This window comes from Rhineura floridana, chromosome 1, assembly GCF_030035675.1.
Source record: "Rhineura floridana isolate rRhiFlo1 chromosome 1, rRhiFlo1.hap2, whole genome shotgun sequence".
Lineage (NCBI taxonomy): Eukaryota > Metazoa > Chordata > Lepidosauria > Squamata > Rhineuridae > Rhineura > Rhineura floridana.
In genome coordinates, this window is record NC_084480.1 from 44872437 (window position 1) to 45136790 (window position 264354).

The window sequence follows — 264354 nt, forward strand, 5'->3', positions numbered from 1 at the left end:
GTTATAGGGAAAAATGAATTGTGAAGTATTCCCATTTTTTGATGTCCAGGCTGAAAGTGGAAAATCTGTGGATGACCACCAAGGAAGAGGCGTGTAGATTTTAGCAGAAAATAAGACAATAGCATAGTGATATTATTTGGAAATTGCCAAGATCCAATTCAAATGCAGGAAACATTGATTGATTGATTTTATTCCACCCATCTTCCCAGTAGGAACCCAGGGCGGCATTTAAGGTCATAGATTCATCAGATGTGTTTCTGCTACAGAGAAATGTGCTTTCTTTAAGAGGAAATGCTGTAGCATATCAAAAAGAAAACTGCCATACTTTCACATTCACACTTGCATGCCCGGGACATGATCCTCCCTTGCAGAGCTCCAACACTACTGTCACTACCATAACCACTAAGACTGCAATCTTATACACCTTGGAAACACATTGCACTGACTAAAGTGCACAGAAATGGGCTGTAAACCCATTTGCATCCCCAGGGTGATGTGTGACAAAAATTATTGCCAGTCCACACAAGCTCTGTCCATTATCCAAACCTGGACATAACTTGCATGCTTACCAAATAGGAATAGTTCAGATGGCACAGCTGATTTAAACCTAGCCTGCTATGGATGCAATGCAGTCCAAAGGGGATGTCTCTGCGGTAACAGCACGTGTTGCTCTGCCCTCTTTTGTCTCTGGCTGCACCCACCACTGGCATGTGGCCCCTGGAAGGTTGCCCAGAAGGCAATGCAGCCCTCAGACTGAACAAGTTTGCTCAACCCTGACATGCATATGTATTGCATAATTGATGAAGGGTCTGGACATGCACTTATTTGGGAGGAAACACTGATGAGCAAAAAGCGTGGCTGCTTATGGACTTTTAAATTCAATTTATGATAACCTAGTTGACTGTGCAGCCAGCATACATTCCTACTCGAGTTCATTCATCTTTCACTAATTCGTTTAGAAAAATAGCCTAGCTACTGAGCCTGATGGTTTTGTGGGGTGGGGTGGTGAATTGCAGCTTTAGATATAGAGGGGGAGATACATGTAAATTGAATTCCTGAGAATCTTTCATTGTTGGACCTCAAGGGCAAGCTTTAATTCTGTTGTGTTTTTTAAAGAAAAACTGGGAAAGGGCGTCTGAACTTGAATTACAGCATGCTCATTAGAATATAATTGCTTTAAAATTGCTTTAAAAACATTGTTTAAAGTTACTCAAAGTAGTTTTCCAGATACATTAAGGTATGTATCTTCTCAATTTTTATTGCTTTTGGCACTGAAATAAGGACTACTTACATACTATTTCTCTAACCTTTTTCTGGGGATATTTCTGTGGATTTTCACAGTTACGCTTTTAAAAAGCTTTTTCAGCACCAAATAAAAGCACCTTGTGATGTGTCATACTGCAGACAATGTGCCATACTGAATTCCTGCTATCCAAGTTGTAGATTCTCTGCAGTTTAATGTTCAGAGTTGTCATCATTGATCCCAATTCAGCTGAATGCTTACAACTCTTAAGGAGCCTTAATGCTTTTTGGGCTCTGTGTCAAGAGGTCAATAGACAAAGGTAGCAAACTACTTCATTAGAATTACGAGTCTATACTCCTGTGTCACTGACAACAGTTCCCCAAAATGCTGAATGTACAACATAGCTGACTTCTTCTTAGGTATGAGGCAAGGCCTGATGTACAGTAAGTTTAAGACTAAATATTGATTTTGTGTACAAAAATAGAAAGTTTCATGCTATTAGCTATCTGAGAATGGCAATCAACTCTGATTCAAGAGTTTGTGATTTTAGGGGCTTGTGCCGAATTATAATCCCACTGATGTTAATGGAATTAGGCAACGCTTATACTTGGTGCTTTACAAATTACTAGCAGCCTCATACTCAGCGTTACTCAGGAATTCTAAGAACCCAAAAAAAGCTCAGTTTTTAAATCAGCAGTTAAAATTAGTGCAGTTTCAAAAGGTTAAGGTCCATCATCTTGATTCAAAATGGTACCCAATTGTATCCAAGCAGATGAAAACCTGGTCCTTGATTTTAGGAACCATCATGAAAAGATTTAAGGTGTCTTAAATGCATAGTGAACAAACAACTTTCCAAGATATATAGAGCAGACCGGGTTTGAGAGAGAAAAACAAAGGCCCACTGTTGTTTTACAGAAAAACAGCCTCAAGGGGAACAAACGATGGGCAGGAGGTGCTTAAGTTGATCAGCAGAGAAAAGCTTAATGCTTAGAACTCCTAAGGAGCCTTAATGCTTTTTGGACTCTGTGACGAGAGATCAGTTGAGAAAGATACCAAACTACTTCATTAGAATTATGAGTCTATACTCTGACAGAATTGCTTCTCCTCCCCCACAAGATTTCCAGATGGTTGTTTACAATCATGGGGAGAAAAGCAATTTCGAAGGGCATTTTTTCACCTACTCATTCTCCATCACCTACTCAGCTCACAATTGCAGTCTCCCAAGGCTGCTTTTCATTTTTGAAGGTTATTTATAAACTTTAAAAAAAAATGTTTTTGGATCAGCAATAGGTATATTTTTGCTTCATAACATACGGGCTAGCTGAAAAAGATGCTGGCCATGAAAAATTAGATTGGATTTTTAAAATTTTAATTATTTTAATTTCCCCAGTCAAATCTGTGCCATATGGAGCTGCTCACTAGGCTTTTTAGTGCATATCTCATTTATCTCTTGCTCCTAGACTGAATTCAGCAGTGGTACTTGCTGCTACGTAAATGTACATAACTATGTGGCTACAAGAATACCAGAGTATGTCTAATTAATCATGGAATTTAAGATACATATATTTATTCATTTGATTTCTGCATCAGAATTCTTTAGTATTTCACCTGCAATTAATTTATTTGAGGATTGTAAGACCTAAAACAAATCAAAGGACAAATATAGCCCTAAAAATAGCTTTTTTAGGTCAGAGTGCAGATTTTGCAAAGTTTACTTATGTCAGTAAGATAATTTCCTTACACTTCTGAACCATAGTCAGACTTCCAGTGGTAAAGTGCCGAACATTTCTGAGGAAAAGTTGCAGCTTTATGGCTCCACTGCTGCCAGGGGTGAGAGAAAACAGATGTGGCATCTGAAAATAGTTTATTTTTACAGAGATGCTCACCATTTTCAGATACAAACTCGCTTAATTTCACTTTTTTTAAAAAAAGCATTCTGTTGTGCTCTTAGGCAACCGTTTTAGGAGTACGGGCTTTTAAAAAATACTGTTAATGGCACATGCTATAAGAAGCAACAAACGCTACTTTCGCAATTTAACTTTGTTTTTCAATAACCCCTACATTTGTATGCTCTGTGCCAGACAGATTTTATTTATCCTGCTGTGGTTATGTACCTATTAATTTTATGTTCCCCTCCTGCTCTGTGTCCTTTGCTATATTGTGGTATCTGAGGGCAGGTAGCTATATAGTATTACTGCTTGACTGAAGTGGAAAGTATATACGGGTATTGGGGGAAGTGCATGCTGACTCTGTGCCTTTTGGCAACTGTATGACCAGCTTGTCACAAAGCGAGAGCCACAACACACTGGATTTCCAGCAAATGCTTTTATGAACAGGCCTTCAGTATGCCAAAGAGTGGAAATCTCTGCTCTGCTCTGGTGTCCAAGGTACACCCCCCCCCAAAAAAAACACCAATCCACCTTCCTGAAATGTTCTGTGAATAGACAGGAAAAGTTCTGGAGTATTATCATGTAGACCTGACACCAATTGTGCCTCCCCTCTGATGCTTAAATGACAGCTTCAAGAGGGTGATTTTTGCTAAGGTTGCAATGCAGAAAGAGAGAAATTAAACTCCCCTCCTCATGCACCACAGTCCTAGCCCTGATTATCCACCCCAGCTGCTAATTTAAAAGAAATAAACAGACCCACAAGGGGAAACTGCGCATTAGCATTACCCATAGTTTTGGCCTTTGTGACTTTGATATCCTCTTCGTGTGGGGCATCTGCACAGACAAGAATATCATACTAGGTGAAGAGCTTATCAAACATTACGTTTTCTTTTACAGTAGGAGAGCCTAGTTTCCGCATCCAAAATCTCCCATATAGCAATGTGTGAAAGAAACATAATAGTTTTGACCAGTGCCCAGAGTGGGATGGTTAGGAACATAGCAAGCTGCCTTATACTGAGTCAGACCATTGGTCTATCCAGTCCAGTATTCTCTCACCTGAGTGGCAGCAGCTGTCCAAGGTTTGAGACAGGAGACACTCCCAGCCCTACCTTGAGATGCTGGGGATTCAACTGGGACCTTCTGCATGCAGTGCGGATGCTCTACCATGGAGCTAAAACCCTTCCCCATATGTCAAAAGTGGGAGAAGGGAAGTGGGAAAGTTAGGCCAGACACAATTCTGTCTGCCTGAAGATAAGTGGGTCTGGCATCCCACACCACTTTGAGTATGTGTGTGTGCGTGTGTAGCATCAAGGGGAAATTTTATTATGAGTAGACTTTATATGAAGAATAGCATTTCCAGATTTGTGGCTCAGATCTGTGTATTCATTATTTAAAATTAAGTTTCTAATGGCAAATAGGCAAATAACACAGAAATTCGCTTTGATGTTAGTTTCAAATGTATAGTTTCCATGTAAGTTTCCATACTAGCTCTGTTTCATGTTAATTTTAAAAAACATGTATTTTCATCCTGTGTGTTCTCTGACCACTGCCAACACCCCCACAACCCAGTTACCTTACCTCAATGCAATTATTTTTTAAATGACATGGATTCCTTGGAAAGGGGGCTTGGATGTTGCATATGTAAAGCAACTGGGAGAAAAAGCATGGTGTAAAGTCACAACTTTACAACGATTGTGTTTGGTACATTTCAACAGCACAAGTGTGGCCAGGGAGCCACATATGAGGCCGGAGTACATGGATTCAAGTCACACTGAGATCTAAGCCTTTGATCCTACAGATTTATAGTGTGTGATTCTATATCTATTATACCTTTGTTTTTATTTAATATTTATTTACTGTTTTAATACTTTAGCAAGGGAATTTATGTTTAATAGATTGTTTTACATTGTTATCAGCATTTTTGTAAAAGCAGCTTGTAAGTAAATCTAACTTAGGCTATGAAGAAAAAGCTATTCTCCTGCCAAGGGAAAGGTAAGTTACTCAAGCTTCTTTCATCTACTGCTACTATCAGTTAAATTAATATCTTGCCCTTATACCAAGAGTAAGCCCACCTGCCTCACCTGAGCCAAGCCCTTGCCAGCTTCCTCGGTTTTAGGAAAGAAGCTTTCAGAAGCTGAAGAATCCCTTTCCTTCATGCTTTCTTTAACAGTGTAACTTTCTTCTGAAAAATCTAAGAACTGGTGTGTTTTTCTAGGAGACCGATATAAAATAATCTTGCTGTCCAGCCTCTACAATAATCCAGGTACAAATATTGCAATTTGGTTTTTGCATCCCTGGCTTTCTCTTTGGGCCAGTTTAGATGTACTAACCTATAGTTTAGTTTGATGAGAATGAATAGTGGTGAGCTCTCCCCTCCCCTTAGACTGCACAGGAGGAAAGGAAATTAAAACTGCATTCAGTTTTGAATCCACCCTAATCTCCTTTAATATATGAACTATTCGACCTGAGGTTAGTTCATCACACAAACCATGATCTGAAACCATAGTGTGGATCCAGCACTCTTCCTTAACCCTGGTTTGTTTGATCATCCCACCCAAGACACTCACCATGAGGCAAGAACAACTGGAAAATAAAGAGCTTCGGAGACACAAGCCATAGTTTGTTTGATCATCTGTGGGACAACTTGAGGTTAACTTGTGGTTTCTTAAGAAACCATGGCTTAGCATTATGTGCAAACCAGGCCAGTGAAGAAGTTTTAAATTAAGAATGTTTGGATTGGTCTTTAGAGGTTATTTATCACATTTTCCCCACCCACACTCCAAAACCTTTACAGCAGCATTTTAACTTCAGAAAAACCCTTGGATGTGGGTTAAATGGAGAATGAGTGACCTGGCAATCCGAACGCTGGACATATCTTTGATCTCCTGAAGGCAGCCACAACTCTGCTACCAATTGCCTGTTGGGTCCAGTCTACTCTGGTGAGCAAAAAAACCCCACAGCCAGCAGGGCACAGTAACAGATGGCTTGAAACCTGAGCAACTAAGGGCTCAGCTATATGATAGTTTAGTGTGTGTTTGGTGCTATTCACATCTTCTTTTAATTTGCATGGTTCACATTATGTTACTGGCAAACAGAAGCCATCATGCAGTCTTCCCCCTGTAAATCCATACTAATCCAATCTTCTGATAATATGAAAAGGTAAGGAAAAAGTCTTCACTCCATATCTCTAGTGCTTGTAGATGCATTGCTCTGATGCTTTTAGGTGGGTATGTCAATTTTCCCCCCTTCCACGCCTACTCCTACCTTCTTTCATTTTATTTCCTGTAGGCTGAAAAGCAACTGCCAGCTGCTCTCCCTCATTCTGCTAGCCTTTTTTATTTGCTGCAAATGGTGTCTTATTTTTCTTTCCCCCCTAATTTATGCACAAAAGCATAACACTGCTCAAACAAAGATTTGTATTTCAGCTGCATTGTACCAGTGAAAATACAAATAATCACACTTCTCGTGAGTTTTTCAATGAAACTTACTGATAGAACAAGCGGAGCATGCTTGGTTGCCAAGTAACCAGAGGGAGTGGAAATGTTAAATTAGAGGGTGTGGTCATTAGGACACTGCATGATTGATCCTTCCCCTCAGTGTGAATACAAAACCATGTTTGCAGCTGGCACTGAGCTCTTACTATGGACAGTGCAAATAGAAAACAGAGGTTAAAATAGTGTCTTTAGTACGAAGTAATTCTCCCATGTCGATAAGCCTAACTACTCCCAACATGAGCCTGCATGCACACATTGAGGTCATCCTTAGAGGCCCTCACCATCTAAAGTGAGGCAAGTGGCCTCATATCATCTGAAATGCCCACATTTTCTGAAGTGAGACAAGTGGGATCTAGGGAGAGGAGCTTTTAAGTGAAGACACCTCATGCCTGTGGAACACCCCACTGAGGGAAGCTTAGCAGCTGCCTACTTCCATGCCTTTTCTAGCACTTGGCAAAGACCTTTCTATTCTCACAGGCTTTTTAATGTTTGCTGAAATTATTTTCATGCTAGTTTTTCTTTGCTGCTTTATTCTAGTGTGGCTTTATGTTGTTGTTATTTTAATTTTATTGGTTTTATTGCATTTTTATTGTTGTTTTTGAATTATTATTGAAAGGGGTTCCTGATTCTGTAATATTTGGAAATAATTTATATCAAAGGGCAGCATATTTTTTTTATTTACAATAAATAAATAAATAATAGGGCCCCTCATTCTGCATTGGGAGTTTTAAAGGCATCTGAGATCCAACATGAGGTTTAATTTTTTATTTTAGTTTTTTGCAAATATAACAAAATGAAAGTGGGGAGGGGTGATAAAAACATCACCAGATAACATTAGCAATAAGAATATTCAATCAATCCTAATTTAAATGTATAGATTAATATATGTAGTCAGTACATGCAAACAGATATATAAACAAGACTGATGATTATAAGGCATGCATTCAAACATAAAAAGGGCAGCGAAATCTTCAGACCAGCAAGTAGTGGATGGCGGACGTCCAGCCTTGTGGTATAAGTCTGAGCCACCATAAGGGCTCATAGAATCCACTTTGTTGTCTATCTCTTAGTCAGCACACCACAGGGATATAATTTAAGAGTGCATGGACATCTGTAAAAATCAAGGATATGTCCAAGACAAAATTAATATGAACAATAATTTCTGACCAGAAAGAAGACACCACAGGACATGCCCACGTTATCTGCCTTAAAGAAGCATTTTAGCATTACAGCCCCAGTAACTTTCTGAACTAGCCACTTCCTTCCTACAAAGGCACTGTGGAGTCCAATATACCCGGAACATCATTTTTGTTGTTGTTGAATCAATCTCAATTTTAAATCTTAATGTACCACTACATATAGATGCTAAAAAGCAACTCTCCATGGAACTCTAACTTTCTATTCCATTTCATAGTTAATACTTTCAGACTTAAAACTAGTTTCATAATCTATTTCATACCTAATACTTTCAAACGTAATACTCTAGCTCCTGTTCTGTCTGGGTTCTCTGCTTTAGGATTTTTACAGTGTGACCCTTCAGCATGCTTATTCAACAATAACTACTACAGATTTCAATTAGATTTTCCCTAGTGTCTTTAGGACTGCAGCCTTACAATGCTATTCAGCAGCTATGTCTGCTCAGAGGTAAGTCTACTGGAATCAGTGGAGCTTATTCCCAGATGAAAGGGGCTAGCATTGCAACTTTGCACAGTAATCCTATACTCTCTTAACCTGGGGGTAAACCAGTAGCATAGGACTTCCTTTTGCCTAGCCATGTATAGGATTGCACTGTTAATCTCTGTATATTTTCTAATCCCGCTATCATCATATTTTTGGAGTACCTTTAACCAAGTTTGGGGCAGATTTGGTTATGAAATAAAGAGCAAATTATTATTGTTGTTGTTGTTATTATTATTATTAACTAATATAGAATTATATATAGGGAAATCCCTTGGAAATAAGCTTGTTTCATAAAATAATAAAAGACACAAAGTCCCCCCTCCCCCTCCAAATGTACTGTAGCTCCAACATACCATTTTGACTGCTACATATTATGGAAATAACATAATTACTTTTTATTTAAAAAAAAATCCTGCAGAAAAGAAAAAAAATCAGCAAGAGGCAGGGTGCTTGTTTCCATCTTTCCGTTGAAAACCAGTTCATTATTTATAATGGATAAACACTTTTCCAAATTTTTTGTATCATTTTCAAAGCAAAGCAGTAGATGCTTGCTTTTCCTCTTAAAAATTATGCTAATATAGTAAAATAACACAGAAAACAGGAAATCAGATGTATTACTCATTGAAGCCTACAGCTGATACTCATTTAGTTTTGTACAGTTAATAAAGATAATATTTTCCTTTTCTTTATTTTTTTTAGAATATGTCATTTTTATGCTGTTAGAGTGTGTTTTAATGCATGATTGTGTTTCTATTTGCTCTGTGGTAAGGCTTTGTCTCAAATGTTACTTTAGATAAAACCAAGAAGAGGCGTGCAGCATCTCTTATTACTATTACTGCTCTCCCAGTGATTTAAAGAGCTGTCCCAAAAGTGTACACCAGCATTCCTCAAACTGGTGCACTCCTAATGGCTGTGCTGGCTGGGGCTGATGGGAGTTGTAGTTCAAAATATTTTATTTATTTATTTATTTAAAAAACACTTATCTACTGCTTTATGCTTAAAATAATCCCAATGATATGTACAAAAACAATAAATCTCCACCATGAGCAATAAGAATAGCACAAATAATCTGGAGGGTATCAGGTTGAGAAAAGCTGGTTTATATTACATAGTCTGAAAGGTGCACCCCAAGCTCCTTTGCAGTGTCACAAAATATTGCCACACACCATGTGATGATCAGTCATGGGTGATCAAAGATATATTTATTTATTTATTTATTTATTTATTTGATTTATATCCCGCCCTTCCTCCCAGCAGGAGCCCAGGGCGGCAAACAGAAGCGCTAAAAACACTTTAAAACATCATCAAAACAGACCTTAAAATACATTAAAACAACATTAAAAACATTTTTAAAAAGCTTTAAAAACATCTTTAAAAAGGGTTAAAAACATTATATATATATATATAAAAAATATTAACAAGCAATTCTAAGACTGGGATAGGTCTCAACTTAAAAGGCTTGTTGAAAGAGGAAAGTCTTCAAAAGGCGCACAAAAGATAGCAGAGATGGCGCCTGCCTAATATTCAAGGGGAGGGAATTCCACAGGGTAGGTGCCGCCACACTAAAGGTCCGTTTCCTATATTGTGCAAAATGAACCTCTTGATAAGATGGTATCTGCAGGAGGCCCTCACCTGCAGAGCGCAGTGATCGACTGGGTATATAAGGGGTAAGACGGTCTTTCAGGTATCCTGGTCCTGAGCTGTATAGGGCTTTGTACACCAAAACTAGAACCTTGAACTTGGCCCAGTATATGACCAGCATCTTCTGCAACTTTTAAGCAGGGGTGGCTGACCTGTGGCCAGATGTTTTTAGACAGAAATGATGGGAGTCATAATTCATCATTTGGAGGGCCACATATTAGCCACCCCTGTTCTAAAGTGTGTTTCAAAATGTTTCAAGTCAACATATGGAATTGGTGCATTTGCTTTTAGAGCAGAGAGCATGTGTTGACAGCACTTGGACCAAACTTTGAGATGTCTGTCTGTCCTCACCATTATATGTATATTCCTGAGCAGTGTTTCAGGTGGATATACTGAGATAAACATCTGCATGTGCCATGTGTGTGGTTCTGCTGATCAAAGACTACTTCACACACATGCAAAAACATCTCTTAAGTTATTGCTTGGCACTTAATGACTCAGAGCAGAGTAAGGGAAGTTGTTCCATTGTGTTTTGAAGTGCTATGAAAATTCTGTCTGTAATCATTGTCTGAAACGTGGTGGGGTGCCATCAGACTTATGACCATCTGTTATTATTATTTTATCTATATATCACTTAGTGCCAAAATAGTATTCTAAGCAGCTTATAAAGAAAAAAAGCTTAAGTTATACAAACATTGAAGAGATGAATATCAGTCATTAAAAGACACAATAAAATACACATTAAAACAATACAGAAATTAAAGTCGGGAGACTTGGATCAAGGCATCAAGTGAATGTCTATGTATACAGGTATGTCTTCAAAAGCCGGTGGAACGCCAATATGGATGGGGCCTCTGCTATTTCAGTAGGGAGTGCATTCCATGACAGCAGTGTTCCAACTGAAAAAGACTGCCTCTGCATTGCTACAATAGTTACCACTGAATCTGGCCTAAACATCCCATTTCCCCTTTCTCCCACTTTGGGTACTACTTCCTATGGAGTTAAATTTGTGATGGCTTATTCACACATTCAAGTTATTAACCCCCTCCTGTTATCTCTTGTAGGGATCCAGTGATGCACATGTAGATGTGAACTAGCCTGAAGACTCAGAAACAAGGCTTCCAGATATTAGGCCTGGAGCAAACAGTGTTCAAATCTTTTAAAGTTAATAGGTGGTGGATATAATACATTTTACACGTGTTATGTGCCTATATGTGGTTTTTGTAATTGGGATTTCTGTAGAATTAGGAGTTCCAGGAAAATTAAACAGATTTTGAAGGCCAGATCTGAGCTAACCGGTTGCTTTTACTTGATTCTTATATAAAAATATATTGTTTTAAGGGAGCATTTTTAATATACCAGCTTTATTAAGACTGCAACCCTACGTAGCAGTACTTAGGAAGTTAGCCCTACTAAAATCAACAGGACACCTGAACATACACAATTAGGGCTGTGAAAAATTCTGCAGGGACGCACGGAAATGCAGAGAAGTGATTGATGCAAGGCATGCTTTTATTATACCAATAACTTTGGTTATTTATAACTTTGGTGCCGTCCCGGGCTCCTGCTGGGAGGAAGGGCAGGATATAAATCAAATAATAAAAAGAAATAAAATAATTAATAAATAAACTGGTATCAAACAAGTACTTAGACTAAGGCCTCCCAAGAACCTTTCACAGCTGCCTGACCAGGTTCAGCTTGCATAGAGAGAGCCTGAGCCCTAAATAAAAGCTGAGTTGGAACTACTCACTGACTATTAACCTTGATGGGTATGATCTGCCTCCACAGTTGGAGGCAGTATGCTTCTGAATACCAGTTGCTGGAAACTGCAGGAGAGGAGGGTGCTGTGGTGCTCTGGTCGTGCTTGCAAGGTTCCTACAGGCATCTGGTTGGACACTGTGAGACCAGGATGCTGGACTAGATGGGTCTTTGGCAGGGCCGTCTCCAGGAATCCCGGGCCCTTGGGCATCAGCTTGCACATGCATGCACACACACCCCCACCTGTCTGCTGTCTTTTACCATTGCCCTTAATGAAGATGGCAGCCGCAGTTTGCCTAAGGGGATGACGCCTCCGCCGCCATCTTTGTTGATGGCACGCATGCGTGCTACACGCACACATCTCTGCCATCAACTAAGATGGCGGCAGGGGCTTCAGTACCTTAGGGAAACCACGGCCGCCATCTTCGTTAACAGCAATGGTAAAAGACAGAGGACAGGTAGGTGGGGGTAGGTGGGGGGCTGTGGATCATGGAAGTGGAGGGGCAGCTGAGGGGCCCCCTGTAGCTCCAGGGGCCATCAGGCCAGTGCCCCACCTGGCTGCCCTTTAGAACAAGCCCTGGTCTTTAGCCTGATCCAGCAGGCCTCTTCTTATGTTCTCACTGCAGATTGTAGTATGCTAGAACTGCTAGGAAAACGCAGAGTGGATTTCTAAATATTACTGGCCAGGTCGGTTCATTCTGAGTTAACAACTCCTGACCTGATAACGATTATTTCTGATCTCCTCAAAACCCAAGTTGTTGTTTAGTTTTGTCTGCCAAAGCATTGCTTCAGGCCACCGCTCTTTGTGGCCCACTTCCAAGTCCCAGCTGCTGTGCTCAAGTCCTTCTCTGAAGTTATGCACACATTTCCTTCTCTCAGTTATTCTAGGCCCCCAACTCATAATGACATTGTTTTGTTTGTTTGTTTCTAAATAGCCAATTTATGACATTTTGTGGTTAAATGTGCTATACTGATTTTTATACTGAAGTAACTGAAATGTTTAATGAATTGTATGTGGATAGATAGATGGATGGATGGATGGATAGATAGTTAGATAGATAGATAGATAGATAGATAGATAGATAGATAGATAGATAGATAGATAGATAGATAGATAGATAGATAGATAGATAGATAGATAGATAGATAGATAGATAGATAGATAGATAGATAGATAATATTTATTACGAGTAGGGACCTGCAACAAAATTGGTCTGTCCCTGGAAACATATGCAATCCAATGTATATCTGAATGCTCTGTTGGATTTCCCGAGTCTTAAATCTAACTACTATGCTACGTTGGCTTATTAATATAGAATTTAAATTCTAATGTTCTATTGAAGTTCACAGTGTCTTCACTTGGGGGTCAAGGGGCCATTTTTGATTTAGGCCGCAATCCTATACACCCTTACCTGGGATTTGAAGTAATCCCCACTGAACTCAATAGACATGTCTATGATTGCATTATTAAGGTGTTCTGATCTATATTTGATAAAATAAAGTAGAGACCAAGAGTAGAAGCATCCCTAGAGCAACAGAATGTTTGTAGCTTCTTGTCTTCTTTTTAACTAGCTAACTGGAAACAAAACACCATTTTTTGTGGTTTAAAGACGTTACATTAATATTAGCAAATATTAATTTCTGTTCTTCTAACTTATTAAACGGGGGGGGTCATCTTTTTTTTGGTGGGGGGATCCAGTATCATTTTTCTGAATGACCATGAGGGAAAAACAATAACTTGTTAAAGTCTTAAGATGATGTATGGTTTGACTAGAATGGAATCTTTTTAAATTGTTTTGAACTGAACCCATTAAAAATAAGATTTATTATTAAAACAGTAGCCATTCCTTCATTGTGATGGTCTCTTCTAAATCTCATACTAATCACCTTTGTAACCCAGTGCAATATTAATCTTGCCTTCATTTAAAAGCTGTGGAATCTAGGTCCAGAATTGTGCTTGATGCCATCTTTTCTGGCAGCCTTTAGAATAGCAAGCACTCTATCATCTGCACTGTAATCTTTTGTGGCAATTGGAGCAAACGCCACAGAATGAATTGCAGACCTGGGTTACAATCAAAGCACATTTCAGGACCCAAACATCTGCTCTTGTGACTAAGGAATGGGACATGCTGAAGCTGAAACTTCTCATGGCTCCAACCCCGAGTCTTGGTCACTTTGAAATTCTTTCCATGGAGTGTTATGTTGATAAAATCAAAGGAGTTGAAAGGAAATCCAGGCTTCAAAATTCTGCTTGCAGCCTTTAAACCTGAAAGGCAACATATATTTTTCTAGCATCACACAGTGTATCTGGAATTCTCATTGGCATGGCTCAGCCCTCAGCTTTCCTGTGGACAGGCATTATTTATTTTCTGTCATTGTGCCACTATGAAATCAGAGCAAGGCAAACAATAAAATTTCACCTCCACCACCCCCATATTACCAAAAGGAAAGGCAGAATTTAAAACATCAGGGAATTTTAGCATGTTCCTGCTGTACAAGTCCTCTGAATCACACTGGCTCTTATTTCAAGACCTAGTATATTTGTAAAAAACTGGTTTCTAGAATATATGAAATGTAAAAACAATTCCTCCATGTTGGATTTCAACATACAACCCAACCAGATGAAACATATTACACAGTTCATAAAACTTAGTTTCTAAGATCATCCATTGATCTATCTGCTGTCTGAAAATGACAGCTGGCTCCCTTTTATCTTCATCCTTCTGAAAGATGCTGCTATTGTGATGATGAAGTTGATGTTAGGACTTAACTAGACGTGACGTTTGTCATGGAGTATAGAATGGCATAGCTGATTTTTGTTCAACAGCCAGTGCAGAAGGGGCTGAGCTGGGTCAGGACTTTGGGGTGTGTGTATGGGGGGGAGAACCTATTTCTGGGTAGACATGTATGCTATTGAACTATTAAAAACAAATATCTAAAGAAACTTATTAAAATACAACAGAGAAAACTTAACAGGTGTTATAATTTCCACCTATTACTTCAGATAGAAAAATACTTATTTCCATCTTACATTTGTGGGTGCACAAAACATCTCTCTTGTCTTTTCTCTCTATCACACATTTCTTTTGTTGAGTTCATAATCTTGGCCACCCCATCTCCCTTGTCTTAGTGTAGGCTTATTTCACAAGTTTATGTCTCAATTAAGTCCTTTCCACTTTTGTATTTCCTGTGTTTGTTTTCTTTCTTTCAGCGTTACTTTTCTGAATCATTTTGCAGAGATCACTCTTGCAGAACCTTATCCTCTGAATCCCCTTCCTTCTTGATTATGTTGCTGTCTCCTAGTCCTTGATAGTTAACTCAGCTAGAGATGTGTGGGACGGGATTTTGAGTGAATCAGCGCCCTGGTACTCAGGGAAAAAAATAATTCAGGTTCTTTTCTCCTGTCCTATATGTTTATCTCTCTTTCCAGCAATGGCCATACACCTGACAATTCTGTAGAGCTTTCTCCATAGATACATATAAACTAAAAAGTTACTAGTCCCATTAAACATAGTAGAACTTATTTCCATGTCACCATGCATTAGGGTTGCCAGGTCACTTTCACTGGATTTTGGGGGATCTCTCCAGGTCTCTGGGTGTGTCATCTCATTCTCTGGACTCTCAGCTTTCATTTAAAAAACAACAACCAAGTTTCTAGGTGGTCTGGTTCAAGAGATATACACCAAAACGTCAGTCCCCCGCAACTTCTGTTAAATGAGCTTATAGATGGCTGCTCTAACCCTGCCCTTTCAGGTTTGTAGCCAATAAGTGAAGTCACTAAAACCTGTTGCAAGTCCAGAAAACTGTTTTTTTCCTGCTTGTCTGAAAATCTCATAAATTGAGTAAGTTTATAGCTTTCAGCAGTAGCAAAAGTCTCTTTCTTGCTTGGGTGCAGGAGATACTTTTCTGGGAGTAAAGCTGCAATGCTAATCCCAAATACTAGGAGTAAACCCCATTGGATTCAATAGGAGTTGAGTAGACATGGTTAGGATTGTGCTGTAAATTAATGGGACTTTTGAGTAAACATAGCAAAGAATTGTGTTTGTATTGTAAATCTTTCTCTCCCTCTCCAATCCTATTTTTTAAAGCAATTAGGCAGGGCTTACATAGGTTTCACTTCTTTTAATATATAGGAAACTAATACTGATTCTATTTTTTTAAAATGTTCTGCAATGACCAACTGGTTTTGACAATAGGGTATATTATTTTTACATCTCCAGTATGTGTGTATATGGAGTCTTTCCAATATTCCTGTGAGGTAGGGTTGCCGCAAGGCAGCTCACGACAAGAAATAAATTCCTTTAAAACATAAAAAGAAGTATAAACAGTTGCAAAACAGCTGAAAGTGGCATGATTCTGAAGTTTTGGTTGAGTGAGTGAAGTTCCTTATCACTTGAGGTTGCAAACCTGTGCACACTTCCCTGTTTGAGTAAGCCCCACTGAATATATTGGGACTTGCTTCTGAGTAAACATGTATAGAATTGTACTGTATATATCTTTACAGGTTGTGTAAATAATAAACATCTTTAATAGTTATGCTTATATAAATATTACTTCATACTTTGTCCTGATAAGTATATGATTTCACACTATGGCTATACATTATTTCATCTACATTTTAAGTGTGCTCTTCTTCCTTGAGGTGGTCATGGTTCCCCTCTGTTGTTTTTATCCTGAGGGGCAGATTAGACTGAGAGATGGTGAGTAGCCCATGGTCACCAAATAAACTTTATAGCTCATTTAATTAATTATTTAAAATGGAAAATGATTTACATGCAGGCAAAGTTTATGAAGTCAATCCACACAGTACATTGAAAGCACATCCAACTCACATTTAAAGTGCAGTACTTCCCCCAAAGAATCCTGGGAAGTGTAGTTTCCCCCTCACAGTTATAGTTGCCACCACCCTTAACAAACTATAGTTCCCATAATTCTGTGGTGGGATTCATGTGCTTCAAATGTGTGTTAAATGTGCTTTAAATGCATGGTGTGGATCTGCTGTGCTGTGCATTCATTAGTGAATTGAAAATAACAATTTTAAAGATACTTTTTTAAACAGGAAGGGCTGTAGCTCAGTGGTAGGGCACATGCTTTGCATGCAAAGGTCCAAAATTCAATATCTGAAAAAGACTATTGCCTTGAATCCTAGAGAGCCAATGCTAGTCCATGTCATCGGTACTGAGCTAGATGGTACCAAATGGTCTGAGTCGGTATAAGGCAGATTCCTTTGTTCCTAAAAGTGGAAAGAGACCCAAGGGCCACAGTGACTCCAAAATTTATTTATGTGTTTTATTTACAACATTTATATACCACTTTATTGTAAAAAAAACCTCAAAGCGCTTTACAGAAGGAATTAAAACAATGAAATAATTGGCAAAAACAGTTAAAGACAGGAATTTAAAAACAATCAAAATAACACAACCAATAATGAGTTAAAAACAGAGAAAAAGCATAATAGCTTTTACATGCCTGGGTAGGCTTGTCTAAACAAAAATGTTTTTAGCAGGTGCCAAAGAGAGCACAAGGAAGGCACCTGCCTAATGTCATAGATGCTGTCACACTGAAGGACTGATTTCTTACAAGAAGCAGAACAAGTACTATGTGGCACCTGTAACACACCTTGAACTTGGCCTGGTAGCAAATCATCAACCAGTACAGATTTCAGAGCAGAGGTATTATCTGCTGATAGGATCTCACTCATGTCAGCAATCATGCCATAACATTCTACACTAACTGCAGTCTCTGGGTCAGGTTGTGCTGCATGAGGATTTCTGTGACCTTGACCGACTGGCTCCCAGGATTTTTTAAGCTTTGGTTCTTGGTTAAGAATCTTGGTTAAGAATTTTCTGCCTTACTCATAGGAATCTTGTGGTTGGTATGGTATTGCATGAGGGCAATCCTCACCATCTTTTTCTTTTCTTTTTCTATTTGCATTTCATTTACCTTTAACCTCACTCCTTTACATCCATAGAAGCAACAACAGTGATTCCATGCACTCAGCTCAACCCCCTTAAACCCACTGATGATGTACCTTGTTGGTTGCATGACGGTTTGTTTCTTGCCCAATAGTGGTAAAAGAGAATTCACATACTGGGAAGTGTGGCTGCAATTGCTGCTGTTCCCAAGCTGCTGCCTGTGAACGTAGACCAAACCAAGAGTGTTTTCTCTCTGTCAGTGATTATTCACTGGAATTGGGTTGGCTGTCAAAGTGAGCAGCCCACAGGGTAGACAGAAAAGGGTAGAGAATCTTCCTACCTCTTTCTGAAGTGAAGGGTCAAATCTGTAAAGAAATTTGAGCAGCCATGTTAAAAGATAGGGGCAGGACATTCCAGGCAGGGGGTTGCCAACCCTGCTTTGATATTGATATCTTTGCAGAAGATTCCTAGTCAAGCTTTACCAACAGCACAATCCAAACCATATATACTCAGAGGTCCTACTGAGTTCTATGGGGCTTAGTCCCTTAGTAAGTGTGTTTAGTATTGCAGCCTTCAGGGACATCCATCTTTACTCCCGAGTGCTCCATCTAACATCTCCACAACACTAGGCTCCCTTCTTCCTACAATGGTCTTCTGGTGACTGGCCTGGCCTGAGGGCACTTAAACCCTTCTTGTCAGAAGCAAGTAGGCTAGATTAAATGTTCCCTACCCAGGATCCCTAAACTGGTGAGAAGAAATGATCCCATTTCTTCAGGTGGACCTTGGAACACCATCTTTTAACTAAGATTTCTATCTTAATTTCCAAGCAGATAAATGTTTTTATTTAAATTGTATGCTCCAAGCAACTGTGGTTGATGCTTAATAACATCACTAGGGCCCACCCCATGACATCACTAGGGTCCACTCCTGAAATTTCAGGGTTTGGGATGCTTCTGACCTGGCAACCCTAGCATGCACATGTGTTCTTCACCCTGTGGTTCTGCTGTGGTGACACTTTCATGCCAGAAAGTCTACGGATCTTTTATTGCTTGAGGTAAAATGCACATATAATTAAACTACTTAAATTTACCTGGAGGGACTAGATCAACCTTGGAGACCATGCTCTCTAGCCAGTCCTACAATCCTGTGTGTACTTATTACGGATTGACTTGAATTAAGGAGGATTTCCTTCTGAGTAAACAGGCATATTCTTCTGCTGTGAAACCACTCTGGGCATATTCACATTTCAGGTTAACCACCTCACTTGTCCTAGGAAACACTCCAAATTATGGTTTTGTGAGGGAGGGTAGGCATCTCTAATTCTCAGCATCTCACCAAACTACAATTCCCAGGATTCTTTGAGAAAAGGCACAACAATTAAATAGGTAGAGAATTGCTATTTGTTTATAGTTTATACACTGCCTTAGATATACATAATGGGAAGAGTTGAGTGTGAGCCATTCCTGACATGAGGAACATTAGGATCCTAAATAGCAGTTCAAGATCCCTCTTAACACTTTCTACCAACATGCTTCAAGTTGAAGAGTATGTGTGTCTGTGTGAGTGAGACAGACAGAAATGATATTTCCGTGGAGAGTCGAGTTAGCTGTGCAGAAGATGAACCAAATGGGAAGAAAGCTGGAAGAGAAGATGACTGAAAAAGGGGATGATGATGGTGATTGTTATTATTATTATTATTATTATGCCCTGATATTTGAGCCTCCCAAAAATTTCACAGTGAAAAATTCTTAAGTAAGAGTTAAATTCTCACTTTTAATTGGGTTCTTTTTATTTGTCTTCTCAGAGTGCGACAGCTGCCTCTTGTGGAGGATTTGGGGGGGATGGCAAAGTATTGGAGGACTGAGCTCCATGTGCCATGTGACCTGTCCTGTGGTCCATAAGCTAGTCTGCTGCCCCCCAGGTGCAGTGGAGAATGCTGTTCCATCATCAGTGTTGAAGTAAGAATCAGGTACCAGCCCAGACAGCATTGATACATGGAACAGGGGGGACATCTTGTTCTTCACCTAAGGCAATAAAATGTCTTGGACCAGCCCTGTGTCATCTTGCTGTTTTAGAACATATTTTCATCATGTAGTCAGGCCCACCCTTAGCATGTGCGGGGCCCGGGGCAAAAGCATAGTTGGCCCCCCCCACATTCTTTCTCTCTCTCTCTCTCTCTCTCTCTCTCTCTCTCTATAGAGAGAGAGAGAGAGAGAGAGAGAGAGAGAGATTTTATTGACGAATATATGTAATTATAATATTTACATATGAGGCTAACAACCTACTAAATACAAATATGATTACCTTCACTTCAGGGAATAGGCCTCTAGTCAACCTGTTCCATACATATCCATTTCTTCACTGGTCTCTCGACATCTGTCTTCCCTTTGTTGATATCTGCTAGATATGGCAGTCTATTTCTAGGCATATTTTCCCATCTTTATCTTCCTAACTAAACAATTGAAAACACTTTGTGCAGAACCATTGTTTTAAATATCAAGGATGACAGAATTTAATCATTTCTGTAAATGTCTGGGCCTGGCTGCTTTGTTGATGGGCAATTACTTTTGGATTAAAATTAAAATAATACAAATATAAGAAACTATATATTTATTCTCAAAGATTTATTTTCCTTGCTTTCACTTCTGCAAAATCATTAATCAACTTGTCAAAATCTAGATTTTCACAGCTGATGAGCGGTGGCAGCACAGGGAAGCCACTGACTCAGTCACGCAGCCGAAGAGCAGGCAGGGGATTCAAACCTCCCGCCTAAAATCAGCTCGGGAAGCAGCTGGCGAGATGGCCGCTGCACGGCTGAAGAGAGAGGAAAACCCCCGCCGTAGCCCAGCTTCTCAGATCGCCAAGCGCGCCCCCCCCCAAAGCATTCCTGGTGCCTAGGGGCGGCTCTGCATATAGTCATCCCTGAGGCTCTTAGACACTTTTATATTGCTTTTAAATAAAAAGTATGGGATTCTAATCACAGCCCTGTTGCAATAAAAATGTCTTGGATTCATTCCACATTCTGCCGAGCCAATCTAGTTTGCAGTACAAGCCTATGCATATTTATTCTGAAATAAGCTCCGCTTGTTTCAGTGGATTAGTTGAATTAATTATAACATTATATGTATTCAGTTCATAAGGCTTGAACAAAGGTAAGCATTTGAAAGAGACTGACAAAAAATTCTTCAGATGGAAGCATGTAAGAACATAAGAAAAGCCTGCTGGATCAGGCCAGTGGCCCATCTACTCCAACATCCTGTTCTCACAGTGGCCAGCCAGATGCCCATGGGAAGCCTGCAAGCACAACCTGAGTGCAAGAGCACTCTCACCTCCTGCGGTTTCCAGCAACTGGTATCAGAAGCATACTACGTCCAACCGTGGAGGCAAAGCACAGCCATCATGGCTAGGGAGCCACCGATAGCCTTCTCCTCGATGTATATGTCTAATCCTCTTTTAAAGCCATCCAAGTTGGTGGCCATCGCTGCCTTCTGTGGGAGCAAATTCTGTAGTTTAACTATGTGCTGTGCCTACATACTTTCCTGTATCAATGCATGGCTTGCTACCTGGATGAAAAGCTGGTTTTGTTCAACTGCCTCTTACCATCCCTGACCACTGGCCATGCTGGGGCTGATAGGAGGTGGAATCCAACAACATTTGAAGGGCCGCATGTTCCCCAGCTCTGCTTTAGCTGCTCCTTAGTAACGAACATTAGAAGAGCTCTGCTGGATCAGACCAAAGACATATCTAGCCAAGCAGTCTGTTCTCACAGTGGCTGACCAGATGCCAATGGAAAGCCCACAAGGAGAACATGAGCACAATTCTAAGCACTGCAGTGTTTAGGTTTTAAGGGCTAATTCCCCATTAGCTTCTGTGCTGGAGATTTGAACAGACTGGCTTGTTCAGGTTGATTCAGGCATGTAAAAACGTCAGTATGTGATGCATCCTGCATATCCCTGGATGTGAATTCATGTGAAAAATATAACTTCTGCCCCAGGCATCCAAAACTACAGCTGCAGCTTCCTGGCAGGGTTCACAATGGCAGCAGCACCTTTCTCAGCTGCCCTGTTTGTAGGAATCACTTCAGGCACTGTTTTGGGCACATTCTTTTAAGTGAATGCATATCTGGGAGGTTGGGGGTGCATCATGTAGCAATGTTTTTTAAATGACTGAATGGATGTTTGGATAATAGAATTCTAGAACTGGAAAAGGCAGGAAAAGGCTACTGCTCCAACTCATTTCCACAAGCAGAACTGTGCAAGCATCATCATTTGTCTCGACTCAGTACAAACAAGTAATATCCCCCCACCCATTTTTCTCTGTTAAAAACCTGGAGAAATTGTTTATATCCTTTAGCTTATTTTAATTTCTCTTGGTTTAAGCTCCTTATGTTTCTGGTTGTCCGATTTGTGCTTATAATAGTCAGACACAGCAATATAGCATGCTTACATATCAGTTATATATAAGTTCACTGACAAGTGTTCCTGCCGGTATTCTCCTATAGTGCCCATTAAAGGTCTTGCTAAATTATCTCCTCAAACTTTCACAGTGCAAGAGAGGATGGCTTGCTCTTCCTGCTCAGTTCCTGTTTGCACTGGCTCAGCCTTTCTTACATTGAATACGGCCCCTTAAACATCCCCACATATCACTGGATGCCAGGATTGGACACCCACACCTCCTTCTGCTGTGAGCACAGGAGAGATGCAGTGCATAGTTTCTCTCTGTCAGCAAGCCTGGCAGTGGCTGATGTAGTTGACTTTTCCCTCAGTGATGGGGTGGTTTTTTTGGGGGGGGGGCACATCATTTTGTGGTCCTGTCTCTCTTTCTGCTCTTTTGGATGTGGCAGCCATTACGCCATGCCCTCACTGCAGCCAACTCTAGACACCCCCATAGAGACAGAGTTGCAATGAAATAAGTGCATAAACATCCACAAGCATGATTTATTATTTCGGCTGCTTTCCTCCATCACCACCCTCCTGTACCTCCTGGCAGCCCAGGTAATGACCGCTTGACCTGAGTAAAGTGTATATTCCCCCTATGCCTGGGCCCTGTGTGAATCTGGGAACAAAAGCACTTTTACTGGATTATGAAAAACTGCTTCCTTTTCTACCCAGAAAATAGAAATAATGGGCAACCAAAACTGATTGATCTGCATTTTGGTATAAGCTGCTGTGCAAACACTTTAGCATTTCCCATCCAAAACAATTACTCTTGTACACCTTCTTATGGCATGTGACAGAAAAGTCACTTTTTGGAAGCAGGTTTTTGTTGCTAAGCTGGTGGTTCAGTTAACTATGTGAGCATCAGGAGGACTGCTTACTTTCTGAGTTTGGTTTAGCCAAAACATCACAGGACTTTTGCTATTATTCAGCTGAGTCTTTTGTTTGCAGTGGCCTGGGGAAAATATTGTCAAATAAAAGCATTGTTATAGGATTGGTCTGCAATGTATGGAGAATGCACATTGAGATGAGACTCCTACGTTGTTCCATAGGGAGGGGAAATGAAGCAACCAGCCCTTCTCCTCCAAAGGAAAGGGCTTGGAAGAACATCAGGGGCATCCTCTTCATCTCACTAACTTAAAGAACCTGTGACAGTATGGAGATGAGTGGGATTTTCTATGTGACTCACAAAGCATCATATTTTATTTGACGTCCTCCCAACCCCGAAATACCACACAGTAAGTGCTTTGTGGGTGGAAAATATTAGAGCAGCCATCCTGATTGACTGACACAGTGAAGATGGCGATGATTTAAAGCCATACACAGAAAAGAACTACCCGAGCTTTGCCTTGAAATGGTGGTTCAAGCAGTAAAGTGAAACAAAATAGTACCAATGAATTAGTTGCTATGCTCAGTCTTACGCTGCAGCATATTAATGCATAAGGAAGGGTGTTGTCTCTCAAGTTGGTAGATCTAGTGCAATATCCTATCTTTTAGACTTTGGGAGGGGGGGACTTCTATGCCAGGCCTTTATTATGGAATTGTCATTCACTCACTTTTTGGAGGGCTCCTCCCAATTTGCTAGCACTAAGCTTATGCCTATTTATTGAGCATTCATCCTGATTTGCTTGTGCAGAGGTTATACATCTTCTCATCAATCAATAGTTTATTCCACACTTTTAATGCATTTCCTTGTCACTTTCCTAACTGTAGAAAGTCAAGTGTTTCATTTTAATGGCTTTGTTGCACCAGAACGTTTTAATCCACTTTAACCACGGAAACCTAAATTTCCTGTATGTGATTGAATCCATCCTGCAAATTACTGTCTGGAGGCAACTCAGGTAATCCACACAATGTCGTTATCCAATCATTGCCATCCTGTGGTTCTCCCATCTTTTCTCAGACTGCACGAAGGTTGCTTCCAAAGGAGAACTTAATATCACAAATGGGTGATTCAGATATTGCAAATGAGTTGTCAGCAGCTGGAACACCCGCCCAAAGGCCTGAAAAGCCTTGGTGTAAAAGAGAAAGCCCTGATGTAAAAGCAAGGGTGGGGAAATCTCGATTAAATTAGAAGAAATATCTAATTTGATGCCAGTGTTGAGAGGGTGCTGTGTCTCTGATCTCCATGCATTTGTCTGCCTATGCTCACAGAACCATAAGAGTTCCCAATCACATGAACACAGTCTATATGACACATCCAAGTCGTATATGTGCAATTTCTGTGCAGAAGGTCAAGGATGGGGCATACTATCATAATCCCACCCATGCATTCAGTGTAGCCAGTTCTTCATGTAAAAAGGGTTCTGTTGATGTATATGTTTTGGAAGAGAATTATGCTCCCCCCATACAATAAATAACAGACCATACAGTTCCATCAATTCCCCAAACAGCAAGATCGATTGGTTTCCTTTGGAATGAGATTCTCACCTTAAACCACGTGAACAGAACCGTCAAATGTGCTGCTTCCACATCAAGTTTGTTGGGGGAGGAGGGAGGCAGGCAGCAACTTCAAAGCTCCACAGATCTCAACTCTCTCTTACCCTGTTCACCTCAGAGTCTCATATTCAGAAACTACAGTCTCCTTGCACTTACACAGACAATGCTGGATTACCTCATCCTCAGAGAAGGTGGAGTAATAAAGACAGGGCTCCTTCTAGAAAGAGTCTTTGACAGCATACACACTAACTTGTTTGTAGCATCAAAATGTAGTTTTTCCTCCATCCAGAAGCATTTATGCACATCCTCAACATGCTACTTTAAGTCTAGATTGACTCTAGATACTGCCATCCACAAGGGTGGCTGTGGTTACCTGATATGCCTTGATTAGATTATCTACACCTTTTCCTCCCTGCACATGCTTCAGGTGAATGAAGAAGGAAATGGTGATTGTGAACTTAGTATACACCCACCCATGTCATTGGGCAGGTTTGGGTACATCATTCATTGCCAGGACCACCTACATTTCAAATGGGCACACTGGGGTAATGTGGAATCAATCTGCAATGAGCTTTTATTTTTGGAATGGAACCAGTATCTCAAGAAGCACTTTTCAGGTCCAAACAAAATATTAAAAAATGCAATCGTTCTTACAATCTCTTACAACCCAGAATCACAGGGCTGGAAGGGATGTAGAGCATCCCAGTCCCATAACATTATGGTACAATTTTGCTAGGTTAACAATCCAGTGTACAAAAAATCTTGTAGTATCCAGAAATATACCATAGTCCTTCAAATTAAAACTGTATCAGACTTAGAATCATAGAATCGTAGAGTTGGAAGGGGGCCAAGGCCATCGAGTCCAACCCCTGCTCAGTGCAGGAATCCAACTTAAAGCATATCCAACAGGTGGCTGTCCAGCTGCCTCTTGAATCCCTCCAATGTTGGAGAGCCCACCACCTCCCTAAGTAATTGGTTTCATTGTCAAACCGCTCTGTTAGGAAGTTTTTCCTGATGTTCCATCAAAATCTGGCTTCCTGCAACTTGAGCCCGTTATTCTGTGTCCTGCACTCTGGGACCATTGAGAAGAAATCCCGGCCCTCCTCTGTGTGGCAACCTTTCAGGTACTTGAAGAGTGCTTTCATAGCTCCCCTCAGTTTTCTCTTCTCACAGCTAAACATAGGGCTTTGTCTCCAGTCCCCTGATTATCCTTGTTGCCCTCCTCTGAACCAGTTTGTCTGCATCCTTCTTAAAGTCCAGTGTCCAGAAAATGGACACAGTACTCAAGATGAGGCCTAATCATTGCCGAATAGAGGGGAACTGATAATTCACGTTATTTGGAAACTATACTTCTGTTAATGCAGCCTAAAATAGCACTTGCCTCTTTGCAGCCACATCACACTGTTGGCTCATATTCAGCTTGTGATAAACAACAATCCCAAGATCCTTCTTGCATGTAGTATTGCTGAGCCAAGTATCCCCCATTAGCAATATAAATATATAACTATATAAACTATCACCTATAACTGTATCAGACTTGCTGAACCCTAGATCCACTGTGTATACTCTTGAGTTTTGCTCAATCTACTAATTCAAAAAACAAGTCTTGCTTGTGCTGAATAGGTCTCTACGATGTACAGTATTACAGGAATAAGACAAATTACAGGAAGAAGATGAATTGGCTGCAAACTGTGTTTCCCAAACCAGCAAAAAGCAGACCTATTATTTACATGGCTGTGTTTTCTTTCCTTTTTTAAAAATAAAGAACATGGATTGGCTGTGTGAAATCATCACTTATTTTCATGCCTGGTCTCTAGTTCTCCATTGATTTAAAACAAGTCTAAATAAATTGTATGATTATTTCTCTAATTGTCAGCAGATGGGGCTAGTACTTTACCGAAGTACTGAAGGCATACACAGGCTGATTTGAGTTTGCATGATCAACTGTTGATTGTACAAGAAGAATCTCTGTTTTCCACTGTCAATGTGGTCTTAATATGTAAAGCAATACTGCATAATCAAGATATCGGAACAATTATTAAGGGCATAACTAATCCATGTTAAGTGATCCTGGATATCCACTTTTGCTTAAGAATGCAAGTACTACCAGCACTCTTCGCAAGAATCCCAGCAAACAGAAGATTCTAAATAATCCACCACCAACCTGTGGTCATCTTTATTCCTACCAGCCCTTACTAATATCATCATCACCATCATTTAAAAAATTGTATCTCACTTTTCCTCTCCACAAAGGACTTACAAATAAAAAGCAAAACATAAAAGCACAATAATCCAATCCCAGAAGTGCTTATAGACATGTTATTAAGGCTCTCATACATTTTAGTGTTCATGTCTGGCTTCATTAGCATGCATCCATGTAGTCACAATGAGCATATTTTGGATAACTCTTGTATATGTGTGCTTTGTTTACAAATTTACTTGCAACAGACCAAGAAATGCTCTGTGTTGCAGACCCACACCACAGATTTAAAGCACATTCAACACACATTTAAAGCACATGACTTTCCCCAAAGAATAATGGGAACCGTAATTTGTTAAGGTTTCCAGGAATTTGTAACTCTGTGAGGGGGAAATCACAATCCCCAGGATTTTGGGGAAAGTCATGTGTTTTAAATTTGCATTGGTTGTGCTTTACATCATTTATCATTTCCCCACTCTAGCATCCTCATGAGACTGTAGAGCCTGGGTTTCTCAGGATGTTCTCACCCTCATTTAAGATACTTTCTCCTAAATTCCACTTTCCAGTGTGGCATACATATGAAACTGCCTTACAATGATCTAGTTCAGACATAAGTAGGGATAATGGAGAATACCAATGGATTTGGAAATAGTACTGGAAATCAAGCTACACTGCATGTTCGTTCTCAACCCAGAACAGAAATCAGAATTCCCTTTTTTTTAAGTCCGCAAATGTAATGTGATTAATGGCATTTCCACTATCTCCACTACATTGTCCTGATGTTTCTTTCCATTGAACAATATTATTTTTTGCGGAAGCTGAACTGCAGTGGACTGGAAACAGCACTGCACATGATGAATACAGAGCAGACTAGAAAATGATGCCTAACATTAGAAACACACCCCAGACTCACACACTCTCTGTTCCCTTTGTCTTGTGCACAGTTTCACTTTGTTCCCTGTTTTACCTGATCCTATTTCTTTGTGACTTCTGAATTGGAACACAGTGGTTTGTCCTCTCTTATCCAGATTTAGAAACATGGACAATCTGAATCAGGTCACTAAGTCAGACTGTTGATACTGCTGTGTCCACTCCAACCATGGAGCAGCTCTCTAAAGTTTTGCAGAAGTCTTCCAAATTCTACTGTGATCTGTTTCAAGTGGAAATGTCAGGATTTCAAGTTGGGAACTTTTGTATGCAAAGCATGCGGGTGTGTAAAGGGGGACAAGAAAGAGACTTATAAAATTATTCATGGTGTGGCAAAACTAGAGAAAGAGACAGAGAGAGGGTGCTTCTAGTTGAATGTTTATTGTGGGATCAGTGCTGCTCAGTCCTCATCCACACATTTTTTGCAGTGTCCACACAACATTGTTGACATCAGAATGCCAGCCTGTATTTTCTCTATTTAATTAGGATTTACCCTTTCCGCTGAAAATCAATTAAAAAAACTTCTAACAACCTGCTGCCATGACCTGTTTGCAATATCTGAATGACCGGCTTGCTGTATTAAGTTGTTGTCTCGAAGAACTTGGAGAGTGTCTCTCTTTCTCTCAAAATACTAGAATTTGGGGTCATCCAGCAAAGGTGAAGAGTGGCCAATTATTGGGGTGATGAGAGTTGTCATTCAAAACATCTGGGCAGCACCAAATAGAGGAAGCGTGCTTTACAATATGCTCAGCGTTAACCTTTCTAAACAACTGAATCTGCCTTTTGGCATAACAAAAGAAATATGTCTTACACCTCACATCTGGGATTGAAAGAACTGCAAGCAGAAAGGAGTAAATTCCAATGAAAGCTTGAGGCCTAGCGCATCTCATGTAGATATTCTGCACTGTCTGGAAATATTCCAAAATAGCATAAACACCCAAGTGCAATCATTCCATGTTAAATACAATGCATGAAAACTCAGTTGGGAGCAAGAAAATGAAACACACACACACACAGAGAATATATTCAAATAAATTAAGAATATACTAAACTGAATTTTTCATTCCTTCCTGTGACCATCTTTTAAAAAACAAAATGACACAGGCATGGAGATGAAAGGTATGATATTGGTGTTCTCCTTGTTTAAAGTCCAGTAAGGCCATCTTTTCTTTGTTAAAATATTTGAGGACAACACAACAGGGATTCAGAACCAGTCATGTGTGAATTGTTTATTGGCAGTTCTCCCTGACACATTACACATTCCCATCAAAGCAATTAAGATTTCAGTAAATAAAGTGAAAACCAACATCTTGATTTACTTTCCATCCTTATTACCATGTGTGCTTCTTATTAAAACCCCCATGCTATAACTTCTCTGTGTGCTGCCGCCTTGTCTATTTTTGCTTGCCTCCTCATTAACATCTCTTTAAGGTGCCGCTCTGCAGTGGCTTTCCTTGTCCAGCCTATTACATAGCACCCATTCATCCTTCCCATTCCCCAGTGCTGCTGAGGGGAGGCCTTTGAAGCAGATTACAGGAGGCAGTTTTGACCACACAAAACAGGTACCATCTTTAAAATATAGAGTCAATTATTTCTGCTCCACATTGGGATTTTACTCTCCTACTGCAAATTAACAAATGCAGGGGATGCCAGCATTTATACAAAAATTAGACAGTCACAAGAGTGGCTGTATACTATAGTCAGCATGGATTTTTCACATTCCGCAATGTGAAATTGAAAATATTAATTATTTTATTTATTTCATTCCATTTCCATACCGCCCTTAGCCCATGGCTCTCTGGGCGGTTCACAGCAAGGAATAAAATACAATACTATAAAATAGACATCAGATAAAATCCCTAAAAAAGACAGCTTAAGCATTTAACAACTTGATATAAAATTAACTAAACATTAAACAATTAAAATTAAAATTAAAATGCCTGGGAGAATAAAAAGGTTTTCACCTGGCGCCAAAAAGATAGAAGAGTAGGCGCCAGGCGCACCTCATCTGGGTGACTGTTCCATAATTCGGGGGCCACTACTGAAAAGGCCCTGGATCTAGTAGCAGCCCTCCGAGCTTCCCTATGGGACGGGACTCGGAGGAGGGCCTTAGATGTTGAACGTAGTGAGCGGGTAGGTTCATAGTGGGAGAGGCGTTCCGCAAGGTATTGTGGTCCCGCACCGTGTAAGGCTTTATAAGTCAAAACTAGCACTTTGAATCTGGCCCGGAAACAAATAGGTAGCCAGTGCAAACGCGCCAGAACAGGTGTTATATGTGCGGACCGTCTGGTCCTCGTCAGCAGTCTGGCTGCTGCGTTTTGCACTAGCTGTAGTTTCCGAATTGTCTTCAAAGGCAGCCCCACGTAGAGTGCATTGCAGTAGTCCAATCTCGAGGTTACCAGAGCATGGACGACTGAGGCGAGGTCATCATTATCCAGATAGGGGCGCAGCTGGGCTACCAACCGAAGATGGTAGAACGCATTCCGTGCCACCGAGGCCACTTGAGCCTCAAGAGACAGGAATGGATCGAAAAGGACCCCCAAGCTACGAACCTGTTCCTTCAGGGGGAGTGTAACCCCATCCAGGACAGGTTGAACATCCACCACCTGGGTCAAGAAGGCACCCACCAACAGTGTCTCAGTCTTGTCTGGATTGAGCTTCAGTTTGTTAGCTCTCATCCAGTCCATTATCGCAGCTAGGCAACGGTTCAGCACGTTAACAGCCTCACCTGAAGAAGATGAAAAGGAGAAATAGAGTTGCGTGTCATCAGCATACTGGTGACAACGCACTCCAAAGCTCCTGATGACCGCTCCCAGCGGCTTCATGTAGATGTTAAAGAGCATAGGGGACAAGACCGATCCCTGCAGGACTCCACAATGGAGAATCCAGGGCATCGAGAAATGTTCCCCAAGCCCTACCTTCTGGAGATGATCCACCAAGTAGGAGCGGAGCCACCGCCAAGCGGTACCTCCAACTCCCAATTCCGTGAGTCTCTCCAGAAGGATACCATGGTCGATGGTATCAAAAGCAGCTGAGAGGTCAAGCAGAATCAACAGGGTTACACTCCCCCCGTCTCTCTCCCGAGATAGGTCATCATACAGGGCGACCAAGGCTGTTTCGGTGCCGAAACCGAGTCTAAAACTGGATTGAAATGGATCCAGATAATCGGTTTCATCCAAGAGTACCTGGAGCTGGTTGGCAACCACACGCTCTAGAACCTTGCCCAAAAATGGGATTTCGCGACCGGTCTATAGTTGTTCAGATTATCTGGGTCCAGGGAAGGTTTCTTCAGGAGTGGTCTCACCACCGCCTCTTTCAGACAGCAGGGGACCACTCCCTCTCTCAAGGAGGCGTTTATCACTTCCCTGGCCCAGCCGGCTGTTCCAACCCTGCCAGCTTTCACTAGCCAAGAGGGGCAAGGATCCAGTACGGAAGTGGTTGCACGCACCAGTCCAAGTACCTTGTCAACGTCCTCAAGCTGTACCAACTGAAATTCATCCAATAAGTGAGGACAAGACCGTGCTCCGGATACCTCATTAGGTTCAACTGCCATAATATTGGAGTCTAAGTCTAAGTCCCGGCAGATGCATGAGATTTTATCTTGGAAGTGCCCAGCAAACTCATTGCAGCGGGTTTGAGATGGTTCTAAGCTATCCGGAGGGCTAGAATGAAGAAGCCCTCGGACAACTTTAAAGAGCTCCGCTGGGCGGTTGAGAGATGATTTAATAGTGGCAGCAAAATATCGCTTTTTTGCTGCCCTCACCGCTTCTATATACCGTTTAGTGGAAGCACTTACCAAGGCATGATTGCATCCGTCGGGAGTCCGCCTCCATCTGCACTCGAGCCTCCTCCTCTCTTGCTTCATCACTCTCAGCTCTGGGGTATACCATGGAGCTGCATGAGCTCTGCAAGGGAGAGGGCGCGCAGGAGCGATCGTGTCCACGGCCTGGGTCATTTCGGTGTTCCATAGTTCGACCAGGGCTTCGACAGGAGCGCCAGTCTTATCAGCCGAAAAAACCCCCAGAGCCCTCTGGAAACCCTGTGGATCCATTAGTCTCCAGGGTCGGACCAACTTAATAGGTCCCCCACCCTTGCGGAGGCAAAGGGGCGCTGTAAGCCTAAACTTCAGCAAGCAGTGATCTGTCCATGACAATGGGGTTATTGAAAGACTCCCCACCTCCAGATCACTATCTCCATGTCCAGTGGCGAATATCAAATCAAGAGTGTGCCCTGACACATGCGTTGGGCCTGTAACAAATTGAGACAGCCCCATGGTTGCCATGGAGGCCATGAAGTCCTGAGCTGCCCCTGATAGAGCAGTCTCGGCATGAATGTTGAAGTCTCCCAGTACCAAAAGTCTGGGAGACCTCAACAATACCTCCGAGACTACCTCAGTCAGCTCAGTTAGGGAAGCTGTTGGGCAGCAGGGTGGGCGGTACACCAGCAGGATTCCCAGTCTGTCTCCTTGACCCAGCACAAGGTGAAGACACTCCAGACCAGTCGTCAACTGGACAGGGTGCTTGATGAGCGAGAGAGAACTCCTATAGGCCACAGCTACCCCACCTCCCCGACCCTCGGATCTACCACAGTGTTGAACCGTATAGCCAGGTGGGCACAGCTGGGAAAAAGCAACTCCTCCCTGATCGCCCACCCAGGTCTTGGTTACACATGCCAGATCGGCACCCTCGTCAACAATTAAATCATGGACGAGGGAGATTTTATTAGATACCGACCTGGCATTTAAAAGCAACACTTGGAGATCCGAGGGCTGGCTGATAGGACAACCAACATTCCTGCGGGTGTGGGGAGGACCGGAACAAGGTACAGGCACAATTTGTCTGTGACGCGTTCCCCTTATCTGGCCTGTCCTCCTCACAACACCATACCTCCCCTTACCCGTCACTACATTAATTGGGCCCCCCGAAAGTCCCCCCGAGCGGAGCGAAGTCCTCTCTCCCAGGCACATAATAAAAATATATAAAATTCACAATCACGTACTCTATACACATTCAATTTCATTCACCCTCAAACAATACATAAATTAAATACAATAATTCAACAAACACCATTCATAACGCACAGACTCCATTCATACTACACACAGGCCTTAATTAGAACAATAACACAAGAGTTAAACGCTTCACAGACAGGAACAGCATAAAATACCCCCCATGCCATTCTGATGCTTCCCATAAACTAATTTCAAAACAAAACCTTACAAAACATAGTCCTGAACTCAGAAATGCTTACTTAACAACAGTCTAAATTTTCGTGGTGATACACAAAACAGAGTGAATCAAGAGTTCAAAGTGTAAAAAGAGAGAGAGAGAAACCAGACCCCTTTTGGCCTTTTTTCTGTCAGAGTTCTCATAATCTGTTGAAATTCATTAAAAATCAGCCGTGTTCGCAGAGTACCTGTAATCCTAATACTGACCTTGCCCCATACTCTGACCTTCATCTTCTGCAGTTTAAAAATTTAAAAAATGCCTGGCTGATTTTTAATTAATTTAAGAAATTTTGGCTTGAACTCAATGATAATGTCAGGCATGCTCAGTAAGAACCAACTGCCAGTGTTCTAAAAGCCAGACTGCCAGCTGCTGAGCTTGCCTAATTTATTTATTTTATTTTATTTATTTCGTTTCATTTTTAGACCGCCCATAGCTAATAGCTCTCTGGGCGGTGTACAAACAGGATTAAAATACAATAGTATAATAAAATCAATAACACATAACAGCAAGTTAACTAACAACGTTAAACATGAAAACATTAAACATTAAAATGCCTGGGAGTATAGCCAGGTCTTAACCTGGCGCCTAAAAGAAAGTACCGTAGGCGCCAGGCATATCTCCTCAGGTAAGCTGTTCCAGAGTTCGGGGGCCACCACAGAAAAGGCCCTAGATCTAACAACAATCCTCCGGGCTTCCTGATGAGTTGGTACCCGGAGGAGGGCCTTAGATACTGAACGAAGTGGACGGGTAGGTTCATAGCAGGAGAGGCGTTCCACAAGGTATTGCGGTCCCACACCTAATCAGGGGGCCACACTCACACCAGACTTTGATTTCACGTGAGACAGTCATGGCTTCCCCCAAAGAATCCTAGGAAGTGTAGTTTGTGAAGGGTGCTGAGAGGAGACCCCTATTCCCCTGACAGAGCTCCAGTGGCCAGTGGCAGCTCTGATTGAAGGTCTGTGAGGGGAACGGGGCATCTCCTAGCAACTCGCAGCACCCTTCACTAACTATACTTCCTAGGATTCTTTGAGAGAAGCCATGACTGCCTAAAGTGAAATAACAGTCTGGTGTGGATGTGGCCAGGGACAGCTTTGGTTTAAATTTGGGTAGGAGGCTACCTGTGCCTGCTGTAGAATGAAAAGGTGGGGGAAACCCTGAAAAAGAATGATACTGTTCACAATATTTCCCTTTTGGAAAGGAAAGGGGCTTCTCCTCTGCCCAGTGCCCACCCATCCAATCTCCTCCTCTCTGTCTCCCCTCCCCCTTCCCCTTGCCCCTCCCCTTGCCCCTCCCCCAGATCAGTTTCACCTATCCTAAGCATGATTGCACAGGAGTAAATTCCACTGAACAAAAAAGCATGCAAATGATCAAACCTGTCCTCCCCACCTCCTCCCTCCTATCCCCTCCCTCTTGTCCCTCCCCTCTCCTCCTCCTGCTCAGAGGCACGTTACCAAATTCTTCCAAGCTACACAGCAAGTGGATTGGACTGTGAAAAACCAACCCAAATTGTGTTTGCATTTTGACAAATTTGTAGGGCAGATACTGATCTCAGAGAGGTCAGGTCTCCTGCATCCCTGGTGCATTCACTATACCTGCCCAATTTCCTTGCTTTTTAAAGTTTGATAGAAATATCTGTTGGCTATAGGTACATTCTTAAACTGCAAGGTTTTTTGCTTATTAGTGAATAATATCTAGAGAGGCTGAACTTTATTTAATACAGGTAGTGAATCAGTCACATCAACCAGCTTCCTTTTCTTTTTTAAAAAAGACATAGCAATCTGTCCTCAGCTTAGTTGCTAAGAGATGGAGTTTGTTTGTTTTAAATTGCAGAAGATCATACCAACTGGCTTAACACGAAATCAGTATAGAATTCATTAATGGAGAGGTGGACTAATGTGCAAGACTTCCCCAATTAATTGCAGGCAAACAACTTCCTTCCACATCTCTCTTATTTGGTTCCTGACAATTTGTACAAAAGCAGAGGAAATGCTGCAATGAAGAATCAGGATATCAGGATCACAGCATGTGATTTCCAGTGGAGGGAAAGGTTTTAAAAACCCTCCTGCATGCCATGGACCCAATCAGCCTCTGCCACAGCTGTTTTTTAAAAAACAAGCATCTGTTACATGCAATCATGCATTTAACATTTAACGCAATGTGTAGTTTCACCCTAAATCCCATGGAAAACAATGGGAGTTAATGAGTCACAACTAACATGTGTCATTGGTTTCCACAGTGGTAGACACAAAAAAACTTCAGCAGGACTTTTAATGAAGACTGTCATTTGTCAAAAAAAAAGAAGAGTTTTGTATGAAGTATTACAGCATGATGTTGGGGATCCAAACCAGCACAAGCAATGATGTGTTTGCGCATAAAATCCCCCCTTCAAGTGGTGCAGCAGCCCCTTCATTCCCTGGAAAAGTCCATGTCCTTAGGAGCAAACACTCCATAGGCAAAAGAGAACATAAGACAAGCCTTGCTGGATCAGGCCAAAGGCCCATATAGTCCAGCATCCTGTTCTCACAGTGGCCAATCAGATGCCTATGGGGAAAGCCCATTAAGCAGGACATGACAGCAACAGGAGCCTTCCTGGCGGTGCTCTCCAGCAACTGGGGACTGTCATCAGAAGGAAATGCCCCCCCTTGTGCACATGAGGGGCATTTTCTCCGTGCTCATGGTGCATGCGTATTTATTCTCACCCAATATACTGAAGTGAAGGATATGCAATAATGTAACTTATGGAATGTAAAACTTTCATAAATGTCAATAGAAATAATGGTTCTGTTTTGCTTTAGCAATAGACATAATTTCAAGAACACAGAAAGGAAAGCAGGGCTACATGGATTAACCCACCACTAACTCCTCTGATGGCCATCCCTGTCCCCTCATCTGCACATGGACTGACATATGTGCAAACAGCTCCTCCATGCAAGGGGAATCCTTACTGGGACAGAATCCTCCCCCTTGCGGAGGAACTCTATGTACATATATTGGTGTACACATATAAAATCTCTTTTCACATGCTCTGAACACACAGGTGATGGTCGGTATGGCTGTCAAGCACATTGGCGGTAGTTCATTGGCGGTAGAATCTGAGGTTCTTCAGAGGCCATCAGCTGCAACTAGGATGGCTAATGGCCCAGGATGATGGGAACTGTAGCTGCCCAGCAACATCTGGAAGACAACGGGTTAGCAGCCCCCAATATATAGTGTGGGTGAAGCTGACATTGAGCTAAAGCATTAACCTTGTCTCTATTTTTTTTCCTGGAACAGAAAAGGCTACATGTGATTTGAAGATCAATAGCATCTAGACTACTGAGAGTCTGGTTCAGCATCAGCACGCTCTTCAGAGCAGAAAGAAATACTTCTCTGTTACAGTCAGCCATACGTTTTCCATCTCCTGACCTAAGGATTACTGAGGCCAGCCCACACCTATTGAAGTTTTGGCTTTCCACTGACTTCAATAGGCTTTAGATCTAGGCTGCTGCTGCAACTAGAAGAAATGATTATGTACAGAAACTGACATTTAACAAGAAACAAAAAAATGAGCCCAGGGGTACTTGTTTAACAAGTAAAAAGTAAAAAATAAAAAATGAATGAATCTAGGAATCCAGACTCTGGCTACAGTAAGATGTTTGCAGGATAGACACACTTGGGTAGTGTGATATTAGAGCCAGGGAGACCCAGCTTCAAATTCTCCCACAGCCATGAAGCTCACTGACTGATCTTGGGTCAGACTCTCTCTTAGCCTAGCATGGATTTATTTGTCAGTTTAGCTCAGAAATTGGTGTGGATCTGATACCCAACATTATTAGGTACTACCAAGCAGTCAAATTATTAATTACAGATTGGTTTGAAGACTGCGATAGTATCTTATTAAAATCAGAGCAAGAAATGTATAGGAGAAGATTACAGGAACTACTATGGGTTAAGCCAAAAACAATAATAACTAAACAGAATTTCCTTACATCTACAAACACAGTATTTAAAGTATGGATTTATTGCGTAAAAAAGCTGGCCCCAGGTTTCTCCCCTCTGACTTCAATTTTGAGAAACGAATTTGTAAACAATCAACTACAACAAACTATTAATTACCATACATGGGGAAAACTGTTCAAGTATAGTGATTGGTTTAAACAAGGATTTATTATTATGAACATGCAGCTGAAATTTTGAATAATAAGAGGCCTCCATTATTTCAATTCTTTCAATTAAGGCATATAGTAGAACAAATAAAAACAAAACACGGAAACCCACGTCCTCCTACAGCTTTTGAGACTTTTTTACTACAATCAGAGAAAAAGAATGCTATTGCTAAAATATATCAAATCCTCTCCTCATTAAGTATGCAACAATTGCATTCAACATATAAAAAGAAATGGAACAGAGATTTAGAGAAATTTAATTTATCAATATCGGAAGAGGAGCGGATTTGGTTGTTTAAGAATATCCCAACCACATTATCAAATAGTAATTTGAAAGAGAATTTTTTAAAAGCAGTTAATCAATGGTACTTAACACCACATAGATTAAGCAAAATATTTAATCAAAATATGTACTGTTGGAGATGTAGAAGAAGTAACGCCGATTTTATGCATCTTTTTTGGAGCTATGTTAAAATAAAAGCTTTTTGGAACAAAATTTTAGATATAATACAGAATATTACAGGTCACATGTTATCCAGAAATCCTAAAACAATTCTTTTGTGCTTATTTCGTGCAGAAATTATTAATGTAGATTTTCAATTAGTAGCTACTTTGCTCACAGTGGCAAAAATATGTATCGCGCAAAAATGGAAGAATAACAAACCCCCAACATTGATGGATTGGTTGAAAAAAACTTGGGAGACAGTATTAATGATAAAAATGACTTATAATAGAAATGCGATGAATTATAACCATCAAAATAAATTTGTAGAGAAATGGGCTTTATTTATACAATTCTGGAATTATAAAGTGATAGATGAAATAGCTCCATTTAATTTATTTACCTCAATATAGGAAACTTTTGTATTATATTATTACGCTTAAATATGAAGGGGTAAGAAGTTAACCTTAATAATTACCTATTATTACTTTTGTTCATTTCATATTTTGTTTTTGCTGTTGTTGCTTTATTTTGTAATGCTTCTACGTAATCGAATTGGAACATTTTGTACTCTTACTTTATCTTGAATTTAAAAAAAATTAAAAAAGAAATTGGTGTGGATCTGATCTTCAAACACGTATGCCCGGAGTGGGGAACCTTTTTCAGCCCAAGGGCCACATTCCCTTCTGGGCAACGTTCTGAGGGCCACATGCCAGTGGTGGGGAAGGCCAGAGGCAAAAAGTGGATGGAGCAATTAATATACATGTTACCTTTGTACAGTAGAGTAATTTACTTTCTACATCCATTCCTCCATTCCTTTAATTTCCATCCAGGCAAGCAACAGCCATGATCAGAGTTCAAATACACCTTCCAGCCAGACAAAAACACTGAGGGTACAAAGCAGGGGCAGTGAGGGGTGTGGCCTGGGGAGAATTCTGAGGGCCAGGGAGACAGGTCTGGAGGGCCACATTTGGCCTCTAGGCCTGAGGTTCTCCACCCATGAAGTATGTTTGTGGCATAGTCATAGAACTTAAAGTCTTAGGCTCAGCATGCGAGACCCAGAGCTTGGACAAGTTACTTTTTTGAACTACAACTCCAGTCAGCCCCAGCCAGCATGGCCAGTGGATTGAGCTGATGGGAGTTGTCGTTCAAAAAAGTAACTTTTCCAAGCTCTGAAACTAAATCAAACCATGCTTAGTGTGAATGCATGAACATGAAGGTTCCCAGAGAGAAGACTGCAGCGCATCCTGCTCTGCTATCCAGGGCTAAGCCACAGTTTGGCTTAGTGTGTTATCTGAATCCAGGCATATGGTTTGTTTCCCTTTGACCAACCATGAACAAGAACAAACCTTGGTTACAGCTCATGGTTTGCCAGGAATGAGCCAGACCATGGCTTAGCTCTGGGTAGTGCAGCAGCAGCAGGACCAGGGGCAGGAGCACAGCAGCTATGATCTCCTCTCTGAGAACCTGTGGTTTAGCTTAGTATTTAAGTGGAAACCAGGTCTTAAGGTTCATGTCTCTTTTTCACTTGTCACCTGGTCACAACCTAGTTAAATCATGAAAAATGGAACTGGACTGCCTTCAAGTCGATCCCGACTTATGCCGACCCTATGAAGAGGGTTTTCATGGTAAGCGGTATTCAGAGGGGGTTTACCATTGCCTTCCTCTGAGGCTGAGGGGCAGTGACTGGTCCAAGGTCACCCAGTGAGCATCATGGCTGTGTGGGGATTCAAACCCTGGTCTCCTAGGTTATAGTCTTACACTCTAACCATTACACCACACTGGGTCTCCGTTAAATCATAGTAACTATGTATATATGTAAAATACCATTTGCAAATTTAACGCAAACCTGCCTTTTATACTCGTGTGTGTGTGTGACACATTTCCTTGGGGGAGCGGGCAATGTGTGCCTGTGTGCACATGCCCTTTAACACAGCAAATGATACAAGCTGAGCTGTATAGAAAACAACTCTAAACATTACAAGACCAGGGACAACTTTTGTGTCTTGATCCTGCTCAAGAAGACTCAGCAGGCGTGGCTTGGATGCAAACAGTTTTTTATTCATCTTTTGTTCCTTACAGTTTCTATCTACTTTCTACCTCCCCTCCATCTTTCTCATCCTCTTCTTCTTCCTTCCTTGCTCCTTCCTTCTCCCGAGTCCATCTAGGGACAGGTGCGGGTGACCACTTCTGCTCTGGATCCTTGCCCCTCATGGCTAATAAAAGCTAGCAGGAACGGAACAGCCGGATGGGCCAAGGAGGTGATCAATGCCTCTTTACGAGAGGGAGTGGTACCACCCTGCCTGAAACAGGCGGTGGTGAGACCGCTCCTAAAGAAACCCTCCTTGGACCCTGAAAATCTTGACAACTATAGACCGGTAGCAAATGTTCCGTTCCTGGGCAAGGTTTTAGAGCGTGTGGTCGCTCACCAGCTCCAGGCTCTCTTGGATGAAACTGATTATCTGGATCCATGTCAATCGGGCTTTCGGCCGGGGTTTGGTACAGAAACAGCCTTGGTCGCCCTGTATGATGACCTCTGTCGGGAGAAAGACAGAGGAAGTGTAACTCTGTTGGTTCTCCTTGATCTCTCAGCGGCTTTTGATACCATCGACCATGGTATCCTTCTGGGACGTCTTGCGGACTTAGGAGCTGGAGGCACTGCTTGGCGGTGGCTGTGCTCCTACCTCAAGAATCGTCTCCAGAAGTTGGTGCTTGGGGAGCATTACTCGAGTCCCTGGATACTCCAATATGGGGTCCCACAGGGTTCAGTTCTGTCCCCCATGCTCTTTAATATCTATATGAAGCCGCTGGGCGAGGTCATTAGGAGATTTGGAGTGCGTTTCCAGCAATATGCTGATGATACGCAGCTCTACTTCTCCTTTTCATCTTCTTCAGGTGAGGCTGTTAATGTACTAAACCACTGCCTGGCCGCGATAATGGACTGGATGAGAGCTAATAAACTGAGACTCAATCCTGACAAGACTGAGATGCTGTTGGTGGGGGGGCTCTCTGCCCAGATGGTTGATGTCCGACCTGCCCTAGATGGGGTTACACTCCCCCTAAAGGAGCAGGTCCGTAGTTTGGGGGTCTTATTAGATCCGCTCCTGTCACTGGAGGCTCAAGTAGCCTCGGTGGCACGGAATGCGTTCTACCAGCTTCGGCTGGTAGCCCAACTACGACCCTATCTGGATAGGGAGAACCTTGCCACAGTTATCCATGCTCTGGTAACCTCTAGAGTGGACTACTGTAATGCACTCCATGTAGGGTTACCTCTGAAGACGGTTTGGAAACTTCAGCTGGTGCAGAATGCTGCGGCCAGAGTTCTTACTGGGACAAAAAAATTTGATCATATAACACCTGTCCTGGCCCAGCTGCACTGGCTACCAATATGTTTCCGGGCCAGATTCAAAGTGTTGGTTCTTACCTATAAAGCCCTTAACGGCATCGGACTGCAATACCTGGCGGAACGCCTCTCCCGCTATGTACCTACCCGGTCGCTGCGCTCGACGTCGAAGGCCCTTCTCCGTGTCCCAACGCATAGGGAGGCACGGAGAACGATAACTAGAGCTAGGGCCTTCTCAGTGGTGGCCCCCGAACTACGGAACGCCCTCCCTGATGAGATACGCCTGGCGCCTTCGTTATCTTTTCGGCGCCAGGTAAAGACCTACCTCTTCGCCCAGGCATTTTAAAAATTTTAAAAATTTTAAAATTTGAATTTAAAATTGAAAATTTTTAATTATGTTTTATTGTGTATTGTATTTACATCCACTTGTATTTTAACCTGTTTTATTATGCTGTACACCGCCCTGGGAGCTTATTGCTATAGGGCGGTCTAAAAATGTAATAAAATAAATAAATAAATAAATAAAATAGGGGCAAAGCACCTCTGCCAAACAAACTGGAAAGGGGCTGTCTGTACAAAGATACAACAGGAACCTTGCCTCATAAATAGGGATGCAAAGTACTGTCCATCTTGGTTCTCTCCGATTCTCATTTTTTCAATCTTATCTTTAGTTCTATACATTTCTGCAGCAATTTGTGAATTTATTTTTTAAAAAACTCCTCATGAAAGTTCTCCACTATTTTAGTGCGGATTTCTCTTAATAAACACTTTTTTGTAGGCAGTTTTAACTGACATACACATTTTTGCAAGCCATTTCTCATCATATAATGCTTTTTTACATGTCATTTTCACTCATATATTCATGTTTATGGACACTTTATCCCAATATATGCATTTTTGGAAACGTTACTTGGTTAGCGAACTGCATCATGAAATTAAAATAAGTGTGAATTTTGAAGGACAGTTGTGTTTTGGTTCTCATATTGTTTCGGAGAGTGTGAATTTGATAGATTCAACTTGAAATATGAACTGAATTGAAATTCTTGCCCATCCCTACTCATAAACTACAAGCAATTTAATAATTTGCCAAGTAAAACATTCAACCGTAACTTACCAGGTTTTGTCTTTATTTCCCCCTGCAGCGGAGTAGGAAAAAGGTGGCAAATCACAGCAATAAGCACCGTTTCTTAGCCAGCAGGCACCATATGTCTAGTGGAAAATTCTGCCACCGCAGCTGCTGCCACCTCCTCTGTATGAGACTCTGTGTTTGTAAATCTGGGACATGTACCAGCAGCCAGCCAGTCATGCTCATTTCCTAGATGCTCATCCATCTATGAGCAACTAGATAAGGATGCATCTATTACTAGAAGCCAGCATGAGAATAAGTCATGTCAACCTAACCTTCTCTCTCTCTCCTCTCTTTCAATAGAGTTACTAGTTTGGTAGATCACAGGAATGATGTGGATGTAGAATATTTTGAATTGAGCAAAGCATTTGAAAGAACCTCCCATTATATTCTTGTTGACAAGATGACAAAATCTGGGCTACTGTTAGGTGGATCCATAGCTGGTTGAACAACCACACCAGCATTAATGGCTCTGAAACAACCGGGAGGGAAGTCTCAGGTGGAACGCCACACTGGGCTCTTTCCTAGGCCCTGTGCTGTTCAACATCTTTAGAAATGACTTGGATGAGGGTGCAGAGGGTATGCTAATCAAATCTGTTGAAGACACAAAGCTGAGAGGGGTAGTTAACACCATAGAAGAGAGAATCAAGATTCAAAATTATCTTGATCTTGACAGGCTGGAGCACCGGGCCAAAGCCAATAATAAAGAACAAATTCACAATAAATAAGGGTAAGGAATTGTATTCAATGAAGTTGTCCTGCTAGCACAAGGTCTTCTGCATATGCAAGGGGATTTCCTGTACCTCTGCGGTCCCCTCCCTGCATGTTCCCTGTGCCCCCCCAATCTGTTCTGGGTTTCCCCCCAACCCTCTGGAACACATCTGGGGAGGGTGTGAAGGTGCACAATGAGAGGTGAGGAAGTTGCATTGCACATGTAGAAGTCCTTGTGCTAATAGGGCAAGTTTGTTGGATGTGACCCAAAGTTCTGAATCAAGATTCTGGAGAATCTATGGTCCTCCAGATGTTATTGGACCCCAACTGCCATCAGGTACAAGGTTTGGGCAATTGTCTCAGGAGTGCAATGTGTGGGGAGGAGAGTCTTTTAAGCCGTCCCTCCCCAGCTGAGATATTGGTAAAATCCCCCATGTGGCAGTTATAATTAGGAAAAGAAACTCTCACTGGTGCAAACAGAGACAATGTTCCTAAGGAGGGCAATTCAGTGCTCCAATGGCATCAATACAAGTGATGAGGAAGAAGTCAGTGAAGAGTGCAGACCCCTCAGAAATCAGGCTTGACAACACTCCTATATAAGAATCACAGCGAGGCTGCTTAACTAGCTTTCGTACATCCTTTATTGTATGTTCTATTCTGTTTTCCTTAAATGAGCCCTCTTTGTAATTTAAGATTCCTCTGAAATGATTTTGTCATTGGGTCATTCTGAAAGCCTTGGGTCATTCTGAAAGCTCAGGCCAGCCAACAAGGCTTTTTAGAGGATGGAAGAATGCTACTTGGATAAAATGTTCTTTACAAAAGTAGACAGTGAAGCTGGGAAGTCTCTCCATTAGATGAGAAAAGGACTTTTATATTGTTTAAACCAGATAACTCTACGTACCTGGATTTTTAAATTATGATGATAATTTTTAAAAATTATGATGATGAATAGCATTTATATCTCACCTTTCCTCCAAGGAGCTCAAGGTGGCACACATGTTCTCTCCCTCATTTAATCCTCAACTCTGTGAGGTAAGTTAGGCTGAGAAGCAATGACTGGCCCAAGGTTACCCAGTGAGCTTAATGTCTGAATGGGGATTTGAACTCTGGTCTCCCAGGTCCTAGTCCAGCCTTTCCCAACTAGTGGGCCACCAGATGGTGTTGGACCACAATTCCCATCTTTCCTGACCATTGGCAATGCTGGCTGAGGCTGATGGGAGTTGTGGTCCAACAACATCTGGTGGCCCACTAGTTGGGAAAGGCTGTCCTAGTCCAACACTCTAACCACTACACCACACTGACTACACTGTTCAGTATAGATGACTATACTGGTTTAAACACCAATGTGAAAATTATTTTGCTTAGGCCCCTTGAGTTTGCATCTGAGGCAGTCCTATACAGGTTGTACTCATTTCATTTTTTCTCTTGTTGACCAGGTATTTATTTTCACATATTTGCTATTTATACCAACTACTTCCTCCTGCAAATGCAGGCAGGACAAATATGGCAATGCACAACTCGATCCCAATTAAGCAGATACAGTAGTTTGAACATATCTGACCATACAAGGGGCAAATGTTAAGACTGGGTCAGCAGCTGATAAAGTGACTAGGGTTTTAGCTAATGCTTAAAAGGAACTTAGCTGTAACAATTAACAATAGTCTTGGGTAGGGATGGGATTTGTTGGCCAGTGCTGGTTCAAAAGCATTCCATCAACCTAACAGACTTGAATTTGTTATTTGTCCGCTATCCGCTGCTTTTACTGATCTGTTTTTCCCCTCTCAAAATTATGGATATTCAAATCCATATTTTTAAAGGAAATATATATAATTGTAAAGGAAATACATATAATTCTACAGGAAATATCAATATTTTGAAAGTAAATACCAATAAATGAAAGGAAATATCAGTACAATTATTGTTAATATGAATATTTAGAGACAGATTTTTTCAGTGCTGGAAGAGAGGTGAGTTTTACCAGTTCCGCTTCCCCCTGAAGCCTCATGTGCCCCCCTCAACAATCTGCTGGGGAGGGTTAAGGGATCCTCCAGAGCAGCACAGAGGGCTGCAGAAGGAAGGGAGAATAATTGAAAATTGCATACCCCCTTTTGTCTGTCAGATCCTCTGATGGATCTCATTGCTGACCATGAATGGAAGGAGCCCTTGTTTTTGCAGAAGACTAGTTAGGATCCAAGCCAATGTGAGTGAGTGTCCAGGTACCATATCGCAAATTCAGTGTAAGAAACAAAATCCATCAACAAAGGAGTAGGGGTAGGACAGAGGCTGGGAAGAGGGAGAACATGAGGCATACGGTTAATCACAGGAAGTCTCTACCTCTTAAATGAGATACAGGCATTTCTGCAAGATCAACCCTAACAAAGATGCTAAAAGGAACAAAAGGTGGAACATCATCAGGTGCTTGGGTAGTAGGTCTCCTTGCTGTGGGATTATGAATAGCAGATCAAGGCTGGACACCCTCTGTATGAAACGCTTGGTGAAACCAAGTACATTTCCCTGCATTTTTAGGGTTCTTCCAGATGGGAGCTTAATATCACAAATGGGATGTTGGCAACAGGGTGTTTTTTTTTTTTAATTTATCAGATTTTCTGCAAAGAGTAAATCCAGATTAAATGGCTGCTGGTGGTGGGGAATACAGGCTGTCATTTTGATGCCAACAACACCATGTGGATGCTGTGAAAAAACTGAATACGTGATCAGTACTGATACTACAATAAACACCCATTGCCATCAGCAAAAGTGATTTCAGAAAACTAAGACCGTATGTTCATATAGCAGAAATGTCTTCCATTTTTTAAAAAAGCTCTGATTATTGTTTTTCTGAGCAATGACACTGAAAATAAAATATTATTTAGATATTTTAATATCATATACCATTAAAACAGTATTAGAATAATTTTCCTACTAACAACTGCCCTGATATAGTTAGGCCGTAACTGTTAGGCCAAAGCACATAAGAAACCAGCCTTTTATGTACACACATCCTAGCAGATTAGGTACTTTACCAATCAAGAATAATGAGTGTAACTGAAATCAAGATGGCCAATGTTGTTAGTGTCATATATGAGTGTTAACTTGGTCAAAAGCTGGGAGGGGGTGGGTGGAAACTCTCCCCAGATTCTGGCAGCACCAACTATCTTAATTGGAGGTAGCCCTGTGTGGGTCAATTCTTTAATAGCTGGATTGGGGCCAATAGGCACAATCCTCCCACAAATGTCTTTTTGGTAGAACCCATTAAAATGCCTTGGAATAGTGCAGGAATATATATATTGCTTCAGGAAAGACTTGAGTATACATCACAGAGTGCATAGAAAGTAATAAGTGTAAAGAGAACTTATTTGCGTTTCTGTGTATTAACTAGGAATATAGGGGGCTCCCTTCTACTGAGTCCATATAGATGGATCATTGGTCCATCTAGCCCAGTGTTGTCTATAATGAATGCAGCAGCTCTCCAGGGTTTCAGAGAGAGGTCTCTCCTAGTCCTACCTAGAGATGATGGGGATTGAACCTGGTATCTTGTGCAAGCAAAGTAGATGCTCTACCAGTGAGCTATGGCTCTTCTGTGTGTGTTTGCACCTCTTGTGCACATCGGTCCAGTAAATAAAAACAGCTACAGAAAAGATTTGGCTATCATCCAGGGAGTTCTTGGAAGTGTGTGGGTGGGTTACGTGTGCAATCTGTGAAAAGCATTACACTTTTGTTCCTAACAGCAGCTCCCTTGATCTGCTTTTTGAAACTTCCCCCAAATGTAAAAAGTACTTTATGAAGTAGTGTAGAGAAGCTGCTGTTGAGGAGGAGGAAAGGATGATGAAAGGATGATTGAGGCCAATGAGTTCACAGAGCACTTCTCTGGCTAATGATCTTTCTATTAGGAGAAGGAGAAGGGGGAAAAGACCATCCCAAGCCTTTTTAGCAAATTCTAATTTGTTTTTGTCTTGCAGGTAGTTCAAAAGAAAACTTTTTAGCTTTGCTTCACAAACTCTGGAAGCTCCATGCCTGTATGCAGGTTAAGTACTCCTGGTTGCTCCAACACAAAGGCAGGGTGAGCAGCATTGGTGAATTTCTGCCTGATGGCAAAGAGTACTTGCCCTCTTTCTGCGTTGAAAAATAAGAGTCTTCCGGCAGTATAGTCCAGCAGAATGCCAATCCTGGTTGGTTGTTCCGTCACAATAACTTCACTAATTTCACCATTATGGAGGACTTTATATATGAAACTGCAGAGACAGGGACATTAAGTCAACAACAATCAATTGCACAGGTATCACAGAATTTTCTTCCATATATTTTATCTTCCAGACATTAACAAATGAAGACCTTTAGTTTGTAAAGTTTTAACATGTACATTATCACATACTAGGATGCTCCTCCTCTGGTATATATCAGGGCTGTGGTGAAAATAAGGGAGTATTATCTGGTACTGAGCAATCTGTAGCCATATTGCAATGGTTTTGGAACCAGCTACACCTTACTATACTGTTACCATGCTCGGACGTACGAAAGATCGACTCTGGAGCTGGGTGAATGGTGTACTCCTTGGTTGCAGATGATCTTCAGTGCTTTCTTTCTTCTGACTACTATGGATAAATCATTCGAGTACAAAACGATGTAGCATAATTCTAATGGGCATTGTTGGGGGTGGGAATGGCTGTCCCCACTACCCAGCTAGAACAACCATCTCCCCCCCCCCAACAGTGCCATTTGAAATGATGCTACATCATGGCATAGCAGCATTGCTATCCTTCGGTGCATTTCATGTGTGGGGAATATGAATGCTTGGAATGGCCATTTGGAAATGTAGTTCTTGTCCTCATTTATTGGATGAGTTTCAGTTGGTACAGCTTGAGGACGTTGACAAGGTGCTTGGACTGGTGCGTGCAACCACCTCTGTACTGGATCCTTGCCCCTCTTGGCTAGTGAAAGCTGGCAGGGTTGGAACAGCCGGCTAGGCCAGGGAAGTGATAAATGCCTCCTTGAGAGATGGAGTGGTCCCTAGTTGCTTAAAAGAGGCAGTAGTGAGACCACTCCTGAAGAAACCTTCCCTGGACCCAGATAATTTGAACAACTATAGACCGGTAGCGAATGTTCCATTCCTGGGCAAGGTCTTAGAACGGGTGGTTGCCAGCCAGCTCCAGGTGCTCTTGGATGAAACCGATTATCTAGATCCGTTTCAATCCGGTTTTAGGCCCAGTTTTGGCACTGAAACAGCCTTGGTCACCCTGTATGATGACCTATGTCGGGAGAGGGACAGAGGGAGTGTTACTCTGTTGATTCTCCTTGATCTCTCAGCTGCTTTTGATACCATCGACCATGGTATCCTTCTGGAGAGACTCACGGAGCTGGGAGTTGGAGGTACTGCTTGGCAGTGGCTCCGCTCCTACTAGGTGGATCGCCTCCAGAGGGTAGGGCTTGGGGAGTATGGATCGATACCCTGGACTCTCCATTGTGGAGTCCCGCAGGGATCGGTCTTGTCCCCTATGCTTTTTAACATCTACATGAAGCCGCTGGGTGCGGTCATCAGGAGTTTTGGAGTGTGTTGTCACCAGTATGCTGATGACATGCAACTCTATTTCTCCTTTTCATCTTCTTCAGGTGAGGCTGTTAATGTGCTGAACCGCTGCCTGGCCGCGATAATGGACTGGATGAGAGCTAATAAACTGAGGCTCAATCCTGACAAGACTGAGACACTGTTGGTGAGTGCCTTCTCTGACCAGATGGTGGATGTTCAACCTGTTCTAGATGGGGTTACACTCCCCCTGAAGGAACAGGTTCGTAGCTTGGGGGTTCTTTTCGATCCATTCCTGTCTCTCGAGGCGCAGGTGGCCTCGGTGGCACGGAATGCGTTCTACCACCTTCGGTTGGTAGCCCAGCTACGTCCCTATCTGGAAAGCGATGACCTCGCCTCAGTTGTGCATGCTCTGGTAACCTCTAGATTGGATTACTGCAATGCGCTCTATGTGGGGCTGCCTTTGAAGACAGTTCGGAAACTACAGCTAGTGCAAAACGCAGCTGCTAGACTGCTGACGAGGACTAGGCAGTCCGCACATATAACACCTGCTCTGGCTCGTTTGCACAGGCTACCTATCCGTTTCCGGGCTAAATTCAAAGTGCTAGTTTTGACTTATAAAGCCTTACACGGCGCGGGACCACAATACCTAGCAGAACGCCTCTCCCGATATGAACCTACCCATTCACTACGTTCAACATCTAAGGCCCTCCTCCGAGTTCCGACTCACAGAGAAGCTCGGAGGGTCGTAACAAGATCTAGGGCCTTTTCAGTGGCTGCCCCCGAATTATGGAACAGTCTCCCTGATGAGGTCCGCCTGGCTCCTACACTTTTATCTTTTCGGCGCCAGGTGAAAACCTTTTTATTCTCCCAGGCATTTTAATCTATCTTTTAAGCTTTTAACGTATATTAGGTTGTTTATTGTTTAATATTTATGCTCTACTGTTTTTGTGATTTTATTGTATTTTATCCTATGTTGTGCACCGCCCTGAGAGCCTTCGGGCTGTGGGCGGTATATAAATCGAATAAAATAAAATAAATAAATAAAAATAGTTCATTGACAAGGTAGGCAGCAAAGCACACAGGCAATTTACAGGGCCAGCCCAAGACATTTTGCTTCCTTAGAAAAAGGAATGGTACCCTCTCCCCATTCCACATACAGAAGCCAGCAGGACTAGCAGCTGAATATTTCAATAGTGACAGGATAGCACAAGGGTGGGGAACCTCTGGCTCATGGGGCAAATTTGGCCTGCAAGGTCATTCCCCCCCAAACCACACCTACCTGCCCCACATCTGACATCATACATGATATAAGGTGTGAGGCAGGTAGACATGCAGCTGGATTGGCTGTGCAACCAAGTTCCCCATGGGGAATTCAACTGATCAGCCAATCCCTGCAGAAAGCAGTTGATGGACTGTGTGTTCAAGCGTGCTGGATCAACAGTGTAGCGGAGTTCTTAATAAGCAATTCAACTGCACAGCTGCTCTCTGTAGAAAGCCTTGGGTCTTTGCTAAGCATTGGACTGACAAAGCCCCTCAATGTCAGGCGCTTGGGAAGTGCTGTGCAAGGGAGTCTGACAAATGGGTGGGTCAACTCACCTGTTGCTCTTCTGATGTTATTATGATATCAGATGATTGACAGGTGGGTTTTCCCACCCACCTGTGAGTGTTGGCCTGTCAGGGGGAACAGATAAGGACCTGGCCACCCAGGCCAAAAAGGTTCACCAGCCCCGGGATAGAATATTCCACTGCATCTAAGGCAGCCTTTCCCAACCAGTGTGCCTCCAGATGTTGTTGGACCACAATTCCCATCTTTCCTGACCATTGGCAATGCTAGCTGAGGCTGATGGGAGTTGTGGTCCAACAACATCTGGAGGCACACTGGTTGGGAAAGGTTGATCTAAGGCAACAAGCTAGCTTAGTAGGTGCAGGGCAGGCTGTACGGTACACACAGCTCTGCCAACAGAGAAGCATGACCAGGTGGCTGAGAAGAAATGACCAAGGGACTGCCACCATAGCTCCTCAACAGCTGCCATCTAAGATGGCCACCTCACTCTGTCTCATGGTAGGGCCAGCCCAGACAATTTAGCAGGATCCAAGTTATCTCAATGCATGCCTATGAATACCATTCCCATACTCAGTTGATTTTTGGGAGGAGAGAATGATGGGAAGGCAATTTATCCAGATCCAGCCTACGCCAATGAATTTCAATAGCCATTTGAAGGACAATTTTTTCCCCAGTTGCTGATTTGGAGACGGTCCCTAAAAACAACAATATAAGCAAGCAATCCATCACCGTTGGTTTAATGCATTCTAATGGTCATTTGGCCAATTCAGTGTATTTGTATATTCATTTCGAAAGAGCCAGAGGATTCCAAGTGCCATTTTCTGTCATTTGTTTTAGTGTGTGGTCCTCCACCCCCCAAAGAGAGTCGCTTCCTGTGCCAAGCTTGATGAAAAAAACTAAGATGGATTTTACTAGCAATTTCTGTTGTAAGTGAGCAGATATTTTGCATTTCAAGGTGAATATCACAAGCAACAGAAGGCTAAAAGCAATGAGAATTTATCTTTTAACTTTGGATCTTCCACCGTAGTGATGGAATTGCAATTATTAATTTTAGATGTCGATTCTGTGGTGTGTTGAACACAAAAGAGCATTCCTTATTCCCAACTTACAGGACAAAATAACTGTTCCTCAAAATAGTTGAAGATGTGGCCTTTCCTTCAGCAGCATCAAAAAGGCACCCATTGTAAATGCTTTGCTATAATATGCACATTTATTTCAATTTAACAAACAATCTTGTGGCACCTTAAAGACTTAACAAATTTTATTACTGCATTAGGGTCCACTCTAGTCCATGAAAGCTTATGCCATAATAAAACGTGTTAGTCTTTGGGGTGCCACAAGAGCCTCTGTTGCTTTTGCTGCAGCAGACTAACATGGCAGCTCCTCTGGGATTTATTTCAGTGTAATTGATTGAAAGCCAAATGATTAATTAAGTGACATCAGCTGACGGGCCTAAAAGAAGCAGAGCATAAGAATGAGGCCATTCTGGATGGATGACCTTTTATTCCAACTTTTACTTCACTGATAAACAGGCAGACCACTCTTTTCTCAGCCTTAGTCTCTCCTCGCCCGAAACACTGACATCATAACTTTGTGCAGTCATTCATTTCCACGTAGGAACAGGATTGCGCTTGCTGGCCCCATTCTCATCTTTCATAGTTTCAGGATGCCGCTTGCAGAGGATACTCACACACCTCAACACGCATAGGCTGCTTACGCACACTCCATACACTGAGAATTGGAGGGTGAATGATGCATTCATACATCATCATAGTATCAATGTGATGGGAGGAAGCCCAGGAAAGCACTGGGCTCGCACTCTCCTTCCTACCCTCTCCTTCTGGCATGATCATGAGGAGGATACTGCAGGCTTTAGTGTCACTTCCAAATGCCAAACTGTGGTTAATCTTAATTATGGTTTGTTGAAAAAAAGTCAACTTCATAGCCCATGGTTTGAAGTTGGTTTGTTTCAACAAAACATAGTTAAGATTAACCTCAGTTTGATAGGTTTGGACATGCTGCAATTAATCAAAAACGGAAGTGAAAGTTTCCAAACTTCTCCTTGAAGCCATGCTCAAAGAGAAGAGGGAAGGAAGGAATACATGGGTCCAAGGATTGCCTAGGCTTGTTCCAATCATGGTGAACCATCCCAATCATGATAAGTTATGTCAGAATGCACTCGTTGTACATAGAAAGCCTCTATGCATTTGGGTACATGCACATAGGCTCCTGTGCAAACCACACTGTGAATGCATAGAGATGAGCAGAAGGGCCAGAGAAAGCAGTTCCCATCCCCCACTGCCACGCCATCTCCATGCACACAGTTTTATATAGCCCTGGGCTCCTGCTGGGAGGAAGGGCGGGATATAAATCAAATAATAAATAAATAAAATAAAATATAGAAATAAATATTTGCACAGAACTAATGATGCTGATCGGTTGTACAGAGCCATTGCAAGGATTCCTGAGATAATTTATAAGATACACTTTGAACACTTGAAATGTGTAACATAACTAAAAAATTCATCAGGAAACAGACACCTTGAAATGCAACTTAGAAGCATTAACTACCACCTGCCATTGATGATTATGACTGTTATACTAAAACTCCTGATCAGATTATGGAAAGTGGAAGGCTGAAAAGCACTCACAGTGTAACCTTATCTGCCAGTGTAAAGGACAGAGAGTATATCATTAGAGCACTGTTCCCAGCCACCAATCATCCAGAGTTTCAGAGCCCTGGATTTTCTCCAAAAAAAGTCCTCTCCTTCACCCTGTCACCAGCTAAATCATCAAGATAACCTCGAGTGAAGCAGCTGTGGTAGAAATGTATCATATATACAGGAAAATCAGACCAAGAAATGGACAGGTGGGTCTTATGGTTGGAGTATTCATTACACTTACAAATTCCAGATCTGTGCTCCTATTTCAGTTGATGAAAGTTGTGCTATCCAGAAAAGCAGGAGCAGAATCTTGTCATGGAATCTCTTTTGAGCCACTGTGATCTTAAGTCAGTGGCGTTCAGCTTCATTACCCCAAATGGAACTGGAAATGTAAATGGAATTGTAATGGGCCTACTTCACAGTGTTGTTGCAAATGGGAACTTGATGCCAATTGAAGTTTCTCTCCTAGGGCTATCAGCAGCTTGGGGGCGGGGAAAATGAGAGCAATTTTAGCAAATTATAGTGCACAGGAAAAGGGTTCATCCTCCTCCCAATGTACCATGAACCTGATCCTGCTGCCTCCAGTTGTACACTGAGGATTCAAGCATTAAAGTGGTGTTAGACATTATTTTGCAATTAAACATGCATTTTCTATTTTCCGAGTGTAACATCTTAAGGGGGAATCTGTACATTTCCCCTCAGTAATTTAGTGGCAAATTCAGAAGTACAGAGTCCCTTCATGACAGTCATGCCATGCCCCCTCACAGCCACACCTCCTCACTCGCTTGCTCTCTGTCATAATCTCCACCCACCTCAGCCCTTCCTGCACTTGCCTTCTCCCTCAACAACAGACGTCCTTAGGAGCAAATCAGGATGAAACAGGAGTGGGTTAGCTACTGAGATGTGTCTTCTCAATGGCCAACTCACCTCCTTTCACTCTGATATGCTCAAATCAGCAGGAAAGGACAAGGAAGCATGTTAGAACACTCTTCTCAATGGCTAACACACTGCCCTTTGATGCTGATTGGCTTGTAGGATGCTGGGGACATTGGGGCCCAGCTGGGACCCTGCTGTCAAAAAAGTAAAGGGTCTGAGACCCCAGATGTCTACACTCCTGGCTGAGATGTATGAGCTGTCCCTATATCTACAGCCTGCTCATCTCACCATCTAGGACAGCCTTTCCCAACTAGTGGGCCACCAGGTGTTGCTGGACCACAACTCCCATCAGCCTCAGCCAGCATTGCCAATGGTCAGGAAAGATGGGAATTGTGGTCCAACAACATCCCGCTAGTTGGGAAAGGCTGATCTAGGGGGTGCGCAAGGAGATGTCCAAAGACTTCCTCCTTTCAACGTCACTTGTGCATATGCTTCTTGCCACTTTCCATAACATCCAAGCTGTTCTCCAAGGTAACATATCACTATTTACATCTCTCTCTAATGCTCAACTCTGGTGACTCCAAGCCAATCATTTTGTGGGCAAAACAACATCATCCACAAACAAAAGGGAGCTTCTTTCCAACATATCTGGGGGAATCTTGATGTATGCATAAGTATGACAATTATTAATAAATTATTATTATTATAAGTGCTATGCAGCTTTTAAAAACAGGCAAGCATCTTCCAATGTTTTACAATGAGAAAAGCAACACACACACAGACACAAATAGGGAAAGGGTGGAGAATGAACAGATGGGAAAGGGCATATAATTTCACAACTATTTTCCTAGAATGAACTGCCCTTCATTACCTTGTCTTGCTAGGACAATGCAAGCACCAGGAAGTATTGTTCTCCCCCAGGATGCTGTCTTGTGGTACAGTGGAGTAGCAGATCCCAACCTTGTAAGCCGAGCAGCCACTTACAGTGGTTTCCCAATAGTGCCATCCATGAGCAGACAAGAGTTCGCCCAACACTGGTGAGAAGCTGCACACACAGATAACAGAGACAAATGTAGCATTAGAATATGAAAGGACAGCTTGAACCTTTGGCATCAGAAAGGTTCAGTGCCCTAGATCTCACAAGTAACACTGAGATTTCACCTCTCTCAAAAGAAGAAATTAGCCTGTATTTATCTGCTTGTTTGATCAGGGATCTGTTAAATACATGCAAATTGAAATCTGTCCATTGTCCACCCTTATATTCAGGGTTAGATGCTTTGCTTTGTTTTTAATCCAGCCAGATTAGCAACAAGAAAAGAGAGATCTCCCAACAATCAGGCACTTTTGAAATTGTTGCACTCTCAGGGATTGGGAAGAAATTTGTTTGTGAATCTACTTAATTTCTACTTCCAAAGCCAATGCATGAACTGAAATGCAGCTATCATTCAAAATTCACACCTCTCTGAATTTTGCCATGCAGTTTGCAAAAATTTATAGATTAGGAGAAGGGAGAAAGTGTGCACAAAATGTGGATATTAGCAAAACTAATGTGCAAAAATGCATTATAATAGGGGAAATGGCTTGCATCAATGTGCCCTGGGCTCTTGTCATGCTGTGGAACAATGGCTTGCTAGGGCTATCCCACAGCATCTGCCACCTGAGGCAGTTGACACACTCTGCCTAATGGTAGAGCTGCTCCTTACCCCAACAGTACCTTGAACTCAAATTATAAAGAAAAATACATTTCCCTTCATCTCTCCTTTCCCTATATTAATGAAGACTGTAAATCCCCTTTTACAGTCTAATAGGTACTAAGGGTAGGTGAACCTGTCAATTTCGGTTCTCTCAGTTTCACATTTTTCCAACCTTAAATCCAGTTCTTTCCATTGCTGCAGCAATTTGCAGAATTTAAAAAAAATCCTCATGACCATTCACCAGCATTTTAGTGTGAATTTATCCCAATAAACACATTTTTGTCTAAAATACACATTTTTGCAAAGCAAATTTCTCTAATATAATGAATTTGCATATGTTATTTTCACTAATATATGAATTTCTACACACACATTGAATTTGCAATGCATTTCTCCAGCCAAGTACTGTATAAAAAATGCATATACTAGAGTAAGTATATGCATTTTGGGGCATATTACTTTGCTGGAGAACTGGTTTGCAAAATTCAGAGAAGTGCAGATTTCAAAGCATGGTTGTGTTTTGGCTCCCATGTTGTTTTAGAAAGTGCAAATTGTTGGCCAGTAGTGCAATCTATGTGACTCACAGACAGAGGTTTGTTCGGAGGAGAATGAAACCTGCAATAAACGGGTTAAACAGAGCAAGAGGGGTTGCCAGGTTCCTCAAGGCCAGCAGGTGGTTGGCAAGGGCAACCTGGTAGATAAGAAGCTGCTCTTGCAGAAGCTCTGGTGTGGGGGAAAGTCGTTTGGAGTGAAAGAACTGTGTTTTGTATTTTGTCAGTAAAGACTCTTACAAGAAACTTGCCTGGCCTGGCTTATTCACTGGATCTATTCGACACCAGAATTTCTTACTTGTATGATATCTATACGCACGCACCGACAGGGGTTATGGGCCCAGCGTACCACACAAAGTAAGGGGTTCAAGTGTCGTTTACGTGACGTTGTCGCAGAGAAAAGAAAGTGCAAGAAAGAGGCAAGTAAAGAGTGGACAACATGGCTGTAAACCTGTCATCCGGGATGCCGATGGAGAGACTGAATGCTGTAAACTACTCCAGCTGGAAATGGAGAATGAGAGCAGTTCTGATTAAAGAAGATTTGAATGTCGTAGAAAACCCCCCTCCGGCAGCTCCTTCAGCAGCGTGGATGAAGAAAGACGAGAAAGCGAAGGCTTTTATTACTCTGGGGCTGTCTGATTCTCAACTGTTGCTGGTGAGTAATGAGCCGACAGCTAATCAAATGTGGGAGAAGCTAAGGGCCACTCATGTGCAGCAAACCGCAGGGAGCCGGCTGTGTTTAGCGCGGAAGCTTTATCAGATGCGTTTTACAGATGAAGTGACTATGACAGAGCATCTGGCTGAATTTCGTAGATTATTTGCTGAACTTCAAGATAGAGGAGTACATCATAGTGACATTCAGATGGTCTATATACTGTTATCTTCTTTTGATCGAAAATGGGATGTACTGGTCTCTAGTTTGGAAACTTTACCAGACGGAACTTTATCTCTGGACTTTGTAGAACAGAAACTTCAACAAGAATGGAATAGGAGACAAGAGAGTAAGAGGACTGAGTTAAAAGAGACTGAGGCTGTACAACAACCACAATATCAAAGAAACAGGCAAGAGAATAAAATATGTTATTTTTGTGGGTTCCGAGGACATATACAGAGACATTGTTTAAGTAAGAAGAGAAATAACAGGGACTTTGGACATCGGAAACCAAGCGTGAACTTTATTACTAAGGAGGACAATAAACTAATTAACTCTAAATGGCTTCTCGACAGCAGAGCGTCTAATTGCCTGATCACAGACTCTATTTTACACATCAAAGCCAGTGCAAGAGAAGATTTATCTGGCTGACGGATCAGGACGCAATTGCAAGAGGCACGCTCAAGTTAAGTAATTTGAGAACTATATTGACAGATGTGTTATTAGTTTCTGGTTTAAAATATAACATACTATCGGTGAGAAAACTAGCTCAAATAGGTTGTAAAATTACATTTGAAGGGAATCGATGTTTTGTGAGAAAAGATGGTGAAATCTGTATGCAAGGGAAATTACAGAACCAAATGTTTATGGTAGAGAGCAAGCTTGATGAACCAAAATATGTCAAAAAGGGTGCATTCATAAGACAGGTACATGATATTAAACAAGTTGCTGTGAAGAAATGTGCTGTAGAACAACCATCCCAGGAGGACGTTTCAGCCTCAATCAATACATCAGGAGATCCCTCTAATTTGGCTGATATTGCTCAATTACCTCATGCTGAGCAAGAAAAGTGGAAGGCTGCAATGCAAGAAGAACTAAATGCCATAAAGAAAAACCAAACATGGTCACTATGTACATTGCCAGAAGGAAAAAAGGCTGTGGGATGTAGATGGATATTTAAGAGAAAAAGGAATAGTGCAGGTATAGTCACAAGATATAGAGCCCGCTTAGTAGCGAAGGGCTACACACAGATTTATGGCACTGACTATGATAATGTGTTCGCGCCTGTAGTAAAATTCGAATCAATCAGGCTGTTACTAAAGATTGCTGCTATAAGTCAAATGCAGGTGTTCCACTATGATATTAGCACTGCCTTTCTTCATGGAGTGTTAACAGAAGACATTTACATGGAACAGCCAGCAGGGTTCACCGAAACACCAGGCTTAGTTTGTAAATTACATAAATCATTGTATGGCTTGCGTCAAAGTGCGAGGTGCTGGAACACGCGATTGGATGAAGTGTTAAAAGATATGGGTTTTTCCAGATGTGTTGCTGATACGTGCATGTATGTGAAAAGCATAAATGGCAAGAAAACGTATTGTGCTATTTATGTTGATGACATTCTGTTTTTTTGCCCGGGAGAAGCAGAAGAAAGACAGTTCTTTGATAGCTTACAACAGCAAGTGGATACAAAGCGCCTAGGGCCAGTTGCACAATATCTAGGAACAGAAATAATACGCACTACTGATGGTGGTTTTGCCCTATTGCAGACAGGGAAGATAGATAGTCTGCTAGAGACTTGTGGCATGAGTGAATGCAATCCTGTGAGTACACCAATGACAGTTTCATTCCAGCAAGAAGTATGCAACAAAGCATATGAAAAGCCAGATTTTTACAGACATGTTATAGGGAAACTGCAATTCCTTGTAAAGGTATCTAGACCAGATATATGCAATGCAGTGGGCATTTTATGTAGAAAAGTTGAAAAACCATCAGAACATGATTGGCTTGGGGTCAAAAGAGTGCTAAGATACCTGAAAGGCACAAGAACAAAGGGATTAATGCTGTCAGCACAGAAACAAGGAGGCATAGACTGTTATGTAGATGCAGATCATGCTGGAGACCTAGCCAGTCGAAAATCTACAACAGGCATTATAATTAGATTGCATGGCTCAGTACTGGATTGGTGCAGCAGAAAGCAAAATATTGTAGCAACATCCAGTGCTGAGGCTGAATATGTGGGTCTGTCTGCAGCTTGTAATGAAATCCAATGGTTTGCACAACTTGCTCAAGAAGTGCATGTGAATACTGTTTTGCCCATAACAGTATTCGAGGATAACCAGACTTGTATCGCATTGGCAACATCGGAAGCTAACACAAAAAGAATGAAGCATATCAGTGTGCGATATTTCCACATTCGCGATTGTATACAACAGGGAGTCATTACGCTACAATACTGTGACACAAGGCATATGTTGGCAGACATACTGACGAAACCACTCAGTGAAGATAAGTATCAATCTCTAGTACAGATGCTTAATGTGCGTGATATAAATGACTCTGTAAAACTTGTATGAATAAAGAAACAAACCTGAAATGGAAATAGAGACTGTAAAGGGAACCAACAAAAAAAAGATATGTATATATATATATATGTATTGGAATTGTACTGTATAACTGAAGATAAATGTAGTTTGTGATCTGTGAGTCCCAGGTGGGGGCTGTTGGCCAGTAGTGCAATCTATGTGACTCACAGACAGAGGTTTGTTCGGAGGAGAATGAAACCTGCAATAAACAGGTTAAACAGAGCAAGAGGGGTTGCCAGGTTCCTCAAGGCCAGCAGGTGGTTGGCAAGGGCAACCTGGTAGATAAGAAGCTGCTCTTGCAGAAGCTCTGGTGTGGGGGAAAGTTGTTTGGAGTGAGAGAACTGTGTTTTGTATTTTGTCAGTAAAGACTCTTACAAGAAACTTGCCTGGCCTGGCTTATTCACTGGATCTATTCGACACCAGAATTTCTTACTTGTATGATATCTATATGCACGCACCGACACAAATTTGGTAGGTTTGCCTTTAAATGCAAGCTGAACTGAATTTCTTCCCCATCTCTAATCTGCACAGATTTTCACATTGTTGACAATAATGTTCAATGGTAAGGAGGAATATATATGAGTAGTACTTACCTGGTGACTTCAGATTTCTCAGGAAGGCATATCATAGTTCCATTCGGCGACACTTGTAATTCAGGGGGAGCTGCTTCTTTCATTATGTGAAATCTAGTTCCTTTTGTGATTCATAAGATAGAAATAAGACACTACTTCAGGGATGATTAAAATGTTCATTTGTAGTGAATCACAAAACCGTAAGGTCTATAGTAATCACTGTCACTGAAACAATGTAATGCAGAATTTACTAGAAGGAATTCTGAAATGAGACAAACATTGATATTTGCACTTGGTGATAAGGGACTGAAGTCTATGCCAGCTCTCATCTGCGCGCAGGAGTGGTCTTATCTTCATACATGGCAAGGGTGAAGTTGGAAAAGATATACTTTTAGGCCACCATAGTCCTAATGAACTCAGGCAATGGGGTTTGTATATGAATCTTCACTTTTCCCCAGACTGACTGGTCTGATTTGAACTTACCAACTTGGATCAATTTTCTTTATGCTAAATCAGGGGTGGGGAACCTGTGGCCCTCCAGATGTTGTTGGACTGGTTGTCTCATCTCAGAAAGGATATTGTAGAGCTGGAAAAGGTTCAGAGAAGAGCAACCAGAATGATCAAGGGGATGGAGTGATTCCTCTATGAAGAAAAGTTGCTGCATTTGGGGCTTTTTAGTTTAGAGAAAAGGCAAGTCAGAGGTGACATGATAGTAGTGTATAAAATTATGCAAGGCATGGAAAAAGTGGATAGAGAATTTTTTCTCTCCCTCATAACACTAGAATTCATGGACATTCAATGAAGCTGAATGTTGGAAAATTCAGGACAGACTAAAGAAAGTACTTCTTCATGCAGCACCTAGTTAAATTGTGGAATTCACTCCCACAGGAGGCAGTGATGGCCACCAACTTGGATAGCTCTAAAAGAAGATTAGACAACTTCATGGAAGATAAGGCCGGCAATGGCTACAAGCCATGATGGCTGTGCTCAGCCTCCATAGTCAGAGGCAGTATGCTTCTGAAAACTAGTTGCCAGAAGCTGCAGGAGGGGAGAATGTTCTTGCACTCAGGTCCTGCATGCTGCTTCCCATGGGCATCTGGTTGGCCACTGTGAGAACTGGATGCTGAACTAGATATGGGCCATTGGCCTGATCCAGCAGGCTCTTCTGATGTTCTTATGACTTCATCTCTCATCAGCCTCAGCCACCATGACCAATAATTAGGGATGACGGGAGTTCTAGCCCAGAAACATCTGGAGAGCCACAAATCCCCCACCTCTGCTATAAGGAATGAGAGACATGGTGATTGCTAAAGCCTTGAATCCACCCTCAGAAATACAGTGTCAGTAGTATTTCTCCTGTTTTTTTCTCTGACTTTTGTAAAGTACATCAGCTATTCCTCCAGTTCTAAGTCCAAAGAACTGCCTGCCATAACCTAACCCATACCAAGCTTCCACTGACAGAAATGTTAAGTAGCCTAAATGTGAACTAGAGAATGGTCCATACTTTGCAATCATATTAAATACAGTAGAAGACTCTGGGGGAGATCTGTTAGGTGGAAGTCCTTGAATCCAGGTTTATTGCTAGTTTACTCCCAACATACATGAAGACCCTTTTCTTGCACAACTGTCAAATTTTTAAAGAAACCAGTCTCTGATATTATGATCATTAACAACTTTATTTTAGTAAGTGACCACAAACCAATTTACCTCCAAAAGTGCAATGTATCCATAAATACAATATTACAGTATTCACTTCGAAATTGTTCTGCCAGAATCTGTAACTGTATGTTTTGCTTCATAGGGAAAATAGCAGATGGGGGGGTTCAGTTTGGGAAAATGGCAGGGGGGAGGGGAACAGTTAACCTCCCCTCCTGCAGGCTCATAGCCCTGAACTGCTACATATCTTCATCCACTCACCTTTTAAAAGTGGAAAATTTGATCAAGCATCTCCTGCTGTCTCATGTGGTTGCAGAAAATACACCAGTCCAGATGGACAAGATGAGAGTATGCAATACAATGCTGAGTTTTGTACATTTTGTCCCTCTGTCTTTCTGCACAAAAGGCTTTCTGCTCCATCAATGTACATTTGGTTTGCATTGCTGCACACAATCCACACATCTGTGCTCAAAGTAGCATATTTCTGTTGTGGTCACATTACACTCTAATGACTCTGTTTCAGAATGTAACGTTTGAAGTAGAAAGTATATTGTTTCTTTTTACCTCCACCCAATCCCGATTAGGTTAGAAGCCTACGGCAGCCCACACATCCAAATAGGCTATCAAATGGGAGCTGCTGGCTATGTGAACCAGCTCTAAATCTTTAGATCTGTTTAGTGAAATAAATAGAATGAACAAGGTAGAATGGGGTTTAATTTCCAACGGGCCACAGAGATTTTACAAATGGGACATTGGCAAGGTTTTTTTCTTAAAGGGTAAATCCAGATTAAATTGGGGAAGACATAGGCTGCCAGTTTGATGTCAACAGCATTGTGGGGACACCGGAAGAATCATGTATACATGAGAAGCACTGATCCCACAATAACACCTGTCTGGAAGCAGTTTAAGACAGCCTTCCTCAACCCTAGGGTCCTCCAGATGTCTTGGAATACAACCCCCATCAGCCTCAGCCAGCACAACATCAGTATTACATTGGATATTTTTCCAATGACATCTGGTGAATTACATCTGATTTTGGCCAGTGTCAATCATATCCCAGTTGGGTCTTCACTGTGCCTAAATACACTGGTGACTTCTGGATATACAGTATCATCCTGTCATATATTCTATAGAAATGATTGTGAGCATTTTCTTACCTTTCCCACTGGTTAGAAAGCAGTTATCAATACCCTGGGATGTGACAGATTTTGCATGTTCAACTTCAGTGAAATAAAGAAAATAAATTTGAAAAAAAGAGAAAAGAGAAAGCATTTATTTACCTTTTGTTGAGATGAGAGCGGCTTCACTTTGTTCACTTGTCCCGAAGATGTTAACTGCTCTCACATAGAAGAAATAATTTATGTTTGATTCTAGGTGAACTTTCATTTCAGGTCTTTTAGTTCCAGCCAGAGATCTGAAATACATAGTATATAGTAAATGTACGCTGAATCCTGCAGAAGAAAATCCATAGCTGTTTGTTCACTCAAAAATCACTGCTGTCCCTCAAGTTGCTTGTTTCCCAGCAGGGGAACACATACCATAGGAACAAGGTGGAAAGCATTTTATCATAAAATAGAAGACATTACCCAATAAACCATTATGGCAGGGATGTGGAACAGGATCTGGCCCCTTGCAGGCCACTGACAGGTGAGCAGGACACTCACCTGTCAATCACCAGATATCACCACGATGTTCATGGAACCATGTGGTTGCCCCCAACACTGCATTATAGATACTTTTGGAAAGAGAGACTTTCCAAAAGGATGAACACGAAAACAGGGAATGGACTTTGGAGACCCCTTCCCCCCCACATACAGATTTATTTAAGAGATATATGGAAACCAAGAAGGTTCCCAGTCTCTGGCTAGTTCCATTTTTCATGCTGTCAAGAGGAGCAAAATAATGGGTTGGATCTGGATAACTGGAGCAATCTTAATGAGGAGCCTGGGATGGAGAGTGGCATTTTCACTGCCATATCCAAAGGCAACCAGGGCATTTCCTCCCCACTCCCGTTTTGCTACACCAGCTCCAGGGACAGCTATGGTGCCCCACTGTCCCCAAACACCCCATTCGGGGGCTTTCTGCTGACTACTGCCAGTGGGGAAACTGCTGGCAGTAGCTAGTGATATCAGCAGTCCCCTTGCCAATGAACGCACAGGGCTGAGGGTTCTTGCTTTCTCCCTTCCCCCATGTCTACACAGAATCTTTGTATGTTGAACATTCATTCACTTAAGGTCACAGGTTATCAACAGCAGTCGTCCAGGGTAGGCGGAGAATAGAGGAGACCCCACTCTAGAATTCTTGGGTCGTGGGATGTACTAGAATTTTTCTATTTGGGAGTCAGACTTCAGACAGCAGAACAGACTTTATAATATATGCTATTTATTCATATCTTGCACACTACAACTAATAAAATGCATTCTAGGTGGCCTCAGCCATCATTGCAGAAACAGAAAAATAGAAATACAGATCAGCATGAAAAAAGCTGCTGGATAGCCATTTAACATCAAAGTAAACAACACTGAAGGCACATCTTAGTTAAAACAAGTTACAAGAGATGAAGGTCTGAGTTAAATTCTAAGTCATATTACAGAGCCAAAGTTACAAAGTACATGGAAATACATGTCATAATACATCCCCATCAGATACCATGGATGGAATAGATGGATGGTTCTCCTGCATTCTTCAACCCCACACTCCAGCAGAGCTGAGGGGTAATGAGTGCTATAAAACCTGGCCTTTTATACCATTTCTTATCAAAGAGAAGATTTGTTCCCATGGCCTTATCAATTATGCTGTCTATTAGAAGCAGGGCTGGCTCTAAAGGGCGGCCAGGTGGGGCACTGGCCCAAGGGCCCCTCAGCTGCCCCTCTGCTCCCCTTCTGCAACCCACGCCCCACCCCACCCCCACCTACCTGCCCTGTCTTTTACCATTGCCCTTAATGAAGATGGCAGCCACGGTTTCCCTAAGGTACTGAAGCCCCTGCTGCCATCTTAGTTGATGGCAGAGGTGCGCGAGAGAGATGGTGGCAGAGGCGTCATCCCCTTAGGGAAACCGCAGCCACCATCTTCGTTAAGGGCAATGGTAAAAGACAGGAGACATGTAGGGGGGACGTGGGGGGGCGCATGCGTGCATGCATGCGCACACACGCTGGGGCCCAGGGCAAGCTGATGCCCAAGGGCCCCAACATGCCTGGAGCCGGCCCTGATTAGAAGTGGCACTAGTGACATTTCTGCCTTCTCCTAGAGATGGTGAGAATGCTCAATGTAAACTACTAGTAGGATGTGGTAGTGTTAACCATACTATATAAGGAGCTTCCTCCTAAAACTGGCAGTTGAGTGTTGTTGTACTGCCCAGATGTCTTATCTCCATGTCTTCCAGCTGCTTTCACAGGAAAATTACAGCTTTGGTCAGGAGACAGAGGAAAGAGGGGCAGTTTTAAACTACTCCCTTTTCTGATTATTAGGCTCGTATGCATGAAGCAGATTTTATAAGCTATTTCAGTAAATCTTAAGCATATGCTAAGTAAATATAAGCAGATGTAAATGATTTCAGCATAATTTATGCATATTTTAAAGCATTCGCTGGGATGGTCCATTATATTAGCGTGTAGTTTGGACCTTATATTAGAATAAAGCAACTTCATAGGTTCAAGATACTTTGCTTCTTGGGAAGGAGAAGTTGCACAAATTTCCCATTCTTCCCTAAGAGGATTCTCAGAGAAATGAAAGTTAGAGCACCTCAAGACTGTCAGTATTTTGTGGGAGGAATTCATGTCCACTCTAGGAAATTTAGGTTTACACAATTAAGGTGGATTAAAAGCAGTCTGCCACCCTAGTACAACAAATCCACTTTATTAAAAAAACTGACTTTTTGCAGTTATGAAAGTGGCAGAGAAAAGCACTGAATAGTGCGGAATGAACAAATGATTAATAAGATGATGTATAAACACCTCACAAAGAAATCAGGAAGAATGCTTATTTTCATATAACCTCCCAGCAAATGAGAACAAACACTCAATAAAGCCTATCTAACCTCTGCACAAGCTTTGTGCAAACAAATCAATGTTCTTAAAAACAATTGTCTGACTCGAACATTAGAAGCTGTTTTTTCACCTGTGTTCCACCAGATAGCACTAGAAGCTGAATAATGACAAGCATATCTGCTAGTTGCTGATTTCTTTTTTAAGCATTACGCCTTGTGCATGAGTATAGCCAAAATCATTTTACTTCTTACATTCCTTATGCTGAGCAAACAGTAGTTAATATCAACATAGTTTTGCATTAGAGAGCTTCGAAGGACTGGTTGCTACATCTCATTTATTCACTAATAGGCAAAAAACGTGTGCTTTAAGAACGTACCTATAGTCAACAGATATTTCTATCAAACTTTAAAAAGCAGGGAAATTGGGCACCTATAGTGAATGCACTAGGGGAGCAGGAGACATGACCTCCGTTGAGATATTGTGCTGCCCTACAAATTTGTCAAAATGCAAATACAATTTCGGTTGGTCTTTCACAGTCCAATCCACTTACTGTGCAGCTTGGAAGAATTTGGTAACATGTGCCTCTTAGCCAGAGAGACTTTTACAACACTGACGGTTCTTACTGAGCATGCCCGGCCTTATAATTGCTTTGAATGCTAAATTTCTTTAATTAAAAATCTGCCAGACATTTTTTTAAACTTTTAAACTGCAGACGATTAAGGTCAGAGTATGAGGCAAGGTCAGTAATAGGCTTACAGGTACTCTGTGAACATGGCTGATTTTTAATGAATTTCAACAGATTATGAGAACTCTGACAGAAAAAACTCCAAAAGGGATCTGTTTTTTCTCTCTCTCTTTTTACACTTTGAACTCTTGATTCTTTTTGACTGTTTTCTGTATCACCATGAAAATTTAGATGGTTGATAAGCAAGCATTTCTGAGTTCAGGACTATAAGTTTTGTAAGGTTTTGTTTTAAATGAGCTTAAGGGAAGCATCAGAATGGCATGGGGGTATTTTTAATTTAACATTGCAGAATGCGAAAAATCCAAGCTGACTACAGTATGCGGCCACTCTTGTGGCTGTACAATTATATGGCTTTTTTGATGTCCCCTTCCCATTAAAAAAAAAAGGTGGAAATATATTCTTCAAAGAGCTATTTTTTCCTAGAGTGGATTTAAAAGACTTTCAGATTCATCTGTTAATCTGACCTGCGCCAAACCTATTTATAGGCTCTATCACTCTTATCCTAGAATCAATATAAAAATACATAATCAGATGTAACTCAGTTTCATGAAGAATAGTATGTCAACAAGGCAAATGACCAAATAACCCTTATTCAACAAGGCAAATGTCTAATTTCAATCACGTAAACATTTGCACTCCTGGCTGGTATCAGTAGAAGATCACCTGGCCAGACAATGTGTTGAAGGTGAGAAGGGGGAAATTACAGTGGCAGGTCCTGCCCCTGAACACCACATGTTCAATTAAAGGTCTATGGGAGAAAAAAACCTAAATCAGGTTTAGCTTTAGGTTTTTTTTAAAAAAAAATGATTTAGTTTTTTCCCCATCAGGGCTAGAGAACCTGTAGCTCTCCAGATGTTGCTGAAGCAGATGTTGCTGAACCAACTCCCATCAGCCCCAGTCACCACAGCCAATGGTTGGTTATGAGAGGGATGGGAGTTGTAGTCAAGCAACATCTAAAGGGCCACATGTTCCTCATCCCTGGCCTACACATGCAACTCAGAAATGAAGGATATTCCCAAAGCTCTCCCCATTTCAGCTTGGAACTGATCCAAGCTGCCTCCCCTTCCCCAACACTTCCAAACTGGGAGAGCCTGGAAAATATTTCTGACCCAAAGCAGGAAAATGCCCATCCTCATCCCTGCTCCCAAGTGCAATTGCAGCAGCCAGGCTTTGCTGTCCCAGCAGCTCACCTGGGATAAAATAAAGGAGGAAAATTATGAAAATCCCTCCTTTTTAACCTCTCTGTATGTTCCTGGTCCCCCTAATGTCATGTTTAGAATGGAAGGGGGGAGTGTGTTTTGTAGGGGCTCAGCGGGAGAGAGCTAGTAGAGGATGGCTGGGACAAGGGTAGGAAGCAAGCACTCTACTCTGGCCCAGATTTTACCAAAGCCAGCAGAGCATTTGGGGGCTTGTTCAATCTGTTTCTCCTTTGAGACACACTTTAGTAAGTCCCCAAAGTCTGTTTTCGAGACTGCCAGATATACACATAAGCTAAGTAAGCTACAGCTTAGGAGTTCACATTATGAGGGGCTTCTAAATACAGTTTTTTTAACTAAATTTCAAGATATATGTTTTAGTTAGATTGTTAGTTTTGACTGCAGCAATCCACGGGAACTTCTTAACAACATATCAACCCTATGTCTGACATGATATCATCACAGAAGTCTGCAAATAAAATTGCTACAGCCTATCATAGTAAGCAGCAGCACAGATAAGTGAGGTCAAGAGGAGTGACGGCAAAGAAAAAAAGTGGCAAAGAGAAAAGCAGCAACCAGGGGATCAAAGTGGTGGCAAAGCGCATTGAAATAATTCAAATGTTCAGCAAAGTTTCACACACACACTGTACATTTGGCTGTGTCAAATGTGCTGATTTAAAGGCAAACTCGAGAATATTCAGTGCAGTCTTAATTAAAACTAGAGCAGTATATGCGTAGGGGCTTGGCACTCTGATATCAGTGCCTTCCTACACACCATCCACACATCCACAATATTTTCACATAACAAATGCTGGCTGTTCCACATCTCTGAGGAAGTGCCAGCATATGCAGAAAGCATAGGAAAACAAACTCGCACTCACTATGAACAGAGATAAGCAGTAGAATACAGCCAACCTTCCCACATGGGAACAATTTGTAGCAGAACTGCATCGGCACAGTTCTACACGGCAAGTTTTATAGAATGTTAGGCACAGTGAGTGCCTTTTTAGTTTTTTGCAAAAAAAAAAAAAAAAAGGAGACAGGCAGGGTATAAAATTTTACAGAAATAACAATTTGAGTGAAATGACTCTTATACTTTAGTGTCAATTTATACTATGCCACCACAACCCTTCTCTTTCAGGATATGAACAAGTGGAGGACAAAGTCTACACTCATCACTCAGGGCTTGATGCCTAAAAAGCCTTTATCCTTTATCCCAGATGTGTGCTGGCTTGTTGTCATTACACAATTATGAGGAAAAATCCCACCAAGGCCCATATTCCCATAGCAAGCTCTAGCACTGAAAACAGGTCCTGAGGCTAAGGTCTGGGGAGCTCTAGAACTTCCTGCTTGGTCTGTCAGTCATTCCAGTACTTGGTTGGCTCAGTGGCTATCAGATTTTGAAGCAAAACAGGGTCACTCCAGAACAAAGTAGTTGGATCTACATACTTGGGAAACTACTTGGGCACACAGATGTAAATTAAAATCAAAATTATATACGTTTGGAAATTAAACCCCCAAACAGCCTGATAAGAACCTGCAAACTTTCAGGACCTGCAGAAGGTTGACAGTACCAGCTGAAGGAAAAAAAGAAAAAGAAAACTGGAGATGATGGTAGAGAGGAAGAAAGGAACTAGCTTGCTTATAATAAGTATCCTGGAAGAGGAGATTAGGGCTGGGAAGACGTGAGCAACAAAAGAAGGAAATCTTTCTACAAATAGTGATGTTACTAAGATGACGACTTGGGATATACCATTCAAGCATCTAGATAACTACTGAGTAGATCAGTTGGTCCCTAAAGCACAATACCACAAAGTGCTATTTAGAATGGATAAACCGTTTTTCATCATTGGCACTGTACTGTCCCCTCCCTCCCTCCTCCCATCTCTACAGACTTGGGACACTGACAAACAGGAAAATTTCCACCCTCCACTTCCCAACGTTACATCTTATACAATGCCCCATCTGTACTATACATTTAAAGCAGTGTCATACCATTTTAAACAGTCATGGCTTCCCCCAAAGAATCTTGGGAACTGTAGTTTGTAAAGAGTGCTGAGAGTTGTTAGAAGACTCCTATTCCCCTCACAGAGCTGCAGTTCTCAGCAGTACCTAGCGTATTTGACACCCGGAGCGGATCATTTTTTAACACTCCCTCCTCTAAATAGTCCCCTCCCACCAAGGCCCTCTGCAATTTTGAAGTGGTCCTTGGGGGGAAAGGTTTGGGAACCCCTGCACTAGATTTTCCCCCCATGAACTACAAACAGACATGTTTAAAAATGGAAACATTTGACTCCTCTCTACTGGCATTCCCACAGTAACAACCTCAATGTGATTCCTGCTGCCAACCTCAAAACTGTCTTGGAATTTATTTAACAAGCTCCCATCCTGCTTAAACCATGCACGGGGGGGTATTTTATTGCTTATATGATGGCATCACTGTGCCTAGTGCTTTACAGGGTACAAGAAAAGAGGTCCCTGCCCCCAGGAGCTTCCAATCCAAAACTTCCATGGGGGCGTGGGAAGCAGAAGGCGGCCCGCAGAGGGTTACTTACAGCAGGGCACGGGAACTTGGGGGGGGGAGAGATTGGCAAACCATGAAGAGCGAAAGCACTCTGCACTCGCTCAGCCTCAGAGGCGCCTCTTTCAAATGAGAGGGTGCTCACCAGCGTTGTTGATGAGAAGAAGCAGCTGGAGCTGGCCAGCCCTGCTGTGGAACGCCTGCCCAGCCTGGAGCATGCGCTGCAGCCCCTCGTCCGAGGCCAGGTCGGCAGGCAGGCCCTGCACGTGCAGCACTGGGGAGGTGGCATGCAGCTCACCCTCCAGCTCGCCCAAGGCACCGGCCGAGCACGCCACCACCAGCAGGGTCGAGCCGGATGCCAGCTGCGGAGCAGCAGGCATGCCAGGCTCTGGCCCAAGCCCCACGAGGCACCTGTCACGATGCACACGGCTCGGCCTCCGTAGCTGCACGTCCAGCTTCATAATGAACACTCCATCTTAGGGTTGTCAGGTCAGAAGCATCCCAAAACCTGAGATTTTAGGGGTGGGCCCGAGTGATGTCATGGGGGCAGGCCTGAGTGATGTCACAGGGCGGGCCCGAGTGATGTCATTAAGCATGAAACATTAAGCATCAATCACAGTTGCTTGGAGCATACAATTAAAAAAAATCTGATTGGAAAATAAGCTAGAAATCTTAGCTAAAAGATGGAGCCTGGGTAGGGAACATTTAATCTAGCCTACTTGCTTTCGGCAAGAAGGGTTTAAGTGCCTTCAGGCCAGGCCAGTCACCAGAAGACCACTGTAGGAAGAAAGGAGCTTAGTGTTGTGGAGATGCTAGATGGGAGCATTTGGGAGTAAAGATGGATGCCCCTGAAGGCTGCAGTTCTAAACACACTAACTAAGGGACTAAGCCCCACAGAACTCAACAGGACTTACTTCTGAGTAGATATAGTTTGGATTGTGCTGTTGGTAAAGCTTGACTAGGGATCCTCTGCAAAGGCATCCATATCCAAGCAGGGTTGGCAACCCCCTGCCTGGAATCCCCTGCCCTTATCTTTTAATGTGGCTGCTGCAAACTTCTTTACAGATTTGACCCTTCACTTCAGAAAGAGGTCTGAGAAATAAGAGTAAGAAGATTCTCTACCCTTTCTGTCCACCCTGTGGGCTGCTATAAACTCACTTTGACAGCCAACCCAATTCCAGTGAGTAATAATTGACAGAGAGAAAACACAGGCAGCAGCTTGGGAACAACAACTTCAGCCACACTTTCAGATATGTGAATTCTCTTTTACCACTATTGGGCAAGAAACAAACTGCCATGCAACCAACATGTTTTTATGATTTTAATGTGTTTTTAGTGCTTTTGTTTGCCACCCTGGGCTCCTACTGAGAGGAAGGGTGGGATATAAATCAAATAATAAATAAAAATAAATAAATAAACTTCATTCACCCAAACCAAAATTCAGAATCATGCCACTTTAAGCTGTTTTGCAACTGTTTATACTTGTTTTATGGTTATTGGTTTTTAAAGGGATTTATTTCTTATTGTGAGCTGCCTTGTTTTCCAATCACCAACCCTACCTCACAGGGTTGTTGGAAAGACTCCATACACACACTTGTAAATATACACCCCATATAATAGTTTATTGTCAAACCAGTTGGTCATTGCAGAACCTTTTTAAAAAAAATCAGTATTAGTTTCCTACATAATAAAAAATGTGATACCTAGGTTGTCGGGACGCGGAATTGGGGTCCCGTGGATTTAGAGTCAGAAGACGAGGGGGAGGGGAGCCCCCTGTCAGACTTGAGCGAAGGAGAAGGAGAGGAATGTCCAGAGATAGGGTTGCCCAGCAACGGAGATCCTGGGAGCGCCAGAGTCTCGGAGCCAACCTTGAAAGTTCACACGCCTCCCCCTCCGCCCGGACCTCCCCTTATGCCCATACCGGAGTCGGAATCTTCAGAAGGGGAGGGGCCGGCGCTTCCCCCTCACCGCGTACTCGACGACGAGTGAAGAGACAAGAAAGGGGGATGGGGAGACAGGTGGCCCCTGAGGGTGGATTGAAGCGGAGTGAAAGGCTTCGCGCCCGTTTGGGTCCTACTTAAGAGTTGGGCGGGAAAGTGCACTTCGCTCTGTCAACTATCTTTCCATGTCGCAGGATCTGTAAGTCAGTGGCGCTTTATGAGAAGGCGCAGCGTTTGTGTGGATGTCACTCTAATAAAAACTGAATTGCTTTCACCCACTGGTCTGGTTCCTCAGTCTCATCCTGGACCTGACATAGGTAAACCCTGCCTAATTGCTTTAAAAATAGGATTGGATTTACAACACAAACACAATTCTTTGTTATGTTTACTCAAAAGTCCATTAATTTACAGCACAATCCTAACCATGTCTACTCAAAAGTCAGTCCTAATGAATTCAATGGGGTTTACTCCAGGTACATGGGATTAGCATTGCTTTACTCCCAGAAAAGCAAGTATTGGATTAAATACTTTCATATTGCCAAGGTTTTCAAAGCACTGCCCTCTCCAACAGCCCAGGGTCTGACTCTTGTACACAAGAGAGAAAAAACTTTAAACCATATTCTTACTTACTCAAACCGAAGATCACAAAACCACCATTTTCTGACGTTGCAATGAAGCCTGAGCACTGCCTGGGTCAACAAATCACAACCCTAGCTTCACTTATTGGCTACAATCCTGAAAGGGTGGGGTTAGAGCCAGAGCTTGGAAAAGTTATTTTTTTGAACTACAACTCCCATCAGCCCAATCCAGTGGCCATACTGGCTGGGGCTAATGGGAGTTGTAGTTTTAAAAAGTAACATTTCCAAGCTCTGGAGCTAAGAGCTGCTATACAGATCCATTAAACAGATTAAACAGTCGTGGGGGCGGCGGCTGACGTTTTGGTGTATATCTCGGGAACCAGACCACCCAGAAACTTAATTTTTAAAAAAATTAAAGCTGAGAGTCTGGAGACTAAGGTAAATTAGCCAGAGACCCGGAGGGGATCCCCCAAAACCACAAAACTCCAGCCAAACATTGGACACCTGGTAACCCTACTCCATCTTGCACCTCCTTATTGACTGCACCCAGGGTGGGGCATGTCTGTTACTGCAGCAGGGTTCCCAGTAACTGAAGTGATGTAAGGGTTCAGCCAGACTATACTAAAATTCCATGTCTTCCTTATTGGAATTGCGTGCTGGTAGTCGAAACCTGATTGGTTTACACTTTCTATGTACTCCCATCAAACTATTTCCTCATACATAGTTCTAGGTATGCCCATTTTTGTTTACAAACTCCCCTTTCCTTCCTTCCCTCCCAGCACAGGGAGAGTTGCTGATTGGTTCAGATCAGAAAGGAGAGGGGTGAGGGAGCCAATGAGAACCCAATAGAAGAGGGAGGCATGGAAGGAGGTGGAGTTAGAACAACCCACATAGGAGTGTTTGAGGCAAAGCAACCGAGACTCCCTCCTTGGATCGCTTTTTCTCTCCTTTTTGCAGTATAGCTGGTATGAGAAACTGCAGATTAGAGAGGAAAGTGTGGGAAGGCAGTGACTGGAGGCCAACATCATAAGGAAGAGGACGAATTAATGGAGACACAAGGGCTTACACTGGAGAATAAAGAAAAGTATGGATGAGCCCTACCTCTACTGTACCTGCCCGTACCTTTCTGTTTTCCCCCCTGTACTATTAATATCTTGCCTCTCCCTCTAAATAAAATCTGGGAAAGGAATCAACCTGGTGTGCTTCATTGCCTTTTTTAAATCCTAAAGAACAGTCTGGTTTGTCAGCAATATGACCAACAGATCCTCTCCTACTCAGTCTCTTTTGTCCATCAACCACTTTGCAATACATTTCTGTAAGGCAACTATATAGGCTGCACAGCAATGCTCTCTGTTTCAGGGTTTTCTTCTCATGCCATGTTTGCTTTGGGAAAACAGTGGACAGAGCCACATTGGAAACCAAGACCCTTCCTCTGTCCATAGCGTGGCAGCGGCCACTGTAGTGGGCAGGAGAATAGGGCTAGGTATCGTAAGTACACGGGTAGGTAGGTAATAGTAGGAATGGAGAAAGGACTAGATGTTCCATCTCTACCCACTCTCTTGTCCTTCAGATTTTCTGGGCCTTTAGCTAGTGCAGGGGTGGGGAATCTTTTTCAGCCCAAGGACCACATTCCTTCGTGGGCAACCTTCTGGGGGCCACGTGCCAGTGGTGGGTAGGGCAATGGATGTGATTTGTATCTTTGTACAGTGATACATTCCACCCAGGCAAAAGACCTGGAGGAGGGTGTAGAGGAGGGCCAGTGAGAAGTGTGGCCTGGGGAAAGTCCCAAGGGCCAGACAGAGAGGCCTCAAGGGCCACATTTTGGCCTCTGAGCCTGAGGCTCCCCAGCCCAGAAAGGGAAAAGATTAGATAATATAATGCTTAGATATTGATTGCAGCCAAGAGAAAAATGGGTGATTTATTTCTCAATCCTCTGATCAGTTTGGGTGTTTTAACAGAATTTAAATTATTGTGAACTATCATGTTGGACAATTTCATTCCTACCACAGAAGAAGGTGGTGGTGGTGAAATCAGTCTTTAAAAATACACTGAGTGTTATTGATGATTGATACAGCAAACTCTACACACTGCAGCTACCACTTTCAATACCACTGAAAATAGAACGGCTCCATTGTGCTAGCAAAGCGTGACAGATCCTGGCAGTCTGTCAATATTACTCAATTGCTACAAGAGCTTTTGACAGAATTCAGAGGGCATAAGAAGGAAAGAGACAAAAGACATTCAATTTTTTAAAAAAATGTTCCATTCCACTTTCTCTAAAACAGGAACCTCTCGAGCACATTCTAACAAATTAAGTTTTTTTTAATTTATGGTAATCAAACTCTATTGTTTTTGGCTACAAACTACCACTAGCCCTCCTCCTCCTCCCCTCTAATGTATAATTTCATCTAGTAGTAAACCTAAGCAATCATGAACTGGTATGCACTTCAGTGCTTTCCCAGAAGGATCATTTTACAGTATGTAATGCCACTACCTGAGTTATCTGAGAATTAGTGGGGGCAAACAGAGAGGGAACTCTGTTATAGCTTCTTCTATAGGCTTCATCCTCGCCGCCTTTAGGGGAAGGCCTGTAGCTTAGTGGGAGAACATCAGTTTTGCATGCAGAACATCCCAGGTTCAGTCCCCTGAATCTCCAGGCAGGGCCTGAGATGGACTCCCTGCCCCAAACCCTGGAGAGCCGCTGTCAGTCAGTGTAGATGATACTGACCTAGACAGCTTCCTTGGTTCACAGTTGGGAATGGCTACTTTCTCCGGTAAAAAATTAGTTCTATACAAACTGCTAATCAACACTCATTTCTTCCACTGACTTAGGTCAAACTGACTTGATTCAACTCTCCCAAACTACTGTTCGGATAGGGATGGGGGAAATGATTGGAAATTTTTCCAGTACAAGAAAACCCCACATCCTGTTAACCAAGGCTGCAACCCTATGCATACTTAGTAGGGAGTAAATCCCATTGAATTTGTAGGAGATATAGGGCTCCAGCTGGGCTCCAGCTACCAAAAAAGTAAAGGGTTGATATCCCAGAGCATCCTGGCAGGCTAACACCACTGCTCTGAAGTGTCCAAAGCTTATTACTAAGCAGAATGCACTCCTGCATACCGATGGATCTGGAAAGATCTGTCAATTTTCGTTCTCTCAGTTTATCATTTCTCTAATCTTACATTCAGTTCTCCAGATATCTGCAGCAATTTGTGATTTTTTTGTATCCTCAGCGTTTTAGTCAAATTTCTCTTCATACATTTTCATATGCAGTTTATACTGTAACTGTATAAAAGTATGTATGTGTACTATTAGATTTATAAATTTATGCTGCAGAAATATAGAAATATAGTTGACTCTTTTATATGTATAATATATGTATTTATTTTGCATATCATTAATCAAGTTTATTTTTTTAAAAAGCAATGCACAAGCAGCTTGGATATAATCAAGTGTTTGATAAAAGAAGCAGTCCAACACAGGCAAAGCTTATTCGGGTTGGAACCGCCAAATCCCATGTATAATTATAAATTCCTGAAATATTATTTCATACCATTTCCTTCTACTTTAGCAATACCATTTCCTTCTTGTCAATCTAGGAAGATAATACTATTCCTCTGTGATCAATTTCCACCTGTATGAGCATTATCAATACCTAGGCCTCATTTGGACATACTTAACTATTTAGCATTATATGAATGAGCCTGGGTGAGCATCGGGCTTGCATACTCCTCCTGCTTCAATTCTGGCCTAGGCATAAGGAAAAGCATTTGCTTTCATTTTTATCTAATTGCAGGTTAATCTTACATGTGTAAGGCAACAGGTTCCCCAGTCCTGTTTCAGGGGTCAGATGTTGATGAAAAATGGAAGTGAAAGTTTGCAACTTCCTGCTTGCTACTTAGGGTTGCCAGGTTCATGGCCTGAGACTGATCCTGTATCTTTAGGAGAAGAGAAAGTCAGCCAAGTGCAGGTGTTCTTGCAACACTGTAATGAGAAAAACCACAAGGTGGAATTCTCCCTTCCCCCTGCATAAGAGGTCTTCTGTATCTTTAAAAGTTGTGCAGGGGGAAGGGAGAATCCCACCTTGTGGTTTTTCCCATTACAGTGTTGCAAGAACACCTGCACTTGGCTGACTTCCTCTTCTCCTACAGATACAGGATCAGTCTCCGGCCATGAACCTGGCAACCCTATTGCTACTGTGCCAGAGGCAGAGGGGGGAACATGCAAGCCAATAATTTTTAGGCTCATCCACTTACTGCTAAACCATAGTTTAGTGTTATGTCTGAATGAGGCCAGTATCAATAATATAATATGATGATACTTGAAGCTATTGTTCTGAGGGACAGGAACTGGGGTTCTGTATTCCAAAAAAAGCTTTTGGTTGAAGTGCAGCTTGGTTTACTTTCACTGTGGAACTAATCTTTATCTTATGGAACTGACATCCTAATTTAAACAATGAAACTTTAATCCAAAGTGAATTTGCATCCTTCAGAATAAGAGGGCTCATCTACATGGTGGTTTAGTGTGTGTTTGGTGCTACTCAAAACCCCTATTAATTTGCATGGTAACAACGTTACTGGCAATCAGAAGCTATCACACAGGTTTCCCTGTGTAAATCCATACTAACTCAATCCTCTGATAATACAAAAAGGGAAGGAAAAACATTTTAAGTCTGTGTCTCTAGTGCTTGCAGATGCTTTGCTCCAATGCTTTTAGGTGGGTGTGGCAATCGTTCCGCTCTCCATGCCCACTCCCTCATCCCCCCTTCTTTCGTTTCCGGCTGCTCTCCCCCATTCTGCAAGCCTTTTTCAGAGCTTGGAAAAGTTACTTTTTAAAACTACAACTCCCATCAGCCCCAGCCAGCATGGCCACTGGATTGGGCTGATGGGAGTTGTAGTTCAAAAAAGTAACGTTTCCAAGCTCTGGCCTTTTTAATGTTGCTGCAAACGGTCCCTTTTTTTCTTTTCCCACTTACTACTGCACAAATAATACTGCTCAGATAAAGATTTGTATTTCAGCTGTATTGTACCAGCAAAAATACAATTAATCGCACTTCCAGTTTTTTTTAAAATGAAACTAAGTAGAACAAACTGAGCATGCTTGGTTGCTAGGTAACCAGAGGGAGTGGAAATGTTAAATTAGAGGGCATGGTCATTAGGAAATGCACGATTGATCCTTCCCCTCAGTGTGAATGGAAACACTGTGTTTGCAGCTGGCATTGAGCCCTTACTGTGGATGATGTAAATAGAAAACATAGGTAACATCAGTGTCTTTAGAAAGAGGTAATGCTCCTGTGTGGATAAGCCCAGGGACTTCAGCAATAAGATTTCTCAGAGAAGTTCGAGGGTGTTTTCCCATGAGACTGAAATCTGGATCTGCATTATTTAGGTCTGTAATGCAAACATTAAACCTAGATTAGCCAGAACATATTTTTGGCTTTTTAAAGGCATGTGTACACTTTATACACTATATTGGCAGTATCCATACAGATAATAAATAGCATGAAAGAGATTCAAAAATGCTTTGTGTGAAAACACTCTTAAGTCTGGAGCCCTACCTGTTATACTATACAAGGGAGAAAACCACAGCTCAGCAACAGAGCACATACTTTGAATATAGGTAGTGGCAGATTCAGTTGGTGTCTCTAGCTAAAAGGATGTCAAATAACTTGTCTGAGAAAGACTTCTGCCTGAGACCCTGGAGAGCTATGCCCAAACAGAGAAGACAACGATAGACCAAAGGGAGAATGGCCTTACTCAGCCTATGGCAGTTTCATGTGCTCATTTGGAAGCTAACAAGTAATATGTGCTCAGTGAAATCTTCAGCAACCAGAAATTTCATGGGGATGCAGCCTAGGAGTCAGGAATCATTGCTTAGAATACTGCCTAGATGCTTGTACTACACCTCCACAAGTAAAAAGAGAGTCTTGCTTTTATCAATAAAAGCTGAACATTCAGGAAGGATCCTGGAACATCTCTAAGGGGGGGTTGGCCTCCGAAGAGCCCCTGTAGCTCCTGCCCTTGCAGTATATATGGCCCTGATTCTCTGCTTCTTCTAAGTCTGATTCATGTGCAGAATGCAGATCATTGTACATACATATGGAGAACCAGATGGGTGAAATCAGCTACCATGAACACAAATTGACAGCATGCTTGAGATAAGAAGTCACACTACAGCATTTTGGATTTTCAGTGGCTACCTTCATGGAACCAGCACATTTTGAGTACTCAGCCTCCGTCTGGGAAAACATTGTTTCTTCGGGTCTTCAAAGGAGCTGGAATGTATGTTCTTATAGACAATTTAATGGAGAATAAGGCTATCAATGGCTACTAGCCATGATGACTATGCTCTACCTCCTCAGTTTGAGGCAGTATGCTTCCGAATACCAGTTGCTGGAAACTGCAGGAGAGGAGTGCTCTTGCACTCAGGTCCTGCTTGTGGGCTTCCCATAGGCATTTGTTTGGCCACTATGAAAATAGGATGCTGGACTAGATAGGCCTTTGGCCTGATTCAGGAGGCTGTTTTTATGTTCTAGGCAGAGCTCTCCCTCTCATATCACAGAGAAGGTGCAAAGCTACTTCTTTCAAAGTAAAGGTTTTATAAGACAAACACACCACCACAAAATGAGTTGCAAGAAAGAAAATAAAAGAATAAGCTTTTTTGAATAACAACATCCATGCCTGTAACTAATGAATTGCCCCAGCCTTTGCTATCAGTCACATCCTTCTTTCTCTGGGAGCGGCACAACTCCTGGGAAGGAGACCAGTATGCAAATACACATTGCTCCCTTTAACAACTTGTATTTGCAGGGAAAAAACCAAAATGCAAATAAAAACAAATAAAGGAACAGGAACAGGATGTGGTTCTCAGGTCCAAATAAGCCATTATGCTAAGTAATCTCTAGAGTAGGAGACATAAACAACATGGAAGCCTCCTGCTTTGTCCTTTTTTTTAGCTTGGGAACTTACCACCAGGAAGAGCATCACCATAGCTCTTCCAGGACTGGGCTCCTAAGCTCAGAGTACGGTAGATCCACCTCCATCTCATGTTAACCCAGTGCAGCCTTCCCCTATCTGGTACCCTCCAAATCATAGAATCATATAATCATAGAATAGTAGAGTTGGAAGGGGCCTATAAGGCCATCAAGTCCAACCCCCAAATGCTTTGTACTACAGTGCCCATCAGCACCAGACAGCTGGTGAACAGCTGAAAAGTGCCAGGTTGAGGAAGGCTGAACCAGTGCGCGCTCTCTCTCTCTCTTTCTCTCTCTGTGTGTTTGTGTGTGTGTGTGTGCATGTGCAGGAGAAGACATTGAAGATCTGCTCAACACAAGACAGATAAATATTTATTACATCTATAGCCCACACTTCCACCAAGGAGCTCAGGGTGGCATATAGGAGGGATATCCCATGGCCTCATCACAATAATCCTATGAATTTCATTAGTCTGAAAAATAGAAAAGTAAGAATCTCAACTGTTGTAATGCCAGCCCAGGTCCAACACTCTATCCACTACACCACAGAGTGGATAGCAGCAAATAAGACTGCTGCAGTTATGCATGCCCACCCATCTTTGTGTATGAACTCAGCAGGAGAGAAGCAGAGTGCATGGGATGTTGATTTAGCCTACAGCCCTCTGCTTTTAATCCACCTCTGGATGGGACCCAAGAAAGTCTTTGGGGTTTAATATAAAGTAGTTTTATTCTTTACTAGCAGAAATGAAAGGTACTTCTGATTTTCTGAGTATAATCTCAGAGATTAGCATCCGGCACAAATGTTAATCTCCATGCCAAAACTGATCTCTTCTTTAGGAAGATTGAGACAAACAAAATTATCTTCTCTCAAAATAATCCCAACTCCGGAACATTCCTTTTAGCTTCTAATCCAGTTTATCTGCATTTCAAAGCATAGGGGACTGACCTGAGACCTTCTCCTTCAGGAGAATACTGTCTGCAGTACTCAAGTGTGAAAGAATCTGTTGCTTCTGGGTTAATGGTGCTCCATCGGATGGTGGCAGCATTCCAACACACACTGCATTCTTCTGCCTTTATTACAGGGGTCGGGGGAGCTGTGAATACAGCATCATGTTAGATGCACTACAAAAGAGGCTGTGATGGCTACAGTATATATAAGCTGAAATGAATGAGCACATCAGTGTTGCTAACATCAAGATGACATTCTCTGCCTTGAGACAAGTTCATTTCTTTAAAGTCCATTTTCATTTCCTCAGCAGAGACAAAGATCTAGACAAATGTATTATCATTATTATTATTGTTATTGTTGTTGTTGTTATTATTTAGAGAGACCCTTCGCCTCATTTGCCCCTTTGGGAGGAGAAAGAAATCACAGCTAGCAATTAAAACAATTAAACAAAAAATACAGCAAAGTACAATTAGTCTCCCCCTTTAGGATCCACACCTTAACGTGGTGAGGGGGTCTGAGAGTGCTGAAGAACCTGAGAGCAATGCTGTCAGGAGTCTAGAGCAAGAGGTTAGACTCCTAGCAGAGGCACCCATGGCAGAATGGTCAAAGCTGAGACACCAGACTAAGATGCATCCAAACTCAGACGAAGGCAATGGTAAACCACCTCTGGATACCTCTTACCACGGAAACCCTATGAACAGAGTATCCAAAATGCAACACGAGATAGTGCTGGAAGATGAGACCCTCAGGTTAGAAGGCACTCACCGAGCTACTGGGGAAGAACAAAGGACGAGTCCGAGTAGCTGGGTCAAAGCCGAAAGGAAGCCTAGAGGCTGATGCGCACAGATGCGAAAGGAGAGTCCGGAGTTGTACGACGCACACAATAGGAACATGGAATGTGAGAAGCATGAACCACGGAAAATTAGAAATTATCAAGCAAGAAATGGAACGTATCAACATTACAATACTTGGCGGGAGTGAATTAAAATGGACGGGAATGGGACATTTCCAATCAGGCAACTACAAAATATTTTATGCAGGAAATGAGAAATCAAGAAGAAATGGGGTTGCTTTAATAGTGAGAAGTGATGTAGCAAAAGCAATTAGGAGCTACAACACAAGGTCTGAGCGAGTGATATCAATGAGATTAAACGGGAAACCTATTAACATAACCATCATCCAAGTCTATGCTCCAACATCAAACGCAGAAGAAGAAGAATTGGAGAGATTTTACGCGGAAGTGCAGGAGGAAATTGATCACACACCAAAACAAGATATGATGATAATTATGGGGGATTGGAATGCAAAAGTAGGGAACAGAGAAGAACTAGGAATTGTGGGGAAATGGGGCTTAGGTGACAGAAATGAAGCAGGAGAAAGACTTATTGAATTCTGTGAAGCCAATGATTTGTTTCTTGCCAACACATTTTTTGAGCAACCAAAAAGACGACTGTACATGTGGACATCACCAGATGGTCAATATAGGTATCAAATTGATTATATAATTGGAAACAGAAGATGGAGAAGTTCCATACTTTCTGCAAAAACAAGACCAGGAGCAGACTGCGGTACAGTTCATGAACTGATCATATCGAAAATCAGAGTAAAGCTAAAGAAGAACAACAAAGCACTCATAATGCCAAAATACAATTTAAATAACACCCCAGAAGAATATAAAGATCAAATAAGGAACAGGTTTGAGGCTTTAAACTTAGTTGACAGAGAACCAGAAGAACTATGGACTGACGTCAGGCACATTATCAGGGAAGAATGCAAAAAGACAATACCTCTTGTTAAAAAGAGAGAAAGGCCTCAATGGATGACTGAAGAAACTCTTAAAATGGTTAAAGAGAGAAGGAAAGCAAAAGCAAAAGCAAAAGGAGATAGAAACACAGTGAGAACCCTAAATGCAACTATACAACGACTAGTACGTAGGGACAAAGAAAACTATTACAATAGTTATTGTATAGAAATAGAAAAGAACAACAAAATGGGAAGAACAAGAGATTCCAAAAGATTAGAGAAATGAAAGGGAAATTTAAACCAACAGTAGGGATGTTGAATAATCAACAGGGGAACACACTGACTGACCCAGATGAAATAAAAGGAAGATGGAAGCAATACACTGAAGAACTCTACAAAAGAGATGCAAGGATGACAGATTCATTCACGGAGGAACCGTATGATGAAGAACCTGAAATTTTAGAATGTGAGGTGAAAGCTGCTCTTAAAATTCTTGGAAGAAACAAATCACCAGGAATAGACGGCATACCAATAGAGTTGCTACAAGCTACTGAGACTGAATCTGTCCAAATTTTGACAAAAAATTGTCAAGAAATATGGAAAACTAAACAATGGCCCACAGACTGGAAGTGTTCAATATATATCCAACTTCCAAAGAAAGGGGATCCCAGAGAATGCAGTAATTACCAAACTATTGCCTTAATATCCCATGCAAATAAAGTAATGCTCAAGATTCTACAACAAAGGCTCTTACCATATATGGAGCGAGAAATGCCAGACGTCCAAGCTGGATTTAGAAAGGGAAGAGGCACCAGAGATCATATCGCAAACATACGTTGGAAAATGGAATGGACCAAGGAATTTCAGAAGAAAATCACCCTGTGCTTTATAGATTACAGCAAAGCCTTTGACTGTGTAGATCATGAAAAACTATGGAATGCTTTAAAAGAAATGGGGGTGCCACAGCATCTGATTGTCCTGATGCGCAACCTATACTCTGCACAAGAGGCTACTAAGGACAGAATATGAAGAAACCGATTGGTTCCCCATCGGAAAGGGTGTGAGACAGGGGTGTATTTTATCATCCTATTTGTTTAATCTGTACGCAGAACATAAAATACGGAAAGCAGGATTGGACTAAGATGAAGGAGGTGTGAAAATTGGGGGGAGAAACATCAATAATTTAAGATATGCAGACGATACCATACTCTTAGCAGAAACCAGTAATGATTTGAAACGAATGCTGATGAAAGTTAAAGAGGAAAGCACAAAAGTAGGACTACAGCTGAACGTCAAAAAGACTAAAGCAATGACAACAGAGGATTTATGTAACTTTACAGTTGACAATGAGGACACTGAACTTGTCAAGGATTACCAATACCTTGGCACAGCCATTAACCGAAATGGAGAAATCAGTCAAGAAATCAGAAGAAGGCTAGGACTGGGGAGGGCAGCTATGAGAGAATTAGAAAAGGTCCTCAAATGCAAAGATGCATCACTGAACACCAAAGTCAGGATCATTCAGACCATGGTATATCCGATCTCTATGTATGGATGTGAAAGTTTGACAGTGAAAAAGGCGGATAAGAGAAAAATAAACTCATTTCAAATGTGGTGCTGGAGGAGAGCTTTGTGCATACCATGGACTGCGAAAAAGACAAATAATTGGGTGTTAGAACAAATTAAACCGGAACTGTCACTAGAAGCTAAAATGATGAAACTGAGGTTATCCTACTTTGGACACATCATGAGGAGACATGATTCACTAGAAAAGAGAATAACGCTGGGAAAAACAGCAGGGAGTAGAAAAAGAGGAAGGCCAAACAAGAGATGCATTGATTCCATAAAGGAAGCCACAGACCTGAACTTACAAGATCTGAGCAGGGTGGTTCATGGCAGATGCTCTTGGAGGTTGCTGATTCATAGGGTCGCCATAAGTCGTAATCGACTTGAAGGCACACAACAACAACAACAATTAGTCTAAATCACGAGGGCTGCAATTCTACACCACATCTTATTCTAATCTAACTACATCTTATGTTAAATGTGTTGCTTGGAGCAACATCAGGGAATTTTCTCCCTTTAATCCTAGGAATTGGAGGAGGGCTATTTCCATCAGCACCACAGTGCCTGGGAAGATCTGACCCTTCCCTCCTATACTGTGGTACAAATAATCCCTTCAGTGCTGCAGTTAGCATTAGGGGGGAAAAGCTTCCATTGATGCCAATAGATCCCCCCCCCCATTGCTAACTGCAGTGTAGGGACAACTTTTGTCACAATCATGAACGGGGAAGAAAGGATGAAACTTGCCTCTCAATGCACTGCAGTACTGATGGCAACTGGAGTGAGGCAGGTCTTGGATTAAAGCAGGGGAAATCCCCTGGTCATAGCAAGCAACACATTTAATTTAATGTAAGTAGTAGTTAGGTCCTTCCTTATGTGGGCAGCAATAGGGCTTAGTCTTGAGTACATATGTATAGGATTGCACCATAACTCTTTTGCAATCATTAAGTGGCAAATCCTCCACCACATGCTGTTAAGCAGGTCTTCTCAGTGGCTTTTCCCAAACAGGCTTACCTCCCTACTCAATCTTGCCTTCGAAAGGGGGATGGCGGCAGTTCCATTAGCCACATCAAAGAGTGGGGGGGGGTCACAAAGGGAGAAGTCTTTCTCTCAAGTAAGTGGATTTGGGAATATGTGTCTCCCCTTCACATGTTGACTGCAACAGACCCCTGTGCAACACTTTTGTAAATACTACAGTACTTTGAATACTACTGCAGAGCACTTCAGTTTAAAATGCTTTGGAAGAAATAAGAGACAGATGCTGCTTGCTGGAATGGCAAGCACTTTTCTTTCATAGAGGATGGCTACACTCTAACTCTCTCTTTGACAAAAGAGCAATGTAATATAAAACTATTCCATTACATCAGGAATTACTTAGCAATCTAGATTTGATTATTTGTTTTCAGTCTTCTCCCTATGGTTTACTCCACTCCTCACCAAGTTAATGTCCATTCTGCTTTAAGTATCAAAGCAATGGAATGATGCTGAGATATATTAGACTGAATTTATCTGATTTCAATCATCTGCCATCTCTGAATGAACAACAGGGGAAAAGCACAGCTCAAGCAAATGTAAGGCTTTACTTCTTAACTATTCCCAGTGACTCCTGCAGTGAAACCACCCCTTCCCTATGAACCTTCTCTGTAATGCATTTGTGGTGATAGTGTGAAAGATTCCCCAGTAATTATGTGCATGTGTGAATGAACCATCACAGACCAGACACCCGAGATAGAACTGTCACCCAAAGTTATTGCAAAAGCAGAAGTTATAAGTGATGCCAGTTTGCACATTTAATTGCTGGTCATCAAGTGTTGAGCAATCAAATAATGCAAATGCATGTATATTCAGGCAGTATGGTATTTTGTGATGTTTAGCAGTTTATAAATGTTCCAAATAATAATAATATGCATGTGAGAACCAGCCCAACACACATCTCATAAAGATATCCAATTATTTGAAACATCCCCAAGTGCACACTCGCATGAAGCAGATATACGGCACACCATGTGTGTGTGTTATGTGCCTTCAAGTTAATTACAACTTATGGTGACCCTATGAATCAGTGACCTCCACGAGCATCTGTCATGAACCACCCTGTTCAGATCTTGTAAGTTCAGGTCTGTGGCTTCCTTTATGGAATCAATCCATCTCTTGTTTGGCCTTCCTCTTTTTCGACTCCCTTCTCTTTTTCCCAGCATTATGGTCTTTTCTAGCAAATCATGTCTTGCCATTATGTGTCCAAAGTACGATAACTCAGTTTCATCATTTTACCTTCTAGCGATAGTTCTGGTTTAATTTGTTCTGACACCCAATTGTTATGCACCATAGCAGACGTTATTTACATTGCATGTTGCATGTCCTCTATACCACTGGTTCCCAAACCTTTCCCCCCTACATATGACTTGAACATTGCTGAGTGTCTTGGTAGACCACTTAATTATTTTTCTGCTTATTGTAGCAATTATAACATGCTGTGCTAGATGCTGTATGCATTTTAATTGTATTTCATTGTTTAGTCTCTTTCTTATATATTGCATTTTATTGAATCACAATTTGAATTCCATAAATACAATAAAACACAAAGTAAGAATTCTTGTTATTTCTTATATATGTATTATTGTATTGCAATTTGAATTCCATAGGATTCAAACTGTAATAAAATAAAATACTGTAGAAGGAAAAAGCTATAAAATATGATTAAAAAACAATATGAATATTTAATGCGATGGATGTGTCATCCCCCATCTTCAACCACAAATCCACAGACATGCCACGAACCACATGAATGAAGTTTGTAGACCACTGATGGTCTGTGGATCACAGTTTGGGAACTCCTGCTCTAAACCAAACACAGAAGCACTGCAAATACTGAGAAAAATTGCGAGCTACTTACCCGTTCTAAATGTGGATTTGTCACTGGGAAAGCTGCATCCTGTGTAGTTTACAGCCATAACCCATACACTGTAACAGTGACCAGGCTCTAACTCTTCCAAAATGCAGTTGGTCTCCTTCACAGTAACACGATATTCTTCTGCCAAGCCTAGCGCAAGTAAACACATAGACAAGAGAAATGTACTTCTTTAATGAAAACTATTTGCATAGTTTGCATATAAGCCATGCTCATAAAAAGAGCCCTAATGGAGCAGGCCAAAGGTCCACATAGTCCAGCATCTTGTTCTCACAGTGGACAACCAGGGGAGTGCCTATGGGGAGACCACAAGCATGACCTGAGTGCAAGAGCACTTGTCTCACTTTTGATTTCCAGCAGTTGGTACACAGAGGCTACAGCTTCTGGCAGCGGAGGTAGAACATAGCCTTATCCTTCATACATTTTTCTAATCTGCTTTTACATCTTGTGCTCCTATGAGGGCGATAGAAGCAGGTCACCAATACTTCAAGGAAAGCCATTATTTGTTAAATGTTTGAAATACAAACATCACATACTATGTTTCGGAAACCAGCTCTGTCATTCATAGTATTATTTATTAATTACATTTATACCCTGCCTTTCTTTTCATGAAACCCAAGGCGGCTTACATTTGGTTCCCAGCTGGTCTCCCATCCAGGCACCGACCAGACCCGACAGCAGGGAGCTGGGCTTATGTGCCTTCAGACCATAGCCTGGGACCTAGATATAACCTAGAATAACCTAGATAGGTTATTCTATCTGGTAACTTATTCATATTATTCCTTAACAGTGTGCATATTTACTCAGAGGTAAATTCCACTTTGTCCAAAGGAGCTTGCACTCAGTTAAGTGTGCATAGGACTGCAGCTTAAGATCACATCAGTGCTGACGGTTTGGTCACATTTCTTTTTTTCCCTTCATTTTTTTGTCACTAATATTCATGCATTTCCTGTACATATTTTCTTCCTCCTTCTGAAACTTTGGGCTTGGTTTCCCACCCAGTCCCTTAATAAATGCTGAGTCCCTACAACTTCACCCATGCAGTCACATTTCCTGAGTTTTGATGCAGATTGTCAAAAAAGCAAGATAACACCTTGAAACAGGATAGTGAAATACCCATGTTAGCATCTGGGGGGAGAGGGAGTTCAGATAAAAGGTGCTTGCATGATAAAAGTCTGCATAGGTACTGGGCAGTGTACCTATGTAAAAATTAAATTAAATTAAAATTGTCTTCTAATAATGAAAGAGGAGACAATGAAACAATGGGCAGGAAGAGGTGCAATGTGAGACTTGTCACCAAAAACAGCAAGTTTAACGTGGTCTAAACATTTGTGCAAATAATCCCAGGAACTGGAGTGTAAACACTGATAGATCATTGGATGTAGTTCACATTTTCTATAGCAGATTACATTAAAAACTGCCAGTCTAAACCATCCTTAGATACTATCATATTTATTAAATGCATGTTCTTATTATAATAAAGTGTTCAAGATGCCTTGGATTGCTATTGATTTACTTCTATAATTTAATTCTATCAACTTTTTCCTCTCCAGCTTCTCTCCACTCCACCTCTAGCAGAGAGACAGAATCACTCATCCTCACACACCACTTTGTTCTCTGTTTCCTGGGTACTTCTCCATACAATAGAGCTGGAAGAAATCAATGACATCATCTTCATTCACAGTCCAATACACTGCAATCGATGTGCTCGTGGCCGAGTTTGGATCCTGAGGTTGTAATTTTGGAGTCTGTGGGACTGCAAGAAAAGATGCAATCAGTTATTCATATACCTGACTGGTTGCTGAGCACAGCATGAAGGAGTTGAACCAGTGGCAGCTGGTGACTCCATGTCAGTGGGCCAGTGGAATCTGCTTTGGGTTTTAGTCCAAACTTTCAAGGAACTATCCAAGGTGAAAAGTTCAGACTTTTCTGAAACCCAGAGCAGATTCTACTGCTGCACTGACATGGAGTCACTAGCTGCCACCGAGCTAAACTGGAAGTGGGATAACCTGAAGGAAAAGGGATCAGCTAGTATAGTGGTTCATCATTAAAGTCATTAAACAAGTCATTTTTAGCATGTGTTTTTACATTGTTTTTTTTTAAAGTGTTTTAAATTTGTATATTTGTATATTTGTTTTTAATGTTTTTAATTCTTGTAAACCGCCCAGAGAGCTTCAGCTATGGGGCGGTATACAAATGTAATAAATAATAATAATAAACAGGCCTAATGGGATAATTGGTTCAGGTAGGTTTTGTAGGTGGGCTCCTGTTGGGTCCATATTAGGCATTTAGGAGGAGTCTTAGTAAAGAGGGACATGGGTGAAGCCACCCCAATTTCAGTAATCATGGGAAGAGGGAGGTATAGCCATAGGGAGGTGGTGAGCTACCACAGAAGTCGAAGACAAGGCTATCTATGCCTTGTTCTTCGCTCCCACTCCTCTCCTGGATGGGTTCCCCGTTGCTCATCTGCTGTGCCCACTGGCCTGTGTGTGCTGTTTAACACCAGATCGGTACACAATAAGACTACACTCATCCATGATTTGATCATGGATGAGGATGCCAATTTGGTGTGCATTACTGAGACCCGGGTGGGTGAGCTGGGAGGAGTTGATCTGACCCAGCTTTGCCCACCTGGATACTTGGTGCACAGGCTGTGGGGACGGGAGAAAGGAGTTGCTGTGGTCTACAGAACTTCCATCTCTGTCACCAAGAAACCACTCTGTCTTGGAGCTGGCTGTGAGGGCCTGCACCTGGTGTTGGGCCAAGGAGACAGGAAACTAGGGTTGCTGCTGGTGTACCATCTATCCTGCTGCCCAGCAGCTTCTCTGACCAAGCTGGCAGAGGCTGTCTTGGCTGCGGTATTGGAGGAGCCCAGAACAATAGCTCTTGGTGTCCATGCTGAAGCTGCCTCAAGTGTTTTGGCTTGGGACTTCATGGTCTCTGTACGACCATGGGGCTGTCTCAAGTTGTCACTGGCCCAATGCATAGGGCATGGCATACCCTCAACTTGGTTTTTGCTCCAGATGGAGGGTGGTGGTGGTCTGGAGATGGGGGGTTGAATGTCACCCCACTGCCATGGTCAGACCACTTCCTGGTGAAGTTTCCAATCCTTCCCTGCAGGGGTGGTGGACAGATTAAGATGGTCCGCCCCTGGAAACGAATGGAATCCATTGGATTCCTGAATGCCTTGGGGGAGTTCCCAGTACATAGAGCAGGTGCTCCTCTTGAAGCCGTTGACATGCTATGGAACAGCAAGGTGCTTCAGGCTCTTGACACAGTTGCCACTGAGAGCTCTCTCCAGCATTGTGGAGCCCTGTTTGCACCTTGGTACACCAGTGAGTAAAGGCCAATGAAATGAGCTGGACGATGGCTAGAGTGCAAGTGGCGAAAGACATGCTGTGAGGCTGATCGGGCATGAGTAAAACATCATAACCGTGCCTATTGTGTGGTGGTGAGGGCAGCGACGAAGGCCCACTTCTCTGCCTCCATCACTCTGATCCTTCCCTGCAGAAATGGTGGACAGATTAAGATGGTCCGCCCCCAGAGACTAATGGAATCCACTGGATTCCTGAATGCCCTGAGGGAGTTCCCAGTACATAGAGCAGGTGACTCTGCTGAAGCCCTTGTCACACTGTGGAACAGTGAGGTGTGTTGGGCTCTTGACATGGTTGCCCCGAGCGCCCTCTGGCACTGTGGAGCCCTGTTTGCACCTTGGTACACTAGTGAGCTAAGGGCAATGAAACAGGATGGATGACAGCTAGAACACAATTGGAGAAAGACATGCTATGAGGCTGATAAGACAGAATTAAAACATCACAGCCGTGTCTACTGTGTGGCAGTGAGGGTGGTGAAGAAGGCCCACTTCTCTGCCATTATCATATTCTCAAACAGCCATCCAATGAAGCTTTTCTGTGTTTTCAGGAAATGGAGTTTTAGACCCTTCAGAGGCACACTGTGAATTGTTTGCAAGGCACTTTGAGGGTAAAGTTGCTTGCCTTTGTAGCAATCTTGATGCCCCATCAACATCTAGTGTAGTCCCCAGTGACGTGTCCAATGCAACATCTGCTACAACTTCTTGGGATCAGTTTCAATTGATGTGGCCTGATGACACGGATGAAGGTGCTTGCGATGATGTGGCCAGCAATGTGTCCTCTTGACCCTTGTCCTTCTTAGCTTACTAAGTTGTCATGGGAGTTTGACGTGAGTGGATCCAGGGTATGATCAATGTGTCATTGTGGGAGGGAGTTCCAGCTGCCCTGAAAGAGGTGGTGATCCAACCACTCCTGAAAAAGCCCACCCTGGACCCATTGGTTTGTGACAACTACTGCCTGGTCACAAATACCCCTTTTTTTATGGAAGGTGATTGAAAGGGTTGTGCAAGAGTACAATTGCAAGTACTCTTGGATGAAACAGGTTATCTTGACCCATTCCAATCTGGGTTCAGGCCTGGTTATGGGACTGAATCGGCCTTGGTTGCCCTGATAGATGACTTTTATTGGGAGAAGGGCAAGGGGAGTGCAACCCTGTTATTCTTACTTGATCTCTCAGTGGCTTTTGATACCATTGACCATGGTATCCTTCCGGACCGACTTGGTGAGATGGGTATTGGAGGCATTGTTTTATGGTGGTTTCGATCCAGCTCCAAGGTTGTTTTCAGATAATAGCACTGAGTGATTGTCTTTTGGACCCTTTGTAGTTGTGCTATGGGGTGTCGCAGGGTACCATCTTGTCCCCCATGCTGTTTAACATCTATATGAAGCCCTTGGAAGCGGTCATCAGGAGATTTGGTGTGAGGTGTCAGCAGTACGCTGATGATAGCCAGCTCTATTCCTCTGTAAGAACTGAATCGGGAGAGGCCGTGTAAGCCCTGGGTCAGTGCCTGGACTCAGTGGTGGGGTGGATTAGGGCCAGTAAACCGAGTCTGGATCCTAGCAAGACAGAGGCATTGTGGGTTGGCGGTTCCAGAGTTTGGATAATTGGTCAACTGCCTGCTTTGGATGGGGTCATACTTCCTCTGAAAGAGCAGGTTCGTAGTCTGGGGGTGCTCCTGGATCCATCTTTGTCTCTAGAGGCCCAGATGGCCTCAGTGGCTAGGAGTGCCTTTTACCAGCTTCAGCTGGTAAGACAGCTGTGGCCGTTTCTGGACTGGGATAGCCTGACCACTGTTGTCCATGCACTGGTAACCTCCAGGCTAGATTACTGTAATGTGCCTTTGAAGTTGGTCCAGAAGCTGCAGCTGGTGCAAAATATGGTGGCACGACTGCTCACTGGGGCTGGGTATTGCCAACATGTCACCCCGCTGCTGAAAGAATTGCACTGGCTGCTCATTAGCTACTGGGCTAAATTCAAGATTCTGGCTCTGGTGTACAAAGCCCTATACAACTTGGGACCAGGATACCTGAAAGATCGTCTTACCCCTTATATGCCTAGTCGATCACTGCGCTCTGCAGGTGAGGGCCTCCTGCAGATACCATCTTATCAGGAGGTCCGTTCCGCACAACCTAGGAAATGGATCTTTAGTGTAGTGGCACCTACCCTTTGGAATCCCCTTCCCTTAAATATTAGCCAGGTGCCACCTCTGTTATCTTTTCAGCGCCTACTGAAGACCTTCCTCTTTTAACAAGCTTTTAAGTAGAGGCCTTATCCCAGTCTGCATCTGTGTTGGAATTGCTTTTTAAGACGTTTTCAAGCTTTTTTTAAAAAAAATGTTTTTAATGATGTTTTGTTTAAATGTTTTAAAATGTGTTTTATTTTAATATATTTTAATGTTTGTTTTTATGATGTTTTTAGTGTTTTTGTTTGCTGCCTTTGGTTCCTACTGGGAGGAAGGGCAGGATATAAATAACGAACAATAACAATAACAATAAAATCATTGACAAGGACTAGGGATGGGGAAGAAATTCAGTTCAGTTTATATTTTAATGCAAAGCTAACTAATTTGCTCTCCCTGAAACAATGCGTGAACCAAAGCGCAACTATCCTTCAACATTCACACTGCTCTTTATTTTGTAATACAATTATCCAATTCCAAAAATGTGTACAAAAATGCATATAGTGGGGGAAAGAGTGTATAAAATCGTACATAAAAGTGAACCTAACATACAAAAATACATTATATTATGGAAACTACTTTCAGAAATGTGTATATTAGACAAAATTGCATGCAAAAATGAGTACATCATGAGAAATGCACACTAAAATGCGGTTGAATTTTTATGAAGACATTGAAAAATAACAATTGTAAAGTGATGCAGAAATGTGGCAAACTGAATTTAAGGTTGGAAAAGCAAGATATTGAGAGAAATCTGACACATTTTTTCATCCCTGACTAGGACTGTGTTGATTCTGGGTGCTTCCTTTTGGGAACAGCATCATGTGCATGTTGCAGAAAGAACCTTGCATGCATGAGGAGCACTAAATGCAGAATAAACACCCGTGTGGAAGCACCGTCTCATTTACTTGGATTAATAATGAAGAGCACACAGATGAACACTGTTCTCAGAGGATTGGCAAAACCCTCTCTCTGAAAGTACCTTTAAACAGCCAAATCCTAAACATGTTTACTAAGGGTCAAGATACAGATTACAGTATTTGCAATACACAGCACCTTCAGGACAAATGACTTGCAGTGTGTGTGTGTGGGGTGTGTGTGTGTGTTTTCAACAAGAAACTGGTATGTGGGGCCCCAGTCCCAGACCACATGTTCTGGACTGATGGTCCCACAGCTGCTTTCCTTCAAAATTAAAGTGGCCAGTTTAAGGAGTGTGTTTTAGAAGCTTTATTAGAAGTGTGTACATTGTGGTAGTGCAACCTTCCTCAGCCTGATGCTCTCCAGATGTTTTGGACTCCAACTCCCATCAGCCTCAGCCAGCATGGCCTGTGGACAAGGATGGTTGGAGTTGTAATCCAAGGCATCTGTAGAGCACCAGATTAGGGAAGGCTAATATAGTGTGTACCTCGGTCATCAAGGCATATCAACACCACAAACACTTGTCAGTGTGTTATATCAGTAACTGTCACGGTTTCCCCCAAAGAGTTCAAGGAAATTGTAGTTTGGTGAGGATATTGGTAGAGATCATATTCAAGGGGATATGTGTCCAGGGGATGGTTTTGCATTCCTTTATTTTTAATTTAGGTATTTATTATTTAATTTATTTGTAAAACTTGTATACCACTTTTCATCAAAATGGTCTCAAAGCAGTTTCCGAGGCATTTTATTTTTTTGTTAATGATTGTAATGTTTGTAATTTGATTTTAGCCATTGCTGTTTTTAGATTGTGAAATTTGATTTTAGACTGATGTTTTTGTATTATATTGTATTTTATTGTATCTATGTTCACCGCCCAGAGAGCTATTGCTAGTCGGGCGGTATATAAGTTTTAAAAATAAATAAAATAAATAAATAAATTTCCAATACAATAAAACTGATGATAATCATTAAAAGAAAGTACAATTCAAAACAAAAAAGTAACCATACCACAGAACAAGTAATCATAAATTAGAGCAGACTAATCAGATCCTCCAGAGGCCTGAGAGATAAAGGTATGTTTTGACTAGGGGTGGAAGCCCATCAGTACCACTCATGCCCCTAAGGAGAGGGAATCCCAGAATTGAGGCGCAATTACCAAGAAGACCCTATCTCATACCCCACATCATAGGCCATACCCACCGAAGAGAATACAGGAAGCCCCCCCCCCGCTGATCTAAGAGCCCAGGCTGGGTCATAGGGATTCTTGTCCAGCGGAAGAGTTTGACTCCGTGAGCATCCTCCCTCTCAGCTGCTCAGTTTGAACCACAACGTGATCTGGTTTTGAGAGGATCCAAGATTGTACCCATTTATCTAAGCATGCAAACACTATTGATCCTAACTAAACTAATCAGAAGAGGGATGTCTTCAAAGTGTGGATTATATCCAACATCTCCCTATATTAAATTACTTGGCCGAAAAAAAGAAAATGCTCCCTTCCTCTTTATTCTTGGCAGATTTCCATTTGATGTGAAATGAGCATCAAGATCCACACAGAAAATAGTTTTCTGCTTTTCTGTTATTTTCTGATGCAATCATGAATTCCTGTGGCACAAACAAAGCACATGCTGACACCAGCAGATTTCCTGTGATTAAGGAGAAGAACTGCCTGTCATCCAAAACATTCTTCTTTCCCATCACTGAACACAAGCTACATTATATTTCTTTTTTTACTCAGGCTGGAGACAGAATTATTTCAGAGAATATGAAAGCCTGTTAACCCCCCCATGACCGTGCAGTAGGAGCTTAACTAGATGTGTGATAGGAGGACATCTCTCACCATTGTTTTTTTTTACAAAAGGTTTAATAGCAGCCACAGGAGGGAGTGAGCCAATTAGGACTGCAGCATTGCGGGAGGGGGGAGGTTAAAACTTATTTTCCCAAGGCTTTTTCCTCCAAACTGCCCTTTGGGAATTTTCATTAAGAAAACAATGCAGGATGAATAAAGTTATAACACCTTCCTCAGCACTGTGTTCCCCTGTCAGATCTCCCCTTCCTCGGGTTGCTATTTTACCCCCATTTCACTGCCCCATTTCTGTTAACAGGCTTTTCTAGAGACTGAAAAACCTGCACAATCAGTTTCCCTGGAGGCAATAGTGGAAGAAAACCAATGAATGCATACCTCACGGGTACCAATGCATCTTGCTATACCATTTTTTTTGTTCTGTTTCCTTCACAGAGCAACAGTCCAGATGAATTAGGGTTTTTACTTAGCCATGCAAGGCCACTGCAATCAGTGGAAGAATCTGGAGGAGTTTCTGATACATACCTATCTAAACTGAGGACCTGTCAAAACAGCAGCTTCCCATGCTACTGATTCAGAGCTCTCCTATGTGGTAAATCATGACACATACTCCAACATACCCTTTAAAGCAGAGGTGGTGAAACCCTGGTCTGTGGGACAATCTTGGTCTGCCAGGGCATCCAATCTGGCCTATGAGCCCATTTCCCCCAAACTTTCAAGTAACAAGAATTACAGAAAGGAAAACGTTTTTTGCAAGCGTGGTCAGCAAGCAGGACTTCTCCCGCTTGCTGCCCATACTTGCAAAATGTAGGTTTGATTACCACCTCCCTGTCACCTGATGGGAAGGGGAGAAAGAAGTGAGTTGCCAACCCTATGCTTGGAGTTTCCCCAAGCACCAAGCAGAGGGCTGGCAACACACCTTGCAGTGTGATTTCTTACTGTTGGATGCTTGGGAACTCCACACAAGGGATTTTGACAGGTGAGTGGAACAGCCCACTTGTCAATCATGCAACATCATAATGATGTCATTTGATTGGCATGTGAGTTGTCCCACCCACGTGCCAAATTTGGCCCATAGCATGAGGCCACATAAAGATCCAGCCCCCAGAGCCAAAAAGGTTTTTCACCCCTTCTTTAAAGAAACCACATTGTTGGGCTTGTATTGTTGTTTTTTTTAATGGAAAACACCGGGATATTTTGAGGGAAAGTGTGGAATGAACTAAACAGCTGGCTCCACATGAAGAGATATATTTCCATAGAATCTGACAGCTTTACCTATGGGCAAATTACAGGTGACGGGTTTTTAAAACAGTAATTTGGACGGATTTCGTTACCCTCACAAATGTGATTTGAAATGGTAATACTTTAAAAGGCTAATTATACAAAACTGATCTTGGCACCAAAATCCACTTTTCTCAAGAATGACTTTTCCCCTTTCCAAACATAAAATTAGATGCTGGGGGAAAGGTGAAGGAGTGGGTGGCTACAAATGAGCGGTTCTCAGAAATCATCTTTCTTGTTAAAATGCTTGACAAGAAAGCTAATAAAGTGATGGCACTGGGGTGTAAAATTAACTGCTCTCTGTGTCACTGAAGGTAACCTATTAGGTATGTGAAATCATGGAAGGTACCTCAAAGGTCATCTAGTCCAACCCCCTGCTGATGCAGGAAATCCCCTATTATAGGATCCCTAACAGGTGACATCCAGACTCTGCTTAAAAACCTATACCAAAGGAGAGTTCACCACCTTCCAAGGCAGTCTCGTCCCTGCCTAATGGTCTTCCTGATGTTTAGTCAATGCAAACAGATTGACTATAACAACACATTCCCTATTTGCCTTGTAAATTCATTGCTACCTGCCTTCAGTCAGCGGGATGGGGCTAGCTATAAGCTCAAGCATATAATAAAATACAATCTAGCAAAATCTTGACCCAGGCAGCTATACGCTTGCATACAGCATATATTGTGAGTGGGGAACTGCAGGCCTGGGGCCAAATACAGCTCCCCAGGCTTCTCTAACCAGCCTTCAGGACTCTCCCCAGGCTACACCACCTCCCCAGCTATACTCCCTCTCCCCATGCCATATCCCCTCAAGAACATTACTCTGCACCCTCCTTAAGTGTTTCTATCCTGACTGGAATGTGTCCTTGAATTGTGTAATACTTGCTTGAATAGATGGAAAGGGGAGTGAGTCTGTGCAGTCTGCGCAGAAACTACTGTATAAAGGTAAAATTTATCTATTATCTATTTATTATTGTTTGATTTATATCCCGTCCTTCCTCCCAGCAGGAGCCCAGGGCGGCAATGTATATTGTTGCTCTGCTTGCTTTTGTTCCTGGCCCTGCCCACCACAGGCATGTGGCCCCTGGAAGGTTGCTCAGAAGGGAATGTGGCCCTTGGTCTGAAAACGTTTTCCCATCCCTAGTGTATAGGATTGCTTTTAGCTCTTTGCTTATTGTGTTTCAGTTGTTTATGCAATGCTTGTATTTGCACTACATTTGTTGTTATTGTTTGCACGCACGCACACACGGCCACTTCTCTTGTAGAAAGCTTATAATATCCAAAATTTCCTTGCAGAGGCGAATTGCCCCCTGCTCATTTGTTTCATCATCAGCGAGCAACCACAGTATTCTGCACTATAGACGGCAGATCCTTTTTTTAAGGTTGGGGAAGTCAATGGAGGGTAATTGCCCCAGTCGCACACATGGAAGGGGCCCCATCAACATTTACAGAGAGTGAATGTAGCAGAGTGGCCAGAATAGGGCTGGGTAGACCTAGGCTCAAATCCTATTTAGCAATGAACCTCAATGGGTGACTTTGGGCTAGCTGCTATCTCTTAGCCTAACCTACCACACAGGCTTGTTGTGAAGATAAAGGGTCAGTGGGGGGGGGATGGGTGTTTTCCTGAGCTCCCTAAAGAAAGGGCAGGATAAAAAAAGAAAGAAAAAAATATACACTCTAAGTAAGAAAAAAAGGAAGAAGAGGCTCAAGTGAGCATGCAGCCCTCAGTCCTCACAGAGTCTTAAAAAGGTCCTGAGCAGAACCCAGTGCAGACAACAGGATGAACGTCTTGGCTACTCTGGGGCTATCTCAGATAATTAGGCATCACTATGGACCTGAACTGTAATGAACCCTTTGTCAGGAATAAGCAAGTGTGTATGCTTCAGTACTGATGTAGGAAAATGTTCCCTCAAACTAGATTTGGGGAGAGCTTTATGTTTGTTTGCTGTGATGTATCTTTCTGTTTTTCTCCCTTCTCTTCCTCCCCTTTGTTTATGAGTTAGTTGAGTTTGAAGGCTGTTCTAACAGAACAATTTATAATCATGGACTAAACTTATTATCTACTTCTACCTTTTCTCTCCAAGCTAAAGCCTCTGTAACCAGAATACATGAAGGTTGTGAGTAAACTGCTTTTACAACTTTTTCTACAGAAGACTCTTTCTTTTATTCAGCTAGTCTGTGTGAAGGGGAGGTTGGCTGGTTAGTGCTCAGCTTGGTTTTGCCAAGTTTACTCTGCTAGAGTTTCATAAAACCAACACCCGTAACTCTGTGCAGCTTAGCATGTGAACATAAGAAAAGCCCTACTGGAGCAGGCCAAAGGCCAGTCTAGTCTAGCATCCTATTCTCTCAGTGGTCAATCAGATGTCTATGGAAGGCCCAAAAGCAGGCTGTCAGCATCTTAGCATTCCCCACTTGTGATCCTCAGCAACCAATGCTCAGACACAAGGTCAGCTCTAGGTTTGAGGGGCCGCTCAGCCAACTGCCCATTGGTGGTCCCTCACTTATGTGGGTGGGTCCTAGTGGGCTTACCAGTTGTCGACAGTCAGCAGCAAAAAGCTCATCAGCCATGGGGAGTTGCCACTTAAAGTTTTCACAATGCTGCAAAATAACACTACTTTGGAGGCATTATTTGAAATTTAAACAGTGGTTCCAAGAATTGGGTGCTTGGCATTGATCAGAGTGCCAGATTTATTTATTTTTTAAGTGGGAGCAATGTAGGTTTCAGCCCGCGATACATATAGAAGGTATTAAATAATGCAGTGCAAGTGAGTGCTGTTTCCTGTTTGTATTTCGAGGGCAATGTTAAAAGGTGGAAACTCCAAGGACAGCTTCCAGGGGATATGGACAAGTTCCTGTGCATATTATCCTGGAAACACTAAAAGTGGAAGTGCACTTCACTTTCAGTTCTTCGTTTGGCCCTTTGATATGAAGATACTCTCTACAGATTACTGAACATCACGATTAATCAGGACCTGCAGGTGACTTGCCATTTTAGCATGAACAAGTTGCTCCTTCTCCAGTTCCCCCCCCACACAATAATCCAAAACACACAGGCACAATCAGGCTTCACTTCAAATCCAGCTGATTACTAATTACATGCACAAGCTAGCAACACCAGATTTCCGTTCCCAAGCACATTCCTTTTTTTAGGTATTGATACATTTTCAAGCATTACACCAAATGTTTGCACAGATTCTTACCAGGCATGTGTTTTAAGGTCTGGTTGCCATTTGCTGAGCCACCTGCAAAATGTTCAAACTGTGAGAATGCAGTTGGCATCTTTTCCAAAGCCAGAATATTCTCCACTGCAGAAAGTAACCTGTGCAAAGGGAAATATATACCCATTTATAGGCATTCTTATAATAATCACTTGTCAAGGTCAAAGCAGGGGGAGGGGGGATCCTGTGACCTGCAGTTCTCTAACTCAGGCCTGCACAATTTGTGAGTCACCAATCCAGATACAGTCTACTTAGTCATGTATAGAAATCCATCAGTAAAACACAGCTGTTACTCCCACCTGACTGGGACAGCAAGAACACTGAGCACTGTCAAAGACATAGCAGGGAAAGAAAGAAGGGAAGGCACCAGCACAGGAATTAAGGAGAGAGAAGACCCTAAAGGTACACTGAGAACTACATATTAAGATCCAACACATTTTGAGTCAAAAGAATCTTCTTCAAGGGCAAGTGACTTAACTGCTCAGTTCATATGTGTAAGATCCGTGCTTTAATTTAGATTCCTGCCTTGGACTCGATGGACTTATAGGCCCCTTCCAACTCTGTTATTCTATGATCAGCTCACAGTTTGTACTAACCATAGTCCAGTTTTCAAAACATTTGTATTCCTGATGTGCAGAAGAACCATGTTTTGTTTTCCTCTTCCTTGAGAATCCATGGATGCCATCGCACCTGACAAATCTGATGGTAGAGGAATGTCTCAAACAATGGTTTGCCAGTTCCAACATATCCTAGCCTTATGCTTTTAAGCACAGGGCACTGTTGTGGGGTGGCACACAGCCCCAGGCAGAAAGGGCGGGGGGAATCAACCTCCCACCCACGCTTCAGCTCTTGTGAGACTGCCTGACGTCCCAGGCAATCCCGCAAGAGCTCTAGGAGCAGGTGGGATCAAGCTCAGGCCTTTAAGAGGCCTTGGCCATGCTACTACTGGCTTCTTTCTTCACATGCTGTCTTCAGTTTGCTATCTGTGGCCATTTGCAAGCCATTATTTGTTGGCCATTGTTGATTAAGACATCATGACAAGGTATAGTCTGGCACTACATTTGAGCCAACTCAATCCCTTCAATGGATAGCTAAAGCAATCTTGTATGTTTCCTTGTAGCTATCCCTTTGAAGAGATTGTCTGGTTGTTCTTGGACCACATTTCTGGTCTCCTCCATTATCAAGTATGTAGTGAATCACAATCCCTGGTCAAAGGGCTGAGTTTGGCATGGTGGATTACATATGATATTGGCTCACTAAATTACTTATCGTGGAGATTCCCAACCATGAGCATCTAGAGAAAATTATGAAAACAGGGATGGTTGTTAAAATCAAGTAGGGCATACTTTGAAAACAGGCTTGGTTGCTAGGTCTCAACCTGGAATTTCTGCCTATCTCTTTAAACCGGAGATGGAGCCATCCAGACTTCAACATCCACCATTCCTGACCATTTGTGAGGGGCTGATGAGACTTGGAGTCCAATAACATATGGAGGACCACAAATTCCCCTTCCTTGCTTTAAAAGTTGTGAGACAGCAGAAGATGATGCATCCTCCTACCTTTGATCCACCCACCCTTTCCCTCTCCCTCTTTCTGTAACAATCAGGACCCCCACCTGCATGTAGAAACAGAAAAAGGACTTGTGAGCAGCAGGATGAAAACCTAGCAGCCACATTTCACCTGCTGCTTCAGCAGCTTTTAGGTAAAAGCAGAATATGTGGTGGACTTATCTGGAAACCCTATTTGGAGTTAGGATAACAAGCTACATCTTTTAAAATTCTCTCTTCTTCACAAAGAGCCCTGTCCTCTTTTTCACCTTGTCACTCTGTTTGAAACCGAAGGTATAGCACTGCCTAGTCCAATACGTAACAGCCCAGTTCTGGAGCATAGTGATGTTGTTCAAAACAACCCCCTTGAGAAAAGCAGAGGTTCAAATGTATGAACAATATCCTATGACGTAAATGCAATAGAAAATTAACTGTAGTATCCAGAAAGCTGACGTATTCCAAAGAGATAATGTAAAACAACTGGTGGTGAGCAGCTGACAATCCCAGAAAAAGAAGGAAAAATGAAAGCAAAATGGGTTAGAAGTAATTAGCTGTGGTTCACACATAATGTTAAACCATGGTTTATTAAACTATGGTTTATTCAATAGTATAGTGGCAAATTTAGAAGTTCAGGGTCCCTTCATGAGTCACCAGGATCGGCCTCACAGGTCAAATTTGACAGGTGACCCACCTGTCAATCACATGACATCATTATCCAGCCCACTTATCAAACCCCTTTGCAGGGGGTTCCCAAGCCACAACATCCTGCTGGCAATCAGGTGCCTGGAAATCGCTGCACATGGGGTGTTGCTAGTCCTGTGCTCAGTGCTTCCCCAAGCCACCAAACATAGAGCTAGCAAAGTGGTTGTTTCTTACCTCCCCATGGGGGGTGGGGACAAAGAAGCTGGTATTTTACAGGCACTGCTGCCTGCAAGAAAGGTACCTCTCACAGCTGAGCTGCAAAAAGCAGGCTTCTTCCCCCTGTGTTTTGCATATCAGCTGAGAGAAGGACATCTCTCTTGCACATGATACCTGTAAAATATAAGGGGCATTGCTTGACAAATGTTTCTTTCTTCTTGCACAAACTCATTGCAGCCAAAATGGAAGGTGCATGTGGAGAGAAAGAGGGCTAAGAAGAGTAGGTGGAGAGTGAGGTGGCATTTCCTCACAAAGAAGGGGACAAAGGGAGACTGAAGAAAGGGAGAAGGAAGGCTGCCTGCAAAATACAAGGGGGATTGCATGTAAAGCAGTTATTTTTCCCTCAGTTGTGCTTTTTGCAGATGGTCTGTGAGAAAGCGGGGGGGGGGAGAGAGTCTCACGGACAGTGGGAGAAGACAGAAAGTACAAAGCTAAGAAGAATGAGGCTGCCTGTATTTTACAAGAGGAAGAAACCTGAATTTTGTATATCAGCTGTGAGGAGTTCTGTGTTGCACAGTGATATCTGTAAAATACCCCCTCTTCTTAGCCCTTTGTCTCTCTCCCCCTACCCACCACTTTTTCCCAGACAATCTGCAAAAAGCACTATTAAGGGAGAAAAAATGTTTTACAAGCAATGCACCTTGCATTTTACAAGCAGCCTTCCTTCCTTTATCCTCCTCCTCTGAGAAAATGCTGCTTTGCCTCACTCTTAGCCCCATCCTCCCTCCCCCCCAGTGTGGCTGTCTTCACCTGCCTTCTGCATTGGCTGCTATGGGTCTGCGTGGGACTGTTTGAAAGCCCTTCATTTTAGCAAGATTCTGATGCAAACCCCCTCTCAAATCAGGCTTGGCTGCCCCTCTTCTTCTCAGTAAACTTCCCTCTCTTAACTCCTGTTGACTCTCTCCCTCCTAGTGTTTCTCTCCTCCCCACAATAGATGGTGTGAACCAATCAGCATGCAAGGAAATTCATACTGACTGCTGATTAGCTGTAGTGACTCCTGACCTTGCTGGATTCTCTGGCTGTGCAGCTTTTAAACAAGCTCAGCGTTCAAGAATTGCAGTGGCTTGATTGGCTGTAGAGACAGACAGAGGGACTCCAGGAGGGGGCCGGCAGGGAGACAGCTGCAAAAAAAGTAATGGGGCTGCGTCCCAGAGCTTCCCCCCTGGAAAACATACCTCAGTTTATTAAACAATGGCTTAGGGTTATGTGTGAACCTAGCCCAGCAGTTTAATTATGGTTTATTAAGGTTTCTAGATGGTTTATACCCCTTAGTTAACATTAACCATACTGTAGCATTATATGTGAACCTGGACCTCCTCTTTAACTGTGGCCCAAAGCCACAGAGTTGTGAGTGAAGAGCAGCTCTTCCTGGCTTCTGTCTCCTTTAAAGGGGGTACAGGGGCACAACAAATCAAGTTTGTGATTATTTGCCAGATGGTTTATGGTTAATGTTAACCATGGCTTAACTTTATGTGCGAACCAGGCCAATTATTTTTTTAATAAGGCAAGTGGGCTTTGAAACAAAATATTTCACTATATCCGTACTAAGGATGGGCAAAAATTCTGCTCAAGTTGGACATGACACTGGATTTTAAAATAGTTCACATTCTCATTCTGTTTGCAGAGCCAACATGCTTGCTGCAAAGTCAGTGGCTTTTCCCCAACACTGGATTTGCAGTTAATATTAGGCAAGAATTCTTAAATCCCCCTCACTGCCCCCTTCATTAGGATATCCCCCCGAAATGTACATAGAGGTGAAACTCAAAGTCAGTGGCCAAGTTGAGGAGACTCTCTAGGCTTGCTTGTTATCTCTGAAATTTTAACCCTTTAAATTTCCTTCTCTCAGGGTGGTAGAATCAAACTGGATAAATGCAGAAGATAGCAGAAACAAAAAAATGGGACAGAACAGCCTTCCAGTTCACCAGAATCAGATTGGTTCAGCAACAAGCAGTGGATCCCAGCCCTAATCCCTGCGCGCTAACAACATTGTTCCTGTTCACGGTTCTAGCTCTCCATGCCTCCCTCCATGATAAAAAGGTGAACAGGGACTCTAGCACAGTGGTTCCTAACCTTTATGAGTATGGGACCCCCTCTGGAACCTCAAAAAAATTCATGGCCCCCACATGTGAATTGTTGCTCCTGCTGCTGCTGCTACTCTGGCCATCATCACAATTTGCATGCAGGCGGAGAAACAGAGGCAGAAGAGAGAGCAAGGGCTCCTTGCAGGAAACTAAAGCCCAATAAATATATAATAAATTTAAACACACAGTTCACGCAAGCCAAAATAGGAGCAAACTTGGGTGCCAGGGCTGGGGGCAGCAAGTGTGAATGGGCAGAGAGAGAAGAAAAAGAGAGATTGATGTAATGCAAAGGACGGGGGGAGGGTTAGAGGAAGGAAAGACATGTCAAGCTGTGGGTCGGGGAGAGGTTCAGTGGTTCAGATGAAGGTAGCAAGTAAGAGATGGTGGTGGCTGGAAGTGAAGAGGAGCAGCCACGTGGGAGGGAGGGCACTTGGGACATGAGGACAGGGATGGGGAGGAAGGGGTGGAGTAAAGTGAACTATGTGTCAATTCTTCCTTTTTTGGAGTGACCTGTGGTGGCAGTGAGACCTCAAAACAAATGGACATGGTTCCACTCCTCTTCTTTCCCTCACTCCCCCCTCCAAAGGGAGGGTGTCCCACAGGAGGGAGAAAAGGGAAGTAGACAGTGAGTGCAAGGGTAGAATCCTCCTCAACCGCCACCTCTTTCTCTCCCCCTCTTTCTGAGGCAATGGGATGAGGAGTGACCTCCCCTTCTTTTCTCTCCCTCACCCCCCTCCATCACCACCACCTTCTCGTTAGCCTGGTAATGGCCTATGTGGGACTACAGGAAAATGCACGGGGAGGGGAGAATGTGTTGCCGCTGCTGCATGCCTCTTTCTCTCGTTTGCATTGCAGGAGTCTGATGGGTTGTGGAAAGGGGTTGCGAGAAGGCCAGAGGACCCCCTCCTCTACACACACACACACCTCCCACTCCATACATGTTAGCCGCCATATCTGTGCTCTCCTGCTGCTATTACTGCCGCCACCACTGGTCCATGCAGCATGCAAAGGCTGGGGCTACCCTTCACCCTAAGGAGTTAAGGAGCTGGGAGCTCAGGAAGAGCAATCAGCAGCTGGTCTCCTTGAGTGGCAGGGTGAGGAGCTGAGAATGAAAGTTGCTCGCACTTAGTTTGTTTCAGCCAACCTGAAGACTTTAAAAAATAATAATAAATAATAATTCCTCTCTTGGCTCTTTGTGCCCCCTCTGGATGACTTCCTGGCCCCTCTGGGGGTCATGGACCCCAGGTTGGGAACCACTGGACTTGGAGAAAGGTTTTATAGAATCAACTTCCCTCCGTATAAGCACTGTGATTGGAGAGGTTTGGGTGAGATTCTAGCCCTGGGTTAGTAGATAGACCTCTCAATGAGCAAACTCCAGCTCCCCCCCCTTCCCTCCCTGGTGTTTTTCTTATATGCTGTCATTTACATTTTGTTGTTTTTGGAATTTGTAGGGATGGTTTTATTGTTTTTAGAGTTTGTTGAATCGATTTGTTTGTTTTTAGAGCTTCTGTTTGTGTATTCTATTCTTTTTTATCTTGTACATTGCTTCCATAGCTTAATGTTGTGAAGCAACAAAAAACTCTGAATATCTCCAAATAACTTGTGGGTGTGTCCCTGTTTGCTTGGGATAGCTTTAGGTTGGAGCCTCTCCCCGTAGGGACTTTGTTTCAGTCCAAACACGCCCACTTTGCCTCACTGTTCAGGATTTGGATGAAGCAGTTGCACAGCCTTTGTAAAAATCACTCTCTTATTTGTAGGTGCCTCCACTTTCCTTCCAACCTGATAACAAACTTGGGTGGTTGAATGCCTATTTATTTAGTTTCTGGGACCAGTCTTCTAACTCTGGGTCCTGAAACAGAAAGTTGTGTCCCAAAACATCAGGATCATGCCAATGTATCATTCGCTCATGCCATCTATATTGTACTTTACATCATAGATGCAGTGTGTGCTTAAATGTGCACCAGCTTACCCACTTTATGTAGAGATTACTGCTTTGGTGAGAGTATGAACTGATCCTTTGAATATCCTACCAAAAATGAACAGTTATCCCACTCTAATGTACCTAAGCACAATTGTTACATCTCACCACTTTGTGTTCTATAAAGGCTGGGCATTTATTTGCAGTTTCTAGGAGACAGCCCGACAGAAGGCTGAAAAACATATTTGTAATACCTAAGAATCAGCAGTAACATTTTACAGACTGTAAAATCTGCAAGATTTTAAACACATAATTAGAGAAAATAAAAAAGTTATCACAAGTTAAGGAGCAGCGCATGCAGTTGATGAGCATTTCTAAACACAGAAAGGCAATCTGGATTTATTTTAGTAGGGAAAAATGATACTGAATAGATGAAACTGCCTTATACCAAGTCAGCTTTTACTCCAGTATTGTCTACTCTGACTGATAGTGACTTTCTACAATCTCAGGCAGATTTTTTTTCTGAGCCATGCTACCTGAAATACTTTAATTCAGAGGTGGGCAGCCTTCAGTCCTAGGGGACCAATGGCCTAATTTCAGGCAGATGGCAAGGAGGAGGGGAAGCCAGGCAAAAAAGGAATAACAGAAATATAAAGAAAAAGTGGGGGCTCCACCCATTGTCACTTCTGTTCCATTCCCACTCACTTTTGATTCCAGCCCCACCCATTTTTACCCTGATCTTGCCCACTGCTGGGACATGGCCTCCAAGAGGTTATCACAGCCCTTGGCAGAAAAAAGGTTGTCCAGTCCTGATTAAATGGGAATATTGTGGTTTGCACCTGGGACCTTCTGCATGCAAAGTTCTCTGCACTAAGCTGGCCAGCATAGCTATACATATAATCAGAGACAAGATCTTAATCTCCAGCAGGTCCTCAAGATATCCTGAAATGGGACCTCCAACACAAATGGCACAGGTGGTTCATATGAGCAATGGGGAATGCTAGATGTTCTCTGAGGGTAGACTGGAAGACAGGGTAGTTTATTGAGACAGCTGAGCCTTTTACATACGTCCTCCGAGTGTGAAAGCTACATGTGAAGGTGGAAGGAGAAACATGCTCTCGATGTCACATGTGCCACTGTCCCTGTGTCTGATGTACACACAGTCAGTGTGAAGGGGCTTCTACATGTGAGTAGCTGGATGTGTGTAGGCACTTTTTGTGATTTGGACCCCATTGGATAAAGCACCTACATGCATCTGACCCATAGTCACTCCCCTACAGATGTGCTGAACGCATATGCACCAAAGGGCAGGGCCAGTGATGCATACACGGTATTGAGAGCGGTGCTAACAGCAATCTCACTTCCTCCTTCTCCACGAATTGCTTCTATGTACGGAGAGCATACAAAGAGGGCTTTGAAGTTGTTATGATGGGACTGTTACTGCTTATGGTGCACACAGTCTTTCCAAACTTTCCACTGTGGTCTTGGAAGTTTTTATAGTGCATGCACAATACAGCATTATCAAACCACCTTTCAACTCTCCGGGGACAAAAAACTATTGTCTGTCTCTAGCCAAAGTTCCTTTCCAATGCCAAATAAAATAGCCCCTGGATTGATATTAATTTTATCATTGGGAGGAGTCATTCTAAAAACAATCCCAAACTACATACAGCTTCATGTAATCCTTCTGGCAAAGGAGGCTGAAATACCAGGACAAGTGTAGAACTCACTGGCATTGCAGCGTTCACTGTGGTTTAAATTTAGCTCAGCCTACCAAGAAGACTCCCAGGATCATTTTCATTAACATTGCATCTAATATGGAAATTCAATCAGCAAAACATGAACACTCACAAATATTGGCAATTAAAAGAATGCAACTGGAATTTAAAATGGTTTTATACAACCACAATAAAACACCTGCTTAAAAAACAGCTGCACAGATGCTATTGCAAGAGAGATGGAATTTAATGATGCAGTATTTATTAGTATTTAAAATATGAATGATAAAATACATGCAAATATTTCAAACAGTTATAGGTGCATTACCAAGCACACAATTTCCTCCTTAATATCTGGCATTTCCAAAATGAGGAACTGGACACATGCCTTCAAGCAGAGCTTGGAAGTATTAAAAAGCATTCAGACATGCTGATCCTAATACTCACTACAATGCACCAAAACTACATTTCATATACCTTTTATTTATTTCTTCCGATGACTAAGGGAAGGAAAAGAATGGGGAAGGAACTGATTAATGCATATTACAAAATATATCGGACATCAAATCTCTGAGATTCCATTCATTGACATGTCCCGTGGGTCAAACATTGTACCAGTACAAACAGGCACAACTTTCCTTAATTTCATATGAATTTTGCACATTGACACAAGCAGAAACATGCCCTCCAGAACTGCAGGAGGTGCAGCGCCACACAGATAAACACATCTGTATTCAGTCATCAGTTCCCACTGCCAGCTGCAGCTGAGACTCTGCAAGCTTCAATAACTTTATATGAGTTAAGATTCCACCATGCATCTCTCAACCCTACTGCATTTCAGATTACTTCTAATTGTACAAACTAATTACCAGTGAGACAACTCTAGATTCAGCCAGAAAAAGTGCATCTTATGCAGTTCAGAGCTCTGGGCGTTTCTCCTCCTGTATAGTGCTATAGTACTATAGTGTATGGCTGGGGAACCCCTTTCAGCCCAAGGGCTGCATTCTCTTCTAGGTCATCCTTCCAAGAGCCACATGCCACTAGTGGGAGGGGCCAGAGGCCAAGTAGCAGAAATGTAAACTTTACCGTTGCATAGTAGGCTAGTTTTAACATTTCGTCCCCCACCTAGATAAGCAATAAGCATTATCTGAGTTCAAAGACAGATTCCGGCCAGGCAAAAAATATTTGTGACGCAGGGCCACTGAGGGGTGTGGCCTGGGAAGAGTTCCAAGCTGCACCTGAGCTGACAGTGCAATCCTATGTGTGTTTACTCAGGACAGGAGTAAGTCCTACTGTGTTCCAATGGGACTCACTCCCAGGTAAGTGTGCACAGGATTGCATCTTAAGCCTATCTGCCATCTTTTAAAACTTCGCTCACTATGAATGAGAAGAGAAGAAAACCAGAGTAGATATTTCAGTGTCTGTTTAGGGCTGCAAGATTTAAATGGCAGATTAATCCATCTGTTCTGGTGTGTTACTGTAATACAGGATGATGGGGGGGGGAATATACCCTTTCCTTCTAATAATAAGTGGTAGCTTTTTAAAATAAAATTATTCCATTCTTTCTTCAGCATCTCAAGAAGACCACCACATGTGTCTTTTTAATACTGATACAAATGTCTATTCAATAATAGAACATTTGTCCTATATTTGATAATATGCCAAATGTGGTGATCATACGCATAATATCCAAAGATTAAATCAACTAAAAATCTTTAATCTGTTGACAGTCCTGATCTGTATTCATTCAAACCATATTCTTAAATGTGTCTTAAAAGCAAAAGCATTTAAGATGACACACTCTGGTTTGTGAGGTCTAATTTAGGCATTTCCTGCTTAGGTTAAGGACATGGAAATTAATCAAGAAACTTTGCTAAATTTGAGCAGCTAATCAGCACTACTCTAAAGCCTGCAACATCTACTTAAAAGATCTAAATCAGCTCAGATTTAGTAAAAGTTATTTTAATCTCTAAGGAAGAAACTTGAAAGCTTGTACTAGTGTGTGGAACTATGCTATGGATTATTTGTGTGTTCCTTGCTGCTTCTTTTTTCCCCTAAATATAATTACTTTATACATTATTTTGATTAGATTCATAAGAACTCCTAAAAAAGACCATCCTGTTCTGATCAGCCCTCCTGGCACAGAACATCCCTGTTTTTTGTTTGCTTGCCTTCCATGGAAAGTTCATAATAGTCTTTGCAAGATTTATTGCAAGAGCCACTTGCAGACATGCTGAGCATCCATCCTAATTTGTTTACACAAAGTTTACAGAGAGGTTAGATCACATCATTTATGTACTGAGCATTCGTTCTGATTTCATTGTGAGGAGGTACAATGTGCCAAGCAATTTGCCAGGGGGGCTGTCAGCTGGTGACACCTGTCGTCATCCCTCTCTGGCCTCATCACAGCCAAATGTAAATACAGCCTGGCTGGAAATTGTCTAGCATGGTGGCAGGATAGGGATGGGAGTGTTGGCCTTACGCTTATTAGTATATAAACAGCCAAATAAACAGTGAGGGTGAGCAGCAGCAGCAGCAATAGTGTAACCTTATAACTGGGAAGGTCCACAGTGCCTACAAAAGGGAGGAAAGCTAAACAAAATAGGTAAGTATTTTGGAATTTGGAGACAGATGTCAGGCAGAGACTGTGGTCCCATCTACGCTATACATTTAAAACAATATCATAGCACTTTAAATAGTCATGGTTTCCTCCAAAGAATCCTGGGAAGTGTAGTTTGTTAAGGCTGCTGAGAGCTGTTAGGAGACCCCTATTCCCCTCACAGAGCTACAATTAGAGTTTCCTAGGAAGAGGAATTGATTGTTAAACCACTCTGAAAACTGTAGCACTCTAAGGGGAATAGGGTTCTTCTCTCAGGACCCTTGACAAACTACAGTTTCCAGGATTCTTTGGAGGAAGCCGAGGCTGTTTAAAGTGGTATGATACTGCTTTACATGTACAGTGCAGATGGGGCCACTGTGAGTGATGGGACTCCACTGCTCAAGGGGTGGGGGAGATAAGAGAGAAAGTAAATGTTAGAAGTGTATGAGACTTAATTAAATGAGGTGATAAAACAATAGTATTTGAAACTTGTGTTCCTGGAGATTGGAAAGAGGCTGGGGCTTCCTGTAGGAATAACAGCCTCACCAGGTCTCCTCTAAAATCCAGGAGCAGACTTAAGACTCTAAAGGAACCTACGCTGCTTCAATTTGCTGTACACCTCTTAAACAGAAAGAAAACTGTAGCACAACTGTTATCTCACAATTCCCAGTGCATTTCCCTATCATTTTCATTATCACACAAAGTACAGTTTTGGGGAGAAGTGGGTTTGTTGTGCAAGAGCGCGAAACCTACTTGCATTATACAACCAACTGTACAATTAATTTCTTTAATTTGCCAGTGTGTGATGGAATCCCACCCCAAATAGTAATAGTCTGGAAGTGCCCAAGGAGATTGATCACTGGAGTCTAATTATCGCTTCCACACTAGGGTCCTTTAGAGCCATTGCTTTTCTGCAGTCAACTGCGGTTCAACACAGTACAATGCAGTGCTATATTTCTCATTAAAAATCTAGCAGTGTACAAGATTCCACTATATTGTTACTCAGAAGTAAGTCCAGTTACAGCAAAGATCCTGTTTCCCTTCACCAGTCCCTGCCTTTTTAGTAGCTTCTTTGCACTTTGCATTTAAAGCAGCAATTGACCCTGCGACAAGTTGTTCCTTGTTCAGCTACAAAGCTGCAACATTTATGAACTGACCCTTAGTTCCTGTTCCATTCAAAGGGGACATTTATTACTGGTTTTCCGTTTGCAAATTGCCCTGGCCAACTCCACTGGATTCAGACTCACTGGTGTGTTTTTCTCTGTTGTGTTTAATGTGAAATCTCAGCTTAGAGCATTTCATAGATCAGTTTACAGATTACACAGAACTCTCATGACTAGGCATGACTACTCAAGCTAAGATTGCCACAGCAAGATTGCCCCCTGAAACCCTTTAAACAGGCTCGAGGCAGGTGTTCCATTTGTGTGCAGAGGGTTTCTCTAGGTAGGGCTGGGCTTGCAATCTGGTACTCCTACGAACAGGTCAAAAAGCTGTGAGTGCCTGTGCATCTGGCTGTGCTTCCTTGGCGATGGCAGTGGCAGTATTAATCAAGATCCTCCTCAGACACTGCCTCTGGTTGAGCCTCCAATCTCTCCTCCTCAGGAGGAGGCACGAGCAGCAGCAGCTTGGGCAGGGGCTGAAAGGAGCGAAAGGGGCTGGCTCATTGTCAGGTAGCATTTCTTCAGTTGTAATTGGAACTACAGAGGTGGAGCTGTCACTGTCAAAAGTGCTGAAGCCTTCTGTTTCAGTCCCCTCCTGCTGCCTCCCACTGGGCCCCTCCCCAGGATCCCAGACTTCCTCTTCTTCCTTGTGATCACTCCAGGAATGCTCCATGGGGCTCATGACAAAAATAGAGCGGCTGCTCAATAATTTACCTTTTTAATATATAAACACAAACTGCACAAGGGTCAATTCAGGAACGCTGTGGTTATGTGAATGCATAGAAAGAAATTTACAGGGGGAAGATGTTGTTCTTAGTGTTCTGAATTATTATGTGCTGTGTATTTGTTATTTATCCACTTTTATTCTTCTCTGTTCTGAAAATGGTTATGCTTCTACTCATTATGCTGCATGCCGTGTTTTTAATTTTATTTTATCATTTTATGTGGTAAGCTGCCCAGAGAACATTGTAAATCCTATATACATACAGGATTTATGTACTATATGAATACAGTCCATAAAATAAATGGAAAGGAGCAAGGAGGAAGTTATTAATTAGAGGACAGTAGCTCCGAGAACCTTCAATAGCACTTTGTGAGTCTGGCTGATTCTGCAACCCCAGTTTGAGACAAGTGTTTTGTGACAAATAAGGCCTGAAAAAAAGACAAGAGGACAACATGGACAATGCATGGATGAAAAGGTCTGGAATGTTGTTGTTCATATTCTCCACAAAAATTGAGGAAACAAATGCTGAATATTCCATGCAAACAGTGACTGACTCTTCAGCCATCACGTAACTGCGATAAAACTTTCAGGCTGCAATCCTACACTGATCAGCTAATGCTTTGCTAAATGTTGACCACTACAGTTTGCTTGTCCATTGAAGACCATCACATTTTCATACATGAAGGTCTCCACATGAAAGGCAACTTGGAGGGCTCCTCCCATAGCTCCTTCTATATTCCAGTGCTGCTATACTCTGTTCTGTAACAAGAGTGAGCAGGTGAAGGAAAAACAAGAGAGTGTCTTTTTATTTCCACTACCACTTAAATGCCTGTAATTCATGGTTCACAGAATTTTTCAGGAAGTGTGGAATGACATGGACATAACTAAAGAAAATGCTTTAGAAGTGAAGGTTAATTTACAGTATAATCCTATAATGTCAGTATAATGTCTGTTCAGAAGTAAACCCTATTGACTGGTAAGTGTGTATAGGAACGCAGTCTTAAAGTTCTCTCCCAGTTATGTGATGGATAAAGAGTAAATTACTATTTATATGTAGATTTATAACAAATGTACATAGATTATACTCCTATGTTTTGTACATAGAAGTAAAGTCTATGTCCATTTATTTTTTCAGCTGTACAAGACTCTGCATAATTTTTTTCAGCATTAATGTAATTTTATACTCACACTTAGAAAAACAAAATCATCCATTTCTTCAGTTTCCTTTATGATAGTCTCCAGCGTGTCCTTTGCTGTATCAATATATTCTTGAAAATTAACCATCTGTTCATAAAGATACTCTATTTTGGTGTTCTTTACTTCCTCAAAGCTCTGTGCCTTTCTGTCATGGTGTCCTATCACAGTCTTGATGATGCTTTCATTTTGCTCTTCTAAAAGCTGCTCTTTTTCCTTACAGTTTTCCTAGGAAACAAAAAATATTCCACATGTTGGAAAAATAGGAAAAATAAAAATTCATTGGTGATTTTTTTCTCTCCTGAGCATTGGAGATTTCAGGACCACTTTTCCTAGGTCAGATCTATCAACATTGACTAGCAACAGCTTTCCAGGGTTTCAAGGAGGGGTCTTCCAAGTCCTATCTGGAGACACTAAGGATTGAAAAGGAGATCACGCGAGTTCACCCACTCTGCCTTAGTTTTTAAGTAAGTTGTGTGTTCAAATACATAGGTACATAAGCTATTGTTCTGAAAGCTTACTTTACAGAGTATAGCCTCTTTCCCCAACTTGGTACCCGCTAGATGTTTTGGAATAAAACTCCTATCATCCCTTACCTTTAGCTGTGCTGGCTGGGGCTGATGGGAGCTGGAGTCCAAAATATCCAAAGGCCACCAGGTTGGGGAAGGCTGGAGAGGGGTTAACTATTCCACCATCATTCTTCTATGATGGAAGGTGGGTTGAGAATTATAGGCAAAGTATGACTTAACTTCAGACATCAAGGATCAGATTTAAGTCAAAATAAGAGAAAACACTTTGAAATCATAGAGTGGTGGGGGTTTTTTTACTCAGGGAGAAACAGAAGGAGGGAAGTAGAGGGCAGGGTTAATGGTGTCACCTCAGTAGCATATCTAGGCCTTACTGTGTCCTTCACCAGATGACAATTCAATCAGCCATCTCTATGTTTCCATCCAGGTTGGTGATAAAAAGGTAAGAGCTATAGTTCAGTGGTAGAGCACATGCTTTGCATGCTGAAAGTGTCAGATTCAGTCCCTGGCTTCTCCAGTCAAAGAGCTCTCAGAGACTAAGCAGGGCTGGGAAAGAAGACCTATGCCTGACACCATGGGAGCTACTGCCAGTCAAAGGAGAAAATATTAGGCGAGGCTAGGTTGAACTAATGGCCTGATTCAGTATAAGGCAAATTTATATGTTAAAAATGTGCTGAAAAATCAACTCATTTGAAATGTGGTGCTGGGGGAGAGCTTTGCGGATACCATGGACCACAAAAAAGACAAATAATTGAGTGTTAGAACAAATTAAACCAGAACTATCGCTAGAAGCTAAAACAAAGACATGATTCACTAGAAAAGACAATAATGCTGGGATAAACAGAAGGGAGTAGAAAAAGATGAAGGCCAAACAAGAGATGGATTGATTCCACAAAGGAAGCCACAGACCTGAACTTACATGATCCGAACAGGGTGGTTCATGACAGATGCTCTTGGAGGTCGCTGATTCATAGGGTCACCATAAGTCGTAATCGACTTGAAGGCACATTAACAACAACAAGGTGTTCCCAAGGTACTCAGAAGGAAACTATCCCATCAGAGTACGCGGAGCTGACACTAGGCTAAAGACCTATATACAACTGATTTATGCAGTGTATTAAAGATTATTCTTCCATCAAGTCAGTTATTGACTGCTATAATTGCAGTTAGATAGGCTCCTATCTTTCTTTAAAATCCTCAGAAGGAAACTGAAGCTACTATTACAAGTACTGTAATATTTGGTAAAATGTAGGTGGGTAGCCTGAGGCCCTAATTTTTTTAGAGCTCCTGGGAAGAAGGATTGATTATTAAACTACTCTAGAAATTGTAGTTCTGTGAGGGGAATAACGGTCTCCTAACAACTTGCAGGACCCTTAAACTACAATTCCCAGGATTCTTTAGGGGAAGCCATGACTGTTGAAGTGACATAATTGTGCTTTAAAGTGTATAGAGCAGATCTGACCAGAGAAAGGGAGGGATGGAGGGAATGGCAGAAAGAGAAAACGGTGTGCCACAAAAGGGCTCCTGCTGGGAGGAAGAGTGGGATATAAATCAAATAATAATAAAATAAATAAAAGGGCTGGCTCGACCCACTGCTGCTTCACCATGCCCACTGCTGCTTCACCATGCCTACTGCTGGCATGTGGCCCTCAACAGATTATCCCCTTAGGGGATGCAGCCCTTGACAGAAAAACAGTTGCTCACCCTGGCCTTAAAAAAAGGATAATTGACTTCAAACCTTCAGAAGTTTTTATTTATTTACTTATAAGCCACTTAATATTTCAAAAATGTCTAAGCGGTGTACAACATAAAAACAATAAGCATTAAAACAAAAATACTATTTTGCTGCTTTTATGCTATAACAAAAAAGCATAGAAACAAAGAAATTCAGAGATTCAAACAATTTTTTTTGTTAATTTGCCCTCTGATAACTGACTTCTGAATGGCAGAATGGAATATTTTATGGAAGGCTGTAATTAGGGTTTTTTTGTGTCTGTGTGTACATACATGCAATCAAGTCACCTCTTGTGCAGAAAGAAAATGTTAGGTTTATACTGTAATCCATCCAATTGAACAATTATAACGATGTCACAAATCTTTATAAAAAAAAAAATTATTTATTTAATATTTATTTAATTTATATCCCGCCCTTCCTCCCAGCAGGAGCCCAGGGCGGCAAACAAAAGCAGTAAAAACACTTTAAAACATCATAAAAACAGACCTTAAAATACATTAAAACAAAACAACTTTAAAAACATTCTTTAAAAAAGCTTTGAAAACATCTTAAATAAAAAGGGTTAAAAAAACATATTATTTAGAAACAAAAATCTCGAAAGAGCTCAAGATATTGTATGCGAAGCAATGCGGATGCCACACACTTACCTCAAGAGAATTAAACAGAGCTTCAATCTCACTGACAAACCCCTCAACCTTCAAAGATCTTTCTTGCAAAACATCTAGGAATCCATCCAATTGACCCTGAAATATTAAAATTTTCACAACCATCTAAATACAACGGTCAGGAAGAAAAAATGTTATGTTTCACATAACTAGACACAAAGAAAATATTTAATATTTCATTAAAAGGCCTTTCAAAATGCAAACCTATGGCTTAGTGCTCCATTGCTCTGCATCAAGGATCAGGCCCATTGTGCTGGTAGGGTCTCACTGCCAGAGATTCCTGAAATCCCCCCATTGTGGGATTCATGTCTGACATATTGCAAATTATATTGAGCTTCATTTGAAGAGGCTTTATGAGAACATAAACCACATTGCAGAATCGGGAAAATCATACAAATATCTGTGATTAATTTAAGAGGGCAATGAGTTCCATAAAAGATTAAATAAAATAGGAGATACTATGGGAATTTCTTCATTTTTCTTTTCTTTATAAAGCTTGGCAGTTTTCACAGATTTAAGAATGGATTAATCCACTAAAGCTTTAGTTGATTAATTGATGGGGTAAGTTGTTGTTAGAGGGGAGAGACTGAAAGGTGGACTTTAAAAAAAATTCTTGGATTTGGGATGAGTCATGGTACTTAACTAGGGAATGGAAGATTAACTATTAAAGATGGTCTTTCCTCCTAGCAGCAAGCGATAGCTTTATTTGTATTATTATTATTCAATGATAAAGTAATTTCCTCAAAATGGCTCTCAGGCTGAGGTTTTGGTAATGCACATGTTTTATTAAATGAAATTAAACCCACAAGCAGGATCTGAGCAACAGCACTCTCCTCACTTGTGATTCCCAGTAATTGGTATTCAGAGGCATACTGATCTAAATAAAAAGACATACTTATTAAAAGCTAAAGACCAGGATCCCAAAAGGCCCGTACTTGCCTTCAAACCACTTCCATATGCACATTGAGCTTGAGGAGCAGCCAATTTTCTGTTCTAGCTGCAGCCACATTGAACACCATTCAGGAGGACCCCCTGTACTTCATCAGGAGGGATTGGGGGGGGTATAGAAGGGGGGGAGCCTGAAACTCAGGCCATGATTCCAGGCATTATGTTTAATCAACTAAATCAATCTTTATTCAATAATGTTTAAACAATTGACAGGCCAAGTTTTATTTGACCTGCTTTTTCCTGTGCTTTTGAATCTGCTTCTCAAGAACTACACAGGATTTGGTTCTCCAAATAACAGAGACAGCACTCATGACATGAGTTATAACTATCTTTCATGCAGGAGCCCTCCTTCACCTTCCTTTGGAGCACTTGGTCATCTGTTCAAAAGCAGTTTGTGTTTCATAAACACTCTTGGCGCTAATCAGATTCCTCTATATAGCTAAAAAGGAAGGTCAAAGCATGGCTGGAAATTAACATAAGCAACACCTAGGAATTCTAAAATGCATACCAAATTACACGAAGTGTGTAGATAAATACACCGGGAAAAAATCAGTGTGTGTGTGTGCGCGTGTGTGTGCGCGTGTGTGTGTTGGTAGAGAAACATTTAATTTTTTTTAAGCCACCATCAACAGCTTATTGCACTGAACATATTGTATGGCTGATGAAAGCTGAAATAAGTATTCTGTTGTCTGAGCACCAAAGAACACAGTGGAAACAAGACAGAACGGTCAAAGAAAGAAAGTGATCTTTTGCCTGGTGAAACAAGGCACATGAAGGCTAGATTTCATTTCTGGCTGCCCCTCCAAATTATAGAGCCAGGGGATGATGTCATGAGATATGCTCAAGTCCTTTGACTTTGAAAAAACTAGCCTAGAGAATGAAACCGAGGCATGTGACTTCTCTGATATTCTTAGTAACTGCTTATCATTCACAGTTGCAGTATGAATCTGTATATGCTGAGAAGACAGGAAGCTCTATTAAAATCAATGGGAATTTGGCAATGGACATCAGTGAATTTCACCCTTTTTTATCACTGGAGTAACTGGCCATGGCAGAACATGTTAGAAGGCTGTCGTGGTGTGATGGCAAAGAGGCTCTGGATCAACACTTATTTCACTAGGCAGGCCATTATTTTCTCAGCTCCCATCCCTCATCTGTAATATGTAGATATTAATACTGGCCTACTTTAGGGACGTAAGAAGCTGCCATATATGACGTCAGACCACTGGTTCGTCTAGTTCAGTATTGTCTACACTGACTGGCAGCAGCTCACCAGGGTTTCAGACAGAGGTCTCTCCCAACTCCACTTGGAGGTGCCAGGAATTGAACCTGTGACCTACTGCATGCAGAGTATGTGCTCTGCCACTAAGCTACAGCCTCCAACAGCCATACAGTGTTGTTGTAAGGACTGCTGAAATAATGTATGTAAGAGTACTTTGAAAGTTCAAAATGTAAAAGGTAAAAATATATTTAAAAATAGTTTTGTCAATATTCTGCTCTGAACCAAAGACTCATTGATCTAGCTTTGTTACCCAGGAGATTTCTGTGGCGCCAAGTACTTGCCACCTGCTGATGCTCCTTAACAGGAACAATCTTGCCGTGCTTATCCATGCTCCAGTAACCTCCAGACTAGGCTACTGTAATGCAGGGCTGTATGGGTGGGGCTGGTTCTAATAGGTTGGGCTCATGCAACATCACATAGTGCTGGAAGATGAGATCCCCAGGGCAGAAGGCACTCGGTGAGTTACTGGGGAAAAAAAACGGACAAGTATGAGTAGCGCTGTGACCAATGACGCAACTGGGTCAAAGCCGAATGGAAGCTCGGAAACTGATGTGCACAGATGTGAAAGGAGAGTCCAGAATTGTACGACATACACAATAGAAACATGGAATGCGAGAAGCATGAACCAGGGAAAGCTAGAAATTGTCAGGCAAGAAATGGAACGTATCAACATTGCAATATTTGGCATGAGTGAATTAAAATGGACAGGAATGGGACATTTTCAATCAGGCAACTACAAAATGCTTTATATAGGAAATGAGAAATTAAGAAGGAACAGGGTTGCTCTAATAGTGAGAAGTGATGAAGCAAAAGCAATTAGGAGCTATAACACAAGGTCTGAGCGAGTGATATCAAGGAAATTTATTGGCAAACCTATTACCATAACATTCACCCATGTCTATGCTCCAATGGCAAATACAGAAGAAGAGGAATTGGAGAGATTTTACACAGGAAGAAATTGATCACACGCCAAAACAAGATGTTCTGCTAATCATGGGGGACTGGAATGCAAAAGCAGGGAACAGAGAAGAACTACGAATTGTGGGGAAATGGGGCTTAGGAGATAGAAATGAAGCAGGAGAAAGATTTATTGAATTCTGTGAAACCAATAATTTGTTTTTTGCAAATACGTTTTTTGAGCAACCAAAAAGATGACTGTACACATGAACATCACCAAATGGTCAATATAGGAATCAAATTGATTCTATAATTAGTAGCAGAAGATGGAGAAGTTCCATACGTTTTGTGAAAACAAGACCAGGAGCAGATTGCAATACAGATCATGAACTGATAATATCAAAAATCAGAGTAAAGCTAAAGAAGAGGAAGAACACAATCTTAATGCCAAAATACAATTTAAATGATATCCCAGAAGAATATAAAGATCAAATAAGGAACAGATTTGAGGCTTTAAACTTAGTTGACAGAGAACCAGAAGAACTATAGAATGAAGTCAGAGACGTTATCAGGAAAGAATACAAAAAGACAATACCTCTAGTTAAAGAGAAAGACCTCGATGGATGACTGAAGAAACTCTTAAAATGGTTAAAGAAAGAAAGCAAAAAGAGATAGAAACACGGTTAGAACCCTAAATGCAATAATGCAGTGACTAGTACATAGGGACAAAGAGAACTATTACAGTAGTTATTGTGTAGAAATAGGATAATAAAAAAGTAGATCAAGAGCCTATTCCAAAAGATCAGAGAAATTAAAGGGAAATGTAAACCAAGAGTAGGGATGTTGAATAATCAACAGGGGAACACACTGCCTGACCCAGATGAAATAAAAGGAAGATGGAAGCAATACAATGAAGAACTATATAAAAGAGGTGCAAGGATGACAGATTCATTCACAAAGGAACCGTATGATGAACCACCCAAAATTTTAGAATGTGAGGTGGAAGCTGCTCTTCAAATTCTTGGAAGAAAGAAATCACCAGGAATAGATGGCATACCAATAGAGTTGTTACAAATTACTGAGACTGAATCTGTCCAAATTTTGATAAAAATTTGTCAGCAAATATGGAAAACAAACCAATGGCCTACAGACTGGAAGTGTTCAATATATATCCCAATTCCAAAAAAAGGGGGATAATAATAATAATAAATAATAAAATTTTATTTCTGAGTCGCCTATCTGGCCGAGTTAACGGCCACTCTAGGCGACGTACATAAAAAGAATAAAAACACAACATTTAAAACCAAAACCTCAGTCAATAGATAATCTAAAACCGCCCGTCTATAACAGATAGCATTAGTCCACCCCAGCAATCCTATAGGCCTGCCTGAATAGCCAGGTCTTTAAGGCTCGGCGGAAGCCTACCAGGGAGGGGGCATGGCGAAGATCATACAGCAGGGAGTTCCAGAGGGTGGGGGCCACAATTGAAAATGCCCTCTCTCTGGTCCGCACCAGCCTAGTTGTATTAACTGGTGGGACCGAGAGAAGGTCTTGCGTGGCTGATCTCGTCAGGCAGCATATTTGATGATGTTGGAGGTGCTCCTTCAGATAAACTGGCCCAAAACCGTATAGGGCTTTAAAGGTTAACACATCCCAGGGAATGCAATAATTATCGCACCAATGCCTTAATATTGCATGCAAGTAAAGTAATGCCCAAGATTCTACAACAAAGGCTCTTACCATGTATGGAGCGAGAAATGCCAGATGTCCAAGCTGGATTTAGAAAGGGAAGAGGTCATAATGCAAACATACGTTGGATAATGAAATAGACCAAGGAATTTCAGAAGAAAATCACTCTGTGCTTTATAGATTACAGCAAAGCCTTTGATTGTGTAGATCATGAAAAACTTTGGAATGTTTTAAAAGAAATGGGGGTGCCATGGCATCTGATTGTTCTGATGCGCAACCTATACTCTGGACAAGAGGCTACTGTAAGGACAGAATATGGAGAAACCAATTGGTTCCACATTGGAAAGGGGGTGAAACAGGGGTGTATTTTATCACCCTATTAGTTTAATCTATATGCAGAACATATCATATGGAAAGCGAGATTGGACCAAGATGAAGGAGGTGTGAAAACTGGAGAGAAATATGCAGACAATACCATACTACTAGCAGAAACCAGTAATGATTTGAAACAAATGCTGTTGAAGGTTAAAGAGGAAAGCACAAAAGCAGGACTACAGCTGAATGTCAAAAAGACCAAAACAATGACAACAGAAGAGTTATGTAACTTTAAAGTTGACAACGAGAACATTGAACTTGTCAAGGATTATCAGTACCTTGGCACAGTCATTAACCAAAATGGAAACAATAGTCAAGAAATTAGAAGATGGCTAGGACTGGGGAAGGTGGCTATGAGAGAACTAGAAAAGGTCCTCAAATGCAAATATGAATCACTGCTAACACCATAGGATCATTCATACCATGGTATTCCCAATATCTATGTATGGATGTGAAAGTTGGACAGTGAAAAAAGTGGATAAGAGAAAAATCAACTCATTTGAAATGTGGTGCTGGAGGAGAGCTTTGCGCATACCATGGATTGCGAAAAAGACAAATAATTGGGTGTTAGAACAAATTAAACCAGAACTATCACTAGAAGCTAAAATTATGAAACTGAGGTTGTCATACTTTGGACACATCATGAGAAGACATGATTCACTAGAAAAGACAATAATGCTGGGAGAAACAGAAGGGAGTAGAAAAAGAGGAAGGCTAAACAAGAGATGGATTAATCCCATAAAGGAAGCCACAGACCTGAACTTACAAGTTCTGAACAGGGTGGTTTATAACAAATGCTATAGGAGGTCGCTGATTCAAAGGGTCACCATAAGCCGTAATTGACTTGAAGGCGTATTCATACCCTTCACTGGATCGTCACCTTGTAGTGGTGAGTGGGCTTGAGTGTTCCAATGAACCCTGTGAGCGATGCCATCGGGAGTCATATACTCCCAGTATGGTCACCCATGGCAGAAAGGTCAAGGGAGAGGAACCAGACAAAGAACAATCCAAGAATGTCCTCAATGGCAGAACAGGTGGAGGATAACAATGTGAATGTTACAACAGCTGTGAAGGTGGATGAAGACTGCAGCAGATAAAAGATTTCCAATCATTGTGGTATCCATGCCATTGGATCAAAGCCTTTTTCTGTCAAGATTGTGTGTTGATTGTTGTGCGCTGATCTCCCCACATAAAACAAATTAATGTACAGGCATCTTCCAAAACAAAAACAAAAGTCCTGCGGCAGTTGGCGAATGGCGATAGGGGCAGGACTGTGAAATCCGGAAGCCCTTAGTCATGGACCAGCACATGGGTGGTGGTTACAGATTCAGTTGTCCTGGCTCAAGGACCAAGGCAGTTGAGTAGTTCGGCAACTGTATACACGACAAAGCAGTCCTATTCAGGATCCACTCTGCTTACCCCGTATGGGGAGGGGGCTAGAAAAGATGCCCTAAACATAGTCTGCCTCATCTCTTCCTGACTGGATTACCGCGTCCAGTGGGGTCACCACTTAGTGGTTGCAAAAGACAATTGAATTTTGGAACATGGCATATAAGGACATTGCTAGACAATGCAGATAGTGAAAGTCCTGAATGCAGGACTGCCATCATTGTGAGGGAGTTGAGACATTTCAATATTGACATAGCAGCACTCCAAGAAACACGAAGAGCAGGAGAAGGACAATTGAAGGAAGAAAAAGGAGGTTATACCTTCTTCTGAAAGGACTGCCTGAACAAGAACGACGAATACATGGAGTAGGCTTTGCTATTAAAAATAATCTTGTGAGGCTCTTGTCAGAAGTTCCTTTTGGCAGTAATGAACGGCTCTCAACTCTCCGGTTAAAACTCGCCAAAAAACAGCAGGCAACTATTATAAGTGCTTATGTGCCAACATTAGATGCTGATGAAGACATCAAGGAAATATTTTATACCCAGCTGGATAGCATCTGGATAAAATTATCCTCCTGGGCGATTTCAATGCAAGAGTTGGGCGTGATTTTGATTTATGGCAAGAAACCATTGGGAAAGAAGGAGCTGGCAACAGCAACCTGAATGGAATTCTACTTCTGACTAAATGTGCAGAGCATAATCTTGTTATTACAAACATGCTCTTTCGCCAGGAAAATAAATGTAAAACATCATGGAAGCACCATTGGTTGAAAAACTGGCATCTCCTAGATTATGTAACTGTCCATGCTAGAGATCGTCATGATGTACTCCTCACCAGGGCCATGACGAGTGCTGATGACTGCTGGACAGATCACCAATTAATTCGATCCACTATGGCCATTAATATTGTTCATCAACGTAGGCTCCAAGGAAGAAAACCAAAGCATAAAATGAACACCCATGCCCTTCACGATCCTATTAAACTAGCTTGTTTTCAAACAACGCTTAAGAAACATCTACCTATGGAAATCCATGAAAACGTCGAGGAACACTGGATTAAACTGAAGACTTCCATTATTGCAGCATGTAAACAAACTATTGGATACCAAACTAAGAAACATCAAGATTGGTTTGATGAGACATACTGAGATTGAACGTATCATCAACAAAAAAAGGAAGGCCTTCCGGATATGGTAGAACAACATTGACTGTACTGCTCAGAAGAAAATCTATGCCAGTGCAAAGTCTGAGGTTCAACGAAGAACTAGAGAACTTAAGAATGCCTGGTGGACAAAGAAAGCTCAAGAAATCCAGCATTTTGCAGATGCTCATGATATACGGGGCTTTTTTAATGCCACAAAGGCCATCTATGGACCAACAAATTATGGTACGAATCACTTATGCTCAAAGGATGGTACCAAACTTCTAAAGGACAAAGAGTCTATTGCACTGCATTGGAAAGAGCATTACCACAACCTCCTTAATTGTAACTCTATCGTGGCTGGTGAGGTCTTCTCACAAATTCCTCAAAAACAAACCAGAGACGAGCTTGCAGTATCCAAATCTGGATGAAGTCAGTAAAGCCATCAAACAAATGAAGAAAAACAAAGCAAGTGGACCTGATGGGATTCCTGCTGAAGTCTTTAAAGAAGCTGGACCTGAACTTACACAACAATTTCATAAGCTCATTGAAAAGATCTGGATGAGGGAGGAGATCCTGGAAGACTTTAGGGATGCCATAATTATCACTCTTTTTAAGAAGGGTGATAGAACAGATTGTGGGAACTACCAAGGTATCTCTCTTCTTGCTACTGCAGGTAAAATCCTTGCAAGGATCCTCGTAAATCACCTCCTACCTATCTCAGAAGACATCCTCCCCGAATCCCAAAATGGTTTCCACCCTTCCAGGGGGACAGTGGACATGATCTTCACTGCATGACAGCTTTAAGAAAAATGCAGGGAGCAAAACCGACCTCTATATATGGCATTTATTGATCTGACTAAGGCCTTTGATACTGTAAATCGAACTGCTCTCTGGACCATCCTTCTGAAAATTGGATGCCCTGATAAATTTGTGAATATTTTGTGACTCCTCCATGACAGCAACCATTTTGGATAACAATGGCTCTCAAAGCGATCCATTCATAGTGGGATCAGGCATAAAACAGGGATGTGTCATTGCTCTGACCTTATTTGCCATTTTCATTGCCATGATTCTACACCTTGTTGAGGGGAAACTTCCCACTGGTGTGGAAATCACATATTGGACAGATGGAAAGCTTTTTAATCTCAGTAGGCTGAAAGCAAAAAGTAAGGTAATTACAGTCTCTGTCGTAGAACTTCAATATGTTGATGATAATGTAGTCTCCGCACATTCAGAGGAAGATCTTCAAGCTATCCTAAATGTCTTTGCAGAGGCATATGGAAAGCTTGGCCTCTCGCTCAGTATCAAAACCCCCCGAAGTGCTTCATCAGCAGGTGTGAACTAGTCCCTCTGTAGCACCATCAATCCAGCTCAATGGAGTGATGTTGGAGAATATTGATCACTTTTCTTATCTTGGCAGCCATCTCTCTGTAAAAGCTGATCTTGACACTGAAGTTCAACATCGTCTGAGATCTGCAAGTGCCGCATTCTCCCAAATGAAGCGTAGAGTGTTCGAGGATTGGGATATTCACAGAGACACCAAAATGCTTATCTGCAAAGCCATTGTACTACTGACCTTACTGTATGCCTGTGAAACATGGACCATTTATAAACACCACTCCCAACTTCTTGAAAGATTCCACCAACGCTGCATCCAGAAAATTCTGCAAATTACTTGGGAAGATAGACAAACTAATGTTAGCATATTGGAAGAAGCAAAGACTACCAGCGTTGAAACAATGATCTTTCAACATCAACTTCGCTGGACCGGCCATGTTGTTCGAATGCCTGATCACCATCTTTCAAAGCAGCTACTCTACTCCCAACTTAAGGACGGAAAACGGAATATCGGTGGACAGCAAAAGAGGTTTAAAGATGTTCTTAAAAATAATCTAAAAAAATGTAACATGAGCATTGAGCCCAATTCAAAGTGTTGGTGCTTATTTTTAAAGTGCTACAGAGCTTGGGACCTGCATGCATGATGGAAGGCATACTCCCACATCAACCAAGAAGAGAGCTTTCTCAATTAGGGCACCCTGCCTCTGGAATGCTTTCCCCAGAGAGGATCACCTGGTACCTACTCTGGCCACACCTTCACCATACATTTAAAGCACTATCATACCACTTTAATAGTTATGGCTTCCCCCCAAAAATGCTGGGAATTGTAATTTATTAAAGATATTGAGAGTTGTTAGGAGACCCCTATTCCCCTCACAGTGCTACAATTCCCAGAATTCCCTGGGAAATGGGATTGATTGTTTAAACCACTCTGGGAATTGTAGGCCTGTGAGGGGAATGGGAGTCGCCTAACAACTCTACGCATCCTTACCAAATTACAGTTCCCAGGATTCTTTGGGGGAAGCCATGACTGTTTAAAGTGGTATAAGAGTGCTTTATGTAAGATGTGGATGTGGTTGACTTTTGAGCATCAAATACCTTTTGCATTTTTCCACGTGTTTCAATCCTTATTGTGTTTTATGTTATTTTTTAAAAAAATGTTTTAATTCCTTAACTTGTAATCCTGCTATGATTTGCTGTTTAGTTGGCTGTTTTATCTTTTTTATTGTTATTAGGTTACATCCAAAGGTTTCCTTCCTCCTACTGAAGAAGCTAACCTCTAGAGGAAAGTGTCCTCTGGAGCAAAGGAACCTTTGGATGTAACCTATGAAAATAATATAAGCTGCCTGTTCTTTAAAATAAATAGATAAATAAAATAAATAGATAAATAAAGTTCCTATCTTAATGGGTTGCATCCAAAATGGTGACTCTGTGCTTGTGGAAAACATTTCTGCTTGCACAAGTCAGGACACTCAATTTTCACCAAAACCTATTCCTTTATACTTCAGGTCCTATTCCCCCTGTAGAAAGGCTTGAGGGTTTGGAACCCTGTGGAACACTATGAGTTACAGTAGTAGGTAGCAGGAGATCAGAGGAAATTGACTGCTTCGCCTTACACAAGTGGAAGCATTTTCTGCTAACACAATGTCCCCATTGGATACAACCGTATCTCGTAATTTTCAAATGGTGGGAAGATGATGGGCAGGACTGAAAGAGATATTGTAGGAATGTCCAAGAGCTTGGGGCATGCCCAGTGGAATTCTAACCCCTTTCATCACAGACTCCCATGCCATATTACTCTCTGCTCTCTGCTCTCAAAAGCCCCTTTCACATTTCAGATATGATTTCCCATATAGAATAGAGACCTGCTACTGTAACTGTAACGCCCTTGGGAATACAGGGCTAACAGTGTGGTTCTTTGGATCCTGGCCAACACTTTTTAAAGAGGGATTCTCCAGGCCAGGTTTCTCTGAGTATTACACTGAAGTCTGTATATTAGGGAAAGCCAAACAAACAAAGAATCAAAGTTCTTGTTTAAAACTAGACAGGATTACCCTACTGTTAGGCACTGTGAGATAGGCACTTCAGACAGTGTATGGTGCCAGCAGCCCCACACACTTCCCCTTGTACCCCCTAAGCTGCACTGTTCTCAGGTGCAGTGGAGGATTATTATTATTTATTGGATTTATTAGTCGCCCATCTGGGAGGTTGTCCAGCCACTCTGGGCGACGTACAGCCAAAAATATAAATTACATTAGACAGTAAACGTAAAAACATTAGCACATTAAAATGCATGCAGTCCAATCACCAGTGCTGAAGCAAGATTCAGCTACAAGTCTGGTCAGATTCTGTGTATGGAATGGTAGGGAGGGGAGGGACATTTGTTATTTACCTCATGCATTAAATTATCTTGGTCCAGCCTTACAAATATGATTTTAAAATTCCAGATTAAGGGCCAAAGCAGATACAATGCAGGAGATCCATGATCAGATCACCAGACTTTCTTGTCCCTTAAAGTAGCAGTGATCTAATTTTGTTCAGATGAAAGGTACCGGCAGAAGAGATGCTTCTTGCTGTATTTGTGTTTTTTCCAACCAGAAAAAGAGAGGTGACCCCCTAGGTGCTGAAAAAATAGTTTAATTGTGAAAACACTTCCATTAATCCTGATGCATCTTCAAGTGGAATTGCTCTTCCTCAGAAGCAACTGTGAGGCAAATTAAAAACAATGGGCAACATTTGAGAGAGAGGTTTTTAGGACTCACTCTAGTTGTGATTATAATTTGTTTTAAACTGTTTTAATGTTGTATTTTACATTATTGTGACCCGCCCTGGGACCTTCCAGTGAAAGGCAGTTAATTATATACACACTCACACATAATATCATCCAATGTTCGTTGTTAGCAGAGTAGATCCATTGAAAATCAATGGCCTTAATGTTAGTCTGTGTATGACTAACATATAAATAAACCAAATAGAATCTGCCTATATTAGGTCATGAAGATATATTTGTTCTCCTGATCCTGCAGTGTGTCTTATATATTCCAAGGACGCATCCCCAGGTACATATCAATGTCAATGAGAACACAGGGTTGTATTTCCAAAATGTTAATTGCTTACCTTTAATTCAGTCACAGCTGTATCCAAGTTAGTCACATTGTGCTCTTTATGCTCCCCAGAAAGTCTGTCCTCAGCAGAAATTGGACATTTACACTCATAGCAATAACTATCTAATAGTTCATGATCTAATTCTTTCTGTAGGACCTCAGGTTCTGTAACTTTACTTGGTAGCTTGTCAAGACCCATCAACTCAAACTCTTCTGCTTCAGCGTACGTATTTGCCTCTCTTTCATTCACAAATTCATAACTATCACTAATGCGGTCTAAGGATTTTCTGTCATCAAATAGCAACTCTTCATGAGTCACTTCTGATGATGTTTCTTCATCAAAAACATCATCTCGGCTAACCATTTCATAATCCATGAGCTCAGCTATATCTTCATCAATGTCACTGGACTCTTCTTTTATTGAGTATAATGGATAGGTATCAAAATCATGTGACAAAAGAGAATGGTCCAGTTCTCCAAATGGTCTATCAGATATTTCTTCAGATGGTGGTTGGTATGCTGCTTCTTTATTGGGTTTAGTTAAGTCATCAGTAATATTTTCTCCAACTCTTTTTTCAGATGTTTGCCCCTCAGTGTCCCAACATGGAAGGTGTTTATGGTCTAAAGATTGTGTGTCTTGTGATATGGACTCAAAGACCGAAATTAACTGGCTTTCCGGTTGTCCCTCATTTTCCCAGTGACTGCTAACATGGTGGAATGCTTCATGAGATTGTATGTTTTCTTCAACAGGTTTTCTGACATCATTATCCATTTCATGAATGCCTGTTATTTCAGATTGCTGGTTTCGGTCAACTGCAAAACAAGCAACTTCATTTGATTCATCCTGCACAGATGCTGAAGTTTGATAGACACTTGCTGCATAATCAGGTATTGGACTATACTCCTCATCACTTGTTTCCTCTGGTAATACTTGACCTGCTTCTTCAGGTAAGGATTCTTCTGCTCTTCTTTGGCTGCTGTCGTCATTACTTGCACCTGAGCTATAGAGCCCACTTCCAAAAGGAATTGCATGTGTGGGATGGCAAGTTCCAACTTTTATGTCACTGATGATCTCAGCTGGCCTATCAGTCAAGGCATCATTCAACCCCTCCACAATTCCTCTTGGTGGCAGGATCTCTGGTAGGGCATGTGCTTCAGCTAGAAAGTGAACAGACTGAAGTTCCTTTTCATTTGGTTCATCTGCACTGTTTGAGAAAAGGTTCAAACCTTGTTCATTATTAGGCTGACCTTCTAGAATTTGTTCCTTCTGGGATTCTTCCAAATTTGGAGTATGATCTTTAGAAACATCCCTTTCAAAGTCCAAGGATTTTTCTGCTCTTTGATTGTTATCATCATTGCTTGCACCTGAGCTATAGAGCCCACTTCCAAAAGGAATTGCATGTGTAGGATAGCAAGTTCCAACTTTTATGTCGCTGATGATCTCAGCTGGCCTATCAGTCAAGACATCATTCAACCCCTCCACAACTCCTCTTGGTGGCAGGATCTCTGGTAGGGCATGTGCTTCAGCTAGAAAGTGAACAGACTGAAGTTCCTTCTCATTTGGTTCATCTGCACCTTTTGAGAAAAGGTCCAAACCTTGTTCATTATTAGGCTGATCTCCTAGAATTTGTTCCTTCTGGGATTCTTCCAAATTTGGAGTATGAACTTTAGAAACATGCCCTTCAAAGTCCAAGGATTCTTCTGCTGTTCTTTGATTGTTACCATCATTGTTTGCATCTGAGCTATAGAGCCCACTTCCAAAAGTAATTGCATGTGTAGGATAGCAAGTTTCCACTTTTATGTCACTGATTATCTCAGCTGGCCTATCAGTCAAGGCATCATTCAACCCTTCCACAATTCCTCTTGGTGGCAAGTCCTCTGGTTGGGCATGTGCTTCAGCTAAAAAGTGAACAGACTGAGGTTCCTTTTCATTTGGTTCATCTGCACCATTTGAGAAAAGGTTTAAACCTTGTTCATTAATAGGGTGATCTTTTAGAACTTGTTCCTTCTGGGATTCTTCCAAATTTGGAGTTTGATCTTTAGAAACATCTCTTTGAATGGACATTTTAGTCCCATAATATGGAGTAGGACCTCTAGTGTGAGGGGACATGTCAGTATTCTCACTTTCTTCATTTGATGGACATTTATGGCTATCTTCTTTAGATCCTTCCACTGATTCTTTATAGAGATCTTTATACAAAAATGCCAAAGCAGGTGGCATATCAAGAGGCTCAGGACTGACTGTAGTAGCTGGCAAGGGAATGAATGGAGATTGGGATAACACATCTTCTCCTGTGTTAAATAGGGGTTTGCCTGCTAAGTTAAGCTCATCCTCTGTGTTTTTATCATTTTCCCTAACTGGAGGTGTTGCAGAATTTTCTTTTGTAACTTCAAATGGCCCCTGTACTTCCTTTAAAAATTGCTCCTTTCCTGTCTGGGTAAAAAATGTGTTGTCAACAAAGGTATATTTTTCAAAATAATCCATACCAGTATAATTTAAAGCACCAACATCCTTATTTTCTTGAATAATAGACATTTCCTTCTTGGTTTCTACACTTTCTTTGTCACCTTTTTCTTTAAAAAGTTCTTTTGATTTGTATTCTGTATTTTCATGGTTGTCTCCTTTTAAGCTTTCTGAAGTTTTTGCACTTAGTTTACACACAGAAAGTTCATGGTTACCAACCATATCTCTGACATCATTGAATGGCTTTGTTTCCTGCAAGGAAACTGTTTCCAAGTATTCCAATGTCTCTAGTGTATGCTTCTCTTCTTTATCAGCTGAAGAACTGAGTGGTGCAGTATGCATATTCACTACCTCGTAACCTTCAGAAATACTGAATATATCTTTTCCTTGATCAAGTTCAAGATCATGTATGGCTTCGTCTCTCAGTTTCTCATGATCTTTTAATTCCTTTTCTTTTTGTATGTAGTTTTCAGGCTCTTTCAAAGTTTTCTCTATAGTAGGCAAACACTTGTTTTCTTCTGTTTTTGAAAAGTCTTCAATACTGCTTAGTGTCTTACTGGCGGTCGTATCTGAGTCTGCAGAACTTACTGATGAATGTAAGTTGTTTGTGAGAGTATCATTTACGAGTTCCAGTATCACAACACTGGAAGGCTTATTTGGAATGAAATTAGATAGTGTAAGAATATCAGAGATATCTTCCCTTCCATCATAAGTAACATCTTCTTCAGGTTCACTAGCAAACTGTTCCATTTCAAAATGTGTTGTAGGAGGCTCAGTTTCTCTCTTAACAGTTACATTTGTCTCAGGAGGACCAGTTGAAGTGTTTTCTGATCTTTCTATTAAGAAATCAGCTTCCTTGAAAGGAGGTTGAGTGTCTAGATGATCTTTTTTTGAAGTTAGGGGAAAAGTAGAATGTATTTCTTTTGCCTCAGAAAGAAGGAAGGCTGCAATGGACAAGGGCTCATCTGATATCACATTAGCAACCTCAGGAGGGCAAGGCTTGGTCTGTTGTTTCTCATCTTCTTCAATTAGATCCCATGGAGCAGTGTTGGGTTGACCCAGCATGGATGATGTTGAGACTGCTGGTGGCTGTGAATGAACTTCCTGCTCCTCTACTTTCTCGGTGAGCAGAGATGGAACTGATGGTGGCTGTTCTGAGGTCTGATTCTGTGCCTCAGATGAACAGAATGGTATTTCTGTGGAATAAGATGAACCTAAATGTCCCAGATCCAGTGGTGTAGTTATCAGTGGATACTGGATTTTCTCCCTTTGCTCTTCTGACAAAATGGACTGTTTACTTTCTAACTCAGTAGCTTCAGACCATAGCAGCTGGGTTTGGTTTTTCACTACATCCATCAGCTCTGATAGCTTAGAAACTCCTGAATCCACTTCTACAGTTTTAGGCAAGTAGCCCTGATGTTCCTGTATTCCTGTCTCACCCAATAGCTGTGATGAACCTTGAACAGTTGCAGAAGAGTAAGGCTGAATTCCTTCTATCTGTGAGTCTTTTACTGACTGCAGTAAGTGTAGGTGTTCCAATTCCTGTGCCAGGATGGGTGACTTTAGAAGAGCATCCTGCTCCTTTGAAGGTTCAGTCTCAAAAGTTACCCTTCCTTGGTTTTCTCTTTCTCCCTCATGATACAATATTTCTTGATGTATGGATGCTGATGATACAAGTGAAGGTGAATATAGAGGAGGCTCCTCCTTCCTGATCTCTTCAGTGGAATTCAACAAGGTCAAATCTAGCTCTGGTTGTGTTGTCTCAGGGCAATATGGCTTGATTTCCTGGCTCCTTGCTTCAGGCTGTGCCATAACAAGCAAATAAGACTGGTCACCTTGCACATTTGCTTCTCCAGCAGCCAAATGCTTTGACTCTTCCCTTAGAAGTGAACAAGACTGGTCTTGTTTCTTTTCTTCTTCAGCATCAGACAATGAAATTGCTTCCTTGGAAAGTTGTTCTGTAGACAAAGGTGAGGACGGAGGAGCCATTTCCTTTACTTCTTCAGAAAAGAAATTTTCTGGAATGGAATTTGATTCCTCAGGGGGGGGAATTGTAGCCACAAGTGAATCAAGTGAATCTCCCTTGGTTTCATCAAAGAGGAAGGCTGCAAAAGACAGTGGCTTTTGTAGTGCCATTTTTGGAGTTTCAGGAAAAGGGGTTTGATTTTCTTCTATTTTGGCTTTATCTTTAAGAATTGGTGAAAGAAAGTTTGACTGCTCTGAGGCTGGGGCTGGACTCACTATGAGCACTGGTGGAACTGGCTGATCCTTTATTTCATCAAGAATGAATGATGAAATATTTGGAGATGGTTTGGATGCTACCTTTAATGTATCAGATGAACAGCTTTGACTCTCCTGTGTTTCTGGACCACCAGTAAGATGTCCCAGTTCTGATGCTGGGGTTATGATTGAATAAAATTCAGATTCTTCTCTCTTTCTTTCTGATGAGACTGAGTGTTTGCCTTCTGATTCTGGAGCCGCAAACCTCTGTGACTCAAGGTCTCCTTCCTCTGTGTTTTGCACTGGGAAAGGTGCATCTAGATGTTTTCCTGATTCAGACACTGAATGCAATTCTTTTGGATAGCATGGCTCTACTGTTGCAGTGACAGCCTGAATAGCTTGGTTTGCCATATCTTTTGATATTGGTTCTGTAGTATTATATTTCTCTACTTCAGCCTCAGTGTACGGTGTACTTGTAGATCCAGAATCAAGGGCTGCTGTTCTCTTTGAAACAGACTGATCTGCCTGTGTTTCCATCATATAAACTGACTGGGATGAAGTTTGTGCAGTTGCAGATAAATGAGGCTGGATCCCATTTACTTCTATTTCCTCCACTGGCTGCAGTTTACATGATTCCTTTGGTAGAACTGTATGTGATAACTGCTGAGTAGTTTGCTCAATCTCTGACTCTGTCCTCTCTTGTTTTTCTGGCATGCATACAGAATGCAATGAATCTAGATGTGAAGGCTTGATGATGGATTTGTCAGGATGCATATCTTTCTTTTTTGCTTCATCAACACAATGCAATGCTGTTGTTACTTCCAACCAGGATGATACAGCAGAATTCTGTTTAATATTCTGCATTGTTGATTCAGATTCAGCCGAATGTCCCAGCTCAAACCGTGTGGTTGCAAATAAAGGAAACTGACCCTCTTGGTGGCCTTCATCTATGGTGGGATGTGATTCATCCTGATCCTCAGAACTCAGCTTCGCATGTATAGGTGGGCTGAAGTGGTTTTCTACCTCCACTGCTTCTTGTGGTGGAATAGATACTTTCCCTGGAGGTTCTACATATAAAGGTGAAACCAGCTGAGTTGTTTTCCTACCTATGGCAACATCTGGCTCTCTTGAAATAGGCACCAGTTCTTCTGATGGAACTACTGTGGGAGACGAGGGATGAACTTCTGCTTTTGTTACTTCAGCCTTTTGAAAGGCCACAGTGGGAAGTGATAAGTCTGCTGTTTCAGTAGCTATCTCAGGAGAATAGGCCAAATTCTTTTCTACTTCGTCAACTGAATGCAAGACAGTTGTTTCTTCCAACCGGGATGACACAGAGGAATTCTGTTTAATATTCTGCATTGTTGATTCAGATTCAGCCGAATGTCCCAGCTCAAACCATGTGGTTGCAAATAAAGGAAACTGATCCTCTTGGTGGCCTTCATCTATGGTGGGGTGTGATTCATCCTGTTCCTCAGAACTCAGCTTCGCATGTATAGGTGGGCTGAACTGGTTTTCTATCTTCACTGCTTCTTGTGGTGGAATAGATACTTTGCTTGGAGATTCTACGGATACAGGTGAAGCCAACTGTTTCCTGTCTGTGGCAACATCTGGCTCTCTTGAAATGGACACCAATTCGTCTGATGGAATCACTGTGGGAGACGAGGGATGAACTTCTGCTTTTGTTACTTCAGCCTTTTGAAAGGCCACAGTGGGAAGTGATAAGTCTGCTGTTTCAGTAGCTATCTCAGGAGAATAGGCCAAATTCTTTTCTACTTCGTCTACAGAATGCAAGGCAGTTGTTTCTTCCAACCGGGATGACACAGAGGAATTCTGATTAATATTCTGCATTGTTGATTCAGATTCAGTCGAAAGTCCCAGCTCAAACCATGTGGTTGCAAATAAAGGAAACTGACCCTCTTGGTGGCCTTCATCTATGGTGGGATGTGATTCATCCTGATCCTCAGAACTCAGTTTCGCATGTATAGGTGGGCTGAAGTGGTTTTCTACCTCCACTGCTTCTTGTGGTGGAATAGATACTTTCCCTGGAGGTTCTACAGATAAAGGTGAAACCAGCTGAGTTGTTTTCCTACCTATGGCAACATCTGGCTCTCTTGAAATAGGCACCAGTTCTTCTGATGGAACCTCTGTGGGAGACGAGGGATGAACTTCTGCTTTTGTTACTTCAGCCTTTTGAAAGGCCACAGTGAGAAGTGATATGTCTGCTGTTTCAGTAGCTATCTCAGGAGAATAGGCCAAATTCTTTTCTACTTCGTCAACTGAATGCAAGACAGTTGTTTCTTCCAACCGGGATGACACAGAGGAATTCTGATTAATATTCTGCATTGTTGATTCAGATTTAGTCGAAAGTCCCAGCTCACACCATGTGGTTGCAAATAAAGGAAATTGATCCTCTTGGTGGCTTTCATCTATGGTGGGATGTGATTCATCTTGATTCTCAGAACTCAGCTTCGCATGTATAGGCGGGCTGAACTGGTTTTCTATCTTCACTGCTTCTTGTGGTGGAATAGATACTTTCCCTGGAGATTCTACTGATAAAGGTGAAGCCAACTGTTTCCTGTCTGTGGCAACATCTGGCTCTCTTGAAATAGACACCAATTCTTCTGATGGAACCACTGTGGGAGACGAGGGATGAACTCCTTTTGTTACTTCAGCCTTTTGAAAGGCCACAGTGGGAAGTGATAACTCTGCTGTTTCAGCAGCAATCTCAGGAGAATAAGGCAAATTCTTTTCTACGTCATCAACAGAATGCAGGGCAGTTGTTTCTTCCAACCGGGATGACACAGAGGAATTCTGATTAATATTCTGCATTGTTGATTCAGATTCAGCTAAAAGTCCCAGCTCAAACCATGTGGTTGCAAATAAAGGAAACTGATCCTCTTGGTGGCTTTCATCTATGGTGGGGTGTGATTCATCCTGTTCCTCAGAACTCAGCTTCGCATGTATAGGCGGGCTGAACTGGTTTTCTATCTTCACTGCTTCTTGTGGTGGAATAGATACTTTGCTTGGAGATTCTACGGATACAGGTGAAGCCAACTGTTTCCTGTCTGTGGCAACATCTGGCTCTCTTGAAATGGACACCAATTCTTCTGATGGAATCACTGTGGGAGACGAGGGATGAACTTCTGCTTTTGTTACTTCAGCCTTTTGAAAGGCCACAGTGGGAAGTGATAACTCTGCTGTTTCAGTAGCTATCTCAGGAGAATAGGCCAAATTCTTTTCTACTTCGTCAACTGAATGCAAGGCAGTTGTTTCTACCAACCGGGATGACACAGAGAAATTCTGATTAATATTCTGCATTGTTGATTCAGATTCAGTTGAAAGTCCCAGCTCAAACTGTGTGGTTGCAAATAAAGGAAACTGACCCTCTTGGTGGCTTTCATCTATGGTGGGATGTGATTCATCCTGATCCTCAGAACTCAGCTTCGCATGTATAGGTGGGCTGAAGTGGTTTTCTACCTCCACTGCTTCTTGTGGTGGAATAGATACTTTCCCTGGAGGTTCTACAGATAAAGGTGAAACCAGCTGAGTTGTTTTCCTACCTATGGCAACATCTGGCTCTCTTGAAATAGGCACCAGTTCTTCTGATGGAACCACTGTGGGAGACGAGGGATGAACTTCTGCTTTTGTTACTTCAGCCTTTTGAAAGGCCACAGTGAGAAGTGATATGTCTGCTGTTTCAGTAGCTATCTCAGGAGAATAGGCCAAATTCTTTTCTACTTCGTCAACTGAATGCAAGACAGTTGTTTCTTCCAACCGGGATGACACAGAGGAATTCTGATTAATATTCTGCATTGTTGATTCAGATTTAGTTGAAAGTCCCAGCTCACACCATGTGGTTGCAAATAAAGGAAATTGACCCTCTTGGTGGCTTTCATCTATGGTGGGGTGTGATTCATCCTGTTCCTCAGAACTCAGCTTCGCATGTATAGGCGGGCTGAACTGGTTTTCTATCTTCACTGCTTCTTGTGGTGGAATAGATACTTTCCCTGGAGATTCTACGGATAAAGGTGAAGCCAACTGTTTCCTGTCTGTGGCAACATCTGGCTCTCTTGAAATAGACACCAATCCTTCTGATGGAACCACTGTGGGAGACGAGGGATGAACTTCTGCTTTTGTTACTTCAGCCTTTTGAAAGGCCACAGTGGGAAGTGATAACTCTGCTGTTTCAGTAGCTATCTCAGGAGAATAGGCCAAATTCTTTTCTACTTCGTCAACTGAATGCAAGGCAGTTGTTTCTTCCAACCGGGATGACACAGAGAAATTCTGATTAATATTCTGCATTGTTGATTCAGATTCAGTTGAAAGTCCCAGCTCAAACTGTGTGGTTGCAAATAAAGGAAACTGACCCTCTTGGTGGCTTTCATCTATGGTGGGATGTGATTCATCCTGATCCTCAGAACTCAGCTTCGCATGTATAGGTGGGCTGAAGTGGTTTTCTACCTCCACTGCTTCTTGTGGTGGAATAGATACTTTCCCTGGAGGTTCTACAGATAAAGGTGAAACCAGCTGAGTTGTTTTCCTACCTATGGCAACATCTGGCTCTCTTGAAATAGGCACCAGTTCTTCTGATGGAACCACTGTGGGAGACGAGGGATGAACTTCTGCTTTTGTTACTTCAGCCTTTTGAAAGGCCACAGTGAGAAGTGATGCTTCTGCTGTTTCAGCTATCTCAGGAGAACAGGGCAAATTGTCTTGTTTCTCCAGTTGTTCAGTTGGGTGTGGTAAAACAGATTCCAGGCATTCTGGCAATGGTGTTTCAGTTACTAGTGAAGGCTGCTGAGTTTCCTGCTTTTCTACATTCTCAGCAGATAAAATAGGCGGCAGTTGCTCTGATGAGTTGAGTGATTCAGCAGGAGAGTGCAGAGTGACTTCTTTACCTTTGAGATGCAATGGCCCCATGGATTCCAATCTTTGTGGTGCCTTTGTAGGTTCAGAGACAACTAGATAATCACTTTCTGGTTGTGCTAGTACTGTAGCATGTTGGTTAATTTCTTCTCTCTGTGCTTCAGGAACAGGGGGTGATGGATCAGGGCATTGAGATTCTGGCTGCGCCATCTCATTCTCAGCTTCACTTCCTGAGTACAATATGTCCGATTCTTCTGGCTCTAGTGATGTGGTCACAGGTGCCTGAGCCTGAACAGTTTGCTTTGCCAAATCTGATTCCAGATGCTCTTTTTCTTTTTTCTCTGCTTCATCCATGAAATACGATGGCTGTGGAAGTCCAGTATGCTCATCTGCAATTTCATATAAATCACTCTGGAATTCCTGTGGTTCTCTTGTGCCAGTTGTAGAAGATAAATCAGGTACCGTTTCAGTTTCTCCAGCCTCCCACTCTTTCACCGATTGCATCAAATGCTCTGACTTTGCTTGTAAAAGTGTGGTCAATTGCTCCTGTGCTTCTTCTTTCTTTGAATATTCTGCCTCCAGCTGTTTCTGTTCTTGCTTTTCTCTTTCACTAACTGAAGGTAGTAATTTTGCTTGTTTGACCACAGATTCTGAGGTTTCAGGTGAGCAAGTAGGAATGTCTTGCTTCCATGCTTCTTCAGCAGAATGCAACAAGCCTGAATCTTTTATCTCTAATTGTGAAGGGATTGTGAATTCAGTATCTTGGTTTCTTGTTTCAGTTGAAACAGAGTCTTGGGACTCATAGTGCTTGGCTGCAATATTATTTGAGTACTGCACATTGTGAGCTGCAGGTTCTGATAGCATGGTTATACTTGAGTCAGACTGACTCTCTGTTTCGTTAGCAGGCTGAGAAAGGGGTTCAGTAGAAACAGGTGAAGAAGGTCGAACTGTCTTCCTCTCTGGTGGAGCCCTTGATTCTTCTGATATGTCAGTGACCTCTGTGATCATTGGTGAATATCCCTGCATTTCTTCCTTTTCTGTTTCAGTAAGGAGGTTGGGCAACTTTTCTGACATGGTATTTGCTGTATCAAGAAGATGAGATTGCTTTCCCTTGTTTTCCATTTTGTCATGATAAGTAAAGCTTGTCTGTTCTGGGACTGTTGTTGGAGTTACAGGGGAATGTAATCTGGTGCCCCGCTTTTTCGCTGTATCAGTGAGAAGTGATGAAATTGGTGGCACCTTTTTGGAAGCCTTATTTAGAGGTTCAGGCAGAAAAGATTGCCGCAATTGCATCTCATCTGTGTTACACGGAATGGACACGCCAGACTTGGGAATATTTGTTTGTACATGCCTGAGATTATAACATAGGGTTTCTTTTTTGTTATTCTTAATTGCAGCCTCTCGTTCAAGATGTCTTAAAGATGCCTTCAACATGGCTTGCCTGGTGAATATTTTTGGTTGTTGTCTTGGCTTCCTGACTATATCAGAAGGTGGAGGCAAATCTTGATTGTTCACCCTCCGGAAAATCTTTTTATTTCTTTCTGCTAAGACTGCAGTGATTAGCTGAATCCTGGTTCTTACTGTTCCTTCGAGGGGCAGCTCTCCCTTTTTAATCAAAGCATTTTCTTTTTCTTCTGTCAATGAAGTTGCCGCTTCCTGTGTGATTTGTACCAAATAGTTTTTAATCTTTGAAGGTTGCACTTGAAGGGACCATGACTGTGGATCAGCAGCATCTAATTCTCTTTCTAGAGCTTTTTCAGAAAAGTCGCATGTTTTATTATCTGGACCTCTTTTCTCATTTGATGACAGTGATGCCTGATCTGGTGAATTGCTTATTCTTTTCTGAACCATGTCCCCCTCATCCATCAGAAATACAGCTTTCCCTGGAAGACCTTCCATGTATGAGTTTTCCATACTATAAACACCAGACGTAGCACTAGTTTCTGAGGCTTGGGAAGTGGAACATCTACTTGAACTAGTCTCCCACGTCATTCCACTATCTTCAGTTTGAATGGTATCCATGGCATCTGATTTCACCTCTTCATTCTGGTTAAGGTTTTTTAAACTGCTAAAGAAAGAAATTTTAAGAAACTATAACCTTTAAAAAAAGAATCACAGAAGATTAAAATATATTAAGGCAATTACAATTTTTGAATTATTTCATTAAAGCACATTATAGCATTAAGATTATGAATGTGATTTCGTGTTTTTTTTAAAAAATGATACTGTACCTACAAGTCATAATGCAAAAAGCAATATTTCAATGTATAAAACAATCCCCAAATTAAACCCCATCATAAAAAAACACAGCAACAATTCCAGCACAGCCAAGCACCAGACAAAAAAATAATCAATTGAATGCATTTTTGGACAGCTGTGTCTTTATAGCCACCTGAAGCCATATGATGAAGGGCTGATGCATCTAGTTCATCAAGACATTCCAGAGGAGAATGCCCTACCCTGATTGCCATTGAGGATTGAGGGTTCTGGACCAGGGCCTCAGATAATAATCAGGGAATGCAGGGAGGAACACATGGAAGGCGATGGTTCTCAGGGGACCCAAGTCCCAAGCCATTTGAGGCGTTAAAGGTTAACACCAGCACTTTCAACTGAGCCTGGAAACAAACCAGCAGCCAGTGCAAGTTGTGCAAAATTAGCATGATGGAACCAAAATGCCTGGCACCCATCAACAATCTCTGGCATCAGCTAAAGTTTTCAAACACTTTTCCAGTACAGCTCCAAATAGAGCTCATTACAGCAGTCCAGTTTGAATGACTGTGACAAGCTCTGAATTTGTCAGGGAGAGTTGTAGTTAGCGAAGTGTCCAAAGCTGGAAAAGGGCATTCCTCACTACTGACACTACCTGCACATCCATTAGGGGCATCAGGTCAAGGAGTACACCCAAACTACATAACTGGTCATTTAGGGGGAACAGACTTCAAAGACAAGCTGTAAACCAAAATCAGATGGTCCCCCTACCAACAGTACTTCTGTTTTACCAGGATTACATTTCAGCGCCTTCTACCCCATCCAGTCCCATCCAGTCCCCATCCATCCATAGCTATCAAACAGCCCTTTAACTACCTCCCCCAGGATCAGATGAAAATGGGAGACAGAATTGGAAGTCATCAGCATACTGATGACTCCATGACCCACATCTTTGGATGACCTCATTCACCCAAGAGTGGCATTCAATACCATCAATAATGGTATTCTTCTGAGCTATCTCAAAGGGATGGTGATTGGAGGCACAGTAGTGAAGTGGCTCTGTTTATTTCTGAAAAATAGGACCCAGAAGGTGGTGCTGGTGATTGTGACTGTGTCACACTTCCACTGTCTCTCAGCATGGACCATCAAGGCAGGGTGGGCAGGGTGACCAGGATGACTTTCCACCTTGTTTCTGTGCTGAAGCAAGGCGGAAAGTCAGACTGGAAGGAATCTAGAGAATCAGTTTTGTCCAAAACCCTTGCAGCTGCACTGCCAGGATCCACTTAATATTTTGCCCCCAAAGAAATGTTAGATACTGGATGGCAGATTTTCAGATCAGAGGAGTGCAAGGATGTCTTTTTCAATAAGAGGCCAAATCACTGCCTCTTTCAGCATGAAAGGTTCTATCTAATGGAAGCATTTATTCCTTTCGTAGCCTACATGTATGAGCCTGACCACACCGATTTCATCAGCCAGGATGAAAACGAGCACAAGTGGTTGGCTGCTTTCCTCCAAGGATTTCAGCCACCTCCTATCATCCTCCAGAACTACTAAAGCCAAACTAGAATCCACGTCAGAATAGATCCAAGTGATTTCATCTGCAAAGTGCATAGCCAACAGTCATAAGAGGCTTCCAAACAATCCTCTATTTCATTCTGAAATGGGCCATTGCCAACTGCATGGCCAAGCCTAGCTGGGACACTGGCCCAATGAAAGGACACAAATAGCCAGGGAAGGAACAGATAATCCTGAAATCTGCAAATACTTCTATGCAAAGGTAGACATAAATTCATCATGAACCAACAGATTTATGGGACTCCTTGAAGTGAGCAAAGTTATCCAGGTCAGTGGTATTTGCTGAAACTCTTAAGGTACTAGAGTGGCCACTTACATACTATTTTTAAAAAGGTTAAAAGGTAAAGCATCACCAAAACAAACAAACCAACCAACCAAGAAGGCTAATTCATATATACAGATGCAGATTTAGAAATAATTTAAACAGAAATATAGAACATCTCACCATAGCGAGGAAGGCTGTGACTATGTGCCTGCTCAGTCTGCTATCTAGGTACAAAAAGTTCATGGGCAACTGCTCTCCATTTCGTGGTTCCTCATCCTCAAGCAGCACAGCCATTCAAACAGAGGACTCCTTCAAACAGAGAACTGTCCTCTGTAAAACAGGGCACTTGACCATTGTATAAGATTCAGAATGCTTGCCTTGTAGAATTGGATGTCCACCTGCATTCATCTAAGAATGTAGTGCTTCAGTTAAAACATGAAAGCTATAGGAAGATACCTACTGCCTTGAAGTCGATTCCGACTTATGGTGACCCTATGAATAGGGTTTTCATGAGGCTGAGAGGGAGTGACTGGCCCAAGGTCACCCAGTGAGCTTCATGGCTATGTGGGGATTTGAACCCTGGTCTCCCAGGTCTAACCCAACGATAAAGCAGACTCTTGTTGCTTGAATAGGCACAAAACATGATTTTTCAATCTGTTTTAGACTCTTAAAGTTAAACAAGAGTGAGAAAAGTGGGGAATTCATAAACAAGCATGTTGACAGGATAGTATTTCTGCTGTCTTATATGCAGGAGTATCCTGCTCCTCCTCTATTTCCTCTCTCCTTACCCCACCATACACAATAGAATAAGAGCTCTGACTTAACTAGAAAAAATATTGACCAAGTACTGTAATAGCAACAAATCTTCACGCTTTTTAATGCAGTGCTGTTCACTGCCGACAGATTGCCGAGAGCTGCTGCAATCGATCAGTGTCTCATGCCTCACTGGCACATCCTCTGTGTTTTATTTTGAATGAACCAATGCTCCCAGCATAGGATGATATGAAGTTGGCCGGCTTTAACTCTGGCAGACCGTCAAGAGGGAAGCAAGTTCTACTGATTCAGTAGAACAATTTCCTTCAAAATCCAAATTGCAGGCTGGTGACTGAGCTACACGTTAGGGCATGGAAACCAGAGAACCCTATGGACACTTCTAGCTGACAAATTTATTCAGCGTTCATCCTGGAGGGAGGGACCTCCCCAGGCCTGCCTCCAGGGAACACCCTGAAAGGACCCTCGAGGTGGGTTTCTGACCCACCTCAGGCAGAGGAGCTCAGGAGGTTGAGTCATACCTCTCAGCACTCGAGAGTGTTGTGCAAGAAGGTCCAAGCCCAGGCTGCTGGTCGATTAAAGAGCACATACCTGAGAGCACAATGTCACCACTGCACAACTCTAAACTATAAGGATCTTTGAGAGTAATGGCATATCTCAAAAGAAAGGGCTCATAGAACAGACTCAAGCACCTGCTGCTGGGATTGAGTGTGGTCTGGGAAGCCAGGCTATTTCAGCCTTCAGCTGGAGTCGGCCACTTGCAGGAACAATGTATATCATTCAGTTCTCTGCTCTCGAATCAGACTCCTTTGCCTTGCCTTGCTCTCTAAGAACATAAGAAGAGTCTTGTTGGATCAGGCCAAGGGCCTATCTAATCCAACACTCTGTTCTCATGGTGGCTAACCAGATGCCCATGGTAAGCCTGCAAGCAGGACCTGCATGTAACAATTTCACCTCTCTTCTATAGTCTGTATATACACTTTTCCTTTTGTTGTGACATCATCACTTTGAGCTGATCCTGGCAGCTGCCCCTTATAACATTCAGTCCTGCCCTCAGCACAGTGGCCGCTACAGTTGGATCACAAGTACACCCTGAGTATTCAGGGAGTGAAATAACAAGACAACTTGGCTTTTCTCCTCTCACATCCCTAATCCAGTTTGATCTCATTCTGAAGATGAATTTCCAGCTACATTATAAAAAAAACCTAAACCACCATCACTCCAGGGGAGCAGCATGGAGATCACTTGGGTGAGTTCCCAGAGGCAGCCAACACATTTATCAAGTCACATTAGTCATTTCCATTAATCACATCTCCATTTGTCAACAGAAGCTACATGTACACACACATAGAGAATCCATTTTGCTAATTAAACGATGTGTAAGTAACGCAAAGCCATTTGTCCTTGATATATTAATCAGTGGTGCAGTGGTAAATTTTGAAGTGCAGGAGCTCATCATAACAGCCCCCATAACCATACCCTCAAGGAAAGTCCAAACATGCAGGTAGTTGCATTGATTCATCATTATAGATGTGTACACCTCCCCATGAAGAGCACCAGTATTTATTAGGATGTGTATAACTGCAGTCCTATACATGGTTTCATGGGAGTAAGCTCCATTCAACTCAGTGGTGGGTTCTTCTGACTGCAAAGGCTCAACATTATTTATTTATTTATAAAACACATTGAACTTTAACAAATTATCTTCAGCCCAGCTGAAATGCAACCTTTGCTTTTTAAGTAGAAATGCAAACAATCTTGCAGAGAAATGTTACCATTTAAACTACTAGCATGAAGAAGAAAAGATCCCACCAAAGAAAAGGAAAGAAGTATCCATCTGTAACGGCCGGGGGGCAAATATATAGCTGCTATAGCCTAGTGAATAGCTTCCACCCCCAAGATGGGCAAAGGACATGCAACGTGCTGCAGACATTGCACCATCCATAGCTTGTTTTTTCCCCTCCTCCTCTGGCTTCATCTCTATGCTAATCTGTCACAAACTGGAAAGCCTTGGTATCACCTCATTCGCTTGACAGAGGAAGGAGGGCCCATCAAAGACCCTGGCTCTCCAGCAGATGATGTTGTCACTTCTGTTTTGAAAAACAAACCCCAAATCTGAATTCCCATGCATCCCTCCTTCACTACACCACTGATATTAATGCAAATGTGATTTTTAAGTTAAAAATGTCTGAGCAGCAGCAGCAGCAGCAGCAGCAGCAGCAGCAGCAACGATCATCTGTTGCAAAGATGGTCTAAAATTCCCCTGTGAATGTCTGTAGGTTGTATCCATCCAAATTGTTTCTCACAAAAAAAGGCAATTCAACATCAAGATGAGCCCCCAGACTAAGAAGCGACAATAGCCCAATTGCATCCCCATATACTTAGGTCAGCCAATGAGATGCTTCTTTGAGCATCTAGCCTACATAGGCTAGGCTGGTGTCTGCGAAGAACAAGGTTTTTCAGTGGTGCCACCTGTACTGAGAACAGGGTTGCCAGGTTCATGGCCTGAGACTGATCCTGTATCTGTAGGAGAAGAGAAAGTCAGCCAAGTGCAGGTGTTCTTGCAACACTGTAATGGGAAAAACCACAAGGTGGAATTCTCCCTTCCCCCTGCTCAACTTTTAAAGATACAGAAGACCTCTTGGAGGCTGGGCCTGGCAACCAATAGGTCTTCTGTATCTTTAAAAGGTGTGCAGGGGGAAGGGAGAATTCCACCTTGTGTTTTTTCCTATTACAGTGTTGCAAGAACACCTGCACTTGGCTGACTTTCTCTTCTCCTAAAGATACAGGATCAGTCTCAGGCCATGAACCTGGTAACCCTAACTGAGAATCTCCTTTCATCAGACTTATTTCATTACTCTTAGACATCCAGTAAAGATTTTTATAATTTCAAAGAGCTTTTTGTCAATATGCATGTGCTGCTGTGGGATTTATTTTAATGTAACTATCTTATTGACAAGCGGCAGTAACGTAGCTGAAGCTCTGCTCACGGCTGGAGTTTGATTCCAATGGAAGGAGGAAGTCGAAACTCTGGTAAAAGAGGTTGAGGTCCACTCAGCCTTCTATCCATCCGTGGTCGGTAAAATGAGTATACCCGGCATATGCTGGGGGGTAAAGAAAGGCCGGGGAAGGAACTGGCAATCCCACCCCATATATACGGCCCGTCTAGTAAACATCGCAAGACCTCACCCTAAGAGTCGGAAACAACTCACACTATAAGTGCGGGGACACCTTTACCTTTTTTATTAGATCTTTAACTTTATTGCATTTTATACTTATGTCATGAGCTGCCTGGAAGGCCTGGTATTAGCTAAAAGATGGAATATAAGTTAATTATGTAAAATGTTTTAATAAATTAAAGTTAGATCAGTGATTAAGGTACCTGTTGTTATACCTATAGCTGTTTCACCCAACCAGATTTCATGCTGGAAGCAAGCTATCAGACTGCACATAGCTCTTCTTGAAGGATAGGTGTTCAAAATAAAAAATAATAAAAATGTCAGGTCTGAAACTGAAACATTAATTAGTCCTGTAAATATACTCTTATCATTTTTCTGGGGTTCTGGAAGACCAATATGGCTACTCTGGGTTAGTTTGCAATTGCAAATGCAACACTTGATTACTCAGTGCTGGATGTATGAACTATCGCCATTGAAAAACATGGTGTTTGGGGCTATATTAAATCTCTGTGTTATTTGAAATTCAATATGTGATGGCTCTTTCACACATGTAGACCATCTCCTAATGTTGCAGTGATCAAGTGCAGTGCATTCTCATGCAGTTGATGAGAATGCACATGGGAACAGAGCCCAAGATCTACGTCAGAAAGTAGGCACACACTCTGGCAATGGAGCCAGTCCTCAGGTTTTCTCTTGTAGAGAGATGCACACATTATCATTTTGATAGTACATTTTCATTAATCAAATACAGGCGTGACCTGTTGAAGAGGGCCCCAGCTCTTACAAAGTAAAATGAGAAATATTAATTACCACATCTAAATAAGGACTTTCCCTTAGCTATGTCTACTGCAGTTAGCAACAGTATCCATATTTTCACTCAGATACAGTATGGTCTTATTTCCTTCAGTACGCCAGAGCCTATAGCTCCACTGTAGAGCATTGCATGTAGAAGGTTCAGGGCTCATTCCCCAGCATCTCCAGTTAAAAGGGTCTTGGGCAGCAGAGCTGGAAAAGACTTGTGCCTGAAACTATGGACAGACACTGCTAGCTGTGCACACAATACTAGATGAGGTGGAGCTATGGTATGACTCAGTATAGAAAAGCTAGGCGATAGACATATAGATATATAAATATATGGAATGGAATAGACTGCCTTCAAGTCGATCCCAACTTATGGCTACCCTATGAATAGGGCTTTCATGATAAGTAGTATTCCGAGGAGGTTTACCATTGCCTCCCTCTGAGGCTAGTCCTCCCCAGATGGCTAGGGCCTGCTCAGCTTGCCACAGCTGCACAAGCCAGCCCCTTCCTTGTCTGCAACTGCCAGCTGGGGGGCAACTGGGCTCCTTGGAACTATGCAACTTGCCCACGGCTGCACAGATGGCAGGGCACGTCACCCCTGAGCCACTCCCTATGGGGGTGTTATTTAGCTGACCCTTGACACCCAGGAGACACAAGCGGGGATTTGAACTCACAGACTCTGGACTCCCAGCCAGGTTCTCCTCCCCACTGTGCATCCCAATAGGCCAACTTTGACAGATAGGCAGGATAACCCACTTGTCAATATGACATCAGATGGTTGAGAGGTGGGTTGTCCTGCCCACCTGTCAAAGTCTCTTATGCAGTACTTTTCAAGTGCCTGACAGCCAGCTGGTTGTCAGGTGCTTTGGAACTGCAGCACAAGGGGTCTTGCCAGCCTTATGCTCACCACTTGGAAAGTGCAAAGCACAGGGTCTGCAAAACTCTTTGCACAGGGCTTCACAAGCACCTCACAAACCACTGGCTGTTGGGCATTTGAGAAGCACAGAGAAAAGCACCTTTGCCAGCCCTGTGCTCAGCACTTCCCCAGCCCTGAGTACAGGGCCAACAAAGCTGCTTTCCCACAGGGAACTTAAGTCATACAGCCAATACAACCACTATATGACATCAGGTGGGTGTGGTTAGTAGTGTAGTGGCAAATTCAGAAGTGCAGGGTCCCTTCATGATAGTCACAGCCACACCCTCCCCCCCCCCTTTTTGCTGCTGGGTTGAGAATGAGATCTTGTTAATGCCTTCTCCCACAACAACAGACATCCCTAGGAGCCAATCAGCATGAAAGGGGAGAGTACTGGCTACTGAGAAGAGTCTTCTCAGTGGCTGACTTACCTCCTCTCACTCTGATTGGCTGCAATCAGCAGGAAGGGATAGGGACATATGTTAGAGGGCTCTTCTCAGTAGCTAATACACTCTCCCTTCATGCTGATTGGCTTGTAGGATGCTGAAGACATAGGGGCCATGCTGGGATTCTGCTCCCCAAAACGTTAGAGGTCTAAGACCCCCCCGAGACCCTGGACAACCACCCCTGGGTGTGGTTTGGGGAAAACTACCTCAAAGGCCAAATTTGGCGCATGGGCTGGTGGTTCCCAACCCCTGGTTTAGGGAAATGTGTTTCAATTCCCATCTCAGCCAAGAAACTACTGTTTTCAAAGCCTCAATGCCTCAAATTTATTTATTTATTTATTTTTAAATTTACACTCATTTTCAGTTCTTCATCAGTAAAAAAATAAAGAGGCTGCATTCAGACGTGAAGATTCTTTCATTAGTTTTCCTGGTTATAACGTAGCATTCTGTCCCAGTTTCTAATATTCCTTTTACACTGCATTACTTGCTGGATTATGGAACTATGCTTTATTTCTTTTTTAATCAATGCACCACCATGTGATCCTAAATATAATTCACACCAGTGGGCATGGGGTGGCACAAGAGCAGAAGTCATCCATGAGTGATAGTGGCATGTCCCATGAAAAAAGTAGGAAAGAACTGTGTGCTGGGAAACCACCTCAAATTTCATCATGCGAGGAGCAGCAGCATGATCCATGAAAACTGTGGGACCAAACTGATTTTTTCCAGAAACAAATGATTTAGAAGTAAGTGCTAAACTTGCACTGGACTTCCAGAAGCTGAACTGTGTGTAAAATGTCAGATAAAATGCAGGGATGGGAGGGGGGTAAGAAAATGTTGGGAAAACAGAATAAAGTGCTGCCTGAATTCAGCCATAAATAACAGATGGGGTTTGAAATATAATGCTACACAGAATGCTGTGAGGATTATGGAACTGTAAAGTGTTTTGAAGTACCATGAAACAATGACCAGTAGGCTAAATTTATTGTTACTGCCTTGCACCCAAATTTAACCTAGACTGTTTATAAAAGAGTCTTTAAAATGCTGCTTCACAGCTGTGACGTCATACTTAATCATCTTTGCATCCTGGTCCTATGTGAGATGTTACAGTAATTTAGCACACTATATCATAATCACTCTTGCTTATTGTTAATCCCTAATTACTCTACAATCTTTACAAAAGAGTCTTGTGGCATCTCAGTTCCCTGCTGGGTGAGCTTTCATAGGTAAAAACATTTTCTTAGGAGGAGGAAGTTGGCAGAGAAGGCAAAGAAGGATAGACATACAGTAAAAGAACAATAGTTTAGTTCTGCAGTCCTGTGCACACTTGGGAGTTTAGTCCCATTGGTTTCAATGGGATTTATTTCTAAGCAAATGTTGCGAGATACTTAATTATATCTTTAAAAATTGTACCCAATATATGTATCCGATTGCACAGCAACAGCCTGATCCCCTAGCTTGCTTCCCTTAGGCAGCCTGTTATGCACACAGTCACTGTAGCTACAGGGCCCAATTCAAGGTGTTGGTGTTGACCTTTAAAACCTTATACGGTTTCAGCCCAGTATATCTGAAGGAACGCCTACAGAATCACCGACTGTGCCGCCTGACGAGATCAGCCTCGCAAGACCTTCTCTCGGTCCCACCGGTGAGAACAGCTAGGCTGGTACGGACCAGAGAGAGGGCATTCTCTGTTGTGGCCCCCACCCTCTGGAACTCTCTCCCTTTCGATCTCAGACATGCTCCCTCCCTGTCTAGCTATCGCCGAGCCTTGAAGACCTGGCTGTTCAGCTTGGAAAAGTTACTTTTTTGAACTACAACTCCCATCAGCCCAATCCAGTGGCCATGCTGGCTGGGGTTGATGGGAGTTGTAGTTCAAAAAAGTAACTTTTCCAAGCTCTGGAGGCCTACAAGATTGGGACAGATTAATTTATGTTACAATGGAATTAATGAATAGTTTTTTAGCTTAAAATTTGATTATGTTGATGTATATGTATTGTTTTTATTCTTGTTGTTCGTCGCCTAGAGTGTCCCTAACCCGGACAGATAGGCGGCTGAAAAATAAAATTTATTATTATTATTATTAGGGAGATTTTGTCAAGATTATTTAGGGTGCTTCCAGATGTGGGCTTAATATCACAAATGGGCCATTGGCAGGCAACAGGTGTTGTTGTTGTTTAACTTATTGGATTTCCCACAGAAAGGCTAAACTGGATTAAATGGATGGGAAATATGGCCTGGCATTTTGCCCTGATGACGTCATGTGGGCACTGCAAAAAAAACAAAAACTTGCATGCATGAGCAGCAATGATCCCATAGCACATACCCATCTGCAAGAACCCTCAGGCATGAAAAGTGTGATGGTGATATGAACCCCCCTCCCCGCATCTTATCCCAGGGGAATTTTGGGAGGACAAAGCTAAGTAGGACACTTCTCCACACAACACCATGCCTAAACTATGGAATTCACTACCACAAGACATAGTGATGGCTGCCAACTTGGACAGCTATAAAAGGGGATTAGACAAATCCATGGAGTATAAAGCTATCAATGGCTACTAGTCATGGTGTCTATATGCTGCCTCCAGTAGCAGCAGCATTCTTCCGAATACCAGCATGAGTAGAACATGGTTATTGCACTCATACCCTGCTTGTGGTCTTCCCATTGGCATCTGGTTGGCCACTATGGGAAAGAGGGTTGTGGGTGAGATATACCTTTGGTTGGTTCAGCACAACTCTTCTTATATTCTAAGGGCAGGGCAAGAAGATGGCATCTGCGGGATGTCCACTTTGGGGGAATGGGGCACCATCTACCACTTTTCTTGTCACTAGAAGTTTCTTTAATTTAAAAACCAGTTCTCTGGGTGAGAAAATGACTTACCAGACCCCCAGCTCTGCCTCTGCCTCCATGGAGGAAGGCTCCAGAAAAAGGCATTATGGAATAATAAAGTTGGAAGGGGCCTGTAAGGCCATGGAATTCAATGTAGGAATCCAAATTAAAGCATACCCGACAGGTGGCTGTCCAGCTGTCTCCCAAATGCCTCCAGTGTCAGAGAGCTCACCACCTCCTTAGGTAATTGGTTCCATTGTTGTACCACTCTAACAGTTAGGAAGCTTTTTCTGATGTTCTGTCGAAATCTGGCTTCCAATAACTTGAGCCCATTATTCCTTGTTCTGCACTCTGGAATGATCGAGAAGAGATTCTGGCCCTCCTCTGTGTGACAACCTTTCAAGTACTTTAAGAATGCTATCCTATCTCCCCTCCTCTTCTCAAGGCTAAACATACCCAGTTCTTTCAGTCTCTCCTCATAGGGCTTTGTTTCCAGTCCCCTGATCATTCTTGATGTCACCCTCTGAACCTCTTCCAGTTTGTCTGAATCCTTCTTAAAGTGTGGTGTCCAGAACTGAATGCAGTACTCAAGATGAGGCCAAACCAGTATCAAATAGAGGGGAACTAGTACTTCAGATGATTTGGAAACTATACTTCAGTTAATGCAGCCTAAAATAGCATTTGCCTTTTTTGCAGCCACAATGCATTATTAGCTCATATTCAGCTTGTGATCAACAACAATTGCTGCAACTTCTTGCGAACAGTTTCAGTTGATGCGGCCTGATGACGTGGACAAGGTGCTTGCAATGATGCGACCAGCAACGTGTCCTCTCGACCCTTGCCGGCTTATTAAAGCTTGCCGAGGGGCACTGATCAAGTGGATCCAGGTGTGGTCAACACATCATTGTGGGAGAGAGTGGTTCCAGCCGCCTTGAAAGTGGTGGTGATCTAACCACTCCTGAAAAAGCCCACCCTGGACCTATTGGTTTGTGACAACTACCGACCGGTTGCAAATACCCCCTTTTTAGGGAAGGTGAGTGAGAGGGTTGTGGCGCAGCAACTGCAAGTACTCTTGGATGAAACAGATTATCTTGACCCATCTCAGTCTGGGTTCAGGCCTGGTTATGGGACTGAATTGGCCTTGGATGCCCTGATGGATGACCTTTATCGGGAGAAGGACAGGGGGAGTGTGACCCTGTTATTCTTACTTGATCTCTCAGTGGCTTTTGATACCATTGACCATGGTATCCTTCCGGGCCAACTTGGTGAGATGGGTATAAGAGGCAATGTTTTATAGCGGTTCCAATCCTATCTCCAGGGTCGCTCTCAGAGAATAGCATTGGGTGACTGTCTTTCAGCCCCCTGGCAGTTGTGCTGTGGGGTGCTGCAGGATACCATCTTGTTCCCCATGCTGTTTAACATCTATATGAAGCCCTTGGGAGAGGTTATCAGGAGCTTTGGGGCAAGGTGTCAGCAGTATGCTGATAATACCCAGCTCTATTTCTCCATAACATCTGAATCGGCAGAGGCCATGCAAGCCCTGGACTGCTGCCTGGACTCGGTGGTGGGCTGGATGAGGGCCAATAAACCGAGTCCGAATCCTAGCAAGACAGAGGCATTGTGGGTTGGTGGTTCCAGAGTTCGGATAATTGGTGAGTTGCCTGGTTTGGATGAGGTCGTACTCCCTCTGAAAGAGCATTTCTGCACAATATAGGAAATGGACCTTTAGTGTGGCAGCACCTACCCTGTGGAATTCCCTCCCCTTGAATATTAGGCAGGCGCCATCTTTGCTATCTTTTCGGCACCTATTGAAGACTTTCCTCTTTCAACAAGCCTTTTAAGTTGAGACCTATCCCAGTCGGCATCTGTGTTAAAATTGCTATTTAATTTTTATTTTAATATTTTTTTACCCTTTTTTTAAAAGATGTTTTTAAAGCTTTTAAAAAAATGTTTTTAACATCTTGTTTTAATGTATTTTAACGTCTATTTTTATGATGTTTTAAAGTGTTTTTAGCACTTCTGTTTGTCACCCTGGGCTCCTGCTGGGAGGAAGGGCGGGATATAAATCAAATAATAAATAAATAAAAATAAATAAACAATCCCAAAATCCTTCTTGCATGTAGTATTGCTGAACCAAGTACTCCCCACCTTATAACTGTGCATTTGGTTTCTTTTTCCTTGGTGTAGACCTTTGCACTTGTCCCTGCTGAATTCCATTCTGTTATTTTCAGCCCAATGCTCCAGCCTCTCAAGATCACTTTGAATTTTGTTTCAGCAACTGATATTCAGCTATCCCTCCCAATTTTGTATCATCTGCAAATCTAATAAGCATTCCCTGCACCTCCTCATCCAAGTCATTAATAAAAATGTTGAAGAGCACTGGACCCAGGAGTGAGCCCTGCGGTACCCTGCTCATTACCTATCCCCCACTCAAAGTGGGGACCATTCATAAGCACTCTTTGAGTAGCAGAAGTGGACAGTTTCAATAATCACTCTCCAGCATCAACATCAACTGCAGCAGCAGCAGATCCTGAACTATAGCAGCAAGACAAGCCTCCCTAAACGCCCACCCCCAAGCAGTTCATGTTGAACTCAGTGTTAGTTTTTGTATGCAGTCCAAACAGTCTCATTGCTATAAAGTTCTGAAATAGGACCCAGAAATCTCCATGGCAAACTTTACCCCCTCTCTCACACACACACTGACCATAGTTAATTATTAGAGGCCAGGTTTGCCAATGCGACTTTTGTGGTCAGGAGTCTTCCTTAAGTATACATATCTGCTGTTGCCTTTGGAATGCCCTTTCCGTTATTCTTCCTTAGATGCAGATGTTGTCTTGTGTTTACTACATTTATCCATCAGGTGTTGAGCAGAAAAAGGTAAGTGGCCCATTTTTTAGGAGCCCCGTGCTATCGGACCAAACAACAAACCACGCCTAAAATGCATGAAACCAAATGGCTGGCAGTCTCCAAACTCAAACTGCGTCACACAAACACCACCTCATCTCCTTTTTTTCTAAAAACAATGGATTCCGTAGGGTTCAAAAGTTCTCCCCCACTTTTCATTGCACAGAGCATTACGGCATTTTAAGCAGAACAAATGAAAGGGCTTGGGCATTTTACTCACACACACAAACCCTGGGAGTAAAGGAGATTGATATGTAACGATGAGCCAACTAGGAAGGAGCAGGAGGAGATGCCAATCCAACTGGCACAACACAGGATCTTTAAATAGAAAAGACCTTTCGTACACAGACCAGGCACTTTCAGAATCACAACCAGCTGTATTCAGATTCATTGAAAACTCCCCCTCATCCTCAAAACTTTCATTTCCTTTGATGCCACCCTGGATTTGCACCAAGGGACTTGTTCCTATCATAGTTTCCCAGAACTTCTTGACAGCCAGTAGGTTGTGCTTGCTCATTTTGAAAGATATAGTACCTGTTAGATTCATCTTCATCTTCCATGGAGACATCACGTGATCTGTCAGACTCTGAGTTGCAGTCAGTCTCCATTTTGTCCCCCAGGTCAGCCCCCTTGCTGTGTTTTTTCCCCTCTACTCAATACTCTCCAGGGTTGCCTGCAGCAAACTGTTATCCACAGCAGCTCAGCTCTCCTGACTCAGGAAAGTCTTTAAATAGAATGACTGGAAAGTTGAAACATCAAAACCCTTGAACTTGCTGCTGGGTCCTAACACCACCTGGTTTCTAGGGCCAACAAACAGCCAGCAAACCTGCAAAGGCTCATGTTTCACAGGCCGGTGATCAGGCAGGCCTAACAAGGTGTAACTTTGGATGCAGATAGGTATCCTCATTTGCATCCGAAGCAGCATCCACCCAGTTCAAGAGACCCTGAGTGAGCATCACGATCTCTTGCTGGATCAAGACACATTTATTTATTGTTATGTTTATATCCCAACATTCCTCCAAGGAGCTCAAGGTAGTTCTCCCCCTTCCTATTTTACCTTCATAACAAACCTGTGAGATAGGTTAGGTGGAGAGACAGTGACAAACTCAAGGTCACACATTGAGCTACATATTGTCATCTGTCTCTTGCTTTACACAAGAACTTTTTGCATGTGCTTGCTCACTCTCTGTCTAAACACAGCACTCTCTCTCATAGATATATAAACATACACATACAGAGACACAGGCTTCTTGTTAAATTCTACTGTCCAGCCATGGAATCAACAAACTGAGGCACCATCTGCATTACACCTTTCAAGACCTAGCAATACTACTTAAACAGTCTTGGCTTCCCCTAAATAATCCTGGGAACTGTAGTTTCTTAAGGGTGTTGAGAGTTGTTAGAGACTGATTGTTAAACTACTTTGGGAACTGTAGCCCTGTAAGAGGAACAAGGGTCTCCTAACAACTTTCAGCACCCTTAAGAAACTACACTTCTCAGGAAGAAACTACACTTCTTGAGGGGAAGCCATGACGGTTTAAAGTGGTGCTTTAGTACTGTTAATACTGTTTCAGATGTATAGTGCAGATGAGTTCAATCATCCTCTTTATCCTTCCTAGCTAGTAATTTCCGTTCTAACTGAAGGGGAAGGACAGTAGCTCAGTGCTAAGGTCCCATGCAGAAGGTCCAGTGTTCAATCGCTGGTGTCTCCAGTTAGGGCTCCTGCCTGAAACCCAACAGAAATGCTGCCAGTCAGGGTAGTCAATACTGAGCTAGAAGCACCAATGGCCTGACTCATTATAAGGTGGGTTCCTATGTTCTAATCCTATCTGGTTGTAGTTGGATGAGACACAAGACCCTGGAGTTAATACTTGTCAGGACCTGCACTCTTGAGGACAGACAGGCCTAATTGGTGACATCCTATACCTTCAGGGCTAAGGATATAATTACCTCAGGTCAGCTACATTTGGGAGCTCAGCTAGGAAATCTTTTGCAGTGGTTTACCTGAGAAGGCAAACCATCTTTCCTCTTCCCCCACCATTCTCTCTTGAAAATTGGTTTGTTTCAATACGTTAAGAAAAATAGTTGTAGTAGCTGCAGAACATGGGTTTACCCACATGACAACAGAGAGGTTTACTGGGGCATATTTCACTAGTAATCTAAATACTGAAATGGCTGCTTCTTGCTTTCAGTTTTATTTATTCTATAGATGTATAAGCCACCTTTTAAAAAAAATCCCCCTAAGGTGGTATGCAAATGACTTATCAACACTGAAATTCACTTATAGGCAGAAAACCTTGTGGTTTAAGAATGTATCTATAGCCAACAGATATTTCTATCAAACTTTTAAAAGCAGGGAAATTGGGCATCTATAGTGAATGCACCAGGGGAGCAGGAGACCTGACCTCCTCTCTGAGATATTGTACTGCCCTACAAAGTTGTCAAAATGCAAACACCATTTGGGTTGGTCTTTCACAGTCCAATTCACTTCCTGTGTAGCTTGTGCCTCTGAGCATATGGTGTGGTGGCAATACCTGCCATCTCCAAAGATGGAGAATGACATTTTTGTATGTTTGTTGGTGTTCTTCTTGCTTTGCTTCATTCCTGTGTTACTATTGTTTCTACGGAGGATTTAATATAGACAATTTTATTTATCTCATTATTCATCCTAGAAACCTGTATCAAATTTATTTTTATTAATTTTGAAGCTTTTTTATTGGTCAGTGCCATATGATAGGGAAGACAGCCTTTTGTGTTTCAAATTGGAGGTTTTGTTCCATTTCTATTTTGGGTGCATTAACAGTTGAATCTGAAACTGCAGCTTGATGTAAAATCAGACAGATTACAATATGTTGATACTTCAGGAATGACTCTAGCTGTTGGGGGGGAAACTTAGCCTGCCCAAGATACATGTTTTCAGCCTGCTATGTTTAAACCCTTTCATTTAAGGCAAGGTGGGCATGGTCAATTAAAAACATAGAGCACACCTAGAACTTTGCTAGAATATATTTCACCTCCCACTGTTTTATCTTGTGCAAACTGAGACACTCCTGAGGTCCACTGGAAACTATTCTGCAGAATAGTCAGTGCCATTATTCACAATTATGTTTGGAGTTCTTTTAGTGTACACTTTGCAAAGTATTGCTGTACTTCACATATTCACAGAAATAGAAGCAAAAGAAAATGATTTTCTATAGGAAACTACACTAAAATTGCAAAGTAAATCAGACATATTTAAAGTGACTATCTGAACTATGTCAACTGTCTTAATAATGTTGCTTCCTCCCTGCTAAAACAAGATCAGCACAGCACATGTCTTGTTTCTATTATTTGGGCTGATTGCAGGTGTTGCCACCACTCACCATATGCTCAGAGGCACATTACCAAATTATTCCAAGCTACTATACCAGCCATTCTGCAATTCTGCAAACTTTAGAGTGTTAACATGCACAGACATAATGGGGAATTTTATATATCCACACATATATAATTATAGCTATTAATATGTTTTATAATCATAAGGAGTTAAGCATAGGCTTGTAGGCCTATTAAGATCTGAGATTCAGCCTCACAAAGACTCTGAATTTCCAATAGGCCTCAATCAGGCCTGTGAGAAAAGCAGGCAAAGAGAACTTAGTTTGAACTCTTGGGTTCTTGCCAAATCGGCCGGTGCATGACTGACTGAGATTGACTACCCTATTGTTTGGAATCAAGGAGCATTTAAATTGTGAGAAAAGCTGTGATTTGTGTAATACGTAGGAATCGCCAATGTTTGATTCTTGGGTAAAGCTATAATTCCACCTAGGGGAAAAGTCTGTAATAATTATTAAATGTTTAATGAGGATAAATAGTGAAATGTAATGATTTTAAAAATAACCCAGTGTGTTATATTTACAACTTTATATGTGTGTTTTCATTAAGAAAAGGGTGTTCTGGGGTGGCCTGCCTCCTCTATATTTCTGAGTCTGAAAAATACTAGTTAGCCGGAGTCACCCAGTCTTTTCCTGAGTCTGTGGGGTTTTAAAATGATTTAAATATAATTCCCTCTCTTGAGCTATGTATTTTATAAGTAAGGAAATGGGATTTCTGAGAAAGTATAAGGACATAAGAACCCCTATGGCAAGGAATATAACTGGGGGGTGCTCATACATTCCCAAACACCCTAAGTTGAGGCAAACTTAACTCAAGGCAATTGTCCAAATATTTCCAGGTATACCTGGGTCAGCCTGACTCATCAGGAACAATGGCATATGGAATGTACTAGGTATGCTTGAAGGTGCATTTACAATGGTACTGGCCTGAAAATTCATTAATCTTTTAAGACAGTAGGACAATGGAGACATTAATGGGATGGACAGAATCTTGGAATCACCACTGGAGTTTCCTAATGTCTTCTGATTGGTTTGGAACGATTGTAGAGAGGAGGAACTGTGATGTTATGTGGGCAAGAACTCATGAGATTGGTAAATCATTATCACATGCTGTAACTGTACTCTATAAAAGAGCTTGCACACAGTGCCTCAGTGCAGTCCTCTCCATATTTTCTGGGGGACTGACCCTGCATGTGCTTGTAGAAATAAAGGCCTACCTTTTTGCTCCAAGACTGTGTCTTCCAATTTATTCAAGGACCCCCAGCAAAAGATCCCAAGCAGAAGAATTCTCCAACACAGTCATGGCTTCTCTCAAAGAATCCTGGGAAGTATAGTTAGTGAAGAGTGACTGTTAAACCAGTCTGGCCACTGAAGCACTCTCAGTGGAACATGAGTCTCCACTCAACACCCTTCACAAACTACACTTCCCAGGATTCTCTGAGGGAAGCCATGACTGTTTCACGTGAAATCAAAGTCTGGTGTGGCCCCCTGCTTAGGCAAGCCAAGCAGCGGTGAGTTTGGCTTTTAGAACACTGACAGTTAGTTCTTACTGAGCATGCCTGACATTATTCAGTTCAATGCAACATTTATTAAATTAATTAAAACTCAGCGAGGCATTTTTTAACTTTTAAACTGCAGAAGATGAAGGTCAGAGTATGGGGCAAGGTCAGTAACAGGATTACAGGTACCCTGTGAACATGACTGATTTTTTAATAAATTTCAACAGATTATGAGAACTCAGAGAAAAAAGTCCAAAAGGTGTCTGGGTTTACTCTCTCTCTCTTTAGACTTTGAACTCTCGATTCTTTCTGTTTTGTTTATCGCCATGAAAATTTACAGGGTTGTTAAGCGTTTCTGAGTTCAGGACTATTAAGTTGTGTAAGGTTTTGTTTTGAAATGAGCTTATGGGAAGGATCAGAATGGCATGGGGGTATTTTCAATTTAACATTGAGGAATGTGAAAAATCCACATTGGCTAGAGAGTGGCTGTATAACAACAAACAATAAGGATAAGAACAAAAAGGAATAAGTCCACATTAACACCATCCTTTTATTCCACTTTAAACAGTTATGGATTCCCCCAAATAATCCTGAGAACTATAGTTTGTGAAGGTTTGTGAAGGGTACTGAGAGGCCTCTATTCCACTCACAATTCCTTGAGTGGTTTAACTATCGATTCCTCTTCCTAGAGAACTCTGGGAACTGCAGGTCTGTGAGGGGAATTAGGGGACTCCTAACAACTCTCAGCACCCTTCACAAACTACACTTCCCAGGATTCTTTGGGGAAAGCCTTGATATGTTGTTGAACTCCAACTCCCATCATCTCCAGCTGGTATAATCAATGGTCAGGGATGATGGGAGTTGTTGTCTACCAACATCTGGAGAACATAGGTTCCCTATCTATGCTTTAAAGGTTAATAGCAGCATACTGAATTGGACCTGGAAGGAGAGACAGCCAGTACAATTTTTGCAAAATTAGTGATGTTGCCTAAATATCTCTCTCCCAACAACATCTGGGCTGCTGCATTCTGTATCAGGTGAAGTTTCCAAACCATCTTCAAAGACAGCCCCACATAGAGTGCATTGCAGTAGTCTGGATATAACCAGGGCATGAGTGACTAAGGCAAGATCTGAGCAGGGGGGAAAAGGCTAAGCGCTGTTCACGGTATCATCTTTGTATCTCCTGAAGCCCCCTCGCTGGATCGTCACCTTGTAGTTGTGAGTGGGCTTGTGTGTTCCAATGAACCCCGTGAGCGATGCCATTGGGAGTCATGTACTCCCAGCAGGGTCACCCATGGCGGTAAGGTCAAGGGAGAGGAACCAGACAAAGAACAATCCAAGAAAGTCCTCAACGGCAGAGCAGGCAGAAGATAATGTGTACATTACAACAGCTGTGAAGGTGGATGAAGGCTGCAGCCGATAAAAGACTTCCAATCATCATGGTATCCCATGCCATTGGATCAAAGCCTTTCTCTGTCAAGATTGTGTATTGTCATGCGCCAATCTCCCCACATAAAACAAATTCATGCACAGGCGTCTTCCAAGCAAATCCATCTGGAAACCTGTGTCCTCACTGTGGGTGGTTGTGTGGATCCAGAATTGGCCTCAACAGTCATTTACTGACCCACTGTTAAAGACCTTATCTTGGAAAACAATCTTACTCAGCCACGAGTGATCGCCAATGAGCGTCCTGAAGTTTGACCTATGTTGTGCCAGATTTTGCACGATTACGTCGCAGACTATACACAGGTGCCTGGTGTTCTAGTGCAAATCCTTGAGGATGGAAATACACCCTGATAGATGCTATGACTGTTTCCATAGAAACAGAATTCCAAAATTATGTAATTAAATATACAGACTTGTTATTTTATTTTAGAATTAGTGTAAGCGCCCTGAATTAGTAAGGTATTGCTGTCCACACTGACACATAAGAGTCAGAAATGTAGATAATTTATTAGACTTGTTTGTGGCCCCTCAGAATAAACTGTGTGTTAAAATTGAAGCAGTGAGTCCTTCAGTATCACAAGACTAGGGAAAGTCCAGTTTTCTGGACTGAGTCCAAACGTGAAAAGCCAAGTTTATATTATGATCAAGGTGCTAATTGTTCCCTATTCCTTGACACCAATGTTTGGTGTCAGAAATTGTGAGAAGTAGCCAAGTACTGCATCCCATCAGCGCAAGGATTTCTTCAATGAGATTTCCCCTTCCTTCCCCCTCCATGTGCCCCTAGCCATCCCCAAATCTGCTCCAGAAGGCCTGGGGAAACACCTAGAACAGATTAAGGGGTAGTGTGGGGAAAAGGGGGAAGTCTCATTGCACAAGTAGAAATCCTTGCACTGAGGGAACACTCACTTAGCACTACTTTGGATAAAACCAAGTAACTGCAGACATTCAAGGCTACATTCAGATATGGGGTTTACTGTTATTTTTCCGTCCTGATTTCTAATGTTCCTTTCACATATTACAGTGCCTGTTGCAATATGGAACTGTTTTTTTCCCATCAATAAACCACCACGTCATGCTAAATTTCATTCACACCAGTGGACATGGTATGACAACAGTGGATTTCATCAGACACGTCACTCCCATTGTATGCACCTGCATGCTTCTGTATGCTGGAATACTGCCCCAATTTTTTTTTTAAAGCAGTACCGTGATCCCAAGAAAACCATGGGAAAAATGAAATGCCAAACTCCCATGATTTTCAGGATTAATGGAGTTGCCTCTAGATTTTTTCTAGAAGCAATTAACAAGGAAATGCGCACTAAACTTCCACTTGATTTTCCTAGATTTGTAGAAGTAGCTTTTACATTATGTAAAAGATCGCATAAAACACAAACATTAACAAGTAAGGAAACACTGGGGAAACATAACGAAGTATCTGAATGCAGCCACAGTGTAATATAGTGTAAATGCACTAAACTTTCCACTTGGTCTGTAAATAAATTTCTGAGCAAAGAACAGCATTTCTGTAGATTCTCTACTAGGTTTAAGGAGAGGAATCAGAAGATATCAAAACCTGCAAAATAATCATCATCTTGCAGATAGCTGTGTTCCAGGAGACAATATGTGCAAGAGCATTTGGTCAGTCATTTCTGCTTTCACCCAATTGACTGATACATTGTGTCAAATCTGAGAAGCCTACTACAACCAGGCATCCAGATCCACATTAATGTTACTGATGCAGCCTAATTACTCCTACCACATCCCTATAGTTGGACTCTACGGCTTGTATTCAACCTAGCACTAAGGCAATCATTCTCCTTGCCCATCAGAACTACCTCCAGCCTTCTCCCAGTTCACCCCCTAAATCTGTTCTGAAGGTTCCCTTAGCCCTCCAGAACGTATTTGGGGATGGTGCAGGACACAGGGAGAGAGAGGGGAAACTTGTTTTGCTGGCCCTGTGCTAAATTAATTACGTTGGTGTCGATTATTAATGTTACCCTGGATCATCTCGTTATTTCCCAGGCCAGCACTGCACCTCTATTGAGGCTGGGAGGTATGTGACTTGGGTGACCCACATCATTGGCACATGCAATCTGCATGCAATCTATTATAAATGCAACATGGAGCTCAACCATGGTGTGTTTGGTGGTGGCGGCAGCAGTGGCAACATGTAGACTGGGTCCTAGAAACAATTCATGGTTAGAATTAACACTGAAAGTCTAGCGTGCAAGACTAAAAAAGTTTAAATCCAAATTCTGAACATCACTAACTGAAATGGTTAAAGCACTTTTCACAATACTACCAGGCCACATAGCCAAGCAGCAACTTGAAAAAAAAGATGTGATATACAAAACATAGCTTTATTTTTAATACAGAAACTTTATTTCACTTGATACAATAAAAATATTAAACTTAAGAGGAAAAAAAGTAAAGTTTGACATCAATGAAAAGTAAACATTTGTTAACGTATGAATTGGTCTGCAATAAATATAAGAGGCACAAATTGTGCTACAGCAGATCTAAAAGAAGTCCCATACTTCTTGGAAAAAAAGTTAAAATTTAAGATTTTTTTAAAATCCCAATTTATATAGCAGCTGACCAATGTACAAATATATACACAAAAATAGAAACATAAATTGAAAAAAACAACTTGGCTTATCGTAGCAGCTATTTTTCGCAGTTGTCACTACTACTTTATTTATATGGAAAGAAAACTGTAGGAGAGGACTCAACTCACAGTGACTCCACAACCTACAACAAAGCAGAGGGGTGTGTGTATGAGGAAATGCACAGAAACTGTGCTTCCTTACACTGTTACTGTGGTGTAGGAAAAGGGGGGATGTACAAGCCACAGTACCATCTCTGCAAGTTCCATATATTACATTGGAAGTGCAATTAAGAGGAAGCACAATTCTCACTTGCGTTTCCTTTCCCGCTGCTTCACTGTAATGTTCAAAGCCACCTCTGGTCCGACATGAATCTTAAGCTACATTGAGCAGTTTGCCACAAAATCTTACCTGCAGTGCCTATACATCAAGTTGAACACAGAGGCCATTGGCCATACCTTATGGCAGCCTTTCCCAACCTTTGGGTCCCCAGATGTTGTTGGACTACAACTCCCATAAGCCCTAGCCTGTATGGCCAATGGTCAGGAATTATGGGAATTGCAGTCAAGCAACATCTGGGGACCCAAAGGTTGGGAAAGGCTGCCTTATGGCATACAAAATGCCTGTCCTGCTTTTTTTTGTAGCTTTAGGATAGCGGAACACACAGAGAATGTTTCTCAAACCCCTGGTGCGCTGCCATACATGGCTGGCAGGCTGCATTCAGCTCAGGATGTCAGACATTATGCAAGCCTAACAGATGTTTAGGCCTTGAAGTTGCTCTACTGCTTAAAACTTCCCGTAAATACAATACGCAGAAGTTCTCACTGAGGTGGCAAACCTGTTGCCTGAGTTGTGCCACTTCAGACTGCATGCTTGTATATGCTCCTCTATTTGACAAGATCCCTTCCACACAGAAAGCTAAATCTCAGCTTGCCCCCACAATCTAGTTTTAAATGTGGAAGGATTTTTGTCATTTTGAGAAGCATTCAATCACATGTAATCTGAAGAAGTAGAACCCAGGCATATGTTTACCAGCAAAATCAACAGCATCATTTAGGGTCTATTCATTATTTTTCTAAAAAGTTGCTGTTTCTTATTACAAGATTATTAAAAGCTGAAAAGAGCCAAGGAGAGCCAAAGTGCATACTGCATTTAGCATTTGTAAAGCCAGGGCTACTTTATCTTAAGGAAGTGTGCACTGTATGCTATTCTTTAAAGTCACAGACTGGTTGTTGTATATTACAAATCTCTTCATCTTTACATTTCAATATTCAGTATGGCTGAGTCAACCACTACAACTTATATTAACAATAAATCAAACTCCAACAGATCTGCAAAATTTTATTGGTCACTGATTCAATCTGTTTCAGAAAGTCAGTCTTCAAATTGTTAATGAATTTCACGAAGGTTGCATTTTTATTTCTTACAAAAATTTTCTTAACTAAAGTTTGAAAGAAAAATCTCTTTAAAAAAAAGTGCAGTGGGAAAAGAGAAAAAAAATGCATCCTGGGGTTCTGATAATGTCCTTGGTATATTTCAGAACAGTCCACTTAAGAAGAAAGCTAATTATCTTTTCTGTATAGTGGCTCTTAAAGGTAGTATACAGTTCAAATCCCTCCGGTCTCTCAATCTGTACCATGACTATGGAATAAAACAAAATACAACAATGAATATATTGAAATCTCCATACATTTGAAGAAAGCCACTTAAGTACTTTAAAACAAACAAACGAACAAAAATTAACAGTAACATTCACAATCCCCAATTTGGCCCAGAAGGCCATCTTTCAAAAGCCATGGCCACCCGCCCCACACCTGACAATGTAAGTGACATCAGGTGTGGGGTGGGTACAAAGGCTGCTGCAAACGAACAAGTCAGAGCCTTAGCATGCGTTTCCAATTGCTCCCAGGCAAACAAGCCTTGCTGTCAGTACTGATCAGCTGATTGGTGGCAACAGTAAGCACCAGTGGGATCGACTATGCTATAAAGTTCACAAATGGAACTGTGTCCAAGCCACGTCTGCAAAGATTTTTTTTTTTTTTTTACTGTGAGTCACGCAACATTGTTGTGATGTCAGGTGATCCAAATCACTAGATGCTGTTGTGACATCAGGTGACTGACATGTAAGCCTACCTGTCAAAATGCCCCATGGGCCAGACACTATTCCCCACCCCTGCTGTATCACAAGCAACCCCCAGTTTCACAACATGCTTCCCACATATTATTGTTTATAGATTTCTGCCCTGCCCGTCATACAAATTCCCAGGGCAGCTTACAAAAAATCAAAATTTGGCACAGGGGACTGCTGTTCAAGAAACACAAATCAAGACAATTCGTAGGCATATAGAAGCAGCTGTATATCTACTTTATGTGTGCCCTTGGGTATGTCAGTGTTTGTTTTTAAAAAAACTTTTATTCTTTGAACAGCACACCCATTTGCCATAAAACAAGCTGTTTGAAAGTCCTCTCAATTCCAAAACTCATTTGCCTTTGGAAGTTACTGTTTGAAAAACACAAGGCCAAAGTCCCTTTGGGTATACAGAAATAGTTGCACAGTTTTTTTGGATTTCAGACATGTAAAAACAGGCCAAACATTAATTGCTTAGAAAAATTAGAGAAGCATGAATATCCATGGAATCTGAACTTTATAGAAAAATGCTGTCCGCTTAACAATCAATTATATGCAATAAACTTTTGTGTAAAACTTTATTGGATTGCTGAGTATTTTTACCTTGCGAAATTCATCTAAGATAATGTCAAACTTCTGTTTTTCATGTACCGCTCTAGCAGTGTTTGTTCGGTCAAAAGGTTCTGGAAAGGTTAAAAAAGCATGATCAGTGATGTGACGTTTGCTACTTTTTAAAAAAAGATAAATTCTAAAGCAGCAGTCCTAAAACTATTCAATTAGGTGAAACTGTAAAGGAATAAAAAAACTAAATAAAAGTAAGCATCTTCAGAACGGTGTCCTTACATTTAGTGTATTTCTAAACACATTTCTAAATACACCTTACATTTCTTTTCTGAGAGAGAGAGACAAAGTAAATCACTTTCCACTGCAGTTTATTAGGTGGTTACCATCTTTCTCCTTTGGCATGTATGTATTGCATGGGCCACGATCTGAGCAAATCACAAAACTCAAGCAATCACAAAGTCATGTCAAGTAATGTGAACATATTCTTCTGCAAAATGCAATTCTAGTGCACAGTTATGTAAAAGTAAATGAACTCCATACAAAGTTGGATTTCAGTTATCGGAGTGTTCTTTCAATTTCAGTGGAAATTATGTACTACTCAAAGGAATGCATGAAAATAACAGCTGCATATTCCTGAGAATCTATGAATTTTGCACAGTTCTTCAGGATACTCTTCAATATATACATACAATATATCTAATTATCAGTTTATTGTTAATTAATTATCAATTAATTAAATTAATTAATTAAAAGACAGAACAAGCAAAAAAACCACACTGACATATGAAAAGAAGAACAGGGCAGCCTTTCGTATGTAAACATCTGTATAAACATGTAAACATCTTTAAAAAACAAAACAAAGGTTAAAAACAAAAAGGTTTAAAAACATATTAAAAAGCAATTCCAACACAGACGCAGACTGGGATAAAGTCTCAACTTAAAAGGCTTGTTGAAAGAGGAAGGTCTTCAATAGGCGCCAAAAAGATAACAGAGATGACACCTGTCTAATACTTAAGAGGAGGGAATTTGACAGGGTAGGTACCGCCACACGAAAGGTCCATTTCCTATATTGTCATCCAGATTGGAATGGGTCAAGATAATCTGTTTCATCCAAGAGTACTTACAATTGCTGCGCCACAACCCTCTCTATCACCTTCCCTAAAAAGGGGGTATTTGCGACCAGTCAGCAATTGTCGCAGACCAGTGGGTCCAGGGGGGGCTTTTTCAAGAGTGGTTGGATCACCACATATTTCAGGGCAGCTGGAACCACTCCCTCCTGCAATGATGCATTGACCACACCATGGATCCACTCAGTCAACCCCCCTCAGCAAGCTTTAATAAGCCAAGAAGGGCAAGGGTTGAGAGGACATGTTGCTGGCCACATCATCGCAAGCACCTGTCTACATCATCAGGCCGCATCAACTGAAGCCGTTCCCAAGAAGTTGCAGCAAACGTTGCACTGGACACCTCATTGGGGACTACAGTAGATGTGGATGGGGCATCAAGACTGCTACAGAGGCAAGCAACTTTACCCTCAAAGTGCCTCTGAAACAATTCACAGTGGGCCTCCAAAGGGTCTAAAATCCCATTTCATGGAATGGATGTCAATAGACCCCTGACAATACAGAAAAGCTCCACTGGATGGCGACTTGAGGATGTGATGGAGGCAGAGAAGTGGGCCTTCTTCGCTACCCTCACCACCACACATTAGGCAGTTATGATGTTTTACTCATGCCCGATCAGCCTCACAGCATGTCTTTCGCCACTTGCACTCCATTGTCCAGCTTGTTTCACTGCCCTTTACTCACTGGTGTACCAAGGTGCAAACTGGGCTCCACAATGCTGGAGAGAGCACTCAGTGGCAACTGTGTCAAGAGCCCGAAGCACCTTAATGTTCCGTAGCATGACAAGGGCTTCAACAGGGTCACCTACTCTATGTACTGGGAACTCCTCCAAGGCATTCAGGAATCCAGTGGATTCCATTTGTTTCCGGGGGTGGACCATCTTAATCTGTCAGGCCGGTGACAACTTCAGACAGCCCCATGGTCGTCATGGAGGCCATGAAGTCCCAAGCTGGAACACTAGAGGCAGCCTCAGCGTGGACATTGAAATCACCCAGGATTATCGTTCTGGGCTCCTCCAATACCACAGCCGAGATGGTCTCCGCCAGCTTAGTCACAGAAGCTGCCGGGCAGTAGGGTGGATGGTACACCAGAAGCCTCTGCCAGCTTGGTCAGAGAAGCTGCTGGGCAGCAGGATAGATGGTACACCAGCAGCAACCCTAGTTTCCTGTCTCCTTGGCCTGACACCAGGTTTAGGCCCTCACAGCTAGCTCCAAGACAGAGTGGTTTCCTGGTGACAGAGATGGAAGTTCTGTAGACCACAGCAACCCCTCCCCCCTGTCCCTGCAGCCTGTGCTGGTGTTGCACTGAGTATCCAGGTGGGCAAAGCTGGGTCAGATCCCAGCTCACCCACCTGGGTCTCGGTAATGCACACCAAATTGGCACCTTCATCCACGATCAAATCATGGATGAGTGTGGTCTTATTGTGTACCTATCTGGCATTGAATAACATACATAGGCTAGTGGGCACAGCAGATGAGCAATGAGGAACCCATCCATGAGAGGAGTGGCAGCAAGGAAAAAGGTGTAGATAGCCTTGCCCTCATCTTCTATGGCAATTCACCACCTCCCCATGGCTTTACTTTTGTTATATGTTGTATACTTTTGGCTATATGTTTTTAAAGATGCTTTGTTTTATTGTATTTTAAAGTCTGATTTTAAGATGTTTTAGAGTGTTTTTAGTCTTTTATTTGCTGCCCTGAGCTCCTTCTGGAAGGAAGGGTGGGATATAAACAATAATAATAATGCGTCTCACTGTGCCACAGATTCAGATACACTGTGAGTATGGTTTTCCCCAAGTAAAATACTGTATAGTGTACAGCAGTTTTCATTATAAAATGGAACCCCTACAATGTGGGTACATCCCTTGTCCCCCATCCCCTGCGTTATAACGAACTGTCACTGCACGAGGGACAATACGGAACCCTGCAAGATGCTACAGGACAATTCTCATGGCACCAAAGAACACTCTCCAATAACTACTTTCTAGAAAGAGTCCCAAAGATAGGAACAGAACCATTGTAATATAATGTCTTCAACCCTCACTTCTCCTGGAGCCACCCTAGAAGTATACCATGGTCAAAGGTATCAAAAGCATAGAGAGATAAAGAAGAAAGAGCAGTGTTACATGCCCCTCATCTTTCTCCCTTACCTCAGGCCCCCTTCCCCATGCAACCATAAGAAAATATCAATTTGAGAATCTATTTCTATGTGTGTGATGTAGTATCTCCAAAAACGCTGGTCTCAGTAAGTAATCTCCAGGAAACAAAGTATGTCTTATTTATTTTCACATTGAACAGCATATGATTTTTCAGTAACACACAAAGCCCTAGAAACAAAATAACATGACTATTTATTATTCACTATTAGGACTGAGTAATATTTGTTTCAAGAAGTGAAGTATGAAATACTCATAGAATGTCAAAATTAGGGTAAAAGATATTTCTTATGGGTCACAAAATGTGGAGCAGTGACTGACTCCACGGACAAGTCAGTCACTCTCTATTTTTACTCTCTCTTTATAAAAAAACAACATGGGTAATGAGAGGCTTTATAAGAATACATACTAAAAAATGTAGTCAGTGAACAATGGGGGTGTTCAAACTTAATGCCAAACCATTCTTTAGACCAGGGGTAGTCAACATGGTGCCCTACGGATGTATTAAGACTACAAATTCCACCAGTCCCTGTTAGCATGAGAGTTGCAGTCCAACAATATCTAGAGAGCACCATGTTGGCTATTCCTGGTTTAGACTTAAGAAAACAATTGTTGAGCTTTCATGCACTCCTCCCTGCAACATCAACTGGTAACTTCCAATCCCTGTTTATGGAAAACAGTAATTAGCCTGTTTGGACAAAATGGCAAAGGATGCTTTGCAAAAAATGAGAACCAGCAGTTAACTGCTGTACACATAGGGGAGGAGGGAATGTAGAAGCATTAGCCTCCTTATGGCTTATTCATGTAATTTTATTTATTAAATTTATATCCCGCCCTTCCTCCTAGAAGGAGCCCTTCTAGAAGGAAGAATGTAATGCCAAAACATGTTTGAAGAGCCCCGATATAGGCTGCTGCTTAAGCTTCCTCGTCTGGCAACAACAAAAAAGAATGCAAGCTTCATTCCAACAGGTTATTTATGCATTGTAGCTACCAGTTATATTACAACAAAACTTCAGAATTTACCTTCTACACAAATGAACTTGTTTCTCCATTCAATGCCATCAGGTCTTGGAATGGCTTTGGCTTCACGAACTGAAATCATTTGACTGCTCCAACTAGTAAAGGGAAAACTATTTTCAGAAACTTTTAAACAATGCAATTTTTGAAAATATAAGTTCACACACAACAGCTGTGGATTGTTTTTATTTACTTGGTAAGAACTGCAGTTCGTAAGAATGAAAAATAACCCCTAGAAATGCCATTGTGGCTGTTACATCCTATGCAGATGAGAGAAAGCTGTGCTGGGCAAAAGTTATTAGGGTCACAGAGAGAACTTATCTGTGACCAGGTAGAAATGTGGAAAAAGTTAAAAACTCAGTGCTTAGATTCCCCATTTTTGCTAATGAAAGTCATTAGAAAATTCCAGTCGAAAGTTCCAATAGGAAAAAATGTAAGTCAATGGAAAGAGCCATGTTATAGCATCATTTGGCTTACATCCCAACTTGTCAATAAAATTTAAGAAAAATAAGCCAAGGGGAAGAGTTACGCAACAGAATTAACCAGATCACAGCAGGCAGTAATACCATTCTGCTGCAGTCTGAACAAAACTAAGCATTTTTTTGAAGAATCCATCTGGCATTATCACTCAAAAAAAAAAAAAGGAAAAGGAATAGAGAAGAAGTTGCTTTTTCAGCTCAGCAAAAAAGCCCAAATATTCATATTTTCAATATTAAATGTTTGGGCCCAATTATGTAGTTCAGGAATCAAAGACAGAAGCATCTCTTGTAATTTCTTCACTAAGTGAACACGTTAACCTCTTCCACGGGCAAAGGAGCCAATTCTGGCTGGTTTTATGGACACATCTCCTCCAAAAATGTCGCTAGCTTTGTTAATTTCCAAAATAGACTGGCTCGCCTCTCCTATTCCAGTTATGAGGGAAACAATGCAAAAATTATGAAACCGAACAGGAGTCCTAGGGTTACTCAGTATGACAACTCTTTAGCCCCAAGCCCTTGCTAGATGGGTGAAAGCTTACAACAGGGCAGAGAGAAAAGGGAGGATTCCAGAACTGTCCTTGGGCAACTATTTCATAGGAGAACAGCTCTTACAGATAGGCCAAATGTTTAAACTAAAGGTTCCCCTTTAAAACATCTAGAATACTGACTGGTAAAACACCCTTCATTATAAAAGGCAAGGGAGAGATGAAAGAGCCATATACTGCAGGGAACACCACAACCAGGGCAGCAGAAACAACCCTATCCCGATAACGGTCCTGGGAAGTAGCATGTAAGCACCATTCTACACATGTTAGATAAGCAAATCTAAATATCCATTCCAAAGCTTTGGAAAATTTAAATCCATGTATATGAACTGGGTATACACTAGATATACCTAAAACTATTCTGTCTGAGCTGCTGGTCAATCTGGGCAAATCTATACTTTTTATCAAAATACAGATTAACAATAGGATGACCTTAAATCTCAATCTGGTAGTCTGTTATTACTAAAAAGTAATAGCTTAAAAGTATGAGTTTTAAAAAATGTCCCCTTGAGGCATTTTTAACTATTTTACATCATGCTCAATTCAATGTGCAGTTAATATTGTGTATTATTGGAACATGGTGAAGATTTATACAAAATTATTTTCTAAATATACTCCCAAACATTCGAAGATTGGTAACATAGGGTTTCAAACGAATGTCTCTTAATAAAAGTTTAATTATTTCATAAAAGTCACTAAAAGCAATATTCATTTTAATTTAGTTGTGTGGAAGAAAAGAGGCCAACTTAATCTTGAATTTGTAATTATGAGTTGAAGTGCTTTGCTAATACTACAATAAAACTAATTCCAATTCTGTTATGGTGCTCAGCAACATTTAATCCTGCCAAACCAGCCACTTCATAGCCTGATGGTGGCTTACAAAGAATATGCATAAAATAAAATATAAAGACTGCAATGTGCCAAAAGCATCAGGCAGCAGTTGCTGGAGATGCTGGTCTGGCACCTTCCAATGAAAACTGCTTTGAGAACCCAGATAGACAGGGAAGCACTAGTTAGAGCTGGGGAGCAGATAGGGAGTGCCCAGTTATTTATTTAGTACAAGATTTATATCCTGCCTTTCCTCTAATGAGCTCAAGGCGGCATACATGGTTCTCCCCCACCTACCTGCTGTATCCTCACAAGAACCCTGTGAGATAGGCTAGGCTAAAAGACAGTGACTAGTCAAAGGTCACCCAGTAAGCTGCCTGAGTGAGAAGATGAAACTGTGGCCCCAAGTCTAACCACTACAGGGAACACTTCCCCATGGAAGGCATTCTATAACAGAGGACTTCGGCCTTATGGTTCTTAAGCAGAATACCTGTGCAGCAGCTACATCCAACAGGCATAACCTGCACAGAATGTAATAAGGCACATAGGTAAAATTTGAGAAGGCGCTCCTTGAAATACAACACTCCCTGACTGCATTTCAGTGAACCCTGAACTGGAGACTGCCAATGTGATTGAAGTCCAAGTACCCTCCCATTGATTTCTTAACTTTTCCTGGCTTGTGTTGTACATTTTTAACCTGCCTCCACAGGGAAACATTAAGCCATCCAGCCTTCTCACTATATGTATTTTTACACCATAGGCACTTTTTAAATTAAAAAAGGAAAGCATTCCACCTTAAATGGAAATAAAAGACCTTCAATTAATTTGCAAATTGCAACCAGTGCAGAGCCAATTTGAACTGCCAGAGCAAAGCAGGCACACAGGCCTTCATTAAATGACAAACTGATCACTCACTCAAATTCAGTAGCATAATATTTCAGGAAGCCCAGTAGCAGGTCTCCAAGAGTTGATTTGTTTTTTGAAAGGTAAGGAGGAATGGTGCATGGGGCTTGATGCACGAGGTGCAGCTGCATAGTAGGATCAAAAGATTCCTGTAAAACAATGAGACACAAAGAGAGAGAGGAAGAGAAACTAGTATCTTACTTAAAGTCTAAGGTGCAGTGCTATAATCCATTAAGATGCTATCAAAGGTAATCATGCACAAAACTGACAACCAAGTAAGCCCCATTCAAATCTGTAACGCTTGCTTCCAACTAACATGCAGTTTAGATCAACCCTAGAGTTCTTGAAAAACTCAAGCTTAATTGCAATTTGAATATATTATTGCCAGCTTGTTTTAAAACGCCATGTTTGACTGTGTAATGGAAAAACTGCATCTCTGTTAGAACAAGAACTGAGATGTTGGCCCGGGGGGGGGGGGGAACGGGACACGGAGGAAAAACCCTGTTAACTGGAATACCAGTTTCCTAGCCCTAGAAAGACCATTTCTGGTCTATGCCAAATGCAATCCTAATATTTGCAAATTATGCCCCATTCTTGATCCTCTTGAGTGCTCCACTGTCTCTGTTTCTCTCTCTTGCATATAAATTTCTTCATCTGTAATACAAAGGAATACAACCTGAGCATATACTCTGCTATTTTACTGATTTACAACAAGCAGACAAGTTAAAAAAAATCTACCAGGTAATTTTAAATGTCCATCAAAATAAAGGGATAATACATGGGACGGTGCAACGCTTTAGCTTGTTAAACATAGGAACAAATATTTTGGAGGGAACAGAATTTTGGGTTCCATCCCATTAAGCCATGAAGCCCCGCCTAGGTGGCCTTGAGCACGTTACATCTCTCAGCATAAATTTACTTCCCATAGTGGTTGGGCTAAAGTGAGAAATCTTCATGTATAGGAGCCCAAGCATCTTTGAGCGAAGGGCATGATACAAATATAATAGAGAATGGTGTCTTGTTCATTGGCTTTGGTTAATTCTCCCCTACAGCCTGGCCTCAAACTGGAGCCCTACAATTTAAAATTGGTGTTGAGAGTTTAACCAAATTGTACAAAGTACTTAAACACACTGGCAGATGGCAGCAGGGAGGGGATGACTAAGAGGATCTTCTCAGTGCCAATGCTCACTTTCTGTGTAAAGGATGTGACCATTTCATCGCTGTGGCCTTGCTAAGTCTTTAGTGAAAAAGGTGGGAGAGGACAGAACCCAGACTTTTACCGCTCTAACAAATTCAATTTGCATACAACAGAGTGGATCAAGTGAGTTAAGCAGAAAAGTTCATAAAGGCTGTTGCACCTTGACATAGCAACTTAAAACCACATTAACCATTCTAGATGAAAAAACCTTAGGAATATTTATTTTGCTTGTCCTCAAAAGTTATCAACTGATGTCCTTCACTAGTCTCATTTTATAATTAAGGAACTACAGCAAAGAGTACCCGCTGAAGCCCAGCCACAGAATGGATGCATTATGACACTTGAATGCATGTTTTGAGGGTATTATTGCCTTGACACCCCTTCTTGTGGGGCTAAGATAGCTACTGTGGGAACCATGATTCTTGGCTAGCTGGAACTTTGTCTGGATCCACAGGGTTTATCTTATATTCCTACAATGTACCAGAAAAGTCTGGGGAGTGATAAAAGTCTTCTTACAACTTGCCAAGAAAATACAGATATTTTAAGTGGGCAATCGTATCTAGTTATAGCTGGTAACTTGCAGGGATTTTATAAGGTACATGCAAGTAACCAGGTATAGGGATGTAGTCCTTGTATAAGGATTTAAATGTTTGTAAAACACCTTCCTCTCCTCCCCCGTGCAGCCCCCCTCTCCTCTGGAGAGTTGGGGACCCTCTGGCACAGATGAGAGGGGCACAGGGGCTACAGATGGAAGAAAGGGGGCAAATTCAACTTACACAACATTGGATATACAGTGTACATTTAACCAAACCTAAACAAAAAATTTAGTCAACTCTTCTGTTTTCTGTAAAACAAATAGTTACAGTAATAAGCCCCTAGAAATAAAAAATGAATTACCCATGCTAATAACATGCAGCCAGAGCCTCAAAAGATCCATGATTATGTATTAACATAAAGCTGTGCTACTGGAAGACAGAAGCTGAGATGTTTCAGGACCAGAACATGACAAGCCTGGTCAGACATTAATTTTTCCATCCATTATCAGGGGAGCGAGTCTCATGCTCGTATGTGCCATTTTGCTCCCTCTGGGTAGAATATAATGTCTGATACAAAACCAAATTTATCTGTACCCAGGATCTCTCTGCATTTGCTCTACAGGGTAAGGACACGTGGAGTGTGAGCCTTAAACTCACTCCCTTCTATACTGAACTTTTTGTTTTTATTTTGCAAAACTGTTTTCTTCATTGACTCTGCAATGCAAGTATCATAAAATAATGATGCAGCAAGTATACACCCCAAACGTTCTAGCTACCTGAAGCTAACTAATCAGGTGTACATCAAAGGAACATAGCAAGCTGCCTTATACCGAGTCAGACCATTGGTCCATCTTGCTCAGTATCATCTACATTGACTGGCAGTGGCTCTCCAGGATTACAGACAGTGAGTCTCTCCCAGCCCTACCTGGAGATGCCAGGGACTGAAGGTGGGACCTTCTGCAAAGCAGATGCTCTACCACTGAGTTATGGCCCTTCCCCTATGTGCTGTCATCTTCTGGCACATGCTCATCTGGTATGCGTGTTCCAAAAACTCATCCCTCTCATCAACGCTCAGTTGTACTTGTGGGCTCTTGACTGGGTACACAAAACAAGCCTCTACCTCAAAAAAATGTCACACACTAGGTGTCTGACATGGGGTGCAGAGGAAGCAGAAGAATGGGAAGCTGTGCTTACCTTTGCATGTACGTGTCCTTGGCTACAAAATACATGCTATCATAAAAGCTACATTTTTCTTATTTAATAAAACTGAAGCATTATGTAAGCTGCGCTGGGAATGCCAACTGACTGCTGAAGGGCAGGATATACAATTTAAGAAATAAAATACACGATTAGCAGTTGCATAAACACACTTTACACAATTTCCATTCATTTCAATGGAAACTGAACAGAAAATGATCGAGTCAGATTATGCTCACAGTAGCATTAAAAAATCACAATTTTTATGTTACACAGTAGAGTGTAACCATAAAAGTGTGCAGAACTAGCTAATCTTTAATAGTATGTGAAATTCAATGAAGCATCAACACTGAATTTTAAAACAGTCAAGCTATGAACAAGTAGTATTAATTACATTTACAAAAAGGTTAAACCAAATTTCAGATTTATTGCAACCTTAAAAATGAGATGGAAAATTATAGAATACAGTAACTAAGTAGTTACTAAGCTATAGATTTTTTTTAAAAAAATACTATATCAATGCTTTCAGTGACATGAGGTCACTGAAAGACAGATAAATCTGCTTATGCTATCCATTATTCCTTGTTAACCTTTTAAAAAATGAAAAATGTGCAATTGCTGATGTCAGAGGTCTAACAGTGTATCATCAGCCTTTTAAAAAGCAGTTTCTCAATATGAAGTGATAAACATATGCAGAGAGTGTGGATGCTTTACAACACAATTTTAAATGAGTAGTAGGACACCAATATGGTAAACCATCAATATCTTATCCTACACATGCAGGGCAGTAGCAGAAACGAATAGATTATTTTGGCCAACATCTAATTATGCACAGAGGGACTTCCAGTTTCTCTTCTATCTCCCCTTCCTCCCATGTGGCCCCCAAATCTGTTTGAGGGTCCTCCAACTCTCCAGGACAGATTTCCGGGGCGTGCTGGGGGTTGCAGGGAGAAGAAAGTAAAGAAGCCCTACTGCTTCAGCGGACACCTGCTTGCACTACATTGGATCTCACTCTTTAAGCTGAAAAATTGTTTAGTTTAAACCTCTTAGCTCCAGTATGTGTTCACAACAAACTTTTAAAAAGATGGGTTTATCTTGTGGCAAAGGGCATTACGTTGTCAACACAGAACTTTTAAACACCAATTTCAACCAAACTTGAACCTCTTCTGTTCAACACATCATGCAGCTTTCACAATTTTTAAAGAAGTAAACTAAGGCACAAGCACCCTTCCTCACCTCTTACATTTGCCGAGTGAACCCCTGAAGCCATTAGGTCACAGTAACTGATCAAAAGCTAAGAGGGAACTTGTTCTAAGTTGCTTCCACATTAGCCCTGTTCTCTGGAACTGCCATCCTTTATTCACTCAGCCTGCTGCATTGCTGTCCTCCCATTTTTATTTTTTTATATATTTGATAGGTGGAGGAGAATGGCAGTAAAATGTAACTTCAGCACCAGCTAATCTGGTCTCTCAATAGCCTTGATGTCCATTTCTGCAAAGAGAGGCTTTCATTACATATCCTCTCCCCTCCTCTTTTTTTAAATAGCAAAAGGGTGCTATTTCGGGGGGGGAAAGCCAAGGGACCCAATAATTAATCCCCCCTCATGGGAACAGAGAGAAACAGGCATTGGGACAATTGAGAGGCAATTCATCTCTAGCTGCAATCTCCACTCTCCCCTTGCCTGCCTGATTTTGAGACCAGCAGAGAAGGGCCCCCTTGATGTGCCTTAACGGGTATTGTTCATGGGGCTGCTACACTTGCCTTCTCAGTGGTAGCATTGTGATTGGAGAACTCCTTCCTTGTGGAGCTTTGGTTATCTCTCCCTATTGCTTTTCAGGCAAAAATTCTTGTCTTTGGCACATAGTAAGCATGACTTTACTGTGTTTTATTGCTGTCAGTCAAAATTCTATTTGATGCTGTATTTTGCTAAATGTATTTTTAGGATAGTCACACTGGGCTCAGTAAGAGGTATGGTGGGGTATTATAACAACTACAACAAGAAGAAACAAAACAATAGGACCTGCAATTAAAACATTTGACATTAGAAAGGACCTTTGCTGAATGGAACAACTTGTGAGTAAATCCAGTAGAAGGATCTTGCCCAAGGGGAAGAGAGCTATTAAGTAATGTAGTACTACATTGTGTTGCATAGCACCTCAATTTTAATTCCAAAGCAATGCCTCAATAGTACTAAGGAGCTCTAGCGTGGAAGCAACCTTATTAATTTCATTACATTCTGGATTCACCTGCGCTCTACGTAGTACAAAAACATACCACCTACAGCACTTGCTTGCACTGCTTAACCTTCTCGCCTCACTTAAAAATAACATTAACAAATTACATACACCCCCAATTGCTCAGAAGACAACTTCATGCATGTGATGAAGTGGCTCTGGCCCATGACAGCTTCCGCCACAATGTGTTACTCCTTAAAGGTGCCCCAAAGCTCTTCGTTACTTTTGCAGCCACACCCCGACATGACTACCCCTCTAGAATCTGAGACAGTGACTCCCCCAGTGCCATGCCTTATCACTGCCATTCACTCAACTCTGTCACAGAGAGAGCCATATGGCACACAAATAAGCTCTCTGGGGCACTGGGGGATATTTCAAATCCATACTCCAAGATCGAGGAGGACCCTTCCCCAAATATACAGCAAAAGTTATTTTATTTAACAGCAAGGACTTCTGAAAACACATACTACCTGTACAGATTAAGTGAGCTGCCTTTCGGGAATTGCCTAGATGATTCTAACAGGGTGCTGTGTTAGGGGTAATAATCTGAAAAAAGGTATTCCATTCTTTAATAGCTTGGGACACAGTGGCCTAGAAGATCCCACCAATGAGCATTCAGTCATGTGAGCCCCCACTTGCAGTCTGAAATTATAGTCCAGACACAGGTTTCTTGCCTTGGTAAGATCTAGGCCATTGTTTTAGGACATTGTCCACTTGGTTCACAGCAGATTTTTTCTGTTTGTTGCCCCTTATATCACATACTTGTGGCAACTGAGCTATTCTGGGATAACAAATACTCCACTTCACATTTGCCACAAGAATGTTAAGAATATCTAGGATGGACGCAAGTGATCCTTATTCATGCAGCTGCAAAGTGAGCCAGCTTAACACAGTGCTAAGGCATGCAGATACTCTGGAAATAAAATTAGATTCAGGAGGTTGTGAATGAGACAAACGAGCTATAGAGAATTAAAATCCAGAAGAGCACCAGAAAGTCATGACATGGCATAGACATGCCCTGCATGCAGAACAGAAAAGACACTAGTGCATTTAAAGGCAATGTAATTCACTCCTTCATACACCCAGTTAGAAGCAAGTCCCATGGAAACGAATGGGTTTAATTTCCTAGCATTGGAACCTGATGAGAACTGTTCTGGAAAATTTAGCTTGTATGAAAAAATGCGGGGGGGGGGAGAGAGAGTCAAGACTGCAGGGGAATTTTCTACACACACAGGCACACAGTGGTGGCTCACTGCAGAAATTTAACACGCATGGTCACAGGCATATTTTGCCATTACCCAAATTTAATAGCAACATTCATATTGTAGATAATCAATTTTAATAAACATTATGTAGTAATTTATAAGAAGCACTTACTGGGTAATTTTTTTGGAGGGATGGAAGGATAGGTTCAGGTAGGGCTATAAAAAAAAAGTTTAAAGTCGCTGTGATTCATGTACTTCACAGAAAACAACATACCGGCTACACCAGTGATCAGTGATGTGAACTGAAGGTCTAGGATTAAATGCTTACTCCAAACGTCAATTTCTAGGCCTTTAAATTAAGCAAAATTACCTGCATAAATTTGTGAAAAACTTGATTAAACATTCTAGAACATGGAAGTTACTCATTTAAGCCAAACTTAGTAATAGTAATATATTGCTATTTGGTATGTTTATACAGGGTTTTATCTAGGGCCATGTGGACATTTTTCACTATGAAGACAATGGTAATTTGTTATGAACACAGGCTTCTGAAGAACAAATGTAGATTCTTAACTATGAAAATACGATTTTTTCAATACTACCTATATCTTTTGATTACAGAAAGCATGATTTGCCCCCATAAAACCAACAGCCACAGTGACTATACATACTAAATGAAAAGTCTTTAAAATACCTAACAAAATCCCAAAGACACGCAAGTATTGAGAACACTACCTCACAAATATATGCAGTTGCTATATATGACAATGTCAAAAGGAAGATGACAAAAATGTTATCTTCCAATTGAATTAACTTTTACAAACAATGCCATCTTAAAATTCTTTCTCAATTGGTCCTCTTTAGAAGCTGACAATGGGTGGGCATTTTAGTTCATCAAATTAAGAGATGATCTTTACAATTGCATTGAGACAGTGATCTTAAAAACTGGAGCATCAAAAACACTTAGCTGGGTCTGAGAGGGAGGACAAAAAAAGTTTTGCTACAGAAGTCTCATTCTGCTGTCACCAAAAATTATTAACAATATGATACCACTTAAGTGCTCACACTTTTTTGTTGTGAGAAAGCGGGAATGAATTATGACATTCCACATTATTTCTATTGCATTCAAAATTTCCCATCTATTTTTTAATCCTAGAATTCAAGATGTTTTACCCAATTTAGATCACTCTTCAACAATTTTCTTAAGAACTACTATAAGCAGGAAAGTGGATACTTACATTTGCAAATAAGAGTGGTGTTTTATTGCTATTGTATCATTATTGACCGTGGTCGAGAACGGGAATAGGGAAGTTATGGTCCTCCAGATGTTGTGCGACTTTACATCAGCCCTAGCCAACATGGCCAATGGTCAGGCATGATGCGAGATTTATTTATTCAATTTATATGCCGCCTTTTCTCCCAGCAAGAGCCCTTGCTTTTAGTCAAGCAAATATATGGAGGACCACAGGTTCCCTAACCCTGGTCTTAAAGGTGGCTAATGGTCATACCAGCATCTTCATATCTATAATAACCACTTTCTAATGGAAGCTTCCACAATAACAGGGTGAACAAAGGCAGAGTAATCACAGTAGAGAATGTTTACATTGATCTTAGCCAAAATATTACATTTATAGGATTCTCATTTTTTATTTTCCTAACCCCCCAATATTTATGCAGGAAAAGAGTCTCCACCCAAAAGCAAGATCTGAAAATGTTTAATATTATTTAATCACAATTTTATCCTGCCCTTCCTCCAATGAGCTCAGTTCAGCTACACACATAGTTCAGCTACACACACAGATTTCTGATTTTAAAATTAAAGGAACCAAGCGTTAAGTCAGCCTTGAAATGAGGTAAGTTACCGGAAAAGCTTGGACCATTCCCTGCCTCCACCAGCCCATTTAGTTTCTATGTTGAATGAGCAGGAAGAGTCTTTACCTCCTGCGCAACCAGCATAAAAGCACAGTAGACTGGTGGTGGAAGGACAAAACTATCTGTATCTCTGCCACTAGCCTACTCAATTATGTGCTGGATGAACAGACAGGACTTCACCTTCTGCAAGTCCAGCATAGATATTAAATGGGCTGGTGGCCCCTAGTGCAGAAAATCAGTGGGATGCCAGCCTCCAGCTTGGTTTTAAGCTGCATGGGGAAAGAGGCAAAACACACACTCTACACATGGCACAGAAATGTAGTAGCTTGCCAAGGGAGGGTCCGAGTGTTTTGTCTCTCTTCTGGCAACCCACTTACTTGCCTGGATGAATTTCCTAGCCGTCTAAGGCAGCAGTGGTAAACCTCAGCCCGAGGTCAAAGGCAACCTTCCAGGCCTCTCTATCCAGCCCTCGGGACTCTCTTTGGGCCACAACCCCATTCCTAATGCCATATCCCTTTGTTTCCGTGCTCCACCCAGACCTTGAGTAATGTTGCTAACAGTAAGCAAGGAGAAATCCAGGTAGTTATGTTTAGGGGGGAAAATTATAGGAGTTAAATATATACCTACTTTGTAAATAGTGCAAAACCATCAACACAAGACTATAGCTGCTTAAAGTGCCTCGACTGGCATCATTTATGCCACGAAAGCTTGCCCACTTCTTTACAACCAGCACTAATGGACGCACTCGACTCTCAACTGTGAACAAAACAAAAGGTTTATCAGGCAGAACAATTAGGTTTTATCTCACACACTCTCTCACTCTCTCTCCAAGTTAACTAAGCGCTGCTTCCTCAACTCAAACACATTTTACTGGCTAAGTCACTACAACCGGCTATTCCAAAATTGTGGCTACTGTGTCTCTTGATTTTTAAACTGTTTTTCTCCGTTGCAGGCCCCCCGTCTAAATAGCAACAACAATAACAAACAACCAATAAGCAAATTATGAGGCTAATCCACGTTAGGCCTGTATTAAATTGAAAGCATTAAACAGTCAACAGTGCACTAAAATACAATAAGCTAATGTAATTATTGAAAAGTATCATTCAATTAAATTCTGGCACATTTATTACAAAAACCACAAACAATGTTTACAGCTTAATCCTATACAAACTTCATCAGAAGTAAGTCCCACTGAAATAACTGGATTTACTAATATGCATGGCTAGGGCTGAAGCCTAGATGTTGAGTAGCTTCTCAGTTTGCAAACATAGTAAGTACATCTAAGATAACAAAGTACAAAAATATACAACGACTTACTGTATGCATAGGTTCTCAGAAGGAATGTATTTCTTATTCCTACAACGTTGTTTACATTCAAGTCAAACTCTACACAGCTAGGAGAAAAAAATAAATCAAATTTGCACAAGCACTTTTACAAACAAATCCAAATTATTTATTTATTAACTTTTATAAATTGTTTAATCATAAAATTCTAAGCAGTGTATATAATTTATTGATAAAAATAGCTAAAATCCACACAACTGTTATTTCATGTATAATTGTTTTTATCAATAACAAATAAAAATTAGTAAAACTTTTCAAAACAAATATAGATCAGTAAGGGCGCAATCTACTTGACAGATACGCTAGGCTGAGGGGCTTCAGGATGTGGCGCAGCTGTGGAAGAGGAGGAAGGGTGCCAGCGCCACTGAACTCCACCAGCAAAAGCCCCCCCCCCGGCGCAGCTGAGTAACTTCACTGCCACCTGGGTCCAGATGGCTCAGCAGAGACCTGCAAAAGTAGAGCTGGCACAAGGCCCCAAAAAGGGCCATTATGGGGTGTTGGTATTGGGAGCAGTACCAAGGGAAGGGGCTGCTGCTGCGTCCTGAGTCCGTTCAGCTCAGTCCTGCAGCCCTCTGTCCCAGCAGCCACTCCACCAGGAAAAGGGGTGGTGAAGGAAAACATTTCACATCCAGTGTCCTCCGCTCCCTGTGGTGCCTGACAGGAGGCTGGATATGGCAGCCCCTTCTAATGGTCTCCTACGAGTTGAATTGCGCCCCAAATTATGTGTCTGGGTAGGTTTGCAAAAATAAAGTTTTCAGCAGGCTTCTAAAAGTTGAAGCTAAGAACTTTGATGTGGACTGATTTTCAAAGATAAGCCTGTTTTGCTTGTTAGAATACCATCTGTGTGCAGATGTAAACAAAAATAGGGCTAGTGTTTTCAGTACTGTCACTAGTCTTAAGAAATTGCCTTGAAACCCTATAATTTCTTGGTACAGCATGCTGGCATCTGTATCCTGTAGCTGGGCAATAAACGCAGTGTTCTTGCCAGCTTAATATAATTTCCGCTTGACTGAGATTGCATAGCTGCTCACATTTTTCTAGTGACCATTCCTTAAGGTACATGCCATGATGAAAAACCTGGAAAGATTTATATCAAATATGGTGTAACTCCCAGAAGCATCTCTGCTAAGCCATTAACATATACACGTTTTTCAGATGTTACAATGTTCACCATTACTCAGCTTGAAGCCCCATAAATGAAAATTGTTCAGCAGCCTTCAGTGTGTAGACAATACCAAAAGTGGAGATCTTTGTTTAAAAAAAGATGAGCAGGTTATCACGCCAACCTAGACTTGGTACTCTCTGATCTGGCAGCTCTGCCTCTAAATTCTAGATGTGCAGGGTTTGGCTACGGATAATCAGTGGTGAAGAAAATGTACTTGGCTTCTGCTCAAAGGCACTTACTACTTTGTATGTTCCAGTGCTGAGCACAGGCAACAATTAAGTGCTGCTCACAATCTGACTCTCAATTTGCTCCATAGCAAGCCACGTATTTAAGCAGACACATAATTTATCAAGGTCCTGGGAAAATGGATTCTAATGAATTCTAAAACAGGACTGAACAACTTAATATAATTAAAGTAAGTGTAATGGATTGATCTTCACTGAAAACCAAAGCCTCTTGACAAGCAGGAAGTTACAATAAAAAGGTACAAAATCCATTTCCACTTTAGTAAGAGAATGAGGAAATCCTAACAAACTGTGAGGAGCATAAGCATGGACAATAATGCACTCTCCTGCTGATACTTGGCAAAAAACCAAAACTGAGCAATAACAAGAAGAGACACAGAGCAATCCAGGTATGTGAGAAAGAATCTGTAGCAGAGTAACCATCACATCCAAAGGCCTGCCAGCTAGCTGGAGCCAAGGCAGGAGAGGTGTTGGGGTGGATGTGAGGGGGAATATGCGTGTGTGTGTGCATGCGCCCCCTATTTATTCCCTTCCCATTTTCTTCTTCTCTTCCCATTTACTACAATAGGAGGGAATTCATTCTGCCTTCTCCAGGACTGGAGTAGTTTCAGGGTCTGTTGGGGGGCACATGAGGAGAAAACAAGGCGATTGAGGATCCAGCAGGTCCATGGCCTCTCCCAAATATAACCTGTTTCACCCCTCTCTTGAGCCACTAGCAGGACAGTAGTAAAGCTTTCCACTGCTGTACCAGGGGACCTCCCAGGGCAAATGTGCCATCCTGTCACATCTTATCACCACTCAACCATTCTCCCAGGAAGTATAGGGCTGTTCCTTTAATTGCTGGGATTAAACCACTTGTGGATGTTGGCAGGGAGATAGCATGGAGTCACCCCTATCCCCACCAACCAGACAGTGACATAAAAGGTTAAGGGAGTATGCTTTAGATGTCAAGAAAGACAGAGTACAGCAAGAATCTAGTTAAGTTACCGCGTTTTTTAAAAAATAATAACAGAATGTATTGTACAATCATATGCCCTTCTCTTGAGAAATTAGATGGTTACTTTACTTACACTGCCAAAAAACCTCTAAGCTGTCTCACATCTTCACTGAAGATAATTTATTGCCATAAGAACACAGGAAGTTGCCTTATACAGGGTCAGATAACTGAGCCATAACTGTAATATAGCCTACTTCACCAGCAGCAGCTCTCAGGCAGATGTGTAGTATATCACATCACTCCCTCCCTCAGGTATGGTGAACATTTGGCCCTCCAGATGTTGTCACTGGCCATGCTTGCTAAGGCTGATGGGAGTTGTAGCTCAGCAACATCTGGAGGACCAAAGGTTCCCCACTTGCAATACCAGCTCCTTTTAACTAGAGATGCCAGGGATTGAACCTGGGACCTTCTATGTACAAAACATGCGCTCTACCACTGAGGTTTAGCATTGCAAATAGTAAGTATCTGGATGTGAATGGATAGAAAGATTTGGAAGCAGGGACTTAAAACAAAAAGACTTAAAGGAAGAGAAGCTGGAAGAATCAGTACAAAAAAACCATGAAGCATGTACTGCTTTCTTTGCCTCTTCTATAGAGAACTCAAATCAGATGTAAATATAGTCAAGGCAGCTTGACGTTTCAGCCACACTGGGATTCTGATGGAGTACAACCTCCCCCAAAAAAAATTACAAGGGAGAAAGAAGGGAACCACTGTATCTCAACTACCTATTCTCCAGCCCCAAAGTGAATTGCAGCCCCTCTATATTCTATTAAAATGATGAATGGAAGCCATTCAGTTTTATTGGAGAAATTAAATCAGCCATCACACCGAGAAGCACTTCACTTATAACAAAAGAGTGCACCAAAATATGAGAGCACCCTTATGCTGCACTGGAACCCATGATAAGCAGTTCACTTTTGATTCGTTTCTCCAGCAGGGCTAAACCGTAACCATTATCTTACTAAGAACCATGCCACAGAATAATGAAAAATCAGCACATTTTCAAAGTATAAGTTCTAAAAACTAATGGTAATTACCAATCAATCAAGTTTATTGCGGTCAAAGACCCGAAATAATGGTAATTACCAGTACTTACCTGACTTTGTCCCTGAACTTTACTATTGGCACTTTTGCTCGAATCAGCTGAGGTCTCTCAATGTAGTTTGCTGAAAGGGAAGGAAAAAAGTACATTTCATGGATATATTAATCTGCACCGGGCAAAACAGAAGACATTTCTTATACAGTTTCACACTGGTCAGACGGAGGTATCCAAGGGTTTTATGGCACAGCAGCTCTTAAGCCATATACAAAACATAAGTACATTTCAAGCCATCTTTCCATTCAGTTCATGGAGAAATTTTATTTTGCCAACTATCAGATCTCATTAATTCTCAAATTCGGGACAGACTGCAGTCGTTTTTAAAAACCAGGAAGAAAGCATGCAGATTAATGCCAGTATCTAAAAATAAAACTAGGCCCATATAGTACGGAGTGGATGGCTAAACGAGACAGACACACTCAATTCATAGAAATGTTCAGGTCCTTAGATTCTGCATGCTATTTACTCATGTTAAATTTTTGTTAACATACAACTGCTAGTCAAATTTTAAAAGACATCCCTTATCATAATCCAAATTTAGTTTTAACTAAGGGTTGTCTCATGCCTTGGGCACATTGACCAATGAACTTTATTAGAAGAGGGACAAGGGGAATGCAACCCTGTTGCTTCTCCTTGATCACTCAATGGTTTTCAATATCATCAAGCACAGTACCTTACCAAACAGGCTATGGGTTGGGAATAGGAGGAGCAGTGAAGAATGTAGCCGCCAGACTGCTCATAGCAGCAGGCTACTGACAACATTGGGGGCATGTTACTCCTCTACAGAGTGAGCTGCACTGGTTGCCAGTTTCCTACTGGGCCAAGTTCATAGCCAGATGCAGTATGCTTCTGAAAACCCATTGCTGGAAGCCACAGAAGGGGAGAATGCTCTTGCACCCAGGTCCTCCTTGGGGGCTTCCCATGGGCATCTGGTTGGCCACTGGGAGAACAGGATGATGGACTGGATGGTCCACTGGCCTGATCCAGCAGGCTCTTCTTATGTTAAAGGTTTTTGTGTTAATTCACAACGCTCTAAAGAACATGGGCCCAAAGTATCTTAAGGACCATCTGATTCCTTATGCTCTGCCTCAATCACTGAGATCCTCTGATGGGGTACTTCTTGTGGCTCCCCATGCATCCCAGGTTCGGTTGGTCTTTATTAGGGACCAAGCCTTTAGTGTGGCAGGCCCTGTCCTGGGGAATTCTCTGCCAGCAGATGATTGGCAGAAGCCATTCCCGCCTCGGCCTTTTAGACGTGTCCTAAAACTGTGTTATTCAGAGGTCTTAGCAATGTGAATTTCTTTTTAACAGTTTTTACTGCTGTTATTGTAATTTTGTATGCTGTCTTCCATCTTGCTGTATTTTTATGAAAACGCAGCCTATAAATATTTCAATAAATAAAATAAATATAGTGGCTCTGTTCCTACCTTTGAGGCCAGTTTCAGAGATTATTATTGGGTGATTTACTTTTGGATGGGTGATATCACAGGGGTCCATCATGTTCCCAATGTTGTTTAACATCTGTATGAAGCCATTGGGAACAGTCATTAGGGGATTTGGGGCAAAGTGCCCCCAGTATGCAAATGACACATAGCTCTATTTCTCTGCTCCATTTGAGTCAGTTGTGGCCATACAGGTCCTGAAGGATGCAGTGATAGGCTGGATGAGGGCCAGGAGCTGAAACTGAATCCCAGCAATACAGCATGGGCGATTCCCATATACAGAAACTAGGGAGACTGCTTGTTCTGGAAGGTACACAGCATGGGGGTGCTCTTTGTCACTGGAGGCTCAAGTTGCTACAGAGGCTAGCAGCACCTTTTACTAGCTTTGACTGTTCCTGAACATGGACAGTCTGGCCACCGTGACCCATGTATTAGTAACCTCACAACTGGACTACTGTGTTCTATGGGGGGCTGCCCTAAGGTTGATTTGGAAGCTACAGCTAGGGCAGAATGCAGCAGCCAGGCTGCTGAGTGGCACTGCCTACCATGAGCATGTGATACCACTTTTGAAAAAACTTCACTAACTGCCAGTTTGCTTCCAAGCCAAGCTTAAGGTTCTTTTTCCCTAAAACAACCTGGATAACTGAAGGAACACTTTCTGCCATATAGACCTGCCCTTATGCTGAGACCTTCAAATGAGCCCAGCCTGCTTGCGACGCAGCCTGCTGAGATTCATCTTGTGAGAACCAGGAGGAAGGCCTTTTCCACAGCATTGCCCACTTTGTGGAATCACCCCCACTCCAAAAAAAGGTAAGGGACAACTTTTTTTGGAAAAAGGAAATGGACTGCCTTCAAGTCGATCCCAACTTATGGCGACCCTATGAATAGGGTTTTCATGGTCAGCGGTATTCAGAGGGGGTTTACCATTGCCTCCCTCTGAGGTTGAGAGGCAGTGACTGGCCCAAGGTCCCCCAGTGAGCATCATGGCTGTGTGGGGATTCGAACCCTGGTCTCCCAGGTCTAAAAACTTTTATATTCACCCAGGCATTTGCTGGTTATTAATGCCAAATATACAGTACAACTGGGGAGTTGATTTTATGAGAAAAATATTTTTATTGTTGTGAACTGCCTTGGTATCACTATTGAAGGGCTGTATAAAATGCCTTAAATAAATAAAAAATAAATTGCTTACAACTCCAAATTAAGACCACTCACCTGGGCAAGCATGAATGCAGTCTTAATTATTTACCTTAAATGTAAGCCTTTTCATGTTAGAATTTCTAGCCTGTTATTGAATCTCATAAAACATTAACACAATCATATCACTATGAAGTAGTCCAGAACTTACAAAGCTTCCTACAGAAGTGTTTTTGGAGTAAGCTAAGTATGTGTCTTGCTTCAGTCTTCTGATTAATCTGAAATAAATTACAGACATTAATGTCTGGATGCATTCAGAAAATGAGTAAGGGAAGACTCATGGAGTAGACTTTGGAGGGGGGCTGCAGGGGGGAGAGGAGGGTGAAGTTCTGTGGTGAAAACAAAAGGTTGTTACATGAGCAGAATGGCACCGTTAGATACAATCCTGAGTGTTTTATACCTATTGAAAGTGTGTTAAAAATACATACAACTATACAGAGGCAAATTAAGAGATCACATCTTTTTAATTTGTGTTTTTAAATTTGTATATTTGTTTTTAATGTTTTTAATTGTTGTAAACCGCCCAGAGAGCTTCGGCTATGGGGCGGTATACAAATGTAATAATAAATAAATAAAATGTAATAAATCCACCTTTACAGCAACTCATGCATTTTACATTTAGCTCCTAACTCCCTTCTGAAACAAGACCAAAGGACTACAAGTCTTAAGTGGTAGTGATCTTTTTCTGTCACACACTTCAAGGTATTTGTTATGCTAACACACCACACTTCACTTAAGTTTAGAGAACAAAACAGGCAAATTAATGGAACTAAACTGAGACTCTATGAATCAGGTTGCATTTCCTGAATATAACTTAAACCCCTATTCATATAAAATATATTTGCATAATTAGAATAGCTAATTGTTACCACCTTTCACAAACAAGAACAATGCAGTTTTTTTTTTAAAAAGGGTGATTAAAGCTAATGTAATGTACCATGTAGTGCAGGAAACCATCACTTCTAATTTAAGTGATAGTATAGCACCCAGAAATGTGATTATTTTATTCAAATTATTTAGTGGAGTCGTGTTTTCCATTTCTATAAAGAGATTGTTTTAAAAAGATACACATGATGCATCACTAATTGCTCCCTTTTTTGCTACAGAGAAATAGTTTTTTTCCTGTAGGTTCTGCTCCCAGGAAGTATACCTCCCCTGTTATATCATCTTCTTTCATCATACACAGAAGAGAATGTATATGTGAATTCCAGAAGTGCACTATGGAGGTGTCTGATTGCCCAGCATGCAGCCAGGACAGCCAGGTAGTATGAACTGACTTTACAGGTACAACAAAAATAGCATTTAATCATGAATAGTTTGGGGCATTGTCATCATGCAGAGGCACAAAATACAAAAAGAAAAAGATCCAGACACAGCTTTAGAATTTCATTAATTTCCCTTTAACAGGAGACCTACATTTTACTTCTACGTTTGTTAAAGTTTTCTGATGTCACTGCCCCTTCCCACATTGTAGCTTTCCGTCAGATCTCTCTCAGAAACAAGTTGAGAATAAGTATCCTGGTAAGCTATATTAACTGAGAACAAGTACTTACTGGCTGCTCTTTAACCACCAGACACAAGTCACCATCACTGCTACGAGTACCAAACCCATTTAGTGAGGATCCAACCAAAAAGAGTCTACTATCTGCAAGGCAAGATCCATACAATAAATTATTATTCTTTAGAAGAAATTGGTCATTGAAAACATGAGTATTTAAGTGTCAGAAATATGTGGAATGACATACTTGGAAAGATCTGCTGAATTTCCCTTTGGAGTTGTGTTCGGCAAAGCTCTTTTTTGTTCAAGTCATAGGTTTGTTGTTGACATGCTTGAAATAACTCCAGTACTTGCTGACTTAGCTTTACATAGACAAACACAAAACTACATTTATTACACAAGTATCACTATGATTTTTTAACAATATGTAGCGAATGCATTTGTGTATATTCACATGCACTTTTTAAAAGCTTCTTTCCCCAAAATCAGATTCATACAAGAACTTACTGTAAATAAGGGATTTAACCAGAGTTTGATTAGTGAGATTGGCTATTTCAAGGCAGTCTAGTTTTGCTATTCTACAGACCAATCATCCAGCCAAGGAATATCTGTTCTTGGGCATCACACAACCAATCAAAATGACTACAGGCTATTCTTGCTGCAAGTATACATGGCTGCATAGTGTTACTATTGCTGCTCTAACACGATCAGCACTGGGGAAGCTTTGCTATTAAAACAGTGTTCTTAATAGGTAACTTGGAAGGCAGGATGTCAGCTAGAAAACTGTGATTCAACTAATTAAGGGAGGGCTATTAGTTTCCTTTTATTTTCTTTTAAATCCTTACAAACATGCTGATGCCTGCGGCAATGTTCATTTCTTCCTAGGGATTAGAATTAGAGTCACAGTGAAATGGAAATGAACTGCCTTCATGTCGATCCCAACTTATGGCGACCCTATGAATAGGGTGTTCATGGTAAGCAGTATTCAGAGGGGGTTTATCATTGCCTCCCTCTGAGGCTAGTCCTCCCCAGATGGCTAGGGCCTGCTCAGCTTGCCACAGCTGCACAAGCCAGCCCCTTCCTTGTCCGCAACTGCCACCTGGAGGGCAACTGGGCTCCTTGGGATTATGCAGCTTGCCCATGAATGCACAGGTGGCAGGGCAAGTAATCCCTGAGCCACTCACTGTGGGGTTGATCTTTAGCTGGCCCTTGACACCCAGGAGACATGAGCAGGGATTTGAACTCACAGTCTCTGGACTCCCAGCCAGGTTCTCCTCCCCACTGTGCTATACCAGCGGTTACAGGCACAGTAAAGAACTTTGCTGAGAAATACATTCTTTCATGTGATTTTTCAGTCAGCTCCCAGAACAGTAGGCATCTTCCTTGAAACCACCAGATAAACCAGTTACTATTATCCCGCAACATTCTGCCTTTTCCAACACAGTCAAAGATGCAACTTAGCAAAGATGACACTTCAGACAGAGATTCCACTGTATTTTTCAGTTATGTTTTAATTGTCTCAGTTTAAGGGCCCCTTCAGCCCCTTCTGCAGCACACTAATGATTACTAGGGTTTGGAAGCTACTGTCTTGCACACAAAAGCTTAACAGAAAGCAAAACAGCATACTTTATCAACCTTACCTTATCTTTGGCCACAGGGAGTGTAGTTTCTACAAGTTCAGGAAATGAAGCTTCTTGTAAGGGTGGCACACATCCAGTCAAATCAGAGATGTAATGTGCTTGAAATAATGGCAAAGGAATTGATCCAGGAAACGACCGCCTGTGATCTTCTGGTAAAGGCACTACTTGGTTAGCTGAAGCTGATTCACGATGAGGTGAATGAAATCGCTGGCGCTTCACTTGATAAGGAACATCCTGCTCTTTCAGCCTCCTAAAAATGTATGGGAGGGGGGCAATTGACTATTCCAGTTTGCTACTTAAATATGCAACAAAAATATTGATTAGAAAGACTGAATTATAAATGCTACCAATTAATTACTGTGAATATTCCTGCAAGATCGTGTATTTTTAAAAGAGTAATACCCAACTTCGGTATTAAGCAAATAAAAGTCTTCAAACAGGCAACCCAAAAGAATACGCAATTGCTCAATTTGTGTCCCATGAAGTCAATGCTAGATCAAACTGCCAAGCCATCCTTGTGCAGAGCAAATACAGTTTACATTCTGAAATGCTTCATATTCAAGAGAGTAGTTTTGAATCTCAGGAGTGCTGCAGTGAGAAGTTGTGTCCAATGTGTACCCAGTGATAAAAGTGGGAAGAAAGAAGAAGTGAAGGGAACAACTTACCACAATAGCCATTCAAAATGAAGAATGTGTCTGTGTAGGTTTAGATTGTACAGACAGTAAAGTGTTTGATCTGGGCAAAAAAGAACCTCTATTTCATTTGGCAAATATTACTAGAGTAAGAATAATGCAGTTCTAGTTAACTTCCATTATAAAATGTTGTGCTTTCAATAACTTTCATAAGTTTGGCATTATTGCTTTTAAGAACTACAATAGCAGTAGGGAACCTCCAACCGGCAGGTCTTATTAGGCCTAGCAGAGGTCCTAACCAGGCCAGAGAGGCTATTTTCTCCGAGCTGCACCCAGCTGCCCCACACCTGACACCAGATGTGGGGTGGGGCAGATAAAGACATGGCTGCAAGGAATCTTAAAAGGCATTCCAGTGCTTTTATTGGATGTCTTAAATTTGGAGCCAAATGCAAGCCTGCTGAGGGTGGTTTCAATCGGGAACTCCCATGCAGAGATGATCTCTGAAAAAAGTGGGGTGTCAGGCAGATCAGCAATGCCTGCAAGCTCTGCTGGGATTGGTTGCATTCAGAACTCCCAAATGCAAATGATCCCTGCCAAAGTGGGGTTTGCAGCCTGCACCAAGCAGTTCCTGAGTATAATTGATCCCAGCAGGGTTTGCAGTGCACTTCCAATTTTTTCATTTGAATTTGCATTATGCAACATCATGGTGACATCAGGTGATTGACTGGTGGGCTGTTCTACCCACTTGTTGAAGTGGCTCATAGGGGGATGGGGAACAGCTCAGGATCCAGTCTATTGGCTGGATCCTATTCCCCAACAATGAACTGCAACCTGTACAACAAACACCACTTTTATCTGTGCAGCATTAAAGCTGGTCCACACATTCTCATAGTAAAAGCAGCCCTGCTGGAGCAGACCAAAGGCCTATCTATTCCAGCATACTGCTTCTGACACTGGAAATATCACAAGTTTGAAAATACTGGCAAAGATTCAAGGACTGAGACACAGAAATGCCAGAGTCTCCTCTGTTTATCTACATATGGTATGACTCCATTGTTTTCAGTCAAGGTACCTAAGATACAACAGATGTGTTCTCAGTTATTTTCCCTCGTGGTTTTGGAAAGGGAGTAGACACTCCCAAGCTTTTCTGCTGCTGCGAGTAGAAAAAGATGCATGAACAATGTCACAAACATATCGCCATCTGCACCCTTGAGAACAGTGGAGAAATACCGCTGGGTGGAAAAAGACTCCAAACTTCCCATTTTGAGAGTGCTTCAGTATCTAATGAGATAGCCATTATGGCAAACACATTGTGAACAAAGCCTCCAAAAATAATAGCTCAGAGAGATACACCTTTAACAGCTACGGAGGCCCACTTCTTCATTATATTACATGTATTACATTTATATTATTTTATAGGGCTTTATTGTAATAGAGTGTAGCATGGGAAAGAACCATATAACGTACTTACTTTCTGCCTCGGAATGATGCAGGTGCAGCTGATGTATGCACTGGGCTGCCATTTCTATAGGCAAAAGGTGGTGGTGAAACAGGTGGGATGGTTGGAAGGTTACCACTTACTGGAGTTCTAGGAAGATTAAAGCATGGTATTAGTACTCATTCATTCATTCATTCATTGCACTTGTATACCGCCCCATAGCTGAAGCTCTCTGGGCGGTTTACAGCAATCAAAAACATTAAAACAAATATACAATTTAAAACACATATTTTAAAAACAAGTGATTTGATTTTAAATTTTAAAATTCATTCAGTTTTACTTAAGTAATAAAGTGTATTTATGCATGCTACAATTCAGTATGTCTCTGATATTATTCAACTACTTTATATGTGATGAAATACAAACTATTCAAGTTGAATACACAAACTTTATTTCCAGTACAAACTTAACATCCACCTGAACGTTAAATTGCTTCTCTCTGAGGCTTTGTGTGATAATATCAACACTGCAAGTAGGCTAAAAAAACACAACCCCAAGATCCTTTTTGAAATTTTGAAAGCACAAGCCTCCTTGCAGCAATTTTGGGATAAAGTCCTACCATACTTACGTTGTACTCTGGAATTGCTGGTGAAAGAGGGCAGGAGGTGTGTTCACCGGAAGGTTAATGAAGTAGTTATATTGTTGGCGTTCTAGTTGGAAGGGTGGACGGCCCAAGTTGGAAGAGTTTGGGAACATGCTCTTCTATGCTGAAAGTGAACATGTATTTTTCTACCTATAAAAATTTTTTTTAAAAAACACACCAGAAATCAGATAACTGAAATAAGTTGTAATGTTAACATACACAATGTTTCTACATGTTGGTAACTTCAGTGTGGTTTTTGGCAATCATACAGTCAGAACACCATTTTCTGTAAATACTCACATGTAAATCTAAATTAGTACTTACTATTTTTCAGACATTTTAGGAAAGCAAGGTAGAAACCCTTATTATTACCAATTAAGGATCCTTCAAAAGAATTTTAAGGTCTAAAGAGACAGTCTGTTTTACCTTGAAATTCCCAATGTTCATAAAAGGCATTTGCAACTATGTTACAACAAACAGAGAAACTGATCATAAAAATAATTTTAGAAACCTTTATTTGTTGTCCACTGAAATGAGACACGTTTTAGACAAAGAGAGGGAGACAACTGTTACGTAAGAGTCAAGTGATTTCCCTCCCTTCAGAATTTAAAGCTTTCAAATGAAACCTCCTAACTTTATAAATAAAAGCATGTCAAACCCAGACCTACGCTTCAACTTGCCAATAGTTGTCTGCATTTGTGCACTTCTAAGGCATCTTTTCCACTCCCAAAACATGCATTTTTGCAGATACGTAACCAGAAAGAAATCTTCACCCTTCCATACATAAATTACGGTATAAGAGAAATACTGCTGGATCAAATCCAAGATTCATCACACCTAGCATCCGGTTTCCATCTAGTGCTCCTTGGAAGCCTACAAGCAGGACGTAAAGGGAAAGGACTCCTCTCTGTTGTATGCAAGATGACAGGCCCCATTTATTTATTTATTTGATTTATATCCTGTCCTTTCTCCCAGTAGGAGCCCAGGGCAGCAAACAAAAGCACTAAAAACACTTTAAAACATCATAAAAAACAGACTTCAAAATATATTAAAGCATAATTTATCCATTAAAATTAAAAAACATTGTTAGAGCAACCCATCATGAATTTGTCTAACATCCCTTTAAAGCTATCTAAACTTGTGGCAGTTTTTCCATGAACAGATTATGTGTGCTTTGAAGCAATACTTTAGTCTGTCCTGAACCTACTGCTACTCAATTTCATCAGGTGACCCCAATTTCTAGTATTATGAGGGAGAAAAATGTGTCCATTTTCTCTATAACATGCATAATTGTATAAAACTATATCACATTCTCCTAAAATTGTATTTTTTTCTAATCTAAAAAGGAAAAAATGCTTTGATCTTTCCTTACAGGTAAGTTACTCCAACTCTTTCATCATTATAACTGCCCTTTTTCTAGCCCTGTAATATCCTTTGAGATCGGACAACCAGGACTGTATATGCAGCCGTCAAAATACACCCATATTAGATTTTAGAGTATGATATTGGCTGTTTTATATTCAGTGCACTCCTTAATGTGGTATTTGCCTTTTTTCACCAAAACTACACAATGAGCTGATATTTTCATTGATTACCCACTACAACCCTATGATTTCTTCCTAGTCAGTCACCACCAGTTTAAATCCAATCAGTGTATATATGAACGTGGCTGGAATTTGTTGCCCCAACAGGCATTACTTTATTCTTAATACTGAATGGATCCCTTTTAAAAAGTTGGTATTTATGTTGCCTACACCCCAGTTCTATCCATTTTAGAACATCAACAATCACATTTGGGCTCTTTTAAGAATTCCATCTCATGGGACTTACTAATTTGTCATATAATGATCCCATTGCCTCCTTGGTTGGTTCCCTGCTTCTGATATATTAAAAATATTATTTGTCTTAATGTTTTCAGCAATGCAGTAAGCACTGGGGAATGTTTTGGGACAATATGGACTTGTACAAAAGGGAAGAGTACCACTTGGGGCAAAATGCAACCTGACACCTGGTGCTTAATATTAAAAACTGTAACAATTTTTAAAGTGACCTGTGAGAGCAAAAGCCAACAGGAGGTAGGGAGGATTTGTGGGGGGAAAACTCATCCCAAGGGGATGAGAGTGAAAATATTTCTGACTGTCCAAATTGGGAAGCGGTAGAACTAAGCAACAAGCATGGCAGCCAGTCAAAGAGGCTAAAGGACTATAGGAGAAAATGCATATACTAAAGACATTTGCATTTATATAACAGTGTAGTCTTCTTCAATCATCACTAGCCATGCTCAGTGAGGCCAATGACAGTTGTAGTCCAAAATCTTGAGAGCAGCCAATTGGGGAAGGCTGTAAATGCTAGAAGCCTCAGAGCCTTCAGGGAGTTGAAGTGCTTAGCTTTTTAGAAGAACACGGATAAAGCAGTGAAATGAACAGAACCCGTGACCTATCTTTGGATATAAGCTATATAGCACAAAGAAAGGTATACTGGGGGCAGCATTGCTCTGTATATAAAAGAAGACAGAGTGTCAAACCAAGTAGAAATCTCAGAAGGAGCAGACTCTACCAAAGAATTGTTATAGGTGGTAATACCAGGCCTCCAACGTAATTTAGTACTGGTGACAAATTATCATTGATCAAAATGCTCAAGGTGATCCTGAGATGGAGAATGAAGTTATAAAGCATCTGACGGAGAAAACATTATAGCAATGGGACAGTTCAATTACTCTAACAGACTGAAAAATGCATATTTTGATCATGACAAAGAGGGGAAATTGCCATATACCCTAAATGACTGTGCCCTAAAACAGTCAGCCATGGAACCAACTGGAGGGGAAGTAACTCTGGGCTTAATCCTAAGTGGCACCCAGGATCTGGTGCAAGACATAAATGATGTTGAACCAGCAGAATGTAGTAAACACACCAATATCAAATTCAATAAACATGCACAGCTACCAAGAAGTGTAACACTGTCATATTTAATTTAACTTCAAGAGTGGAAACGTGGGAGTCAACTTTCACCAGAAAGTTTGGGAGTTATTCCAAACCTCAACAGAAGTTCAGCTAGAATATAAGGTACCACCAAGTCTAAGAAGATGTCATCGTGATTAACAATCAGAGTCAAGGAAATTATTAGAAGCAAGGCTTCCTTCAGAAAACGGAAATCTTGGTCAAATGAAGAAAACAAAAAGGAATACAAACTAAGGCAAAATGAATGCACACAGACAAGAAGGGATGCAAACAAACACACACACCACATCTAAGGAGTGTATTGCTTGTTTTAATATTTTTAAAGATTTTTATTTTACAACATTTGTTAAATAAATATTTTAAAACAATAAGACAAGCAATGCAAAATTATTTAAATACATAAGAAGCAGAGAACACCCTAGGGAGGAGTTAGAATGTTGGATAACAGAAGAGTTAAAGGTAACCTAAAGGAAGATGAGATTTCAGAAAAGGTGAATGAATTGTTTGCATCAGCCTTCACTGCAAAAGATGGATGGTAAATACCAATGCCTTGTTGTTGTTGTTATGTGCCTTCAAGTCAATTACGATTTACAGCATTTTGGTTAATGACTGTGCCAAGGTATTGATAATCCTTGACAAGTTCAATGTCCTCATTGTCAACTTTAAAGTTACATAAATCTGTTGTCATTACTTTAGTCTTCTTGACATTCAGCTGTAGTGCTTTCCTCTTTAACTTTCATCAGCATTTGTTTCAAATCATTACTGGTTTCTGCTAGCAGTACGGTATCGTCTGCATATCTTAATTTATTGATATTTCTCCCTTCAATGCCTAGCCTAACATTTTTAGGAACAGTCTGAAGACCTGGAGCAAAAATGACAAGAATTGATGTTCTAGCCTTATTGATTAATTTAGAAATAATAAATGTAACCATGCCTCACTGATTTCACCAGATTTCCAATACAATTACTATAATTCCATCCTCTTTTGAGACTACCAGTATTAGTGTATATAAGTATCTATACATACGTTTTCCCCTCAAGATACCCTTTTGCACAAATTCTCCAAGAACATTGGTCTCTTCCAACATATTTTGAATATGTTAATTACCAATTTTTAATCAGTGTCACTTCAATAATATGGAACTGAACCAACAGAAATTAAGGACTAGGAAGCACTTCTGTGCGCGTCCTAGATATCCTTCAACACAATTTGATTTGGGAGCATTTGAGGGACTACACAAACAATGTCAACCCTAGCGAGGCAATATTTGGAGTGGCGGTAAGGTCCGGAACAAGCAAAATCTTGAAAATATCACTGACGTCACTCAAGAGCCCCTGTTACTTATCGGAGACCATAACAGCCCGCCCTCAACCGCAAACCACTCCTGGTCACCGTGAGGCTCCCCACGTTTCCCATGGGGCATTCCCAGCACCCCTTTGCACCAGAATCACAACCACACAAATACTTTCCGCCATAACCCTTCGCCACCGCCACGGCACTCTAGACATCCTAATACCTAATCGATATCTGAGAAACAACTTCGCCTCCCTTTCCACAGACACTCGGCGGGCCTAGCACCTCGCACCCTTTCAAGCGTGGATCCAGAAATATCTGCGACTGGCCACATGGAAGCCGTCCACAAACCCTCCTCGCCTCCGCTCCAGCAGCAACAGCAGCTGCTCGAATACACTCCTTCAACTTACTCCGGTGCAGGAGAGGCAGCTGACTGGGCAAGGCCCAGAGCGGTCCGAAGCCAGCGGCCTCCTCTGTTTTCTTCCCCTCCTCCCTAGAGAAGGGAGAGGTAAAACCCTCCGGGAAAAACCCGGAACCGCTTGTATGAGACCATCTCTATGGCTGAGGCGTCATTCTGCCCCGGATCCAGAGCAAGTAGAACGGAAATGAGTGTGTGTGGGTGAGCGAGCGAGCTTCTATTCAGCCTCTTCTATTGCCTCTCTCCGCCTCAGTATAATAGCTCTTACGCTTTGCTAAACGTAAAATATCGGGTTTAAAGCTAAGCGAGCCAAATCGGACTGTTTAGTTCTTCTGCCTAGCGTCAGGGAGGGTTGAGAATGCGATGTGATCCAAGTTCCCAGAAAGTGAAACTTTATTTCAAGTTTAAATTTAAAGGCATAATATTGAAAAGAATGTGATAGCAAGATACGTGTGTAAACAATGTGGCCTTCTCCCAATGACTCTTTAACTTGATTTGCCAAAATTCCTCAGGGTAGTAAAGAACACTAAATTCTTTAGAATTTAGAAGAAGAAACACTTTAGAAGAAATGCTGCCCATTTGCTACCGGACCAAGTTCAAGGTTCTAGTCTTGGTGTACAAAGCCCTATACAGCTTGGGACAATGATACCATCTTATCCCTTATATACCCAGTTGATCACTGCACTCTGCAGGTGAGGGCCTCCTGCAGATATCATCTTATCAGGAGGTCTGTTCTGCACAACATAGGAAAAGGACCTTTAGTGGGACAGCACCTACCCTGTGGAATTCCCTCCCCTTAAAGAGAGAAGGAAAGCAAAAGGAGATAGAAACACAGTCAGAACCCTAAATGCAACAATACAACGACTAGTATGTAGGGACAAAGAGAACTGTTAAAATAGTTACTGTAGAGAAATAGGACAACAAAAAGGGCAGAACAAGAGCCCTGTTCCAAAAGATTATAGAGAAATGAAAGGGAAATTTAAACCAAGAGTAGGGGTGTTGAATAATCAACAGGGGAACACACTGACTGACCCAGATGAAGTAAGAACATAAGAAGAGCCTGCTGGATCAGGCCAGTGGCCCATCTAGTCCAGCATCCTGTTCTCACAGTGGCCAGCCAGGTGCCCATGGGAAGCCCGCAAGCCGGACCCGAGTGCGAGAACACTCTCCCCTCCTGAGGCTTCCGGCAACTGGTTTTCAAAAGCATGCTGCCTCTGACTAGGGTGGCAGAGCACAGCCATCATGGCTAGTAGCCATTGATAGCCCTGTCCTCCATGAATTTGTCTAATCTTCTTTTAAAGCCATCCAAGCTGGTGGCCATTACTGCGTCTTGTGGGAGCAAATTCCATAGTTTAACTATGCGCTGAGTAAAGAAGTACTTCCTTTTGTCTGTCCTGAATCTTCCAACATTCAGCTTCTTTGAATGTCCACGAGTTCTAGTATTATGAGAGAGGGAGAAAAACTTTTCTCTATCCACTTTCTCAATGTCATGCATAATTTTATACACTTCTATCATGTCTCCTCTGACCCGCCTTTTCTCTAAACTAAAAAACCCCAAATGCTGCAACCTTTCCTCGTAAGGGAGTCGCTCCATCCCCTTGATCATTCTGGTTGCCCTCTTCTGAACCTTTTCCAACTCTATAATATTCTTTTTGAGATGAGGCGACCAGAACTGTACACAGTATTCCAAATGCGGCTGCACCATAGATTTATACAATGGCATTATGATATCGGCTGTTTTATTTTCAGTTCCTTTCCTAATTATCCCTAGCATGGAATTTGCCTTTTTCACAGCTGCTGCACACTGGGTCGACATTTTCATCGTGCTGTCCACTACAACCCCGAGGTCTCTCTCCTGGTCGGTCACCGCCAGTTCAGACCCCATAAGCGTATATGTGAAATTCAGATTTTTTTGCTGCAATATGCATAATTTTACCCTTGTTTATATTGAATTGCATTTGCCATTTTTCCACCCATTCACTCAGTTTGGAGAGGTCTTTTTGGAGCTCTTCGCAATCCCTTTTTGTTTTAACAACCCTGAACAATTTAGTACCAGCAGCAAACTTGGCCACTTCAATGCTCACTCCTAACTCTAGGTCATTAATGAACAAGTTGAAAAGTACAGGTCCCAATACCGATCCTTGAGGGACTCCACCTTCTACAGCCCTCCATTGGGAGAACTGTCCGTTGATTCCTACTCTCTGCTTTCTGCTTCTTAACCAATTCTTTATCCACAAGAGGACCTCTCCTCTTATTCCATGACTGCTAAGCTTCCTCAGAAGTCTTTGGTGAGGTACCTTGTCAAACGCTTTTTGAAAGTCTAAGTACACTATGTCCACTGGATCACCTCTATCTATATGCTTGTTGACACTCTCAAAGAATTCTAATAGGTTACTGAGACAGGACTTTCCCTTGCAGAAGCCATGCTGGCTCTGCTTCAGCAAGGCTTGTTCTTCTATGTGCTTAGTTAATCTAGCTTTAATAATATTTTCTACCAGTTTTCCAGGGACAGAAGTTAAGCTAACTGCCCTGTAATTTCCAGGATCCCCCCTGGATCCCTTTTTGAAGATTGGTGTTACATTTGCCACTTTCCAGTCCTCAGGCACGGAGGAGGACCCGAGGGACAAGTTACATATTTTAGTTAGCAGATCAGCAATTTCACATTTGAGTTCTTTGAGAACTCTCGGGTGGATGCCATCCGGGCCCGGTGATTTGTCAGTTTTTATATTGTTGTTAAGCCTAGAACTTCCTCTCTCGTTACCACTATTTGTCTCAGTTCCTCAGAATCCCTTCCTGCAAATGTTAGTTCAGGTTCAGGGATCTGCCCTATATCTTCCACTGTGAAGACAGATGCAAAGAATTCATTTAGCTTCTCTGCAATCTCCTTATCGTTCTTTAGTACACCTTTGACTCCCTTATCATCCAAGGGTCCAATCGCCTCCCTAGATGGTCTCCTGCTTTGAATGTATTTATAGAATTTTTTGTTGTTGGTTTTTATGTTCTTAGCAATGTCCTCCTCAAATTCTTTTTTAGCATCCCTTATTGTCTTCTTGCATTTCTTTTGCCAGAGTTTGTGTTCCTTTTTATTTTCCTCATTCGGATAAGACTTCCATTTTCTGAAGGAAGACTTTTTGCCTCTAAGAGCTTCCTTGACTTTGCTCGTTAACCATGCTGGCATCTTCTTGGCCCTGGTGGTACCTTTTCTGATCTGCGGTATGCACTACAGTTGAGCTTCTAATATAGTGTTTTTAAACAACTTCCAAGCATTTTCAAGTTATGTGACCCTCTGGACTTTGTTTTCCAGCTTTCTTTTTACCAATTCCCTCATTTTTGTAAAGTTTCCTCTTTTGACGTCAAATGTGACCGTGCTGGATTTTCTTGGCAATTGGCCATTTACATGTATGTTTAATTTAATAGCACTATGATCACTGCTCCCAATCGATTCGACAACACTTACATCTCGCACCAGGTCCCGGTCCCCACTGAGGATTAAGTCCAGGGTTGCCGTCCCTCTGGTCGGTTCCATGACCAACTGGTCTAGGGCATAGTCATTTAGAATATCTAGAAATTTTGCTTCTTTGTCATGACTGGAACACATATGCAGCCAGTCTATGTCCGGGTAGTTGAAGTCACCCATTACTACCACATTTCCTAGGTTGGATGCTTCCTCAATTTCATATCTCATATCCAGGTCTCTCTGAGCATTTTGATCGGGGGGACGATAGATTGTTCCCAGTATTAAATTCCTCCTGGGGCATGGTATCACCACCCACAATGATTCTGTGGAGGAGTCTGCCTCTTTTGGGGTTTCAAGCTTGCTGGATTCAATGCCTTCTTTCACGTATAGAGTGACACCGCCACCAATATGTCCTTCCCTGTTCTTCCGATATAGTTTATATCCAGGGATAACCGTATCCCACTGGTTTTCTCCATTCCACCAGGTCTCCGTTATACTCATTATATCAATGCTCTCCTCTAAGACCAAGCACTCCAGTTCTCCCATCTTGGTTCGGAGGCTTCTAGCATTAGCGAACAGGCACTTGTCAGCAGTGTCTCTCTTCAAGTGTCTTTGGCACTTTTGGTTTGGCCTGTGGTAATTTTGCCCTTCTGAATTTATATCCTGTGCCCCTGCTCTCACAATGCCTACTTCTAGGCCTACCCCTTTTAAAATTTCATCATTTCTTTGGTCTTTATCCTTCCTCAGCTCCTGTCGGGTTTCCCTCCTCAGTCAGTTTAAAAGCTGCTCTGCCACATTTTTAATTTTAAGTGCCACCAGTCTGGTTCCATTCTGGTTCAAGTGGAGCCCGTCCCTTTAGTACAGGCCCGGCTTGTCCCAAAATGTTCCCCAGTGCCTAACAAATCCAAACCCCTCCCGACACCATCGTCTCATCCACGCATTGAGACTACAAAGCTGTGCCTGTCTGGCTGGTCCTGCACGTGGAACCGGTAGCATTTCAGAGAAAGCCACCTTGGAGTTCCTGGCTTTCAGCATCCTACCTAGCAACCTAAATTTTGCTTCCAGGACCTCACGGCTGCATTTCCCGATGTCATTGATGCCAACGTGCACCACGACCACTGACTCCTCCCCAGCACTGTCTACCAAACTATCTAAATGATGGGCGATATCCGCAACCTTCGCACCAGGCAGGCAAATCACCTTGCGGTCTACACGCAAATCACATACCCCACTGTCTATATTCCTAATGATCGAATCGCCCACTACAAGGATCCCTCCACCCCCTGGAGATATATTCTCGGCACGAGAGGATAGCTGCTCATCCCCCAAGGAATGGGTCCCTTCTAAGGGATTGTTTCCCTCTTCCTCAGCTGGATGCTCTCGTTTCCTGAGACCATCGTTCTCCATGATAGCCGGAGAGCTATCATCCTTGGAGTGGGACACAGCTATAGTGTCCCTGAAGGCCTCATCCACACACCTCTCTGCCTCTCTCAGCTTTTCTAGGTCAGCCACCTTGGCCTCAAGGAAATAAAAAGAAGGTGGAAGCAATACACTGAAGAACTCTATAAAAGAGATGCCAGGATGACAGATTCATTCACAGAGGAACCGTATGATCAAGAACCAGAAACTTTAGAATGCGAGGTGAAAGCTGCTCTTAAAATACTTGGAAGAAACAAATCACCAGGAATAGATGGCATACCAATAGAGTTGCTACAAGCTACTGAGACTGAATCTGTCCAAATTTTGACAAAAAACTGTCAAGACATATGGAAAACTAAACAATGGCCCACAGACTGGAAGCGTTCCTTATACATCCCAATTCCAAAGAAAGGGGATCCCAGGGAATGTAGTAATTATCGAACTATTGCCTTAATATCCCATGCAAGTAAAGTAGTGCTCAAGATTCTACACAAAGGCTCTTACCATATATGGACCGAGAAATGCCAGATGTCCAAGCTGGATTTAGAAAGGGAAGAGACACCAGAGATCATATCGCAAACATACGTTAGATAATGGAACAGACCAAGGAATTTCAGAAGAAAATCACCCTGTGCTTTATAGATTACAGCAAAGCCTTTGACTGTGTAGATCATGAAAAACTATGGAATGCTTTAAAAGAAATGGGGATGCCACAGCATCTGATTGTCCTGATGCGCAACCTATACTCTGGACAAGAGGCTACTGTAAGGGCTGATGTTTTTGTATTATATTGTATTTTATTGTATCTATGTTCACCGCCCAGAGAGCTATTGCTAGTCGGGCGGTATATAAGTTTTAAAAATAAATAATAATAATAAATAATATGGAGAGACCGATTGGTTCCTCATTGGAAAGGGTGTGAGACAGGGGTGTATTTTATCACCCTATATATTTAATCTATACGCAGAACATATCATACGGAAAGCGGGATTGGACCAAGATGAGGGAGGTGTGAAAATTGGAGGGAGAAATATCAATAATTTAAGATTTGCAGATGATACCATACTACTAGCAGAAACCAGTAATGATTTGAAACAAATGCTGATGAAAGTTAAAGAGGAAAGCACAAAAGCAGGACTACAGCTGAACGTCAAAAAGACTAAAGTAATGACAACAGAGGATTTATGTAACTTTACAGTTGACAATGAGGACACTGAACTTGTCAAGGATTACCAATACCTTGGGACAGTCATTAACCAAAATGGAGACAACAGTGAAGAAATCAGAAGAAGGCTAGGACTGGGGAGGGCAGCTGTGAGAGAACTAGAAAAGGTCCTCAAATGCGAAGATGTATCACTGAACACTAAAGTCAGGATCATTCAGACCATGGTATTTCCGATCTCTATGTATGGATGTGAAGGTTGGACAGTGAAAAAAGCAGATAAGAGAAAAATCAACTCATTTGAAATGTGGTGTTGGATGAGAGCTTTGCACATACCATGGACTGCGAAAAAGACAGATAATTGGGTGTTAGAACAAATTAAACCAGAACTATCATTAGAAGCTAAAATGATGAAACTGAGGTTATCATACTTTGGACACATAATGAGAAGACATGATTCATTAGAAAAGAGAATAATGCTGGGAAGAACAGAAGGGAGTAGAAAAAGAGGAAGGCCAAACAAGAGATGGATTGAATCCATAAATGAAGCCACAGACTTGAACTTACAAGATCTGAACAGGGTGGTTCATGACAGATGCTCTTGGAGGTCACTGATTCATAGGGTCGTCATAATTTGTAGTCGACTTGGAGGCACATAACAACAACAAATATTAGACAGGCAGCTATTGAAGACTTTCCTCTTTCAACAAGGCTTTTAAGTTAAGACCTATCCCAGTCTGCATCTGTGTTGGAATTGCTTTTTAATATGTTCTTAAACTTTCTTTTTTAAAATGTTTTTAATCTTAGAAGATGCTTTGATAGCTTTTTTTAAGTAACGTTTTTGAAGATGTTTTGTTTTAATGTGTTTTAAAATTTGTTTTTATGATGTTTTAATGTTTTTAGTGCTTTTGTTTGCTGCCCTGGGCCCCTGCTGGGTGGAAGGCAGGGATATAAATCTAATAATAATAGTAATACAGTAGAGCGCCGCTTACCGGTGCTTCGCTTACCGGCATTCTGCTAATGTGGCGGCTTTCATTTTCTATTTTAAAGCCGATTTTTGCTCTTTTGTGACGTTTTGCGACATTTTCGCGTCATTTTTGCACGACGGCCGCATTATAGTCTATGGGTTCCGCTTTACGGCGATTTCCACTTTACGGCGGGGGTCCGGAACGGAACCCGCTGTATAAGTGGGGCCCTACTGTAATAATAATAATAATAATAATAATAATAATAATAATAATAATAAATTGAATCCAGACTTAAGTCATACATAGAATAGATCTATTGAAGTCAATAGTGCTTAACTTAGTCATGACTAACTTGTCCCATTAATTTCAGTGGGTCTACTTTGTTGTTACTATGTGCCTTCAAGTCGATTACGACGTATGGCGACCCTATGAATTAGAGACCTCCAATATCATCTCTTATAAACCCTATTCAAATCTTGTAAGTTGTCTGTGGCTTCCTTCATGGAATCAATCCATCTCTCATTTGACCTTCCTCTTTTTCTACTCCCTTCTGTTTTTCCCAGCATTATTGTCTTTTCTAGTGAATCATGTCTTCTCATGTGTCCAAAGTATGATAATCTCAGTTTCATCATTTTAGCTTCTAATGATAGTTCTGGTTTAATTTGTTCTAACACCCAATTATTTGCCTTTTTCACACACCATGGTATGTGCAAAGCTCTCCCAACACTACATGTCAAATGAGTTGATTTTTCTCTTACCCGCTTTTTTCACAGTCCAACTTTCACATCTATACTCTGGGCAGGACAGGATGCAAGTAGCACCAATCTCACAGTAAATCGCCATGTGAACCAGCCGTCTGAGGAAGAGACATGAATTGAGACCAGCAACAGAGAAACTACAAGCTGCCAACATTAAATATCGCTGCTGGTTCCCTTTTCATTTATGTGTCAAAACAATATAGTGGCAGGACTGGGAAGACACACAATAGTTTTTGGCTGTATTCCCCAGATGGTTTACCTACACAGGATAACACACTCTTGGAGCAGTGTTACAGGGCCCCACCTGTGGGAGGGGATCCTGCCAGAAGTGGGTTGTATTAATTCAGATTTTCATAGTTTTAATAATTGTTATCTCTCTTGGGTACATGCCTGGCAATCTGGACCTGTTAGCATTGTGGGATGCACATTACATTGGTTAAATCTCCTGATGATAGTAATTGTACTATCACTTTTTCTCCTGTCATGGACGGTAATGTAAAGATTTACACTTTGAATGTTAAAGGCTTAGGCAATCTGGTTAAAAGACGAAGGGTCTCTGATTTTATTTTAAAAGACAAGCCTCACATTTTTTATCCAGGAAACTCACTCTAGCAAAGAAGTTTCAAAACTGTTACCACATGCTTATTATAGAGAGCAATACTCATCTCATGCATGCTCTAAAAGAGTAGCAGCTATCTGTCCCTTTTAAAAAATTTCAGACCTACAAAGACATGGGTCGATTAATACTTGTTAAAGGGAGATTGGGTACCCAAAAACTAACCTTAGCATCACTATATGCCCCTAACAAAAAACAATTACACTTTCTTGCTTCTTCTTTGATAAAATTACATAACTTTGCAGAAGGTGAGTTAATAATTGGAGGAGATTTTAATTGGGCTTCAGATCCTCTGTGGGACAAATCTATAGATGCTACCTCACCTACAAAGGTCCAGTCTACTAACAAATCTAATCCTGGAGAACATTACATAAATCAGAGAAGGATTACTCATTTTACTCAAGCAGATGTAAACATCACTGTAGGCTAGATTACCTCCTTATTTCCAGCACATTGCAAATCACGCTACAAGAATCTCAAATTGTCTCATTTTTGGTTTCTGACCACACTCCAGTGTGGGCATCATTATCTTTGGGAGAAAAAGAAAAAACCATACCAACCTGGCAATTGTACAACTATTTACTCACCAACCAATTAGCTACAGAGACCATTCAAATGAGCATTAAAGATTATTTTACACATAACATAGGGAAAGGAATCATTGTGGTGCAATGAAAGCTGTAATACTGAGTTGTTGTATTGCAGAGAAAAATAAATAGCCAAACCAAACATCTATCCTAAAAAAATAACCTCTATGTTGAATTGCAAAAATTAGAACAGCAAAATAAACAACTAGGCTCCCTTAAAATTAGACATAAATTGGACTCTGTGAGGAAAAAAATAGAAGCTTTAGAAATTTCAAAGATGTCAAAAGCTATGATTTGTCTTAAATAAGGTTCTATGAAAAAGGTAACCAAAATTCAAAGCTCTTACCTAATCTGCTGAGACATAAATTGTCATCCAATAGAATATGGTGCATTAAACAAGGTGATAGTCACCCCACTCACAAAACAAAAAAACCTCTGCATTTATGTCTTGTTACCAAAGAGTATATCAAGCCCCTGAGCCCAAGGAGGTAAACATATTTACCCTTCCTTCAAACTCTTAAACTCACAAAGTTAGATCAAGACCAACAGTCTGTTTTAAATAGCAAATTTACTGAGAACAAAGTTAAGGATGTTATTAAGAAACTTAAAAATAATAAAGCTCCTGGTCCATATAGCTTTTTCACAGACTTCAACACAAAATTTAACATGCTACTAGTTCCTCATCTAACATAACCTTTTAATACAATTTGGGAGGGTAATGAAATTCCACCAACTTGGAACGTATAGTTTTTATCCCTAAACCAGGAAAGGATCCCGCCGACATGAATAATTACAAACCAATCGATCTGCTGAATCATTTACCTCAGTCCTGGCCAACAGGCTTAGTCTCATCATGCCCACAGTCATTAAATGTAAATGTACTGCCTTCAAGTCAGTTCCGATTTATGGTGACCCTATGTATAGGGATTTGAACCCTGGTCTCCCAGGTTGTAGTTGAGAGAAATGTATATAATATTCAGAATATTCTAAGGATAAATAAAAGATGTGATTTTATTGTTCAAAATAATTACTCAAGTAATAGGTTGCAGTAGATATTTTATAGAAGCTGAAGCTAAGACAAGTAAACGAAAAGGGGCTTTTTCTCTGAACAGGATATGATCGACCACAAGCTATGAGGCTGTAGCTGCTCTGTTTGCTTTGTACACAAACTTAATTTTAAAATAGATAAAGGATTCATGCTTGGCTAATTTAGAGGAGGTTTTATTTCTTTGCTTGATGTAAAGGGGAGTAGTTAAATAATAGATTGTTTTAAATGACTGTTTCATAGATTGACCTTAGGCAAGACGTTGCTAGGTAGAAGGGGGTTTTTCACCCATAAAGATAGAAGAAGATAAGATGGCCATCTGGAACACAGACAGATGAAACCTGTTTGCGGTCAAAATCTGTTTTAATAATAAAATGGGGATTTTCGCGTGACAGAATTATAGGGAAATTTTACTTTGCTTGACGTAATGGGAGTGTTTTGAAGATATTCTGCTTAATTAATATTTACATAATAAATATTGGTATGGGGCAATGTAGAATTAAGTAATAAGAAATCTAAATAGGGATGGGACTTCATTAAGGCGTTCTTCGGATAAGATTGTAAACCCTGCCTCTGGCCAATCAGGAGGCAGGGGAGGGAATCATAGCGTCGGGCTAGGGGATAAAAGTCTGTATCAATGTCATGTTGGGTGTGTCTGCCTTCTGGTAGGACACCCGTCCTTGCAAGTACGAAATAAAAAGCTTTTAAAATTGATTCACACCTGTCTCTGTCGTGGGTCTTCCACAGGAGACCATTTTTGGGGTCTCATAGGGGGTTTTTCCCTTAAGGAAAACCACGTTAAAACCACGTTTCTTACAGATGGGGGCTCGTCCGGGATCCAGTCCTTGAAGTGACCACTGGTCCTAATTCTACTGTGGGAAGACGCGTCCTGTTGACCTTTCAACAGTCCCAGGTAGTAAAGGAGACAGTTTGGTTCTTCAACTGACAAAATGTCCCAGGACCTAATTTAATAGACCAGACATTGTGAATCAGGGGGAAATTCTTTGGGTGTGTGTCTCTTGGAAATGAAAAGATCTGGAACGGTAGACACCCGGCTAGATACGCGTAAATTTGACCAGGCAACGCCGTGCACGGATCAAGGTAAGAAAAACATTACAGGCACTGGAAGGTTAATGTGAGTATTACCTTGATGGTCAGGAAACCAAAGTGTGAGGAGTTAGAGGCTCCCTGACTTTGGTAGTCCAGGTGTGAGGAGTTAGAGGCTCCCTGATCTGGCAAACAGCCAAAGTGTGAGGAGTTAGAGGCTCCCTGACTTTGGTAGTCCAGGTGTGAGGAGTTAGAGGCTCCCTGATCTGGCAAACAGGGTGTGAGGAGTTAGAGGCTCCCTGACCTTGGTAAAGGACTGGACCTTACTGTCCTGTGTGTGAGGCAGGAGGAGTGGGGATAAAGTCCCGGGCTGGACCTTGTCTTCCTATGTGAAAAACAGGAAGAGGAAGGTACTGGCCTTAAAAGTGTGAGTGTGTGTGTTAGACCTGAGTGTGAGTGACTGAGACGTGTTCTAAACACGAAACGAAAGGAAAGAGTGAAAGAAAAAGGTCTGACTTTAGAAATGGGAAATAAGAGTAGTAAGAAGATTAAAGATCAGACTAAAATACTTAATACAAAAATACCAGATAAGGAAATTACCATACCTCCTGAAAGTCCTCTGGGGATAAGATTAAGGACTTGGGAGGACTTAGAATGTACCAGGAACAAAGATAAGAAGAGAATGATTCAATATTGTTGTTTTGAATGGCCAAGCCAACCCACACAACCTCCAGCCATATTTTGGCCCAAATGTGGAGCCTTTCAGGCTTGTCTTTGTCAACGTTTAAATTTCTTTGTAAACAATAAAGAACCATTCTCACAGGAAGAATCAGATTATGCATTATGTTGGAAGACAAATTATGAAGGGAATTGTTATCCGTTAAGGATCGCAAAGAAGCAGGTTAAAACAATGAATCAAAATGAACTTAAACATCGGGTCAGAAAGACAAGGAAAATGGATGGATTCAGAAACAGAGGGAGGGGTAGAACCAACAGACCAGACATAGAATCCAATCAGAAATGGACAGGCCCACAAGCCGGATGCTGGTTATGTGGGAAATTTGGACACTTCCAACGAGAATGTCCTGACTTAAAGAAGGAGGAAAATAACGCATCACTAATGGCCTTTGATGAACAATAGGGAAGTCGGGGATTCCCTAAAGGAAATCTTGACAAATGTTAAAGTGGGATCCTGGGAGGAAGAAGTAGTGTTTCTAACAGACACTGGAGCTGCCAGATCATCTTTGAATTACATTCCCAAAGGTATGAATCTGTCACCTTGTAAGTTATCAGTATCAGGTGAAGCATTTGATGTGCCAGTATTTGAAGAGGCTCAAGTGCAAACAACCCAATTAAAATCAAAGGGAAAAACTGTTCTATATACCCGAAATAGGAAATAATTTATTAGGAAGGGATTTACTAGTAGAATTGGCAATGAATTTGAAATTTGAAATGAACAGATTGTAAGAAACAGGTAATAATAATGACTATTCTACACAAAGGAAGTCACAGAGGGATACAAGTTATGGATGTATGGGTGTTTATACAATAACTAAAGAAGTTAGTTAATAAAAAGGCAAAAGAAACTGCCTTACAGTTAGAACCAATCACAATTAATATATTAGTATAGAAATTGTCCCCAGTTTCATCAAACAGGAAATAAAACAATTAGAAAATTAGGTTTGAATAATCATTTGGTGTTGGTGTTGGGAATTAAGGATGTGACAAAAGAGATGGACAATGTTGTGAAGTTAAGTCAAGGCCATTAATTTAAGGATCCAATAAGGGTGAGAATTGTGGTCTAGACATTGTACATGTGCTAGAAAGGGTGATGTGAGATAGGTAATATCCACAACCACAGAAAACAAATTAAAAAAAAAAAAAGAAAAAGGAAGAAAAGGAAAATTTAGGAGAAGGCTGTGCCCTTCACTCCAGTGTTTTCAATTGAGAGGTGGAGAAAGTTGTTAGATAAAGAGTGGAATTTGAAACTGGGAACCAAATGCAGGAGGTCATATTAGGAAGTTAGGATTCAGACCAAAATTAATGTACCCAAGTTAAGATAAACCCCACAACCCATCCTCTGGATTTTGTAAGGAACAAATGTTTAGATCCCAAACATTATCAAGGATTTGTTGTGGAGAAAAATAAATGGAGAACAAAAAGAAGTAAAATGTGTATAAAGATGGTCAGTTTTACCCACTTGTCACTTTTGTAACAGAAAATAAGAAAGTAAAATGTCCAAAATGTATGAGAAATATGGCATGTTTCCAGTAGAATTCTTATCTTTGTGGCATACTCATATAAGTACTTAAAGCAAAAAGCAGCAGTTCCCAGAAGAAATAATCTTTGGTTTAGAATTAAAATCATTAAAATGGCTTTGGAAGGTAGGACTTAGTTTTCCAGTTTTGACAACTAGGTCCCCCTAAATGAGAAGAGAGCCTATTAAATTTCTGATCAGTTATAGGATGAATATAAATTTTATTTGGGTTATTGGTGTAGGACCAATTACTTTAAAAATGTGGAACTGCCATATGATTTTACATGTATATCCCTTTTGAGGGAAATTACTCTATCCTACCCCTTGGTTGTTTAATGAGTAAGGATTTATGTATAAACATTCAGGTTTTTAGGAAAACTTGGAATGTTTCTCAGTAATTATGAAGTAGTGCCTGAGTGGGGATACTCACTCAAGATTAAAAATAATTGGAATAAGCAGTATTTGGTTATAAGTACATACTCCCAGGAAAGTGAACAAAGAGGAAGGGGAGTTATGGCTATAAAAATTACATATAAGTAGAATGAGATATTAATAAATTTGATGGATTTAATTAGGAAATGTTGTCATGAATATTGTTAAATCAAACACTATTTTAAGACATAGATGAAAAACATTGAGAAATTCTGTATACAGAATTGACACATGTGTATACTTTAATCATTTGATAGGATAAAAATCATATTAATGTTAGTTTATAAAAAGTAAAGGAAGGATATTTAAGAAACTAAAAGGTATTCCTACCGTTTTATATTACATGGTCTGGATTATTGGTCCTGCCAGTCTTTTGATGGAGACTTCTCCATGAGCCTATTGTTCTTTTGAAGGGCCAGAAACTTCACACCTGAGCATCTACTGAAGTAGACTTTCAGCTGTGCCAGTTTCCTTAAAATCCAGTCCAACGGTCATCTGGAAAGTTCAGGTCTGAATGGACTTTTGGGGTAACATCCAGTTGGAGAGACTACTTCATTTCAGTCTCTCTCTCAAATTGAGTGGCAGGGACTTTCCCAGCTGAGCAGGTTGCTCAGGGGAAGGTTCACATGTGTGCGTTATTTTTGGTACAGCCTGACATTTGGCTTAGGAAAAAGAATCTGAAAACAGACCTTCTGCTTTTTGTATTTGATATGGAGAAACTAGTAGTTTGATAAATTGTTCCAGCACAGGCTGAAAAGACCAACTTTTTAGAAACTGCCCACAAAAGAACTGCTTCTGTGCTAACACAGACGGATTTCTATCTATAGAGCCAGGAGGAAGTGCCTGTTTATGACAACGTTATAGAATAAGGGGCAATATAATTATAAAACCAGTGTGGGTTTTAAGTTTAATAATAATAAGTGTTAAATATTGGAGTCCTTTGTGGGGGGAAAGTCATTGTGTCTGGTCCGATGGATGTGGCAGGTGGCCAACTGCCTTGACCAGTGGACCTAGACTGATGTTGTCCTTTCAATGGATTCTTATCTGTATACTGTTTTGCCAGGAAAAAGGGGGTATATGTGAGGACATGTAAATGTCATGGCAGGACAGTGTCTGGTTATTTATGTGAGAATTTCACTCTAAGGGAATTCTCTGTTTTGTTTTGTTTAGGAATACGGTAAAATGGAAAATTTATATATCTATCTGGTGTTGTCCTGAGACACCCTTTAACTATAGAAAATTACTCTCCTTAAGTTGGGGGGTGTTTTTAGATAATATCGGAGATAATCATTGTATTAAAATTATTGATACATATTGTTTGTCTCAATATATAATGATAAACAAAAGTTATTGGGCAAAAGAGCATTTCAGTTTTGTTCTGGGTCATGATAAGGATGGTGGACGTTCATTTCATGGCCCAGAGTTTCAGGATTCAGTATAATCTGACCCTCCTTTTGCATGTTCATATGTTATGACTATTACACATGTTGTAACTGTTACTGTATATATGAGTTGGAGATTATGGACTACTATATTTAGGGGTATGGCAAAAGCACTAACCTTTGGAACTAAGGATCAGTTTATGAAAAATTATGTACTGGCACTATTTTCTTCTATATCTTCTCTAAGGAAAAAGGGAGAGCGCTGTTTATGAGACAAAGCCAGGAGACTGGATGTTCCTAAAAAGGCTGGACTCATTATACTAGAGTAAAACCAGGTTCCTTACCCACTACGTGGACCAGTACAATACAGACGGAAATCCTAGGACAAGTACCACGGCTACTCCTGCGGATCACTGGAGGATTGAGTTAGAGGATCAAAACTGGACAGATAAGGAGAGATTTGAGACTTTATTAATTCCAGAAATAGATACTTGGAGTTCAGGGTGGGAATGGAAGGAAACTTGGGTTAGGACCCCGTGCCCACACGTAAGATTTAAAATATATCAGGCAGAATATTGCCAGAAGAAACAGCTAATAGTCTTGTGGGGAGAAGGGGACCAAGGATATTGGATAATATATCATAAAGGGCAAAACCTAGTCTTCCCCTTATATAATTTCAGGTGGGGACAAAAAGGTTGGGGTTGGCAGAGCATAGGAAAATTAGGGATAAGGGAACATCGAAATAGTTTAAAGTGTAATCAGTGTGAGAAGGAGTGGAATTTCACCAACGAACTACAAAATAGCTCCTGGACTCCAGAGGAAGTAAGAAGAGAAGAAGAAATGAGCAGATGGAGAGCAGAGTATCCATAGCACTATAGACCAAAACACTTCCTATCAGAATTAGGAATACAACCAATAGTATTATCATACAGAAAACTTGGACAAATAAAACCACAAGTTTTGGCAATAAGACCTCTTCAAATTGGACCCACTCTTGATAAAATACCCCGGGAGGGGAATTCCTATATTTCCAGATTAGCAACTGGTACCATATCAGTATAAATAAAAGTTGGAAGGAATGTATAATACTACTGTAGTCCCAATGATTTCCATCCTCCTTGAAATAGTGGGATTTGTAATCAGTATTTGCCTTGTAATCATTTTCTTATATCTCTTTTGCTGTAAGCGGTTTTTTCTGTAAGTGATGGTGAGACAACGACAGGCAGCCAATGCCCGCCAGAAGGTCCGGACCCATAAAATTAATATGGCCTTTATAACCCTCCGCACCCTCATTCCCCTTAAACCCGTCTCCAAGATTGAGACACTGCGCCTGGCTTCCAGCTACATCGCCCACTTGACCAATGTCCTGCTGTTAGGAGAGGACAGTGAGGAGGGACAACCCTGCCTCAACACTCTCTACAACACCAGGGGCGAAATGGATGACAAACAGGCTAGGAACATATGTGCATTCTGCTTTAATAACCAAAGGAAGAAGAAGTGGGCAGCCGGCAGAAGTCTTGTGGGAGGCAGAGGGGTGAGACAGGAGTTTATGAGAAGATAGAGTGAGACTAAATTTCAGTTTGGTTAGGACGGTCCTATTCCATGTATTTATATTCAAAATAGAGACAGAATATGGAGAAATAAAATGCCTGGGTAGGATGGGTAAAATATATAGTCAAACTGCTATGTTTGTGCAACAGGCAGGCTAATAGCACAAATAAGCTCCCTCCTCTATAGAAGGACCAGACAGTACCACCAAAATAAGTTGCCTGTTAGCTCTGTACCAGCATGAGAATGCCTGGAACAATGAGACCCTGTCAAGAGCTTTCCCACCAGTTCCCAGCCTTAAAACCTAGAGACTAAGGACACCACCAGTCCAGAGTTTCTAGGACTCACTCAGGAGGTGGGAACTTGGATGGTTGTACAGGAGATGGGTTGAGTAGTTCTTCTCACCCTCAGGTAACAAGGGCAGACTTATTGTGGTATTGTGGAGGTGGAACATTACAGCTATCCTTCCTGAAAACTGGAAAGGGACATGTGCTATAACACAATTGTCAAAAACCATTTACCCTGGCATTTGAACAAACTAAAATGTTTAGTAGAAGAAATAAAAGAGAGGCAATAGATTCCTCAATTGATGAAGGTATTTATATAGACTCAATCAGGTATAGATGACCAACTTACTGGGGTGGTTGGAGTCCAAGTTTGGAAAATGGAAGGGATGGATTTTATATATTTACCTCATTGATAATAGTAGCAGGGGTATTGATTGTTGTAGGATGTTGCATCATACCATGTGTACGAGGGTTAGTTAGCACAGAGAATAATAGAGACGGCTGTAACCAAACAGATGCCTTTAGAACCTTCTCTTTATAATGAAAATGTGTTACTTTTAGCAGAACCAGAAGAAGATTCTCTATCCTTCCAGGAAGCTCGATGTGAGATCATACAAAAACCTGAAGACTTAATGAAAAAGACAACAGAAAAATTATAAAATAAAAAGAGGAGGGATTGAGAGAAATGTATATAAAATGTTGCTTTTTCAGAATATTCTAAGGATAAATAAAAGATGTGATTTTATTGTTCAAAATAATTACTCAAGTAATAGGTTGCAGTAGATATTTTATAGAAGCTGAAGCTAAGACAAGTAAACAAAAAGGGGCTTTTTCTCTGAACAGGATATGATCGACCACAAGCTATGAGGCTGTAGCTGCTCTGTTTGCTTTGTACACAAACTTAATTTTAAAATAGATAAAGGATTCATGCTTGGCTAATTTAGAGGAGGTTTTATTTCTTTGCTTGATGTAAAGGGGAGTAGTTAAATAATAGATTGTTTTAAATGACTGTTTCATAGATTGACCTTAGGCAAGACGTTGCTAGGTAGAAGGGGGTTTTTCACCCATAAAGATAGAAGATAAGATGGCCATCTGGAACACAGACAGATGAAACCTGTTTGCGGTCAAAATCTGTTTTAATAATAAAATGGGGATTTTCGCGTGACAGAATTATAGGGAAATTTTACTTTGCTTGACGTAATGGGAGTGTTTTGAAGATATTCTGCTTAATTAATATTTACATAATAAATATTGGTATGGGGCAATGTAGAATTAAGTAATAAGAAATCTAAATAGGGATGGGACTTCATTAAGGCGTTCTTCGGATAAGATTGTAAACCCTGCCTCTGGCCAATCAGGAGGCAGGGGAGGGAATCATAGCGTCGGGCTAGGGGATAAAAGTCTGTATCAATGTCATGTTGGGTGTGTCTGCCTTCTGGTAGGACACCCGTCCTTGCAAGTACGAAATAAAAAGCTTTTAAAATTGATTCACACCTGTCTCTGTCGTGGGTCTTCCACAGGAGACCATTTTTGGGGTCTCATAGGGGGTTTTTCCCTTAAGGAAAACCACGTTAAAACCACGTTTCTTACATAGTCCAACACCTTAACTACTACACCACACTGGCTCCCCACAATCATTAATCTGGATTAAACTGGCTTCATTAAAGGCAGACAAATTCAATCATTAATCTGGATTAAACTGGCTTCAGTAAAGGTAGACAAATTTCAGACCCTGTCAGACGTTTACTAAATGTTCTCTGGCACAGCAGAATATAATTAACAATCTTCAAGTGATTCGTTGTATTGGGACTTTCTTTTCCAGGTTTTGCACCATTATAGGTTTGGTGATACCTTTATTAAAATTATCCAAAACCTTTATAAGCAAGGTTTAGCTACTATTAGAATTAATGCATTTGAATCAGGATTTATAAAAATTGAAATAGGGACAAAACAAGGATGCCCTTTCTCACTGCTCTTATTTGCTTTAACCATGGAACCTCTGTCACAAGCAGTGAGGGACGATCCTATTATTAAAGGCTATGATATAAAAGGAACCATCCATAAAATTAGCCTGTTTGCTGACGACATGGCCCTTCTTCTATCAGACCCAACATCATCACTAAATAGCCTGAAAAATCTACTTCAAACATATAAAGAAACGTCAGGATTCACAATTAACTGTACTAAATCTGAATCCCTTTTTGTAAACTTAGGCCCTACTATACAAGAATTAATCAACTACGTTGGGAATTTCTGTTTGTGCCAAATCAATTAAATATCTCGGTGTTATTTTGTTTAAAAACAAAAATAAATTGTTCTATCTGAATTACAACCCAATTAACAGGAAACTCAGAAGCAATCTAAAGTTCTGGAGAAACAAATCTCAGTATTGGGTAGGATAGCAGCAATGCAAATGATGTTACTTCCTCTTTTTTATTTCTGTTTCAAGTTCTACCTATTCCTATACCCAGAGATGTGATGAAATCCTGGCAACAAATGTTCAATAAATTTATCTTTCAAAAGAAGAAACCAAGTTTAGTTCAATCATTAATATATAGGAAAACAAATCTAGGAGGATGGGGCCTACCAAACTTATCATACTATTATAATGCCTTCCAGATCCGCCAATGGTGTATCTGATTAGAAACATAAATGAGAAACACTGGGTTGATATGGAAACTAAACTTGCTTCAGATGTGACTCTAAAGATCCTACCCTTTTTATCTATTAAAACCCAATCTATCTCAACAATATGGTTAATCTGTTTACTAAAAGCATGTTTCAGTGCTGGAAATTGTGGCAACATAAATTAACTCCCATAATCTCACCCTTAATACCATTTGCTTTTCACCCCAAATTCCACACCCCTTATAGAGAGTGCCAATTAAGGGGTTGGAGCAATAAAGAATTACATAAATTATGTGATTTCTATGTGAATTCCTTGCAGCTCTCAACTGAGCAACTAAAACTTAAATTACATGGAATAAAATTGAACTGGCTAACACTGGCTCAAGTCTGCAGCTTTATTTCATTAAATTATGTTAAACAACAAGCAACAAAACCTACTACACAATTTGAACAGCTACTTCAAGGCATGCGCAAGGGAGAAAAAGGCCTGGTTTCCAAAATATATTCTATATTAATATATCTTTAAAATCTACTCTCTCACTTAAAGACTAATGGGAAATGGGCATAGGTTCCAAAATACAGCTGAGATTGGAACAGGCTGTGGGAATCATGACCGTTCAGATCAGTTTCTAGCTATGTAAGAGAATAGTCTCTAAAATTGGTACACCGCTCGTATTGCACACCTGTCCAAATTTCACGTATGTCCTCTACAGCCTCCCCACTTTGTTAGTGGGGCTGAGGGAAGACTGGGACCTACTTTCATTTGTGGTGGGACTGTGAAAGAATACAGTATTTTTGGTTGTTGATCTATAATGAAATGTTAACCATTTCCCAGGAGCATGTTACATTTCCCCCTAAATTGCTAATGCTAAACATCTTTGATGATACACACACAAAACTGCTCTCTAAAGAATTTATTACTTATATGACTCTGGCAGCAAAATCGACAACTGCATTGCAATGGAAAACTGCAAACAATCTTTCAATTGAACAATGGTACAATTCCCTCTGGAATATCGCTATAATAGAAAAGCTTACACACAAATTAAAAATAAACAAGGAAAAGAGACACCAGACTCCTTCTATAGCTTGGCATTCATTTATTGAACATACTTCTGAAGATTCATTCACTAATGCAAGATTAGCCTTTGATTATGGAGTGACTGTTGCAGTGGATGTGGGAAAGCTTACTGAGATTGACATTAGCGTCTGGAAAACCTGGAGGGCCTGAGGCCAAGACGCACTCAGGAGGAAGGTAATACCCCACGTAAGTCCCCTCTCCATTAATACTTCCTTTTGCCAACACATGTATGTCTGCCAATCTCTGCCATTCTTTTAGGTAACAAAGGCTAAAGAAGGAAAGGGGAACTTCCGACACTGCAGACGCTGTTGGACTACAGCTCCCATCATCTCTGATAATTAACCATGCTAGGTGGAGCTGATGATACTTGCTGAACTACAACTCCGCCATAACTGGCCTGCAGGATGCCACACAGAACATGTTACATTGGGATTTATTATTATTTTAATTGTAAGCTACATTGAAAGGACCTCAATTCTGAAAAGCAGCATTAATTAAAGAAAAAAAATAAACTTCATGACAGCAAAACAAAAGCAGGAACTGCTGGTAGCTCAGTGGATGGTCTGGCACTCCCCTTTAACACAATATCCTATGAGCTGTTGCCTCAACACAGGACAAACTGACAGGTCTTGCATAGTACAGGAACGAGTTACAATGGGATATTAACTTTAGAAAACTTCATTGCACCCAGGCATATTGAGGAGCTGCTTGTGAGCACTGGCAGTTGAGCTAGTTAGGAAAGCCAGTTAGAGAGAAGTTGTTCACAGAGTGTGAGAGAACAGAGGGGTATACAAAGAGAGTCTTTTCAGTTATTTATAGTGTCAGGATGTACTGTCAGTTATTAGTAATATATTGGGATTATTGGTTAATAAGTCCCTAGATGAGAAGCAGAATACTCTCCAAAGATTTAGGGCTTCTCCAGATGACCTGTTTATTGAGCGGTCACCCTGATTTGCTTGCACAAAGCTTATATGGTGGTTCGACCATGTCTGGTCTTTACTGAGTGTTAATTCTTGTTTGTTTGCAGGGGGAGGGATTATACAGGGATGAGCATTCATCCTGATTTGCTTGCAGGGTATTTATTACTCTTCCCATTCATCCCACACTTTTCGGTGCATTTTCCCATCACTTTCCTAATTGCAAAAAGTTCATTTAAAAAGTGGATTTGTTGCACTAGGGCAACAGAATGCTTTAATCCACTTGAATTTTACAAACCTAAATTTTTTGTATGCACTTAATTGTCTCCTGCAAAATAGTGACAGTCTGGAGTAGGGTTGCCAGGTTCCTGGTCTGAGACTGATTCTCTTCTCCTAAAGATACAGGATCAGTCTCAGGCCAGGAACCTGGCAAACCTAGTCTGGAGGCATCCATAGATGTATCTCTCTCTTTTGGGACTGGAAGCATGCTGTTGGGCTTGCCATAACTTCCCCTAGCCATAAGAAGTTCCAAGAGGTAAGTGCTTAAGCAGATTTGGTTTTCTTTGGAAGAAAACAAGGTGGGCGTGAACTTACACAACAACTTCATAAACTCATCGAAAAAATCTGGATGAGGGAGGAGATCCCGGAAGACTTTAGGGATGCCACAATTATCACTCTTTTCAAGAAGGGTGATAGAACAGATTGTGGGAACTACTGAGGCATGTCTCTTCTTGCTACCGCAGGTAAAATCCTTGCAAGGATCCTCGCAAATCGCCTCCTACCTATCTCAGAAGACATCCTCCCTGAATCCCAAAATGGTTTCCACCCTTCCAGGAGGACAGCGTACGTGATCTTCACTGCACGACAGCTTCAAGAAAAATGCAGGGAGCAAAACCGACCTCTATATATGGCGTTTATTGATCTGACTAAGGCCTTTGATACTATAAATCGAACTGCTCTCTGGACCATCCTTCTAAAAATTGGATGTCCTCATAAATTTGTGAATATTTTGCGACTCCTCCATGACAACATGACGGTGACAATTTTGGATAACAATGGCTCTCAAAGTGATCCATTCAAAGTGGGATCAGGCGTCAAACAGGGATGTGTCTTTCCTCCAACCTTATTTGCTATTTTCATTGCCATGATTCTACACCTTGTTGAGGTGAAACTTCCCACAGGCGTGGAAATCACATATCGGACAGATGGAAAGCTTTTTAATCTCAGTAGGCTGAAAGCAAAAAGTAAGGTAATTACAACCTCTGTCATAGAACTTCAATATGCCGATGATAATGTAGTCTCTGCACATTCAGAGGAAGATCTTCAAACTATCCTTTATGTCTTTGCAGAAGCATATGGAAAGCTTGGCCTCTCGCTTAACATCAAAAAAACCAAAGTGCTTCATCAGCAAGTGCGAACCAATCCCTCTGAAACACCATCAATCCAGCTTAATGGTGCAACACTGGAGAATGTCAATCACTTTTCTTATCTTGGCAGCCATCACTCTGTAAAAGCTGACATCGACGCTGAAATTCAGCATCGTCTGAGCTCTGCGAGTGCCGCATTCTCCTGAATGAAGAGTAGAGGTTTCGAGGATCTGGATATTCACAGGGAGACCAAAATGCTTATCTACAAAGCCATTGTACTACTGACCTTACTGTACGCCTGTGAAACATGGACCATCTATAAACGCCACTCCCAACTTCTTGAAAGATTCCACCAACGCTGCCTCTGGAAAATTCTGCAAATTACTTGGGAAGATAGGCAGACTAATGTTAGCGTATTGGAAGAAGCAATGACCACCAGTGTTGAAACAATGATCCTCCAACATCAACTTCACTGGACCGGCCATGTTGTTCAAATGCCTGATCACCGTCTTCCAAAGCAGCTACTTTACTCCCAACTTAAGGATGGAAAACAGAATATCAGTGGACAGCAAAAGAGGTTTAAAGATGTTCCCAAAGCTAATCTAAAAAAATGTGACATAAGCATCGAGAACTGGGAAGACTTGGCCCATGAGCGTCCCAATTGGAGGTCAGCCATTATCAAAGGTGCTATGGACTTTGAAGAAGCACGAGTACAGGGCGAAAGGGACAAACGAGCTAAGCGGAAGGCACGTCAAGCAAATCCTCATCGTGACCATCTTCCATCTGGAAACCTATGTCCTCACTGTGGGAGGCTGTGTGGATCCAGAATTGGCCTTGACAGTCACTTACGGACCCACCATTAAAGACCTTATCTTGGAAGACAATCTTACTCGGCCATGAGTGATCGCCAATGAATGAGGTGAAGGCACTCTCCAACTCTCCAACAGATAGCCAAATCTACGGCCCCACAACGGATTTCCAGAGAGAGAGACATCCCTCCCTCCCCTTATATTATTAGTTTATATAGCCCCCAAAACTCAACTTTCTCTGTCTTGCCTTTCAAAACTTGTCTGTCTCTTTTGTATCCATTCACTGACACTCGTAGATTTAGATTACATTATCCTTAGCTGGACTTGGGATTGGCAAATATATTCTCCCCAGGGCCCATGAGAGGGGGGTGCAGGGGGTACATCGTACCTGGGCCCGGGGTCAAAAAGGGGGCCCAGGAGCCAAAGGAGGGGAGCTCCCTTTTCCTCCCTTTGTTATGTCATTTCCTGCTGGCTCCCATTCTGCAAGCCTACTACAAATGGTGCTTTTTTTTCTTTCTCCCCTAACTTGTGCAAAAAAGCATAACATTGTTCAAACAAATATTTGTATTTCTGTTGGATTCTGAAAATACAAATAATCAAACTTGAGGATTTTTTTCATTTTTTATGAAACTTACTCTGGAAGAAACTGAGCATGCTCGGTGGCCAAGGTAACAAGAGGAAGAGATACTTTGACCTTAAGAGGACGTGGTCATTAGGAAGCTATATTAACCCTTCCCCTTTAGTATGAAAGGAAAAATGCGGTATGAGGGCTCATATAAGGTAAGCAGTGTAAACCTTTAAACCCTATCACGATGAGCAAATCATCTCTCCAAAATGTATTCTCACAAATCAGGAGCCCAGAAAAGAAAAGAAAGAATGAGAGGAAAATGAAAAAAAGGGTCAACAAATGCTCTTTCAATTTGGATTAAGTGCGGCTTCAAAAAAAATTTCATTGAACTCACCTACAGAATTGGAGCAAGAAGAAACTGTTGGAAACCTCATCCCCAAACAAGGAGCAGTTGATTTGGGTAATCATGCACAGTATTTTGATGAAGGGGCAGATGCAGAAAATGAAAATGGAAAACAGAAAGAAACAGACATACAGACGCATGTGGGAGTGAATTTGGAAGATGAGAGGAGTAATCATAATGTAGGCCTTGACATTGGATGTATCACAACCGAGTTTCCATTTCAAAAGGAAATAGAAAGGTATGTTATGAATGGTCACATCCCTCTGCCTAAAACATTCCCAAAAGACACCTGCAATCAAGTGTTCCCAGAAAGCATACTGAAATTTCAAAGCACTAATGGAGAACTACATGTAAGAGACTGGCTTGTCTGGAGTCAACAGAAACAAGCTTTATATTGCTTTCATGTCGATTATTTTGGCACAAGACAGTCAAGACTAGCACTTCTGCGTCTAAGTCTGCGCTGGTATCTGCTGAAGGCTGGGATTCTAATGGGAAGTGGTGGAAACTTTCCTACAGGATCCCCAAACATGAAAAAGGCAATAGTCACAGACAGGGCCGGCTTCAGGCATGTGGGCGCCCTTGGGCATCAGCTTGCCCTGGCCCCCCGGTGGGTGTGCATGTGCATATGCGCATGCCCCCCATCTCCCCCTGTGCCCCCTGCCCCCCCTTACCTGTCTGGGCATTAGTATTGCCCTTAATGAAGGTCTGTTTTAGCATTGCCTTTAATGAAGATGGCTGCCGTGGCTTCCCTAAGGGGAATGAAGCCCCTGCCGCCATCTTTGTTGATGGCACACGTGCGTGCTACTTGCACACATCTCTGCCATCAACTAAGATGGCGGCAGCGGCTTCAGTACCTTAGGGAAGCTGTGGCCGCCATCTTCATTAAGGGCAATGCTAAAAAGCCAGCTGACAGGTAAGTGGGGGTGTGGGGGGGCGTGGATTGTGTGGGGGGGCGGAGGGCCTGTCAGGGGCCCCTCAGGGGCTCCTGTAGCTCCGGGGCCCTCGCGCCAGTGCCCAACCTGGCCACCCTTTAGAACCAGCCCTGGTCACAGAGAATGTTACCTAGCTTGGCGAGAACTAGAAAGGCTCCTGCTGTCTGAGACAGGAGTTGACATCATCTTAGAAGCATCAATCAAAACTGAAGCTGTGAAATGGTACAACCTTTTAAAGCGCATCATCAATGTTGTACTCTTCTTGGGAGAACGTGGTCCAGCATTTACTGGTTCATCCCATCGAATTGGTGATTCAAACAATGGAAACTTTTTAGGACTCATTGAACTGCTCTCCAGGTGGGACCCCATCCTTCAGGAACATGTGCTAAGTGTAAAGGAGTCACAGAAAAGGAGTGAGCGGCTTCAAGTTCATTATCTGTCCCCTGACTCACAAAATGAATTTATTGCAGAATGCTCTTGGTGAATCTTGATGAAACAACACATTTTGCTTGAGAGGCAATCTGCAAAGTACTTTGCAACAATAGTAGATTCCACACCAGATTCTTCCCATATTGAACAAACAACATTTCTTTTGAGATACGTACTTTTAAAAGAAACGCAGTATGAGATTCAAGAAAGATTTCTCAAGTTTGCAGATTGTAGCAACAAAAGAGGGGAAGAAATTGTTCAGTTGATAACTGATACATTGAAAGAACATGCTATTCCTCTCAGTGATTGTAGAGCTCAAGGTTACAATAATGGGGCAAATATGGCCGGAAAATTCAACAGCGCACAAGCAAAACTGCAAGAACAATGCTCAACAGCAATTTTTTCACCTTGCGGTTGTCACACACTCAACTTATGTGGAAATGATGCTGCTGAATGCATACCTGAAGTAATAACCTTTTTCGGAACAATTCAAACTGTGTACCCCCTGTTCAGTTCCAGTGCTAAGCTGTGGGAATTACTACAAAACCGTACTGGTTGTTCTCTTCATGGTATGTCTGAAACAAGATGGTCAGATCGTGTTGAATGTGTAAAGCCTTTTGCAGCTCACTTGCCTGGCATTAAATTAGCACTGGAAGACCTCCTAGAACTAAATTTGATGGCCAAAACAAGAAATGAAGTCCATGGAGTTCTATTATATGTGACATCTTTTGCCCGTGTGTTAATGTCAGCTGTGTGGTACAAAATATTAGTTGGCATAGATATTTGCCACAAGGTAATCCAAGCTAGAGATGCCACACTGGATGTTGAAGTAGCAGACATAGAAACTCTCCTCACAGAGCTGACAAAACTTTGAAAGAACTGGAAATGCATGTGGAATGAAGCCAAATTGGTTGCGTCAAACCTAAATATAGAAATAAAACTCTCCCGTAGATGTGATGGAGTTAGGCGCAGGGGGGCAATGCCGCATGACGACAGCACACCTGATGCTAACTTGGAAGAAATGAATGAGACAGATGATACTCCAGAAGAGGCCTACTTCAGAAAGTGTGTGTTTTACATTTTGGTAGACAATGTTATAGCAGGATTAACTGTCCGCTTCAATGCTGTTAAGCAGTTGGCAGAAAAATTTGATTTCTTGTGGAAATCTCTCATCATGTCCGCAAGTGATGTGGAGAGAAAAACTTTATCTTTATCACAGCAATATCCTGCTGACCTTAACGGTGATGATTTTGGAAAAGAAATGCAACATTTACCCTCAGTACATAAAGCAAATTTTGTAAATGCACAGTTAAACCCATTAGATCTGTTGAACTGGTTAACAAAGTACAGACTTGGTGACCTGCTTCCAAATGTTTGTGTTAGCTTAATAATACTATAAACAATTCCAGCAACAGTAGCTTCTGGAGAGAGGTCATTTAGCAAACTTAAACTAATTAAGAATTATTCAAGGTCTACAATGTCTCAGGAATATCTTGTGGATTTGGCCAGGCTAAGTATTGAATCAAACATTGCCAGAACAATTAATTTTCATGCTGTGATTTGAAATTTTTCACAAAAAAAGACCACGAAAGCTCTTTTTTAAAAGTAAATAGTAAGTTTATCTACCTTGTTTCAATGTGAATTCTTTCTCCTTATCTGTATTGTAGCATAAACAAAGATGTTCAAATCAAATGTGCTTTCTTATCTCTGATCCTCTTTTATTTTATTTATATTTATTTATATTTATCGTGGAGGGAGTATAAGAGCATAAGGCCTTAAATGCAGAAAATTAGCAGAGCGCTCCACTCCACCCCTCTCTCGTCTTCCATACCCTTTTTGACCTTACAGGCTACAGCTCATGGCATAAAACTGTAGTGGATAAAAACAGAATGACTAATGGAGAAGGGAAGGGGCCCAAAAGAAACTTTGTACCCCCTGATAAAATTCCTCTCAGAGGCCCTGATTCTCCCTAATACCTTTTCTCAATATCCCACAATGGCCTTGTATCAAGAAGCCATCTTCTGACATTAGCTCCTGTGAGGACACATCATACATCACCTGACTATTCCTAGCTAATCACATTCCTTTGTCAAATCTAAGGCATCTAGGTGTTGCCTTAAAACAAAAATACAGTGACAGTCCTGTTCCCAGAAATCTGACAGCAAAATCCAAAACAGTTATGACATGTCCCTTAAGATTCCAGTATATGCTTGTATCATCTTTGACTAACAGTCCTGTGATAGATTATTATATATTTTCCGGGTTTCTGCCTGATCGGTTACGTTGTCCATTTATTTGGTTATTTTATTTGTTCTGTAGTTTCTTCTGGTTTTATTTCTTTGTAGAATGCTTTTGCTGGGTATCATCTTTAAACTGTTTTGTATGATGCTATTGCCTTTTAATTTTAGAATATTCTGTAGTTTTACTGATATTTTTGTTTTTAATTTTTCTGTATTTCTTTCATTCAAGGCAAGCTGCCTTGAATATTTATTAGAAAGGCCTACCAACCATATTGCCAAGTCAGGATATAAAAGATAATAAGTTGCCAGTTAACTGTGGTGCACAGTACCCACTTATTTTCAGGCCTAACTGGCAATGGCAAGATACTTTTTATCCTCTCTGCCAGAAGCAACAAAATGGTTGAGTTGAAGATTCAGAAGGAAGATTCAGCCCTCCTTCTGGGAGAGCAGCCAAATCAAATAATCAGTGTAAATAACTGTAGGGTAATGCATATTGGGGCAAAAAAAGAATTCCACCTGGATACTAATAAAATATGACCAGACTGTTACAATCTAGGAAAGAGATCTTGGGATTACAGTGGACAGTTCAATGTGATTGGACAGTGGGACAGTGAAAAAAGCGGATAAGAGAAAAATAAACTCATTTGAAATGTGGTGTTGGGGGAGAGCTTTGCGGATACCGTGGACTGTGAAAAAGACAAATAATTGGGTGTTAGAACAAATTAAACCAGAACTATCACTAGAAGCTAAAATGATGAAACTGAAGTTATCATACTTTGGACACATAATGAGAAGACATGATTCACTAGAAAAGACAATAACGCTGGGAAAAACAGAAGGGAGTAGGAAAAGAGGAAGGCCAAGCAAGAGATGGATTGATTCCATAAAGCAAGCCACAGATCTGAACTTACAAGATCTGAACAGGGTGGTTCATGACAGATGCTCTTGGAGGTCGTTGATTCACAGGGTCGCCATAAGTCGTAGTCAACTTGGAGGCACATAACAACAACAAAACTGCTGTACACTGACTTGACCATTTCATCCATACATAGAGATTGGAAATACCATGGTCTGAATGATCCCGACTTTGGTGTTCAGTGATACATCTTTGCATTTGAGGACCTTTTCTAGATTTCTCACAGCTGCCCTCCCCAGGCCTAGCCTTCTTCTGATTCCTTCACTATTGTCTCCATTTTGGTTAATGACTGTGCCAAACTATTGATCCTTGACAAGTTCAGTGTCCTCATTGTCAACTGTAAAGTTACATAAATCCTCTGTTGTCATTACTTTAGTCTTTTTGACATTCAGCTGTAGTCCTGCTTTTGTGCTTTCCTCTATAACTTTCATCAGCATTCGTTTCAAATCATTACTGGTTTCTGCTAGTAGTATGGTATCGTCTGCATATCTTAAATTATTGATATTTCTCCCTCCAATTTTCACATCTCCTTCATCTTGGTCCAATCCTGCTTTCCGTATGATATGTTCTGCATATAGATTAAACAAATAGGGTGATAAAATACAACCCTGTTTCACACCCTTTCCGATGGAGAACCAATTGGTTTCTCCATATTCTGTCCTTACAGTAGCCTCTTGTGCAGAGTATAGGTTGCGCATCAGGACAATCAGATGCTGTGGAATCCCCATTTCTTTTAAAGCATTCCAAAGTGTTTCATGATTTACACAGTCAAAGGCTTTGCTGTAATCTATAAAGCACAGGGTGATTTTCTTCTGAAATTCCTTGGTCTGTTCCATTATCCAACATATGTTTGCGATATGATCTCTGGTGCCTCTTCCCTTTCTAAATCCAGCTTGGACATCTGGCATTTCTCGCTCCATATATGGTAGGAGCCTTTATTGTAGAATCTTGAGCATTACTTTACTTGCATGGAATATTAAGGCAATAGTTAATTACTGCATTCCCTGGGATCCCCTTTCTTTGGCATTGGGATGTATATGGAACGCTTCCAGTCTGTGGGCCTTTGTTTAGTTTTTTATATTTCTTGACAAATTTTTGTCAAAATTTGGACAGATTCAGTCTCAGTAGCTTGTAGCAACTCTATTGGTATGCCATCTATTCCTGGTGATTTGTTTCTTCCAAGTATTTTAAGAGAAGCTTTCACCTCGCATTCTAAAATTTTAGGTTCTTCATCATACGGTTCCTCCATTAATGAATCTGTCATCCTGGCATCTCTTTTATAGAGTTCTTCAGTGTATTGCTTCCATCTTCCTTTTATTTCATCTGGGTCAGTCAGTGTGTTTCCCTGTTGATTATTCAACTTCCCTAGTCTTTGTTTAAATTTCCCTTTCATTTCTCTAATCTTTTGGAACAAGGCTCTTGTTCTACCTTTTTTGCTGTCCTCTTCTATTTCTATAGAATAACAGTTGTAATTGTTCTCTTTGTCCCTACGTACTAGTCGCTGTATTGTTGCATTTAGGGTTCTGACTGTGTTTCTATCTCCTTTTGCTTTTGCTTTCCTTCTGTCTTTAACCATTTTAAGAGTTTCTTCAGTCATCCATTGAGGTCTTTCTCTCTTTTTAATGAGAAGTATTGTCTTTTTCCATTCTTCCTTGATAACGTCTCTGACTTCATTCCATAGTTCTTCTAGTTCTCTGTCAACTAAGTTTAAAGCCTCAAACCTGTTCCTTATTTGATCTTTATATTCTTCTGGGATGTTATTTAAATTGTATTTTGTTATTATAATTGCAGTAGTGGGAAAGTATTAGAAAAGGAATGGAATAAAGGAAGCAGTATCACAGATTTTGGGTGTGGAATACTGTGTACATTTCTGATCATCCCATTTCAAAGAAGAAAATAAGGGGTTGGACTTGGAGATCCTCATTTAGGCACCTTTACTTCAGAAAGAAGGTTGTTAAGGTGGAGACATTATAAAGGTGTAAAACTTATGTATGATGTGGGAGGGAAGTGGATGGTGGCAATTTTTTCAGTCTTTAAGCTCAGAGACATATAGTTAAATTGATATAGATTAGGGACAGATGAAAGAAAATACTTCACAAACTGCATAATTCAGTGCCCCAAGATATGGTGACAGAATTCTGCCTGCAAATTGTGTGATCGCCACTGGCTTTACATGACTTTGGGATAAGATAAATTCGTGGAGGATCAGTTGATCAACTACTCTCAGCCATGATGACTAAACAGAATCTCCAGATTCAAAGAACCTGTGGCTCAATGTTAGTGGCTCACAGGGAAAAAATGGAGGAAAGTTGTTGGCTTCTGGGAAGCACCTGGCTAGCCACTGTTGGTAATGAGTTCCTGGATTAGATGGACCTTTGGTCTGTTTCAGCAGGGCTGCTTGTACATTCTAATGCCACTACAAGAAGGTTATCACCATTGTATATACTGCATCAGTTTGTGTGGGATAAATTACCCTTAGATTTATAAGCCATCTATCATACAGTTTTTCAGCACACCCTTAAGCACCTTTAATTGGAAGTAATTGCAAAGTCCTATGCATGTTTACTCAGAACGAAGTAAGTCTCTTATGTTCAGTGGGGTTTACTTCCAGGTAGGTGTTTTTTTAGAATGAGTACAGTGGGATTTAACCCTTAGCACCTGCCTTTAGGATTGCATCCATATAGCCCAGTCCTATGTATGTTTAAGTATGTTTCAGAGTTTGGTTGGGCTTACTCCCAATAAATGTGCATAACTCTAATATGTCACTTCTTTCTTGTTGCCAATTTGCAACAAGACATTTTTGAAACTTTACATATAATTAAATTTCTGCTATGTATCAGGGGGACCAATATGACCTAGTAAACCAAATGTATTGAACACTCTATTCTAGCAGCACAGACATAAATTACATTAATTGGATTTAATTTTGCTTGGAATCCACAGAGAAAATGGTAGTTTTCAAAATATAATACCCATATGAAGTACTTTGAAGTTCATTCTGGGAAGGAAGCCAAAAGATCAGCTTAGCAATAAAGGAAAATATCTTTCCAGTGAAAAAGCATCCCTTTGAAAATGCAGTATAGGCCTTTAATAGTACAAAAATGCAATTCTAAAATGGACTTTTAAGAAACAGGGTAATAACAGAATAGTACATTAAAATAAGTCAAGGCTGCTAAATCACAATCTCACTTTATCATAAAGCCTCCAAAAATGAATAGGCAGAGATTGGCAGGATACTGTCAATATCCTTCTGTGCATATTACACAGAATCTAGGATCATACTAAAGATTCCCCAAACACATACATAGGATAGTCAAGATGCTTTTTGATTGCCCATTGTTAAAGGCAAGTTAGGGGAAGCTGTCTAGTCCCATTCTGCCCTTTTGGCCTAACACAGGATGCTGCAGTAGCTACAGAAAGGCACAAGCCTGGGGGGACGTGGCTAGCTAAGCCACAAGATAACCTCTTAATTTCTCTGCTCCTCTCTGCCCGGAGTAAAAAAAACCCCAGTTCTCAAAAATTCACCGCAAATTCATAATTTACTTACTGGATTTCCATTCGTGGCATGCTGCCTTCTTACTCTAAAACTAAAGAGGGACTTTTAGAGGAGTATTTTTGGAAGATCCCAGCACTTCTAATAGGCCTTCAACCTACAACATGGTGCCCAGACATCCTGAATCCACACAGGTATCACATGGAGACTTGAGACACAACACACTAAACTTTGAAGAAGAATTGGCTTTACTAGGAGCACTCAAGAAAAAACTAGAAGGAAGCTGGACGGCATCAATTAAACCTGTGGATGATAAACTAAACATTCTATTCCCAATTGGGGGAGATTGCTGCCGCAGCATCTGAAGCCATGGATATGAGTCTGACAAACTCAGAAGACATTTTATTCCTAAAACATTAAAATAAAATTCTCAAAAACAGGCTGGAAGAATTGGAAAACCCAGTTGTAGACTGAATTTAAGATTTCGTGGGATTAAAGAAGGAGCGGAAGAACACTCACCCTCCATGGTGTCCTTTTTAGCAGGATGGCTCTCCTCTACTTTACCCAATTTTGAAATTACAGCAGTGGATTTAGAAAGGGCTCATTGTGCCCTCACCATCAAGCCTAAGAACCTCGCCCCTCCCAGCGCATGCTACATGGAAAAAAAGAAGAACATTTGGCAAAAATAAGAAAATCCAAAGACTTACTGTTTGAAGGAAATTCAATAATGGTCCTGCAGGATCTCTGTCTGGAAACCTTGAAAAGGCACAAAGAATTTTGACCTGTTACAGTCCTCCTGCAAAATGTGGGCATTTGATACAGATGGGGCTTCCCTTTCAGACTGATAAACCAAAAGAATGGACAAATCCTCACTGCCTCAGTAGGCACAATGAGAATCACTAATCACGCACCAGTCTCAGCAGTTTTAGATATTTCACAATCTCCACCAAGACCCTTTGATTGGAAACTAAACATAATAATACTTACCAGGCAAACCAGCAGAGATACGATCCAAAACACTCTAAATAATTATTTCAAAGAAAATGATACCCCAGGAATGCCAATTAGAACACAATGGGAACCAATGAAAGCTGTACTCTAGGGCACCTGCATAAAAGAATTACACGAAATCAAAGCCAGCCGCAAATTCCAAATAGATAGATTGGAAAAGGAAATACAAGCTTTATTACAGGAGTATGGGAAAACAGGCTCAAAAAAGATTTACAAATCAATAGAAACAAAATGTAAAGGATTAGACCTTATTGAAACAAATAAAATCATGGTAAATATGTTATACACAAAGCAGAGATTTTATGAATATGGCAGCAAAAGCTCATGTTTATTGGCACACAGGATCAAACAAAAATGCAAGAAAAATACTATACTTACTATACAGAATAAAGATGGGTTGATAACGTGATCCTATGAAAACAGAAGTATGTAGAGAGGGCAGGTCTCAATTCCCTATCAGATCATGAAGTAGAAGGACTAACTGATAATATAGACATGCAAGAGATAAGGAAGGCAATTAGCTCCTTCAAATCAAATAAATCATCAGGACCAGATGGCTTCACTAATGAATTCTATAAATGCTATAAGACAATCTTAATTCCAAAATTATCAATACTTTTTAATAGGAAACTCCAAGGGGGGCCTTTTCCACATACATGGACCAGTCCAGAAGAGTTGTCCTTCCACAACCATACCACAGCCCTCAAGATGTAGACTCATATAGACCCATAGCATTATTAAACACGTCCCATGTTTAATTCATTCTGATCAATCAGGATTTGTGCCTAATAGACAAATTGTGGACCCCATAAGAAGAATATTAAATTTAATTAATTATTGCAAAACTAATCAATTTCTCCTAGCCTTTTTATCTTTAAATATTTTTAAAGCTTTTGATTGTATACATTGACTCTTTTTAATCTCAATAGCACATAAAATGAATTTTATTATTTATTTATACCCTTGCTTTCTCATCATAGAAACCCAAGGCAGCTTACATATGGTTCCCAGGTAGTCTCTCATCCAGACACTGACCAGACCTGACCCTGCTTAGCTTCAATAGGGTGCTAGCTCCATGTACCTTCAGACCATAGCCTGGGATCATTTTAATTTTAATGATAAATTCTTACAACTTTTAAATAAAATATACAACTTCAACCACTATCAAAATCAATGGACTGGACTCATCTTGAACTGAAATCCATCACAACTCAAAACAAAGATGCCCACTTTCACCTCTCTTATTCCTTCTGTCACTGGAACCACTAGTGCAGCATTTATGAAACAAGGACAATATAAAAGGAGTAAAATTTGGAAAAAGCACTCATTTAGTGAATATGTATGCAGATGATACAGCTCTGCTCATCACAAATCTGCTGGAGGCCATGCCTCGTATTAAAAAGGAGTTAGAAGACTTTGCAGATGTCTCTGGGCTGCAGGTAAATTTGAATAAATCAGAAGCACTATGCTAATTATTTCACCAGACCCACCTAATTTATTTATTTATTTAATTACATTTCTAGACCGCCCTATAGCAGAAAGCTCTCAGGGCGGTGTACAACAAATAAAATCACAATTAAAATATGAGCAAGTGTGAAAAATATAATACAATTATAAAAACATTAAACATGATAAAAATCCAAAATAGAATTACCATTGAGTTTATAAATTAAAATCCATATTAGGTTTAAAATTAAATTTAAAATGTTTAAAAAGCCTGGGCGAAAAGGTAGGTTTTTACCTGGCGCCGAAAAGATAACAAAGAAGGCGCCAGGCGTATCTCGTCTGGGAGGGCATTCCATAGTTCGGGGGCCACCACTGAGAAGGCCCTAGATCTAGTTGTTGATCTCCGGGCCTCTTTATGAGTTGGGACCCGGAGAAGGGCCTTCGATGTCGAGCGTAGTGAACGGGTAGGTACATAGCGAGAGAGGCGTTCCACCAGGTATTGCGGTCCGATGCCGTTTAGGGCTTTATAGGTAAGAACCAACACTTTGAATCTGGCCCGGAAACATATCGGTAGCCAGTGCAGCTGCGCCAGGACAGGTGTTATATGGTCAAATTTCTTTGTCCCAGTGAGAACTCTGGCCGCAGCATTTTGCACTAGCTGAAGTTTCCGAACCGTCTTCACAGGTAGCCCCACGTAGAGTGCATTACAGTAGTCCAATCTAGAGGTTACCATAGCATGGATAACTGAGGCGAGATTCTCCCTGTCCAGATAGGGTCGTAGTTGGGCTACCAGCCGAAGCTGGTAGAATGCATTCCGTGCCACCGAGGCTACCTGAGCCTCAAGTGACAGGAGAGGATCTAATAAGACCCCCAAACTACGTACCTGCTCCTTTAGGGGGAGTGTAACCCCATCTAGGGCAGGTCAAACGTCAACCATCTGGGCAGAGGGCCCTCCCACCAACAGCATCTCAGTCTTGTTAGGATTGAGTTTCAGTTTATTAGCTCTCATCCAGCCCATTATCGCGGCCAGGCAGCGGTCTAGTACATCAACAGCCTCACCTGACGAAGATGAAAAGGAGTAGTAGAGCTGCGTATCATCAGCATATTGCTGATAATTCTAGACAGCAACTCAAAAGGATGGATCCAACTGGAGAACATAGACATCCAGTAAATCCTGCTGGGACTGTGGCTCCTTCGACCTACAACTAAACAAATATTGTCACAAGCTGAAAAGAACCCATTCACTACTACCCTTATTAAAAGCTGGAGACAATGGGCAAAAAGGCTCTTCCCCAATCCCTCACCCCTAACTCCCTTATTCTTCCATCAGGATTTCTATAATAGAAATAGGCATCTACCTTGGCAACAGTGGAGGGAACAGGAACTTTTCCTTTTATGGGATTTCTACTCAAACAAACTTCTATTACTGGAAACAATTTCTGACAAGTAGTAGGTCAATCAGGCTTCCAGTGGCTCTACCGGAGAGAGATACATTATTTTCTCTCCTGTCCCAAAATCAAAGCCCAAGCAACCTTGAACTTATCTAATTTTGAAAAAATAATAATATAAACCCTCAACAAAGAAAGAGGGACCATCTCAAAACTGTACAACCATGCTTTTGGACATGGGGGAAGAGCACCTACCAGGACTTAAACACCAATGGGAATGGGACTGGTCAACTAAGATGTGGGAGACTGGAAACAACTATGGAACGCACTATTAGTCACCACTTCCTCTCATCAGGTCCGGGAGACCATGCTGAAAATAGCACATTGCTGGTTCGCTACCCCAATGTGGATCTCAAGGGAGAATTGCACCCTGTCCCCCAAGTGCTAGAGAGGATGCAATTCAATTGGCACATATCACCATATGTAGTGGTCATGTGAGAAAGTGCAAGCCTTTTGGACCTTAGTATTTGGAGAAATTAAGAAAATAACGAAAGAAAACATTGATCAGACACCACAATTGGCTATCCTAAACCTTTTCATAAACTCAAATAGAGATATAAAATGCAAAACGCTTGTGGGACATCTGCTCATGGCAGCTGGAATAGAAAACATGGCAATATTCAATTAGTTATTTTATCTGAATGTTATATTGTTTAATTGAACATTCTGTAATAAAAAATACTAAGAAAGAAAGAAAGAAGCCTGCACTTGAGCTACAATAGCTACAGGATCAGACCAGATGGCTGAAAAGCCTTCTTATAAATTTGATAAATAAAACAAACAAAACCTAGATAATATCTTACAGCTACTCACAAAAAATGAATTATTAAAATAATTATAAATGTTTTTAGGTAGGTAAAATATGTTCTTAAAGTTCACTCCTAAGTATGTTTACTCAGAAGTGAGCTCCACTGGGCTCAATGGGCCTTACTCCTAAGCAAATGTGCTTAGAATTGCACTGGTAGTATATTTATTCCCTTCTTAGGGCTCATCTACACAGTGGTTTAGTATGGGTTTTGTGCTACTCACATCCACTTTTAATTTGCATGGTTCACATAATGTTACTGGCAAACAGAAGCTATCATGCAGTTTTCCCCCTGTAAATTTGTACAAACCCAATCCTCTGATAATATTTAAAGGAAAGGAAAAGATGTCTTCACTCCATATCTCTAGTGCAGCCTTTCCCAACCAGTGTGCCTCCAGATGTTGTTGGACCACAACTCCCATCTTTCCTGACCATTGGCAATGCTGGCTGAGGCTGATGGGAGTTGTGGTCCAACAACATCTAGAGGCACACTGGTTGGGAAAGGCTGCTCTAGTGCTTGTAGACGCTTTGCTGTGATGCTTTTAGGTGGGTGTGTCATTGTTCTGCTCTCCACGCCCACTCCCTCCTCCTCCCTTCTTTCATTTCATTTCCTGTGGGCTGAAGAACAACTTCCGGCTGCTCTCTCCCATTCTGCTGGTGTTTTTATGTTGCTGCAAATGGTGCCTTTATTTTATTTCCCCCCTAACTTGTGTGCAAAAGCATAACACTGCTCAGACAAATATTTGTATTTCAGCTGTATCATTCAAGTGAAAATACAAATAATTGTACCTCTGGGTTGTTGTTTTTTTAAATAAAACTAATTGGTAGAACAAACAGCCAGGTAACCAGAGGGAGTGGAAATGTTTAATTAGAAGGCATGGTCATTAGGAAACTGCTGGATTGATCCTTCTCCTCAGTGTGAACAGAAAACGGCGGCGGATTTGCTGCTAGCATCAAGCCCTTACTGTGGACAGTGCAAATAGAAAACAGAGGTAAAAACAGCATCTTTAGTATGAAGTAATGCTCCCATGTGGATAAGCCCTGAAAGTCCTAGATTCAGAGCTATATCAGACAACAGTGGTTGAAAGACACTGGAAAGTATGTTTGCTATTAAAAAAAAATAAGGAAGGAAATTTCCTATATTGCAGCTATTCCCCACCCCCTCAGCAGCCTATCAATACATGATGATGTGCCTGGAGCCTGAATCAGGCTAACATTACTTGCCTATCTTCATTTGTCCTAAGAATTTCTTTAAAGGGAAGATACAGTGAGTTTTCAAAGAACTGGATCAAACTGAATTATTTCACCAGCAAGCCTTTGCAAAAGGCTGGCTTTACACCTAGCAGATTGGATCTTCTCCTTAAATGGATAGCATGCCTGGGCACTTTTCTGCACAGCCTCTACCATGCTCTCTCAAGCACAGCTGGGTCTGGTTGGCCTCCCTCCTGGACCATCAAAGGCATGGCATCGCTCCAGGAACTGGAAAGGGTTTTTAGCTCTACCTCCATGATAATTGGCACATATTTATTAGTGCCAGGATCTGTTGTCTAAGATACAATTTATTCCTTCTTGGATCAGTGCCAGAAGGTAAGGCAGGGCCAAGGAATGCCCAGCTCTGAGGTCTTCCTCCTTCAAGAAGCCCTTGCTTCCTGAGACTCACTGATGTTGCTGAGAATTCCTCTTCATCAAGGAAGTTCATAAAAGAACTCAGGATCTGATCCAGGATTAATTTTCAGTCTAGATCAGGGATAGCAAACATGTTGCCCTGCAGATGTTGTTGTACTACGTCTCCCGTCATTCCTGACCCTGCTGGCTGGGGCTGATAGAAGTTGAGGTGCAACAACATATTGAGAGTACCATATTGCCTACCCTGCTCTAGAGATGGAGATAGTAAAATGGACTCCATACCTTGCAGGTGTTTTTAATTTTTACAGTCCGTGTGTATTTATTTCCCCCCTTTAGCTCTAGTGCTAAGTTTGCATCTTGGCAAGGGCCATAGCATTGAGCCTCTGCTTTTCATGCACAAAGTCCCAAGTTCAGTCCCCAGTATCTCTGGGAGGTCTGGGAATAACCTCCGTCTGAGACCCTGGAGAGCCGCTGCCAGTCAATGTAGACAATACCGAGCCAGATGGACCAATGGTCTACCTCAGTATAAGGCAGGTTCCTATGTTCCTTTTCCCAGCACAGATGCAGATGGAAAAGAGGCAGCTCTTTCATGAAGCTGGTGCAACTGAAGCCTTAAAATGGCTACCAGCCTTGCATAAGTACATCAATGGCAAAACATCTTGGATGTTTTGTGAGCTGAGTGTTAATTCTTTTGTTATTTAAAATGTTGATGTGCAGATTAACTACAGTGTTAGACACTTTAGAAATGTCAAGCTCCTTAATAATCCTATATTGGCAAATGTATTCGATGCAAAAAATACTATGTTAATGCAACACTGTGGTGAAAAATTTAAACCTGCAAATGGAACAGAAGTCAAAATAAGGTTTCTATGGCAACCTTAACTTAAGCTCTTAATATATGCAATATGCTATGGGTTTAATTACCCCCTTTATTGATCAGCCTTATATAAGAGCCCTGAATTATTAATTTAATTAACCAATGTTTAATTACTTCAGACATGCTATTGGTACTATTATGTTTAAACTACCTTGAGGTGATGTTCGGTAAATCTTTATTCATTATTGCCAATCTTATATTTTTTTAAAATCTGCAGTTTGCAATAAAGCTTTAATAACTGATTGGTAATTGTAATCCTTATATGGACACAAACTCTGTGTATCTTGAGTTAAAGTTTGAGTTCTGGCAGCATTGCAGGTGCTATAGCTGTTATAAGCAGTAGCCAACAGCACTATTAGAAAGAAGCTGTAGCGTGGAGTGCTCCTGTTTAGTGAGCCACCCAGCCATTCTCTCCTCCATAATACTCTGTGCGATCTTGTACCCAAAACTTAGTCAGCATTCTGTGGCCGCTGAGCACTCTTAGTATTCATTTGGGCTGGGGGAGAAGATTTACCCCTTTCTGAGTTTTCCCCCCTAAAGATATCCTGTATTTTTGCAAACTCTGAGGGTTAGCTGAGGCTGCTGATACATCAGTCTTATGTGCAGAAGTAGATTGTGCCATTTTGGCTACATGAACATTGGCACCTGTGCCTGAATATCACAAACAGATAATAATAGCCAGCAGATCCATTTTTATTCCCAGTGTAATAACCATGTATTAAAATCATGACTGGCATCAGGGGTCAGTATCATGAGGCAGTTGTAATATATCAGGCAGTTACTGACAGACAGCCAAAACTCTCAGGAGAGCCCACCAGCTAATCTGCCACAGACCCCAAATGGCTGCTACTGCCACCTGGGCCAGGCTTGCCTCTCAGCACTATAGCCCAGGGGGCTTTGGTTGGTGTCCACCATTATAATTCCCCCACAGTGCCTCCAGAGCTATGTTGGAGCTTCAGAGGGATTGTGGGGAAACTAAAATGGGTGGCACCATGAACAGCATTTGCCAGCTAGATCAGGGTGGGGGAGGGTTTGCTGCTGGATCTGCCTGTCACCACCAAGGTAAGGGGTGGGGATATTGTTGCTGAGAGGCTCACCCAGGGAGGGCACTGCTGCTGCTGATATGCTCATCTAGGAAGGGTGCTAGCTAGGGACAATGGGACAAGCTTTGTGTCCCCTACTCTCAGTGGATACTGGTGGCTGTGATGCTCAGTACCTTGCACAGCTCCTTGAAAGTTCAAACTAAAATCCAGAATGGATTCACTGCCCCACTGACATTGGAGCCACCAATCTCCACTGACTACCCTTCGCAAGCATCATCTCTCATTGAAAGGCCTGCTATTTATAATGGGCAACTAAAAGGTATATCAGCTGAAATGCATAGCGCCATCCACCTCTTTGCAACACATGTGAGTAAAGGCATAAATGCCTCCCTGTCATGATGTTGCAACCTTGTTTGCAGTGGGTTTTACAGTTAAGTCAACTGAACAGCAAATAAATCTGGGCAGTACATAGCAACAAATAATAAATTTTGCCAACAGCATAGACAAAAAGGTCAACATGGCAAGATCTATCAAATAATCGGTAAAAGTCTAACCATGTCAATATATGTTATCTGGTATTTTGACGTTGATCCATTATGATGATCACCATTTCTTGAATAGATAATGCTTATCCATTAGAGCTTTGAAGTGTAGCTTTATAAACATTTCACATAATGTATGCTGATTAGTTTGCTCAGCAATCGGTTTTAGAAGGTTCATAAATTCAATTGAAATAGGACCATTACAGCACACAGAACTTCAAATGCAAAATCTGCATTGCTATTGCTAACAATATGTGGATTCTTTTGTAGCGGTTGATGTGTTTCCAGACATGAATCCATTAGCAAAGCCTGATGCCAAGATTCCTGATGCACACAATATATTGCCGGCTCCTGAAGGCTCTAAAAAATAACCACATGAACTAAAATATGCCATTTGAATATGAAATGGGCCAAGACAAATTAAAATATTGTCATAAACTGCTGCTTCTGTGAATTATATTTGCAATGCAGGTTTTACAATGGCTAGATAATAATGAACAAGTGCACAATTTTCTCCATATTCCTCTACCACAATCTGCAATATTTCCAGAGTTTCTTATATTATATCAACTGTTTGGAGGTATTGTTAGATACACCATGTACCCAGTTGCCTACATAGATAGTTCATCACAAGTTACACATATATTCCAGCTTTGATCAATTGCTGTTCTATCAATTTGAGAGCCCATCATCATGCAAAGGGAATCAATTCTGTATGGAATGCTCTTATGTTTTGAGGTGGTTCTGCTGATAAATTATTCTAAACAAAGGTTTTTAAGGAAAGTCTGTAAGTGTAAGGTTGGATGTTGCTATGGTGGTTCCTACATTCTGGTACATTTCTTTAAAGGTTGCTTTCAAAACCATATTCTAAATGGAGTGGAATACAGTTTTGGTTTCTTTTCGAAAGCCTTGAGTCTAAATCACCTCTGAATAAAAGCTTCACTACACAAAATTCATTGGGCAAGATAGAAACATTTTTGGAACAATTAAATCTGATTGAATTAACAACAATGCTAAAGAATGGAGAAAATTATCAAGAAGAATTAGACAAATTGATTTTTAACAAGTTATGTAAGGGAATTAGGAATGTCAAGTGCTGGAGTACATTGTTTAGTTTTGCAAAGTGTGATGAAAAACTAGGATAGCTCTATTGGTGTAATTAATCAGATTATATAAACTTCATATTTATATAATAAATCAAATAATGTCATAAGAATGTCTACTTTTGTATGTATTTATTTATTAAATATATATATACTGCCCTCATAAAAATATCAAGGCGGTATACAGCTGTATAAAAACATTCTAAAAAATTAAAAGCAATACAAAAGAGTCATTAAAATGACTGGCTACTAAAAAAAACCTTAAACAACTGTATAGACCTGTTGGCATAAAAATGTCTTCCATAGATGCTATTTATATTTATTAAATATAATTATTTATTATATATGTATGTAGTTTATAATAAATAAATAAAGGAAAAATAAATAAATCTTTTGGACTAACAAGAACTTTCTGACTTAACAGAGTAACGCTAACCATCTCTGCTCAGAAATAAGTCCTATTGAATCAATTGGGTTTAATCCCAGGTAAGTGGAGATAGGATTGCAACCTAAAGGATGTTATGCTCCTCCCCCTCTTGGGTTAGGGCATTGAATCTTAGCATTTGCTCTTCTTTAGGTATTTATTTACATTGTTGATCTAACTATGCCAATTTGTCACCAGTTTCTTTTGGTCAGAAGCAGGTCACACCAGCACTGATTGAATAGGGAAGGACTCAGTGGAACATATTTTGCATGAAGAAGAAGATTCCAGGTTCAGTCCCTTATATCTGAACTTAAAAGTGTCATGTAGCAACTGATGGGAAAGAACTCTGGCTGAGACCCTTGAAAGCTGTTGCTAGTCAGAGCAGACAATACCAGGCTAGATAGACAAATTGTCTGACCTTGCATACAGCAACTTACTGTGTAACATTGTGTTAATTTGACTGCATTGATCTGTGCATAGTGGTGGAACACACATATTGCTATTGCTCTGCTTCAATTTTTGGTCCTGATATGTTATAAAAAAAACTTTTATTCTCTCTAAACCGCTACCTTTGTGAACAAGAAAGGCAAGGGATTGATCAATCGATCGATTGATTATACGTACAGCCTGCCATTCACCAAATGGTCCCAGGGCAGGTTAAAAATATCACAATTAAAATAAGTACAATGTGCATTAGAATAATAACATAAAACCACAAAACAGCCAATGTTTGAATATTTAAAAGCAGCACAGAACAGCAGTGTGCCTTGGCCAATCATCAAGAAGGAGACACACCTCAGAGGAGAGTTTATTCCACAACTTGGGGACCACCATGGAGAAGGCCCTTTCATGTGCCACTGCTCCTCCAACCACAGAGGATAAGCAGCACTAGTAGCAGAGCTTCCCCTGCTGATTTTAACACCTGGGCGGGATGATGTGGGAGAAGGTGTTCCTTTAGATTTTTTGGGCCCAAGTTGTTTAGGGCTTTGTATGTCAATGTTAGCACCTTAAATTGGGCTCATAGGGAATTGGCAACCTGTGCAGATCTTTCAAGTTTGGCATAATACATGTCCAGCCAGAGACACCCACCAGCAGCCCTGTTGTTGCTGCATTTTGTTGTATTAGTTGCAGCTTCTGAACCGTGTGTGTATGTATGTGTGAATATATGTCAACAAAACACCATAAGCCTCCAGTGTCCTCCCTCCAAAGGAAACAGAATTTGGAGTTCTCAGTGCTTGAAGAATAGGGATGAACAGTACACTTGATTTCAGCCAAGAAGAAAGCATGTATACACATACACACACAAATTAATCTTATGAAAGAAAATAATTTCCCCTAAAAAATGGAGTAGCATCTACAGGTATTGTAGTGAACTGCCTGAAATAATTAGATGCTATCTAGGAAGAGGAGGTCATAGAAGAATGGCTCCAATTAACTGATGATAGACTAAGATCATGATAACAGGGGAATGTTGTTATCTGAGACGACCACAATGTCTTGCAACCCTGTTCCCAAAAGGTAGACAGTTAATGAACCCTTTCTTCCATGCATGATTGGTTAATTGCTGTTGCTAAGGTGTGTCAATAGCCAAAGGGATGGAGACCTATCTCACCTAAATTAATAAATACATTTGCAAGCTACTAGAAATTTGCATTCACACACAGGATGCCTTGGACACGTTTTCAATATTCTAGCAGAGAATATTTCTGGAAAATTTAACCACCTATTTTGATGTTTGATCTATAACCTATCTGAATATCTATAACCTATCTGAAATATTTATATTTCTTTGTTGTATTATTTCTCTGTTGTACACCGCCCAGAGAGCTATGCTAGACGGGCGGTATAGAAATTTAACAAATAAATAATAAAATAAATAAATAAAATATTGCTGGCTTTATAATATAAACAATATGTAGCTGGGTTTGTTATGGATTAAATCTTTCCCCTCACTCTGGGCTTGTGCCATAAGCCACCAAACAGACATATGGAATATACATGCAGACCTGCTAATCAACCTGCTGAATTAGCTCTAAGTGTAATTTAGGGTATCAACTATGTCCATGAAATCCTCTCTAACTTGATGTTGAATCTTTCTTTGAAACATACTGAACATCATCTAGCCACTGTTAAGCACCTATGTCCCACTGATTTCAGTTGGAGAGACTTAAGCATGTGCTTAACTGCCTTGCTGAAAAGTACTTAACTTTGGCTGGATCATGCACAATTTCTACCTCTCTGTGGGGCTCTATTCTGCTATTAGGACTAGTGTGTTTGCTGCAGTGGCAGTATCAGCAATTACTACCATTCTTCTAAGGGCCAAACTAGGTATGTGGTTAATACATTTTTGCATATAACACACAGTTGTTGTTTTTAAAGAAACAAACAACACCAGCTTGGGAGATGTATGATCATTGTGAGGATTGCAGCAGTTATGGAAGGAGAATTTAATGCTTTTCTCTACTGCTAAAGTCCTGAGGAAAATTCTTCTGCTGAAACTGGTATTTACAGCGGAAGGGAATCCCTCGTTGGCACTAATGGGGGATTTCTCCCTAATGCTTCAGAAGAGGGATTTTCATAAGACTCCAGCAGGAATGGAATGGGTTAAATTCCCCCTTGCCAGCTGCAGTCCTGATAAATATCAACCCAACAACAACAGATGCAATTTGCATTTTTAATAAAATCATACATTTAACTTTTGCCTCAAGTTTTTCCATCACAAAGAACCTTGGAGAAATAACAGAAGGAAGCTGGAGGTGGAAAACTTACCATTACATGAGGAGCAATAATGAGAAGCTGTTAGCTTCTATATTGGTATTGTTTCTTAGACTGGGCCTTCAGAATAGGCTCCTTAGTCAGCTCTCTAGCGTGGGGGTAGCCAACATGGTGCCCTCCAAATGTTGGACTTCAACTCTCATCAGTCCCAGCCAACGCAGCCAATATCCACGAGTAATAGGAGTCCAGCAACATCTGGAGGGCATCATGTTGGCTATACCTGGTCTACAGGATGAGGGGAGGTGCTGTGAATTTTGAAAAGCTTCTGGACTAGCTGTTTGTTGAGCATTCATGCCAATAGGTTTACACAAAATTTGTGTGGAGGTTATATAATGTTGCTTATGTACTGAGCATTCATCCTGATATGTTCAAGCAAAGGTTATGTGACATTGGGCTGATTCACACGGGAATTGAACTTCATATTGAAGCTTTTGCCATTGCATTAGAGTTGCAAGGTTCACACTTCCTACCTTCCAATCGCTGTTTTCCATTCACATTGAAGGGAAACGATCAATCATGCAGCTTCCTAATGAGCACACCCTCTTAAGGTCAAAATACCACTTCCTCTGGTTACCTTGGCAACTGAGCATGCTCAGTTTGTTCCAGAGTAAGTTTCATAAAAAAACCCTGAAGTGCGATTATTTGTATTTTCACTGCTACAATCCATCTGAAATACAAATATTTGTTTGAACAGTGTTATGCTTTTTTGCACAAGTTAAGGGGGGGAAAGAAAAATAAAGCACCATTTGCATCAGGCTTGCAGAATGGGATCCAGCAGGAGGAGGAGGGAGTGGGCATGGAGGGGGGATGATTGACACACCCACCTAAAAGCATTGGACCACAGCATCTGTAAGCAATAAAGATACGAAGTGGAGACTTTTTTCCTTTCATTTTTGGATTAAAAGAGGATTGGGTTACTACTGATTTAAAGGGGAAAACTGCTTTCTAGCTGCTAATTGCTTGCAATGTCATGTGAACCATGCAAATTAAATGGGGACACAAGTGGCACCAGACTCACATTAAACCTCCATGTGAATCAGCCCATTTCCAACTAGTGGTTGCTATCTCACACTTTCCAGTACAATTTTCTGTCACTTTTAATATGGGACTTTTTTGCAGCTAGAAAAGTGAAGGGATAATTGTGACAGAAAGTGTGGGATATCCCACTCTTATGAGAATAAACTGCCTGTTTGGAAGATCCCTTGGAGGCAGGGAAGGAAAAGGTGATTGGTTTTGCTGTCAGCTTCATCTTGCTGTCAAGGTGGTATGGAGTCGGCAGCAAGAGTCACTGGGAAAGGTAAGAGATGGTTGCTGCAAAGCTATAGAATGAGCTCCCTGCCAATGTACATAAATGTTTGACTGTCACTCCTCCTTTTTAAGAAGTTGTGTATCTGCGACATTTTCAAAGGCTTTGATGAGGCTGCCAGTGTCTTATTACTATGGTTTTATTGCTCCCGTTTCTTTAGAGGGTTTTTAGGATTTCTTATAGTTTTATTGATATTTTATGATAATTGTATGTTTTATACTGTGGTGAGCTGCCTTGTATGCAAAGCAGAGAAGATGTTTAAAAACATAGAAAATAAGGCTTGACACTTAGTTCCACATTCCTGCTTGTATAGCTTGCAGCATTGCAACACAACTCTTCTTTGAAACTGAGGGGGCTTTCCATAGCTGTTTGTGCTATGTGTGAAAAAGGGTCTGCTGTTCAAATAGAAAAACAGGTCAAACTCTGACAAGCCTGAATTAGAACTATGGTTCCTGTTGGAGTTGTAGAGCAATGAAAAGAGGAGTTTTTGCTGATGTGGGGTGAGGGTAGGATTGAGCTGCAGAGGCTAGATGGGAGATAAACAAAGTAGGAGTGTTTTATTAAATTAATATAGAATAGAATAGAATAGAATAGAATAGAATAGAATAGAATAGAATAGAACAAAACAAAACAAAACATTATTGTATTAGTCCATAGATCATATAAATGTAAAATACATTGAAAACTCCACATCAAGGCATACATTAGACAGAATTTTTGATGTGTTTTTACTAAAACAACTAAAAAGTAAACTTAAAAATCAAATTAAGAATAAAAGAGATATATGGTAAAACGAATGTATATCCTAGAAACTCATGAATCTCCTCTACAGTTGTCTGAAATAGATTCCATTTTTCCCCTGAGGCTGGGCACCTTTACTGCAAACTAGGCTACCTTCCAATTTACATACTAATTAGTTCCTTCTAAAGAAAGCTTAAGTTTTCTTTCACTCTGCAGTATTTCATATTCTTTTGTAAGGGCTATACATCATGTGTTCTAAAATCAGAATACAGGGGACATTCAAGAATAGTGTGGTAAATCCTCTAGTGCAGCTGGCCCGCGGATGCAAAATCTGTCTTGGACTGGTATGCCTCAAAATCTTCCCAGCTGAGCCACTAATTCCATCTGTTCAAAATGGAGTAAGGTAAAAGTTTTCTGGCATTCCATTCCAATGGGAAATTATAGGTATTTTTCCTATTGATGCTGACATTTTCCTCTTGTGAACCAATACACAATGCTTGAAGAGGAAAGGGCAAGTATGTCAATTCATGTTCCTACATCGGATACTCTGTTTAATATATATTTCTGGTTACATTTCCAAATGAATTCTATATTGCTGTAATAACTTTCAAAAATTTTGATACCAGAAATTATCCAAAGCTAGTGCCATCTGTTCTTCAATGCAGATATTAGGCAGCCTATCTTTATCAATCTGAATTAATTTGCATCAAAAATTAGTTAAGCTAACATGTATTAGGCCAGAGATTACCTCAGCATTTAATATGCTGTTTGATGGCATAACAATAAAATTGAGCTAAAAAAAACCCTGTTCACTGTCTCTGGGACCTTTGAGTTGAAAAGATTATATCAATAAACTGTAGTGATAACAACAACATGCTTCCCAACGATTTCAAAGTAACTGACAATCAATAGCAATGAATAAATGCATCTACGTGTCCTTGTATGCTAGTATGAGAATACCTCTCTAGGAAGTTCATTATGGTTGCTTGAGGAGATACGTATCCTTAAGTATTCATAAGTGATTTGGACCACAAGTGAAGTCAATGTGCTTGTTGAAACTTGGAATGGATGCATGGAAAGTAAAGGAGCATAATTAAACAATGTAGTTAATTCAAACTGTGCTCAAACTAGAAAGCTGGTTTTCCATTTTATTTTCTTTGTTGGTTCCTGAACACTCATTTAAACACTTCAGGGAAAGCAGGTCTATAAATAGTGGTGTGAATGTTTCCTGTGAGACATTTTGGTTTTCATTAGTTAATCAGAACGTGAGGTAGGTTTGAGTAGTAACTAATGGAACAGATATGGGGAAATCTATTTCTTCCCGCTTTAGCTGATAGCATTTATAAGGAAAATATAGACTATTTTTCTGCCCTCATTTGGAATGTGCTGTTCTTAAGTCTGAAACAAGGTGCTTTTGTAAACTATAGTTCTTCACTGTGCTTCTAGAGGTTTCCATGTGAATGGCAGTTTAGACTGTTGGGCTGTTGAGAGGTTTGAAGAATGTATAACATCAGCATCAGGACATCACAAGAGTAAACCACAAGGATATATCTATGAAACAGTACCAAGGAGATGTAAATATAAGCAAAGAATAGATGAGGTAAAAGGAACCGCAAACAAGAGAAGTAGAAAAAGAAAAAAGACTGAGACCTGAAAAACTGAAAGGAAATGGAACAGGTAATTGAAATGCAAGTAAGAAGAGCTAAATTGCATTAATTCCCATCCTTTATTTTTTTATTTTATAAATGCTGGTTCACAGTGGTTCCCATTTTTCCCCCCACAGACAACTTGAACATTTCTGAGTGTCTTGGGAGACCACTTAATTATTTTTCTGCCTCTTGTAGCAATTATAATGCACTGTGCTAGATGCTGTATTATGATGATGATGATGATGATTTATTGTGTGCCCTTTACCCAAAAGCCCCAGGTCACAACAGTTTTAAAATGCATAATTAAAAACAATTAAAAACAACCTAAAATGCTTTTTAACTGTAGTTTTATTGTTTCTTTTATTTCGTATGTATTGCATTTTATTGAATTGCAATTTGAATTCTATGGAATTCAGTAAATACAATAAAATACAAAATAAGAATTATTTTATTTTTTATATACCGTATCTTATTGTATTGCAATTTGAATTCCATAAAAATGCAATGGATGTGCCTTCTCCTGTTTTCAACCACAAATCCACAGACATGCTGCAGACCCACCTGGGTGAAGCTCGTGGACCAGTGGTGGTTTGCAGACCACGGTTTGGGAACCCCAGTTATAAAACAGTATGCTTTAGTTTATTTTTCATTCATCTGGGTAAATTCCTGGCAATAGTTTTGTACCCAAACATTAAAGCGTTAAAGGATTCCAATACAGAAGTATTTTCCAGGAAGCTGGAATGTAGCTACAGGATAAAGAAAGCAGGATAAGAACAACAACAACAACAACAACAATAAATAGGCTGTGGGATACAAAGGTGCCCTAGAAGGCATCTTTCATTCATTCATAAAAGGACTGCTTTACACCTCATGTTAGTGAGCACAAGAAAATACTGTAAACAAAAATCCAATCTTTTGAAGAAGCAGAAGCACAAGAACCTACCTATTAAAGCAATGCACAAACTCTTGCGGACATTTTGTATAACACCACTAGTAGCTTTTTAAATTCTGCTTACAAATTCTTTTGGATCAAGCAGTAATAATTATTTATATTTTATTTAGAAAGATGTATAGTCTGCTCAGTCACAAAATGCTCTAAATTTTGTACATAATAAAATTATTGATATAACACAGCAAAAATCCACAAAAAAGTATATATAAGCTAATTATCAATAAAATACACACACAATCTGTAAAACATTTAAAACAAACATAGATGACTAAATTATAAGTATGGGTAGGGTTTCTGAAATAAAGCTTTCAGCAGGCATCTAAAACAATATATTTATTTATTTATACCCTGCTTTTCTTTTCATGATAGAAACCCAAGGCGATTTACATATGGTTCCCAGGTGGTCTCCCATTGAGGCACTGACCAGACCTGACCCTGCTTAACAATATAGTCAGAGCACGTGCCTAATGTCAATATCCAATAAGAAATGAAGTATTTATTTATAAAGGGTCTAAGGTTTCTTTGCCTATACAAAGATTACTACAAGCCCTGCCTGCTGGCTTAAAATCTAAAAAAAGACACAAAGCAAAAAGAAAAAGGGATGTCTTGTTAATAGGATAACAAGTGCATTCATACACTTTCTTCATAAAGTTACATAAATGTTTTATGATCAAATTAGTGGAATGACTACTGAGGAACAGAGAAGTTTCTGGAAGAAGAGGAGGAGGAGCCAAAAGCTAAGCTGATGAAATGTCTGGCTATAGAAGATAGTTTTGGGAAAGGAGAATACAAATGGCAGTTGGTCCCATTCAAGCTGATGGGTAGGCCATGCTGTTTGTCTTGCCCAAGCCGGTCAAAGTCAGACACAGACATGAAGGTGTGCTTTTCATTAAAAGGTTTAATAGAAAGTTTAAGTTCAGAGCGCTTAATGAATCAGCTTACAACTTACACAGGATTCAGCATCTTTACTAGGTATAGCTAGGCACAAGTACACTGCACTCAGATGTTGTTGCAGCAATTAGACACCCCCCCTACCAGCCTTGCATGAGAAAAGTGTCACAGTTGGGAGCGTGCGTGCATGTGATCACTCCTCAATGGGACAGTGGGAACTTTTTGAACCTCACTGGAGCTATAGTATACAGGTACGAGGTGAGGGCAGCTGGACCATTTCAGCAAGGTCCTCCTCCTCAGGATGAGGGCTGCATGGTAGTGACAGTGGGGTGAGTGAAGAAGGGGGGTGAAGGCAAGGTAAAGAGACAACTTCCTGATCAGGCAGTGCCTCATCAGTGGTAATTAGATCTATGGGGTAGAGCTGTCGTTGTCAGTGACATGGGAGCCTTCAAGCTCAACTGGGTCTGAATGCACGTCACTAGGGTCTTCCCCCAAGTCCAAGTCTGTCATCTCCTCCTCCTCCTTCTTGCTCCAAGACCTTTCCGCAGGGCCCATGACACTGTTAATACCAGACAGGCTGCAGTTTTATTTGAAGAATATGGTGTAAAGGCATATGAGATTACCATCTTGTTGATGGTAAGCAGGCCTGAATCTGGTCAGTGTCTGCTTTGGGTGATTATCTAACAGCCCTGCTGGATGAGACCAGACCCATCTAGTCCAACATCCAGTTCTCATAGTGCCCAACCCAATGCCCACAGGAAGCCAATTAAGCATGGAAACAACATGTTTATTTATTTATTAGATTTATATGCCACCCTTCCTGCCAGTAGCCCACAGACTGTTTGCCGCCTTTGACTCCATGATGTAAGAAATGTGAAATATAAAGGCAAATAAAGTACCTTCAGATTTGCCCATCAGTGTGATTTGTCTTATGCACATGAAGGGATAACTGTCACTTTTAAGGATTAATTTTTTGACCTATTTTTTTTAGATATTTATATATACAGTTATTCAGATGGCTTACAGAAACCATTAAAACAAGAAGCATCAATTAAAAATTCTACAAAACAGAAAAGATAAGCAATGGGGGGGGGACTTTTTGAAAGCCTAGTCATTTTATGCTACATTTTAAGGTTAGGTTCTCCCTGTAAGTGGGGGAGAGACCATTTTAGCTGCAACACTAGGAACTGGATAATGGCAGCTAAGAAAACAGTGCATGGTGGTTCTTCTGCAGCCCCTGTAATGTATAGTAGAGGAGCAATTGTAATTTCATGGCAGAATTAGTGAAAAGAATGTGTGGTTGGCAGTTCCGTAACTAGGCAGGTGCAACAGGTGCACAGGCCCAGGGCCCAGGATGAAGGGGCCCCTGAAATGGAACTGACAAAAAAAATTGTCAAATATAATAATATTTTCAAATTTTAAATTGAAATTTATGAGCAACTGAGAACTATCTGTGACGATTTTTGCTTTCTCTATGGCTTGTCTTTAGAATCGATGAGCATTGCTGATTTACAAAAATCGGCTGCAGATCTTGCTATTAAGTATAGCAAAGATTTAAATATGTACGAGCTCACATGTGAAATTCAAAGCTTTAAGTTTGAAGCCTCGACACTAATACAAAACATTGAAACTGCAACTCCGCTTGATATTCTACAGGCTCTTCATGACTTCCGATTTCGATTGAATATAATATCGTTAAAGATATTAATTATGATGATGTAATCAATGAATTTGCTGAAATGAAAGCCAGAAAAGTGCAATTAAAATAATTATTTTCATTTATAAATACATGTGAATGATCTTGTATACACAAAAATTATTTATAAACAATTGTTATATCGTATTTGTGTTATTATTATTCCCCCCCCCCAAAAAAAATTAAGGGGCCCAAAAATAAAACCTTGCACAGGGCACATGAAAAGCTAGTTACGGCACTGGTGGTTGGTTTCATTTGATCAGAAACTACCTTTAGATACATAATTTCCATGGTGTAACTCTACGGTGTGTGGTATATAGTTTTGGTGATGTCATCAAGATAGCCACCATCAAAATTCACAAAATCATAAATATCTCTGTAAATAGTGGAATGATTTTAATGTATAAGGTCTCATTTTGTAGGCATTTCACAAAACTATAAATGTGATCCTTACAACTTTTACTCAAAAGTCACTTTATAGTTATTTGTGAATTTATAATATCAACCCTATCTCTGTACTAGTTTTGGGTGTTACACAGGTAATAAAGACAGAACAAAAAAATTTCCTACTGAAATATTTGTATGTATGTCGTCAAATTGCGTATTTAATACCTAATAGGTAAGTATTTTAATAAGTTTAATAGATGACAGTTTTATGTTGATAGTAATATGTAATATAATTGCAGTGTTATCAGCTGTATAAAGTCATTCACTATTGTTTATTGGAACTGTTAATCATTACTGTAACATAACATAACTGTTCACACATTGCATATCCTAATAGGCTTTAGTCAACATGGTCATCATCATTACCATAATCATTTTCATTATCAGAGTCTGAGACATCTGGTCCAATGTGACAATCAATATCACACAGGTCATCATTTCCTCCACACTCACGCATGTTTGCACACGGTAGGTTGTTGGCTAAGCATTTGCAGGGTGGATTGCATCTTTTCTTTACACATAAACATCTTATCAACTGCAGAATTTAATGTGATGCACATGGCATGTCACAGAGAATAGGAGATATCTGTCCATCCTCCATCTCTATCCATGTTCAACAGGAGATGGAATTGTTGGGGGTGCTTGGTCATCTTGGTTCCCAATCATAGCATGGTAGTTAACCCTCTTAATTGCGAATATAAAAGCACCTCATGTAGGGGTTAATTCTTCCCAATTTGTCTGTTTCCTAGAAAACACAAATCAATGTACCTCCCCAAAAGTAGCTATCCTGGTTCTTGGCTAATAGACCTGGCAAATGAATGCTTCCAATTTATCAAATACTATGTCTGGGATTGTGTCTTGTGTTTTCCTACTGAGTTTAAAGCAAGAAGGGCACCTTCAGTCTCTATAGCAGAGCTTGGAAAAGTTATTTTTTTTGAACTACAACTCCCATCAGCCCCAGCCAGCATGGCCACTGGATTGGGCTGATGGGACTTGTAGTTCAAAAAAGTAACTTTTCCAAGCTCTGCACTGTAGTGAATGCTTCCCAGTATGAAATTTTACCTTTCCCTGACAAAGTACCTGTGCAATCACATCCGGACAAGGTGTGAAGTGCGGGCCATTCAGAAGCCTTCAAAAGGCCTAGTGATTGAAATATATTTGCAAGTGATATAACATTTTTTGAAGAAGGAACAAAGTAAAACTCAGGAGGAAGTCTTGGGTACCTTCGTACAGTGAGAATCAAAATATCAGTGTCCTGTGCAAATATAAAGTTTTTTAGTTCCTCTTTCTGTAGCATTGATGGCATGGGAGTGAGTATCTGGCATCTGGGTGCTTGCTACTAGCTCCTTTGGGCTGCTGTCTGTCCAGACAGCTGAAGTCCCTGGTAAGTGCTGCAAGGACTGGGACCCCCTGCCTGGTCCTTGCTCCAGAGAGAGGCTGCAGTTAATATCGCAGCCTCTTGCAACAGCTGCTGGCTGGGACAGGAGGCATAAAAGCCCAGCTGCCCTTGGGGAGCCCCTTAGGGAGTCCTGAGGGTGAGGGCGCTATCCCCCTTCTATTACTTTTTCTTGTTTTTTAATGAGTTCTCTGTTAAACCAGTCTAGAGGAGACTGGTGATGGGGAGGGTGTGTGGTGCATGTGTAGATCCTGCACAGGGTGGGAGCCTGTGCAGTGAACTGAATGATAGGAGAAATGATAGGAGAAAGTCGCCAGATGCCCTCAGAGTGAGAGTCTGTAAATGGCAGAAGGCTGGCCCTCCCTTAGTGTGAGACAGGAGGGGAGTAGATGGGCCCTGTGTGAAAAGGTTTGAATGGGTGTGACTGTTCCCAATCCTCGCAGAGGCCTACTGGGATAATTAGCTCTGGCAGCCTTTGTTAGTGGGCTCGTGTTGGGCCCATATTATTTTATTTTTATTTATTATTTCAATTTATATACTGCCCTTAGCAAAATAGCTCTCACATATTATGTGTTTAGGAGGAGTCTTAGTACGGAGGAACATGGGTGATGCCACCCCAATTTCAGTGATTATGGGCAGAGGGAAGTATAGCCATGGGGATGTGATGAATTACCATAGAAGGCAAAGGCAAGGCTATCTGTGCCTTGTTCCTTGCTGCCACTTCTCTCATCTGCTGTGCCCACTGGCCTGTGTGTGATGTTGTTTAACGCCAGATCAGTACATAATAAGACCACTCTCATCCATGACTTGATTGTGGATGAAGCTGCCGATTTGGTGTGCATTACTGAGACTTGGGTGGGTGGGCTTGGAGGAGTTGATCTGACCCAACTTTGCCCACCTGGATACTCGGTGCAGCACCAGCACAGGCTGCAGAGATGGGGGGGGGAGGAGTTGCTGTGGTCTACAGAACTTCCATCTCTGTCACCAGGAAACCACTCTGTCTTGGAGCTGGCTGTGAGGGCCTGCACCTGGTGTTGGGCTGAGGAGACAGTAAACTAGGGTTGCTGCTGGTGTATTGTCCACCCTGCTGCCCAGCAGCTTCTCTGACCGAGCTGGCGGAGGTCATCTCGGCTGTGGAGTTGGAGGAGCCCAGAATGATAGTGCTGGGTGATTTCAATGTCCATGCTGAGGCTGCCTCTAGTGTTCCGGTTCGGGACTTCATGGCCTCCATGACGACCATGGGGCTGTCTCAAGTGGTTATTGGCCCAACACTTAGGGCAGGGCACACCCTCGACTTGGTTTTTGCTCCAGATGGAGGAAGGGGTGGTCTGGAGATGGGGGGTGGATGTCACCCCATTGTCATGGTCAGATCACTTCCTGGTGAAGTTTAGACTTATGCTCCGATCCTTCCCTGCAGGAGTGGTGGACAGAGTAAGATGGTCCACCCCCGGAGCCTAATGGAATCCACAGGATTCCTGAATGCCCTGGGGGAGTGGAGTTCCCAGTAGATAGAGCAGGTGACCCTGTTGAAGTGCTTGTCACACTGGAACAGCGAGGTGTGTTGGGCTCTTGACACGGTTGTCCCCAAGCACCCTCTCCGGCACTCTGGAGCCCGGCTTGCACCTTGGTACACCAGTGAGCTAAGGGCAATGAAACAGGCTGGACGACGGCTAGAGCGCAAGTGGCGAAAGACGTGCTGTGAGGCTGATAGGGCACAAGTAAAACATCATAACTGTGCCTACTGTGTGTCAGTTAGTGTGGAGAAGAAGGCCCACTTCTCTGCCTCCATCACATCCTCAAGTAGCTGTCCGGTGGAGCTTGTCAAGGGTGTGTTGACATCAACTCCAGGAAATGGAGTCTTAGACCCTTCGGAGGCCCACTGTGAATTGTTTGCAAGGCACTTTGAGGGTAAAGTTGCTCGTAGCAGTCTGTCCTGCCCAGAGTGTGAGGCACGAGTCAGAGATGAGGGTGAGATAAATTCTTGCTTTATTAGGGTAATTGAAACATCAAAGGCAGCACACCTCATTAACTCAACTAGCTAACTCACTGCAAGCCCTATCTAAGCTACTAAGCATACTCTGCAGCAATGAAGGAAGTTGACTCAACACCCCGGTTGGGGGGGACGCAAGCATATATAGGAAAGGTCTTTGCCTGTAATCTCTCACTCCTTCGAGGAACCTCCCTCTGACCAGCACGCTTCTCGCAACGTCTGGTGCAGGGTGAAAGAGGACATGCTTCCAACGGTTCATCTGAGAATACCAACTGGATAGGTGCAGGCTGGGGGTCAGGAGGCAGGCAAGCATTTGAAGTGTCAAGAGGGGGATCCAGGGGGGGTGGAATTGGCACACATGCCAGAGATTCCCCCAACAGCTGTGTTGACACGTCTTCTTCAGCAGGAGGACTGTCCGTGGGAACTGGCAGAGTGTTAAGCACACTCCCTCCCCCAGTGTCCTCAAAAGTCTCAAATTCCTCTGGCTCTGCCCCTTGCTCTAGCTGAGGGGGCTGAAGCTCCTGCAGCCCCCCTCCTGGATTACCCTGAGAGAACTGGGGCTCGACACAGTCTTGATGCCCCATCCACATTTACTGTCAGGGGCATCACTACCGGGGTGTGGACCGCACTTGGGTGTCACCATGAGGGGGGTGACACCCAGAGCCGCCCCACCCCACGCTGCTGCCCGGCAAGGCTGCTCCAATTCCTCCTCGGAGGCAGGTGGGCGGGCGAGTCCAGGAGCAGCGTCGGCGGGGCGAGGGAGGCGTGCCGGCATTCCCAGGCCTTCTCCGGCTGGGTGCCCCTCCAGCACGCGCCCTCCCAGGGGCATGGACTGGGTGGCTGGCCTTGAGAGAGCGTGCACATGCGCACACACGCGCAAGCCCAGCCACCTCGTCCATGCCCCTGGGAGGGCGCACACCAGAGGTCCGCACCCCCCCGCACTCCCGCTAGTGACGCCGCTGTCTACTGTAGTCCCCAATGAGGTGTCCAGTGCAACGTCTGCTGCAACTTCTTGGGAACTGTTTCAGTTGATGCGGCCTGATGACATGGACAAGGTGCTTGCAATGATGAGGCCAGCAACATCTCCTCTCGACCCTTGCGCTTCTTGGCTTATTAAAGCTTGCCGAGGGGGTCTGATCGAGTGGATCCAGGGTGTGGTCAATGCATCATTGCGGGAGGGAGTGGTTCCAGCCACCTTGAAAGAGGCCATGATCCAACCGCTCCTGAAAAAGCCCACCCTGGACCCATTGGTTTGTGACAACTACTGACCGGTTGCAAATACCTCCTTCTTAGGGAAGGTGACTGAGAGGGTTTTGGCGCAGCAACTGCAAGTACTCCTGGATGAAACAGATTATCTTGACCCATCCCACTCTGGGTTCAGGCCTGGTTATGGGACTGAATCAGCCTTGGTTGCCCTGATGGATGACCTTTATCGGGAGAAGGACAGGGGGAGTGCAATCCTGTTATTCTTACTTGATCTCTCAGCGGCTTTTAATACCATTGACCATGGTATTCTTCTGGGCCGAATTGGTGAGCTGGGTATTGGAGGCACTGTTTCACAGTTTTTCTGATCCTATCTCCAAGGTCGCTCTCAGAGAATAGCATTGGGTCTTTCAGCCCCCTGGCAGTTGTGCTGTGGGGTGCCGCAGGGTACCATTTTGTCCCCCATGCTGTTTAACATCTATATGAAGCCCTTGGGAGCAGTCATCAGGAGCTTAGGGGCAAGGTGTCAGCAGTATACTGATGATACCCAGCTCTATTTCTCCATAACATCTGAATCGGGAGAGGCCGTGCAAACCCTGGACCGCTGCCTGGACTCGGTGGTGGGGTTGATGAGGGCCAATATACTGAGTCTGAATCCTAGCAAGACGGAGGCAGTGTGGGTTGGTGGTTCCCGAGTTCGGATAATTGGTCAGTTGCCTGCTTTGGATGGGGTCGCACTCCTTCTGAAAGAGCAGGTCCGTAGCCTGGGGGTGCTGGATCCTGGATCCATCTTTGTTACTAGAGGCCCAGGTGACCTCCGTGACTAGGAGTGCCTTTTACCAGCTTCGGCTGGTGAGACAGCTGTGGCCGTTTCTGGACTGGGATAGCCTGACCACTGTTGTCCACGCACTGGTAACCTCCAGGCTGGATTACTACAATATGCTCTATGTGGGGCTGCCCTTGAGGTTGGTCCAGAAGCTGCAGCTGGTGCATAATGCGGTGGTGAGACTGCTCACTGGGGCAGGGTATCGCCAACATGTCACCCCGCTGCTCAAAGAATTGCACTGGCTGCCCATTTGCTACTGGGCCAAGTTCAAGGTTTGAGTTTTGGTGTACAAAGCCCTATACAGTTCGGGACCAGGATACCTGAAAGACCGTCTTACCCCTTATATACCCAGTCGATCACTGCGCTCTGCATGTGAGGGCCTCCTGCAGATACCATCTTATCAGGAGGTTCGTTCTGCACAATATAGGAAAAGGACCTTTAATGTGGCAGCACCTACCCTTTGGAATTTCCTCCCCTTGAATATTAGGCAGGCGCCATCTTTGCTATCTTTTCCGCACCTTTTGAAGACTTTCCTCTTTCAACAAGCCTTTTAGGCTGAGACCTATCCCAGTTTGCGTCTGTGTTAGAATTGCTTAATATGTTTTTAAATAATGTTTTTAACCCTTTTTTAAAGTTGTTTTTAAAAAATGTTTTTAACGCTGTTTTGTTTTAATGTATTTTAAGATCTGTTTTTATTATGTTTTAAAGTGTTTTTAGCGCTTTGTTTGACACCCTGGGCTCCTGCTGGGAGGAAGGGCGAGATACAAATTAAATAATAAAAATAATAATAATAGAATTATCTTAGTATCTGCTTCTTCCTGGGTACTACTAAGAAACTCCAAAGAACAATGTGAGGCAGCCACATCTGTACACCATGCAGCTACAAAGTGCTTTGTAATCATTTTTGCATGCTGAAGCATCTTATGGGCTATGTACACAGTTAACTCATCTTTGGTGATAATGTGCGAAAGTAGCTTCTTCATAGTAACATTTGCTATGTTTGTGCTGTCCATGATTTTGTACTGGGTGGGTGATATCCCCTGGTGTCTCTCTTGTTGCGTCATACTCTTAATATAATTATCTTTATATGTGTCAAACACCAGGTGCTCCCAATACTTGCTCTGAATTTTTTTAAAGAATATATCAGTCAGATGTATTCTTGAATACATATTTGAATATATGTTTTATATATGTTTGGATATATATTTTATAATATATTTTTATTGGATTTTATAATATGTTTGACTATATTTTGATTTCACTATAGCTTGTAGCTCTGCCATACAATCAATAATTGCAACAGAAAATATGCTTTCAGAAGTGATGCTAATTGTTTTAGGTGTTTTGCTGATTGTGCCAGTACTTTGTGCTGGTGGTGGAAATGACTTCAAAAGTTCGATTAATTTGCTTTTTTACTGTCATGGATGCATAGTCCCATTAAACAGTGATCGTGGTACAGCAGAGAATTGATAGTGTCCCAATGTCTCATGGAAATCACCTTGGCGCTGTGATCTAGCTACAGTCAGTCAGGCAAATACTGATCTGTCTGCACTTAACTCTTTAACAACCCTAGCCATATTCATTTTTATTTTCTTCTTGGCACTTGAACACAAATGTAGTTTGTTCTTCTTGATCACATCCCATAGATTCATTGTACCAGTTTCTGAGATGAGTCTCTGTGTTTTGATATCTTCATACAATCTGGTACAGATAACACGCAATCGCCTAACATCCTTTCCATTTTTTTTAATGAAAACTGCCTTGGTTGCAATGTTAATGAATTTAGGCCTGTCACATGAAAATGGATTTCCAATCCATTTCAGTTTGGTAGGCAGACTATTTATTGTCATATCTTGTTTAGTGACTGCTTCTTTTGAGTTCTGTTCATGCTTGTGCAATATTGCTGGCCCTAATGGTATCCCTGCCATGCCTGATGTCTCTTCAGATATTTGGTCAAGTATTGGTGCTGTTAAAACATAACGGGCCAGGGCCTTAGGATGCTGTGTAATACCTACCAAGCCTCCTGCAACCTTCAAAGCTCTGTTCTGGTGTTCAAATGCTTCATCAGCTCCAAGAGCGTTGAGTGGAACCACAGTTTTCCTAACAACCCTTTTTAACAACCCTTCCTTTTAAAAACTCCTTCCATATTTCAGGATCAGACTCTTTCAAAGCACATACTTCAGCAAGATAGTACACCATCATCCCAGACTAATTGTGTAAATTTAATGCAAAGAAATACCCAATGATTGCTTCTAGAGATGAAATGTGTGCATTCCAGTCACAACTCCTAATAGACCTAATTACTTGCAACAAACACTCCACCACTGCCATGTACTCTTGCATCATTTTAAATGTTAGATTTGACTGTCCTTGAATCTCATCAAATTTCCTTATTTGTCCAGAGAGATTGCATTTCTCTATAGTGGTTAATAGATCTTCAATATTGCTGCCTTTGGTAAAATCGCATTTACCTTGTAGGTTTTTAACCTTCTTACAGATTTCTTCGTGTGGATGCTTCTTAAAGAATATTTCTAGTTAGCAGTTGTACAGTGGAACGAGTGTACATGTGTGAACTTCTTCAGCACGTTGAAGGTATTTCTCCATGATAATGTGATGCACAGTGCTCTCACTGTAACCAAACATCCCATATTTCAGGAATATCAGATCCATCAATGTCAGTGTCAATTGCACAAAGTAATGCCATGCATATGTGCAGTTCACCAGGCTGTAAAACAAAGTAATTGTGAAGACAGTGTTGAGGCATTATTAGTTGCTGTACAGGCTTATAGAGTCCCAAATCTAATGTAACAACACATTTTGATTTTGGTCCACAAATATGTTTAGTTAAATTTTCCAGTTGGTGCAAGAATGTGTTATGATGCAGTAGTTCTCTGAATTAAACTAAGACCTTATTCACTAATAGGCAAAAGACCTTGCGGTTTAAGAATGTAGCTATAGCCTACAGCTATTTCTATCAAACTTTAAAAAGCAGGGAAATTGGGCAGCTATAGTGAATGCACCAGGGGAGCAGGAGACCTGACCTCCTCTCTGAGATATTGTACTGCCCTACAAATTGGTCAAAATGCAAACACCATTTGGGTCGGTCTTTCACAGTCCAATCCACTTGCTGTGTAGCTTGCAAGAATTTGGTAACATGTGCCTCTGAGCATATCTCCAAAGATAGAGAATTATATTTTTGTATGTTTGTTGATGTTCTTCTTACTTTGCTTCTTTCCTGTGTTACTAATGTTTCTACAGAGAATCTAAACTAGAAAATTTTATTTCCTTCATTATTCATCCTACAAATCTGTGTCAAATTTATTTTTATTAATTTCAATGCCTTTTGATTGGTCAATGTCATATGATGGTGAAGACAGCCTTTTGTGTTTCAAATTGGAGGTTATGTTCTATTTCTGTTTTGGGTGCATTAACAGTTGAATCTGAAACTGCAGTTTGATGTAATATCAGACTGATTACAATATGTTGCTACTTCAGCAATGACTCTTAGCTGTTGGAAAAAAAGAGGATGCATATTTTGAGCCTGTTATGTTTAAACCACTTTATTTAAGGCAAGGTGGGCACGGTCAATTAAAAACATAGAGCACACCTAGAATTTTGCTAGAATATATTTCGCCTCCCTCTGTTTTATCTTGTGCAAATTGAGACACTCCTGAGGTCCACTGGAGACTATTCTGCAGACGTCAGTGCCATTTTTCCACAATTATGTTTGGAGTTTTTTTAGTGTAAATTTTGCAAAGTGTTGCTGTACTTCACATATTCACAGAAACAGAAGCAAAAGAAAACGATTTCCTATAGGAAACTTCACAAAAATTGCAAAGTAAATCAGACATATTTAAAGTGACCATCTAAACTATATCAACTGTCTTAATAATGTTGCTTCCTCCCTACTAAAACAAGATCAGCACAGCACATGTCTTGTTTCTATTATTTGGGCTGATTGCAGGTGTTGCCACCACTCACCATATGCTCAGAGGCACGTTACCAAATTCTTGCAAGCTACACAGCAAGTGGATTGGACTGTGAAAGACCAACCCAAATTGTGTTTGCATTTTGACCAATTTGTAGGGCAGTACAATATCTCAGAGAGGAGGTCAGGTCTCCTGCTCCCCTGGTGCATTCACTGTAGCTGCCCAATTTCCCTGCTTTTTAAAGTTTGATAGAAATAGCTGTGGGCTATAGCTACGTTCGTAAACAGCAAGGTTTTTTGCCTATTAGTGAATTTCCCTGCTTTTTAATCCGGGAGGTAAGAAATGGGATCCTGTCCAAGTTTGCTGAGAATGGATTGATCATTTGCATGCTTATTGAGTTCAATGGGATTTACTCCCCTGCAATCATGCTTAGGATAGGGGAAACTGACGACAGCGGATGGGGAGGGGAGGAGGAGGAGGAGGGAGGGGATGAAATGCAGAGGGGAGGACTGGGATGGGAGCAGGCTGGATGGGGAGGGGAGGAGAAGGATAGGTTTGATCATTTGCATGTTTATTGAATTCAGTGTGATTTACTCCCATGCAATCATGCTTAGGATAGGTAAAACTGACTGGAGGGGAGGGGGGAGGGCTGGAGTGGGCAAGGGAGGAGAAAGAAGGAAGAGGGGAGGGGAGGGGAAGGGAGAGGAGAGGGGAAGGAGGGGAAAAGCAGGTCTGATAGGAAAAACTGACCATGGGGGAGGAGGAAGGGGAGGGGGAAGGGGAAAGAGTGTATTGGAGGGGGGCAAAGGAAGGGGGAGGGGAGGGCAGGTTTGATCATTTGCATGCTTATAGAGTTCAGTGGTATTTACTTCCATGCAATCATGCTTAAGATAGGTAAAACTGACCATGGGGAGGAGGAGGGGGAGGGGGAAGGGGAGGGGGGGAGGAGGGGGAAGGGGAAGGAGGGGATTGGAAGGGAATGGGGATGGAGGGGCAAAGGAAGGGGACGGAAGGGGCAAGAAGGAGGGGATAGGAGGGAGGAGAAGGGAGGATGGGTTTGATCGTTTGTATACTTTTTGAGTTCAATGGGATTTATTTCTGTGCAATCATGTTTGAAAATGGAAATGGACTGCCTTCAAGTCGATCCCGACTTATGTTGACCCTATGAATAGGGTTTTCATGGTAAACAATATTCAGAGGTGGTTTCACCATTGCCTTCCTCTGAGGCTGAGAGGCAGTGACTGGCCCAAGGTCACCCAGGGAGCTTCATGGCTGTGTGGGGATTCAAACCCCGGTCTCCCAGGTCATAGTCCAACACTGACCTGGGGGAGGGGCAGGGAGAGGAGGGGGAGGAGATTGGGTGGGTGGGCACTGGGCAGAAGAAACCCCCTTTTCTTTCCAAAAGGAAAACATTGTGAACAGTATCATTGTTTTTCAGCATTTCTCCCACCTTTTTATTCTACAGCAGGCACATGTAGCCTCCCACCCAAATTTAAACCAAAGCTGTCCCTGGCCACATCCACACCAGGCCTTTATTGCACTTTGCACAGTCATGGCTTCTCTCAAAGAATCCTGGGAAGTGTAGTTAGTGAAGGGTGCTGAGAGTTGCTAGGAGACCCCTTGTTCCCCTCACAGACCTTCAGTCAGAGTGGCTGACTGTTAAACCAGTCTGGCCACTGAAGCACTCTCAGTGGAACATAAGTCTCCAATCAACACCCTTCACAAACTACACTTCCCAGGATTCTCGGAGGGAAGCCATGCCTGTCTCACGTGAAATCAAAGTCTGGTGTGGGTGTGGCCCTGATTAGCCGAACCCAGCAGCTGTGAAGCTTTTAGAACACTGACAGTTGGCTCTTACTGAGCATGCCCCGCATTATCATAGGCTACCAGCCAAAATTTCTTAAATTAATTAAAACTCAGCCAGGCATTTTTTTAACTTTTAAACTGCAGAGGATGAAGGTCAGAGTATGGGGCAAGGTCAGTATTAGGATTACAGGTACTCTGTGAACATGGCTGATTTTTTAATGAATTTCAACAGATTATGAGAACTCTGAGAGAAAAAAGTCCAAATGGGCTCTGGGTTTTTTCTCTCTCTTTTTAGACTTTGAACTCTTGATTCTCTCTGACTGTTTTATGTATTGCCATGAAAATTGAGAGTGTTGTTAAGCAAGCGTTTCTGAGTTGAGGACTATAAGCTTTGTTAGGTTTTGTTTTGAAATGAGCTTATGGGAAGCATCAGAATGGCTTGGGGGGTATTTTCAATTTAACACTGCGGAATGTGAAAAATCCATGCTGGCTATAGTATACAGCCACTCTGGTGGCTGTATAAAAAATTAAAATCCACCCAGAAGTTATGGAGATATTGATGATTTTGTGAACTTTGATGGTGGCCATCTTGATGACATCATCAATATTAAGCATCACACCCCAGCTACACCATGAAAGTTATTGCTATTCTGTAGCTCTCTGATTTATCTTTAAATTGAGACATTATAAATTAAATGCGTTGATTTGGATTCCTGCATTGAGCAGGGGGTTGGACTTGATGGCCTTATAGGCCCCTTCCAGCTCTACTATTCTATGATAAAAATCTGACCTCTGTTTACAGAGATATTCATGATTTTGTGAATTTTGATGGTGGCCATCTTGATGATGTCATCAAAACTATACTGTAGAATTACACCATGGAAATTATGTACCTATGTGTAGTTTCTGATCAAATAAACCAAATGCATATTCTTTTCACCAAGTCTGCCTGCCACAGGGCATCATTTTTGTACATATACTCCTAGATTAGGGAGAGGCCACCTTAGCTGCTGCAAGTTCTAGGGGAAATATCTGTTGATGGAGGAAGTTCTAAGAGGAAAGCAGCCAATTCTCCCAGCTGAAATGCTGATTGGGCTATGTTGTCTCACCTGTCTCTTAGCAGCCCCAGGTAGAATAACTGCTTATACATGAAATGTGAGTTTCTAGTCTCTGGCTTTCTATTTAATTGCCTGGTTCAGTTACTGGCATCTCCAGATAGAGGCTGAGAAATATTGGGTCTGAAAATTAGCAAGTCGCTGCTAGTCAGCATTCACAGTGCTGAGGTAGATGGACCATTGGTCTGACTTGGTATGAGGCAGATTCCTATGTTCCAGTTCAAGAGGGGATCAATTCTCCTTAACGGTGCACAGTACTGGCTCACTTTCTATCAAAGTAGAGCAAGGGAGGTAGAAATAAGAATCTTGGATATATCAGTAGCTTAAAAAATGATGGTAGTGATTGGGGGACTCAGAGATGACAAAATAACGAGTTCTTCATAATGTTTAAAAGGATTTCAAACAAATTGTCTTTCCTGCC

General features: G+C 41.5%; 2 protein-coding genes and 1 long non-coding RNA gene across 9 annotated transcripts; 1 reads left to right on the plus strand and 2 right to left on the minus strand.

The window, feature by feature from the left end:
• Positions 1-45482: 45482 nt before the first annotated feature.
• On the minus strand, positions 45483-153952 carry CMYA5 (cardiomyopathy associated 5). 3 transcript variants are annotated; one of them, XM_061619803.1, is made up of 13 exons: positions 153754-153951; positions 127794-139395; positions 115598-115693; positions 112683-112916; positions 107489-107511; positions 98811-98929; positions 87667-87816; positions 86046-86192; positions 79844-79991; positions 62235-62368; positions 59320-59419; positions 54116-54289; positions 45483-46849 (listed from the first exon to the last, which is right to left on the minus strand). In XM_061619803.1, the coding sequence occupies exons 1-13, from the start codon at positions 153825-153827 to the stop codon at positions 46597-46599; spliced, it is 13254 nt and encodes a 4417-aa protein (XP_061475787.1). In that variant the 5' UTR covers positions 153828-153951; the 3' UTR covers positions 45483-46596. The 3 variants fall into 3 exon arrangements, 2 of the variants coding, with proteins under 2 accessions (XP_061475787.1, XP_061475777.1); XM_061619793.1 differs by having other exon boundaries at positions 127794-139398; XR_009761634.1 differs by lacking the exons at positions 45483-46849; positions 54116-54289; positions 59320-59419; ... (2 more) ...; positions 86046-86192; positions 107489-107511 and having other exon boundaries at positions 87729-87816; positions 127794-139398; positions 153754-153952.
• LOC133381176 (uncharacterized) lies at positions 153127-188855 on the plus strand. The gene is made up of 3 exons (XR_009761638.1): positions 153127-153192; positions 187088-187228; positions 188722-188855. It is a non-coding gene; the product is annotated as an uncharacterized LOC133381176 (long non-coding RNA).
• On the minus strand, positions 161895-198301 carry TENT2 (terminal nucleotidyltransferase 2). 5 transcript variants are annotated; one of them, XM_061619851.1, is made up of 15 exons: positions 198131-198301; positions 193452-193590; positions 192857-192973; positions 190754-191003; positions 189361-189475; positions 189169-189260; positions 187767-187833; positions 184974-185043; positions 181444-181520; positions 180754-180882; positions 178427-178470; positions 171897-172033; positions 169136-169227; positions 164873-164952; positions 161895-163782 (listed from the first exon to the last, which is right to left on the minus strand). In XM_061619851.1, exons 2-15 carry the CDS (start codon positions 193577-193579, stop codon positions 163708-163710), a joined length of 1473 nt encoding a protein of 490 aa, XP_061475835.1. In that variant the 5' UTR covers positions 193580-193590; positions 198131-198301; the 3' UTR covers positions 161895-163707. The 5 variants fall into 5 exon arrangements, with proteins under 5 accessions (XP_061475835.1, XP_061475802.1, XP_061475813.1 ...); XM_061619818.1 differs by having other exon boundaries at positions 193452-193616; positions 198131-198300; XM_061619829.1 differs by lacking the exon at positions 198131-198301 and adding an exon at positions 198013-198115 and having other exon boundaries at positions 193452-193616.
• Between the last annotated feature and the right edge of the window lie 66053 nt (positions 198302-264354).

What these genes read in the sequence shown, in the direction of transcription:
- CMYA5 (XM_061619793.1), bottom strand. Translation starts at nt 153,827, where the DNA reads ATGGAGACTGACTGCAACTCAGAGTCTGACAGATCACGTGATGTCTCC. An exon ending in ATGATTTTGTTTTTCTAAGT is followed by an intron (nt 107,512 to 112,682) that starts GTGAGTATAAAA and finishes TCCTTCCCTTAG; the next exon opens with TCATCGGAAGAAATAAATAA. An exon ending in CAAATCCACATTTAGAACGG is followed by an intron (nt 79,992 to 86,045) that starts GTAAGTAGCTCG and finishes CTGTATTCACAG; the next exon opens with CTCCCCCGACCCCTGTAATA.
- TENT2 (XM_061619851.1), bottom strand. Translation starts at nt 193,579, where the DNA reads ATGTTCCCAAACTCTTCCAACTTGGGCCGTCCACCCTTCCAACTAGAA. An exon ending in TGGTGGTTAAAGAGCAGCCA is followed by an intron (nt 187,834 to 189,168) that starts GTAAGTACTTGT and finishes AATTTATTTCAG; the next exon opens with ATTAATCAGAAGACTGAAGC. An exon ending in CCCTCCAAAAAAATTACCCA is followed by an intron (nt 172,034 to 178,426) that starts GTAAGTGCTTCT and finishes ATTGTTTTACAG; the next exon opens with GAATCTTTTGATCCTACTAT.